This window comes from Bombus affinis, chromosome 16, assembly GCF_024516045.1.
Source record: "Bombus affinis isolate iyBomAffi1 chromosome 16, iyBomAffi1.2, whole genome shotgun sequence".
In the NCBI taxonomy this organism is placed as follows: Eukaryota; Metazoa; Arthropoda; class Insecta; order Hymenoptera; family Apidae; genus Bombus; species Bombus affinis.
Genome location: NC_066359.1, coordinates 869,252 through 1,145,199, shown reverse-complemented (window position 1 = coordinate 1,145,199; position 275,948 = coordinate 869,252). Strand labels below are relative to the sequence as shown.

Sequence of the window (275,948 nt, the reverse complement as noted above, 5' to 3'; positions counted from 1 at the left end):
ACGCAAACTTACAACTACCCCGCACTACTCCCCCCGTGGCAGAAGTGCAGCAGATCTCCACGCGCCAACGATGCCAATAAAGCGAAAAAACGTAAAATTGAACCACCAAATACAAACTCAAACCAACAGCAAACAACACACTTCAACACCCACAATAGGTTCACAATACTTGAATCCACAAACGACGCCATGGAAATCGCAAGCCCGCCACCAAACCAACAAGCACAGAGAAGCCCTCCTCCCCCACCAATATTTGTTAATGATGTCATCGACATCCAGACAATGACCAAGTCCTTAGAGAGAGATATCTCCAAGGAGGACTATAACCTGAAGATAGCCAACAATCAAGTAAAAATCCTGCCGACAAATCCAGAAGCTTACAGGAAGCTCACCAAAACACTCAGGGCCCTGAACGCCAACTTCCACACCTACCAACTCAAAGAAGAAAGACCTTTTCGGGTGGTGCTACGAAACATCCACCACTCCGCAGACATCGACGAACTAAAAATAGAACTATCGAAACTCGGCCACGAAGTCACCAATGTCAGCAATATAAGGCACAGAGTTACAAAAGACCCGCTATCCCTATTTTTCATTGATTTAAAACAGAAACCAAACAACAAGGAAATCTACAGTATCAGTCGCCTAATGAACGCCATCGTTAAATTCGAACCACCGCAAACCAAAAAGGAGATAGTCCAATGCAAAAGGTGCCAAAGATATGGGCACACACAGAAATACTGCAACCACACCTTCCGCTGCGTCAAATGTGCAGGTACTCACCCCACCGACCAATGCAGGAAATCACCGGAAACCCCAGCGAAGTGCATCCACTGTCAAGGTGATCATCCTGCCAACTACAAAGGCTGCTCAGCCTACAAAACCCTGTACTCAAGCAAATACCCCAAACTCAGAACAAAAGAGGAAAATTACCAAACACCCAGCACGCCGAAATCCACCGTAATCCCAATCCCCCCAACCAATCAAACACCCAGCCCTATCAAACTCACCACTCCCTCAAACTCCTATGCCCAAGCGGTACAAGGCACTCAAAATACACCAAATAGCCACAGGGATCCTCCCCAAAATAGTGCCCCCACCTCACCTAACACAGACAACGTCTCTAGACTTGAAAAGCTAATAGAGAAACAATCAGAGCAAATAAACAATTTGCTATCGCTATTAACAATCATAATGGAAAAATTAATACGCCCAGACACAAAATAAAACCAAGACGCATAGCTCTGTGGAACGCCAATGGTCTAGCGCAACGCAAACTTGAGCTAGAACTCTTCCTAAAACACCAGCTAATCGACATAATGCTCATATCTGAAACCCACTTCACCGACAAAAACTACCTGAACATAAACGGATACAAGTTCTACCATACCCAACACCCCAGCGGAAAGGCCCACGGCGGCACCGGAATCATAATCAAATCAAACATTAAGCACTACGAACTTCCACCATTCCAGAAAGACTACCTCCAAGCAACAAACGTAGCAATAGAAGACTGTCATGGTACAATCACCACTTCAGCTGTATACTGCCCTCCCAGACATTCCATCGCCAAAGAAGACTTTGACTACTTCCTGGACACCCTGGGCAATAGATTCATAGCCGGAGGAGACTACAATGCTAAACACACCCAATGGGGTAGCAGACTGGTTACAGTAAGAGGCAAAAACCTCCTCAACAGCATAATAACCAACAACCTCAACTACCTTACCACATACGAACCCACACACTGGCCCACCGACACAAACAAAATACCCGATCTCCTTGATTTCTTCATAACCAAAAATATCTCGCCAAGACACGTCCAAATCAATTCCTCGGCCGATCTCTCCTCTGATCATTCCCCCGTGATAGTAACAGTCAGTTCAACCATCATCGAGAATACACCTAATGGCTCCATTCATAACCAACACACCAACTGGCAGCTCTTTAGAGAAGTCTTTACCCGCACAACTTCAGCCTCAACCTCACTAAAAACCAATGACGAAATCGAAGCAGCCACGGAATACCTAAATGCGAGCATAATAAACGCTATCCGCGTCTCCACACCGGCAAAAACGTCCATCAGCAATCACGAATACCCCCAGTACATATTAAAAAAAATAGCAGAAAAACGTAGACTAAGAAGGATATGGCAGACCCATAGAACACCGGAGGACAAACGCAAACTAAACAACGCAACTAGAAAACTATCCAAAACCATAAAGAACTACAATAACGACCGTTTTCACAAATATCTCGCCAGCCTGTCCCCCACAGCCGACTCAAACTACTCACTATGGAAAGCCTCCAGGAAACTCACGCGCCCCCCACAAATAATACCTCCAATCCGCCGCCCGCAGGGTGGATGGGCGCGTAGCCCTATAGAAAAAGCCAACATATTTGCTGAACACCTGACTGAAGTATTCCAACCCCATTCCTCCATAGCTGCAGCGGACGTCACCGAATACCTGCACACTCCCTTCCAAATGTCCCCTCCTATTGAACCCTTCACTTCTGCAGAGATCATAGAAGCAATCAGTCGCCTAAACCCCAAGAAAGCAGCAGGTCACGACCTAATAGGAAATAAAGAAATCAAGGAACTCCCCATAAAAGGGATCGCACTCATCGCATCAATCTTCAACGCCATCCTCCGCCTAGAACACTTTCCTAAGGCGTGGAAAATCTCACTAATCACCCTCATCCCCAAACCCGGTAAACCAATATATGAAGCCAGCTCCTATCGCCCAATCAGTCTTTTACCTACCCTGTCTAAACTATTCGAGAGGATGCTCACGAATCGTCTCCTTCCACTCCTAGAAGAATTGAAAACTCTCCCAGATCACCAATTCGGCTTCCGAAAACAACACTCAACAGTAGAGCAAATCCACCGCATAACCCACATGATCAGCCAAACCCTTGAAAAGAAAAAATACTGCTCAGCCGTATTCCTAGACATCCAACAGGCATTCGATAAAGTATGGCATGAAGGGCTACTCTACAAGCTTAAAAAAATCCTACCCCACCCATACTACTCCATCTTAAAATCCTACCTTACCAACAGACAATTCATAGTTAAATGTCTAGGCGCCACTTCCGCAACATTCCCAATAGAATCCGGCATACCGCAAGGTAGTGTCCTCGGACCCCTACTATTCTCCATCTACACTGCCGACTTACCCATATCAAACGAGGTAACAATAGCAACATTTGCCGACGACACAGCACTATTAGCTACCCACGCAGACCCGGCAATTGCCTCATCCACTCTCCAGCGAAGTCTCGACTCCATGGAAAAGTGGTTCCAAAAATGGGGTTTTAAAATAAACGAAAAAAAATCCTCCCATGTAACCTTCACGCTCCGAAAACAAACCTGCCCCCAGGTCACCATTAACAACACAATAATCCCAAGCAAGGACTCCGTAAGATACCTGGGCATGACCCTGGACAGGAGGCTAACCTGGAAAAAACATATCTCGGAAAAAACAAAGCAACTAAAGGAAAAACTAAGAAAATTCTATTGGCTCACGGGCCGACGCTCCAAACTAAACATACAGAACAAAATAACCCTCTACAAAGCCGTAATAAAACCTGTCTGGACCTACGGAATCCAACTATGGGGAACAGCAAGTAACTCTAACATTGAAATACTCCAACGCTTCCAATCGAAAACGCTAAGATCCCTATTAAATGCACCCTGGTATGTTACCAACGAAACAATCCACCGAGACCTCAAGATACCTACAGTCAAAGATGAAATACACAAATCCAGAAGCAGATATAGCACAAGAGTCAACAACCACCACAACCCACTAGTCACCCAACTACTGGACACGACGGACCAGATCCGCAGACTAAAAAGAAAATACCCACTAGATTAAACCCTTAGTCCTACTAGAATCAACAATATAAAGCTATTATAATCCATGTCATTGTATCACGCCAAATTAAGTTACTGAAAATTCTCAACGAGAATTGATTGTAAATATTCTAATAAATAAAAAAAAAAAAAAAAACCTAACCCCTACCCGAACCTTGCCTCATAGCCTCACGACTAGTTATTTATATTGAAATAGCTAACTCGATGATGGCCCAGCAATCACCACCAGGCTCGCCCACGCAAACTTACAACTACCCCGCACTACTCCCCCCGTGGCAGAAGTGCAGCAGATCCCCACGCGCCAACGACGCCAATAAGGCGAAAAAACGCAAAATTGAATCACCAAACACAAACTCAAACCAACAGCAAACAACACAAATCAACACCCACAATATGTTCGCAATACTAGAATCCTCAAACAACGCCATGGAAATCGCAGGCCCGCCACCAAACTAACAAGCACAGAGAAGCCCCCCTCCCCCACCAATATTTGTTAATGATGTCATCGACATCCAGACAATGATCAAGTCCTTAGAGAGAGATATCTTCAAGGAGGACTACAACCTGAAGATTATCAACAACCAAGTCAAAATCCTGCCGACAAATCCAGAAGCCTACAGAAAACTCACCAAAACACTTAGGGCCCTGAACGCCAATTTCCACACCTACCAACTCAAAGAAGAAAGACCTTTTCGGGTGGTGCTACGAAACATCCACCACTCCGCAGACATCGACGACCTAAAAACCGAACTATCTAAACTCGGCCACGAAGTCATCAATGTCAGCAACATAAGGCATAGAGTCACGAAAGACCCGTTATCCCTATCCTTTATTGACCTAAAACAGAAACCCAACGACAAGGAAATATACAACACCAGTCGCCTAATGAACGCCATCGTAAAATTCGAACCACCGCAAATCAAAAAGGAGATAGTGCAATGCAAAAGGTGCCAAAGATACGGGCACACGCAGAAATACTGCAACCATACCTTCCGCTGCGTCAAATGTGCAGGAACACACCCCACCGACCAATGCAGGAAATCACCGGAAACCCCAGCGAAGTGCATCCACTGTCAAGGTGACCATCCTGCCAACTACAAAGGCTGCTCAGCCTACAAAACTCCGTACTCAAACAAGTACCCCAAACTTAGAACAAAAGAGGTAAATTACCAAACACCCAGCTCGCCGAAATTCACCTTTACCCCAATCCCCCCAACCAATCAAACACCCAGCCCTATCAAACTCACCACTCCCTCAAACTCCTATGCCCAAGCTGTACAAGGCACTCGAAATACACCAAATAGCCACAGGGATCCTCCCCAAAATAGTGCCCCCACCTCACCTAATACAGACAACGTCTTCAGGCTTGAAAAGCTAATAGAGAAACAATCAGAGCAAATAAAAAATTTGCTATCGCTATTAACACTCATCATGGATAAATTAATACGCCCCGACACAAAATAAAACCAAGACGCATAGCTCTGTGGAATGCCAACGGTCTAGCGTAACGCAAACTTGAGCTAGAACTCTTCCTAAAACACCAGCTAATCGACATAATGCTCATATCTGAAACCCACTTCACCGACAAAAACTACCTGAACATAAACGGATACAAGTTCTACCACACCCAACACCCCAGCGGAAAGGCCCACGGCGGCACCGGAATCATAATCAAATCAAACATTAAGCACTACGAACTTCCACCATTCCAGAAAGACTACCTCCAAGCAACAAACGTAGCAATAGAAGATTGTCATGGTACAATCACCACTTCAGCTGTATACTGCCCTCTCAGACACTCCATCGCCAAAGAAGACTTCGACAACTTCCTGGACACCCTGGGCAATAGATTCATAGCCGGAGGAGACTATAACGCTAAACACACCCAATGGGGCAGCAGACTGGTTACAGTAAGAGGCAAAAATCTCCTCAACAGCATAATAACCAACAACCTCAACTACCTTACCACATACGAACCTACACACTGGCCCACCGACACAAACAAAATACCCGATCTCCTTGATTTCCTCATAACTAAAAATATCTCGTCAAGACACGTCCAAATCAATTCCTCGGCTGGTCTCTCCTCTGATCATTCCCCCGTGATAGTAACAGTCAGTTCAACTATTATCGAGAATACACCTAATGGCTCCATTCATAACCAACACACCAACTGGCAGCTCTTTAGAGAAGTCTTTACCCACACAACTTCAGCCTCAACCTCACTAAAAACCAATGAAGAAATCGAAGCAGCCACGGAATACCTAAACGCGAGCATAATAAACGCTATCCGCGTCTCCACACCGGCAAAAACGTCCATCAGCAATCACGAATACCCCCAGTACATATTAAAAAAAATAGCAGAAAAACGTAGACTAAGAAGGATATGGCAGACCCATAGAACACCGGAGGACAAACGCAAACTAAACAACGCAACTAGAAAACTATCCAAAACCATAAAAAACTACAATAATGTCCGTTTTCACAAATATCTCGCCAGCTTGTCCCCCACAGCCGACTCTAACTACTCACTATGGAAAGCCTCCAGGAAACTCACGCGCTCCCCACAAATAATACCTCTAATCCGCCGTCCGCAGGGTGGATGGGCGCGTAGCCCTATAGAAAAAGCTAACCTATTTGCCAAACACTTGACTGAAGTATTTCAACCCCATTCCTCCATAGCTGCAGCGGACGTCACCGAATACCTGCACACTCCCTTCCAAATGTCCCCTCCTATTGAACCCTTCACTTCTGCAGAGATCATAGAAGCAATCAGTCGCCTAAACCCCAAGAAAGCAGCAGGTCACGACCTAATAGGAAATAAAGCAATCAAGGAACTTCCCATAAAAGGGATTGCACTCATCGCATCAATCTTTAACGCCATCCTCCGCCTTGAACACTTTCCTAAGGCGTGGAAAATCTCACTGATCACCCTCATCCCCAAACCCGGTAAACCAATATATGAAACCAGCTCCTATCGCCCAATCAGTCTTTTACCTACCCTGTCTAAACTATTTGAGAGGATGCTCACGAATCGTCTCCTTCCACGCCTAGAAGAATTGAAAACACTCCCAGATCACCAATTCGGCTTCCGAAAACAACACTTAACAGTAGAGCAAATCCACCGCATAACCCACATGATCAGCCAAACCCTTGAAAAGAAAAAATACTGCTCAGCGGTATTCCTAGACATCCAACAGGCATTCGATAAAGTATGGCATGAAGGGCTACTCTACAAGCTTAAAAAAATCCTACCCCACCCATACTACTCCATCTTAAAATCCTACCTAACCAACAGACAATTCATAGTTAAATGTCTAGACATCACTTCCGCAACATTCCCAATAGAATCCGGCATACCACAAGGTAGTGTCCTCGGACCCCTACTATTCTCCATCTACACTGCCGACTTACCCATATCAAACGAGGTAACAATAGCAACATTTGCCGACGACACAGCACTATTAGCTACCCACGCAGACCCGGCAATTGCCTCATCCACTCTCCAGCGAAGTCTCGACTCCATGGAAAAGTGGTTCCAAAAATGGGGTTTTAAAATAAACGAAAAAAATCCTCCCATGTAACCTTCACGCTCCGAAAACAAACCTGCCCCCAGGTCACCATTAACAACACAATAATCCCAAGCAAGAACTCCGTAAGATACCTGGGCATGACCCTGGACAGGAGGTTAACTTGGAAAAAACATATCTCGGAAAAAACAAAGCTACTAAAGGAAAAACTAAGAAAATTCTATTGGCTCACGGGCCGACGCTCCAAACTAAACATACAGAACAAAATAACCCTCTACAAAGCCGTAATAAAACCTGTCTGGACCTACGGAATCCAACTATGGGGAACAGCAAGTAACTCCAACATTGAAATACTCCAACGCTTCCAATCGAAAACGCTAAGATCCCTATTAAATGCACCCTGGTATGTTACCAACGAAACAATCCACCGTGACCTCAAGATACCTACAGTCAAAGATGAAATATACAAGTCCAGAAGCAGATATAACACAAGAGTCAACAACCACCACAACCCACTAGTCACCCAACTACTGGACACGACGGACCAGATCCGCAGACTAAAAAGAAAATACCCACTAGATTAAATCCTTAGTTCTACTAGAATCAACAATATAAAGCTATTATAATCCATGTCATTGTATCACGCCAAATTAAGTTACTGAAAATTCTCAACGAGAATTGATTGTAAATATTCTAATAAAAAAAAAAAAAAAAAAAATGTATTCCACTATCAAGTTAAATATATATTTTGTATCTTACACTTTATCCACGCGTTTTTCTCTCTTTATATACCGAATAACCTCAACAATTTTCTATATAATAGGAGATAAGATATTTTTGTCTAAAAATACATGGTTTAAAAGACATTTTATTCTGAATTTAGTAAAGCTTGGCGTATGAAGAATGAGGGAAAACACCAAGTATTGTGTTGGCTACTAAGTGATTGCGGATTTTTTCAATACCATCTAATGACAAAATCCGCAATCACTTAATTGCTAAGCCAATACTTATGTTTATATTTTCTTTGCTTTTCATACAGTAAATTTTCTGAAATTGAGATTACAATGTTTTTTTTAACTAAGCATTTTTCGACTTACGTATCCTAATTCGGGTTTCGTACAGAGAATACAAAATCACATCATTAGTATATAAAAACATGTAGAGTTCTGCAAAAAAACACAATTTTGGAATATTGATTACAGCGAACTGTCGTTTAAATATTTAATATTCTTGAAGAAAGCCCGATTAAAAATATACAATGATAATTCTTAATTGTTGGCAATTATAGACGACGAATAATTTTATTCGAGTAATAAATGTGGTACAAGATGGAAATTATTGAAGAAGAGAATGTTACAATGTGTAAGACTCTCACTTTGCTCATGTGTATTATCAATCGCACTTTGGAAATATCGCACTAAACTGTCTAAATATAATTCTTTGAAGATTGACTTCTTCACGTTTTTAACACTAGGTTTACGGGACCCGTCAATTTGACGGATTTCGAACTTTGAACTGAAATATCTCAAAAACCATAGCACCAATTTTAACCATTTTGCATCGTAAATTAATCATTTCATCTAAAGAATTTATACACAAAATTATTTTTTCCTAGGCTTTCTAATTTTTGAAATCTGTATGTGGTATACCTATTTCTACGGGACCCGTCAAATTGACGGGTAAACGAAAATACGCATTTTTCTTTAAAAAATCGATTTATTCAAATTAAGTATGAAAGGAACAATATTAGGCTTCACATTTAAATAAATTATTAATAAATAAAAAGTCTTTTTTTAAAATTATTACTAAAAAAATAACGATAATATTAACAGTACAGGCTAATCGTATCTATTTTTTGCAAATATACTGAATGTTGTTTGTGCATTTTCCGCATACAATCTTTTTGCAATATAAACAATAATTATTACTTCTATTTTTTTTGCAATAATCCACTTGGCAACTTTTTCGCACTTCTGACGTTGAAGGTGACAGAAATGAAGCGTCTGATCTTTGGCAAATGTTGTCCTTGTTTTCTTCAGTTAATTCTTCGGCTAAACAAAATATGAATTCCTTTCTGGATATTTTCGATCTAGTACACTCTTTACATAGTATCCACGCGTTTATCGCTGCCAAATCTAAAATATTGAAGAAGACTTGAAGGGGCCATCGGAAACTCCTTGCTTTCACGCTACATTTGCGTGCCATTTGGTCAACACCATAGTTTGTTTTATTGTAAAAAGCAATGGTTTCTGGAACACGTTTATAATTATCTTCTATTCATACACCTGTATGTTTGGTGCTTAGAAGGGGGACTTTTATTTCAGGTTTACTTTTATACACAGTAAGTGTGCAGTTTTCTGATTTATATAAATTTGAGGAAAACAATGTCATCTTGTCCTTTTTTCTCTTGAGCATCGAGTTTCATCTTTCCCCATATAAGGGAAACCATTCAAAATATATTTTGTTTGGACGTCAACTGCTAACCAAAACTTAATGCCAAATTTATGAGGCTTATTCGGTATATATTGCGTAAACCTGCATCAGGCTTTCGTTGGAAATAATTGTTCATCTATTGAGATATTTTCATATGGCTTGTAACAGGCCTGGCTATTACTTATAAATCTGTTCCATATTTCGGATATCAGCGCAAATTTATCTGTTTGTAATCTTTCGGAGGCTTTCAATGATCTCGCTTCATATGCGCCCCGGGTATATAGAATTCCTAGAAAATTACGCAACTCAGCAACTGTGATTGTCCAGTCCTTTTTCAAAACTCGATGCGCCTCGGCTTTAGTGCAATCACTTCCGTGTTTCATTATGTGTCTGTCAATTATCGATTCGAAAGCACTAGTTACATAACCCGACGTAATATTTCTCTTAGCATAGCCAGTAGGTCCTGCGATATCCTTGAATATCATACGAACGGGCGTTCTATCCCTAGATTCGCCTGCATTCAGTTTTATGCACTATGTTCCGTCAATTGCAATTTCAATTTCACCTATTACATTTTGGGATATGCTTGGAATGCTCGTCCTTTCATCCTCGGAGTCAGAACTGAAAAGAATACGCACCCTTTTCTTGTTACGACACACTTTCAAGAAGTGTTCCTCTTCACTATCTGACGCTCCTTCTATCTCTCCACTTTCAATGTATTCAAAGCTTTCACTGTCAGCTTCGCTTTGTCCTAAGTCATACTGATCTGCTTCGGAGGTATCCTCAGAACAATCTTCATTGATGTTGACATTTTGTCCAATATCTTATTATATCTCTTGAATTTACTCATGATTGGTAGAAAAGGAGGATTGTTCAAAATAAGAAAATACTGTGCCCAAATAATGGGAAATGTCTACGATAACTGAAACTTTTGCATACTATCTTTGAAAAACGGATTGTTTATGAAATCAGCTAAGTCGTCAATTTGATGGGTCTCGTAGAGATAGATATACTACAAACAGATTTCAAAAATTAGATAGCATAGGAAAAAATAATTTTGTGCATAAATTCTTTAGATGAAATGATTAATTTACGATGCAAAATGGTTAAAATTAATGCCATGGTTTTTGAGATATTTCATTTCGAAGTTCAAAATCCGTCAAATTGGCGGGTCCCGTAAACCTAGTATTAATGTTATTGTTATTTTTTTAGTGATAATTTAAAAAAAGACTTTTTATTTATTAATCATTTATTTAAACGTGAAGCCTAATATTGTTCCTTTCAGACTTAATTTGAATAAATCGATTTTTTAATGAAAAATGCGTATTTTCGTTTACCCGTCAATTTAACGTGTCCCGTAGAGATAGGTATAAACCTAATGTTAAGGGTCTGTATAATGGTAATGAAGGATGTCGCACGGACCATTTCACGTGACGTAACAGACTCTGTTAGATTATTCAAGTGTGTTTCGACCACTCGCGGAGAGAGACAATCGCGAGGGAGCACTTCGACGGGAGTCGTAAATTCCCGTTACGATTAGATAATCGACGCCACGAAATGATCGATCCCCGATTTCGACTAGGAGAATAGAGGTAGTTAAATTGAATATGACACTGATATAACAAGTTACAAATCACAGTTTATTCCAAAATTTTGTAAAGAAGATAGTTACGTGGGTGCATATGTATGAGTTAAGTAAGTGACTGATCTGAGGGTGTAAACCCGGACAAAAGGATGTTGACTGTTTGAAAAATGGAAAATCAGTGAAGTTCGGTGACGATACTATGGCGGAGGAAAGCCAAGGATGAGTGTGTCTAGCGCACGGGACCATCGGATTTGTTGATGCCAATTTTGGTTAGAAGAGTGGGGGAAATAGGCTTCGTTCTGAATTGGGTATTTGCTATGATGGTGGGTGAGGAAGGATGCTAACCGCCCTCGAGATAAAGTTGCTAGTGGAACGTGAAAAAAGACAACTTTCCCGTGTCAACAGGAGATTAACATGAAAACAACACATCATAGACAAATCGAAGCAACTCAAGGATAAACTTAAAAAATTCTACTGGCTCACTGGCCGATGTTCCAACCTAAGCACGCAGAACAAAATTACACTCTATAAAACCATAATAAAACCTGTCTGGACCTACGGAATCCAACTACAGGGAACAGCAAGTAATTCCAACATTGAAATACTGCAACGCTTTCGATCGAAAACACTAAGATCCCTAATAAATGTACCCTGGTATGTTACCAACGAAGCAATACATCGTGACCTCAAGATACTCACAGTCAAAGAAGAAATAACAAAATGTAATAATAGATATATCAAAAGAGTCAACAAACATCGAAACCCCCTAATTACTAAATTATTTAATACGTCGGACCAGATCCGCAGACTAAGAAAACACTATCCGTTAGATCTAAGCACTAGATTCAACTAGATATTTCTAATAAGTAATATTTACTTATTTATGAGATTATTATTTATAAATTATACTTACCTTAATAAGTTTATTAACTTATTATAAATAATTAGCCATATCACTGTGCCACGCCAGAAAAACTTACTCAAAATTCTCAATGCGAGAATTGATTGTAAAGTACTTGTAAAGAAAAAAAATGCAAAGTTCACTTATACTATTCTCTTCTTACTTTAATGATGTATTGAATTTGTTTGACTTTAATAATTATCCGGATAAAAACGATCGCATTCGCAGACGGGTTTGTTATATACATTAGTCATGAGAAACCCTCAATTATTAACAATTTTTTATTAACAATTTTGTTATTAACAATTTTATTTTATCAACAATTATTATCAATTATTTACACTTATTAACAAAAGGCTAAAAGACTTGTTTAACAAAGTTCAAATATATTTTGCAAATTGGAAGCTTAGGACTAACGTTGACAAGTCTGAAACAGTATTATTTAGATCGTGCATACCTAAATGACATAAACGCAATTATGACATCACTGAGTACTCCCACAAATTTAAACTTTATGATCTCACTTTTATTGCTAAGATGTCGATATTCCATAAGAGCTATTTTAAATACCTAGAAGTTAATATTACCTTCAGGTTCAACGCTGCGATTGGTGATCGCATTAAGATGCAACTAGGAAAATCTAATAGAGCTTTCTTAGTTAATAAGGTATATTATTATATAAAAAATCCTAATACAAAAGTGGAACTCCTTTGTTATAAGATTTTAATTCGGCTTGTTATTTTCTATGCATTCCCCGTGTGATCTCGCCCAGCCTCGTTGAACAGATTAGATATTTTGAAAGTAGGTACTTTAGGGCAAGTTTGTGCCTTTGCCGTAGATTCACATCTTCAGTTCCGCCTGGGCAGGCGACCTAAACGGACGTGCGAAACAGTGCTCCAGTGAAAGTGCGGCAAGAGAGAAGAGATAGGGACAAAGTTAAAGCCAAAAATAGACAAAACGTGGAATCATGCAGATTCCACCAATAAAAATAATTAACTCCGGTGAAACATTTTTCATAAATAAAGCTACAGACTCTACATATGTAGAGAAAAATGATGATATTATGGAAACAACACAATCCGACGGAGAGCAAAACATACCAATACACCAGGAAGAAAGCTGGACGGTGGCAACCTCCAGCAAAAAACGGAAGGTAACCCCGCTCGCAAGCGCGAGGAAAATTGATACATATGAAAAAAAACAATGGCTACAAGATATCAAACTGCACAATCCATTCAGCGCACTGCCAGAAGAGGCAGCAACGGACCCAACGGAAAGTCCGACAAACCGTACACCCAAACCACCACCAATATACGTAGACGCAAAAATAATTGACCCCCTCATCGAACTGCTAAACAACATCGCAGGGAAAGACAACTACATCATCAAACAGATAAAAATAGACCAGGTTAAAGTACAAACCAACACCCCAGAAACATTCAGAAAAATTACAAGATCACTAAAGGAAAAAAATGCAGCAAATCACACTTTTCAGCTCAAAACAGACAAAAGCTACAAAGCAGTAATCAGGGGACTACACCCAAAAACAAATACTGGAAAAATAAGTGAAGAACTGGCAAAAATCGGATACCAAGTAAGGTCAATAAATAACATAATCAAATACGATACCAAACAACCACTACCGCTATTCCTAGTTGAACTAGAACCTAAAAACAACAATAAGGAAATATACGATATAGAAAAAATACTAAACACAATAGTAAAAGTGGAGCCACCCAGGCATAAAAAAGAAATCCCACAATGCATAAGATGCCAACAATACGGACACACCAAAAATTATTGTAATAGAACCCCGGCATGCGTTAAATGCGCAAAAAATCATCTCACGACACACTGCCCATCCACGGGAAAAATTGAGGAGGTTAAATGCTACAACTGTAACGGAAACCACCCAGCCAGCTATAAAGGATGTGAAGTAAGAAAACAATTACAACGTAAACTGTTCCCGCCCCTACGAAGCAGAACAATCACTAACACACAAGCCCAACAGGACAGCACAAATCCTGAAATAATTCCAAGTACAGAGCAAGCAACAAACACCAAACCTATCAGCACCAACACCATTGGTGGTCTAAGCTATGCTCAAGTAACCAGCCAACCAACACACACACACAACCAATACCACAGCAATAGTAACAATGACACTGCAGAAATCAAAGAACTACTCAAACAATCTATAAAGAACACCGAAATGCTAACCAGAATGATAAGCGAACAAAACGCAGTACTAAAACAGCAAACTCAACAAATCACAGTCATGCTACAACTAATTACAAACGTGCTAAGCAAAAAATAAAAACGGACACTCTAAAAATAGCAGCCTGGAACTCAAATGGCCTGCAACAACGGGCCCTCGAAATTAAAACATTCATATACAATAACAATATAGACATACTACTTATCTCAGAAACACACTTCACTACAAAAAGCTACTTGAAAATACCATACTACACCATATATGATACCAAACACCCCTCAGGAAAAGCTCACGGAGGGACAGCAGTGATAGTCAGAAACGATATCAAACATTATCTACACAGCCAAGTTAACAAAGAATATTTACAAGCAACCACTGTTACAGTTCAAACTAGCAGCAACTACTTCCAGTTGTCAGCAGTATATGTGCCTCCGCGACACAAAATAACAACACAAATGTGGGAAGAATACTTCCAGGACCTAGGGGACAAGTACATCGCAGCGGGAGACTACAACTCAAAGCACACGCTTTGGGGGTCAAGAAACATTACACCTCGAGGTAGAACACTGGAAAAATACATTAGAAATAATAACCTCAATATATTATCCACAGGAACACCGACACATTGGCCGACTGACCTGAACAAAAAACCAGATCTTCTGGACTTTGCAGTTACAAGGGGACTAAACACAAATAAACTAAAAATAACACCCAACCTCGAGCTCAGCTCCGATCATACACCCATAATAATTGAATACAGAAACAAACCAATTCACTATAGCAAACCAGAAACACTATGCAACAAAACCACCAAATGGCAAACTTTCAAAGAAATAATAGAAAGCAAAATAAACTGCAACATCCCGTTAAAAACTCCTGAACACATAGAACAGGCAGTAGCAACATTGACAGCAACTATTCAGGAAGCAGCAAGGACAACCACTACTCCCGAACCAACCAGCAGACAAACAATAACAATCCCGCAAGAAATACTCGACAAAATCAAAGAAAAAAGAAAAGCAAAAGCAAAATGGCAAAAATACAGAACCCGAGAAAACAAAAAACACTTAAACAAACTTGCAAAGGAAATAAAAAACAAAATAAAGGAGCACAACGATAACGAATTCGCAAAGTTCATAGGGACACTCTCCACACACGAGAACACCAACTACTCACTATGGAAAGCCACGAAAAAAATAAGGAAGCCAATAATACCCGTCCCGGCAATCAGAAAAGCAGATAACACATGGGCAAGAAGCAACGAAGAACAAGCTGAAGAATTCTCCAACCACCTCTGCAACACATTCACACCACACATTATCAACAGCAGCAACCTCAAGTCATACGGAGGAGGATCCACAAACCACTACTACCACAGCCGACAAGGAATACACCATACCGAAAACATCGGCACAAGAAATTAGAAACATAATTGATAAAACAAAAAACAACAAAGCGCCAGGAATCGACCTAATCAATGGTAAAATCTTGAAAAACCTTCCGCCAAAAGCAATAAGACTAATGACAATAATATTCAATGCAATTCTAAGAATTCAATACTTCCCCAAACCATGGAAATTAGCACAAATCAAAATGTTACATAAACCAGGCAAAGACCCGCACCAAACTGCATCTTACAGACCAATATCACTGCTCCCAGTATTTTCCAAAATACTGGAAAAGATAATATACGACCGCATAAAACCAATAATAGAGACAAAAAAACTAATACCGGATCACCAATTTGGTTTCAGAAACAAACACTCCACGATAGAGCAAATGCACAGGCTTATAAACGAAATAATAGTAGCACTAGAAAACAAGGAATACTGCACAGCCCTCTTTATAGACATAGAGAAAGCATTCGATAAAATTAACCATGAAAGTCTACTACAAACAATTAGGAAACAATTCCCGGAGCAAATACACCACTTAATAAAATCCTACCTAAGCAGCAGAACCTTCGTAATAAAAATCAAGGACACACATTCTCAAGTTAAAGACATCAAGGCCGGGGTACCACAAGGAAGCGTCCTAGGCCCAATACTATACACATTATACACGGCGAACATACCAACAACTACCAACAGCACAGTATTGACATTCGCGGACGACACAGCTATACTAGTCAGGCATACTAACCCAGAAACGGTAGTCAAAATACTACAAGAACATATCGTAAAAATAGAAAATTGGCTACAAGAAAAACAATTAAAAGCAAACCCCAATAAATGCAACCATATTACATTCACGCTACGGAAAAAGATACCACCAAACATCCTATTGAACGGTACGCATATAACGCAAACAAAGCATGTCAAATACCTAGGACTCCACTTAGATCAAAAACTTACCTGGAAACTACACATCAAATCAATAGTAGAAAAAATACAGAAAACAAGGAGACAAATGTATTGGCTAACAAGCCGAAAATCCAAACTAAGCATAGAAAATAAATTAAAAATATATAAAACGATCATAAAACCAATCTGGACGTACGGAATACCATTATGGGGGACGGCAGCAATGAGCCATATAAACAAAATAGAGGTAATACAGGCTAAAATCCTCAGAACAATAGTAAACGGACCTTGGTACGTCAGAAACGAAGATATAAGGAGGGACCTGGGAATGCCAATGGTCAAGGAAGAAATTAGCAGATACTCCGAGAAATACAAATCAAGAATAGCAACACACATAAACCGGCTAGCTGCGGAAACATACAAAACCATAAATATGGACAGAAGACTAAAAAGGAAGCACCCAGCAGACCTTATAAAGGACATAACCTAAGAAACACGAGGATGGTACCCCGCTGGGGGTAGCCACCAACATGCTAATGTAACCGCTAAAAAATTCCACCAAATGTCCAAATTGGACAAATAGTGAATTTAAATAAATAAATAAAAAAAAAAAAAAAAAAAAAAAAAAGATTCACATCTTGGATTAGGAAGTATATGAGTAACACTATGCTTTATAATTCTGCAGCAATATTGAAAATAGATTTGTTTATGCTGAGATTGGCCCGTAAGTACTGGAACTCCATAAGAAATGTTCTCTTTAATTCCCTCATTCCCTACCTTAGTTTTCAGAATGAGTAATATTTCGAGTTATCAAGACGGACTGGATGTTTACCTTGTCAAGCTTTCGTTTATATGGATTCCTTTGGTTCAATCCAGGATGAGTCCTTTATACTTATCATTTATTATCATTACAGATCTATTTATGGTAAAATCATATCTATACTCTAGGTGATCATTATTGGGCTGACCTAAGCCATGTCCAACCTGACTCAATGATTTTTCTAATTTTCATAAATTAAATGTTAGATATTGGTGGCTGAATGGGGACTATCTTTAGTATGATTAATCCTTTCGCTACGAAGCGCACAGAAACAGTGGGTGTAACAGTGGGAGAGATCGGTCGCAAGGACGGCACGATGCACAGAGAAATATATTATGTGGCTGAGCGTCTAAAGGCGATGTTCGCAGAGAAAGGGTTAAATCATTATACCGTAGTACTTTTATTTGAACACTGTAGTAGTTTTCAACTGTACATCGTTCTTTTATATTGAAACAAATAAAGATATTAAAACTACAATACATCATAAAATGTATCACGTAACATGTAAAAAGTAACAAATATATTTTGCATAAAAACAAAATATTTGCACAAAATATTAATACACTTGATTGCAATTATTTACTTCTTACTCACTTAATTAAGTATAACTTATACTAAGCAATATTTAAGGTCCAATAAAGCCACAGTGATAGAGTATTTATTTATCACCAATCTCAAAATAATGTTAATAATAAATTTAAAAAAGCCGTCTGTTATATGTTCATAAATGTATTATCGAGCCAATTCTAGCGGCACTGCAAAGCTAGATTGACTCACGACAAAGGTGGAGCAAGCTCTCATCCTCCATCAGATCCCAAAAATCAGTTTAATATTCTGACTTCCCAATGGGAAGTGTATCAGATATTAAGCTGATAAGAACAGATACTACACTTTGATCTTAGCCATAAGGCCGAGAAGCGATAACAATTTTAACTTTGTCTACGAATATAACATCTCTATCTCCTAAATTTTCCAGCGAGAAACGGCACCTTGAAAAACCACCTAGCGGTGGTATCTTCAAATACTCTAGCCTGATCGCGTTCTACTGACTTTTAGCGACTTTCGGCGTACAGTCTATTTCGTCCGCGAAGCGTGATTTTCCGTCTCCTTATACACTATGAACAACGTCGATCTTTTTTTTTATATTTATTCATTGAAATTCACAATTTGTCTAATTTGGACATTTGATAGTGTACTATCGGAAAAGGATAGGATTAGGATAATTTAGATTTGTAAAATTCTCCTAATACTGTTTATTTAAGATAAATAAAAATAACAGAGCTTAATTGGACAGAGAACGATAAATGTTCAACTTGAACTAAACGCAAAAATCTTATTCTACTCAAATCACTCTCGCAACTCTATAACTCTAACAACTTGATCTCCCTACAACGCTAGCAACTCTGCAACTCTAGTCTTCGGCTTCTGCACTCGCACGCTCTCGCTTCTCAACTCACACTGTACGCCTTTTGCATTCGTTCTCACCGGCGTCTCAACTAACACTGTCTTTAGCATCTCTTCGTCTTTTCCCGTCCTATCGGACACGTGTCCCGTGTTACGACCGGCATACTTCAAATCCAATGGACCGATGATGGAGATAAAGATGTGGCGGCCTTGGCGACAATATATATCGCCGAAGTGCCTAATGAGTCATCTATATCCTAATGGTCCTTCCACCGAATGTTCTAGAAGCGTGGCAACGGTCACGTACGCCTACAGGGTAGTGGGGATATTGAGGGATGACAAACAAAGAAGAAACAGATCCCACCGAAAGCCAAATTGTAAGTGCTTCAGTCTTGGAAAGTCACGGCTGGAGCTCAGAACAAAATCGCAGTCAGTGTAAATTCAGAATACAAGAAATAAATTCTTTTGTTTTTTTTGTTACCTTAATTTTTTTCTTTTCGTTCGAGCTACTCCTTTTTTTATTTTACGTGACACAAACATAGAGAAACGAGTAGTCGATTCTTGATAGCCAGTGTTAAGCGTTATTTGTTATTAACTGTTGTTAATCGTTAATCGTGGTTAATCGTTATTTGTTATTAATTGTCAAAAGTTTAATAAACGTTATTGTTAAAAATCAGGAGTATTTCTTGTGTGCGCAATCACAACATATACCACCTCAAATTGGTGACCCGGACGTGATATACAGCAAAAGAGATGACTGTGATAGTGCCACTGGAATTTCAACCACTGCGTTTCTTAGTGTTTGTGGAAATGGCAAATAATCATCAAGGAAGTACAACGAATCACTTGGTCCGCGTGCCTCCAATAATGCCCCAGAGGATAGGGCTATGGTTCGCCATACTGGAAAGGCAATTAGCGTCAGCGGATATCACAGACGACGATGCGAAATTCACGACCCTCATCGGATGGCTCGAGATTCGGTACCTGGAGCAAATCGAAGACATAGTATTGAATCCCCCAGCTACCGGACGCTATGACAAACTCAAAAACGAACTTATGCGCATCCTGATTGAATCCGACAGCGAGAGAGTAAAAAGGTTGAGCCACTATGGGTTGCTCGTGGACCCGCGAAATAGACGACTCTTCGACACGATAACCCAATTGTCAGCAAGGAGATAGGCTGTTGTTACGCAGGTGCTCACCGGGCACGGGTGCTTTGGCGAATACTTGCTCCGAATCAGAAAGAAAGCGACCGCGCGTTTCCACCATTGCGATGCGAGTGTCACGACCAGCATACTTCAAATCTGATGGACTGATGATGGAAATAAAGATGTGGCGGCCTTAGCGACAATGTATATCGCCGAAATGCCTAATGAGTCATCGATATCACAACGGTCCTTCCACCGAATGTTCTAGAAGCGTAGCAACGGTCACGTACGCCTACAGGGTAGTGGGGATATTGAGGGGTGACAAACAAAAAAGAAACAGATCCCACCGAAAGTCAAATTGTAAGAGCTTCAGTCTTGGAAAGTCACGGCTGGAGCTCAGAACCAAATCGCAGTCAGTGTAAACTCAGAGTACAAGAAATAAATTCTCTCGTTTTTTTTTGTTACATTTTATACTTCTTTTCGTTTGAGCTATCGCTTTTTTTATTTTACGTGACACTGCCACGGCCGAAGAAACATCAATAAAAACCATAATGGGTGAATCAATCTACCATCGACTTTTGGCGGAAATTCCGGATCTAACTCGTCCACCGGCTTTCGGACGAGAGAAAACTCGACACAGTGTGGTACACCACATTGAAACCACACCCGGATCTTTCGTCTACAGCAAACCCCAGCAAAGTTGAGAAATTCTAAGTTGGTACGACTTCTAATGAAGTCGGCTCTTTTGTGTTAAAAGTCGACCACGTGTTAATTGCTTAAGCGTATCCGGTATGTTTCAGATGTTTTGTACGAGGTGGTGAAATATAAAGAATAATATTCAATCTGTGTGAATCTATTGAATATCAACCCCAAACCTATATTTAATAACAGGTTATGGGCCCAGGGCAGCAAACTGCGATAGGAGAAATATTTTGAGGTGATATGTCGTGATAGGTGCAGAAGGAATACTCCGATGTTCAACAAAAAGTTTATTACTTATAATAATCAACGAGTCAACAATCCATACGATTCACACTATGATTAACCATCGAGAGTTTATAATCGCGTATCTCGGCTTGTGTTTGCTTCGCTATGATACTGAATCTTTCGCACTTCGCGGCTTGAGGCAGAATGACTCTTTGTTCGAAACCAAACGGATTCTTTTCTTAGTTGCCCTTCGATATCCCTACTACACACGCGTTTATTAGATGTACCGCGGTGGTTGCCGCGCGTGCATTCTTCCAAACATTCGGCGGAAGAACCATAGGAATATCGATGGCACATTAGGCGCGTCGGCCTTACGCTTTGAAGATATAGCGCTTTGTGTCGCGAAGCCGTTGGAAAGTTCCGTGCTCGTGTGCCGCCACAGTACCCCCTTACCAGTGATAACGTATTTTTATGTGTCGCAAGTAGTTCTTACATATTAACTTATCGCAGACCTGCCTGAAAGCGATCAAGGAAACGAACTTTTCTGCCCGCGCGCGTGGTGTGATAAACTCTTGAGTCATCTTCGCTTTGCAGTGCCCGCTCGGCGTTTTGCGTAGATGTGGTTTTAAGCGGTATAAGCGTATCGTGGGTTCCTGCGCTAGTTTCTAGTTGCTGTTGTTCGATGTCGTCGGATACAATAAAAGCGGGTTTCAAACGATCTATGGAGACTATTATATTTGTCGGATTAGGGTCAGGATTATGGAGAGGGGCGTTTGATGAATTCTCATTACAATTAGCCATTGCCGTGATACAATAAAGAGTTTACTAGCACAGGCTTATCAACAAGATTAGGCACTCGTAGCACTAGTGATAATGACCTTAGGTTCGAAACGAAACCGCGGTCACGGGATGATAAACGTATGTTCTCGCACAGTTCAAGTCTAACTCTTTGTTAACTAGATACGAGGTATTCACTGGTTGTAAGGTGGTACTGTCATTCGTCGATGAGATCGTACGAAAGAATGACTCTCCGTCTCGATGATGCCGTCGAGGAAAACTATAATGGGTGTGTCTAAGGGTACGAGGTCATCGGATTCGTGGAGAAAAGCCTTCGTTCGGAAAGTGAGGGAAATTGACGTTACTGTTAATTGGTCAATTTCCATGTTGGTGGTTAGGGAAGGGTGCCAGCCGCCCTTAAGAGAAAGTTGCTATCGGGTAGCGTCGTTCGTGAGAAAAAAATAGATTTCTCCAAGTCCCCGTAGTCGGAACAAAGACTATTTGTCGGTCTGAAGGACTTTCGTTAAATAAATCTTAAGATTTATAGCGGGCCTTCGAGCTAGCTGAACATGTGGTGTGAAGATGCGTCAACATCTGGCAATTGTCTTACTCGAAGAATAGAGTCTGCGTGTGGCGGGCCGCGGGATAGAAACTATTGAAGTATTTACTGCCACGTGTCGCTACGACTATTTCTTTTAAGGAGAGGTATAGAGTTACTCTGTGCCTTTGTTAGATAAAACGTTCATCCCTTTGACCGCGGCTACGTTCGGCGACTGATTGTCGCCTCGAGCCCAAGCTCATGATCATAAATCTCGAATAGTCGGAGCGGCATTTGTTTAATCTAAGTTACAACGTTACGGTATTCCCGCGAATCCAGGGAGGGGTTCCGGTGTTCTTTCATCTCCGACACGGCCATTCTGACTATCACACGTCCTCGGGTGTAACTAAAATATTGAGTTTTCTAACATTAAATTCGATACAATTAGCGTTATTTACAGTTTGATTAAATATCCAAATAAGCCAAGGGTTCAGTGCAACAACAAAGTTCTGTTCGGAGGTTTTGTAATAAGAAATTAGAAAAAATTAAAAATTATTATTCAAGGTGATAGTTGCATCCTGCGGGTCAGTCTGATCGTAACGGCATGATGGACCATTTTCGATTTCGTATCCAAATGAATCTCGGTTTTCTAGATCGTGTGAGCACGTAGAGCTTCGTTCCTGGGTCTCACTGAGCTACATCACATAACCGCTCCGAGACGCAAGTGAAATGCCTCACATGGTCTCACTGAGCTATATCACATAACCGCTCCGAGACGCAAGTGAAATGCCTCACATGGTCTCACTGAGCTACATCACAACCGCTCCGAGACGCAAGTGAAATGCCTTACATGGTCTCACTGAGCTGCATCACATAACCGCTCCGAGACGCAAGTGAAATGCCTCACATGGTCTCACTGAGCTACATCACAACCGCTCCGAGACGCAAGTGAAATGCCTTACATGGTCTCACTGAGCTGCATCACATAACCGCTCCGAGACGCAAGTGAAATGCCTTACATGGTCTCACTGAGCTACATCACATGACTGCTCCGAGACGCAAGTGAACTCGCTCTGCCGGGGGTTATTGGCATAGTGCTGCTGATCTTCCGAGATCGGAGTACTCATATCGTCGTGGTCGCTGTGATTGCCATCACTACAGACATCCAACTCAGCAGGAATACGACTATCCGGCATTTTCCTCAATCTGTCGTGGCTGTACTTATACGACTGCTTTCCATCCAATGTCTTTAAGATGTATCTGTCTCCTTCCAGAACTTCTGCTATTATCAATGGACCTCTAAACTTTGGGTCTAACTTAGTTTGGTTCCTTTCTTCGTTTTTACGTAACACGAAATCACCGAGATTAAACCTAACCACTTTAGCTTTAGTTTTGTCAAACCTATCTTTATCGAACATAGCATTCGTTGTTATTTCTCTTATTGCCTGTTGTCTTACGTTGGAGATATCTATTTCCCTTTCCTCGACATTGTCAGGTAGCAGTAAGTCGTACGGTCTTGCTGTCCTACCGATTAGTAGTTCTAATGGACTTGCTTTAGTCACGCGGTTGGTGGTGCAATTCAAGGCCAATTGTATCTCCCCAATCGCGTCTTGCCATGACCGTCCAGTCGTCTCTACCGTTGTGAACATATTTTTCAACGTGCTCATTACACGGTCTACCTGTCCATTGGCCCTACTAGCACCGGTTGCTATCAAGTGAAGTTTAATGTGTTTACTATGACAAAAATCCTGAAATAGTTTGCCCGTAAAACATCTTCCCTGATCCGCTATTATCCGGCAGGGACTGCCGAACAAAAATATAGCGGACTTAAGCGCTTTAATAGTGTTAAGAGAATTTATTTTACGGGTATGATGCAGGTATACAAATTTAGTAAAAGCATCTATCAAAACAACGACATATTCTTTCGAGTCACTTTTGCCGCTTAGCTTGCCCGTTATGTCCATGTGGACTGTATGCCAAGGTATGCTGGTCTTAGGTATAGGATGTAGTTCGGCTTGTATCTTGCCTGAACTAGCCTTCGAAACTCCACAAGCATGGCAGTTCTCTACGAACTTGCGAACGTACTTCGCCATTCCTTCGAACCAGTAATACTCGTACAGTTTCTCGAGCGTCTTATCCCAACCTAAGTGCATAATTGACTGATGCACATGGTTAATAACGGACCATCTAAACCCTCTTGGAACAATAGGTAAACTGAGAGTCCTGCCTTTTCTTTGGATTTTACGGTAGAGTGTACCGGACCGTAATTCGTAAGTGTTTGCGATGTCTTCCGCGAGCTCATCATTTTGCAACTTTTCGACAATTCCCGAAATTTGGGGGTCACGACGTTGTTCGGCTAGTAGCCAATCTTCCGATATTTCGGCCAAATTGATCTCCTTTTCCGCGATTTTATCAATCTTACGGTGATCCGGATCTACGGGGTTTTGTGAAAAGAAGTCAACGTGGGCCATCCTTTTGCCCTCCCGATACATAATGTCGAAGGTGAAAGTCTGTAAGTAAGCCCACCACCTGTGGACCCTGTCATTCAAATGTGTCTTACTACTTCATGCTTCGCAAATGGCGAAATTACTGGGTCTTATGATGTTAGCTTTAATTAGTTCACCGATTCTTTCTCGTACCGTCCTACGCTCTTCCTCGCTAAGTCTGTAAGGGCTTCTTTGGTCGGTGACGTTGGGGTCGATTAGCCTTATTTCTAGCTGGCTTGTGTTTACGCGTGTACGCGGAAAACCCGTGATGAATGAGTTTTTAAACTTTTCTAGAATAGAAATCAATCGGCCTTTATCACTACTAATTACCTCAGTGTCTACTTCATTAAGATCGATCTCTTTTTCGACGGTCCTATCACAGACATTGACTACCTTCGTTTTGCAAATATCGAGACTAGTGCGCGTGATATGCACGTCGAAGCCCTGACTTAAAATTTCGCGACCGATCATGATATCGTATTTCAAGTATTTATCAGAGAGAACGTGAAAAGTTATCTCCAACGTAAAACCGTTGATACACACAGTGGACAAAATCTGAGACGTACTCTTAACACACGTATTTCCTATCCCTCGCATTACTACTACATCGGTGGTTCTTTTGCCAGAAAATTTCGAGGCAGTGGATTCCTTAATTAATGAGCACTCGGCTCCAGAATCGAAGCAAAATGGGAACGACTCACCCTGGTAACTTAATTTACCGGTTGGAGCCTCCACCACGCAGGAGTCGACTCACCGTTCCTTGTTGTGACCGCTTTTCTTATCCTCCCGCAACGGACAATCAGGTGCGATATGACCTTCCGCACGGCACCTGAAGCAGAACACCTTGGACGATGTGGCTGGTCGGCTCCCTTCCCGGCGCTTTGTCTCCTTCTGCTTTTCGGTCCGCATCTTCTTGCGGCACTCCGTCGCCTTATGCCCAATGATTCCACAGTAATAACACTTTGTCCGGGAGTTTGATGTCCTGCTCCGATTAGCTTCAGGTTCTGTCGGCGGATCATCTGCCAAGGGTAACGGCCTCTTCGTCGGATGAGGGAGAGCTCTCAGTTCCCGAAGAAATTGGTCCTGTGTCCGGACGTCTTGCGTGAGTGCTATCCGTTCGACACGCCGGTCATATGAAGTCAATCGAAGAAGGACGACAGCGTTAATTAATTCGGCGTTGGATAGACCACTCCATCTCGCAGCCAGGAGAGAGCGAAGTCAATTGCCGAAAGTTACCGTGGGTTCGTTCTCCTCTGGTGGTTCCTCGAACATCCTTATCAGCGCTGAGGTTGCCGTCTCCTTGCCGTCATAGTGCGAAAGGAAATACTCCTTGAATCGTTCCCAAGTAAGGCCGCAAACCGGGACTTGCGTAAGCCACTGTGATGCAGTACCCCCCAGCGCACGATTTAGGACGAAATATAACTCACGGTCTTGTGGGGGCTCGTTGCCCATAAGCTTACTGACTGTTTCGCACCACTTCATTAGGGATTAGGGTCAGGATTATGGAGAGGGGCGTTTGATGAATTCTCATTACAATTAGCCATTGCCGTGATACAATAAAGAGTTTACTAGCACAGGCTTATCAACAAGATTAGGCACTCGTAGCACTAGTGATAATGACCTTAGGTTCGAAACGAATCCGCGGTCACGGGATGATAAACGTATGTTCTCGCACAGTTCAAGTCTAACTCTTTGTTAACGAGATGTGAGGTATTCACTGGTTGTAAGGTGGTACTGTCATTCGTCGATGAGATCGTACGAAAGAAGAATCTCCGTCTCGATGATGCCGTCGAGGAAAACTATAATGGGTGTGTCTAAGGGTACGAGGTCATCGGATTCGTGGAGAAAAGCCTTCGTTCCAAAGGTGAGGGAAATTAGCGCTGTTGCTAATTGGTCGATCTCCATATCGGCGTTTTGAAAGAGATGCTGGCCGCCCTTGAGGGGAGGTTGTTGACGGGGGGCATCGTTCGTGGAAGATAGGTTTCTCCTATCTTCCCGTAGTTGCAACAAAGTCTATTTGAAGGATTTCGCTTGAACTAAATCTTAAGATCTATAGCGGGTCCTCACGTTAGCTAAACATACACTACAAAGGCATGCCGACACTCGGCGATCATCTTACCCGGAAGGACAAAATCTGCGTGTGGCGGGCCGCGGGATAGAAACTATTGAAGTATTTACTGCCACGTGTCGCTACGACTATTTCTTTTAAGGAGAGGTATAGAGTTACTCTGTACCTTTGTTAGATAAAACGTTCATCCCTTTGACCGCAGCTACGTTCGGCGACTGATTGTCGCCTCGAGCCCAAGCTCATGATCATAAGTCTCGAATAATCGGAGCGGCATTTGTTTAATCTAAGTTACAACGTTACGGTATTCCCGCGAGTCCAAGGAGGAGTTCCGGTGTTCTTTCATCTCCGACATATTTTTATTGTTTATTTTGACGGTGAAGGTCTTTGTTTCACGCTGGTAATTTGTATAACCTGGTAAGGTCCGTCGTAAGATGGTTGTAACGGGCCACCGCTCGTGTCACGTAAAAAAAGGAAACTCTCTTGATGATACAAAAAAACTTTATTTCTCAAGAGTCCAAGACCCTTGGCTACCACTTTTTTTTATTTATTTATTGAAATTCACAATTTGTCCAATTTGTACATTTGGTGGAATTTTTTAACAGTTACATTAGCATATTGGTGGCTACCCCCAGCGGGGTACCATCCTCGTGTTGGCTAGGTTATGTCCTTTATAAAACCTTTATGTCCTTTTTAGTCTTCTGTCCATGTTTATGGTTTTGTACGTTTCCGCAGCTAGCCGGTTTGGGTGTGTTGCTATTCTTGATTTGTATTTTTCTGAGTATCTGCTAATTTCTTCCTTGACCGTTGGGATTCCCAGGTCCCTCCATATGTCTTCGTTTCTGACGTACCAAGGTCCGTTTACTATTGTTCTAAGGATTTTAGCTTGTATTACCTCTATTTTGCTTATATGGCTCATTGCTGCCGTCCCCCATAATGGTATTCCGTACGTCCAGATTGGTTTTATGATCGTTTTATATATTTTTAATTTATTTTCTATGCTTAATTTGGATTTTCGGCTTGTTAGCCAATGCATTTGTCTCCTTGTTTTCTGTATTTTTTCTACTATTGATTTGATGTGTAGTTTCCAGGTGAGTTTTTGATCTAAGTGGAGTCCTAGGTATTTGACATGCTTTGTTTGCGTTATATGCGTGCCGTTCAATAGGATGTTTGGTGGTATCTTTTTCCGTAGCGTGAATGTAATATGGTTGCATTTATTGGGGTTTGCTTTTATTTGTTTTTCTTGTAGCCAATTTTCTATTTTTACGATATGTTCTTGTAGTATTTTGACTGCCATTTCTGGGTTAGTATGCCTGACTAGTATAGCTGTGTCGTCCGCGAATGTCAATACTGTGCTGTTGGTAGTTGTTGGTATGTTCGCCGTGTATAATGTGTATAGTATTGGGCCTAGGACGCTTCCTTGTGGTACCTCGGCCTTGATGTCTTTAACTTGAGAATGTGTGTCCTTGATTTTTATTACGAAGGTTCTGCTGCTTAGGTAGGATTTTATTAATTGGTGTATTTGCTCCGGGAATTGTTTCCTAATTGTTTGTAGTAGACTTTCATGGTTAATTTTATCGAATGCTTTCTCTATGTCTATAAAGAGGGCTGTGCAGTATTCCTTGTTTTCTAGTGCTACTATTATTTCGTTTATAAGCCTGTGCATTTGCTCTATCGTGGAGTGCTTGTTTCTGAAACCAAATTGGTGATCCGGTATTAGTTTTTTTGTCACTATTATTGGTTTTATGCGGTCGTATATTATCTTTACCAGTATTTTGGAAAATACTGGAAGCAGTGATATTGGTCTGTAAGATGCAGTTTGGTGCGGGTCTTTGCCTGGTTTATGTAACATTTTGATTTGTGCTAATTTCCATGGTTTGGGGAAGTATTGAATTCTTAGAATTGCATTGAATATTATTGTAATTAGTCTTATTGCTTTTGGCGAAAGGTTTTTCAAGATTTTACCATTGATTAGGTCGATTCCTGGCGCTTTGTTGTTTTTTGTTTTATCAATTATGTTTCTAATTTCTTGTGCCGATGTTTTAGGTATGGTGTATTCCTTGTCGGCTGTGGTAGTAGTGGTTTGTGGATCCTCCTCCGTATGACTTTTGAGGTTGCTGTTGTTGATAATGTGTGGTGTGAATGTGTTGCAGAGGTGGTTGGAGAATTCTTCAGCTTGTTCTTCGTTGCTTCTTGCCCATGTGTTATCTGCTTTTCTGATTGCCGGGACGGGTATTATTGGCTTCCTTATTTTTTTCGTGGCTTTCCATAGTGAGTAGTTGGTGTTCTCGTGTGTGGAGAGTGTCCCTATGAACTTTGCGAATTCGTTATCGTTGTGCTCCTTTATTTTGTTTTTTATTTCCTTTGCAAGTTTGTTTAAGTGTTTTTTGTTTTCTCGGGTTCTGTATTTTTCCCATTTTGCTTTTGCTTTTCTTTTTTCTTTGATTTTGTCGAGTATTTCTTGCGGGATTGTTATTGTTTGTCTGCTGGTTGGTTCGGGAGTAGTGGTTGTCCTTGCTGCTTCCTGAATAGTTGCTGTCAATGTTGCTACTGCCTGTTCTATGTGTTCAGGAGTTTTTAACGGGATGTTGCAGTTTATTTTGCTTTCTATTATTTCTTTGAAAGTTTGCCATTTGGTGGTTTTGTTGCATAGTGTTTCTGGTTTGCTATAGTGAATTGGTTTGTTTCTGTATTCAATTATTATGGGTGTATGATCGGAGCTGAGCTCGAGGTTGGGTGTTATTTTTAGTTTATTTGTGTTTAGTCCCCTTGTAACTGCAAAGTCCAGAAGATCTGGTTTTTTGTTCAGGTCAGTCGGCCAATGTGTCGGTGTTCCTGTGGATAATATATTGAGGTTATTATTTCTAATGTATTTTTCCAGTGTTCTACCTCGAGGTGTAATGTTTCTTGACCCCCAAAGCGTGTGCTTTGAGTTGTAGTCTCCCGCTGCGATGTACTTGTCCCCTTAGGTCCTGGAAGTATTCTTCCCACATTTGTGTTGTTATTTTGTGTCGCGGAGGCACATATACTGCTGACAACTGGAAGTAGTTGCTGCTAGTTTGAACTGTAACAGTGGTTGCTTGTAAATATTCTTTGTTAACTTGGCTGTGTAGATAATGTTTGATATCGTTTCTGACTATCACTGCTGTCCCTCCGTGAGCTTTTCCTGAGGGGTGTTTGGTATCATATATGGTGTAGTATGGTATTTTCAAGTAGCTTTTTGTAGTGAAGTGTGTTTCTGAGACAAGTAGTATGTCTATATTGTTATTATATATGAATGTTTTAGTTTCAAGGGCCCGTTGACGAGTTACAGGTTGCTACTTTTAACGTGTCCGTTTTTATTTTTTGCTTAGCACGTTTGTAAGTAGTTGTAGCATGACTGTGATTTGTTGGGTTTGCTGTCTGAGTACTGCGTTTTGTTCGCTTATCATTCTGGTTAGCATTTCGGTGTTCTTTATGGATTGTTTGAGCAGTTCTTTGATTTCTGCAGTGTCATTGTTACTATTGCTGTGGTATTGGTTGTCTGTGTGTGTCGATTGGCTGGTTAGTTGGGCGTAGCTTAGACTACCAATGGTGTTGGTGCTGATGGGTTTGGTGTTTGTTGCGTGCTCTTTATTTGGTATTATCTCGGGTTTTGTGCTGTCCTGTTGGGCTTGTATGTTAGTGATTGTCCTGCTTCGTAGGGGCGCGAACAGTTTGCGTTGTAATTGTTTCCTAGCTTTATAACCTTTATAACTGGCTGGATGATTTCCGTTGCAGTTGTAGCATTTAACCTCCTCTATTTTTCCCGTGGATGGGCAGTGTATCGTAAGATGATTTTTTGCGCATTTAACGCATGCCGGGGTTCTATTGCAATAGTGTTTTGTGTGGCCGTATTGTTGGCACCTTATGCATTGTGGGATTTCTTTTTTATGTCTAGGTGGCTCCACTTTTACTATTGTGTTTAGTAATTTTTCTATATCGTATATTTCTTTGTTGTTGTTTCTAGGTGCTAGTTCAACTAGGAATAGCGGTAATAGTTGTTTAGTATATTTGTTAATGTTATTAATTGTCCTTACCTGGTGTCCGATTTTTGCCAGTTCTTCACTTATTTTTCCGGTATTTGTTTTCGGGTGTAGTCCCCTGATTACTGCTTTGTAGCTTTTGTCAGTTTTGAGTTGAAAAGTGTGATATGCTGCGTTTTTTTCCTGTAGTGATCTTGTAATTTTTCTGAATATTTCTGGGGTGTTGATTTGTACTTTCACCTGGTCTATTTTTATCTGTTTGATGATGTAGTTGTCTTTCCCTGCGATGTTGTTTAGCAGTTCGATGAGGGGGTCAATTATTTTTGCGTCTACGTATATTGGTGGTGGTTTGGGTGTACGGTTTGTCGGACTTTCCGTTGGGTCCGTTGCTGCCTCTTCTGGCAGTGCGCTGAATGGATTATGCAGCTTGATATCTTGTAGCCATTGTTTTTTTTTCAAATGTATCAATTTTCCTCGCGCTTGCGAGCGGGGTTACCTTCCGTTTTTTGCTGGAGTTTGTCCACCGTCCAGCTTTCTTCCTGGTGTATTGGTATGTTTTCCTTCCCGTCGGATTGTGTTGTTTCCTTAATATCGTCTTTTTTCTCTACATATGTAGAGTCTGTAGCTCTATTTATGAAATATGTTTCTCCTGAATTAACTATTTTTATTGGTGGAATCTGCATGATTCCACGTTTTGTAGATGGGCGTTTACTTTGTCCCTTTCTCTTCCCTCTTGCCGTACTTTCACTGGAGCACTGTTTCGTACGTCCGTTTAGGTCGCCTGCCCAGGCGGAACTGCCTAAGGTGACGTCAGGGTAAAAGAGTTCGGGGTTACACTCGCGTCGTGGCGTACGAATACGTGATGTTTCGAGCTCGCGGAACACGAAGGTTTTCTTCTCGCCGTGTCGCGTAATCGGGTGAGGCCTGATTTTCTCTATTCGCTCTTTTAAACGGTTCGCAAATTCCGAGTTGGGCTGTTGCTTTGTCGGTATGAAGAATTCTGTCGACAATCGTATGCCGGTACCGTAAACCATTTCGGCGGCCGTTGCGTTCAGGTCCTCCTTAATAGCCGTTCTTATGCCGAGTAAAACAATTGGTAGGATTTCTACCCAGTTGCTTGTATTGTAACATTTTATTGCTGCCTTTAATTGCCGGTGTAGACGCTCTACCATCCCGTTGGACGCGGGGTGATAGGCTGTCGTGCGTAGATGCTTAATGCCGAGCAACCGGCACAGTTCGTTAAATAAGTTTGATTCGAATTGGCGTCCTTGATCGGTCGTTATTTTTGCAGGCACGCCAAAACGAGCTATCCATGTAGAATGGAGGGCCGAGGCAACGGTTGTCGCTTCCATGTCGGCGATGGGAATGGCTTCAGGCCAACGCGAGAAACGGTCGATGCACGTTAGACAATATCGGTAGCCTTGCGAATATTGCATCGCGATAATGTCTATGTGTATGTGCAAAAAACCGGCCTGCTGAAGTTTCGAGCGTTTCGACGGGTGAGGATACGTGCCTGGTGACCTTGCATCGTTGACACGGGATACATTGTCGTGCCCAAGTCCGGCAATCTTTATTTACGGACGGCCAAATGAAACGCGACGTCACCAATTTTTGCGTGTTACGTATCCCTGGATGGGAAAGTCCGTGGAGCGAATTAAATACGTCGCGCTGCAAAGATTTCAGTACGTACGGTTTTACAATGTCGGCTGATACGTCGCAGTATATTTCTGCGTCGTGATCAGGAAAGCGTATCTTCTTTAACCGTAACGCGGTTGTACCGTAGTTGACGATATCGCTTAGTTCATTGTCGTTTTCTTGCGCGGCGGCGAGAGTTTGATGATCCACGACCTTCCCTATTGCTTCGATGCGTGACAGCGCGTCGGCTACGTTGTTATCTAGCCCCTTTATGTAACGTATATCGGTGCTGAATTGCCCGATGTAGTCTAGATATCGAAATTGTCGCGGCGAACACTTTTCTAACTTTTGTCTGAACGAATAGGTAAGAGGTTTGTGGTCGGTGTATATTACAAAGTTTCTGCCTTCTAAAGCGTGTCGAAAGTGTTTGACTGCAGTGTATATTGCGAGTAGTTCGCGATCGTACGCGCTATATTTTTGCTGAGCGGGGGTCAAAGATTTCGTTGCGAACCCTAGCGGTTGCAATTTGTTATTCACGCGTTGTTGTAATACTGCACCCATTGCGTAGTCGGATGCATCTACCGTGAGGCTGATAGTCGCACCTGGTATCAGATGCACCAGTGTCACGACCGGCATACTTCAAATCCGATGGACCGATGATGGAGATAGAGATGTGGCGGCCTTGGCGACAATGTATATCGCCGAAGTGCCTAATGAGTCATCTGTATCTTAACGGTCCTTCCACCGAATGTCCTAGAAGTGTGACAACGGTCACGTACGCCTACAGGGTAGTGGGGATATTGAGGGATGACAAACAAAGAAGAAACAGATGTTACCGAAAGTCAAATTGTAAGAGCTTCAGTCTTGGAAAGTCACGGCTGGAGCTCAGAACAAAATCGCAGTCAGTGTAAATTCAGAAATAAATTCTCTCGTTTTTTTTTTGTCATCTTAATTTTTTCTTTTCGTTCGAGCCTCCTGCTTTTTATTTTACGTGACACCAGCATCGTGGCATCCACGAGAGCACATTGCGATTCGCGAAAGCTGTTTTCCGACTGTTCCGACCACTCGATGGGCGCGTTGCCCTTTTTCGCGCCTTTTAACAGGTCATTGAGCGGTTTAAGTGTTTTTGCGGCCCCCGGTATAAAACGTCGGTAGAAGTTTATCATACCGAGGTACCTACATAGTTGTTTAGCGTTCGCGGGTTTCGACAATTTTATAATCGCTTCGACACGTTCGGGCGGCGGCTTAATTCCGTCGGAGTTTACCGAGTATCCGAGGAAAGTAATTTCGTGCACGCCGAATTCGCATTTCGTGGGGTTTATCACGACGCCGTAATTATTGAGGCGGTTGAACAGAATTTTCAAATGTTCACGATGTTGACTTTCGTCGTCCGATGCTATGAGGAAATCGTCGATGTACGCGTAGACGAAATCGAGCCCACGTGTGATTTTGTCGACGAATCGCTGACATGTTTGCGCGGCGTTCCGAAGCCCAAACATCATGTTTGTTGCTTCGAAAAGACCGAAAGGTGTTGCTATCGCGGTTTTTTCGACGTCCTCGGGCGCAATCGGAATTTGATGGTACGCGCGAACAAGATCGATCTTTGAGAAGACTCGCTTACCATGCAGATGTTGTGCGAAGTCTTCGATATGTGGTGGTGAGTATCTGTCGAGTATGGTGCGGGCGTTCAACGCACGCTAGTCGCCACATAGTCGCAGGTTTCCGTCCTTTTTCGGTACTACGTGCAGAGGTGATGCCCACGGGCTTTTTGATGGTCGCATCACGCCCTGCTCGATCATGAGCTCGAATTCCTCCTTTACCTGTTTAAGTCGATCAGGTGCGAGACGGCAGGGTTTGTTGTAGACCGGCGGGCCGGGTGTGGTTTCGATGCGGTGTACCACACCGTGTCGAGTCCTCTCTTTTCCAAAAATCGGTGGGCGAGTGAGGTCCGGAAATTCTGCCAGGAGTTGGTGATTCGCCAATAATGGTCTTAACGGACACTTCGTCTGTCGTGGCGGTGTATCCCCTCGATGACATTTGGTTTGTCGTGTCGATGAGGCTTTTGTTTCGCGCATCCACGAGCAACCCGTAATGGCTTAGGAAGTCCATGCCGATGATGGGTGTTTTGACGTCGGCTACCGTAATGTTCCATTTGAATGCTCTGCATAGGGACAGGTTTAGATTGATCGCGACGGTACCGTATGTTGTGATCCGTGTCCCGTTGGCCGCGAACAACTCGTACTCGCTTTTGCTCACGGGTCCGTGTAACTTGCTGCGCGGGAATACGCAAATATCGGCGCCGGTATCGATAAGGTAGGAGATTCGCGAGTTCCTATCCGTTACGAATATGCGGCGAGATGCTAAACCGTCGTCGTTTGCCGCTTTTACGGACGGCTGGTTCCGTTTCCCGAATTCCAAGAGCATGGGAATGTGCACTTTCTCGCGCGTTCTCGGTGCTGTGCGTGGTAGTAGCATAGTCCATCTTGCCACAGCTGCTTGCGGGAGCGCGGACGGCGGCGGAATTGTGTACGCGAACGCGATTGTGATCGTGATCGGCGATGTACGTCGATTCTCAGCTCGGCAAATTGCGCTTGCATCTGGTCCATACGGGCGTCCATTCGCGCTAACCGATCGTTCAACGCGTTGACGGCGGTTGCCACGGGGTCGCCTATTCCGCTGTTCTGACCAGTTCGGTGGGTTGCCGCGGGTAGTCGGACTGCGCTGGCCGCGACGATCTACTCTGTTTCCAGGGTGGTTTCGAAGATGCTATTGGCGATTTGGATGCGGGTTTCCGGGTCTTTGCTCTGTACGGAGGCTAGGATGCTCCTCACGTGCGGCGGGAGTCGGCCTTCCCAGACTGTAAGAATGAAATCGTCCGCTAACGCGTTGGTGGCTAAATTTCTTAGATCTCGCTAGAACTGGGATGGCTTCCTATTGCCCATTTGTTCCTTCTCGATTACTTGTCGGAGTCTCTTGGCGTCCGACTCTCCCAATCTCTTGATGAGCTCCTTTTTGACCAACTCGTAACATCCGGTCGCCGGTGGGGCGGTCAATACGTCTCGGATTAATCTCGCGTACGACTTATTGAGGTGTGCAACAGCGGTCTGGAATTTTTCCTGATCGCTCGTGATCCGAGCAGTTGCGAACTGCACTTCCAGCAACGTAAACCACAACTCAACATCGTCAGGCCAGAAAGGTGGTACACGGAGGAGTGCGTTTATCGAGTCTACGTTGCCACCCCCGGCCATTGCATGTTCAGAATCGGCGGTATTGGTCATTTTGAACTGTCTTAATTTCGCGGCGTTTGAAGTCTCAGAAGCACTATCACGGTCACCTCTTTCACTGAACGGTTCACGTCGGGGTCACCAATTTGAGGTGATATGTCGTGATAGGTGCAGAAGGAATACTCCGATGTTCAACAAAAAGTTTATTACTTATAAGAATCAACGAGTCAACAATCCATACGATTCACACTATGATTAACCATCGAGAGTTTATAATCGCGTATCTCGGCTTGTGTTTGCTTCGCTATGATACTGAATCTTTCGCACTTCGCGGCTTGAGGCAGAATGACTCTTTGTTCGAAACCAAACGGATTCTTTTCTTAGTTGCCCTTCGATATCCCTACTACACACGCGTTTATTAGATGTACCGCGGTGGTTGCCGCGCGTGCATTCTTCCAAACATTCGGCGGAAGAACCATAGGAATATCGATGGCACATTAGGCGCGTCGGCCTTACGCTTTGAAGATATAGCGCTTTGTGTCGCGAAGCCGTTGGAAAGTTCCGTGCTCGTGTGCCGCCACAATTTATTTGTTGAGTTTTTTAAGTCTTTGTGAGATTATCTGAGGAGAAAATACGCCATGGCCGACTAGGAGAGCGTGATTGATGTGGACAAGGATATGAATCCGATTTTGAGAAAAGGTAATTGCGAGTATTCGAAAACGACGACAGAAGCTTCGTTAGTTTTCCTGAGCTGCTGGGATGCAGTAGAGCCAGGATTTACGCCAGCAGAAAGGTTGAGACCAGACTAAATGAAGATGGATGAACTAGAGACCAGAATAGATGAAGCAATGAACAAAGCACGTGCGTACATTTTCTGGCATATACGCCGCGAATACTTTGGGGATATTAGAACCCTAAAAACAGCAAGGGAGTGCTGGAAGACATTAGAAGATATCCACGGGATATCCACGTTGATGGACATCGTATTATGCATGCGAGAACTAGGAACAATGGAGAAGACCCCTAGCATGGATGTGTCCGAGTACTGCGGAAAGATACAAGACCTATGCGACAAATTATCCCGTGTAGGCATAAAGATCGAAGACCACGTTATGGCGTGTTTTCTCTTAGCCGGCCTCGTGGCGGAGCCAGACTACTCAACTTATCTCAGAACAACGAGAATCGATAAGCATCTGAGCGCGAAGGTCGTGAAATCCGATCTACTCGAGGAGAGAAGGCTCGACGCGGCGGAGGGATCATCCGAGAGGGGCAGCGCAATGGCGACCCGGAGACAAGGGAAGTCCAAGCAACACAAAGATGGCGCTAGGCCGAAGGCAAAGGACGCACATGATCAGAAATGCTACAAATGTGGCAAGATGGGCCACATATCGTATCAATGCCAAGACCAAAAGGGAGACAAAGAGGAGAGGAATCAAAGGGAGAAGAGGAGACAGGAGGACAACAGGAGAGATAGAGGATCGGAAGAAAGGCCAAGGTCCAAGGGACTTATATCGACGCTGGCTCTGTCTTCAATCAGTCACATGAGCAGGGAGATGATAAGTTACCTTGACTCAGGTGCCTCAAATCACATGACCTCGGACAGACATCGATTCGTGGAATTCACGTCTGCGACGGGACAGATCAGAATCGGCAAGGGGTACCTGGAAGTCAAAGGAAGGGGAACAATCGTCGTAAAGATGGCTGAGTCCTATGGTGGCTGGACGCTATCCCTATCCAACGCTCTGTGGGTGCCCGAGCTAGATGTAAATCTAATTTCGATTAGACAACTGGCGAAGAAGGGCGTTACCACAGTGTGCACTAGGGATGAAGCCGTTGGAACACACGACAACGGAGACCTCGTATTCAACTCGCGAAGGTTGGAGACGACGTATACTATCTGGGGACGATACCTGCTGGCAGGCCTCTCTGTGGAGTATGATCAGGAGGAACCTAGCCAAGATGACGGAGACGTTGAGGTCATTGAGGCGAGGGCATACAAGGGTATCACATTGTGGTACGAGGGATTGGGTCATTTGCATGGAAATGCAATGAGGAAGATTCCTATAGGGAGCGTGAAGGAGGAATCCAGGAAACAAGAGGAGGTATGCGGAGTCTGCGTGAAAGGAAAGATGACAAGGGTGCCATTTCCGAAGACAGCCCACCATATGTGTCAACGTCCTCTAGAAATCGTACACAGCGATGTCAGTGGCAGAGCTCAGTGCAGGTCGTTAGGCGGAGGTAACTATTTTGTAACGTTCATAGATGATTTCTCCAGGTACATGTACGTTAGGATCATCAGTAGGAAGAGCGAGGTATTCAAGTGTTTCAAGAAACACCAGATGGAAGTAGAAGCCTTACATCAGTCGAGAATCTGTGCCCTCCAAACCGATAATGGAGGAGAATATACAGGAGTTGACTTTGAGAGCTATCTGAAGGAGAGAGGTATTTTGCACAGAAAGACTGTTCTAAGGAACCCTGAGCAAAATGGAGTTTCAGAACGGGCAAACAGGACACTGGTTGAGATGTCTAGATGCCTACTAATCCAATCAGGACTTCCTGACTACCTGTGGGGAGAAGCTGTGAACACTGCATGCCACATTAGGAACCTATGCCCATCCACCGCTATCAGAGATAAAATCCCACTAGAAGTGTGGAAAGGTAAGGGATGCGACATCCAAGGGGACATCAATAGGCTAAGGGTATTCGGATGCAGGGTCTGGTACCTGAAATGCCCAGGTGAAGGTAAATTCGACAGCAGGGCGGATGAAGGGATATTTGTAGGTCATGACAGACAGGTCAAGGGATATAGAATCTACCTACCGAAGACCAAAAAAGTAATAATCTCTTGTCATGTCAGGTTCGAGGAAAATGTATTCCCCTATAAGAGCATGAAAGTGGACGCAAGGAACATCAAAAGGAGATTCTCCGAATGGATATGGGACGTTGAAGATTTCGAATTTCAAGGAGAAGGTAATACAAGCGATATAGAGACTCAAAGTGACGGTGAAAACGATGACGGACACAGTGACTACTTTCTGGACAACCTAACAAATGAAAACAATCAGCAAGAGGTTGTGAGTGTACCAACCGTACCTAGGAGGTTAGCGAGGTTGCACAAACCAAAGACGTGCAATAGTTGTGCTCGTGTTGCAACAGTTTGTAGAAAGCAAGGTTCATGTGAGTCTGTGAATGTGCACGATGACCTGAAGGGGCCAGATGCTCAAAAGTGGACCGATGCAATTGCGAAGGAGTTGGAAAATTTAGCGAACAAGGATGTGTGGGACATAGTGAAAAGACCTTTGGTCAGAAACGTAATAGATTGTAAGTGGGTATTAGTCATGAAAAGAGACCCTGATAGGCATAAAGCTAGACTTGTAGCTCGAGGATTCTGGCAAAGGCCTGGAGTAGATTATTTAGAAACCTTTAGTTCAATAGTAAAGCGTAGGACACTAAGGATTTTGCTTGCTCTGTGTGCGGAGAATAAGTGGTGTTACGAACACATTGATGTGGAGTGTGCGTATCTAAACAGTCCTTTGGATGAGGACATATATATGGAGCAACCTGAGTTCTACAAGGTCCCAGGGAAGAACAGGACTCAGTATGTGTGTAAGCTCAAAAAGAGTTTGTATGGATTGAAGCAAGCGGGGAGAATGTGGTTTAAGTACATAAATTGTATTTTGAGAGGTATGAGTCTGAACTCACGCGTGAGTGATCCGTGTATGTATGTGAATGCATCCAAAGATCTCATTGTGGCTGTGTATGTGGATGATATTCTTGTATTTGGAACAGACGCTATGATTCACGCGTTCAAAATTAGAATTAAGGAGAAATTAGATGTGAGGATGTTAGGAACCGATACTCAATTCCTATCCATCCACTTGAGTAAACCAAACAGCACCACGGTTGTGTTCGACCAATCCGTGCAGATAAGTCAAATGTTGGAGCTGTTTGACGTTACCCAAGAGGTTGGAGTGTCTACACCGCTAGCCAAGGAGTGCGAGGCTGGTCTAGACATTGTGGATAACGAACCGGTAGACAACAAGTTTTACGAACAGGCTGTGGGGCATATAATGTACGTCGCCACGGTGAGCCGTCCTGATGTCGCGTGTGCAATAGGAAAGTTAAGCCAAAGATGTGCGAATCCGACGGTGTCTGGAAGGCAGTGAGATGTATTTTTAGGTACCTGTTAAAAACTAAAGACTTAAAGTTAGTATACCAAAGGACAGGACAACCTTTGAAGGTGTTTTGTTATTCCGACTTTGCAGGCTGTGCAATAGATAGGAAATCTAGAAGCGGGTATGTCTTCATACTTGCTGGTGGAGCAGTATCTTGGTTGTCGAAGAAACAACCAATCATATCTCAATCGACATGCGAAGCGGAGTTCGTAGCGATGCAAGAGGCAGCTAGAGAGACTGTGTGGATGTCCTTATTGTTAAGGGAGTTAGGTCAATCGTCATATTGTCCTCGTCCATGCAAAATTTTCTGTAACAACATTGGAGCTATTTCATGGTCCAAGGATGAAGTAGTTGCCGAGAGTTCTAAGCATGTCCAAGTGCGTTACTTTTATGTTAAGAACTGCGTGTCGAAAGGGATACTAGATTATATCTATATATCTAGTTCTGAGAATGGTACGACTCCTAACGACGCTCCTTTGTCTTAGGAGTCGACCACGCGTTAATTGCTAAGACGCATTCTGTGTGATTAGGCATTTTGTGTAAGAAACAAAATAAAAGGTGTGATAATCAATCCGTGTGAATCAGCTTGAATATCAACCCCAACCTATATAAAATAACAGTAAGGGGGTACTGTGGCGGCACTCGACTTCGGAAATTTCCAACTGCTCCGCAGCACAAAGCGCTATATCTTTAAAGCGTAATGCCGACAGGCCTAATATACCATCGATATCCCTACGGTTCTTTCGCCGAATATTCCGAAAAATCAGGAGATTTGTTGTGTGCGCAATCACAACATATACCATCACTCCGTGTCTATAGTTTTGACTTTAATATCGTAAGAAATACTCTTGGGAATGCCACTGATTCTCATATGGTTGTTTCCATATAATATATCTATAGTTAATTTAGATTTCAACAGAGGGGGTTGCTTCAGTTTGACGATTTGATATCCTTCTTCAGAGAATATATTGAGTTCTATTGGTTTTTCTGGTATGGCTATGGTGTGAGTTTTTGAGTGGTATAATTATATATTGATCTTATAGACTGTGAATTTGCAAAATCTTATGGTATTGTCTACACTAATTATTTCGGATGCGCAATCGTGTTTTGAACGTCTATCATGTATGGGTTGAGTTTGTTTGCAAATGTACAATTTATGTTTGATTCGACATTGCTTACAAATACATCTGGTCTACATCCATATAAGTTAACCCTGAGGTGAAAAATATCGGATGTTCGACTAATGGGGCGAGGAATGCTCCATTTTTGAGTCGGTATGGGGTATATCTGTTCTATATCCCATTATGAGTCAGTTATTGTTGGAATCGAATTTTAAAGAAGATTTTTCCGCTTTGGACAAACAGTATGAGTGTAGAGACGTCTAAAATGTTCTGGAAATTATTTTCTTCTGGTGAAAATCTTTTATTCATGATGTGGTTTCCTAAAGCTTTAGCGTATTGCTCTAAGAAAGTGCGATGATTTATGATCAGGGGGCTAATAATTCCTTGTTTTCCTAGTAAGATTAAATTAAATATTTCATCAAGTTGGAAGTGTAGATCTGACAAAGCGTTTTCTATAGAAATAACCTTAACTAATAGAAGTTCTCGCCTGTTTACTTGATTTATTTCATTTTGTACGTCCGCGTTTACTTTTTCTAATTGTTTTAGGCTGTCGGTGTTTAAGATTTTCCTAATTAGAACGATTTAGTTGCCTACAACGGTTTTTAATTCGTTTCCTTCGCTAAATAATTTGTCTGATTTATCAATTGTAATTTATCAATTGTAAATCGTCAGAATCTAAGGTTCCGAAAAGTGTTTTGCTGATTGAACCTATAGCGTCTATCAATCCTCTCTTAAATCTAGAATGAGTTAGTATTCTTGAATGTGTCCCTAGCGTTTTGACGTTATTAAACTTGTCGGTTAAGGAAAGTATCTCTGGTTTTACTTGACATGAGGTGGTATAATGTTTTTGGGTCTTTGTTATGTGTTTTCCTAACGTATCGATGTGGTTAAGTATATCGCTTACATCCATTCCTATATATACGTTAACTTTTTCATTGTACAAGTAGGCTCTAAATATTTTCTCGTGGAAAATTACGTTATTTTCGATCGGTATTAATTCCAATCCAAGCACGAGGGTTGTGCATGAGACGAGCGTCCTGAAAAGTATAGTTTAATTCTGTTGCCATGTATCTTCTTAATTTGGTTATTGATTAAAATTTCGTAATAAGGAGTCATATCTTTTTCGATGTGGTAAGGACCTAACCATTCATCGTCCAATTTATCTGCTTTGTGATCATTATGTACAAGAACTGCGTCTCCTTCTTTAAATACTGTTTGTGTTTTAATGATTTTTCTTTGTTGGTCTCGCATGTAGCGTTTTCTACTTTGTTCAAGTGTTTATCTAGCTAGTGTTTTGTATTTGTCCAATTGTTTTTGCCATAGTGCGAACATCTCTTCATACGTGTAGTTGGAGGTTCTGGATATTGAGGATGGGATGTTAGCTTTTCGTCCAAAGGTTAGTTCAAAAGGCGAAAAACCGGTTGCGTCGTGTATATCCTAAGCATATGAAGTTTAATACTTCGTCCCATTCTTTGTCTGAGTCGTTTAGACTTGTTCGTATCATGTCTTTTACCGTTGCGTGTGTTCTTTCTAGGGATCCGTTAGATTGTGGATGAAAGCTGATTGTTTTGATATGCTTTATTTTAAATGCTCCTTTGAACTTCGCCATGAGTTCGCTAATAAAGTTCTGTCCTTGGTCTGTTAGTATAGTCTTAGGTGCTGAGAAGATGTAAATGTAATGATTCGATAAGACATCTATTATGGATTCGGTTCTTTGTGTCTTGAGAGATGTTAATATCAGGTATTTGGTCAAATCATCATGAATAGAGTATATATTAGTTTCCTCGTTTAGTTTTCGGCATGGGACCAATTATGTCCATGGGACAAATGTGGGATTTTAAATTGTTCTTTGATTTTTCTGTATACCTAAGTGTTCTGAAACGTCGTTATGGTTCTCTTTTATAATCGTGTCAACTTGTTTGTCTGTAAGAATTTGAATCGGGTCATATGCAAAGGTTATTTCTTCTATTTTGTCGTTAACATACATCAAAAATGTTTTTATTCGTGCCTTTTCGATTTCATCGAAGCTTTTGTCTCCTATGCCTAACTTTTTATGTTTTGTAGCTGATTCTATGATCCTCTTTAACCATTTCTCTTTGTCGTAGGGTCCTAAAGTTTCTTTTGTTACTTGGAAGAAGGATTTTTCGTCGGCGACTATCTTTAATAGTTTAGAAAGTGTGTCGGTGTTTCATTCCCATCTATTATATTCGTCAAGGAGATTGTCTTCAATCGTCAAATTGTTAATAGTTTGTCCCGAGAGTGCGTCAGCAGCCGTATTATCTTTTCCTTTGTGGTATTGTATTTCATAATCGTATTCTTCTAGCTTTAATTTCCATCTAATTAGTCGTGATGAGGGGTCTTTACAGTTTTTAAGCCAAGTCAAAGCTTGATGGTCGGTTCTTATGAGAAAATGTCTTCCTAGCAAATATTGTCTCAAACTTTTTACTGCCCATACGATTGCAAGGAATTCTTTTTCAGTGGTTGAGTAATTTCTTTCGGGAGGATTTAGTGTCCTGGAGATGTAACACCAAGGATGGTCGTTTTGTGAAAGAACAGCGTCTACTCCTTCGTTAGAGGCGTCGGTTGTTAATGTAAATGTTTCGTTAAAGTTGGGATATATCAATACCGGGGGCTTTGCATAATGCGTCTTCGAGAGTTTGAAAGTTATCTTGTTGTTTGTCTGTCCAATGAAAGGGTGTGTCTTTCTTTGTCAGGTTAGTTAGAGGTTTGGCTATCTTTGAAAAATTACGTATGAATTTTCTATAATATCCTGCTAGTCCTAAGAATGATTTTACGTCGGTTGGGTTTTTGGGAATTTTGAATTCTTTGACTGCTTCTATCTTTCTCGGGTTTGGTTTTATTTCTTCGTGTGTGATAATATGTCCAAGGTATTCTAATTTTGGTTTTAAGAATTCACATTTGCCTGGTTGAATCTTTAGTCCCAATTCTCTTAATCTCTGTAATACAATTGCAAGGTTGTTGTTATGCTGTTGAATCGTACTTCCGAATATTATGATGTCATCTAAATAAACGATGCAATATTTGTTTAATAAACCGCGAAGTGCTGTGTCCATCATGTGTTGGAATGTAACTGGGGTGTTTTTAAATCCAAATAGCATTCGATTGCATTGAAAGTGTCCCTGAAGCGTACTAAAAGCTGTATATTTCTTTGATGTTACGTTCATTGGTATTTGATGAAAGCCAGAAAAGAGGTGTAGTGCGGAAAAGAATTTTGCGTTTCCCAATTGTGAGAGTATATCGTCAATGTTTGACAAAGGGTACACGTCTTGATCAGTTAATTCGTTTAATTTAGGGAAATCTATCACTATGCGCCGTTTTTGTTTTCCGGAGGCGTCCGATTTCTTGGGGACTACCCATACTGGACTATTGTACGGTGAATCTGATTCTTCGATTATGTTTTTGTTTAACATTTCTTTGATTGCTTTTCAATTTCTAATTTGTGTGCCTCGGATGGTCTGTAAGGTTTTGTGTTTATGATTCTGTTTTCTTTCAGCGTGATGGTGTGTTTTGTTAAATCGGTGCATGGTAAAGTGTCTGTGTCTAAGTCAATGTAGTGTAAGAGAATTTTTTCGATACGAATGCGGAAATTGTTTTCAATATGGCTCATTCTAATTATGTTTTTGAATTTCTGAATTTGTTCGAGATCAATTTCATTAGAGAGATCATTAGAAATTGGTATTGGTTGCTCGCCAGTATTGCAGAAGCATACTTGCGTTGGTCTCTTGCCCAGATAAATTGTTTCAACCCTGGTTTGTCTTGGAGAAATTAGCTATGGTAACTGAAATAAGAATATATGATCGTCGAGTTGGAGTCGGTCGTTTGTAATTTTATATTGATAGTTTTCTAGCATTGGTAACCCTATGATTCCGTCTTCAATTAGTGGGAAGTCGCCAGGTACTATGTAGAATTTGTTTCTTTTGTTACAGATTCTAAGGTAAACGTATTCGTCTGTCTCGTATTTGTCATTGTCCATAAAGAATCTTTATTTTATTTTTCTTGTCGTCTTTTAATGGAGTGGAAATGATTTTTGAGCGTTTGACTATGTTTATTATTGTGAGGAGTCTTCCAATGCTGGTTTTAATTCGTATTGTTGGTTCTCTTCCATTTCTTCCTCGGGATTCATATTCTCTTCGCCTTTTATTATATGGTAGTTTCTCGGAGGCGGTAAGTTTCTTTGGCTGGCTGGTGGAAAATTTCGCTGTTGGGTACAAGCGTTGGCTAAATATCCCGTTTGATTACATTTGAAACATTTGGACGGTGGTCGTTCCATTATCGCTTTTCTTCCCATAGGTGGATTTATTAACTTTGGTTGTGCTGTGTTGCCAAACGTGATATTTCTTCTTGCATTGGGTGTTCCTCAGAATTGGACGTTGGCTCTCGCAATTGGTTGATTCATTGTTCTTCCTCTCATTATGTTTTTGTTACGTTCGATTTCCCCTATAAATAACTCTGCCTCGAAAGCTGTATCTTGTGCTTCTTGAAGATTCTTCGGTCTTGTACCCGATGTGCGTATTTCTATTTCGGGTTTCAAATTTAGAATGAAGACTTTGGCTCGTTCAGTTTCAAGATCTATAGCAACTGCTCGACGTATTGGATCGCGAATTTCGTGTTGGAGTGCGTATATCAGTTCGTTGAGGTTGTGTCGGAACCTCTTCACATAGCTATGTACCGATTCGTTGACATTTTGTCATGTACGTTGTAACTTATCACGAGCTCCATTGGATGTAATACTTGCAGATACAAACTTCCTGAGGCTTTCAAACAAGTCCTCGTAATTCTCGATCTCAGTGTGACGAATACTGCGCTCTGCTTCTCCGATGATTCTTTGCGTCAGAATTAGCCGTAATAATGTGCGTTTTTCTCGATATTCGGCTCGAGCTTCTCTTACCCGTTTAATAAAGCCTTCTACTCCTATATCGTCATGTCCATTGAGTGTAGAAATGAACTCTAGACAGGTTTTTGCATTGTACATGGGATTGTCATAATTTACCGCTTCTTCTTCACTGTCCACATTGTCCATTTCGTTAGCGAATGCGCTGCTCTTTACCAAAAAGAAGATGGACATCGATCATCATACCATGCAGCTGTTAACCGGGCATGGGATTTTCGGTGTCTATAGGAAGAGGATTGGCAAGAACAGCGATAGCAACTGTCTCGACTGTGGAGACCCTAACGACGATGCAGAGCACGCCCTCTTCGCGTGTCCGAAGTGGACGGACAGAAGGATTGAGCTGGAGAACGCTCTTGGCGAGAAGATAGACGTGGACAATCTGATCGCCACGGTGACCGCCAAGAACGAGAGCTGGGATAAATTCAGGCAATTCTGCAAGACCGTCATGTCTCACAGGAGGGTGACAGGGAAGGTCTTGGAGGAGGCAAGGAGGAGAACGAGAGCAACAACAACTACGCGGAGCAGTGAAGGCAGAGATACAAGACAACAAAGAACCACAGAAGGAGATTAGCCCAGTATTTTGAACTGGCTGAGAAGATGACGAGAGCAGTAACTGCCCGAAGAAGAAGATACAACGGGGCATGAAAGGACAACCCTGATGACTGCCGACAGGTTTTACCGGGGTTGTCTGTCCTCAAAGCAGAGGAAGAAGGAGGAGGGGTTTTTAGTGGGTATGGCAACAACATCCACCCGAGTCCCACATAACCCAGTGATGCAACTGAATTCCTATTCCTAGTTCAGCGAGTCTTACCTAAGAGTTCAATTTCTCTAAAGCGTTGTTGACTTTCATCGTGTATTAGTTTATGCAAGCTATTTAAATCTAATTAGTGTCTTTCGTTCTGATTTTACATAGCATCTAGTATGACCCGAATATTTGGATTAACACCTGTAGCCATAGAGCTAACAGAAGTTGTGTCTTCTGATCTTTTGCTCATAGTGGTTATTATACCGTCATCGGAGTCTGTACTACTGAAGCTGTTGCGACGACATATTTGACGGACTGCGACAACAATATTTCGTTCTCGTTATTTCGCATTATCTATTTTCGACCAATCCTCCACATTGGTGATCCCGATGTGATTTGAATTAGCGAAATTTAATCATTGTGAGTCTGAGCGCACTAACGATGTCGAGCAACAACAACGGTTACGACCAGTCAAACAATCAGCGTGCCTCCGCTGAAGCCGCAGAAGATCGTGTTCTGGTTCTCTTTATTCGAGAGATAGCTCGCGGCGATGGGTGTCACAGGTGACGTAGAAAAATCCACTGTCCTTCTCGAATGGACCGTTTAAAGTCATAAAAAAAAAAAAATTACTCTGTCAAAATAAATAGACCTGTGACCTAGCGCAGGCGATACTCATACAAATGAGTGCCGAGACGGTGCAGGGATAATCGGCTGCAAAGGCAACCTGCTGGGACCGAGCTACATGCCGGCAGCTCCGCCTCCTCGTGGCCCCCGCTGATAACGGCGTGGCGCGATGCGTGCAGGTAGGTTCAACTTGTCCAATGACCCGAAAGGAGAGGGCAGGGATTTTCCAAGTCGCGCGCCGACCACCTACGCACGCCGTTCCCCGGGCATTGGACGCTTGAAAGTAGAACATAATTAACACCTATTCGCGAAGGAGTTCTATACTCCAGGAATGGCGCGGTCGGCCCAAAGGTCAAGCCCCGAAACGCTCGAACTATTTGTCAAAATAAATAATCGCGACGTAACGGTTTCCACAGACCGTTTAAAACCTGTGTTTGTACTTACGGACGACCTAGAGGAAAAAACCGCCGAATCTTGTGACATATTAATTCCGGTAAAGCAAGCGAACGCGCACGAAAACAGCGCAAGCAACGATCGAACCGCGGAAGAAAACACCAGGAATTAGGTATGTTACGCGGCCCGGACGTAGAGTTCGTTTTCCCGATTAGTTCCAGGCAGGTTTCGGTTAGGTGTCGTAAATTGTCGGAACGATTGTATCGATATTTTTGTGTTTTTAAAGTAACGACGACAAAGAGATACTCTTTAAATATTTTAAAAGTTTAACTTAATAAAAACGTTATCACTGGTAGGGGGGTGATGTAGCGGCACATGCGTCAGAGGACAATTCAAATCATTGTTGCCTCGGAGTATCAAGGCCGCTAGATTACAAGTAATGTAAGAACAAATGAACCCCGGGCAAAACAATGTCGCCGCTACGTGCAACCGTCAAATGTAGACAAATTCGAATTTTCCGGTTTTCCCCTAATCAGTAAAAATAACCGGATGCGATCGCGAGCGAGACAATATCTCACAGTATATACCGAATGATACAAATTAGCGATCGATATCTACGAGTCGGGTTTTCCGCGAGCGAACATACACTATCGTTGTGAATACAATGAACTTTTGTACTTTTGTTTAACTTATTCTAAATATACTTGGCGAGTTGCGACAGCAATCTCTCGCTCACGTTACTTTAATATTATCGATCCTCAACCAATCTTCTACACTTCGAACGGGGTAGCGATTGCCGTTTTTTCGACGTCCTCGGGCGCGATCGGCATTTGGTGGTACGAGCGGACGAGGTCGATTTTCAAGATTCGCTTACCGTGGAGTTCAAGGGCGGCGGTGAATACCTGTCGGGTACAGCGCAGTTGTTCAGCGGCCGGTAGTCGCCGTAGGGTCGTAGGCCTCCGTCTTTCTTCGGAACGACATGCAGAGATGATACCCATAGACTCTGTGATGGTCGTATTACTCTTTGCTTCATCACCAGCTCGAATTCTGCCTTCACCTGTTGAGACGATCGGGGGCAAGGCGTCGAGGTTTGCTGCAGGCGGGAGGTCCGGGCGTGGTCTTGATGTGGTGTTCCACCCCATGTCGAATTTTTTTTTCGTCTGAAAACAGGAGGACGCATTAAGACCAAGAATTCGGCCAGGAGTTGGTCGTACGTCGTTTTGCCGATTTATCGACGCTGTATTGGTCGTGGCCGTGTATCCTCTTGCAGACAGGTTGGTGGTCGTGTCGATTAAGTGTTTGTTTCGTGAATCTGCCAGCAGCCTGTAGTAGCTCAAGAAGTCCAGGCAAGTGATATGCATATTAATGTCTGCTACTACGAAGTGGCATTTAAAGTCTCATCGAAAAGAGGTTCAGTGGCACCAGAATCGTACCGTAAGTCACGATGTGCGTCTCGTTGGTCACAGTTCGTAGCCGTCTTTGTTGCTGGAGGCATAGTTTATTGTACGGGTCGTATAGCATAGGTCGGCAGAAGAAATCCTCGAACTCCTGTCTTTCAGGTAAATGTGGGATGAGAAGCCGCTACCGTATGCCGCGGTCACGGACGTCAGCCCGCGTTTCCCTGGTACCACCAATTACAGGAGCAACAACATTTTCCTGCGCAGCCTCGGAAGGTCTCGTAGTAGTAGCAGGAACCACTTTGCAGCATGCAAATTTGAGCCACTAATCAACTTACGCAATCGTACCCGTAGGTGCGCGGGGTAGTTCGTTTGCTCGCTGGCCGCTGCTATCTGTTCGGTTTCTGGACTCATTTCGTGGATCCTGTCAACACCATGGTCAGAGCATTCGCACTCATTTCCCTTATCGCGGCCAGAACCCGTTGCATATTAACTGGGAGGCAGTTGTTACAAAACATCAGAACGATGTCGTTTGAAATCGATGAGGCGACCAGCTTTTTCAGGTCCCTGTAGAACTGGGATGGTGTCCTGTAAACGGAAAGAGATGAACGTGTTTGTACAACATATCGTGTTCGTAAATCACCAGTGTTCATAATGGCGAACCACAACGAGGAAGGATGCGCAACGAACGCGACAGACCGCAGAGACACAATAAGTTAACTATTCCGCGTAATTTCACTACGGCCACAAAGAATAGTGATGTGATTTGCTATGTTGGAAGCACACTTCGAGACGACACACATCACGAATGACGAAACTAAATTTACCGCTCTCTTCGCGAACCTCGGGAATGAATATCTAGATCAAGTCGGGGACAGAGTGCTAGATCCACCGGCGACGGGGCTGTCACGACAGGCATGCTTCAAATCCGACGGACCGATGATGGAGATAGAGATATGGCGGCCTTGGCGACAGTGTATATCGCCGAAGTGCCTAATGAGTCATCTGTATCCTAACGGTCCTTCCACCGAATGTTCTAGAAGCGTGACAACGGTCACGTACGCCTACAGGGTAGTGGGGATATTGAGGGATGACAAACAAAGAAGAAACAGATGCTAGCGAAAGTCAAATTGTAAGAGCTTCAGTCTTGGAAAGTCACGGCTGGAGCTCAGAACAAAGTCGCAGTCAGTGTAAATTCAGAATACAAGAAATAAATTCTCTTGTTTTTTTTGTTACCTTAATTTTTTCTTTTCGTTCGAGCCCCTTTTTTTTTATTTTACGTGACATTTTTGGCGATCCTGCCAGGATAGTGAAAAGTGTTTGTTCGGAAACCAAAAGACATTCATCATCTACGGAAGATAGAATTATTTGGGACTACGGTCATCCGCAACAACGAAGTAACTATCACGAACCGAGTGAAGTGACAAAGGAAGGTAAACTGGATTCCTTCGTACGTTACCGTGAAAGAAAATCTAGCTTCACGGAGCTAGCGGTCTAGCTAACGGATCCAACGTTGCGAACAATATTGGATAGCATTCAAAAACAGCAAGAGAGTATTGCCCGTTTACAAGAGGATATGTTACGTTTGTCTATGCAAAGTGACGAAACAAATAGATACTGGGTAGCAGAATTCGGAAGTCTTGGGAGAACCGTCGCAGAGCTACGGACTGGGTTCGGATCTCTTGCGACCGATGATTCTGGTTCTATCATTACCGAAGGCAACGAAAGTGAATCGACGGCGATTAATCGCACCGGGAGTACGGTTAGGGCACGCGAACCGACCGGGTTAACGGTTCCAGGCATCCCACCTGCGCAAATCGACACCGAACAACCCGAGGTTGAAGAAAGAGGCTATTTTCCACCCGCTCTTTCCACTCTACGAGTTAAGGATGCAATACGTTGCATTCCAATGCTCAACGGAAACGATGACGTAGGTGTCGAAGAATTCATCAAAGAAGTGAGAAGTATGAAAGACCGTTGCATGGAGCAAGATTTATTGCTAAAAGCAATAAAGGTAGAAAAATCGTAGGAAAGGCGGCTCAAAGTATCCGCAACATCGCCATTGAGTGCTACAGCGATCTGTACAACGCACTGAGGAACAATGTGGCAGCTCAAGTGACTTCGGAAGAATATCGGGAACAATTAAAAGAGTTGAGACAGGGACGGGAAGAATCAGTGCAGAGTTTTATATTCGGTTCAGAAGAATACTCAACCGTTTACTGTACGCAGTAACCAACGAGTACCCGCAACCACTTCTACGCAAGCTAATGATCGAAGAAACTACAAAGAAGATTGTCCGTGTGTACCTAAAGGGACTCAGGCGCGACATAGGCCGAACATTATTAATCATTGAACCCGTGAATCTTGAAGAAGCTGAAAAGAAAGCAGCCGACTTAGAACGCTACTCACGAGAAGAACGGCAAGCCAATTGGTCAAGTAGTCGCTTGCCTTCCGCTAGTAATCGCATCAACAATCAATCAATGCAGGTAAGACGATCTAATACACTATCTAGATCGCCTAACGCACCAGTAGCTCAGAAACCTACCACATTTGACCGAGTAGAGAATAGGCCACCCGCTGAACGCGCGCAAATGAAGTGTTTCAAATGCGGAAAGCTGGGACACATGGCCAACAAATGCCAAAATTTTCTACAACCGAGCCAGCACGACCGACCACCCGCAAGAATTCAAGCAGTCCAGGAAAGGGACGAAACATCAGTCAGAGTCAACATCACCGCAGGAAGATTACTCACAATACCTTTGTCAACCCGAACCACAGAGCGAGTATTTCTGGTCGACACAGGAGCAGGGATAAACCTAGTGAAACGATAGGAATTACGATTTATAAACAAATCCAACCAATTCTACTACGATTTTAGAGGACCAAGATCAATCTAAACTTGGGGGTATGTCACGACCGGCATACTTCAAATCCGATGGACCGATGATGGAGATAGAGATGTGGCGGCCTTCAGTCAGTGTAAATTCGCAGTCAGTGTAAATTCAGAATACAAGAAATAAATTCTCTTGTTTTTTTTGTTATCTTAATTTTTTCTTTTCGTTCGAGCCCCTTTTTTTATTTTACGTGACAGGGCCAACGGGACAAGCATCGCGACGTACGGTACAATCGTCCCTGAATCTGTCTTTTGGACGAGAATTGTAATATCAGTGTGTAGTAGCAGGCATTAACATGCTTATCATCGGTCTCGACTACTTGAGCTACTACGGGTTGCTGGTGGATTCATGAAACGAACACCAAATCGACACGACTACTAATCTGTCTGCAACGGAATACTCGACCACAACCGATACAGCATCAATAAAAACAATAATCGGCGAATCAATGCAGCACCACCTCCTCGCGGGATTTCCAGACTTAACGCGTCCGTCTGTTTTCCATATCAATACCACGCCCAGACGTCCTGTCTGTAGCAAATCTTGACGCCTCGCCTCCGATAGTCTCAAACAGGAGAAAGCAGAATCCGAGCTGATGATGGAGTGATACGGCCATCGAAGAATCCATGGGCATCATCCCTGTATGTCCTATCCGTCCACTCCGTGTGCTTTTCCTGAGGGTTGCTTGGAGATGATGTAATATGGTATTTTCATGTAGCTTTTTGCTGCAAAATGTGTTTATGAAACATGTAATATGCCAATATTATTGTTATACAGAAATGTTTTAATTTCGGGGATCCGTTGTTGTAGACCATTGCAGTTCCTAGTTGCTATTTTCGGCGTGTTCATTTCTATTTTTTACTTAACGTGTTTGTAAGTAGTTGTAGCATGACTGTAATTTGTTGTGTTTGTTGTCTGAGTACTGCAATTTGCTCACTTATCATTTTTATTAGCATTTAAGTGTTTTTGATGGATTGCTTGAGCAGTTCCTTGATTTCTTATTGTTGTTGTTTTGGTTGTTTAAGTGTGGTATTTGGTCAGTTACTTGTGCATAACTTCGGCTACCAAAGGTGTTGATGTTTCTATGGTTAGTGTTCGGCACGTTTTGTACATGTGATGTTGCCTTTGATCCTGCAATTACTTGTTGTGAGAGATAGTTGCTATCTGTTCTGCTTCGAAGCGATGGAAACAGTTTTCGTTGTGGTTGTTTTTAGACTTCGTAGCTTTTATAGCTTGCTGAGTGGTTTCCATGACAGTTATAGTATTTTACTTCGTTTATCTTTCCTGTGCATGGGCAGTTTGTTGTTAGGTATTTTTTTACACATTTGTTAGTATTGTGTTTAAGATTTATTTAATGTCAAAGATTTCTTTGTTATTAGCTTTGGGATCAAGTTCTATTAGAAATAGTGGCAATGGCTGTTTCGTATCATATATCTTGTTATATTATTTATTGTTCTTGCTTGCTATCCGATTTTTGCTAATTCCTCATATATATTTTTTGTGTTTGTCCTTGGGTGTAGTCCTCTAATTACTATTTTGTAGCCTTTTTCTGCTTTGAGCTGGTATGTATGATACCCAGTGTTTTTCTCCTTTAATGCTTGCGTCACTTTTCTAAAGATTTCTGCACATTTTGTTTCTATTTTTACTTGTTCTAGTTTTAACAGCTTTATACTGTAGTTTTCTGTTCCAGCAGTGTTGTTTAATAATTCGATTAGGAGATCTATTATTATTAATTTTCCTAATACTAACACATCTTTATTAATTTCAAAAAGTTTAAAATCTTCAATGTAATCGGAACAAAATTCTGCGGTAGATATTAGTGCTATTCGTGTGTCGCAGCGTTTGCAATAAGCTACGAATGTGTAACTCAAATGTACTCAAATGTAGTGACGTGTCGAATTTTCTTGTACGAATTCTCCATACATCTCTGAGTGATAGGCTGGAAGTTCTCCAACCCGTGGACCATAGTATTCCTCCCCTTGTTCTTGTTCATAATAAACGACACCCATTCTGTACATAATAGGAAACATTTCCACTATTAACGTGTCCCTTTTGTTTGTTGTCCTTGGTCCGCCCGTTTGTCGGTGCGCCACTGTTTATTGCGACTGTGCGCTAATATTAATGTAGTATCGTGGGCAAAAGGCCTAAGATATCGGCCGAACCATAAACAATGTCGCGAGAGCCGCGGCATCGTCGGTCACATCAATGTGTCGTCGGTCCTTTCAAACGAATAGTTTCATGGAAGGGGCGTGCGTGACCCTGGCCACGGGCGTTTTCAGGACACGTGCGCGATAGGGCGGGAAAAGATAAAGGAATGCTAAAGACTGTGTTACTTGAGAAGCCGGACAGAGTGAGTTGAGAAGCGAGAGTGAGCGAGTGCAGAAGCAGCAGAAGCCGTGAAGTCGAGAGCCGAATATAATAATAAGACGTGTGACGATATTGTAATCATTTCGTTGTTTTGAATATTATTTATTAAATCAAAACATCATTACTTGTCTTTTCCTCTAAGACCCATTTAAGATACTACATTAATTTATCTATATGTATTTCCGTGACATTCCTTTTATTTCGATTTTAACATTATAGTTGTTGAGAATATCGAGTATTTTGTGAGGTGAATTGTATACTGGTTTCAGAATTTCCCTTTTTTGAGTTCTCTCGATAAATATCTCAAATTTCCCACTCTGAAATCTTGCCCATTGATATGTCTTTCGTAATATTCTTTAAACATTAATGTTGATTACATTAGATTATCCTTTGCTGCGAGTTGTATCGTGTTTATCTTGTCAAGTAAATCAAGATGCCCGCAAAATAACTCATGAGCAGAGAACTTGATTCTTTCATGTACAGAAGTGTTGTGGGAAAACATGGCTCCCAATTCCTTGCATCCTCTGTATATAATTTGAGGTACTCGACCACAACGTAGTGCGATAGTGAACGTATTTCGACAAACGTATCCCACTACCGATTTCCCCGACGTTCCTTTCCCTTAAGTTATCTGCTTTTAGTTCCATTCTGATAATAGTTCCAGATTGGAAGTACTTGATGACTGGGAAAAAGAAATTGTTATGCCCTGTGTTGCTCAAGGTTTGACGACTCCTCTGATAGCACTTACAAATATTGAAAGTCTTCACATAAAGGTATCAATTTCATGAACTTTATTATTATTTTTAAGTGGCTTCCTGAGAGAAAAGTTTTGCAATTAGATACTCCCACTGATTCTTTCAATGTTTCACGATGTGTTGATATGCAAAAGCAAAGAACTGCATCATATACAGACAAAAGAGCTCATTTGTTAGCAGAAGAAATAAAATTTAAATGTAATGAAGTAGGTATTGATGTAATAATTATCTATACTAATTAAAAGATAAGTATATATCCAAATTTGATTTCATTTAGAACTCCACAGAGCTTGAAATTTTTATGATCTCAGGATATCTTAGGAACGTCCCATTAATGGTCTACTTCACATACTTGAATTGGGAGATTTTCAAATGTCTCAAATTGATGTACCTGAAGATACATATCCAGTGGAGAAAAAGTTGAAGAAAGATTGTAATACAATGGACGATGAACCACCCACGCGGGTTCTTGCACGCGCAGATCCAGGGAAACAAGTAATTTCATGAAATGAAATAAAACTTTGAATTTTTAAAAGCAATAATCAATTTTCTTAATTTTTTAGGAATCTGTCGAAAGTGAAAATATACCTGACCCTATGGATGCTGAACAAACTTGGCCTACAGAACAGGAATTAGCCGAAGCTAAAGCTCAAAGGAAAAAAATTGTAAAGAGAGTTCCAAAAGGAACTTCTGAATATCAATTAGCTTGGATTCCTGATGAGGATGGAGGTATTATTTTTTTAGTCATAAATTAAATTTGGAGACACATATTATTCTTTGTTTCTATTTTGCAGAGGAATTGAGTGAGTGCTCGAACGAGATGTCTGTTGATGAACCAAAGTCTGAAGCAGATAGTGGACCAGATGCAAAAGATGAGGAGGAATACAAGACAATTACTGTGTTCGAAGTTCCTGATGAACGATTCGATATCGATATGACAAAAAAAAGCAGCAATGGAAAACTTGAAGAGTATGTTTGTCGAATATATGTATATTACATTATCGAATATGTATTATTGAAATCTTTAACCACAATTTTTCAAATATAGATGCAAAATTAGATGCAAAATTTTCTGACGAAGTAGATACACCTCAAGATATGTTGACAAAACAGAGGTTTCAGAAATATCGTGGACTTGAATCATTCAGAACAAGTCCGTGGGATCCGGAAGAAAACCTTCCTACGGATTACGCTAGAATATTCAAATTTGAAAATCTTTATAGGACGCGAAAACGTACATTTAAAGAATCTCAGGAAATAGAGGGTGCTATGGTATGAACATTTGATTAATTAAACACTAATTATCTATTCATGCTAAATTATACAAATATTTTTAGCCTGGTTGGTATATCACAATTTATGTTGTAAATGTAGGGCAAGATCTTTTTATCGCATTTTCTTCATTGGAAAATCATCCGTTAATTGTATTTGGTTTACCATCGAACGAGCACAAAATATCTGTCTTAATGTGGCATTGAAACATACTGATATTAGTCCACAACCGGTGAAATCTAAAGAAAAATTGATTTTTCAATGTGGATTTAGAAGATTCACTGCGTGCCCAATATTTAGTCAACAGACAAATGGAAACAAACATAAAGCATGTATTATATTCTGTAAGATTTTAATATACTCTATTTATATCTTGTTACCAAGAATAGAAATATTTTTCAGTATGAGCGGTATTTTCGGCCAGAGAACACTGTCGTAGCAAGCATGTACGCTCCAATTATTTTTCCACCATGTCCAGTATTATGTTATGTTTAAAAATTGAATAAATCATTGGTAAGGAGGCAATAATTATATGCAAGTTAAAGGTTGATTTTATTCTTACATCATTACAATATTTTTGTAGGAATTAATTGCAATCGGAAATGTATTACTAGTTTATCGGACGGTTATCTGTTCAGATGTCCGCAAAATAACTCATGAGCAGAGAACTTGATTCTTTCATGTACAGAAGTGTTGTGGGAAAACATGGCTCCCAATTCCTTGCATCCTCTGTATATAATTTGAGGTACTCCACCACAACGTAGTGCGATAGTGAACGTATTTCGACAAACGTATCCCACTACCGATTTCACCGACATTCCTTTTCCTTAAGTTATCTGCTTTTAGTTCCATTCTCGTAATAGTTCCAGATTGGAAGTACTTGATGACTGGGGAAAAGAAATTATTATGCCCTGTGTTGCTCAAAGTTTGACGACTCCTCTGATAGCACTTACAAATGTTGAAAGTCTTCACATAAAGGTATCGATTTCATGAACTTTATTACAGAAACGTCAAGATTTTAAAAGCTATGTACAATCCGAACTTTCTAAGTGGCTTCCTGAGGAGTTCTAAATGAAATCAAATTTGAATACATACTTATCTTTTAATTAGTATAGATAATTATTACATCAATACCTACTTCATTACATTTAAATTTTATTTCTTCTGCTAACAAATGAGCTCTTTTGTCTCTGTATGATGCAGTTCTTTGCCTTTGAGTACCAACACATCGTGAAACATTGAAAGCATCAGTGGGAGTATTTAATTGCAAAACTTTTTCCTCAGGAAGCCACTTAGAAAGTTCGGATTGTACATGGCAACCGTCTGGTAAAGTAATAATACACTTCCGGTTGCAATTAATTCCTACAAAAATATGGAGAAAAAGTTGAGAAAACATTGTAATGCAATGGACCATCCACGCGGGTTCTTGCACGCGCAGATCCAGGGAAACAAGTAATTTCATGAAATAAATTTTGTAGAGGAATTGAGATGTCTGTTGATGAACCAAAGTCTGAAGCAGATAGTGGACCAGATGCAAAAGATGAACCTGATGACCAGCCGCCGCAGTCTCCTGAAGGTCAGGAGGTTGCACAGGACGGTGGCCATCAGGGTAGTGAGGGCCTTCCGCACCATTTCGGCGGCAGCAGCGGCGGTACTCGCCGGGTTCCCCCCGTCCGAACTGCAGGCACTGAGGTGTCGTGAGATTTACCTCCACACTCGGGATCTGTGGAACGGGGTCGATTCGGTGGGCGCCGACGTTGAGGGTCGGACTCGACGGGTCCTGCTCGACAGATGGCGCGCCAGCCTCGACATGAGAGCGGGCGCGCCGGGGTTAATGGTCCTCGAGGCTGTCCTTTCAAACTGGGACGTTTGATTGGACGGGGCCGAGCCCCCCCTGACTCACAGGGTGACGCAGGTGCTCACCTGGCACGGGTGCTTTGGTGAATACCTACACCGAATCAGAAAAGAGGCGACCGCGCGTTGCCACCACTGCGATGCGAGCGTGGATTCGGCGCAGCACACGTTGAAGTACTGTCCGGCGTGGGCGCGGTCGCGCCGCAACCTCATTGTGGAAATCGGATGGGACGTCTCGCCTCCGGCAAACCTCGAGGCACTGTTGGTGAACGAGAGAGGGAGGAGGGCCGTGACCTCCTTCTGTGAGCAAGTTATGCTTCGGAAGGAGGCAGCGGAGAGGGTGAGGGTGCGGAACTCCCACCCCGAGAGGATCGACCGGCGGGGCGCGGCAGACGTCGCGGACGCGCTTGGACAAGGCGCTCTAGGACCGCCGCTCCCCCCGTTGGGGTCAAACTTAGGCGCTGATTGATCAGCGCCTCAGGACCGTCAAGCAGTCCGGTAGGGGAACCAGACTGCTTTGCACGGCGGCTGCGGAGACGATGCATTCTGTGCGAGGGAGGGGCCCGGTGTGTCGCTCGCACCGGTTTCCGGGCCTCTTTCGATCGCAGCCGGGACGGTCATCGTGGAGGTTTTAGTCGGTTGGAGTCCGGCACTACCACGCTGCTTACCCCCAGAAGCGGCCTGGTATCCGTGCGGATTTCCTCCACGTAAAAAAAAAAGATGCAAAAGATGAGGAGGAATATGAGACAATTACTGTATCCGAAGTTCCTAATGAACGATACGATATCGATATGACAGAAGAAAGCAGCAATGGAAAATTTGAAGAGTATGTTTGTCGAATAGTGTATATTACATTATTGAATATGTATTATTGAAATCTACCAGCCGGCGACCTGCTAACCGAGCTCGGCAGTTCCAGATGGGACTCACGTAAGCGGGGGCCTCAAGGTACAATGTACCCGGGAACTTATCCCGACAGTCCCACCCTTGGCTTCAGGATCGTGGGTGCGCTACTACCCAAGGCCGCGTAGAGAGAGTGTAATCATACTTAAACCCCTTACACTCCCGGCAACCTTCCCTGCGGAGTACATAGAGGACTGACGTAAGCGGGACGCTTGTCCCGACGGTCCTCTCTGGCTTCAGGAACGTAGGTTTGCTAGCCCCCATAGACTCACATAAGCGAGTCCTCTCTGTGGGAACCGACACAGGACAGATTTTCGCGGCCAGCACGTACTGAATAACGGTGGTTAGCAACCCAACTACGAGCAAAATGTCGAGACGAGCGATTCGATAGTCGCCGCCATCAACGCGTTGAAAAAGCAAATAAATCAGATACAAGCGCAAATGAACGCGTTGTGCATGAATAACCGCCGACAACCGCGACCACGATCACGCTCTCGTACGAGATACCGCCGCCATTCGAGATCCCGAGATCAACCGCAGCAAGATGTTTTATGTTTACGTTTCGGGAACGCGCCAGAAAATGCAACTTACCATGCAATTGGAAATCAGAAAACGGGGCCAGCCGTTCGTAAACGCGGCAAACGACGGCGGTTTGAAATCTTACCGCATTTTCGTAATTGATAAAGACACGCTCGTCTCATATCGGATAGACAGCGGCGCCGACATTTGCGTCTACCTGCGTAGTAAAATCCGCGCACCTTCGAGAATAGTCAGTGCAAGTTGTTCACGGCTAACGAGACGCGAATCGCAACGTACGGAACCATCGCTATTCGTCTTAATTTGTCCTTTCAGCCAGACTTTAAGAAACGCCAAAAGCAAAAAGGAATCGTAGAGGTAGAGGCTATAATTCAGAACGTTCGGGCTCTGTATACGTCCCATAAACACAATATTTTATTATCGAATCTACGATAAGAATAAATATAATGTCCTGGCCCTTCTCGTTGGGGCATTCGATTGTTGCATATTAACTATATATTGCACTATCGTAATCCTCAGGTGGCAATATACATTGACAAATTTTGAACAGATGTTACGATTGTGGCGCCACTCTACAGCAAATATATCGGACAACGGCAGCGCAGTGGTTATCGCCGTAGGTTACAAACGTTCGGAATCCGTAGTCCGATTTTTCTTCCACGACACGTAAACAATAAGAAAATATAGCAGTACCCCGCAACGACATCTACACCCGCAGCCAGTATCTCGACTTCTACATACAACTAGGCTTCCCCACCTATACACCTCACGATAATAAAATGAGCCGTGACACTTTTACAATTTATGATTTTATAATTAGCGGGAAAATAACATACTCAATATTCAGATTTGTCACTCAACATAAATAAAAAAACAAATTTATACGTCCTCTGTACTGTATATCTCGTTGAACATGTGGAAAATCGTTAGTAGAACATAGATTATGAAGATATATTTTACTTCTTAAGATATATTAATTTTAGTTTTTCAGCACTGTATCATATTTGGATTTAGGCTTGAAGAACACTTCTTCTCTACTAGAGTTGCTGTTTTTAATATGTGTTTCTCGCAGTAAGCCTATAACATTGCACTATATATTAAACATTACTTCACGAATATATTATGAAAATTATGTAAGAAAATTTAAATAAAAGACAAATTTGAGGTAATAAACTAATAGAGCATGTTAAGTAAAATATGTTGTAAAACGAATAAACGATTCACTTTTTATAACATTTCATGTTGTATATCTTTTGTAAAATGCTTCGACGTACTCATTTTTTTATTATTTTCATGCAAAGTTATGTTATTTTCCCAGAACTTTATAATTTAATTTTCTCAAATTAATTTACTGTTTGAAATTGACTTCCTTCTGCGGAAACATTTTTGACTAAATTTACCCGGATATTTTCTTTATCCAATACTCAGATGAATATGCGGAGCAGTTCAAGGTTTGAATTTCGAAAGAGGTCCCGGGGCACCTCTGTTAAGCGTCAAGTAGGCCATCGTGGGGTTTTAGTCGGAAAGTCCGACACTACCCCGACACTATCCATAAAGATTTCTCCACGAAAAAAAGTTCAAGGCTTGAATATATAAAAAAAAAATAATAATTTCACTGATCTTAGTATCAATTTCAGTAATTTTAGTAGAAATAAAAGCAATTTTCAGTATTACTAACAATTTGTTTTATCCTCTTCTTACCACATTTCGAAATACAAATTTTTAAATCTAAAATTCAATCTAACAATCATCATCGAGGTTGATACATGTTTCCGTTTCGAATATACATCAAAAGAAGTGTCTTTTTTCTTAAGTTGAGATCAGAATGAGCATCTTTAGTTTATTTCTGTCTTAATGGCGGAAACAATCAAAATATGTAGTATGGGGTATGCATCAAAATATAATACAATATATGCTCAAATATACTACAACCTACTTCAATATACTGCAAGAGCGATATAGGCAATTGTGACCGAACACAGAAGACCAGGAATGATACCGTCATAAGCAGCTTGTTCCTTTTTGTTCCTTATTTGGAGTTTTAGCTTTCCTCCCTTACATTAATCAGCTCTTTGTGTTCTATCTGTTTCCTCTTTTCTATCTTTCTATCTATACTTTCTATCTTTTTCCACCTACTTAGGGACTCATTTCTTGGAATCCGCGGACACAGTACGTAATTGATCTTCATCGAGCAACCTTGTCAATACGCATCCTCATTCGCCACTCGCTTATTTGAAAAGATTTGGGAGGTAATGATTCTGATTTATTTTCCCTTAAATATCATCATCTCGATAGTATTCCTATTACAGCATGTATATATTTCATGATATAGAGTAATATCACATGATGGTGATAAAAACATACATCGAGTTCAGCAGACGTTCATATAGATCAAATTTTTGATATCCGAATTTACTACAGTGGTGCAGTGCAACATATGATTAAGTAATTTCACAAAACGATCTGAGTTAAAAATTTGGCAGGAGTCCCATTCCAGGAATAGGTTATCCAGAATAATATTTTAGGGTAAATCATATGAGATGGTTGTCACAATAGACTCAATTGTTAACAAGAACATCTTACAGGATTTTCAAATCCAAGTCGAGAATGCATTCGTAAGCAGTTGCAATTTTCATACAGCGATGATTGATTTTAGTCTCATGTGCAAGCACTAAATATGTTTTCACTTGAAACCTTTTTGGCTTCAGCTGTCTTTAGGTTTTTCTTTGCATATTATCTATTGACAGTCTTGAATGCAGTGACGTTGGTTTGAAAATTTTGAGTGGGCTCGACACCTGTGTTTTGATGAGAAACGTAATTGTTGGCAATACATCTGTTCGGTTGGAATGTACCACTGCACTGATACATTGTATTTATTGTATTGTCACCTACACCGTGACTATGACCTGTTTTCAATGGTACGAGAAGTATTTTAATTCGTACAAGGATGACTGCAACGACATAAAAGAGGAAATTAGGGAGTGCGTTGCCTGCAGCAAAAACAGTGAAACTTTGTACTCCTGTTTAGCAAATGGAGGTCGAATTACGCAAATTTCATTTTTCTGTACAAAAAAATGCAAATACGTCTGTAGTAAATGTCGCATATTCATCGAAAAGTAAGTTGTTCATAAGATTTTCGATTTTCAAATATTTTTGAGGTGTTCGCTAATTTTCTTCAAAAGGCTTTTGCATCTTACAACCTTTCCCATCGAATGCGATCTCACTGCGTATAGCTTTTTGTAAGTATTACGTAAGCAAATGTTTCATTTATTCGTTTATCCAAATTGAAATTTGATATTATTTTATATTATTGTTGGTATATTACATTGCACAATCCTTGTATCAAAAGAAACATGTTAAAATACTGGATATAGTTTCCCAACAGATAAATCATGATTCTACATTTGAAGTATACAAATGTATTCGTTTGTGAAATAATGAAAATCTTGTCTTCGTGATTAGAAAATTGATGTGTTGCATTGCATATCTGACAAAAATAATTGCACGTTTTAAGCGAATCACGTTCTTCATCTTTTTTCCGTTATTGTGTCAAACTTCAAAATGCAATTTTTTTTCTTTTATTTGTTGTTAATAATTATTTACGAATCTGCCAAATTATTTAAATTCCCCACCACATAAATAGATATCACAAGTTCAAAACGTTGCTCTGTCATCGACCAATCTGCATAGAGTTTTCGACGATATGATGATCGATATATATATCTTTAGACTTGTTATAGATATCTCCAACATATGTTGATATACGACAAATTACAATATAGTAGATAATACATTGTTGGCTAGGAACTTCCTTCTATTTTACAATTCCGTTCATCTGGACGGATTGCATTGGAGTCGGATTCATTTTCATCGCTAAATACAACTTTTCTTTAATGTTTTCTACATTGTATACTTATGGATTAACGTACATTTATACACGTATATTTATGGATTCTATACATTTTTCTTTACATTGAGATGTGAATGATACATAACGTTGCAGTGTTACATGTTGCAAATGCTTATATCGCTGTAAAATACATTGTACAGTTTATCGCAAGACTTGCTATTTTAGCAAATCCTTTTATGCCAATACGATTGCTCCCTGCTCTTTCTTGTTTTATGTTTTGTAGCACTTCAAAGCAATTCTGTTGCTATCTTTCCATTTCTACTAAAAAATTTTGTAACTTCTATGACGATGTAATTAATTGTTTACTGTAATAGCAGAATCCTGCCAATTTTATTATTATTTAAAATTTTCTCTTGAAGGGAGATTTACTTCTAAAATTTAGTGAGAAATAAAAGAATGAAGTTTTGGGTAAACTTGTACTATATTAATTTGCTTTCAAAATACCTCAACAGTAATTCATAAAAAATGTAATAAGATTCCTTCTATAACTTTAGATTTTCTTCTATAACTTTCATAATTTATTATAGCGATTTTCCATATGCTTTGCATGACATGCATAACATATAGAATATAAAATTTAGAAAATATAAACTTGTAAAACTGATATAAATATTAAGTATGTTCTTGTAGTGTCAGTTTATAACATAACCGATAAAAGAGTGTCAAGAAAAAAAAACAAATGGGAAATGCAAATGAACAATGGAAAAAGGTAGGATATTTCTTGTAAAAACAACACAACCCCTATACGTAATCTGCTGTTTCAGTTTCTTCTTTGTATATATTTGATATATCGATATTAACTGCTGGATTCTGTAAATTTTTTAATGCATTTGCTAGCCATAATGGAAACTCTACTTTGGATCCAACTTGTAAATCCTCAGATTGACACGAAAAATCCAAAAAACCTTAAACAATAGTATTCATATCTTTAACAATATTATATATCATTCTTATCAGGTATTGTATACCTAATATGAATATACTGTGATTATTATATAGATTATATATAAATATAATGTCCATATCCACATGCTCCAAGTTGCAGTTCCTTTCATCTTCTACAGATGGTGTTACAAGCCTTATCGCACAATATTGCATCCCTGGTATATGAACAAGTCATGTGTTGCCACTTATAGAAGATGGAAGGAACTGCAACTTGGAGCATGTGAGGATGTGAAGCAACACACGTCTTATCGTGGGGTTGTACACGCATGACAAACAGTTAGATTTATTATAAAGATATTTCATTTACAAGAATATATACTTTCAAACAAAATTGGAACAACAAAACAAGAAGTACACTGACCTGGTGCATTTAAGCAAGTTAATAAACTACATAAAATGGGTAGACATTATAGTAAAGGATCAATAAATAGTGAGGTTAAAGGTAAAATTATTTGCAATTTATATTATTATAGCTTTTTAATATTTTACTGCTTTCTATATTTTCTAATTTGCAACCAATATAGGAAATGTTGGAGTAAAAGTTTTATCGAAACGTGCTACTAAAAATCTTGGAAAGAGTGCCCGAAGGCTTCAATCCTCACAAATTAGAAAGAACAAGAGAGAGGAAGTGTTGCAGCAAAAAAGGAATTTTGGTGGATCCCATTCTGCACCTGTTCTTATATGCCTTATTCCATTACAAGAAGATGTTGATACTGATAATATATTATCAACAATAACAAAAGCTGACGAGTCTGCAAATATAACTAATAGTCCATGTGGTCTAATACATTTAAGGTATAATGCTACTATGATAAATGATAAATGATATTAACACTAGGTTTACGGGACCCGTCAATTTGACGGATTTCGAACTTTGAAATGAAATATCTCAAAAACCATAGCACCAATTTTAACCATTTTGCATCGTAAATTAATCATTTCATCTAAAGAATTTATACACAAAATTATTTTTTCCTAGGCTTTCTAATTTTTGAAATCTGTATGTGGTATACCTATCTCTACGGGACCCGTAAAATTTCGGGTAAACGAAAATACGCATTTTTCATTAAAAAATCGATTTATTCAAATTAAGTCTGAAAGGAACAATATTAGGCTTGTAGAGGTGTGTGTGGCGTTGTGTTGTCGTCGGTGATAGTAGTAGTTACCGGCTGTAAATGTCGTTGCTGGGGCACTGCTAATTATTCTTTTATTTTGATGCGTGGCAGAAAAATAGGATCACGGGCGCCCCGGGAATTGAACCCGGGTCCCGAACGTTCGAAACCTAGAGCACTAATCACTTCGCTACCGTGTCCGTTGCTTAGTTAGTGTCGTGTAGTGGTATTTGTTGTCGAGTGCCGCTAGAGGCTTCACGTTTAAATAAATTATTAATAAATAAAAAGTCTTTTTTTAAAATTATCACTAAAAGATAACAATAACGTTAACGGTACAGGGTAATCATATCTGTGGCGGCACTCGACCTCGGAAATTTCCAACGGTTTCGCGGCACAAAGCGCTTTATCTTAAAAGCGCTATGCCGACAAGCCTTATGTGCCATCGATATCCCTACGGCTCTTTCGCCGAATTTTCGGGAGAACGCATACGCGGCAATCGTCGCGGACTTCTAACAAACGGGCGCGATATCGATGGCCAACAAAGAAAAGAATCGGCGTGGCTTTTGAATAAAAGAGATTCAGTCTGCCCCGAGCTGGGAAGTGCGAAGGATTACGCGAAGCGAACGTTGAGAGACGAGTAGTCGACTTCCGATAACCTGCGTTAAGCATTGGTTGTTATCAAGTATTGTTAATTGTTATTTGTCGTCAGTTGTTAAAAAGTCAATAAACGTTTTTTGTTGAACACCTGAGTATTTCTTTCGCACCTATCACGACATACCACTTCATATCTTTTTTTTTTTTAACGTGGAGGAAATCCGCACGGACGCCAGGCCTCTTCGGGGGGGGGGGGGGGAGTGGCGTGGTAGTGCCGGACTCCAACCGACTAAAACCTCCACGATGACCGACCCAACTGCGATCGAAGGAGGCCCGGGAACTGGTGCGAGCGACACACCGGGCCATACCACTTCATATCTATCGAGCACATTTTTTGCACATATACTGAATGTTGTTTGTGCATTTTTCGCATACGATCTTTTTTGCAATATAAACAATAATTATTACTTCTACTTTTTTGCAACAATCCAATTGACAACTTTTTCGCACTTCTGACGTTGAAGGTGACAGAAATGAAGTGTCCGATCTTTGGCAAATGTTTTCCTTGTTTTTTCTAGCTAATTCCTCGGCTAAACAAAATATGAATTCCTTTCTGGATATTTTCGATCTGGTCACTCTTTATATAGTATCCACGCGTTTATCTCTGCCAAATCTAAAATATTGAAGAAGACTTGAAGGTGCCATCGAAAACTCCCTGCTTTTATACTATATTTGCGTGCCATTTGGTCAACACCATACTTTGTTTTATTGTAAAAAGCAATGGTTTCTGGAACACGTTTATAATTATCTTCTATTCGTACACCTGTATGTTTGGTGCTTAGAAAGGGGACTTTTATTTCAGGTTTACTTTTATACACAGTAAGTGTGCAGTTTTCTGATTTATATAAATTTGAGGAAAACAATGTCATCTTGCCCTTTTTTCCCTTGAGCATCGAGTTTCATCTTTCCCCATATAAGGAAAACCATTCAAAATATATTTTGTTTGGACGTCAACTGCTTACCAAAACTTAATGCCAAATTTATGAGGCTTATTCGGTATATATTGCGTAAACCTGCATCGGGCTTTTGTTGGAAATAATTGTTCATCTATTGAGATATTTTCATATGGCTTGTAACAGGCCTGGCTATTACTTATAAATCTGTTCCATATTTCGGATATCAGCGCAAATTTATCTGTTTGTAATCTTTCGGAGGCTTTCAATGATCTCATGATCAATGACCGAGTATATAGAATTCCTAGAATACTACGCAACTCAGCAACTGTGATTGTCCAGTCCTTTTTCAAAACTCGATGCGCCTCGGTTTCAGTGCAATCATTTCCGTGTTCCATTATGTGTCTGTCAATTATCGATTCGAAAGCACTAGTTACATAACCCGACATAATATTTCTCTTAGCATAGCCAATAGGTCCTGCGATATCCTTGAATATCATACGAACGGGCGTTCTATCCCTAGATTCTTCTGCTTTCAGTTTTATGCACTATGTTCCGTCAATTGCAATTTCAATTTCACCTATTACATTTTGGGATATACTTGGAATGCTCGTCCTTTCATCCTCGGAGTCAGGACTAAAAAGAATACGCATCCTTTTCTTGTTACGACACACTTTCAAGAAGTGTTCCTCTTCACTATCCGAAGATCATTCTATCTCTCCACTTTCAATGTATTCAAAGCTTTCACTGTCAGCTTCGCTTTGGCATAATTCATACTGATCTGCTTCGGAGGTATTCTCAGAATAATCTTCATTGATGTTGACATTTTGTCCAATATCTTATTATATCTCTTGAATTTACTCATGATTGCTAGAAAAGGGGGATTGTTCCTGTGCCTAAATTAAAGTTAAGAAAATTGATTATTGCTTTTAAAAATTCAAAGTTTTACTTCATTTCATGAAATTACTTGTTTCCCTGGATCTGCGCGTTCAAGAATCCGCATGGATGGTTCATCGTCCATTGCATTACAATGTTTTCTCAACTTTTTCTCCACTGGATATGGAGGTGCATCAGTTTGAGACATTTGAAAATTTCCCAATTCAAGTATGTGAACTAGACCATTAATGGTACGTTCCTAAGATATCCTGAGATTATAAAAGTTTCAAGCTCTGTGGAGTTCTAAATGAAATCAAATTTGGATATATACTTATCTTTTAATTAGTATAGATAATTATTACATCAATAGCTACTTCATTACATTTAAATTTTATTTCTTCTGCTAACAAATGAGCTCTCTTGTCTCTATATGATACAGTTCTTTGCTTTTGAGTATCAACACGTCGTGAAACATTGAAAGCATCAGTGGGAGTATTTAATTGCAAAACATTTTCCTCAGGAAGCCACTTAGGATTCGGATTGTACATGGCAACCGTCTGGTAAAGTAATAATACACTTCCGGTTGCAATTAATTCCTACAAAAATATGGAGAAAAAGTTGAGAAAACATTGTAATGCAATGGACCATCCACGCGGGTTCTTGCACACGCAGATCCAGGGAAACAAGTAATTTCATGAAATAAATAAATAAACTTTGAATCTTTAAAAGCACTAATCAATTTTCTTAATTTTTTAGGAATCTCTCGAAAGTGAAAATATACTTGACCCTATGGATGCTGAACAAACTTGGCCTACAGAAGAGGAATTAGCCGAAGCTAAAGCTCAAAGAAAAAAAATTGTAAAGAGAGTTCCAAAAGGAACTCATGAATATCAAGCAGCTTGGATTCCTGATGAGGATGGAGGTATTTGTTTTTTAGTCATAAATTAAATTTGGAGACACATATTATTCTTTGTTTCTATTTTGTAGAGGAATTGAGTGAGTGCTCGAACGAGATGTCTGTTGATGAACCAAAGTCTGAAGCAGATAGTGGACCAGATGCAGAAGATGAGGAAGAATACGAGACAATTACTGTGTTCGAAGTTCCTGATGAACGATACGATATCGATATGACAGAAAAATGCAGCAATGGAAAACTTGAAGAGTATGTTTGTCGAATATATGTATATTACATTATTGAATATGTATTATTTAAATCTACCGGCCGGCGACCTACTAACCGAGCAGTTCCAGATGGGACTCACGTAAGCGGGGGCCTCAAGGTACAATATACCCGGGAACTTATCCCGACAGTCCCATCCTTGGCTTCAGGATCGTGGGTGCGCTACTACTCAAGGCCACTTTTCGTAGTTGATAAAGACAGGCGCGTCTCATATCTGGTAGACAGCGGCGCCGACATTTGCGTCTACCCGCGTAGTAAAATCCGCGTACCTCCGAGAAAAAGTCAGTACAGGTTGTTCGCGGCTAACGAGACGCGAATCGCAACGTACGGAACCATCGCGATTCGTCTTAACTTGTCCTTTCAGCGAGACTTTAAGTGGCATTTTACTGTGGTCTATTATCGGCATGGATTTCTTAAGCCACTATGGGTTGCTCGTGGATCCACGTAATAGAAGATTCCTTGACACGACGACTCAGTTAACTTCTAAGGGATATAGGAGCACAAACCCCTCACCTACGCGTTTCGTCAAAAATTGGAAAAATGTTCGCCGCGATAATTTCGCTATCTCGATTTTATAGCCCAATTTACAACCAATATCCGGTACGTAAAAAGCGTAGAGAACGAGGTAGCAGACACGCTCTCCCGTATCGAGATAGTCAAAAACTCGGTAGATCGCTACCCAAAAGCACGCGAAGAACAATACGAGTGCGGCCCAAGTAACGCGTCTAGTAAAACTGTCAGGTCTTTCTTGTATAATTAATAAGCTCATTATTAAATCAATCCACGGAGTATTTCTTCAGCACCCTACATCTCCTACCACCTCACTATAGATGGAATCTCTACAGCCGAATTGGCAAACACATTCTAAAAACGATTTATTTGTTGTTTCGGCTCCCCGAGAGCGATTTTAACAAATCAAGGAACGAATTTTACATCGTCGTTAATGAAGAAGGTAGCACACATATTTCGAATAAAATAGTACACTACAACAGTATATCACCCTCAGAGCTGTGGATCAATTGAAAGACCGCACTACGTATGGTCGGATATCTCAAATTATATGCAGAGAAAGCAAGGAATTAGAATGGCTGGTAAGAGTTAGCCATGATCTCCTAGAACACTTCTGTACACGAAGGAACGAAGTTTTCTCTTAATGAATTAATTTTCTCTGGCTAGGCCAGAGAACCGTCCGGTAAAATAGTAATTGAAGAAAATATGGAACCGACCTATGTAGATTTTTAAGGGATCTACTTGACAAGATCAACACAACACAGCTCGCAGCAAAGGAAAATCTAATGTAGAGGCCTATGGTCATAAAGAACGTACCGACAATAGTTATTAACCATCAAGTAGTTATATTTGGACAGTTTAATCTGTATATCACATAGTACAATGTAGCGGCACATGAGTTAGATGACAGTTCAAATCATGCTGTTCTTTAGTCTCACAGTTAGATCGTTAGAATACACGTAATGTAATAATAAATAAACCCCGGGCCAAACAATGTCGCCGCTACGTTCAACCGTCGAACAAAGATGAATTTGAATTTTCTGACTCTCCTCCGATTAGTATAAATAAACGGACGCAATCGAAAAGAGTTTAATTATCTAGAGTTATCAACTAGTTATCTATAGAGTATTTATCAGCGATTTTACTTTGCGACTTATACACTGTACGAGCGTCTCAGCAGATATTGTCTGTATACTAATTTATTTAATTATTTTAAATATATTTGACGGTTTCTACAACGAGCAATCTCGTCTAATACATTTCACGATCAAATATCCTCTACAAAAGTCCTTTGCAACAATATTTCTGAAGTGCGATCAACAATATATAAAAAAGAAATGCCAAAAGCAAGAAGGAATCGTAGAGGTGGAGGCTATAACAGTAGGAAACGTGCAGAACGTTGATTTAAACGTTAGCCGAAATTAGAAGAGAAGCAAAAATTATTATTTATTTAATTAGTTTTCTCCATAAAACCCACCTATACCCGAACGCGATCTAGGGCTGCATTGCCAATAGTTTACGATAACGATAATTATCTTCGTTTTATAAACTACATAGAGAGTTAAGATCAAAATTTTGGTAATAAATATATAACTAAATAAAATCGAATAAATTACCAGTTATGAGACATTGAAATTATTTATTTATTCCTAGAAAACTTTAATCCTTCTCGCGTTAGTACTCTCTTGCCCATAGCAGCTAAACTGAAACGTGTAGTTTATTTACCAGTCGCATTAATACGCTAGTTAACGCTACTCCTACGGTCATATTAACAAATTAGAATATCAAGAATATGATAGTTTGAAAATTCAAAATAGTGTTGCACTTTAGAAAGGTGCGGCAAGTTTTGAATCTATTCCATTCAGTCGTTCGGCTTGTTTCAAAAATAACGAACGAGAGTCGAACTAATTGAAATAGTTTAATGACTATTTCTGGTGACAGCAACTACCGTTTGGATTTAAGCGTCAATTTGAGAAAGATAAAACCCGAAATCGAGAATAATAAGTAACAGTTACGAATACCAAAGATTAAGACCGGATCGTAACAGTAAATAATGACTAGGAAAGATAACAAATAAATGGAATTTGTTAATAATAATAATGATAATAATATAACGGACTTACTATAGCACCATAGTAAAGAATTTACGAAGCTTTGTCTTATTCAGGTATAAGTTTCCTTCAATATCATAAAATGCATTTACCTTAAATTTCTGGCAACGAAAATTCTTGAATTTGGTAGAAACTTATAGCTAATAAAATGAATGAAATAAAAACTTCGAAAAGCAACTAATATTAACAGAAATGGGAATAAGGAAAGAATTGTATATACAAGGATGCGTAAGAGTGCATTTAGAAAAATCAAAATAATTGAAAATATGATTAGAACGTGAAAAGAAAATATCGCCCGAAAATTGTATATTATTTATTTAGTAATAAATTTTGTTTATTTCTATTACATATACCTATGGAGGATTCAGAAGCCAATTAGTGTAAATCCTACTTTCTCTGAAAAGGACTTACGTAGCTCCAAAAGTAAGTAAAAGTAAAAATTTTAATTGATAAATCAATTAACACGCTACTTTTATACATATATAATAGATTACGGTATTGACCACGAAATTACTAAGCACAATTATTCCGAGCATAAGAATAATGAGAATCATTTCGAAGTCGTGACAAGTCTAAGTATTATCGTTTGTTATGTAAAAAATAACTGTATGCTGCTTAACTGAAACATTAGGCAAAAAAGATGAAAATACGTGTATTTTCAGGAAATGACCTTTTTTCTGCTAGTGAATTCGAATATTTATCTAATGAGCAAAATTTATCTAATTGTGATAATGGTAAACGAGACGAAAATTAAAAAAAAAAGAAGATTGTTACAAGAAAACTCTGCTGAATGATTTTTTACTTTATGAGATCAACGGTTCATCATTCAATGTTTTTCAAAACTCATTGTACAGGAGCGTTATGTGTAATTTATGTTTTTTCTTTATTATAACCATTTTTAAACTTCATGATTCATGGTATACTTAAATTTTACAGTTGTCAGTTATATTTTACAAAAAGATTAAATAGAGAATTACTTCCTTTACAGATTTACAAAAAATTTTGTACGAAGATCCGGGATGTGCCAATATTCCTGTTTGGCACTGTATACTGCAAAAATCGAACGACTAGCACAAAGTACTAACAACTGCTTATTTTCCATAGCTCGGAATACAGTTATGGACATTGGAACGAAATTGTTACCGGACAAAATACAAAAGTTATGTAGTTCAATGCGACAAGATTTCTACAGGTTTTCTACATGTTCTACATTCTATATGTCGGAGATGAGGGGACATCGGAGCCTTTCTTTTGGAATTTTTGGGAAGATCCCCAATACTTTAGTCTAGACTATTTGTTATAGCTGTACTTAAATGATAAGATTTAGGAATAGTTGTTATGATTCAATCCTATTATGTTTGCCCGAGATTTGTGACGATGGGCTTGGGCTTGAGGTGACACAACTGGTCGCCGAACGTAGCCACGGTCACGGGATGAATGTTTTTACCTAACAGAGAAGTACCAATATTGTGGGACACACGTTGTATTAACAATCAAACCCCGGACAGGAGCAATGTCAGCTCTATACGGGTTTGCCTAGCAACAGCGGCTGGAATTTTGTTGACATCCTCGGACAATATGTAACGAACAAACGCTATCGTAAGGAAAGGAAAATTCCCACCAGTCTATTATTTTTGCGATCATTTTGGAGAGTTTTACATGTCGTCTTTACGTGCATTATTATATCGAGCGTCACAGCAAACGTTACTTTGTGCTTCAAAATATATTCTACGTCTAACTATCACCACGGTTATTTGTCAAATTTTGTAAAAATCAATATTTATATTCGTAAATATAATCTCTATTGCACAACAACGATGGCTAATTCGAATGAAAATTCGTTACACGCCCATGAACCGAACGCTAACCCGACATATATATATAGAAACCAAAAATGTAATAAAAATAAAAACCTAAAATAAGAAGATTAAATATATTTGTTTTCACGACTTACCTTTACATGTAAATAACTTCCTGTCCGGTTACTGCATTACCCTAGCTATTATTGAACAAATTTTTAGGTTACAATTATTTACACAAAGCTAATACGTGTACGAATATCTTATGTATAAGATATCTATCCACGTTAAATCAATCTCTTTTTATAGAAACTTAATACGTTGATTTTCTAGAAAAAAATTAAAAACTTCAATAAATTCTTGTACAACGCGCACTCTACTTGTCTCGGATACAAATGTCGAATGAACGTTATCAAACTTTACGGCGACCGCTTATATACTGACGACGACGGATTAGTATTGCGGAGTGATTGGCTACGCTTCGAGTCTATAGGCGGTACCTATACGCGATCACTGTGCAAAAATCATTTCGTGGCATGCTCCCTTCCCCCCACTATTCAACGTCCACTGTTTCCACAGTCCCACAGCAACTAAAAGTAGGCTATCGATCTGTCGTGTTTTGCGATTCAGTTTTCAAGACAGGAAAAAAGAGAAAAGACAATATCGTATAAAAGTACAGTTTTTGAGTAGCTTAAATTAAATTATAAACTGTAATGTTAAAAATGCAAATCCAATACAAAATATGGTATGGCTACGTCGTACCGCTGCGTAACGGTACTTTTGCCAAAACCACTATGAATGATACCGTCGTACTCAAATGAGGAAATTCGTGAGATTTATCAGCAAAGTACACTCCCATCATGGTATTAAGTACAAGAAATATTCGTAACATTCATGCTGCTTCTACAAGCCAACAGTCATCTGGAAAATTGGAACCACTAGCTGTCCTTACATACAATAAAGTGTGGTATAGATTATTCGGATCAAATATTTTCTTATGCCACTACAATTAGAAAAGAACTCAAACGGTACCGGAAATTTGGCATTCAGCTTCTTTTGGAAATTACAGTCGTAGACGCTTTAATAGTTTAAAAGATTACAACAAAGAAGGATACAAATATCTGAGAATTTAGGGAATTATTAGTTATGAAATTATTAGAGCTGACTGATAATGTAATGAAATCTTCTGTTTAACGTAGATATCGTAATATTGTCATCCGAAAAAGTGCTTCTGGACTGTTGAAATTATCTGATAGAGGAACGCGTGGATAAATTTATAATAGAAATATATATTGAAGTAAGTATAGGTATGGTATATACTGATCCAGATCCTCACTCTAGCAGTGTTGCTGTATAATAGAATGTATAGAGAGCAGGTTGATACATTGACAGCAAAAGACTTTACCAAAAAATTAACCTTGGCGTGTAACTCCAGCTGAAAGTTACAAGAAACAGCAATAAAAGTCTACTTATAGCTCTTTTGTTTCTAGACCTTGTGACCCAAAAACAACATTCATATTCAAGGACACAATAATATGGACCTCTCCTTTTCGTTAACCGTTTTGCTTCACTAAGTTCTATTTTCATCGTAACAGCGGTGTCCAGATCACGAGTATACAAAAGAAAAAGATGTAGAGTTTTTCTAGAAGTAAATACTTCAACATGGACAAAGCATTATATTATAAATAATTTTTTTAATAAACCATGTTTCTATATTACTTTTATAACAGTTTAATAGTCTTATTATTGTTGAGAATTGTGGATCTTAGTCGCCGAAAGAAACATATAGCAACACTCACATTACACGTAAAAATAATATTAAAATAGTTTCATATTTATTTAATATGTGATTTACAAGATATTCGTAAATACACATTGTAGATGTTTCACCACTCCTTCTGTCTCACCATCTTTTTCACCATTCTTATGTTCTACGAGACACTGCACACGCACATACTCCCACACAATCATACTCATATATGTATGTCACTACTACGCGGCTAATCCAGTGTAGCACACAAAATTACACATATCTCAATAATTATATTCTGTGAAATATCTTTTCAAATAACTTTCCTACTAACTTACCTCGTAAGTACTCAAATAAGCATTGTTCAGGATTTTGATTGTAGAAAACACATCATTCGCATACGAAAAATTAACCACTAACCTGACAGCAATTGAGGCGATTTTTGTCCGTATGGAAAAAGATACGACTACTGAGACTGCACCGGTGGAGCAGATGGGATAAAGAACATCTCAACCGACTAATGATTAGGAGAAAATGGCATCAGCACAGCGCAACAAATTCCAAGGACAGCATGATGGTCGCATAAAGGGACGACAACGCGACAATGCTAGGATTCGCCCTAAGTAATCTCCAATCCACTCATAAAAGCAAACAAAATAATTCGTCGTTCGACTTGCCGATATTTTTGACTCTGCGATTTACTTTCTGACCGGATTTAATACATTGTTACATTTCATTTTATAAATGTAGGGAAATTCATGATCAAATACGAGATACAATTGGATCATTCTAACAATCAATAATTATTACGGCATTTTATATATTAATCGTTTCGAAACGCGAAACAAGGTATTGAATCTACTCTAGGAATACGAGAGAAAATTATGATAAATCGATTTTGTTACTTAACTTTATTATTTTGCATAACGAACGAGTGAACATATTTAAATCTGTATTTAATCGTAAATTTAAACCACGATGGATAATGTTCGGTTAGCGATGTTTGTTACGTATAATAGCTGTATTATCGACTTCCTGGTTTGTCAATGAAAGAGGAAATAAGAGAAAAGAGGAATATGGTTGTGTAAATGAAACAAGCAAGCGTATATAGTATGTATGGCTTCCTTGGTCAACGGGATAACAAAATGCGCTTTCTTCCAAAGCGCAAGTTGCACTCAACTTGCTTGTCTACGGTGCAAGTATTACTGAACTAATTCTTTGTTAAGACGTGGAATATGTACCTGTATGTATCTCGCTAATGCGACCTCACGAGAAAATGATTTTCCATCATGATTATGCTGCAGAGGAAATCTATGATGGGGTCTAAGAACACGAGATCATCAGATTCATGGAAAGATGCCTTCGTTCGGAAAGTGAGGGAAATTGACGTTGCTATTAATTGGTCAACTTCCATGTTGGTGGTTAGAAAAGGATGTTAGCCATCCTTGAGGGAAAGTTGCTAGCGGGAAGCATCGTTCGTGAGAAAAATAAATTTCCCCTATCATCCCGTAGTTGGGACAAATACTATTTGCCTGTTTGAAGGACTTTAGTTAACTGAATCTTAAGATTTATAACGGGTCCTCATGCTAGCTGAACATGTACTGTGGAGATGCATCGACATCTGGGAATCATCATGCCCGAAGAATAGGGTCTATGTATGGCGACCCACGAGGCAGAAATCGTTGGAATGTTTACTGTCGTGTGCGGTTACAACTATTTCTTTTAAGGAGAGCTATAGAATTACTCCATCCCTATGTTAGGTAAAAACGTTCATCCCTTGACCGCTGCTACACTATTATAATCGAGTTAAATTGTAGCGACTAAAATATTGGGGGTTTTCTGAAGAATTCCAAAGGGAAGGCTCCAGTGCACTTTCATCTCCGACATATATATGTAAATTCTCATATGTAAAATATGTAAATAGAAGTTAGAACACCAATCGACGGTTTGACCTTCCCTGTGTTTACTGGGAGTCGATCGAACGATATGAATAGAGAAGGACGGAGACTTAGGATAGAGAACAAAACAGGACTTCGAGAAGCGAAGATTGAACAAAGAAAAAAAGCAAGTTAAGAGCTAGAAGGAGAAAGAGAAGAGGGATTAGAAGCGGAGAGTTTTGAGGAAATACGGAAGAAGACTTAGAAAATCGATTCTTGAATTTTCAGGAATCGGTCGCCTGAAAAACATTGATCGCCAAAAATATTACAGTATTACATATATATATATTTTGTGACATGCTTGTAAAATCTAGACATAATTCTTTTGTTAGCTTTTCATAATTGTGTCACAATTTTAAGATTAATTAAACGAATATTTAATAATGATTTTAATATCGAAGATAACGATTATTATACTACGAATTTAATTTACGAACAAAATATAAGAGTTAGGTTCACGTTAGGGCATTGTATCCGGTAGCAATCAACGCATATGTTGCACGGACGTACAATTATAGGCAGAATTCATTCAACCGATACCGGCAGTTTTTCGCAAATATCTCGAAACTTAACCAAGTTCAGTGCTTGTATGTATAGGAAAAAATTGTTCAAAATATCGATTTGCACGACATACGCAAAAATCATCAAAATCGAAGTTTAGTAAGTATTTCTACAGTTTCACCGAAAGTAAATAATGAACATAGACTAATGTTTACGTAACATAGTGTAATTAATATCACAATCCCGTTATACAAACTTGAACGAACGTATAAAGTGTCAATTTTGAATGATCCTTTAGTTTTACGGTTTCTTTCTTTTTTCGCTAGCCAAAACGGGGACCCCAACCAACGTGGCACGGCGGAAGTGTAACCCCAAAATCTTCTAGTCTGACGTAACTTTAGGCGACCACCTCTATGTTTTTTTTTTTTTATATTTATTTATTATTTGAAGTCACAATTTGTCCAATTTGGACATTTGGTAGAATTTTTTAACAGTTATATTAACATGTAGGTGGCTACCCCCAGCGGGGTACCATCCTCGCGTTTGCTAGGTCATATCCTTTGTTTCCGCTGCTAGCCGGTTTGGGTGTGTTAATATTCTTGCCTTGTATCTTTCCGCGTTCCTGCTGATTGCTTCTTTGATCGTTGGGATTTCCAGGTCCCTCCGTATGTCTCCGTATGCCGTTTCTGACATACCAGGGTGCGTTTACTATTGTTCTAAGGATTTTAGCTTGTATTATTTCTATTTTGTTTATATGGCTCATTGCTGCTGTCCTCCATAGTGGTATTGCGTACGTCCAGATTGATTTTATGATCGTTTTATATATTTTTAATTTATTTTCTATGCTTAATTTGGATTTTCGGCTTGTTAGCCAATGCATTTGTCTCCTTGTTTTCTGTATTTTTTCTACTATTGATTTGATGTGTAGTTTCCAGGTGAGTTTTTGATCTAAGTGGAGTCCTAGGTATTTGACATGCTTTGTTTGCGTTATATGCGTGCCGTTCAATAGGATGTTTGGTGGTATCTTTTTCCGTAGCGTGAATGTAATATGGTTGCATTTATTGGGGTTTGCTTTTATTTGTTTTTCTTGTAGCCAATTTTCTATTTTTACGATATGTTCTTGTAGTATTTTGACTGCCGTTTCTGGGTTAGTATGCCTGACTAGTATAGCTGTGTCGTCCGCGAATGTCAATACTGTGCTGTTGGTAGTTGTTGGTATGTTCGCCGTGTATAATGTGTATAGTATTGGGCCTAGGACGCTTCCTTGTGGTACCCCGGCCTTGATGTCTTTAACTTGAGAATGTGTGTCCTTGATTTTTATTACGAAGGTTTTGCTGCTTAGGTAGGATTTTATTAATTGATGGATTTGCTCCGGGAATTGTTTCCTAATTGTTTGTAGTAGTCTTTCATGGTTAATTTTATCGAATGCTTTCTCTATGTCTATAAAGAGGGCTGTGCAGTATTCCTTGTTTTCTAGTCCTACTATTATTTCGTTTATAAGCCTGTGCATTTGCTCTATCGTGGAGTGTTTGTTTCTGAAACCAAATTGGTGATCCAGTATTAGTTTTTGTTGTCTCTATTATTGTTTTTATCCGGCAATATATTATTTTTTCCAGTATTTTGGAAAATACTGGAAGCAGTGATATTGGTCTGTAAGATGCAGTTTGGTGCGGGTCTTTGCCTGGTTTATGTACCATTTTGATCTGTGCTAATTTCCATGGTTTGAGGAAGTATTGAATTCTTAGAATTGCATTGAATATTATTGTCATTAGTCTTATTGCTTTTGGCGGAAGGTTTTTCAAGATTTTACCATTGATCAGGTCGATTCCTGGTGCTTTGTTGTTTTTTGTTTTATCAATTATTTTTCTAATTTCTTGTGCTGATGTTTTAGGTATGGTGTATTCCTTGTCGGTTGTGGTAATAGTGGTTTGTGGATCCTCCTCCGTATGACTTTTGAGGTTACTGTTGTTGATAATGTGTGGTGTGAATGTGTTGCAGAGGTGGTTGGAGAATTCTTCAGCTTGTTCTTCGTTGTTTCTTGCCCATGTGTTATCTGCTTTTCTGATTGCCGGGACGGGTATTATTGGCTTCTTTATTTTTTTCGTGGTTTTCCATAGTGAATAGTTGGTGTTCTCGTATGTGGAGAGTGTCCCTATGAACTTTGCGAATTCGTTATCGTTGTGCTCCTTTATTTTGTTTTTTGTTTCCTTTGCAAGTTTGTTTAGGTGTTTTTTGTTTTCTCGGGTTCTGTATTTTTGCCAGTTTGCTTCTGCTTTTCTTTTTTCTCTGATTTTGTCGAGTATTTCTTGCGGGATTGTTATTGTTTGTCTGCTGGTTGATTCGGGTGTAGTGGTTGTCCTTGCTGCTTCTTGAATAGTTGCTGTCAATGTTGCTACTGCCTGTTCTATGTGTCCAGGAGTTTTCAACGCGATGTTGCAGTTTATTTTGCTTTCTATTATTTCTTTGAAAGTTTGCCATTTGGTGGTTTTATTGCATAGTGTTTCTGGTTTGCTATAGTGTATTGGTTTGTTTCTGTATTCGATTATTATGGGTGTATGATCGGAGCTGAGCTCGAGGTTGGGTGTTATTTTTAGTTTATTTGTGTTTAGTCCCCTTGTAACTGCAAAGTCCAGAAGATCTGGTTTTTTGTTCAGGTCAGTCGGCCAATGTGTCGGTGTTCCTGTGGATAATATATTGAGGTTGTTATTTCTGATGTATTTTTCCAGTGTTCTGCCTCGAGGTGTAGTGTTTCTTGACCCCTATAGCGTGTGCTTTGAGTTGTAGTCTCCCGCTGCGATGTACTTGTCCCCTACGGCCTGGAAGTATTCTTCCCACATTTGTGATGTTATTTTGTGTCGCGGAGGCACATATACAGCTGACAACTGGAAGTAGTTGCTGCTAGTTTGAACTGTAACGGTTGTTGCTTGTAAATATTCCTTATTAACTTGACTGTATATATAATGTTTGATATCGTTTCTGACTATCACTGCTGTCCCTCCGTGCGCTTTTCCTGAGGGGTGTTTGGTATCATATATGGTGTAGTATGGTATTTTCATGTAGCTTTTTGTAGTGAAGTGTGTTTCTGAGACAAGTAGTATGTCTATATTGTTATTATATATGAATGTTTTAGTTTCAAGGGCCCGTTGACGAGTTCCAGGTTGCTACTTTTAACGTGTCCGTTTTTATTTTTTGCTTAGCACGTTTGTAAGTAGTTGTAGCATGACTGTGATTTGTTGGGTTTGCTGTCTGAGTACTGCGTTTTGTTCGCTTATCATTCTGGTTAGCATTTCGGTGTTCTTTATGGATTGTTTGAGCAGTTCTTTGATTTCTGCAGTGTCATTGTTACTATTGCTGTGGTATTGGTTGTCTGTGTGTGTCGATTGGCTGGTTAGTTGGGCGTAGCTTAGACTACCAATGGTGTTGGTGCTGATGGGTTTGGTGTTTGTTGCGTGCTCTGTATTTGGTATTATCTCGGGTTTTGTGCTGTCCTGTTGGGCTTGTATGTTAGTGATTGTCCTGCTTCGTAGGGGCGGGAACAGTTTGCGTTGTAATTGTTTCCTAGCTTTATAACCTTTATAACTGGCTGGATGATTTCCGTTGCAGTTGTAGCATTTAACCTCCTCTATTTTTCCCGTGGATGGGCAGTGTATCGTAAGATGATTTTTTGCGCATTTAACGCATGCCGGGGTTCTATTGCAATAGTGTTTTGTGTGGCCGTATTGTTGGCACCTTATGCATTATGGGATTTCTTTTTTATGTCTAGGTGGCTTCACTTTTACTATTGTGTTTAGTAATTTTTCTATATCGTATATTTCTTTGTTGTTGTTTGTAGGTTCTAGTTCAACTAGGAATAGCTGTAATGGTTGTTTGGTGTCGTATTTGTTAATGTTATTAATTGTCCTTAACCTTTATTATTAACGGTCCTCCGACCGTTTAGGTCGCCTGCGCAGGCGGAACTGTGGAGCGAATTGAATACGTCGCGCCACAAGAGTTTCGGTACGTACGGTCGTACTATGTCGCCTGATACGTCGCAGTATATTTCCGCGTCGTAATCCGGAAAACGAATTTTCTTAAACTGCAACGCGGATGTATCGGAGTTGATGATATCGCGGAGCTCCTTGTCGTTTTCTTGCGCGGCGGCGTGAGGTTTGCGATCGACGGACTTTCCTATCGCTTCGATGCAGGATAGGGCGTCGGCTACATTATTATTAAGCCCTTTTATATACCTTATATCGGTCATGAACTGCCTGATATAGTCTAGTTGACGGAATTGTCGCGGCGAACACTTGTCGGGATTTTGACTGAACGCATAAGTGAGGGGTTTATGATCTGTGAAAATGATGAAATTCCTCCCCTCTACGGGGTGTCTAAATCGCTTGACCGCGGTATACATAGCGAGTAATTCGCGATTGTGCGCGCTATATATTCGCTGCGCGGAATTTAAGGGTTTAGTTAGGAAACCCAACGGTTGCCAAGTGTCATTTGCTCGTTGCTGCAACACCGCTCCTATTGCAAAGTCGGACGCGTCCACTGCGAGGCTAATGAGCGCGCCAGTTATAGGATGCGCTAACATCATGGCGTTAGCTAGGGCGCATTTTGACTCGCTAAAGCTCGCTTTCGATTCCTCTGACCAAATAATGGGCATGTTGCCCTTTTTCGCTCCTTGTAGCAAATCGTTGAGGGGTTGTAAAATTTTAGCGGCCCCCGGTATGAAACGTCGGTAAAAGTTGATCATACCGAGGTATCTGCGTAGTGTCTTGATGTTCGCGGGGAGCGGCGCTTCATTTATGGCTTTAACGGGATCTGCGAGCAGTTTTATTCCGTGCTCGTTTACTATGTGGCCTAGGAAGGCTATTTCATTAACGCCGAATTCGCACTTTGCGAGGTTGATCACTACGCCGTACTGATTTAAACGTTCGAACAAAATCCGCAAGTGCTCGCGGTGTTGCTCTTCGGTTTCCGAGGCTACCAAGAAATCATCTATGTACGCGTAAGCGAAATCTGAGCCTCGCGTGATTTCGTCAACAAATCTTTGACACGTTTGCGCGGCATTTCGAAGCCCAAACATCATGTTGGTTGCCTCGATAAGGCCGAATGGTGTCGTAATCGCGTTTTTTTTACATCCTCAGGCGCGATCGGGATCTGATGGTAGGCGCGCACTAAATCAATCTTAGAAAATATTCGCCTACCGTGTAAATGCTGAGCGAAGTCTTGTATGTGCGGTGGAGAGTTCCTGTCAGGTACCGTGCGGGCGTTCAGCGCCCTGTAGTCACCGCAAGGCCGCAGACTTCCATCCTTCTTTGGGACGATGTAGTGGAGATGCCCAAGAACTCTTCGATGGGCGCATAACTCCTTGCTCGACGAGTGTTGCAAATTCCGCCTTGATTTGCTTGAGACGGTCCGGTGCGAGACGGCGTGGTTTGCAATAGACGGGTGGGCCGGGCGTGGTTTCGATGTGATGCTCCACACTGTGCCGGATTTTCTCTCGCCTAAGGGCCGGTGGACGCGTTAGATCCGGAAATTTCGCCAACAATTGGTGGTAGACCGAATCCCCGTTTATGGTCTGAATCATAAGCTGTTTGCAGTTGGCGGCGTATCCCCTGGTTGACAGCTGGGTTGTCGTGTCGAGAAGTCGCTTTTTCCTTGGATCCGCAAGCAACCCGTAATGACTTAGGAAGTCTAGGCCGATGATGGGGGTTTGCACATCAGCGACAGTGAAGTGCCATTTAAAGGCACGTCTTAGGGACAGGTTCAGCTCCATCGCTAAGGTGCCGTAAGTTGCGATGCACGTCTCATTGGCAGCGAATAGTTCATACGCTGTTTTTTTTACGTCCCTAGATAGCCTGCTTCGGGGATAAACGCTGATGACAGCACCGGTGTCAACTAAGAACGAAGTCTTCGTTCTCTGGTCCAAAACAAAGATGCGGCGAGATCCCAAGCCGTCGTCGTCCGCCGCTTTTACGGACGGCTGGAGTCGTTTCCCGACTTCCACTTACAAGGAATGGTACATTTCGTGGCGCGATCGTCGAACCTCGCGTGATAGAAACAGATTCCGTCCTGGCGCGGGTTGTCTCGCGAACGCGAACGGCGGCGGGGTTGAGTGAGAGAATTCGAGCGTCTTCGTGGTCGATGATACCCGCCGATTCCCATAGCCTTAATTTGTTCCCGCAGTCTGCTGACCTCGGCGGCCAGTGCGTCGTTTTTACATTCGTGTGGTGCCGGTGGCTCAGCGATTGTGACTACCCGTTGCGAGCGCGCTGCCCGTTACGATCATACGCCTCATCAATTTTATCCGCTGTCCTAGTCAGTTTCTCGATATTCGTATCGTCCACGGCAGCCAGGACTTCCCTGACACGATCAGGGAGGCGATTCCTCCACAAGTTGAGGATGAATTCATCGGACGCGAGGGGGCTGGCTAATTTTTTAGGTCATTATAAAACTGTGAGGGCTTTCTGTCGCTCATCTCTTCACGTTCGACTTCCGACTCGGTCAGGGCGTGGATGAGCTCGCTCTTCAATTTTTCGTACTGGCCTGCGGCGGGGAGGTTGGTTACTGTGTCCTCAATTTTCGCGAAGTACTGTGGCTCGAGGAATCCCATGAGGGCTAAGGCTTTTTCATAGTCGTGGATGATGCCGGCTACCCCGAAATATTTCTCCAAAATGGAAAGCCAAATCCCAGTATTCGTGGGCATGAAAGGCGGCACACGGAATGATGAGCCGGCTGGAGTTCGTTTGCTCTCCGTTTCCATTGGTGTGAGTTGCGGACTATGATATTCAAAATTCGACTAACCTATCGCTGTCACCTCTTACACAAAAATCACGTCGGGGTCACCAGTTTGAGGTGTATGTAAGCGATTTAGGTTTAAAAACACCAAGAGTACATTTAACTATGTAGTTTATTAAAGTATACCTTACGTGTACACTAGTCGTATAACACAACTGCTGTCTTGATTCGTGATTACGAATAGATCGGCGCAAGGGAAGTATCGACTTAGCTGCTACTGCTCGTGTCACTCGATAACAACAGAATGCCTCGCTACCCTGTTCGCTATATTTATAACCGTCGGAGTTGACAAAAGGCGTTGGGATTTTAATTTTGAAGATGTTCTCGAAAGATCCCAACGGACGCTGAACTCTCCTTGTTTACGAATTTTGACTTTTTGGGTAGTCGACTCGAGGGCATATGATCACGACAAAAACGACGGATTTTGATTAACCTTCGGTAACCGCCTAAAGTTGTCGGATCTATAATAAACTCATCTATCTGTAAACACGATTTTTTGTGTAGCGGGTTCACTGGACGAAAACCGTTATGAAATTTAACGACGAGTGCCGCTACAACTGGTCTCCTTACCCATTCACCCAGATCCAGACGAGTCCGAACACCCACACGGAGCGAAGGAAATTCGCCAACGACGCGCCTGACTCCACAGTCAGAATTTTAATCGGTGCCCCCTCAAGGGGGGGAGGATGTTATGTCGCCTAAAACATTTGCATTCCAGCCCTCGCGACCGGACAGCGAACGGTCTGCGTAACGTCATTCGTTCATACGTAGGTTGGGCAATTATTTATTCCGATACCTTTATCCCTAGCAAATTTATAAATTCAATTATTCAAGTACTCTTTTCCATTATCACATCTCAATATTTTTAACCTCTTGTCCGTTAAATTTTCGGCTTCATTTATAAACTGTACGAAACAATCGAAGATCTCATCTTTTGATTTTATACAATAAATTCTGGCTATTTTACTATAATCATCGATAAATGAGATAAAATATTTCTCTTCATTGAATCCGGTAGTCTTAAAGAGACCGCACACGTCCGTATGAATAATTTTCATTATCTCCCTAGGCTTGGTTCGATTATTTTTGAATGGTAAGTTATGCATTTTACTTTCCATGCACACCATTTCTATTGGGAAATTTCTATTGGGAAAGTTGTGGTAATGGCGTCTACGTATTTAACCATGAATTGCCTTTTGGTTAGGTAGGACTTTAGGATGGAGTAGTAAGTAGTAAGTAATAGTAGTAAGTAGTAGTAAGTAGTCCTTAGTGTGGCAGGACTTTTTTAAGTTTGTAAAGAAGCCCTTCATGCCATACTTTGTCGAATGCTTGTTGAATATCAAGGAATACCGCTGAGCAGTATTTTTTCTTTTCGAGGGTTTGGCTGATATTGTGTGTTATTCGGTGGATTTGCTCTATTGTGGAGTGCTGCTTCCGAAAATCGAATTGATGATCTGGCAGGGTTTTCAGATCCTCTAGGAGTGGAAGGAGTCGATTCGTTAGCAACTTTTCGAATAGTTTTGACAACGTGGGTAGAAGACTAATTGGGCGATAGGAGCTAGTTTCGTGTATTGGTTTTCCGGGTTTAGGGATGAGAGTAATTTGTGACGTTTTCCAGGTTTTGGGATAGTATTCAAGGCGAAGAATTGCGTTCAAGATTGAAGAAATGAGTGCAATCCCTTTTACGGGTGGTTCCTTAATTGCTTTGTTACTTATTTGGTCATGTCCCGGTGCTTTCCTGGGGTTCAGACGATGAATTAATTCAGTAACCTCTAGAGAAGTGAAAGGTTTAATAGGGAGAGACATTTGGAAGGGAGAATGCAGGTATTCTGTTATTTCCGGAGCGGTATTCGAGGAATGAGGTTTAAAAACGTTGGATAGGTAGTTGATGAAGAGGTTGGCTTTTTCTATAGGGTTTCGTGCCCATCCGCCTTGCGGACAGTGAATTGGTGGGATTATTTGCGGGGGACAAATTGACGAGGTACTTTTGGAAATAGTCATTTCTATATTTTTATATAGTCATTTTCTGTATTTTTTAATGATTTTGGTTAACTTCCTGGTTGCGTTGTTTAGCTTGCGTTTGTCGTCCGGTGTTCTATGAGTTTGCCATACTCTTCTTAGTCTTCGTTTTTCTGTGATTTTGTTTAATATGTAATGGGAATATTCGTGTTTACTGATAGAAGTCTTAGTAGGTGTTGAGGAGCGGATAGCGTTTATTATGCTCGTGTTTAAGTATTCTGTGGCAGTTTCGATATCTTCCTTTGTTTTTAGTGAGATTGAGGCAGAGGTTGAGCGGTTAAAGACTTCTCTAAAGAGCTGCTAGTTGGTAAGTTGGTTGTGAATAAGGCCATTAGGTGGGTTCTCGATTATTGCTGAACTGACTGTTGCTATTACGGGGGAATGGTCAGAAGAGAGTTCGGCCGAGGAGTTGATTTGGACATATCTAGGCGAGATATTTTTGGTTATGAAGAAGTCGAGTAAATAGGGGATTTAGTTAGTGTCAGTGGGCCAGTATGTGGGTTCACATGTGGTGAGGTAGTTGAGATTGTTGATGCTTATGTTTTTCAAGAGGTTTTTGCCTCTGGCTGTGACAAGTCTGTTGCCCCATTGGGTATGTTTGGCGTTATAGTCTCCTCCAGTTACGAATCTATTGCCTAGGGCGTCAAAGAGGCTGTCGAAGTTCTCTTTAGCAATCGAGTGTCTGGGAGGGCAGTATACTGTTGAGGCGATGATTGTACCATGGCGGTCTTCTATTGCTGCGCTTGTGGCTTGAAGGTAGTCTTTCTGGAATGATGGAAGCTCGTAATGCTTAATGCTGGATTTGATGATGATTCCGGTGCCGCCGTGTGCCTTTCCACTGGGGTGTTGGGTATGGAAGAAGTTGTAGCCGTGTATTTTGAGGTAGTTTTTGTCGGTGAAGTGGGTTTCAGATACGAGCATTACGTCGATTTGCTGTTGTTTTAAGAATAGTTTTAGTTTAAATTTGTGCTGAGCTAGATCGTTAGTGTTCCACAGAGCTATACGCATTGGTTTTATTTTGCTTCTGTGCGTATTAATTTGTCCATGAAGAGTGTTAGTACTGGTAGTAAGTTGTCGATTTGTTCTGATTGTTTCTCGATTAGTTTTTCGAGTCTGGTTATATTGTCTGTGTTTTATGAGGTGGGAACACTATTTTGTGAGTGGCCACTGTGGGTTTTCGTATTGCTTATATTTCCTTGTACTGCCTGGACATAGGAGATTGATGGAGTGGAGAATTTTTTAGGTCTGGATTCTTGTTTGGTTATCTCCTTGGGTCCCAATTTTGGATACTTATTGTTGTGTAGTGTTTTATAGGCTGAGCATCCTTTGTGGTTCGCAGGATGCTCTCCTTGACAGTGGAGGCACTTCGCGGGGGTTTCTGGGGATTGACGATGAAAATCTCCCTCTGTACCCAGGTATTGCACCCTCTGCCGCGCCCCCGCTGGCCGATCCTCTCGGGGTGGGAGTTCCGCACCCTCACCCTCTCCGCTGCCTCCTTCCGAAGCATAACTTGCTCACAGAAGGAGGTCACGGCCCTCCTCCCTCTCTCGCTCACCAACAGTGCCTCGAGGTTCGCCGGAGGCGAGAGGTCCCATCCGATTTCCACGATGAGGTCGCGGCGCGGCCGCGCTCACGTCGGACAGTACTTCAACGTGTGCTGCACCGAATCCACACTCGCATCGCAGTGGTGGCAACGCGTGGTCGCCTCTTTTCTGATTCGGTGTAGGTATTCACCAAAGCACCCGTGCCAGGTGAGCACCTGCGTCAGCATGTAAGTCAGGGGGGGGCTCGACCCCGTCCAACCAAACGTCCCAGTTTGGAAGGACAGCCTCGAGGACCATTAGCCCTGGCGCGCCCGCTTTCATGTCGAGGCTGGCGCCTCATCTGTCGAGCAGGACCCGTCGATCCCGACGCTCAACGTCAGCGCCCACCGACCGACCCCGTCCGACAGAACCCGAGTGTGGTGGTAAATCTCGCGACACCTCAGGGCCTGTCTCTTTCTTTACAAAAGATGGTTTTACTATTGAGTTCATCAGATGATTGAGGTTGTAAATTTCTTTATTATTTGGTTTTTGTTTTATATCAATAAAGAATAAGGATAGCGGGTTTTTCGTGATTCTAATGTTGCTAATGTTGCTAATGTTAGTTACTTCGTGGCCATGTTTTAAAAGTTCGAACTTCAGCTCGTCTAGATTGGCTGAGTGGTGGATATTGCGTAGCACCACACGAAAGGGTCTTTCTTGCTTGAATTGGTATGTGTGGAAGTTTGCATTCAAGGTTTTTAGCAAATTAGATAGTTCTCTATAGGCGTCTGGGTTGATCGGCAGAATTTTCACATGGTTATTATTAATTTTTAGTTTGTAGTCCTCTCTGCTGATATCTTTTTCGATAGACTTTGTCATTGTTTGAATGTCAATGACATCGTCAATGAAGATTGGCGGGGGAGGGGGAATTCTTTGGGTATGTAGACTATTTACCGTTTCGGTTGTGTCCGTGGAGTCTTCTGTTGTCTCCAGTATTGAGAACCTGTTGTAAGTGGTCATTTGGCTAGCTGGTGAATTAGTTTGACTCTAGCTCACATTCGTCTTGAATGCTTCCAGCTTGCGTTTTTTCGTGTGCGGGTCGTTTGCAAAGAGGGACGTATTGCCCCTTTGTCACGGGGAAGGAAGAGCGGCGCTGTTATAACTTAGCTCCGGAGAGCCCGTTTGAGATGTTTGGGCCATCATCGAGCTAGTTAATTCAATTTGAAATAACTTGTTGAGAGGCTGTGATTCGGGTCAGAGATTAGCAGCGTTGGATTTTCCACTAGCACGTTTGAGAATACTTGACTAGGTTTGTTAGATTCGCTTTCGATAGATGGGCGTCACGTGTTGTTTTGTGAACTTCACAGGGCATTGGACTAGGCGTCAATGTGGCCGCTGACGATCTTTCTCGCGGACCGTGCACTGTTTCGGCGCGGCGACTCGTTCAGCGGGAGTACCGCGCCGGAGAAGCCGTACGTAGCGAAAGGACTTTGTTAATGATTTTCCGGAAATGCTCGCGTTTATAACACGCTCGACTATTGAGGGCACGATGAATATAGAAAATGAAATGCATTATTGCAATTATTGGAAAGAAGTTGTCATAAATACTGATGTCCCGTTTCTAAAATAGCTTCTTGTATTCGAATGTATAAAATAGCCTACGAAAATCCTCGCGTATTTGTTTTTTTGGATGAAATGTAACAGTATAGTGGAATTGTAGAGGATTGATAAATAGGCAACGAGAACGTCCTGTTGCAACCCGTCAAGTATATTTGAAATAAACTAAATAAATTATAAATAAATATAGACAATGACCAAAGTCGCCCGTACAAACATATTCGCAAAGGTAGTGTATAATCGCTCGCAGATAACTCGTAGATATTAATCAATAATTCGTATAACTCATATAACTGATTCGCTCGCGATCGCGTCCGTTTATTTATACTGGTCGAGGGAAAGTCGGAAAATTCGAATTTGTTTTTGTTCAACGGTTGCATATAGCGGCGACATTGTTTTGCACGGAGTTTATTTATTCTTACATTACGTATATCCTAACGATCTTGATACTCCGAGGCAAAGCAACAACATGATTTTAATTTTCCTCTGACTAATGTGCCGCTACAAATGAAACAACGATAAGATTTTAGTATTTTAAATATGAATTCTGTCAAGAGTTGCAATACAGTTTTAGAATATCATAGATTTGACTTTTTCAGTGTACAATTTTGTATGCACAGTAAAGTTAGTAAAGTTGAATTCTAGTGCATTAAATGAAGATTCTATGAGAAATGATAGTATAATTTTCGTCTATCACAAAAATAATGTTGTATGAATCTGCATTGGACTGTACATAAAAATTGATTCAGCGATTTCGCATGAAGAGATTGAGTAAATTTTTTATGTATTTAAGAATGTAAAACATATATAAAATATATTCAAAGCGTACGTAATGTAGATCAAGTTTCGCATATTTCTGCATATTTTTGTATGCGTCTAGATATTTTTGCATATTTTTTTATATTTAAATATAAATTAATATTTCAAAACATAAGTAAAGCTAATAATAAGTGGGTTATCCCGTGCCCATATGTTTCATAACAAAATTACTCTGATTCTTAGATACTTGTTGACACGTTTTCAAACTCTTCTGCTAGTCATATCTTTTTGGCTTTTATACATCTTTTTACACTTGTATTAGTTACCATATATACTGCTGCGAATAATTATGAACTCAACCCTATTTTCAGATTTTTCATGATACTAAAACAAAAATTGAAAGAATCGCTTGTATAATTTCATAATATAATATAAAATAAAAGTGAAGATAGAACAAACAAAAATTTTCTTCTTTCGAACTCTGGAAAAAATTAAATTTTCTGTTAAAATTGTGTTTTTGGCTGTGAAAGAATATAAATTCAATGTTAATTTTGTTATCCTTTCATTTATATTTAATGGATTTTCCCTTATTTTTTATTACTTCTATCGATCTATGATGTACACTATTCACTAATTTATTTAAAAAACAGGAGAGATATTATCCAGAGACGTTATTGCTTTTTTTATAATTTAATATATATTAATTTATAAGTTAATATATGTATTAAAGAGTATGTATATGTACTCAAATGAAGAGATTCGTGAGATTTATCAGCAAAATACATTCCGATCATGGTATTAAGTACAAGAAATATTCGTAACATTCATGCTGTTTCTACAAGCTAACAGTCATCTGGAAAATTGGAACCACTAGCTGTCCTTACATACAATAAAGTGTGGTATAGATTATTCGGATCAAATATTTTCTTATGCCACTACAATTAGAAAAGAACTCAAACGGTACCGGAAATTTGGCATTCAGCTTCTTTTGGAAATTACAGTCGTAGACGCTTTAATAGTTTACAAGATTACAACAAAGAAGGATACAAATATCAGAGAATTTAGGGAATTATTAGAGCTGACTGATAATGTAATGAAATCTTCTGTTTAACGTAGATATCGTAATATTGTCATCCGAAAAAGTGCTTCTGGACTGTTGAAATTATCTGATAGAGGAACGCGTGGATAAATTTATAATAGAAATATATATTGAAGTAAGTATAGGTATGGTATATACTGATCCAGATCCTCACTCTAGCAGTGTTGCTGTATAATAGAATGTATAGAGAGCAGGTTGATACATTGACAGCAAAAGACATTACCAAAAAATTAACCTTGGCGTGTAACTCCAGCTGAAAGTTACAAGAAACAGCAATAAAAGTCTACTTATAGCTCTTTTGTTTTTAGACCTTGTGACCCAAAAACAACATTCATATTCAAGGACACAATAATATGGACCACTCCTTTTCGTTAACCGTTTTGCTTCACTAAGTTCTATTTTCATCGTAACAGCGGTGTCCAGATCACGAGTATACAAAAGAAAAAGATGTAGAGTTTTTCTAGAAGTAAATACTTCAACATGGACAAAGCATTATATTATAAATAATTTTTTTAATAAACCATGTTTCTATATTACTTTTATAACAGTTTAATAGTCTTATTATTGTTGAGAATTGTGGATCTTAGTCGCCGAAAGAACACTCACATTACACGTAAAAATGATATTAAAATAGTTTCATGTTGAAAATAACAACGTGAGTTCTCGCTCGCCATCTATATGTTGACGGCTAGTTACAAAAGGAGTAACTAGAAGTTATTACTAGACACGGTCGATAGACCTGATCGATAGTTTTAAGACTTTTCTTGTTTACTTTTTCATTCGTTCGTGTTCCTTCCAAGTGTGTGCAATAAAGGTTTTTCTGCTCCGAGAAGTGTGGATTTATTATCCAGATAATGTAATAATAACTAACGCGATGCTATCACTAAAATATAAAATAACAACAGGATATGGGCCCAGGTTCGATAATTAGTTATTATTTTTATTGAAAATATTATAAATAATAAGAATATTAGGGAGCGCAGAAGATAATCTAAAAAACAAAAAAAGGCACGTGGTCGATGAGTCAGTGTTGAATATCGTAAGGGCGCTTTATCAAATATAAAATAATTGCTTGCGTTATAATACAGTTATTAGAAATACATAAAAATGTCGAGCGGAGTGAGTTCAAGTATTGAAAAACTAAACAGAGAAAATTACGACACGTGGAAAATGCAAATGAAGGCAATACTCGTTAAAGATGACTTATGGGAATATGCGGATGGTACAATAAACCCCAAGCAGCGGATGAAGCCTCTCTATGGAATAAAATGGATGGTAAAGTTCAAACCGATATCATTCTTGTCATGAGCTCGAGTGAGCTATGTTATGTGAAGCATTGCAAAACTTTACATGAAATATGGAATAAATTAAAGGAGGTTTACGAATCCAAACACCCGCAAGAAAGGCTACGCTCCTGAAGCAATTATTATTCACGAAAATGTCCGGTAATGAAAATATGTCCGATCATTTAAACAATTTTTTCACCCACGTGGATAAACTAAAGGAAATGGATATTGGAATCGCTGATGATCTGCTGTCAATCCTATTATTATACAGCGTCCCGAATACGTATGAAAACTTTAGATATGCGATCGAATCGCGGGACTAATTGCCTACCCCGGATGCACTTAAGAAAAAATTATTAGAAGAAGCTAATTCTCGTCGCAATTCGAGCGCTGCGAGCGATCACCAAAAAGCTCTACAAGTGAAAGATTCAAAGAAATACAAAAGGTATGACAAAAATAGAAATTCCTTAAATAAGAATGGACTTACTAAAGCTAATAAGGCAAAACACATTGAATGTTTTTATTGTCACAAACGTGGACATAAGGCAAATCAATGTTTGAAGAAGAAAAACAATGACAATAAAGCTCAATTAGCACACTGAACTACCCTGAAATACCCAACACTGAACAATGGCTACATACTTCCAATATTCAGGATGAAGATAATCAGAAATTTCAAAGGGTAAGATTAGCGAATGACAAATTAGCATAAATCAAACGTAAAGGTACTGCAATACTATTTGGTTACAAAAAAAAAAAAAAAAAAAAAACTTGAGAAATTCCGATTGGAAAACACATTGTACGTACCAGAATTAAAGGCAAATTTGATCTCGGTATCAAAAGTTACAGCGAAAGGAAAAAGAATCGTGTTCACAAATAAGATGGCCACAATACTTGAAGAGAAGGATGAGATCATTACCACTGCAAGTCGCAAAAGGGATTTGTATATTATAGATACAAAATCTGAACATGTTGGTATGGTGTGTGAAAACAAAAATACACTTATGGACTGGCACTATCGATATAGACACCTAGAGGAATTTGATCTTTGAAAATTAATAAATAAAAATATGGTAAACGGTCTATCTGACATAAGACGGAGTAAAATGAATACTTGCGAAATACGTCTGAAAGGCAAACAGGCAGCAATCCCAATACCAAAGAGGTCCGAATCAAGAAAATTGGAAATATTGGAACTGATACATTCTGACGTATGCGGCCCTATAAAACAAGCATCTGTAAGCGGAGCCAGGTATTTTGCCACCTTTATAGATGACACGTCAAGGTTAGTACATGTGTATATCCTTAAGACAAAGGATGAGGTTAAGAGCGCATTCTTGAAATTTAAAACCTTAGTTGAAAGATAAACAGGAAAAAAGATAAAAGTCCTCAGGACTGACAATGGTTTAGAATATCTAGGAAAGGAGTTCACAAATGAACTGGAAAATTGTGATATTCGCAGGGAATTTACAACTCCCCATACACCTCAGCAAAATGGAGTGGCTGAGCGAATGAACAGGACACTCGTGGAGATGGCACGATGTATGTTGATCCAGTCAAAGTTACCTATTCATTTTTGGGCGGAAGCTGTTAATACAGCATCATATATGTAGTATCGGGGCCAATAGGCCTAAGGTATCGGCCGAACCGTAAACAAAGTTGCAAGAGCCGGGGCATAGTCAGGTACATCAATGTACCGTTGGGTCTTTTTAAGTGGACAGTTTTCGTGGAAAGGATCTGCGTGACCCTGACCGCGGGCGTTTCGGGATACCTGTTCCGAAGGACGGAAAAAGGCAAAGAGACGTTAGAGAGAGTGTGAGTTGAGATGCCGGAGAGGACGGATGCAAAAGGTGTGCAGAGTGTGAGTTGAGAAGCGAGAGCGAGCGCGTGTAGAAGCCGAAGAGTATGAATTGGGAAGTCGAAAGCCGCCCATGAGAATAAGACATACAATAGTATTGTAATCATTTCGTTGCTTCGAATATCATTTATTAAATTAAAACATCATTACTTGTCCTTTCCTCTAAGACCCATTCAGATACTACATAAATTTTGGGGGCTCGGTCCGGGATCTAGAGCGCTAAGTGACGAGTGAAAATGATATTTCGGAACAATGAGTGACTACAATGCAGGAGAAGCAGGTTTGACTGACGAGCAGGTGGCTCAGATGCAAATACCTGAGTTAGAAGACGAGCTGAGAAGACGACGGCTGAGATTAGCGGGTAGAAAGCGCGAGCTGGTAGCGCGATTGCTGGCTGCGGTACGTTTAGAGCGGGAGCACGGTGCACGAGAAGAAGACGACGACGACGACGGTGATTTAGAAGACGACGACGACGATGAGATGGGCGTGATTGGGGACCGTTTAGACGGCAACGGTCCAGGGAATCACGATCTCAATAGTCAAGATGGCGGAGTTCGGGTGACTCCAGTGGGAAGACGACGAAGGCAAGACGGGCGTAAGTGCACGGTGTTAACGTTTAAAGACGTGGAAGACTCGTTAAAAAAATTCAGCGGAGATGACCTGCCGAATGTAACTCAGTGGATAGGAGATTTCGAGGAAATGGCGGAAGTGTGTGGCTGGTCGGACATCCACATGGTGGTTTTCGCGAGGAAGCTTCTCACAGGCTTTGCTCAAGCTTTTGTACGCCAGGAACGATGCACGAAGTCCTGGGCGCAGTTTAAAAAGGCGCTGGTAGATGAATTCGAAGACGTAGTGAGTGACCGGCAGGTACATCAGGAGTTAGCGCGTAGAACGAAAAGAGCAGACGAGAGTCTGCTTCAATATATGTATAGTATGCGTGAGATTGCGGGACAAGGAAGAGTCGATACACAGTCGGTAATCGACTATATTATCCAAGGTATTCCTGATGGAGTCACAAATAAAGCTATACTATACGGGGCCAGGAATATGCAGCGGTTGAAGGAACGCTTCAAGCAGTATGAAGCGATGAAAAGTGACATGAAGGCGAAAACAAAATTTGGGGAACGCAAGGACGATAAAGCAGAACGACCAGCAATGCGGAATCAGTCGAGACAAACGAGCAGTGATCCCAAAAGGTGCTTCAATTGCGGCGGTGACGATCATATAAGTGTTCAGTGTCCGGAGAAAGAGAAAGGTGTGAGGTGCTTTAGCTGCAACGAATTTGGGCATGTTGCGGCAAAGTGTACTGCACGACCAAAGGAGACTTACGTCATCTCGAGACCCGAGAAGGAGTGCGTGAAAGAAGTGTCGATAGATGACTGTAAGTCTATATCGTCAGAGGATACAGGCAGTGAGCTTACGCTTATACGATCAGACGAGTATGCGAGGTTAGGATCATCATCCCTAGGAAATTGTAAATTTGGGTTTGATGGTTTGGGTTCCGCTGACAATGAGACCTCGGGTGAATTTATGAAGGTAATGACGGTCGACGGGCAGGCTGACGGTCACGAAGACGCGTCGAATATATTGAGGGTCAACGTGATAGAACAGACCGACGAGATAGATTTAGCGCGCGTAGAGGAACCTCACCACCGTGAAGCGATTCGCGATATCGCTAGGGGGTATAAACAGGAGAAAAAGCAGGACGTCGGGATAACCGCGAACATCGTTTTGAAAAGCGACAAACCCATAGTACGAAGACCGCGAAGACTGGCGCCGTCTTAGAAAAGAGAAATAGACGACGTGGTGAAGTTGCGAAAAAACGAAGGCAACTTTAAGTGTCAGGTATGTCATAGGCCGGGCAAAAATATGGAGTATGCGGATACCCCGAGTAGAAATCCACTGCCGGGTGCTATGTATGAGGTTGAGTGTGAGGACGGGCTGATTGCACGGTTAAGAAGCGCACAGAACAAGGACATTTAAGTTCGTAAGATTTTAGATGCCGCATCGTGCAGTCAGGCCGATGGGTATGTAATCAAAAGATTAATCGACGAAGAGTGGGGTATGAATTTCGAAAAACAGCGTTGTGAGTTATGTGAGGACGCAAAAAGGAAGATCGCTGCGACGCAAGAAGAAAACAGAAAGAATTTCAACAAAAGACGGAAGAGTGCGAAGCAGTACTTAAGGGGAGATTTAGTGGCCATTAGAAATAGATGCCCAACAGTTCATGGTAGAACACCATATGAAATTTGGCACAAAAGGAAACCAAATGTGAATCATCTAAAAATTTTTGGCACTGAAGCTTATGCACTAAATAAGCGGCCCGAAAATGGTAAATTCCAAGCAAGACCAAAAAAATGCATTTTTGTTGGATACGACGTCGAAGCAAAAGCATTGGATTATGGAATCCAAATAAAAGAAAAATTATAATAAGTAGAGATGTTTCCTTCTTAAAAAATATTGAATACCACGATGATGAAATTGAAAATGAGCATGAACAATTCAAATATGAACTGATAAACCAAAAACTTGATGAAGAAACCGCAGAAAAGATTCATGAGGAAGAACACGATGATGATGATGAAAACATGGATCAATATGAAAATGGTGGTCAAGGTAGATCTGTTAAGAGGGGGTGAGGAAGGCCAAGCATAATACGAACAGGAAATGTAGGCAGACCAAAAAAAATTTACAAAACAGTCCCAATAGATCAAGAAACGGTGCAATTAGTTAATGATAATTTGACCGAGTCAGTAGATGAATTGTTATCTAGACCTCATGCCGAAAAATGGGTGGAAGCCATGAAAATAGAATATGACGGTTTGATTAAGAATGACGTTTGGCAATTGGTAAAATGCCCAGCGAATAGATCTCCAATTGGATCTCCGATTTGGTCTTAAAGACCAAATACAAGGAAAATGGAGAAGTTGAGCGCAGAAAGGTTAGATTAGTAGCGAGAGGTTTTGCTCGAAAACCAGGTATAGGATACTACGAAACCTTCGCTCCCGTGGCTCGATTGACTTCCATTAGAGTCATAATGGCCTTAGCTGCCAAATTGAAATTGGACTTATATCAATTGGATATAACCATGGCGTACACAAAAGAAGATATTTATATGCAACAAGCCAAGTATTTCGAGGTATCGGGCAAGGAAGATCATGTATATCACTTGAAGAAATCATTATATGGATTGAAGCAATCCGGTAAACAATGTGTTACGGTTTGCCAATCATCGCTCTAATCAAGTGTTCAAGTAAACTTTAATTTGTGGCGGTATTGACCACGGAACTTTCCAACGGCTTCGCGATACAAAGAGCTATGCCGTCAAAACGCAATTTATCATCGATATCTCTATGTTTCTTTCGCCGAATTCTCAGAAGAACGCACACGCGGCGACTGCCGCGGTACATCTAATAAACACACGTGTAGTAGGGATATAGAGGGGCAACAAAGGAAAGACTCCGTGGTTTCGAACAAAAGTATCAGTTAGTCTATCTCAAGATGCGAAGTACGACAGGTCTCGTTATAAGCAAACCACTAACCAAACCTTAATTGTTATATTTTCGTTCTTAATTGTTGATCGTTGACTGAAATTGTTGCTTCTTTATTTATTATTAAACTTTCGTTAACAAATCCAGTGTAGTTTTCCGTATGCACACATTCCAACCACCTCTATTCTCGTAATAGAAATAGGGGATCAATCAGTTCGTGGCGTCAATTGTTTAATCGTAACGAGAATTTACGACTCTCGTTGACGCGTTATCTCGCGATCGCGTCTCGCCGCAAACTGTTGAAACACAATGGTTTGATAAATTAAATGGCTTCTTGAAAGAACTCAATCTTAGACAAATGGAAGAAGATCCTTGTGTTTACTCAATAAGAGATGGAGAAAAAATCCTCATACTGGCAGTTTATGTGGATGACTTGATAGTAGCAACTAACAACCATAAGTTGTTTGATTATTTAAAAGAGAACTTAGTAAAAAAGTTCGAAATGAGAGATCTTGGAAAGTTGAATTTTTGTTTGGGTCTGCAATTCTATCAAAATGACGAAACCAAAGAGATAAAGATAAGTCAAGAGAAATACATTAAAGATATGGTGAAGAAATTCGGTCTTGAAGATGCTAAGATAGCACTTACTCCGTTAGAAGCAAAAATAAACCTAAGTAAAATAAAGATGACGACTCACCTGAATTTGACTCGGACATCTATCAATCATTGATAGGATCATTAATGTATGCCGCCATAGCTACCAGACCAGACATAGTGTATGCTGTGAGCGCGCTAAGTTGTTTTAATGACAACCCGAAGAAAAGTCATTAGTTATCTGCCAAAAGGGTTTTACGTTATCTTAAGGGAACGTCTAACATTGGTCTGTGTTTCAAAGATACTGGTGATGATCTAACCTTTAAGGATATGCCGACTCCGACTGGGGAGGTGATATTGACGATAGGAAATCTAGAACTGGCTTCATATTCAAATTATCGAATGGTGCCATATCATGGGAATCTAGGAAACAAAAAAGTGTGGCGATTTCCAACATCGAGGCCGAATACATGGCGCTAACAGAAGCCACTAGAGAAGCCGTATACTTACGACGATTCCTAAACAAGTTCGATATAGTAGCTGAAGATAAAGCAACCAAAATATACTGCGACAACCAGAGTGCAGCTAAGCTAGTGCAAAATCCAGTGTTCCACAGTCATACGAAACACATAGACGTCCGACATCACTATATTCGTGAGATTTTCCAACAGGGGATCTTTGGAATTTGCTACATGCCCTCAAATGAGATGCCAGCAGACTTGTTAACGAAAACTTTGGGAAGGCCAAGTCATAATGCTCACCTAGAGACTATTGGTTTGACGAGCACTCCAATTCCGTTGAGAGGGGGTGTTGAAAATAACAACGTGAGTTCTCGCTCGCCATCTAAATGCTGACGGTTAGTTACAAAAGGAGTAACTAGAAGTTATTACTAGACACGGTCGATAGACCTGATCGATAGTTTTAAGACTTCTCTTGTTTTTTTTTTTTTTTTTTTTTTTTTTTCATTCGTTCGTGTTCCTTCCAAGTGTGTGCAATAAAGGTTTTTCTGCTCCGAGAAGTGTGGATTTAATATCCAGATAATGTAATAATAACTAACGCGATCCTACCTCTAAAATATAAAATAACAACATTTCATATTTATTTAATAAGTGATTTACAAAATATTCGTAAATACACATTGCACATGTTTCACCACTCTTTCTGTCTCACCATCTTTTTCACCATTCTTCTGTTCTACAAGACACTGCACATGCACATACTCCCACACAATCATACTCATATATGTGTGTCACTACTACTGCGAGCAAGTTATACGCGCGAAGGAGCGAGCGGAGCGGGATAGGGAGAAGAGACAGGATTCTGTCAGGCTGCCGTACCCAAGGGACCCTGCACGCTGCAGGGTTGCGGAACCACCACCACTGCCGCCCTAGGTGCGTTTAAGAAGCCGTCACGCCGAGGAGGGTCTGGGCCCTCCCCCGACTTGCACGACTGTACGGGGAAGAGGCGTTAGAGGGTTTGTGATCCCTCCCCGCCCCAGCGGCCCAAGTCAAGACAAGGACGCCTCCCTTAACAATAAATAAGGAGAAGACAAGGAAGTGCTCCGACAGGATTTCGCAAGAGAACCCGGGCCACTTCTGCGAAGCGTCAGGAAGACCACCGTGGGGTTTTAGTTGGTTTGAGTCCGACACTACCCTGTCGCCACCCAGAAGGGGGCAGGGTGTCCGAGAGGATTTCCCCACGGGAGAAAAAAAAAAAGAAAAATATTATAGATATTAGTGCAAAGTCCAAACATGACTGCTTATCCCAAAAAGCCAATATGAAAATATTAAACAAAAATATTAAATTTTCGAACAATAACAAGTAATCTTTAATAATATTAATATTAAAACAACGAAACACGCTTCGACCTTCTCTGAAAAATTATTATTAAAATCTTTACTTTCGTGAAATAGAATTAATAATAAAAATATAAGAAGTAAAAACACAAAAATGAAAATGAATAAATAAACTGTGACAAATAAATTAATAAAACTATTTTAACATATTGAAAGAGGTAAGTTAAATGCATAACAATTAATGTTTTAAGGACGGTCAAATTAAGAAAACTCATTGAAAATTTAGTTTCTATTAAAGGCTTTTAATTCGCACATTTAGAAATTATATCTGCGTGCATCTCTAACTGACAATTATTTATAATTTTCCCATAATCATTTAATAGCCCACCTAAAAAGAATTGATAATAATTTAAACAAAATACTATGGTAATCTCGACCATAAATGCATGTATTTGAAAATGCTAAATAATGTATATCTAATTAAATACTAATGTATTTTAATTTGCATAAGATGTGTTTCCGATTTTCAAATTGCAAAAATTCAGATTTTTAATCATTTATTATGGTTTCCATTATCAAATACATATGAGTGAACGAGGTAATCACTTCTTCTGCAACAGAATGAGATACGTAAGTAGATAAGTAAATTTTAATGGAATCATCAACAACACAGTTGAATAAGTAATCGAAGATTTGAAGTTATCGTACGAAATCGTACGTAATCTGCATGTAAACCATAGAAAATCATTAAATCTAGTTTCTAGCTATTAGTTCGTCTATATAGTAGTCGATGAAAATGAATATTTTATCTAAATTTGTTGTATCTAACCCGTTATTTCTTACGTGTACCTTTCGTTGCTTGAACGAAATCGAAAGAAAGAAAAATAATTTTATTAGATTCTGAAGGATTAGGAAAACCTATTTTCCCATTGCTTTCCATCGTTTTTGATGATATAGTAACGAGACAATGTTCGTTTTTTTATATTATTATAAGGTGTAGTGGCCATATTTGACGAAAGATAAAAATAAAAAACTCCTTAATAAATTGTAATCGAGCCTATGGTTAGCTATATAACGTAAAGATCATAATAATGATACACGAACTGTATTTATGTTTTTATTTTTTATTTGTCTTATTTGATCTATAACCATTTCAACATTTTTGGTGCAAGTGAATTCAATTGATTATCAATGCTCATATCGAGTTGAGTGCATTTGTTCTCGTCGCCCTATTCGACTGTGTTAACGGGGCGAGGCATAGACAAGGTGCCGTGCACATAATCCAGTACGCCAGCTTTGCTGAGATAAGTTAACTTATCTTGAACTATATTACACCACGAATCTTCACTTTCTAGCAGTATGCAGTGGGTAAGTGAGTGTTACATAAAACAAAATAGGGGTAAGATAAAACAACGATTTATCAACTATCCTAGGAGAGGATAATAACAAAAGTGAAAACGAAACACGTGGTTTTGGTAAGATGGTGAGACACCTTAACAATAAAAAGAGAACCGAAGCTGGAAACGAAGAAGATGGTATGGAAAATTAGTGACTTTCAAATATCTGCAAGAAATATGATGATACTGATACGAGATGAGAAACGAAGACGCGGTGACGTCCGAAGGGAAAACAAAAAAGCCAAAAAAGCTACAAATTAATGAGTTACAGGGTAAGACGTGAATGTGTGAAACATAGTATATAAACAGTGCTCGTATAATATGATACTTACAATATGACAGAAAAATATCGGGTTGGCAACTAAGTGATCGTGGATTTTGTCATTACGTGAAAATCCAATAGAATTAAATAGTAAGTAGATTTTTTTTCAATCATATCTTGCCAAAAGATACGAACACTCTTAAACGTGTTATCTCAATTGCCATGCTACTGCAAGAAATAGCTAACAAACCAACAACATATAACATTGGAAATTACAATTGAAGGTTAAGTTACAAGCAGAAACTTCTGTGTATACAAGTCTTAGACAACTCCTACGTTAATATAATATATAATATATTTATGTCTTTGTTAAAGAAGTAAAAATTATAAATGTCCTTGTTGTTTCTTCTATTCTTCCCAATTATTTTTTTAGTATTACAAGCGAATGTTAACGTTATGGTCCGATACCTGTTCCTCCATACTTTTGTTTATACATTTAAGTACGTTTGCGTGCTTCGTATAAATCGTTGTATAGCATATAATCATAATTTCGTGAACATTATACACAGAACTGTGAGCTATAGTTCATGAGCTGCACAATAGATCTAGCGCATCATTAAAACGAAATTATGCCTATGTTCTGTTTTAAAGTGGTATATAAGATAGTTTAAATAAGTTTGAAGCAAAAATTAATGCATATAGTAGAATTAGATAGAAAAATAAAAATACTATAGAAGAAAAAGAATTAGATTTCGAGCGTTTTATTAATATACCAATCCTTTGATATTGTTATATATTGTTATCGACACTGCAGTTGTTTATTTATTTGCTTCGTGTCTTCTTTGACATGTGGCGTTCGTTGCGATATTTATAAATTGGAATGCCTTATGAAAATAACTTCCTGATACGTGAAGGCAATGACAGATAATCTTCGTCATGAAGATAGAGGATATGGTTATACTGCAAAAATTCTGAATCGATTCAAGAATGCAATTGCTGATTATGTTACAAAGAGACGTAATCATAGAGAAAAAAGGCTACATCGGCCGCAAAAATTATTTCGAAATATTTTCGTGTTTCAGGTGTCTGGAGCTGGGGCACGTGCAGCAGGGTTGCACATCGACGACTGATAGATTCGACTAGGGATTGTTCGGCGCAGGCTCCCCGATGCCCGATTTGTGCGGATCTCGTGTTGTCTGCGTCGAATCGCATGGAGTTGCCGGCGTACGTGCCGAAAGCACCGAAGAGGCCGAAGAGCGGAGTCAGGGATGAGAAAGAGCATCTACATCGACAGTCCTCACGGAGACGGATGCCGTCAGCCGGCCCGTCCGCAAGGGGGGAGGCTGGAGGAGGCAATGGAGGCTTAACCCTCACCGATATAAGACTCCTCCAGGCTAACCTCAACCGCTCCCGCCGGGCTGAGGTCTTGATGTTCCAAGGGAAGGGAGGGGGTCCGATGGGTTGCCATCCTCCAATGCGCGTGCGAGTGAAGGGAGAGAAAGAGGAAGTTGCAAGGGGATAACGAATGCGCAGGGGAGGAAGGAAGCGATCTTAATTAAGGTGGACGAAGGTCGTGACTGGATTGAGGTATATAAAAGGATAATGGCTGCCAGGAACACGATCGAGGGAGCGACAGGAATGAGGAAAACTAGGGTTGGACACATACTCATTGAGCTCGAGAAGAAGATAGTGGTGAGTGATGTGGTGGAGAAGTTCAAGGTTGCCTTGAGCGACGCTACGGAAGTAACTGCAGTAGTAAGTAGGGCTACGGTACAAGTAAAGAATATCGGCCCCCTTACCACTAAGGAGGAGTTGGTAGAGGATATGAGAAGAAAGTAAGGGATAAAGAGGGGTGAAAGTGTCCAGCTCAAGGCGTTAAGGATGGCGCCCTGGTGGACGCAGTTGGCGGTGGTGGTGTTATGCGCTAGCATGGTCACATGGGAGGAAGCGGCGAGAAGGTTTAAGACTGGCTTGGCAATCGCTCCGGTTAGGCTACCGCCGAATGTACAGCGATGCTTTAAGTGTCACATGATTTATTACATGAATTCGCGAGAAATTATAATAGACCAGCGCGTGAAAATTTTAAATATTCGACAAAGTATGTGGACGCAGAAAAATTCCTAAAGAAGTTTGACAAATATTTGGGTATTATGGTGGCACACGGCTTTCAATCCCAGAAATGTCTGGAACGCACGTGTGTCGTTAAATTGAAAAGGACCTTCCTGCCGGGTGACAGGAGAAATATTAATTATTGGTGGAACGAAGAATTGTTCGGGTTGAGAAGGACAACACTGAGTTTAAGAAGGAGAGTGCAGCGGACTGTGGCAGCTACTAGGGACAACGCTGGCCAGTTAGTAACTGAATTCAAGGAAGCAAGGAGGGGGCTAAGAAGGGCGATCGAACGCAGCAAGGAGGAAAAGTGGAAGGAGTTTTGTGCAATTCTGGACCAAGGTCCTTAGGGGAGACCATATCGAGTTATAAGAGTTAACATGGCTCGGAATACACCGCCGGATGGTCTCCGTAAGGACACCGAGAATGGCGAGAATTTTGGAGGATCTCTTCGTCATTAGACGAATGGAGCAGGGAGACGAAGTGCATAGGACTTTGATCCCGCAGACGCATGAGGAAGAGGGACAAGATCTGCGCATAACGGATGAGAACCTGCGAAAGGCAATTGAGAAATATGACCCGAGGAAAGCTGTGGGCGTGGAAGGGATTCCTGGAAAGATCGTTAGGATCATCACGGAACAACGACCTGGGCGGCTTCTGGACTTGTTCAATAATGTAAACAAGCCTGAATGAATTTCGGCGGTATAGAGGGTGGCGAGAGTGGTTCTTCTGTGGAAACCGGCAAAGGATCCGCTGTTACCACCATCGTACAGGCCGATAAGTATTTTGCCGGCGCTGAGTAAGGTCTAGGAGCATACGTGGAAGATTTTAATCGAAAGGTGCCTAGGGAGGGACCCCTTCCATAAAGAGCAATACGGTTTCAGGAGGCGCAGGTGCACGTTAGATGCGCTGGATAGAGTGTGCGGGATTGTGGAAATATGTCGGAAGAAGGGGCTGTTGTGCGTTTTGGTCGCTCTGGACGTTAAGAACGCCTTTAACACGCTTAGTTGGAGGAGGATCCTTGAAGAGGTTAGGGAAAGATATTTACCAGGTCAGTTGCAAATTTTATTGAGTGACTACCTCTCGGAGAGGAAAATTTTGGCGTACTGCCGTGATGGTACGGTGAGGAAGAATGCTTATGCGGGAGTGCATCAAGGGTCGGTAATAAGTCCTTTGATATGGAACCTAGTGTATGATGAGCTCCTAAAGGAGTTGGCCCGGTTAAGGATTTGGATGTGATTGCGTTTGCGGATGATCTGACTCTGCTGATCACTATGCGTAAGTCGCAGGACATTGGCGACAGGGTTCGTCTGGTCACGGATTGATATAACGATATGGGGCTTCACCTGGCGCTGGAGAAAACGGAGATTATCCTACTTACCGGAAAGCGAGTTTCGAAGGTTTTGAAGATTGACGTGGGTGGTGGGGAGATCATCACCAAAAGCATGGTAAAATATTTGGGGGTACTTTTGGACAATGCCAGGAGGTATTCCCCCCACCTGGAGCAGGTGTGTGATAAGGCGGAGAGGTTTGTGGAAGCCATTCGGAGCTTGTTTTCGAATGATAACGGAACCACCGACACCGCGAGAAAACTGTATTACGGTCTGGGAATCGGTGGTCTTGTACGCCGCACTGATATAGGCATCAGCTCTCAGTATGAAGAAGAATAAGAGGATCCTGATAAGTGCTCAACGGGCGGCGTCGCACGAGGCATTGTGACTGGTGACGGGCAGCATGCCCATTCATATCAAGGCCAGGCTCCGGTGAAAGGAGTACGAAGCAAAGAAGTGCTTTAGTGAAAATCTGCTAGGCAAGGTTTTTGATTTGATGGAGGAGTTGAAGAACCTGAAGCAAGAGGTCGAGGACAAGTGGATTTTGGAGTGGACATTCCACAATCCTTGCAATTGGACAAGAAGACTGATCAGGAATCCCTTGATCCCCATTAGAAGGAAAAGGAAGATAAAGCATTATGTGATGCAAGTCCTTACCGGACACGGTATCTTCAACCACTACCGACACAGGGTCGGTAAGAAGAGGTATACCAGTTGCTGGGATTGTGAGGACGACCTGGATGATGCCGAGCACGTGTTATTTAAGTGCTCCAGATGGGTGGTGGAGAGGACTGCGCTTGAATCCGAGGTGGGGGTTGAATTCAAACTGGATAACATTTTCGTAAGGATAGCAGCTGAGGATCGACTATGGCGGAGTTTTACCATATTCTATATCAGAGTGATGAAATTACGTCAGCTTAAGGAGAGGAACATGGAGGTGCTGAGTAGCCGAATAAGAAGGGGAAGAACTACGTGAAGTTGGTACAGAGATTTAGGGTACGTTTATGTAGAGTCTAACCCAAACTATTGTCGAATGATTGTGTCGGGTTGGAACCTCGAATACCACTTTAGACCTGGGAAGGAGAAGGGGTTTTTAGTGGGTATGGCGATGTATGTGGGTATGCGTAACGCATTTTCCCCTCCTCGCGGAAAAAAAGGTCCTGATGTTCCAAAGTCTGGCGGAGCGGGGGTTCGACCTGGCGGTGCTTTTTGTGTAGAGGGGAACGCATATCGCTGAGAAAAGGTACATAGCCTCGAAAAAGAAGTAAGTCTTCTTCATGGGTCGGTACAGATACAAACCAGAGGATAGGAGAGGATGGAGAAGGCTGCAATTGGAGGATTCTGCGCCGCAATGATGTTGTCTTTACGAGCCTTACCTTGCAACTAAGCGACAGAACTTTTATTCTGCAAATTTCTACATTAGCATATTACGGTGAACGTTTTTTAAACATGGGAAACATTAATGTGAATTTTTTGCCGATTATGAACCAAATATTTTTACATTGTTTCGGTAACAAATTCTACAGTGCCATTTTACGGAATTGAAGCTGTCCTCTTTTTTCAATTTTATAGCGATTTCTCTTTTGCATATATGATACTATAAATACAGTTCAAATGTAACTTTTTTTGTACCACTTGACTTATTTTAAATTTCGTATTTTTTTACAAAGTAAAGAGAAAAAGAGACATAGTAAGTGCAACTTTAGAACAATGTAGTATACATTGACGGATCAATTTCCCTATTTATATGCTCGGTACTCTATATATATTACTTAAAGATGCATGTATGTTTTAGCAAATGACATATATTCCTTCCTGAGTTCCACCGACAACTTCTTTCATGGACAAGTATTAATTTTTATGAAATATTTCAAAGCAGTAAATGTTGCCGGATTTATCTGACCTCGATCAATACCGTTTGCTAGTTTAATTTTCCACTTTGATGATTTTAAAAATCAGACCTAACCTAACTCAAAATCAAACGTAGAAACGGAAAGAAATTTGATGATACGAAACGAGAGGTGCGCATGCTGAAAACACCGAGGTACGGAAAGATGATGTCATACCCCTTGCAGAAAATTTTAAACATTCCGGTAATCATTATCAGGCCCAACATACTGTTCTCTAAACAAAAGACGAAAACGCTTCACTAAGCGTTCAAGATTCAGTGTATATAGTATGTAGTATCAGCATATTTTTATTAATATATCTAGCATATATTGTTTGTTGTATATACATTCTTATATATAATATCGGAAAAGTTGAAATATGTCAAAGTAAGAGCCCCGACGTTTAACATTTGAAATAAAAAATGGCGGAGATGCTATACGTTGGCCCTGAAATTACAATCTCCTTCCGGAAAGTAGATAGTCGGTAAAGTATCAGGAAGAAATGATGCTACTCCTCAAAACGGGTTTGCAACTTTCCGATGCAAAAAGAAAGGAGAACAGCATGAAATTGCCATCACAAAGGGCACGTAATTTGAAAATATACCGGGAAATAGTCACCGGTGTCAGAAATGTAAAAAAACAGCTTTTTGAACAGTTCTATGAACAGCCCCTTCCTCGCGGGAGGCTGATCAATGAATAAATGTCGACTTGAAACATAAGAAGATAAAGGGCAAACGCTTAACAATCGCGCCATTTGCGATTGGTACAATTTTTGTCGAAACGTGATTATGTTTACCTATTTAAATACACGTATTTAAGTTACCTGCGCGAATCATTGTTCGTCGTACAAGTATATACAATATATTCGTTTGAAAAGTATACACGCAATTATTTCTATAAATATCAAAAACAGGAAAAAAGTTTTAAGAGAAAATTGTATAATATCAATGGGGACATAGTCTGATGTAATTAGTTCTCTTCGTAGATAGCCGAATAGAGGTTGTATAAATACGTTTTTTTCTTTTAACGGAATCATATAATTTTAAATGCAGTAATCGATCCTTCTCGGCATTCCCTAGATAAAAGCATTAACCTGCTTGGGTGAAAAAGTCATTGATAGATAAAGATATTTTAACTTTACTTTGCTAAATTTAACGTATGAAAAATAAGGAAAAACGCGTGGCGGCATTGTTGTCTGTCTTTTATACGTTAAATTTGACAAATTAAAATTAAAATATCTTCTGGTTGTCCCACATAAATAGGTTAATAGCTTTTTATAGGGAACTGATCTACTAACACATCAAAATTTAAATATTATAAAATCATGCATAGAATTTATTATTGAAGGCGATTTTATTGACACACTTGTCATAGAATTCAACAGGTATTATTATTTAAACAACGATAGTAGAGAAACGAGTAGAAGGAAAAATTAGATCGACATAAATAAAACATAGATAAAAAGTTTTCTCGGTCTGATTATTCCAATGGGTTTCGTACAAAAAAATCTGAGAGAGATGAGTATTAATCCACAAAACCTGTACTTCGCACTGATACTATGATAGATGATAGACATTGTCAGATGTGGAGATAATGATTTCAGCAATAACGAATATTCCGTAGATTGTATAAAATTAAACCTGTCATCACATATTTTCGGGAAAAATTTCTGACAGCATGTAAGCTAGGAAAAGAACTTTCACATGATGGAGAGTATTATATCTTGGAGGGAAAGACACTCATTTCGGACAAGTAATCAAGTCAAACTTACAAAGTTTGTATAAATATAGTATAAGTAAAGTATAAATATAAGTAAAAAGCTAAACTTACTAATGTGCATGGTGAGTGAAAGCATCACGGGCTTTTGTAATTTTAATGTACATACCGTGCGCAGGAATATAGACTGAACACTATCTCTTTGACCGTGTCACGACCGGCATACTTCAAATCCGATGGACCGATGATGGAGATAGAGATGTGGCGGCCTTGGCGACAATGTATATCGCCGAAGTGCCTAATGAGTCATCTGTATCCTAACGGTCCTTCCACCGAACGTCCTAGAAGTGTGACAACGGTCACGTACGCCTACAGGGTAGTGGGGATATTAAGGGATGACAAACAAAGAAGAAACAGATGTTACCGAAAGTCAAATTGTAAGAGCTGCAGTCTTGGAAAGTCACGGCTGGAGCTCAGAACAAAATCGCAGTCAGTGTAAATTCAGAAATAAATTCTCTCGTTTTTTTTGTTATCTTAATTTTTTCTTTTCGTTCGAGCCTCCTGCTTTTTATTTTACGTGACATTTTTGGCGATCCTGCCAGGATAATGAAAAGTGTTTGTTCGGAAACCAAAAGACATTCATCATCTACGGAAGATAGAATTATTTGGGACTACGGTCATCCGCAACAACGAAGTAACTATCACGAACCGAGTGAAGTGACAAAGGAAGGTAAACTGGATTCCTTCGTACGTTACCGTGAAAGAAAATCTAGCTTCAGTAGCCAAGACTCATCTTCGCCCGAAAGCAGGAAGATGTCTAAGACAAACGAATCTCAAACTTCTACCTCAACGGATCCAACGTTGCGAACAATATTGGATAGCATTCAAAAACAGCAAGAGAGTATTGCCCGTTTACAAGAGGATATATTACGTTTGTCTATGCAAAGTGACGAAACAAATAGATACTGGGTAACAGAATTCGGAAGTCTTGGGAGAACCGTCGCAGAGCTACGGACTGGGTTCGGATCCCTTGCGACCGATGATTCTGGTTCCATCATTACCGAAAGCAACGAAAGTAAATCGACGGCGATTAATCGCACCGGGAGTACGGTTAGGGCACGCGAACCGACCGGGTTAACGATTCCAGGCATCCCACCTGCGCACATCGATACCGAACAACCCGAGGTTGAAGAAAGAGGCTATTTTCCACCCGCTCTTTCCACTCTGCGAGTTAAGGATGCAATACGTTGTATTCCAATGCTCAACGGAGACGATGATGTAGGTGTGGAAGAATTTATCAAAGAAGTGAGCAGTATGAAAGATCGTTGCATGGAGCAAGATTTATTGCTAAAAGCAATAAAGGTAGAAAAAATAGTAGGAAAAGCAGCTCAAAGTATCCGCAACATCCCCATTGAGTGCTACAGTGATCTATACAACGCACTGAGGAACAATGTGGCAGCTCAAGTGACTTCGGAAGAATATCGGGAACAATTAAAAGAGTTGAGACAGGGACGAGAAGAATCAGTGCAGAGTTTTAATATTCGGTTCAGAAGAATACTCAACCGTTTACTGTACGCAGTAACCAACGAGTACCCACAACCACTTCTACGCAAGCTAATGATCGAAGAAACTACAAAGAAGATTGTCCGTGTGTACCTAAAGGGACTCAGGTGCGACATAGGCCGAACATTATTAATCATTGAACCCGTGAATCTTGAAGAAGCTGAAAAGAAAGCAGCCGACTTAGAACGCTATTCACGAGAAGAACGGCAAGCCAATTGGTCAAGTAGTCGCTTGCCTTCCGCTAGTAATCGCCTCAACAATCAATCAATGCAGGTAAGACGATCTAATACACTATCTAGATCGCCTAACGCACTAGTAGCTCAGAAACCTACCACATTTGACCGAGTAGAGAATAGGCCACCCGCTGAACGCGCGCAAATGAAGTGTTTCAAATGCGGAAAGCTGGGACACATGGCCAACAAATGCCAAAATTTTCTACAACCGAGCCAATACGACCGACCACCCGCAAGAATTCAAGCAGTCCAAGAAAGGGACGAAACACGAGAAGTAACATCGAACCAGAGTATAGACGAACCGCGCGAAACATACGAGTCAACATCACCACAGGAAGATTACTCACAATACCTTTGTCAACCCGAACCACAGAGCGAGTATTTCTGGTCGACACAGGAGCAGGGATAAACCTAGTGAAACGTAACAAAACTGTCAACGCGATACAAATAGGGCCTAGACAAAAATTTTCTATGGGACGAGACAAATACGAAACGAACGAATACGTAACGAAACGAATTTTTGGACAAGACCACATCTTTCACATAGTACCGGATAACTTCCCAATCATCGAAGACGGAATCATTGGGCTACCATGTTTAGAGAAGTATAACTATTCAATATCCAATGACAGAATCCGACTAAATGACAAAACCATTTTATTTCAGAAACCAATACAATTAACTCCTGGAGAAAACAGAGTTCAAACAATCTATCTGGAAGGCAAACCAACTAAAGTATGTTTTATCAACACTGGTGAGCAAAACATTGAAATTTCTAATAATATTCAAAATTCTCATGATGTTTCCAACGTATCAAAACTAAAAAGCCTAGTGAGAACAGATCACATTGAAAAGCCAATCCGCGAATCCATAGAAAAGATTATTCTCCACTACGTTGACATCTTTAATTTAGAAACCGACCTTTTGCCCTGTACTAATTTAACCCAGCACACAATTTCATTAACCAAAGATAAAATCATTAACACACGATCGTATAGACCACCGGAATGTCATCGAGACGAAATTTCGCGACAAATAGGAGACATGTTAAAGAAAAATATTATAGAAGAATCAGATTCCCCTTATAACTCTCCGGTATGGGTAGTTCCGAAAAAATTAGACGCCTCAGGAAAACAGAAATGGAGGATAGTCATTGATTTTAGGAAAATAAATGAACTCACGGAACAAGACGCTTATCCTTTACCTGACATAGACGACATTTTGACACAACTAGGAAACGCGAAGTTCTTTTCGGCGCTTGATTTATCCTCAGGATTTCATCAAATTCCAATGAACGAGAAATCCAAAAAATATACCGCTTTTTCGACACCGCAAGGCCACTTTCAGTTCAATCGAATGCCATTCGGTCTTAAAAACGCACCCGCTACTTTTCAAAGATTAATGGACAGAGCCTTAACTGGACTTGTAGGAAAATATTGCCTTGTTTATTTGGACGACATAGTGATATTCGGAAAAACAATTCAAGAACATAATGAAAACCTCGCGATAGTATTTCAGAGACTCAGAGAATTAGGACTTAAATTGCAACCGGATAAGTGCGAATTCGTAAAACCGGAACTAGAATACTTAGGCCACGTAGTTTCAGCCGAAGGAGTTAAACCAAACTCCAAGAAATTAGACGCTGTAAAAAACTTTCGATTACCCCGCAATGCCACGGACGTTAAATCATTCTTAGGTTTAGCAGGTTATTACCGCAAATTTATTCGGAATTTTTCTAAAATCGCGAAAAGCCTTACAGACTTAACAAAAAAGGACACACCATTCCATTGGACTGACAAACACCAGACTAGCTTTGATACTTTAAAGGACAAACTCTGTAATTCCCCAATACTAGCTTATCCGGACTTTAACAAAACCTTTACCCTAACCACCGACGCAAGTAACGAAGGACTAGGAGCAATACTGTCACAAGACGGTCATCCTTGCTGTTACATTTCAAGGACACTAAACCCACCCGAACGAAACTATACCACGACACAAAAGGAACTCTTGGCCATCGTATGGGCCGTGAAAAGACTTAGGCAATACTTGTTAGGACGACGCTTCATTATTCGAACCGACCACCAAGCCCTTAAGTGGCTACACAATTGCAAAGACCCCTCTAGTCGACTGATTCGTTGGAGACTTAGACTCGAAGAATACAACTATGAAATCGAATACACAAAGGGTAAGGATAATACAGCTGCAGACGCCTTATCTAGGGTTCACGCGGTAATTCGCAACGAAATAGTTAATCTCGACCTATTAATTGACCACACTAATTCATTCAACGAATGGAAAAACAACAACGAAAACCCGAAACTCTTAGAAATTAAACCGAATGATCAAACATTTTACCAATTAACTCGAAACGATTTAGGAGAATACGACGAGACACTTTGGATCAGAAAACTTTACAAAATTCTTAAAAATACAACAAAAATCGGCATAGGAAATAACGATTTCACTGAATTAGAGAAAACACAGATTAAACTCATGCTAATATATTTCAACGACACATACAAGGAAATTACTTATGCGCCCAACCCCATCTTAAAACTAGACGAAAGCGAAATACTACAAGCAATAAAGGAAAACCATAACGACACCGTAGGACATTTAGGGATACAGAAAACGTATCAACGGATTAAGGATAAGTTCAAAATCCCCGGCCTTTTTGAAAGAGTAGAAAACTTCGTGAAGACATGCGACACATGTCAAAAGGAGAAACTAACACGTATCAGACCCAAAGAGTCCCCACAGATCTCAGACACACCACTTCACCCTAACGACAAAATCGCTATGGACATCATAGGACCGATGACGAAAACCAAACGCGGAAATCAATATATACTTTCAATTCACGACGAACTTACGAAATATCTGATCCTTGTTCCCCTTAAAACGCAACGAACTGAATCTATAATTAACGCGCTCATTGAGCACTATATTTACATATTTTCGGCACCAAAGACGATTCTGACAGATCAAGGACAAAATTTTGTTAGCGATTTAATGACGAAATTTGAAGAGGCCTTTAAAATTAAACACGTCAAAACAACTTCATTTCACCCACAGAGTAACGGATCCCTCGAAAGAACACATGCCTCGGTTAAAGATTTAATTCGTACTGCGTTACACGACAATGACAAAGAATGGGACGAAGTACTTAATTTCATTTGTTTAGGATACAACACTGCAAAACACGAAGGAACAGGATTCTCCCCCTTCGAATTGACTTTTGGGCGAAAAGCGAACCTACCTTCCGCAATATCCAAATTCCCCACATTTACCTATGACGATATGTACTCACTTTGGCAAAAACAGTTAAATAAATATTGGGAAACAGCTCACAAAACACTTATTCAAAATAAGCAACGCTACAAGCGAGACCAAGAAAGAAAGATTGTTAAAACTCAGACCGTGTTTAGGAAAGGAGACTTTGTTTTAATTCACAATGACCATAAAAGAGATAAGTTGGACATTGAATGGTTAGGACCCTATAGAATCAATGATGTGAAAACTCCTTACTACATTATATCTATCGACAATATTAAGAAAAAGATACATGGTAACCGATTGAAAACGTACTTTTTCCAGGATAATGCTGACCCTAGCACTAGTAACAATACCCTTGGTTAGTTGTCTTAAATTCACAGGATAGGAATTACGATTTATAAACAAATCCAACCAATTCTACTACGATCTTAGAAGACCAAGATCAATCTAAACTGGGGGGTATGTCACGACCGGCATACTTCAAATCCGATGGACCGATGATGGAGATAGAGATGTGGCGGCCTTGGCGACAATGTATATCGCCGAAGTGCCTAATGAGTCATCTGTATCCTAACGGTCCTTCCACCGAACGTCCTAGAAGTGTGACAACGGTCACGTACGCCTACAGGGTAGTGGGGATATTAAGGGATGACAAACAAAGAAGAAACAGATGTTACCGAAAGTCAAATTGTAAGAGCTGCAGTCTTGGAAAGTCACGGCTGGAGCTCAGAACAAAATCGCAGTCAGTGTAAATTCAGAAATAAATTCTCTCGTTTTTTTTGTTATCTTAATTTTTTCTTTTCGTTCGAGCCTCCTGCTTTTTATTTTACGTGACAACCGCTTCGTGGGGAGACGCGTTCACAGTATAATAATAATAAGATAAGTCGTAAATAAGCGACGGTGTGGCCAGAGTGGGGTTTGTACCAATTAAAGGCCTTGACTGAAATAAGTTGAACTTACGGTTTCTTAGAATTATTACGGTTAACATAACACTACCGTATATTCATTATTGTGTGGTGCACGTTACGTGTTGATTTATACAATAACTAGACGAGTTGTGTCAAATGTATTTAACACTAGGTTTACGGGCGTTTCTTATATATTATACGTATCTCTACGGGGTCAAATTGACGGAAAATACGAATTTTTTTTTTACAATCGATTTATTCAAATTAAGTCTGAATTGAACAATATTAGACTTCACGTTTAAATAAATTATTAAGAAGTAAAAAGTCTTGTTTTTTAATTATCACGGAAATAATAACAATAATATTAACGGGTATTATAGAATATCATAGGGTAATCATATTTATTGAGCACGTTTTTTAGAAATATACTGAACTTTGTTTGTGCATTTTCCGCATACGATCTTTTTGCAATATATACAACAATTATTGTTTCCGTTTATTTTTGCAATAGCCCATTTGGCAACTTTTTCGCATTTCTGACGTTGAAGGTGACAGAAATGAAGCGTTTGATCTTTGGCAAATGTTCTCTTTGTTTTCTCCAGCTAAATCCTCAACTAAACAAAATATGAACTCTTTTCTGGATATTTTCGATCCGATGCACTCTTTACATAATACCCACGCGTTGACAAATCTAGAAATTGTTTGTCGTTATATTTCTGCCTCGTTATAAATATGGTTTGGCTAATTTTAATGTTACAAACTCGCGCAACGATTTTGAGCATCGAGTTTTATCTTTCCCCATATAAGGGAAACCATTTAAAATATATTTTGTTTGGACGTCAATTGCTAACCAAAACTTAATGCCAAATTTATGAGGCTTATTCGGCATATATTACTTATATATATGGTTTATAACAAGCCTGACTATTACTTATAAATCTGTTTCATATTAATCAGGATATCAGCGCAAATTTATCTGTTTGTAATCTTTCGAAAACTTTTGATGATGTCGCTTCATATGCGCTCCGGGGACACAGAATTCCTAGAAAACTATGTAACTCAGCAACTGTGATTGTGTAACCCCAAATTCTTTTACCCTGACATCACCTTAGGCGACCACCTCTAAATATTCTCCGGACAGTTGATACCTCTAAATATCCTCCGGACAGTTGACACCTCTAGATATCCTCCGGACAGTTAACACCTCGCCACCCTGGTAAGGAACTTCCAAGAACAATATCCCTTCCATCATTTTCATTGTTCCTGCTTAGTATTTAGACTCCGAATAATGACGGTCGAGCCAGTCTGAATCATAAGCCGATACTGGAGCATTGTAATATTGGTACTCAAGGGCCTTCGACTCTTGAGAAATAAAGTTTTTATATATATCACCACGAGAGTTATTTTTTACGTGGCAATTGCCCAGTCTTATTTTAAAACTCGATGGCCTCGGTTTCAGTGAAATCTTTTATATATTCCAGTATGTGTCCGTCAATTATCAATTCGAAAGCTCTAGCTACACAATCCGAAATAATATTTCTCTTAACATAGCCAGCAGGCTCTGCGATATCCTTGAATATCATAGGAACGGTTATCCTACCCCTAGATCCACCTGCTTTCAGTTTTATCCACTGAGTCCCGTCAACTGCAATTTCAATTTCACCCATTACATGTTGGGATGTGCTTGGAATGCTCGTCCTTTCATCCTCGAAGACAGAACTAGCAAGAATACGCATCCTTTTCTTGTTACGGCACACTTTCAAGAAGTTTTCCTCTTCACTATCCGAAGATCTTTCTATCTCTCTACTTTCAATGTATTCAGAACTTTCACTGTCGGCTTCGCTTTGGGCTAATTCATACTGATCTTCTTCGGAGCTATCCTCAGAACAATCCTCATTGAGGTTGACAATTTTGTTCAATATCTTATTATATCTCCTGGATTTACACATGATTGCTAGAAAAGGAAGATTGGTCAAGAAAAGGAAATACTGTGCCTAAATTCAATTACTCTATCGTAAATACTTATAATAAGCGGAGACAATAATGGGAAATGTCAACAATAATTGAAACTTTTGCACACTGTCTTTGAAAAATGGATTATTTATGAAATCAGCTAGCCCGTCAATTTGACGGGTTTCGTAGAGATAGGTATATTACATGTAGTATCGAAAAGAGGGAGGTGTACGTTCTGTTACGCTGCGAGGTTTTAGTACAGGTCGTGTTTCTGGCCGTCGCTCGCGGTCATACAATGTCGCAGGCGGATTGCCTTGTCTGCCCGACGAGGGACATACAATGTATCGACGAGCGGATCCAAGCAGCGACTTCCAGAAACGTCGATTTCGGCCGCTTGTTTCAAACGAATGCGGGATATCTGATCATAGGCACGAACGATGGCGTGATCCAAGCGTAGTGGGGGTCGTGCCCGAGAAGACCAAGAAATGATCTAAGGTCGAAGTAGTCCTTTTTGAAGATTCTAAGAGTACACGTCGAGAGGTCGGGTGTATAAAGTCGCTAAGCTAAACGAATATGTTGATATTGTTTATCACTGAATAATCTGTCACTCTTTATTATTATATCCATCGTTAGTAAATACACAAACTATACCAAATAAAACATCATTACTTGTCCTTACTCTAAGACCCATTTAAGATACTACATACATGCAAATTTCAAAAATTAAAAAGCTTAGGAAAAAATAATTGTGTGTATAAATTCTTTGCGTGAAATAATTAATTTACGATGAAAAATCGTTAAAATTAATCCTAGGTTTTTTGGGGTATTTCATTTCGAAGTTTGAAATCCGTCAAATTGACGGGTACCGTAAACCTAGTGTTAAAAGTATTTTTGAATATATAATACAGAATACAGAGTCAATTTTTGTTCGCTCAAAGTTACTCGCTATAAGAATGCTCGATACTGATAGAGCAGGGGGATGTGGGGACTGACAAATAAGGAGAAGGACAAGGAGAAATGTTTCGTCCGAGATCTGCTGGTAGGACTCGTCAGTAAGGCTTACCTAGCAGATCTGTACCTTAGACACAAAGGAAGGAGAGAGGAGGGAGGAAATTGTATAATAGATATAATGATGGATGGACTTCATCTCCGCTCCACGCAGTGATGAATCTTTGTTGTATCTAAAGGTTGGTTCTTCTACTCTCTCTTGCAATTGCGACGTTTTCCATTGGAGTGTCCTGCTCCGTATCTTGTTGCCGCTATCAAAGATCAGGAGAGGACTTTTTGTACTATTGGTTTGCCTCTTACTTGCTTCGATTAATTGAGTTTATTGAACAATTATTTCTTGAGAGTGTGTGACACGTAGGTGTCATTATATAGCGGCCTCTTCTCCTAAAGGGGGAGGGGATGATGATAATGGGTCAGGTCAACTTAGGCTGTGTGGAATTCCCAATTTTGACACAACCATGGCGGACCCCAGCACATTTACAGTGGTAGTGGTTGCGTTTCATATTCATTGCTCCTATTTGGTGATATGGAGAATCGCCGTATGAAAATTGTCATATGCCATCTGTGAAGGCATCTATGAAAAGAAGAAGATCCGCTTCCCCCTTAATTGCAACCATTTATAAATTTCGAGCACATACATGACACGGACAATTATTATAACAGTGTATAAATTGCAGAAGAATTATTAGGTTGTCCGAAAAGATTTTCGTTTCATAAGCTTATAATGGATGAACAACATTTTCTGTTTTATATTATTTTATTGAATTAGGTATGATCCATTTCGTTATATCTCTATTATTATGTTCGTGCATAATTCAATAGATTAATATAAAAAAACATTGTGCGTTTATTATTTCCTTACAAAACGAAAAAAACTTTTCGGACAACCTAATATTTCGTACGTATGGTATGGTATGATATTATGAAGCACAAACTGCTAAATTCAAACGAGCAAAACTTAGAGGATTACAAACTCTTATTATGAGGAAAATATTAATTGCTTTTTAGGAGGGAAGAACTGATGACATGGGTTCTGCACCCTGCCCAGATTCAATTGACTCTGAAATTATCAGACACTGTTAGAAAGAAGAATCAGGGTGAGTTATCCATTGGATAGACAGTACTCGTCTACGTCTTCGTCATTGGCTTCATCATCGGCCTGAGAATACATAATAACATTTAACAATAGTGTTCGAGATTTTGAGTGGCCGTTAGTTTATGACTCGGACAGCACATCTCCTTTTTTTTGGAAAAGTCCAAGGTGCCTGTCTCCCCGAGTTGTAGAGCTTACGATGCGGACCTCATTAAGAGGCTAAAAGATAGGTGCCCGATGGGTTAGGACAAAGGTAAACAACTGGCAATACCAGAGGATATGCATCCCCGAGAGTACAGGTAAACCAGAAAAAACCCAGGGTCGAAAAGTTAGGATGTACGGAATAGACGAAGCTGCTAGTAGGGGGAGTAAGAAAATCCTACGACAGTCTTCATCAGAGCGCCGGACCGTTCGTGTGATACTACATCTTATTTAATCTCAACAAGATCGTACAACCGTTGTGATCAGAATGTCAAATTCTTCGTGCATACTAAAAGTGTCAAATATAGTATAAAATTGTACTAACACTCGATATATTCAATTTACCTCCACTTTGAACGCTAACTCATTCAGGGTTTGCGATATCAACGCAACCTTGATTGATTGAACCTGACCGATCGCTATTTAGTTGAGAATTCGCATCAAGTAGCGTTCTAAATTCCAAATATTGTATACATGATAGTGAACAATACTTCAAAGAAAAGAAGAAAGGGCAAACGCAATTGATGTTACAGATATCCAAAGAAACAAAAGAACAAACAAACCAATATTTTTTTATTTATTTAATTTGTACTTTACAATTTGTCCAGCTGGATATTCGGTAAATTTTTCTAACTTTATTGGTAATTAACATGTGGATGGCTATGTTGTATTTTTTTGGGTATCTTCCGATTTCTTCTTTGACCATTGCTATTTTTAGGCCTTTGCGTATATCCTCGTTTCTGACGTACCATGGGGCGTTGTTTATTTTTGTGAGTATTTTCGACTGCAACGATTCTAATTTATTTATGTGGTGTGTTTACGTTACACTGAATTTTCACCGATTAATGGGAAATAAAAGAGCCACTTACATTGTATTTATTGCATATATTATATAAGGGGACGTAATCTGCTGTTTCAAGCCCGTCGTCTAAAACATATGGGAGAACTAGAAAAAACCGGCATAAAAATAAAAATGTAATGCAAAATACCACTACAATTTCGCACCTGGTCAATCTGAAAACTAAAGGAGAATTGATTCATGGAAATTTGCGTTTTTTGAATTTAATCAGATAGAAGACGCTTGAAGGATCCTGAAAGGGAAACTGAAGGTATCGCTGAAGATACTGCAACAGCAATACAGAAACATTTAGCATAATTCACGCAATAAAATGATAACACGTGTATCCGTATCGTTTCCGATTAGTAGCCGATCTTCAGGAGCCGGACCATACAGCGTGAAAGCTGTATTATAGATAATTCCTGAAATCTCTGGAGGAGAAGGGAGACCACGCATTAAACACTTTGTTTTTCAGTGACGATCCATGGTTTCATCTAGACTGCCGTGGCAACTCGTAGAATAGTCTAATGTGGGTTACTTCTAGTCTTCGGGAAATTAATCTTAATCTAAAGGTCGCGTCTTGAGCATTTGTTTCGAAAAGTTCTAGTAAGATAAGAAAATCTCCTATGACTTTTTACCAAAAAGTGCAAATAAAACAAAAACAAAAGTTTAATTTAATATTTTCCAATTTTAATTTTACGAAATATGTATTTAATCGTATTGTATGTTTATTCAATTTATATACCGTGCGGTTCAATCTATCTTGAAATTCTATATATCTATATTAACTTTACGTAAAATGCGTTGGTTAGTTGTAGATCGGGGACACGAAAATGGAAATGACAATTTGCTGTTCTTGCTCTGAAATTTCGCGAAATTTCCCGAGCATTTTGCGAGTATTTATCCGCGATTTTATTTTGCAAGAACAAACAATAGCCTCCAATAAATTTCAAGATCGAACATCCGATATATCTGTCCTCTACAAAAGCGGTGACCCCGACGTGATTTAAGCGAAAGAGGTAATCGTGATGGTGCTATCAAAACTTTAAATACCGCGAATATTAGAGACTCGCGATGACCAGCACCGACAAAGCCCGAAGTATGATGACTGGGTTTGGTAACATAAACGCGGTAAACGCTCTGCACCGCATACCACCGTTCTGGGCGGACGACGTCGCGTTGTGGTTCACGATGCTGGAAGCGCAGTTTAAGCACGCAGCATGTCCTGGCCTCCGTGCAGGATAAGAGGCCCGAAACGCTGACCCGGATTGCCGACAGCATCCACGAGATACGCCCGGACTCAGAACATGTTGTCGCGGTCAGCATAATAACAGCGGTAAGCAATCCACCTGCACAAAACATCGGGACGAGCAATTCTACCGCCGCCGCCATCAGCGCGTTGAGAGAGCAGATGAATCAGTTGCAAGCGCAAATGAACGCGTTGTGCATGGATAACCGCCGACAACCGCGACTCGACCACGCTCTCGTACGAGATACCGCCGCCATTCGAGATCCCGAGATCAACCGTAGCAAGATGTTTTATGTTTTTACCACACGACGTTTCGAGAACGCGCGAGAAAATGCAACTTACCATGCAATTGGAAATCGGGAAACGGGGCCAGCCGTCCGTAATCACGGCCAGCGACGACGGCTTGAGGTCCCGCCGCATTTTCGTATTCGACAAAAACACGCGCATCTCGTATCTGTTAGATACCGGCGCCGACATTTGCGTCTACCCGATCAGCAAAATTCACGGACTCGCGAATAAAGGTGAGTACGAGTTGTTCGCGGCTAACGGGACACGAGTCGCAACGTACGGGTCCGTCGCGATCCATCTTAACTTGTCCCTACGGCGTGCCTTTAAGTGGCATTTTACAGTGGCCGACGTCCAAATGCCTACTATCGGTATGGATTTTCTGAGTCACTATGGGTTGCTCGCGGACCCACGTAATAAAAGATTTCGCGACCCAATTATCTTCGAAGGGATACGCGGCCACGAACAACGTCCCATCCGTGAAGACTATCTGCGGTGATTCTGTGTATCACCAACTACTGGCGGAATTTCCAGACCTCACCTGTCCGCTGAATTGCGGGAAACAAAAAGGCCCGACACAGCGTGGTACATCACATCAAAACCACATCGGGCCCGCCAATTTACAACAAACCCCGCCGTCTCGCACCGGATCGGCTCAGGCAGCTGAAAGCGGAATTTCAATTAATGATTGAGCAAGGAGTGATACGATCATCGAAGAGCCCGTGGACATCAGCCCTGCATGTGGTACCAAAGAAGGACGGGAATCTACGGCCATGTGGCGACTATCGTGCGCTAAACGCTCGCACGATACCAGACAAATATACGCCACCACACATAGAAGATTTTGCACACCATCTATACGGTAAGCGCATATTCTCAAAAATTGACCTTATTCGCGCTTACCACCAAATCCTAATCGCGCTGGAAGAGATAGAAAAGACGGCAATAACAACACCGTTCGAACTTTTCGAAGCGACCAACATGATGTTTGGGCTTCAAAATGCCGCGCAAATGTGCCAGTGATTTGTCGATGAAATTATTCGCAGTCTCGATTTCGTCTACGCGTACATCGACAACTTCCCCATCGCTTCAGAAAACGAAAATCAACGTCGCGAACACTTACGAATTTTGTTCAACCGCCTCAATAAATACGGCGTAGTCATACACCCTACGAAATGCGAATTTGGCGCGCGCGAAATCACGTTCCTCGGATACACGGTGAACTCTGGCGGAATCAAGCCGCCGACCGAACGCGTCGAAGCGATCGTCAAAATCCCGAAGTCCGCGAACTTCAAACAACTACGTAGGTACCTCGGTACGATCAACTTCTACCGACGTTTCATACCGGGGGCCACAAAAATTTTGCAACCACTTAATGATCTACTAAAAGGCGCGAAAAAGGGCAACGCGTCTATTGAGTGGTCCAAACACGCGGAAGACAGCTTCGACGATTCAAAACGTGCTCTCACGGACGTCACGATGCTAGTGTCACACGCTCAGAAACAGTAATTAAGTAGACGAAACATCCTGCATGCCACAGCTATCGAAATAATAACAAAACAGTAACTGAACAGCCGCCTCTGATATACATCCGACGATAACCCTTCCAAAGGGACTAACACCTTAATATAAAAACGCTCCTAAATTAGCGCTCAACACCTTATTCTATTGTAACACTTTGAACAGTCACTCTGTTGGATTTATATAATAAAATTTCCATTATCTTATACGAAGTTCAATTTCTTCACCTTATTCGTGAAACGTTTGAACTGCGACGCGAGGAGATCACCGGCGATCTATCGGTTTCGTGATTTCTTGTGTCTCCGACATGACAAAATTGGCGATCCTGCCAGGATCCATTCATCGCATCAAGAGGAAACTTCAATGGGAACTCTACGGATTCTACAGCGGAGGACCACGGTCACCTCCTTGATCAAAAGGAGGATCTACAAAGAATTTCGGTAAACTGGCTTTCGTACATTATCGAAACCGTAAACCCGAAATACGTTCTGAAAATGATTCTTCTGAGAATATCATATCTATCGAGATGAATCCAACTGACATGAGTACGGCAAAAAAAAAAAAAAAAAAGAAAAAAAAAAAAGAAAAAAGGAATTAATCGCTACTATCCTCGAACAACTTCAAAGTCTAACTCACGAGTTTAGAAATTTTAGAAGTAATACGGATCAGAACATTAATAATATAAAAGAATTCACGGAAACTAGTGATAGAAATCGGGCCAACAAACTAAATTACGCAGTTCAAAACGAGAACCGCACGCCGATTGAACGACTCGTAGCCATGGACATCGAAGAATGCGAAGCACTAAAAACGTATTTACTCAATTTACGGCACGAAATAGGACAGATAGTAGTAGCTAGCGATCCAAAAAACCTGAACATCGCCCAACAATTTGCAGCCGACAAAGAACAATGGTTACGAGAATCAAATCGTGTTGCCCATCGTCAGAATCAATCAAAGAATCAATCTAATAACACTCCGCCCGTACCTAAACGAAATGCTACCGATCTACAACCATGAGTTTTTAGCCAACCGTTAGATAAACGAAAGATATTAAAATGTTCCAAGTGCTCGCGAATCGGACACACAGCCGAGATGTGCTACTCTCGAAATTTTCCATTAGGAAATCAAGAAAGAATCCCACCTCGAGTATACCAAACAGCGGAGAATCCAGAGGAAACATTCCAAGAGTCAACTGTATTACCACCGGAAAATTACTATCAATATTATTGCAGCAAAAAGACGGAAGAAGAGCCAGATTTCTCATTGATACTGGAGCAGGAATAAACCTAATAAAAGAAAACACTTGATTGAACGTCCAAACCTCCAGCCCAAAGACTTTCCTAATGAAAAATGACAAAGACACCACCGACAAAATTTGTAATCTAAACATGCTCAAAAAGAATCACCAATTCCACGTAGTTCCTGACAACTTTTCCCCAATCGAAGATGGAATAATCGGACTCCCATTCTTTACGAAGTACCGATATAACGTCATTAACGATAAACTGACCTTAGACGAGATTGTATTACCATTCCAGAACACCGATAACGAGATAGGGCCAGGCGAAACTTTAACTTCAACGCAGTACATCGAAGGAAAGCCTACAACAATATGCTTTATTAACACTGGTAAGCAAATCTGTCATATTACAAACGAAATAGAAAAACCCGATAGACTAAGACAAATTAATAAATTTGTACAAATAATACGTATCAAACATATTGATTCAGAACTTCAGAATCCCTTGAGAAAATCCTTATCAATTACCTAGACGTTTTTAACATGGAAACAGACTCACTATCATGTACTAACTTAACCGAACATATAATCACACTCAAAAAAGACACAAATCAATGATATGCTAAACAAACGAATCATAGAACCATCGGACAGTCCATATAACGCACCAATTTGGGTAGTTCCAAAGAAATTAGACGCATCAGGTAAACAAAAATGGAGAATTGTTATAGATTTTAGAAAATTAAACGAGCAAACAGATCAAGACGCGTATCCTTTACCGAAATCGGACGAAATATTCAATCACTTAGGTAAAGCTAAATTTTTCTCAGTCCTAGACTTCTCGTCAGGATTTCACCAGATACCCATGGAACAAAAATCTAAAAAATATACTGCATTTTCAACTCCACAAGGTCACTTCCACTATAATCGCATGTCCTTCAGACTCAAAAACGCACCGGCAACGTTCTAACACATAATGGATACCGTGCTACAGGGATTAGTAGGAAATAACTATTTCGTATATTTAGACGATATCATAATATTTGGAAGCACCATCAAAGAACACAACCGAAATCTAGCCATTCTATTAGACAGATTACAAAATTTAGGATTAAAGATACAACCGGACAAATGTGAATTTTTGAAATCAGAGTTAGAATATTTAGGATACATAGTAACATTGTAGTAAAAGGAGTAAAACCCAATCCCAAAGACTCAGGCCGTGAAGGATTTTAAAATACCAAAAACCGCGACTCGCATAAAATCATTCTTAGGACTCGATGGGTACTACAGAAAATTTATACGCAATTTTTCTAAAATTGCGAAACCACCGACAGACCTCACAAAGAAAGACACTCCATTCCACTGGACTGATAAACAGCTTGCATTTGACACACTGAAACAAAAACTCTTTGAAGCTCCTGTACTGCAATACCCGGACTTTGAAAAAACATTCACATTAGTAACAGACGCAAGTAACGAAGGATTAGAAGCAATACTCCTCCTGAGAAAAACTGTTCCACAATCAAGAAAGAGTTACTAGCAATAGTATGGTAAATCAAAAAACTAAGTTAATATCTACTTGGTAGAAAATGTAAGATTCAAAGTGATCATCACACTTTAAAATGGTTAAAAAGTGTTAAGGATCCCTCATCGAGACTTATGCGATGAGAGCTCTTGAGAATCGAGGAGTATGATTATGAAATAGAATACAAAAAAGGAAAAGAAAATACAGCTGCGGACGCTCTATCCCAATTTTATCCTATGACCAATGAAGAAATCCAATCCGATCTAGAAAACCCGAACTATTATGACGAATGTATCGACTAGACCAGCTCCAATAACTCAAAAACCTAATAGACCACACTTTAAACAAATTATAAAGACCGAATTAGAGACTTTAACGAACAGCACTGGTTGCATAAATTAACTAAACACTTTATTAAACACCAAATTGGACACTTGCATATAGGAATAAACAACAATAGCTTCAGCACATTAGAAAAAGTAAATATTCAACTCATGTTAAGGTTTCTAACAACCAGAATCCCTCAAATTAAACTGATATTTGGACAAGATTCGCCAGTAGATTACGATAACGAACAAAAACAAACTATACTATACTTAGGTATACACCGCACCGTGTAACGAATACAATAACACCATCACTGGAAAAACCTAGAGCAGGACGTGACAGAATTTATACAAAACTACGAAACCTGCCAACGAGAAAAATTAAATCGTATCAGGGCCAAAGAGCAACCCATAATAACTGACACACCCGTTAACCCTAATGATAAAATTGCAATGGACATATTCGGACCTCTTACCAAAACCAAACAAGGCAACCAATTTATCCTTTATATCCAAGATCAATTAACCAAATATCTCGTTCTCATACCTTTAAAAGACCAAACAACCAACTCGATTATTAACGAACTTTTGGATCACTATGTATACATATTTTCCCCACCGGAAAGTATCCTCACGGACATGGGACAAAATTTCGTATGTAAACTGATGAATACATTTGAAGGGGCTCTCAAGATTCGACACATAAAAACCACTTCTTTTCACCTGCAATCGGATCTCTCGAACGAACACATGCTGTATTAAAAGATCTTATTCGAACTTGTACGACCGACCGACAAAACGATTGGGACGAAAATTTAAAACTAATATGCATGGAGTATAATACTTCAATACGCGAAACGATCGGACATACCCCATTTGAACTAACATTTGAACGACAAGCTAACATGCCATCTTCAATATCAAACACCTCCACCCTAACTAAAGATCAATTATTTAAACTCTGGAAAAATCGACACAACGCCTACATAGCAAAAACAAGACAAATCACTGAATTAAGCAAAAAGCGATATCACAGAGATCAGATTCGAAAAATTATCAAAATACAAACAATATTCCAAGTAAAAGATAAAGTATGGGTACATAACAATCACAAAACCAACAAACTAGACCACGAATAGCTAGGACCGGCTGAAATTCTCTCGTCCAATCCACCTACTTATCTTATTGAATATTCCAACGGTCAAACTCAAAGAATCCACGGTAACAGATTAAAACCTTATTTTTCAGGAAGGCGACGATAGCATGGATAATTCTAACTCTCGAATACATTCAAAGCGATCTAGTAGTAAGACCACTAAATTATGTTTTCTTAGAACACATAGATGATTGTTATCTGTATAATGAACAAGTAGATATCACCTTTATATTGGATCTTAGCGAACCAATCGACCAAACCAATAGGTTACAACATGTAATTGAGCTAATAGACCGACAACGTAAACCATCTTGCGCTTACATACAAGAAATGAACAATCTAAAAATCAAGTATAGAAATCTCCAAAACCTAACGCATTAACTTAAATTCTTATTACTCTATAGAAGCAAACGCGGACTACTCAACATCATAGGCTCAGAATCTAAAAATCTATTCGGAACTCTTGACGAAGAAGACCTAGAATTCATTAACAAAAATATTGACACATTGTTTGATTCCAACAACAAAATAAAAACGATCCTTAGTAACCAAACTGCACTCACCAGACACGTACTAGACGACACTAAGACAGATCAACTGGAAAACCTTACCAACGATATACGCAAAATTGAAAACCATAACGAGAAAAACGAAATATTGATCTCTTTACTAATTCAGACTGAATCTATCATATCGGAGCTCCATATTAACATCGACGAAATTTTTAACATTATTGTTACGTCGCGTGAAAAGGTCCGCGCGGCATTCTTCATTGTTTGACCGTCAAGGCCCAATCACAAATAGAGAGACCCTCAATAAACCTAAGGCCCCACCATAAACCGAGTCTTATTAGCTTGCAGAAACCTTTAATTTTGCAAGTATTTTCGGTTTATAGCTGGTATATAAAACAGTTCTTAGGTCTATTCGATCGACGACCGATCGCTCGATGACCGTCCGCTTGATATCCGGGAACTGACATTGGTATGTTCCCGATGTAAATATGTGTGGTATCGGTGTTCACATATGCGACACGAACCAGCTGAACATTGTTTAAGAGAGTGCCCTTTGCTTAAACAATTAGTACACAAGGAGGCCCCTTTTGCGAGTTCAAAACGTTTTATTGCCGGCTTGGCTTTGAAGATCTTATAATGTTTAATTTTGTGTGGTCCTTGGCACGTCGGACACACCAACATCCTGCTTGCTGTGGTGATTCACCAATGTATGTCCTCGTGGCGCGTTCCGACGATGACAGGGGTGTTGATAGGAATCCCCTTTTATCATTGGTGTTGGAGTGTTCGTCTGATCGCCGTTTGGAGGAAGTCTATTAAATGTGTATAATCGGGCACTCTTTTGTTTGGGAACGTGCGATATCATTGGCGGACGGTGGACTGAGGTAACTTTGAAGTGATCAGGTCGCCTATCACGGTATTCGACGTCAGCGGATCGCCTAATTTCTCTAATGCTTTCAAATTTATTTTGAACGTTTCGATGAAGTCCTCTATGGCTTCGGGCGTTTCTTTCGCCAACTCGGGATAATAAAGAAGTGCATACCAGTGACGCATGCATATTTGACGATGGCAGTCAAATTTGTCTCGCAAAATGTTAATGGCGATAGAGTAATTAGGCTCCGTGATGTCCAATGACTGGATGGTTCACGCGGCCTTTCCAATCAATGCTGATCGAAGATGATAGAATTTTTGAAATGGTGTCACTTGTTCATTCCGATCTATCATTGACAAGAAGGAGTCGTAAAATGACTGCCAATTCTCGAGGGTACCATCAAAGGTAGGTATCCGAATCTCCGGTAGTTTAAGCGGTGCAGACTCGCGACCGGCGGCTGATTCGCTGTTTGTAGATTTCGACGGCGTGGCTAGTTGTATGTTGTTCGGTTGGTTGATTACTCGAAGCTCTAATTTGTCATACTCGTCTGCTATTTCAAAGCCGCGAAGGATTTCTCTGTCATCTATAGTTATAATCTCGTTTTGAATGGCGCGGAATTCCGTCTCATATCTTTCCAGACGATTTTTAATTTGAAGTAATTCGCTCTCTCGCGGACAGCCGGATTATTCGATTTCGTCAAGTCTTTTTGATAATAAAGTAAAGTGACCGGTACAATTGTCTCGGCGTCGGTGCAAGGCGGCGAGTACGTTTCCGATTGCCATTATTTGTTATATAATTGATATTAAAATGGTTGGAACTTACTTCTGTTGACGATAGTACAACTGCGGCAGGAGATTGCGTGGATTCGCATGGCACTATATGGTCAGTGGTGAGTGCACTCTTTACTGACACTGAATCCGGCTCAAAGGACCATGTATTTTCGATCTATCGTACATTCCCGTTATGATTATAAGAATCGAAGCCAGCAATAGATATCGATACCCTTATTTCTTGTGGGATAATAGGGGTGATTGATGTGGTATAACACTGCGATTAACAGGGTTATCAAATTGATATTTCCAACACTTAATACACAAAATAGTTACACCGTTACGTATGATATAAATATCGTAGACGATACTTTGACGTATGAAACTCCGATAAATGAGCACAATGTTCTTTCGTAGTAGAGCAAGGCCCTTACAGTTGAATATAAAACGAAGATGACTTTTTTGATGTAGCAGAAGTAGCAATTGAACAGACTAAGTATAGATATGAAGTGACTGCTCTGTAGTCAATTGAATAGACTAAGTATAGATATGAAGTGACTGTTCTGTAGTCAATTGAATAGACTAAGTATAGATATGAAGTGACTGCTCTGTTGTCTATTCAATTGCTATTTCTGCTGCATCAAGAAAGTCATCTTCGTCTTCTATTCAACTGTAAGGGCCTTGCTCTACTACGAAAGAACATTGTGCTCATTTACCGGAGTTTCATACGTCAAAGTATCGTCTACGATATTTATATCATACGTAACGGTGTAACTATTTAGTGTATTAAGTGTTGGAAATATCAATTTGATAACCCTGTTAATCGCAGTGTTATACCATATCAATCACCCCTATTATCCCACAAGAAATAAGGGTATCGATATCTATTGGTGGCGTCGATTCTTATAATCATAACGGGAATTTATGACTTCCGTTGACGCGCTTCTTCGCGATCGCGTCTCCCCGCGATAGATCGGAAATACAACCATCATATTAGGAAAACAAGGAATCATAAACCCACAAATTATAGAACCTAAACAATTCTTAACAACACTCGACCAAATAACAAAACAAAACTTTATGAGTAACCATATCGAACCTTCAGTTCAAAACTTTCAACCAATTCTAGATCTAAGTAAACTAAAATTATGGGCAAATGATAACAAACTTATACATACGATAACTGTACCACATTTAGAAGATAACGAGTGGAAAATAACAAAAATTTATCCGATACCTTTCAAGCAAAACTCTGTATTTATCACACCTGTAGTAGGAACTGACTTAATACTAACCAACTCAGAACAATATACCTTTGTCGATAGCCACTACTTAAACAAATATTGTAAACGAACGGCAATCATCCACATTTGTAAAAGAACTCAACCAAGCCACAATAGAATCAATTCACCTGAATGTAGAATCGAATTAATTAATAATCAACAAACAGTCAAAACTTGCCCAACTGCTGTATTCAGCAGCTGTTGGGAGAATTAACGTTTGTACCTTTACAGACTGAAAATCATTATATCATTTTCCCTACGAAAAATGTGCAGATCGACGTATTATGTAAAACACATAAAATCTTAGAAATCAAACAACCGAGTTTAATTAGCAGCAAAACTGGATGTATAATCACATACGGCCGTAGTATCATGAAAATAGAAGAAACACATAAAAATATTTCTTACGAAATCAAAATTAAGAATAGTTCATACAGTTTCAAAGAAATAGACATCCCAACGCTAGAGGAAATATTAGAAAAGTAACTCCAAAAGTAACTCACAATTTTAATCAATATAAAGCCAACCTCGATACGTTACAAACACAAGCCAATAGCTTACAATTCGAACGACGTATAAATTCATTCAGAGAATATGGCATTTCAACATTATAAATATTAGGATACGTAGCCCTAGGACTAGGAACAGTATATATATTGTATAAATGTAAACTTTTCGAATGTCTAAGTCGAGTAATTCCTAAAAATGTATGTATCAAAATACTTTACCCAGCCAGCCGGTCGCGTCGCCGATCCGACCGCAGCTCGGACATATAGTCAATACTCTAAAGATACTATTGGCACGTGCCACATCATCAGAAGCAAAAATACTCGATTTCGATTTAATGCTTCCAACTTAAATATTGTATGTGCACGTGCCGTTTCAAACATTGCGCTCGGCGACTAATATTTAGAATCAAGTTAAATTGCATACAGTTATGTACGATACGACAGCGCGACGCACGTCATGGACAACGTAGAATCCATGACTCAACTATTCCGCGCCCAGTCATTCTAGTCCAAGAGTATCGAACTGTGGTTCATCGCATTAGAAGCACGTTTCGAGACAGCTCGCGTCACTGACGAAAAAACAAAATATACCATGACTGTCACGAATATCGAGCCATGATATCAAGATCAGATTGAGGACGTTGATACATGATTTAACAACCACAAGACGGTACGAACGTTTAAAAAAGGAATCAAAAAGTGCCGATTCAAATAGTACCAGAGTGCGCAAGTTGCTGGCAAATGTGCCAGCAGTGCGAAGAAATGGAGACAAAACTCCATCCCGATATTCCCGATACATGAAAAAGCTCGCTACACAGGGCAAACTATCCGCAAACAAGGATAAATACGAACTGTTCGCGGTCAACGGGACACGCATCGCGACTTGCGGCACTGAGGTGGATGTTGAGGTGCCCAAGAAATACATTTGATGTTCAACAAAAAAGGTTTATTAAACTATTAATATTCAACAATCAACAGTCAACGATTAACAATCAAGAATTAACAATCACATATCTCGAATGTGTTTGCTTGGCTATTACGCTTATCTTTCACACTTTGCAGTTCGGAACGGAATGAATCTTTTGTTCAAAGCCAAACAGATCTTTTTCTTTGTTGCCCCTGGATATCCCCACTACGCACGCGTTTGTTAGATGCCCTCGATGGTTGCCGCGTATACATTCTTCCGAATATTCGGCGAAAGAACCATAGGGATATCGATGGTACATTAGGCATGTCGGTTTTACGCTTTGACGGTATAGCGTCGTTTTGTGTTGCGAAGCCGTCGGAAAGTTCCGTCGTCGAATGCCGCTACAGCACCATCCTAGTGTCCCTCGACCCGTCACTTCGACGCACATTCAAATGGCGTTTCACGGTGGCGGATGTTAACACGTCTATCTTTGGCGTGGACTTCTTAATCCAGCCCAAATTGGTGTTGCCTTTTTTTCTGCTTCGAATGCGTAAATCCGTACCGTTGCGGGGCGAATTTCATGCACCCCATCAGTCATAAGAGTTAAACTTTTGACTTTCGCTTCTTCCGTGGTGGCCAGAATGTGCTGAACGTATACCGGTAGTCGGCTAATCCAGAGGCTGAGGACGAAGTCGTTGAGGGTATAATGAGCTTTTTTAGGTATTAGTAAAATTGGGACAGTGTCCTGCCGCTCATTTCTTCGCAACTTCCAACAACTTGTGCACTCTTGCACCATCTGAATCGGCGAGTCTTGTACTAGGTTCTTTGTTTAAACATTCATATCATCCTATCGCTGGTGGATCATACATCATGTCCCCAATTTGATCTTGATATCATGGCTTGATACTCGTGACAGTCATGGAATATTTTGTTTTGTCGTCAGTGATGTGAGCTGCACCGAACTGTGCTTCTAATGCGATGAACCATATCTCGATACTCTGATACACGGATTCTACGCTGTCCACGGCGCTATCGTCCTTGTTGGCACTAGTCATTTTAAACGTAACACGTTCGCCTCTTTTCACTTTTGATCACGTTGGGATCACCAAATTGATGTGGATAATTGTTATGCTTTCTGCGATCGGCATAATAGCATTGAGCGACGATTATAACTGGCGTACACTATGTCTTGTATTTATACGGATTTTAATGCAATTGACTAATACAAATTCAACCACTTGTTTCTTATCAAACAACTTACACGTTTAATCCATCTCAGATGTATAGTGCGGCTACGAAAAAGTACAACTGGACCAATCTTTTTTACAATTACCGTAATAGCGGAAGTTTATCAGCGAGTTATTCAGAAATTCATTCCGTTGTTCCTGGCAATGCTACTGAATGCAAGTAGGCAGGACACCGGCTCATGCAGCGTGGATAACGGGAAGACGCTGAAGGAAGTTTTTCGAGATAAAATGTTCTAATTTCAACAAGGATTTCAACAAGCATAGCACGCAAGATCATCCGATTTGACATGTGGATAGTGTATGATCGCTCGCGAATAACTCGATAACTCGTATACTCCATTAATCGCGTCCGCTTATTTATACTGGTCGGGGGAGAGTCGGAAAATTCGAATTCGTCTGATCGACGGTTGCACATAGCGGTAAACCCAGTTATCGCTTATTAAAAATAAAAAATGGGCCACATGAAGGTGCAGAATCAGGTGCACTTATTTATTTCGAAGCTACAAAAAGCGTGGAAGAAAATTAAATTGTCAGATGAAAACACCAGGATCGCTTCTCTTCATCGTACGAACAACAGCTCAGTAGCAACAGCTCATAGATGGCGCGTAATATAACCTATACGCTATACGTTACATGGTACACTATTGCCACGTTCAGTGCTCACGCGAGTGGGAGTTTCGAGTTAACTGAATAGCCCAGTACAAAAGAATATGTATAACAGCGATAGAGCGAACGAATTGCCTGACCTTAAATATACCACCGCCGATAAAAAAAATTATCGTACAAGATAGATTCGACAACTACGATAAGTCGTCAATGCATGAGTATCGAGATCTATGTATGTGATCGGATCCGGAGTGTACGTAGACTCCATTTTAGAGTCACATACAACACTATCTGCATTTTATATATTAGTAATGAATTATAATTAAGCCATAATTATAATCAGGATCGACATATATTATATATAAGTCAATCAGATTTAGTTAATGAAAGAAGATAATCAATTTTTCCTGGGAACACGAGGCTTCACCACGATGAAGAGTTGCAAAACAATCAGCTGCAGATTAAAATTAATATCTCGACATTGCTTCTTTATGGATAGATTAAGTGCTTATATATTATATTGTGCATTTGCAATTTTCTAACTTGTGTAGTGGATAACTGTATATAATTTTGCTTAGTTTAAGCATATGTGTTTGCTTGCTTAGTTAAATCATTTAAAAAATTCAACGTCAGAAATTGTTTCGAGTAGAACTGATTATAAAAAGTGCATATGTTCGAATAGTGATTAAACAAACCGCAATTCAACCACAAGTTTTCCTCCTTCTCGTATTTTCCGTAATATCATTATAGCGGTAATACGTGCACATAATGTGTACCTGAGCCATCTGTGTCCTGATGGCAGAAATAGGAATGAAAAGTTAAAATTACAACATTTTGTACGATGTCATATTGAAAGCTGAAAGCAATTGTCAGGACTCCGACATAAATGTGAACAATTTAATACAGTAGCTTGTCAATGCTTCAAAATAATGAGAATCTTAACATGAATCTTCCTGTACTTACAGTTAATGACATGTTGAGTGTCGATCACGAAAATTCTTCTATTTTTACGGTTGTCATTTAGAGAGAAACAATTTAATTATATGGGCATATTTAGTAATAAAATAAAGGTAGTCCGGAATATGTTAACACAATATATAGTGATTTATCGTACTTCCGTGTATATAGACGGATATCGGAATAAATTTCAAATAAATCCGAATAGACATGTTTTCACCACTTTAATTTACAATTCCGTTATCTTCATTCAGTTAACGTGCGGTTTTATGTGATAATTTATTATAACATATTATCTTTCCTCCTTTCATTATCTTTTTGGTTATCACATTTGCCAGTAGTCAGTCGTAGTTACTTTCAGAAGCAACTAGATTATCGCTTCACTTCGATATCATTTGAATGTTTTCTTTTATGCAGATTATTGCTCGAATTCCAAGAAGACTTGATAACATTAACGATTGATGAAAAATACCAAACACTTCTACATCATCAACGTCTAATGTCAATATTTTGTAGATGTTTGTGTGAAGAGGACGTAGGCCGTGAGGATTAATGATGAGATTACTTGTTGTTGTAACCGTCGAATATGTTTAAGCCACTAAATTAATATACAAACGTAGACGTGAGTCGTTAGTACGAAGTATAAATTAGAAAATATAATTACAGATCAAATACTCGTAAATGCTCGTCGTGCAACTTGATATACATGTTAGATACTCGATATGTACTGCATATGAACTCACTATGTACTCGCTATGTACTCGCTTTCAAAAATGAAAATATCAATGATACAAACTATTACTTGAAAAAAATGAAAAAATGCAAGAGGATGGAATTTATTCAGTTTTTATTGCGCATTGGCTAAATACTTTTTCCAGAATTCCCAGAATAGAAAGAAACTGCAAATTTCCTGGAATATTGGATACACGAAAAATATGCTTATTCCGATTTATTTATTCTTTCAGAAATTTTGTTATTCGTATTTAGTTGGTATAATTGTAAATTTCTATTGAAACAGTTATTGAAGTTTCAATGTTGAAATACACAATAAAAATGTCTAATGTGGCTCAGAAATCACTAGGATCTCAATTCCTGGATTTTTCATTTTACATTAGGGACCTAATTTTTATAGCAACTAAACTTTATTAAAATTTCAATTTTTGTTTGTTATAAAAATTCCACGGTTAAATAGGAATATGCTTTTCATGACCTTAAATATTCTAACACCCAAAGGTACATTCTTATGAACAAATTACAGTTCGCATATTTTGCTACAGATATACATATATTTTGTGTACATTTATCACAACTGAACTATTCTTCACATTTTACGATAATTATTATTCATCTTCCATGAGTGCGATAAACATTCTCTACTGCAATTGGTGACCCCGACGTGATCGGAAACAGAACGTGGCGACTACGAAAGACGATGTCAAGGCTACGAGTAGTGTCGCGGTTACAATGCCTCCGCTGCAACTCTTCAACATTACAGTTGGTTTGTCTTGTTGGAAACGCAACTAAACGCGGCGGACGTTACGTCCGATAAGGTGAGGTTCGCGACCCTTGCAAAGAGCCTCGACGGCCAGCTCCTCCAGCAGGTAGAGAGCGTTATGACGGACCCGCCATCCACCGGACAGTATGCGAAACTAAAGAACGTACTTATTCGCATCCGTACGGATTTGGATAGCGATCGCGTAAAAAAGTTGGTGGAGAGCGAAGAAAAGATCAATAGAAAACTGTCCCAATTTTACCTTCATCTGAGGAAGCTCGCCAGCCCCTCCGCACCAGATGAATTCGTCCGATCGCTGTGGAGAAATCGGCTCCCCGCCCGCATCAGGCGCATCCTCGCCGTCGTCGACGATTCCGACCCAGAAAAACTGATGCCATCAGCGGACCTCATCGCGGAGGAATTCAAAGGAGACACGGGACATACTTCGCAGGTAACAACGATAACGGACCACCCGGCGCACGCGGAACCGCCCAAAGCTCCCTGACTCGCGCTTTTCAACAACGACCAGATGAACCAATTAAGGGCCGATGTGAGTGCGATGAACATTCTCCACTACAATTAGTAAAAAAAAAAAGAAGAGTCTGACTGAAAATTTATCAAATGTAAACTCTCCATTCTTGAGTTGAATACTATCATTGGAATTGTGCGTTTAATAGAAATCAATCTTTTATTATTTCAAGCTTTCAAAATAATTAACATTGTCATTAAGAACAAATTATGATATTCTATGTTTTGTTCTAGAAGGGATTTTTTTTGTTCTCGAGTCACAATATCAATGAAACCGTCTTAATAGTAAATCGCATCGAATTACGAGTAGTATGCATGTTGATTCCTTGGAGTCATTCAGCCATGTCATAAACTAATAGATCTGAATCGACATGAATAACTGATGGTATTACGCAGAATTTTTGAATAGAATCACTGCTGCTATTTATTACATTCATGCATGTACGGAGTGTAACTTGTGTGTACACTTTCGATTGGTGCGGTAATGATTATTATTGACCTAGGTCGCGTACTTACGAGTGTAAACGCGATGGCCGGTACGATAAATCTAAAGAAAATGTGTGTGTATTAATGAACGACGAACCAATAAGCACTAAGAGTAAGTCGCACTCTCTTCATTAGTCTTGTCTTTTCTTTGGTACCGTAAATAAAAGTGTACTCCTATCCATAGTAGCAGAATCTCTCTCTCTCTCTCTCTCTCTCTCTCTCTCTCTATCGCTATCCTCTTTACACACTTTTCAGGCAATCCAGAGTGAAGATAACCTGTACAGAACCGATGAAGTTAGGATCCACAGTAAAAATGATAAAGATAAAGTCCGGACGTTTCTCGCTCAGCTGTTGTTCCTGTCTGTTATGTAGAAACGCGTAGAGGACTGGTAGTTAGAATAACGAGAACTTGTTGTTGCAACCCGTTAAAAAATTTTTTAATTTCGTCTAATGTATCTCAGAAAATAAAAAATACACAATAATCTTCAAGCGATCACAGTGTTTCTCAACTTCTGACAATAAGCGTATTTCAAATTTATTTTGCTGCTCAAATTTGGCCCATATATCAGTCTCTCAAGAGCTTGAATTATCAAACAGATTTCGGATACGGGGAAAAATAATATATTCAAGTTCCCCAGACACCAAACAGGGGAGATAAAGTTGCAGATTGCGCCGTTGTTATACCGACTTTGCTATGCCGTTGCTATGGAGAGCATAGACGCTTTCAAGGAACTGTTCCATGTTCATTTGACGGAAATGAACGCATTGTCACTAAGATTTATAAACTCTGACAGATTTACCACAAGTGACTTTAGACGTCTAACAAACTTCGCAATTGTGTAATTCAATACCGCTTGTCTCCAATAATCGTTAAGTTACTACTGCTGCAGCCCCTGCAAGCTCATTCGTTTGAGGTGGTCCTGCTGACAAAGACGAAAGTCGCGGAGAGACATAAGGTGCAGTTCAAGAGTCTTCATTTCGAAAGAGTGTGACCATCCAAACTGGAAGTTCGGGGGCGGAACTGCTTTATCATTTAATTCATTCCGATTAGCATATCATATAACTTTGAAGCGATAATCACTAACCGTGCAGACAAGGGGAAAATGGAACTTTCAGTTGTCACAATAAACCTAGCAAACAAAACGTGGCTTTTCATATATTCCTTTTACGTTGCAGGCTCCTAAGCTTGTGTCTTGTCACAACGTCTTTGCCGCAGAATGAGACGAGCTTTTCGCAAAACTATATCTGTGCGATACAATTTTTTCATCCTCTGTGGTGATTATAACGCGAGACACGTTCCCTGGAGCAGCACGTTAAACAATAGCAGAGACGAGAACCTGTGACACTGATTTAACGAGAGACAGGTGGATCTGGTCCTCCAGTTCAATGACACTGATTTTGATGGCATTTGATTTGTCCAAGCGCAGTTATTCTTGGATTTGGTATTCGCGGGAAAGCTGGATATTTTTCTGCACCGACTTGTCAGAATTTGATATCTTTGTCCACGAGAATAAAGACACTGAGCCAACAGTCACGAAGTAGAGATCGTCCTCCAGACCATAAATAATAATATTTTTTCGGCTCTAGAAGCTTCCATTCCAGCTCTCACATGGGATTTCAATTGCGTTGGGAGATATCTGGATTTCCACTTCTTCCCATCTTAAATCGGCTGAAGAAGCGCTTCGGTACACTATGTTACTCTACCCAATCGTTCATCGAACACGGCAAGTGATACAGAGCCATAAAAATGCGTATCAGTATGGCCTCTGATAGATCCACGAGTTCTCTGGATCCAGAGAATTAGAGATTCCAAAAGTATGTTTCCGCAATTTAGACGAGTGCTAGGCAACAGGGCTAATCTCTTCATCGGCACCCTCAAATTTTCTTCAGACGATTCTCACCGTCTTCCACAGTTGAACAACCTCTTCGCCTAGTGTGACAGAGCAGAAGATTCATCGTTACTGATACCAAGCCGACAAATAAGTCGAGATCGCGACGTCTCCGGTGCCGCCGGCTCCCCAGAACTTACTAGTAACGCGATGACATGCCAAGAATAAACGTGTACGCAATACGTGCTTCTGTTATTCACGATCGTGTGCCGTAACTTTCTTTCAAGATATAAACTATTCACTTAAACTTTTATCACTCATTACAAAAGCACTTGTCATTTGTACGTAGCGAAACATTCTTTCTCTGGTCTTCTTTCTACCGCGCGGTAAGCTTCGTAAATCCCACAAGACTACTGGGGACAAATTTTGAGAATGTGCGCTGAAATGTGTGTGATGATATTCTCAGATTCCCCAATTTAATAACCTTGAAAATTTAGATTTTCGTTGAGTACGGGCCGCTGGAACAAAGTCTGTAGCTTCACCCGAGGAAAAAGGGTTGGTAATCACTCCGGCTCCGATGTTTCAGAGAATTATTTCACATCGGTAGATTCATTGACGATTCAATTTAAGTATCTGAATGAGAAAAGATTTATAAGACTTTGATATCTTCAACGCAGTACAAATATAGCTCCCGAAAAGATACACATTCTTCTTCCCTTTGATCTTCAATGATCTCTTGAACGTGCATACTTTCCTAAGATATGGAAGATGGGGAAAGTAGTTCCCTAGCTGGGAAAGGATAAGAACAAACATAATCCAGCCAGGTACAGATCAATGAGTTTGCTGTTTGCAGAGTATCCATTAGTAAGGTCTTTGAGAGGGCGATACAGAGACTCATACTGTTTTATTGTAAAGAGGCTTCCATTCCTCCCGATCAGCAATTTGGCTTCCGGGTCAAATATAGTAAGGTTCACGCAACAATAAAATTCGTGTCAGACGTTTGCTGGTAGAAAAGCTCTATTCATAGACCTGGAAAGGGCTTTTGACATGTTTCGATCGAGCGGATTGCTATAAAAGCTGATACGATACGATTTCCTTAAACATTTAGTTCAGGTGATTTGGTCCATAAACTCTGAAAGTTGTCTCATTGGATGGCAGGCTCGAATGTCGTCTTCGGGGTGAATGACGGGCTGCAACAGAGAACGTTTAACACCTCCATTCTGTTTAATTTGTATTTTAGTCGTGCTTTGAGCCTCTTTCATCTCAATAGCGACTTTAACTTATGCGCGTTGGTATTTGTTAATGGCCTCCTGATTTACGCGATGGGAATGTATTCGTCCAAAATTAATTCCAAGCTGCAGCAAGTTTTCGATCGCAGTATGGTTTACTGTGGTAACTGAAAGTTCCGTATAAATACTAGAAAGTGCGAATCTATCCCTTTCGGACGGTGCATGTCTAGACATTTCAACCGTGATGTGACTCAACATTCTCGCTGATTTCTTATCACCAGCAAAAGCCCCTATCCGTTCCGCATAAGAAAATGGTCAAATATCCCGGTATATATTTGTATTGCAAATTACAGATTACACAACACATTAAGATACAAATGTAAAATAAATCAGAAAAGACTTTTATAGCAAATAATGTTTCGTTCTTCTCAAAGCATCTGCGTGCGAAGTGTAGTCTTCTTTTGTACAAATTGTTGGCAATAATTCTAGCCTGACTTATGCCTGTCCGATTTGGTTCAATGTCACAACAAGCCAGATGTACCAGCTCAAGCGTTTCAAACGGAGATGCCCGAGGCATTGCATGGGGCTGTATCGCTCGAGCTATTTTACACATCAATACAAATATTTTATATAATTTTATATATTATATACAAATTACACATAGCTTTTAAATTCCTTGTGTCTGTAGGACGCGGTGAGAGTGCCATGCATTGACCTGTTTATGTTAGAATTAGCGAAGAATCATAGAGCCAAAGTACGTCTAATCGTCGGTCAACTTTGATGGAGATTTATCTAATCCAAATCATTGCTTATATCAATTTTTAAAATGAATTCAAAGTAGAGTATGCACCATATATTTTCCTCTTTAGGATTAATATTTCAATAAAACCGCGCACATGCATAAACTATGATAAATAATTTACGATTGCAACTATAATGCATTTTTATATGCTACTGAGAACACCTACATTTCGTTATATGCAGTGTGATCCTCGCCAAGGAGATAGCATTTGTTAGTTGTGTGTTACTTGTATTAATATAGAGATGTAACGATACTAATGGTTTAGTACAGGAATGAATTAGTACAAATGCAACTACCGATCAGATTTGTTAATAGGTTAATTAACCCTTTTGCTCCTACTGCGGGATATATCCGGCATGTACGATATGACGTGATAAAATCGTTTGTTCTTTGTGACTGCAAGACGGGTTACATTTCAGACTTTGTTATTAATACGGAGGCTGGTACGCCTATAGAAGCTGAACATGAAGACTGTGGTAAATCAGGAAATATTGTAACGTCCCTCCTAGAACCATATTTAGGTAAAGGCCACGCCCTTTACGTCGGCAATTGGTACACAAGCCCCGCATTATTTGATATATTACACAAAAATTTTACAAATGCGTCCGGCATCATAAAACAGAGAAGAAAAGGAATACCAGAAATGAACGAAAAATTACAAAAAGGAGAACCGTGCTTTCGCATGTTTGGAAATATATTAGCCATAAAACGGCACTATAAAAAAGAGATTTTCATAATTTCAATAATACATACAGAAGAATTTGTGGATGTACCAAAACACTACAGTGTACAAGAAATTTTTCAGAAACTGTCTTGTGTACACGACTATAATAAATTGATGGGTGCTATAGACATGGTCATCAGCACTATAAATTCTCGCAAAACAACGAAATGGTACAAAAAATATTTCTTCCATATGATTGATATGTGTTTATAGAATTCATATTGTCTGTAGAAATTGAAAATTAATACAAATCAGTATCAATCAAAACAATACAAAACAATATCAATTGCGAAATTTCAACTGTAATTAATAGATCAAATTTTAAAGAAATATCAGAAAAACAACAAGCCGTCCTATTACACCCGGAAATAATCACTCACCAGACTCAATAGAAGACATTTTCCTTCATTTTTTGAAGCTACAGGAAAAAAATAGATCACGAAGATGTTTTGACTGTGCGAGAAGTGATAAAAGACGAGAATCTCGTCATCGATGCCAAGAATGTGATGTTGGGTTGTGCGTGTTTACATGTTTCAAAACATATCATACTGGATTAAATTATTAATCACTGTATATTATTCTTTTACTATTTTCAATCGTTTATACCCATTAAATAAGTTTATATCTTTTATGTAGAAATTATGAGTATATTGTTTTAAAGAAAAGTTCCTTTTCTTCCAAGATAAACTGTCCACGCGCAATGTGTACACTTTCGGCGCGGGGTCCACTTTAGTGGCAGTGCTACGGTGGACCGAATCGCCGTAACAAAAGGGTTAATACCGCTTAGAGAATCCCCAGGGCTGGCTGTCTTTGATCAAACGGCCATTTGACTTAGTATGCGAAAAAACAAAGACTTAGTGCGCGAGCAACAAAACAATATGCCGCGGAATTTAGTTTTTGTACGTGTTAAAAAAAAAAAGAAAAAGAAAAAGTTACATCCCGCTGGATGCAGCGTGTGAAAAGCGGTACGTTGCTGAACTGAGTGCCCGTGGATAAAATACGCCGCGAGTGAAATCTGCGGAAATATTAACATACGATGTCAACACAAGGGCAGTCGCAGCCTGCCACTGCCGAAGGCAAAGGCGGGCCTGCAGGCAACAAAAGCGCAGAATCCTGAGAGAGGGGCAGAGGCGACAACCCCTAAAAACGTGAGTGCTGGCGTTACGTTACGTTAGGAAAATTAAACAGCTCTGAAATCAAGACGGGGGCTGATGGAGACAAAAAAGACACGATGGAGGAGCTGCGGCCAATACCCGATATAAGGGAACAGGCCGAGGATATAGAAAAGATGGTCCTGGCATTTTGTTTGGACCCGAACAGGAGAGTCAACATGCACCAAACCGTAACAATTATACGATACTTCAAGGATATGAGAGGCATCATGGAGGAGCTCCTGCTCCCTAACAGCTATCTAGCCGGAAGGCTAAAACAGAGTGCGGGAAAAGCTAAGAATAATGAAAGCGCAATATTAAGCGTTGTAACAAGTCGCTGCAAGCCAGCAAGCGGCTTGGCGCCCCATGGTACGTTAGAAATGAGGACATATGGAGGGACGTGGGAATACCAACGGTCAAGGAAGTAGCAGTTATGCGAAAGGATACAAAGCAAGAATAGCAACACACCCAAACCGGCTAGCTGCGGTAACGTTCAACATCTTAAATATAGGAAGAAGGCTAAAAAAGAAACAGTCAGCAGACCTCACAACGGATATAACCTAGCAAACGCAAGGATGGGGGTAGCCACCAACATGATAGTATAACAGATAAAAAATTCTACCAAATGTCCGAATTGGGCAAATAGTGAATGAAAAGAAATAAATAATAATAAAAAAAAGCGGCTTGAGACGGTTGTCAAGAAAATGACCATAAGGTACCAATTGCATTTACTAATCGTACTTTAAACCAGACCGCAAATATTCAGGAACAGAACAGGAATATCTACGGTATATACTCCGCTATTTTCAACTTTCTGTGCTAGAAAATTTACACTCATCGCCGGGTACCGATTCATAGTTTAAAAAATTTCAGTCAGAGACTCCACTTAAAATTGGTTAGGCGAAAATTGAAACTCCTGGAGTACGGATACGATGCCGTACATATGTCTGAAAGGACAAATTGCAATGACACCTGTTTCATAATTTGGTGGTCTGCTTTTCCTTTTTTTCTTGCTGAATTTCTCCAATTATCGAAAACCATTTTCAATGGAGCGAAAGGATGTTATGCGAATAACGTGTTACATGGGAATTTGTCCAATTTTCAAACCGTACTAGACAACGGTTTTCATATTATCATAGTATATCGTGTTATGTGGACAACATCGTCGTAGTCTACTCTTTGTCACTGCGGGAATAAAGGCTAAAAAATTGCTAAATTGCCTCAGTCAGAGACGGTCAGAGTGGATGGTAGTCCAATTCAAGACTAATAAAATGGAGATTGAAATTGTTAGAGTAGAAACGTTCTGGAAGAACAAGCAAGAACGGAATCAAGCTGTATCGTAATTTAGTCATTCCGTGAGTGACCCTGCACCGTCTGTCGTGAAGATAAAGAATTGACACATCAATTGTCCAAGCTAGACATTACAGCCGATAACAGCTGGCCATTTTCTTCAAGGAATGGGCCGTAGCCAAGGAAAATTTACACATACAAATGATGCAACGATAAGTCCTACATATACACATAGAAACACGCAGGCTACAGTGCAATAGTTCGCTTCAACATTTTCTTGCCACGCGTTTGATCTATGATTGTGAAAGCATCCCAACAAACGATATCCCATCTAAGAGAGAACGAGTTATGTTCACGCAACGTATATCCTTTCATATTTATTTAGAGACCGTACGCCCGATTTAGACGATGGAAAAGTTAGGGGCAGCGCAAAGTAGTGTAGCGGCACATGAGTCAAAGAACATTTCGAATCATGTTGTGGTTTTGCCTCGAATTGTCAAAAACATTAGATTATGAGTAAGGTAAAAACAAATAAACTCCGGGCAAAACAATGTCGCCGCTACGCGCAACCGTCGAACAACGACGAATTTAAATGTTCCGGCTCTCCTCTAACCAATATAAATATACGGACGCTATCGCAAGCGAGAACAGAAGATTATAAGAGTTTAAGGTGATTAATTGCGAATTATCGAACAATCTATATCGAGATTGACGAGTATCTCCGCGACGAAGGCTAACGGGATTTGTATTGTGTCAGGGAGTCTGTACACGTATATTTATTCATTTTAAATATACTTGACGAACGGCTACGATTTTATTTTGGTTTTCCTTATTAATCAATACTCTACACGACCAATCCTCCACAGTAGAAATCCTTTAAACGAAAATCTCACGAACGTCACGACTTCCTCTTATTCGTCAGTACTAATTTTTCCCCAATTTCTTAGGTGTGAAAAGGGCAGTAACAAATGTTATATGGGTTCAGTTAGTCAACAGATTCGCTACGAGGAATCTCTGCAAGATTGAGTATCGAAATCACGCGCATCACCGACTTCAGGAACTATGCGGTACATCGAATTGCTACTACACATTATTTCACATTACCTTTTTACCTCCGGCGATCCATATGACCAGAAGGATTAGATTCTTCGTTCGTCGTAATCGAAATTTAACTTCAATTTAATATCCTTCTTGAAATGTCTTGTTTTCTGAGATAGGGTCTACGCGGCGATACAGTTACTATTACACTGAATTGTATGTCGCGATTTATAACGTATACAGCATGTCCATTTTGAATGTATACGAGCGATTACTTCTGCAAGTGTCAAAAATATGAATAAATGTTTCAGATGGAAGTTATATGGTAGTGGACATAGTGGACAAAGTGGACATGGTCTAATTTAATTGGATTTTTTATAAATAGTCAGGTAGTAGTCATATTAAAGGACTTAATGTATCAGAATGGCTGCGAAGCTAAAGTGGATGTGGTGTTCATTTCGGAACCATACCAACAACAGGCACATACGGGTACAACGATGACAAAGGGGATGCTTCCCTATGAATTACATTATTTCAAGAGAAGCAGGATAGTACCTTGTTTAGAGGAAAGGGAATCGTGAAGATCAAGGTAAACGATAGATACTGCATAGGCGGCTATTGTTCCCCAAATGTCAATATAGAGCAATTCAATGCTTATTTACATGAATTGGACTACATGATCAGGATAAATAAGAGGGACCTTCCTACGATGATAATCGCCGGGGATTTTTGTGGTAACGCTACCGCATTAAAACCGATCGTAAGGGAACATACCTGTTGGATATGCTAGGCAAAAATAGGATCGTAGCTATTAGACTAAATAAGAGGTATATATTTTACAAGAATAGACAAAATAGCTTCCTTGACGTAATTAGTACGGACAGTGGATTGGCAAGGAAATACAAGGATGGTAAAATACGTAACGTATGGTCAGAGGTTGTTCATACTTATGTTTTACATGAATTAAAACTACTAAGACGGGACGTAATGTTAAATATTTTAAATACTCTAAGAAGAAAATGGATATGAATAATTTAATTTAAAAATTTGACCTTAATTGCGATAACTTATTTATGCATAATTTTGAAGACGAAGAGGCATATGGTGAGCGCTTCCAGGCTACTATAGAAGCGTAATGTGTCTCCGAATTAAAGAAAATTTATCCTCCTATAGGAAGAAAGTATAGAAATTACTGTTGGTGTGAAAAGCTAAAAATGCTTATAGCGGAGGTGTTTAAGAAAAGAGAGGAAACTCAAAGAGCCAAAGCAAGAGCATTATAGTTCGCGGATCTATTGATCCAGGAATTTAAAATTAGAAGGTATGGTCTAGCGAGAAAATGTCGCAAAAATAAAGAAAAAGGGTGAAAGGGGTTTTGTGTCACATTGAACAGGGGGAGGCCTTATCGGGCTATTATGTCCAAGATAATCCGAAAAATCCAAACAGACGGCCTCCACGTTAACAAGGTCTAAAAAATTATCTATAAACTCTTTCAAACCAGGCTAACTGAACGAATAAGAAGAACAGATGAGGGTTATAATGACGACGACGACGAATGTGATCTAATAATTACAGAGGACGATCTATTAGAAGCGAGTAGAAAGATTAATCCGAATAAAGCGGCGGGAGTGGACGGGGTACTGTGGATAGAAGATAAATTAATAGCAGAAAGAAGAACGGAAAAACTGCAAAGAGTATTCAATGAGGTTAATAGAAGTGGAAAGATACCAGCGATATGGAAGACGGCTATGGTGTTTCTCATTCCGAAACCAGGAAAAGATCCTACATACCAGTATTCAGTAAAGTCTGGGGTTACACGTTTAAGACTAATCAAGAAGATCTCGACACCTTCCATATAAATCAATAGGGATTCAGGAAAAAGAAGAGTACGGTCGACACTTCGTGCCGGGTCAACGACCTCGCGGAAACCTGTGAGAGGAAAAACATGATATGCGTAATCGCAGAGATCGATATCAAAAACACGTTTAATACTCCTGTTGGAATAAGATCCTCCAAGAGGCAGAAGAAAGAAAAATGCCCCGAAGACTCCGGATACTTCTTAGTAGCTATCTGCAGGATAGGTAAATAATTACATACAATATAAATGGAATAGTAAAAAGAAATGTTTTTACTGGAGTAAATTTTTTGATCCACGTTAATTTAAGCTTTTTTTTCTTTCGTTTCACGAGTACTATGACCTAAAATTTTTAACAATATTTCCTAGCACCCTGTATATAAGCCTATGATCTAGTTCGGCCCCCCCTCACATTCTCAAGAAATTTAGTTTTTATATTTCAGTGTAGACATGTAAAGACTGGACCTGCAAGGGTAGAACAGTAGAAGAAATCTGGAATGAAATCAAAAAGAAGATAAACGAAGCAATGCCAAAGAAGAAAATGAAGATAAGGAAATGGTGCATGGGAGACAAAGCATAGTACTACAAGGAGTGAAAAGAAAGGAAAAGAGAGATGAGAAGGAAGATGACAAACTTTACGGAAGGAAAATGCAGCAGAGAAGCGCTCATAGAGGGAAAAAAAGGCATTCAAACAGTGGTGCAAACAAAGAAAGGAAAGACGCGAAGAAGAAATGGAGAAAATAAAGAAGATCAAAACAGAAAAAGAAGCGTGGAAATACATAAATAAATATAGAAAAAGAAGAGAAGGTATAGATGAGGATATAAGCGAAGAAGAGTAAAAAATCACTTTATGGAAATTTTAGAAGGGACAGAGCACAAAGAGGGCAGAAAAATGGAGGGGCATAGAACGGAAGAGAAAATAGTGGAGGAAAGAGAAGATAATGTAGAGAAGGAAGAGGTGATCTACCAGCTAAGAAACTTGAAGGAAAAGAAAGCAATGGTGGAAGACAGGTTAGAAAATGAGGTATGGAAGTATGCACCGAAGGATGTGGGGGAGGTGTTATGGGAGTTGTTAAGGAAAATATGGAATGGGGAGGGGATACCAGAAGATTGGAAAAAAGGAGTAATATGTCCGATATATAAGATGGGGGACAAGAGAGTAGAAGAGTTACAGAGGAGTAACATTAATGGATACAGCATACAGATTGCAGATCTATGCAGGGATACTGGACGAACGACTGAAAGCAGAGATTGAAAACAAACTGGAAGAGAGCTAATTCGCATTCAGAAAAGGAAGAGGAGTAACCAACGCGGTATTTGTAATAAAGCATATCTTATTACAGTGCAACGTATAAGAACACACGATCTCTTCGTACTCGAAACCTACCACACACTTTATAGCTAAAATAACAGCTTGGAACATCTAGTTGTAAAAGCCAACGACAGTCTACTAAAATCTTTTGTAGAAAGGAAATCTTCGTAACAAAATCTTTATGTACATGTTTTACGATATCCCCTGGTTAATTAATTAACGTAAAATGTTAGGTTGAAAAGCTCTTTTCGCTTTCATTGCCTAAAACATACTACTGTAGTATCGGGGCCAAAAGGCCTAAGGTATCGGCCGAACTGTAAACAAAGTACCGTTTAGCATCAATGTACCGTTGGGTCCTTTAAGTGGACAGTTTTCGTGAAAAGGCTGCATGACCTTGACCACGGGGGTTTCGGGATACCTGTTCCGAAGAACGGGAAAAGGTAGAGTGTGTAGAGCGTGTAGAGTGTGCAGAGCGTGCAGAGTGTGCAGAGCGTGTAGAGCGTGTAGAGCGTGCAGAGCCTGTAGAGTGTGCAGAGTGTGTAGAGCGTGTAGAGTGTGCGGAGTGGGCAGAGCTTGAATTGGGAAGCAGAAAGCCGCATGCGAGAATAGAACGTAGAACAGGATTGTAATCATTTCGTTGCTTGGAAATAATATATATATTAAATCAAAACATCATTACTTGTCCTTTCTCTCTAAGACCCATTTGGATACTACATAAATTTTGGGGGCCCCTCCGGGATCTAGAGCGCTAAGTGACAAGTGAAAGTGATATTTCGGAACAATGAGTGACTACAATGCAGGAGAAGCAGGTTTGACTGACGAGCAGGTGGCTCAGATGCAAGTACCAGAGTTAAAAGACGAGCTGAGAAGACGACGGCTGAGATTAGCGGGTAGAAAACGCGAGCTGGTAGCGCGATTGCTGGCTGCGGTACGTTTAGAGCGGGAACACCGTGCACGAGAAGAAGACGACGACGACGACGATGATTTAGAAGACGACGATGACGATGAGATGGGCGTGATTGGGGACCGTTTAGACGGCAACGATCCAGGGAATCACGATCTCAATAGTCAAGTTCGGGTGACTCCAGTGGGAAGGCGTCGAAGGCAAGATGAGCGTAAGTGAACAGTGTTAACGTTTGAAGACGTGGAAGGCTCGTTAAAAAAATTCAGCGGAGATGACCTCCTGAATGTAACTCAGTGGATAAGAGATTTCGAGGAAATGGCGGAAGTGTGTGGCTGGTCGGACATCCACATGGTGGTTTTCGCGAGGAAGCTTCTCACAGGCTCTGCTCAAGCTTTCGTACGCCCGGAACGATGCATGAAGTCCTGGGCGAAGTTTAAAATGGCGCTGGTAGACGAATTCGAAGACGTAGTGAGTGACCGGCAGGTACATCAGGAGTTAGCGCGTAGAACGAAAAGAGCAGACGAGAGTCTGCTTCAATATATGTATAGTATGCGTGAGCTTGCGGGACAAGGAAGAATCGATACACAGTCGGTGATCGACTATATAATCCAAGGTATTCCCGATGGAGTCTCAAATAAAGCTATACTATACGGGGCCAGGAATATGCAGCAGTTGAAGGAACGCTTCAAGCAGTATGAAGCTATGAAAAGAGACATGAAGGCGAAAACAAAATTTGGGGAACGCAAGGACGATAAAGCAGAACGACCAGCAATGCGGAATCAGTCGAGACAAACGAGCAGTGATCCCAAAAGGTGCTTCAATTGCGGCGGTGACGATCACTTAAGTGTTACGTGTCCGAAGAAAGAGAAAGGTGTGAGGTGCTTTAGCTGCAACGAATTTGGACATGTAGCGGCGAAGTGTACTGCACGACCAAAGGAGTCTTACATCATCTCGAGACCCGAGAAGACGGAGCACGTGAAAGAAGTGTCGATAGATGACTATAAGATTACATCGTTAGTGGATACAGGCAGTGATCTCACATTTATGCGATCAGACGTGTATATAGGTTCACCACCTCTAGGCGATTGTAGATATAAGGTTAAAGGGTTTGGTTCCGCTGACAATGAGACCTGGGGTGAATTCACGAAGGTAATGACGGCCGACGGACACGAATTTTCGGTTACTGCGCATGTTGTCTCAAATAAAGTATTAGGAAAACACAGTCTGTTTTTAGGCACTGATTTTTTAGATCAGATAGAGTTGCAGGTTAAACAAGGCGAGGTGACCTTTCTACGACTTGACGAACAGACTGATGATTTCAAAGACGCGCCGGATATATCGAGGGTGCCTGGACATAGGAGATTGATGGAGTGGAGAATTTTTTAGGTCCGGATTCTTGTTTGGTTATCTCCTTGGGTCCCAATTTTGGATACTTATTGTTGTGTAGTGTTTTATAGGCTGAGCATCCTTTGTGGTTCGCAGGATGCTCTCCTTGACAGTGGAGGCACTTCGCGGGGGTTTCTGGGGATTGACGATGAAAATCTCCCTCTGTACCCAGGTATTGCACCCTCTGCCGCGCCCCCGCTGGCCGATCCTCTCGGGGTGGGAGTTCCGCACCCTCACCCTCTCCGCTGCCTCCTTCCGAAGCATAACTTGCTCACAGAAGGAGGTCACGGCCCTCCTCTCTCTCTCGCTCACCAACAGTGCCTCGAGGTTCGCCGGAGGCGAGAGGTCCCATCCGATTTCCACGATGAGGTCGCGGCGCGGCCGCGCTCACGTCGGACAGTACTTCAACGTGTGCTGCACCGAATCCACACTCGCATCGCAGTGGTGGCAACGCGTGGTCGCCTCTTTTCTGATTCGGTGTAGGTATTCACCAAAGCACCCGTGCCAGGTGAGCACCTGCGTCAGCATGTAAGTCAGGGGGGGGCTCGACCCCGTCCAACCAAACGTCCCAGTTTGGAAGGACAGCCTCGAGGACCATTAGCCCTGGCGCGCCCGCTTTCATGTCGAGGCTGGCGCCTCATCTGTCGAGCAGGACCCGTCGATCCCGACGCTCAACGTCAGCGCCCACCGACCGACCCCGTCCGACAGAACCCGAGTGTGGTGGTAAATCTCGCGACACCTCAGGGCCTGTCTCTTTCTTTACAAAAGATGGTTTTACTATTGAGTTCATCAGATGATTGAGGTTGTAAATTTCTTTATTATTTGGTTTTTGTTTTATATCAATAAAGAATAAGGATAGCGGGTTTTTCGTGATTCTAATGTTGCTAATGTTGCTAATGTTAGTTACTTCGTGGCCATGTTTTAAAAGTTCGAACTTCAGCTCGTCTAGATTGGCTGAGTGGTGGATATTGCGTAGCACCACACGAAAGGGTCTTTCTTGCTTGAATTGGTATGTGTGGAAGTTTGCATTCAAGGTTTTTAGCAAATTAGATAGTTCTCTATAGGCGTCTGGGTTGATCGGCAGAATTTTCACATGGTTATTATTAATTTTTAGTTTGTAGTCCTCTCTGCTGATATCTTTTTCGATAGACTTTGTCATTGTTTGAATGTCAATGACATCGTCAATGAAGATTGGCGGGGGAGGGGGAATTCTTTGGGTATGTAGACTATTTACCGTTTCGGTTGTGTCCGTGGAGTCTTCTGTTGTCTCCAGTATTGAGAACCTGTTGTAAGTGGTCATTTGGCTAGCTGGTGAATTAGTTTGACTCTAGCTCACATTCGTCTTGAATGCTTCCAGCTTGCGTTTTTTCGTGTGCGGGTCGTTTGCAAAGAGGGACGTATTGCCCCTTTGTCACGGGGAAGGAAGAGCGGCGCTGTTATAACTTAGCTCCGGAGAGCCCGTTTGAGATGTTTGGGCCATCATCGAGCTAGTTAATTCAATTTGAAATAACTTGTTGAGAGGCTGTGATTCGGGTCAGAGATTAGCAGCGTTGGATTTTCCACTAGCACGTTTGAGAATACTTGACTAGGTTTGTTAGATTCGCTTTCGATAGATGGGCGTCACGTGTTGTTTTGTGAACTTCACAGGGCATTGGACTAGGCGTCAATGTGGCCGCTGACGATCTTTCTCGCGGACCGTGCACTGTTTCGGCGCGGCGACTCGTTCAGCGGGAGTACCGCGCCGGAGAAGCCGTACGTAGCGAAAGGACTTTGTTAATGATTTTCCGGAAATGCTCGCGTTTATAACACGCTCGACTATTGAGGGCACGATGAATATAGAAAATGAAATGCATTATTGCAATTATTGGAAAGAAGTTGTCATAAATACTGATGTCCCGTTTCTAAAATAGCTTCTTGTATTCGAATGTATAAAATAGCCTACGAAAATCCTCGCGTATTTGTTTTTTTGGATGAAATGTAACAGTATAGTGGAATTGTAGAGGATTGATAAATAGGCAACGAGAACGTCCTGTTGCAACCCGTCAAGTATATTTGAAATAAACTAAATAAATTATAAATAAATATAGACAATGACCAAAGTCGCCCGTACAAACATATTCGCAAAGGTAGTGTATAATCGCTCGCAGATAACTCGTAGATATTAATCAATAATTCGTATAACTCATATAACTGATTCGCTCGCGATCGCGTCCGTTTATTTATACTGGTCGAGGGAAAGTCGGAAAATTCGAATTTGTTTTTGTTCAACGGTTGCATATAGCGGCGACATTGTTTTGCACGGAGTTTATTTATTCTTACATTACGTATATCCTAACGATCTTGATACTCCGAGGCAAAGCAACAACATGATTTTAATTTTCCTCTGACTAATGTGCCGCTACAAATGAAACAACGATAAGATTTTAGTATTTTAAATATGAATTCTGTCAAGAGTTGCAATACAGTTTTAGAATATCATAGATTTGACTTTTTCAGTGTACAATTTTGTATGCACAGTAAAGTTAGTAAAGTTGAATTCTAGTGCATTAAATGAAGATTCTATGAGAAATGATAGTATAATTTTCGTCTATCACAAAAATAATGTTGTATGAATCTGCATTGGACTGTACATAAAAATTGATTCAGCGATTTCGCATGAAGAGATTGAGTAAATTTTTTATGTATTTAAGAATGTAAAACATATATAAAATATATTCAAAGCGTACGTAATGTAGATCAAGTTTCGCATATTTCTGCATATTTTTGTATGCGTCTAGATATTTTTGCATATTTTTTTATATTTAAATATAAATTAATATTTCAAAACATAAGTAAAGCTAATAATAAGTGGGTTATCCCGTGCCCATATGTTTCATAACAAAATTACTCTGATTCTTAGATACTTGTTGACACGTTTTCAAACTCTTCTGCTAGTCATATCTTTTTGGCTTTTATACATCTTTTTACACTTGTATTAGTTACCATATATACTGCTGCGAATAATTATGAACTCAACCCTATTTTCAGATTTTTCATGATACTAAAACAAAAATTGAAAGAATCGCTTGTATAATTTCATAATATAATATAAAATAAAAGTGAAGATAGAACAAACAAAAATTTTCTTCTTTCGAACTCTGGAAAAAATTAAATTTTCTGTTAAAATTGTGTTTTTGGCTGTGAAAGAATATAAATTCAATGTTAATTTTGTTATCCTTTCATTTATATTTAATGGATTTTCCCTTATTTTTTATTACTTCTATCGATCTATGATGTACACTATTCACTAATTTATTTAAAAAACAGGAGAGATATTATCCAGAGACGTTATTGCTTTTTTTATAATTTAATATATATTAATTTATAAGTTAATATATGTATTAAAGAGTATGTATATGTACTCAAATGAAGAGATTCGTGAGATTTATCAGCAAAATACATTCCGATCATGGTATTAAGTACAAGAAATATTCGTAACATTCATGCTGTTTCTACAAGCTAACAGTCATCTGGAAAATTGGAACCACTAGCTGTCCTTACATACAATAAAGTGTGGTATAGATTATTCGGATCAAATATTTTCTTATGCCACTACAATTAGAAAAGAACTCAAACGGTACCGGAAATTTGGCATTCAGCTTCTTTTGGAAATTACAGTCGTAGACGCTTTAATAGTTTACAAGATTACAACAAAGAAGGATACAAATATCAGAGAATTTAGGGAATTATTAGAGCTGACTGATAATGTAATGAAATCTTCTGTTTAACGTAGATATCGTAATATTGTCATCCGAAAAAGTGCTTCTGGACTGTTGAAATTATCTGATAGAGGAACGCGTGGATAAATTTATAATAGAAATATATATTGAAGTAAGTATAGGTATGGTATATACTGATCCAGATCCTCACTCTAGCAGTGTTGCTGTATAATAGAATGTATAGAGAGCAGGTTGATACATTGACAGCAAAAGACATTACCAAAAAATTAACCTTGGCGTGTAACTCCAGCTGAAAGTTACAAGAAACAGCAATAAAAGTCTACTTATAGCTCTTTTGTTTTTAGACCTTGTGACCCAAAAACAACATTCATATTCAAGGACACAATAATATGGACCACTCCTTTTCGTTAACCGTTTTGCTTCACTAAGTTCTATTTTCATCGTAACAGCGGTGTCCAGATCACGAGTATACAAAAGAAAAAGATGTAGAGTTTTTCTAGAAGTAAATACTTCAACATGGACAAAGCATTATATTATAAATAATTTTTTTAATAAACCATGTTTCTATATTACTTTTATAACAGTTTAATAGTCTTATTATTGTTGAGAATTGTGGATCTTAGTCGCCGAAAGAACACTCACATTACACGTAAAAATGATATTAAAATAGTTTCATGTTGAAAATAACAACGTGAGTTCTCGCTCGCCATCTATATGTTGACGGCTAGTTACAAAAGGAGTAACTAGAAGTTATTACTAGACACGGTCGATAGACCTGATCGATAGTTTTAAGACTTTTCTTGTTTACTTTTTCATTCGTTCGTGTTCCTTCCAAGTGTGTGCAATAAAGGTTTTTCTGCTCCGAGAAGTGTGGATTTATTATCCAGATAATGTAATAATAACTAACGCGATGCTATCACTAAAATATAAAATAACAACAGGATATGGGCCCAGGTTCGATAATTAGTTATTATTTTTATTGAAAATATTATAAATAATAAGAATATTAGGGAGCGCAGAAGATAATCTAAAAAACAAAAAAAGGCACGTGGTCGATGAGTCAGTGTTGAATATCGTAAGGGCGCTTTATCAAATATAAAATAATTGCTTGCGTTATAATACAGTTATTAGAAATACATAAAAATGTCGAGCGGAGTGAGTTCAAGTATTGAAAAACTAAACAGAGAAAATTACGACACGTGGAAAATGCAAATGAAGGCAATACTCGTTAAAGATGACTTATGGGAATATGCGGATGGTACAATAAACCCCAAGCAGCGGATGAAGCCTCTCTATGGAATAAAATGGATGGTAAAGTTCAAACCGATATCATTCTTGTCATGAGCTCGAGTGAGCTATGTTATGTGAAGCATTGCAAAACTTTACATGAAATATGGAATAAATTAAAGGAGGTTTACGAATCCAAACACCCGCAAGAAAGGCTACGCTCCTGAAGCAATTATTATTCACGAAAATGTCCGGTAATGAAAATATGTCCGATCATTTAAACAATTTTTTCACCCACGTGGATAAACTAAAGGAAATGGATATTGGAATCGCTGATGATCTGCTGTCAATCCTATTATTATACAGCGTCCCGAATACGTATGAAAACTTTAGATATGCGATCGAATCGCGGGACTAATTGCCTACCCCGGATGCACTTAAGAAAAAATTATTAGAAGAAGCTAATTCTCGTCGCAATTCGAGCGCTGCGAGCGATCACCAAAAAGCTCTACAAGTGAAAGATTCAAAGAAATACAAAAGGTATGACAAAAATAGAAATTCCTTAAATAAGAATGGACTTACTAAAGCTAATAAGGCAAAACACATTGAATGTTTTTATTGTCACAAACGTGGACATAAGGCAAATCAATGTTTGAAGAAGAAAAACAATGACAATAAAGCTCAATTAGCACACTGAACTACCCTGAAATACCCAACACTGAACAATGGCTACATACTTCCAATATTCAGGATGAAGATAATCAGAAATTTCAAAGGGTAAGATTAGCGAATGACAAATTAGCATAAATCAAACGTAAAGGTACTGCAATACTATTTGGTTACAAAAAAAAAAAAAAAAAAAAAAAACTTGAGAAATTCCGATTGGAAAACACATTGTACGTACCAGAATTAAAGGCAAATTTGATCTCGGTATCAAAAGTTACAGCGAAAGGAAAAAGAATCGTGTTCACAAATAAGATGGCCACAATACTTGAAGAGAAGGATGAGATCATTACCACTGCAAGTCGCAAAAGGGATTTGTATATTATAGATACAAAATCTGAACATGTTGGTATGGTGTGTGAAAACAAAAATACACTTATGGACTGGCACTATCGATATAGACACCTAGAGGAATTTGATCTTTGAAAATTAATAAATAAAAATATGGTAAACGGTCTATCTGACATAAGACGGAGTAAAATGAATACTTGCGAAATACGTCTGAAAGGCAAACAGGCAGCAATCCCAATACCAAAGAGGTCCGAATCAAGAAAATTGGAAATATTGGAACTGATACATTCTGACGTATGCGGCCCTATAAAACAAGCATCTGTAAGCGGAGCCAGGTATTTTGCCACCTTTATAGATGACACGTCAAGGTTAGTACATGTGTATATCCTTAAGACAAAGGATGAGGTTAAGAGCGCATTCTTGAAATTTAAAACCTTAGTTGAAAGATAAACAGGAAAAAAGATAAAAGTCCTCAGGACTGACAATGGTTTAGAATATCTAGGAAAGGAGTTCACAAATGAACTGGAAAATTGTGATATTCGCAGGGAATTTACAACTCCCCATACACCTCAGCAAAATGGAGTGGCTGAGCGAATGAACAGGACACTCGTGGAGATGGCACGATGTATGTTGATCCAGTCAAAGTTACCTATTCATTTTTGGGCGGAAGCTGTTAATACAGCATCATATATGTAGTATCGGGGCCAATAGGCCTAAGGTATCGGCCGAACCGTAAACAAAGTTGCAAGAGCCGGGGCATAGTCAGGTACATCAATGTACCGTTGGGTCTTTTTAAGTGGACAGTTTTCGTGGAAAGGATCTGCGTGACCCTGACCGCGGGCGTTTCGGGATACCTGTTCCGAAGGACGGAAAAAGGCAAAGAGACGTTAGAGAGAGTGTGAGTTGAGATGCCGGAGAGGACGGATGCAAAAGGTGTGCAGAGTGTGAGTTGAGAAGCGAGAGCGAGCGCGTGTAGAAGCCGAAGAGTATGAATTGGGAAGTCGAAAGCCGCCCATGAGAATAAGACATACAATAGTATTGTAATCATTTCGTTGCTTCGAATATCATTTATTAAATTAAAACATCATTACTTGTCCTTTCCTCTAAGACCCATTCAGATACTACATAAATTTTGGGGGCTCGGTCCGGGATCTAGAGCGCTAAGTGACGAGTGAAAATGATATTTCGGAACAATGAGTGACTACAATGCAGGAGAAGCAGGTTTGACTGACGAGCAGGTGGCTCAGATGCAAATACCTGAGTTAAAAGACGAGCTGAGAAGACGACGGCTGAGATTAGCGGGTAGAAAGCGCGAGCTGGTAGCGCGATTGCTGGCTGCGGTACGTTTAGAGCGGGAGCACGGTGCACGAGAAGAAGACGACGACAACGACGGTGATTTAGAAGACGACGACGACGATGAGATGGGCGTGATTGGGGACCGTTTAGACGGCAACGGTCCAGGGAATCACGATCTCAATAGTCAAGATGGCGGAGTTCGGGTGACTCCAGTGGGAAGACGACGAAGGCAAGACGGGCGTAAGTGCACGGTGTTAACGTTTAAAGACGTGGAAGACTCGTTAAAAAAATTCAGCGGAGATGACCTGCCGAATGTAACTCAGTGGATAGGAGATTTCGAGGAAATGGCGGAAGTGTGTGGCTGGTCGGACATCCACATGGTGGTTTTCGCGAGGAAGCTTCTCACAGGCTTTGCTCAAGCTTTCGTACGCCAGGAACGATGCACGAAGTCCTGGGCGCAGTTTAAAAAGGCGCTGGTAGATGAATTCGAAGACGTAGTGAGTGACCGGCAGGTACATCAGGAGTTAGCGCGTAGAACGAAAAGAGCAGACGAGAGTCTGCTTCAATATATGTATAGTATGCGTGAGATTGCGGGACAAGGAAGAGTCGATACACAGTCGGTAATCGACTATATTATCCAAGGTATTCCTGATGGAGTCACAAATAAAGCTATACTATACGGGGCCAGGAATATGCAGCGGTTGAAGGAACGCTTCAAGCAGTATGAAGCGATGAAAAGTGACATGAAGGCGAAAACAAAATTTGGGGAACGCAAGGACGATAAAGCAGAACGACCAGCAATGCGGAATCAGTCGAGACAAACGAGCAGTGATCCCAAAAGGTGCTTCAATTGCGGCGGTGACGATCATATAAGTGTTCAGTGTCCGGAGAAAGAGAAAGGTGTGAGGTGCTTTAGCTGCAACGAATTTGGACATGTAGCGGCGAAGTGTACTGCACGACCAAAGGAGTCTTACATCATCTCGAGACCCGAGAAGACGGAGCACGTGAAAGAAGTGTCGATAGATGACTATAAGATTACATCGTTAGTGGATACAGGCAGTGATCTCACATTTATGCGATCAGACGTGTATATAAGTTCACCACCTCTAGGCGATTGTAGATATAAGGTTAAAGGGTTTGGTTCCGCTGACAATGAGACCTGGGGTGAATTCACGAAGGTAATGACGGCCGACGGACACGAATTTTCGGTTACTGCGCATGTTGTCTCAAATAAAGTATTAGGAAAACACAGTCTGTTGTTAGGCACTGATTTTTTAGATCAGATAGAGTTGCAGGTTAAACAAGGCGAGGTGACCTTTCTACGACTTGACGAACAGACTGATGATTTCAAAGACGCGCCGGATATATCGAGGGTCAATATAGAGCAGACTGACAGAATAGATTCATCGCACGTGCAGGAACCGCATTGTCGTGAAGTGATTCGCGATATCGTTGGGGGGTGTAAACCGGAGAAAAAGGAGGATGTCGGGATAACCGCGAAAATCGTGTTGAAAAGCGACAAACCCGTGGTACGAAGACCGCGGCGGCTGGCGCCATCTGAGAAAAAGGAAGTGGACGATTTGATGGAGGCGTGGACAGACGAGGGAATTAAAAAACCACCGGACTCGGAGTATGCAAGTCCCATAGTTGTAGTTAGAAAGAAAGATGGCTCCATCAGGGTCTGTGTCGATTTCCGCGAGCTTAATGAGCTCATCGAGTGTCCTCATTTCCCGTTGCCTTTGGTTGAGGACGTGTTAGATGCATTGCAGGGCGCTCAATTCTTCACGACGATAGATCTAAAGAATGGGTTTTTCTACATGAGTTTAGACAAAGACGTCAAAAGGAAGATCGCTGCGACGCAAGAAGAAAACAGGAGGAATTTCAACAAAAGGCGGAGGAGTGCGAAGCAGCACCTAAGGGGAAATTTGGTAGCCATTAAGAGAACCCAGTTTGGCCCAGGTTTAAAACTCGGAGGAAAATTTTTAGGTCCGTACGGAGTATCACGAACAATGCGGAATGACCGATACATGGTGGAGAAAGTAGGGGGGCATGAGGGGCCTGCGCACATATCGACGACCGCAGACTTCATGAAGCCTTGGGTCCTCAACGCCGAAGATGACGCATCCGACGATAGCGAAACTGAAGACCACATCTGAGGGCAGATGTTATTGCAGGATGGCCGAATGTAGTATCGGGGCCAAAAGGCCTAAGGTATCGGCCGAACTGTAAACAAAGTACCGTTTAGCATCAATGTACCGTTGGGTCCTTTAAGTGGACAGTTTTCGTGAAAAGGCTGCATGACCTTGACCACGGGGGTTTCGGGATACCTGTTCCGAAGAACGGGAAAAGGTAGAGTGTGTAGAGCGTGTAGAGTGTGCAGAGTGTGTAGAGCGTGTAGAGTGTGCGGAGTGGGCAGAGCTTGAATTGGAAAGCAGAAAGCCGCATGCGAGAATAGAACGTAGAACAGGATTGTAATCATTTCGTTGCTTCGAAATAATATATATATTAAATCAAAACATCATTACTTGTCCTTTCTCTCTAAGACCCATTTGGATATTACACTACTACTACCTTTGAAAAAGAGTTTCAACAGTTTACAAAGTCTTGTAGGATTTTAACTGCTTGAAACACTAAAAAGTTGGTGGTTGAATGATTTGTTCAAGATTTCCATAAAGTGATTTGTGAAGAAAAATTTAGGATTTCTGTTGCCAATGATCTTATGATCAGATGGACTATTATTACCAGATGGGTTTCGGATATATTTCTATTTCTTTTCTACATCCTTCAAGCCTTCAGTAATAGCCTTTGTTTGTTCACGCCCTAATTCATTACTAGCAGAATGCCCTCGCTATCTTTAGTTCCGCACATTATTCTGAAATGCTTAGGTATTTCATCATATTAATTTTAAATCGCCAGGTATTGCCTGTTCGAACTATTTGCTGATTTATTTAGTTTATTACGCCGCATAATTATTTCAGCCTTGAAAACTGAAGATATTATTACATTCTGACAATTTCAGATATCACGTATATAACATCATACAATCATATTAATCGCGTTCCTCTGCTCACTGTGCTCACTCCATTGTACTGCGCTGTCACGTAAATCTTGCGCTACGTATAATTCAAAAATACATACTTTGTAATTTGTCCAACTGGACACTCGGTAGATTCTTCTAGCTTTATTGTTAATTAACGTGTGGTTGGCTATCCACTAATGGCTATCAAGCGGGATACTGTCTTCCAGTTGCTCTATTTTATTTCATTAGTGAGGTCAGTGAGGTGTTTTCTCTTTAGTCTTCTTTTTCTGAGAGTTTTACTCGCATCAACAGCCAGCTGATTTGGATTTGTTGCCATTCTTTCCTTGTATTTTTCTTCTTTGACTGTTGGTATTATTAGGTCCTTGCGTATATCCTCGTTTCTGATATACCATGGGGCGTTGACTACTATTCTGAGGATCTTCGATTGTAGCAACTCTAATTTATTTATATGACTCATCTATGAACTCTAGCGGGCATGTGGAACAACACGACCCAGATCTTGAAGACAGAATATTGCAACGCGATTAAAAAAATTCAAAATAAACTAATGTGAGCTGAAAGGGAAGGAAATTCGAGCAATTTCTACCTTGAAACTGAAGCAGGCTCGATATTTGGGGAGTACGAGACGGGTATCGGTTCTCGTGGTGTAGTAACACGCCTTGAGAAATCCCAATGAATCTGATATTATTCTTATGAAGAATTTCGGAGAAGTTGGCGGGCCCATACAGTGCAGCGGCCAAGGGTAGCCGAATTCAATGGGCTGGCTGGTACGCCAGGCCCCGGGGCGTGTTTCTGCGTCTGGCGAGCAGGAGATGAAAACCGGAGTGCGAAGGAAGATGTCGGTGGAATCGGAAGCGGCAATAAGTGACCCGGGATTCTTTTTCTGGGACGAGCAATCATTACGGGAGGTTGTGCCAAGGGGGGGAGCGGGTTCGATAACAAGATGTCGTCCGTTTCGCTCGTTGCTACCACATTGGGTAAGCGACCGTAAAAAAGAAAAGCTTACCGAAGAGTTTAGAAAAAGATAAAGACACACGAGTATAAAATGCATAAAAAGCCGCTAAATTGCAGTGATCCACGTAAGACTTCAAACGAAACAAAATTGAAGAACTTTCTTATGTATTATTAGTTTATGGAGTCATTGCTGAATAGTTTGAAGTTGTAAAATTTATTGAACCTACACATAATAATGCAACTCTTGAGTAGAGAACAAATAGAAGGAATAGAACTGAGTTGCAGTCAGTTGCTGTGCAAGGTAAAAATTGTAGAAATCAAGATCAAATAAAACACCGTTTCATTTGCCCTAAAAGGATATCCAGCTGATAAATATTTGGGGATTTTGAATTTTGCACACTTTTCAATAACGAGAAAAGTTATATTTCCACAAAGCTTCAAGTTCACATATTAAATCGCACATATGTAATACACAATTTAAAATACAAGCTTTACAGTGATCCACGTGAGACTTCAAAGGGAACAAAATTGACGAACTTTCTTATGTATTATTCGTTTATGGAGTCATTTCCGAATAGTTTGAAATTGTAAAATCTATGAACCCACACATAATAATGCAACTCTTGAGTAGAGAACAAATAGAAGGAATAGAACTGAGTTGCTGTCAGTTGCTGTGCAAGGTGCAAATATTGTAAAAATCAAGATCAAATAAAAAACCGTTACATTTGCCCTAAAAGGATATCCAGCTGATAAATATTTGGGGATTGAATTTTGCACACTTTTCAATAACGAGAAAAGTTATATTTCCGCAAAGCCTCAACTTCACATATTAAATTGCACATATGTAATACACAATTTAAAATACAAGCTTTACAGTGATCCACGTGAGACTCCAAAGGGAACAAAATTGACGAACTTTCTTATGTATTATTCGATTATGGAGTCATTTCCGAATAGTTTGAAATTGTAAAATATATTGAGCCCACACATAATAAAGCAACTCTTGAATAGAGAACAAATAGAAGGAATAGAACTGAGTTGCTGTCAGTTGCTGTGCAAGGTGCAAATATTGTAGAAATCAAGATAAAATAAAACACCGTTTCATTTGCCCTAAAAGGATATCCAGCTGATAAATATTTGGGGATTGAATTTTGCACACTTTTCAATAACGAGAAAAGTTATATTTCCACAAAGCTTCAAGTTCACATATTAAATCGCACATATGTAATACACAATTTAAAATACAAGCTTTACAGTGATCCACGTGAGACTTCAAAGGGAACAAAATTGACGAACTTTCTTGTGTATTATTCGTTTATGGAGTCATTTCCGAATAGTTTGAAATTGTAAAATGTATTGAAACCACACATAATAATGCAACTCTTGAGTAGAGAACAAATAGAAGGAATAGAACTGAGTTGCTGTCAGTTGCTGTGCAAGGTGCAAATATTGTAAAAATCAAGATCAAATAAAAAACCGTTTCATTTGCCCTAAAAGGATATCCAGCTGATAAATATTTGGGGATTGAATTTTGCACACTTTTCAATAACGAGAAAAGTTATATTTCCACAAAGCCTCAACTTCACATATTAAATTGCACGTATGTAATACACAATTTAAAATACAAGCTTTACAGTGATCCACGTGAGACTCCAAAGGGAACAAAATTGACGAACTTTCTTATGTATTATTCGTTTATGGAGTCATTTCTGAATAGTTTGAAATTGTAAAATCTATTGAACCCACACATAATAATGCAACTCTTGAATAGAGAACAAATAGAAGGAATAGAACTGAGTTGCTGTCAGTTGCTGTGCAAGGTGCAAATATTGTAAAAATCAAGATCAAATAAAAAACCGTTTCATTTGCCCTAAAAGGATATCCAGCTGATAAATATTTGGGGATTGAATTTTGCACACTTTTCAATAACGAGAAAAGTTATATTTCCACAAAGCCTCAACTTCACATATTAAATTGCACGTATGTAATACACAATTTAAAATACAAGCTTTACAGTGATCCACGTGAGACTCCAAAGGGAACAAAATTGACGAACTTTCTTATGTATTATTCGTTTATGGAGTCATTTCCGAATAGTTTGAAATTGTAAAATGTATTGAAACCACACATAATAATGCAACTCTTGAGTAGAGAACAAATAGAAGGAATAGAACTGAGTTGCTGTCAGTTGCTGTGCAAGGTGCAAATATTGTAGAAATCAAGATCAAATAAAACACCGTTTCATTTGCCCTAAAAGGATATCCAGCTGATAAATATTTGGGGATTGAATTTTGCACACTTTTCAATAACGAGAAAAGTTATATTTCCACAAAACTTCAAGTACACATATTAAATTACACATATGTCATACACAATTTAAAATACAAGCTTTACAGTGATCCACGTGAGACTCCAAAGGGAACAAAATTGACGAACTTTCTTATGTATTATTCGTTTATCGAGTCATTTCTGAATAGTTTGAAATTGTAAAATATATTGAGCCCACAGATAATAAAGCAACTCTTGAATAGAGAACAAATAGAAGGAATAGAACTGAGTTGCTGTCAGTTGCTGTGCAAGGTGCAAATATTGTAAAAATCAAGATAAAATAAAACACCGTTTCATTTGCCCTAAAAGGATATCCAGCTGATAAATATTTGGGGATTGAATTTTGCACACTTTTCAATAACGAGAAAAGTTATATTTCCACAAAGCTTCAAGTTCACATATTAAATCGCACATATGTAATACACAATTTAAAATACAAGCTTTACAGTGATCCACGTGAGACTTCAAAGGGAACAAAATTGACGAACTTTCTTGTGTATTATTCGTTTATGGAGTCATTTCCGAATAGTTTGAAATTGTAAAATGTATTGAAACCACACATAATAATGCAACTCTTGAGTAGAGAACAAATAGAAGGAATAGAACTGAGTTGCTGTCAGTTGCTGTGCAAGGTGCAAATATTGTAAAAATCAAGATCAAATAAAAAACCGTTTCATTTGCCCTAAAAGGATATCCAGCTGATAAATATTTGGGGATTGAATTTTGCACACTTTTCAATAACGAGAAAAGTTATATTTCCACAAAGCCTCAACTTCACATATTAAATTGCACGTATGTAATACACAATTTAAAATACAAGCTTTACAGTGATCCACGTGAGACTCCAAAGGGAACAAAATTGACGAACTTTCTTATGTATTATTCGTTTATCGAGTCATTTCTGAATAGTTTGAAATTGTAAAATATATTGAACCCACACATAATAAAGCAACTCTTGAATAGAGAACAAATAGAAGGAATTGAACTGAGTTGCTGTCAGTTGCTGTGCAAGGTGCAAATATTGTAAAAATCAAGATCAAATAAAAAACCGTTTCATTTGCCCTAAAAGGATATCCAGCTGATAAATATTTGGGGATTGAATTTTGCACACTTTTCAATAACGAGAAAAGTTATATTTCCACAAAGCCTCAACTTCACATATTAAATTGCACGTATGTAATACACAATTTAAAATACAAGCTTTACAGTGATCCACGTGAGACTCCAAAGGGAACAAAATTGACGAACTTTCTTATGTATTATTCGTTTATGGAGTCATTTCCGAATAGTTTGAAATTGTAAAATGTATTGAAACCACACATAATAATGCAACTCTTGAGTAGAGAACAAATAGAAGGAATAGAACTGAGTTGCTGTCAGTTGCTGTGCAAGGTGCAAATATTGTAGAAATCAAGATCAAATAAAAAACCGTTTCATTTGCCCTAAAAGGATATCCAGCTGATAAATATTTGGGATTGAATTTTGCACACTTTTCAATAACGAGAAAAGTTATATTTCCACAATGCTTGAAGTTCACATATTACATTGCACATAAGTAATACACAATTTAAAATACCGTGTAGCATTCACCTAAATCACTCAAAGATGAGGAGTGTTGGACCTCCAAATTTCGCGATAATAAATTATCAATTTATCATCTATTGTCTATTTCCATCATGTTTGTTTTCTATTTCCACCGTACACGTAACAGATTTTCTTTTCCAGCATGCGACTGGAGTATGAGACATTTTTCAGTCCAAGCGGATTAAGCCCCGGTACCCCAAGAGTGCAACCCCATAAGTAGCCTGCTTCTACATCTCCAACTTTCTGCAGCTACACACCACGTCTCTTGCCGGATATCGAAAAAAAGACTGTTTCTCCCCACTTCCGAATATCGCGAATTAATAACTTCATTTTACTTTGCGGCATATTGTGTCCAAATGTGACTGAACGAAATTTAAAATCTCTGCCGACGTTCTTCTATACGTGCTTCTATACGTTCACTTGTTACCGAGAAGTTCACGCCAACATTATTAGCTGTGCACTTAAACTAGTGCTTTCTGTTCCCATTTCAAAACTGGTTAGGCAAAAATTGAAGCTCCTAGAATACGGTGATATACGGTGCTATACGGTGGAATACGGTGCCGTACATATGTCTGAAGGGACAAACTGTTATGACTGTCGACTGCTTTATAATTCAGTGGTCTGCCTTTCGTTATTTTTTTATTCAATTTCTCCAATGATTGAAAACCATTCTCGATGGAGTGAAAGGATGTTATGCAAATAACGTGTTACACGGGGATTTGTTCAATTTTCAAACCGTACTAGACCACGGTTTTCAAATTATAAGTATATCGCGTTATGTGGGCAACATCGTCGTAGTCTACTCTTTGTCACTGCGGGAATAAAGGCTAAAAAATTGCTAAATTGTCTCATTCAGAGACGGTCAGAGTGGATGGTATTCCAATTCAAGACTAATAAAATGGAGATTGAAACTGTTAGGATAAAAACGTTCTGGAAGAACAAGCAAGAACGGAATCAAGCTGTATCGTAATTGAGTCATTCCGTGAGTGACCCTGCACAGTCTGTCGTGAAAATAAAGAATTGACACATCAATTGTCCAAGCTAAACATTACAGCCGATAGCAGCTGACCATTTTCTTCAAGGAATGGACCGTAGCCAAGGAAAATTTACACACACAAAAGATGCAACGATAAGTCCTACATATACACATAGAAACACGCAGGCTACAGTGCAATAGTTCGCTTCAACATTTTCTTACCACGCGTTCGATCTACGATTGTGAAAGCATCCCAACGAACGATATCACATTTAAGAGAGAAGGAGTTATGTCAGCGCAACGTATATCCTTCCAGATTTATTTAGAGATCGTACGCTCGATTTAGACTATAGAAAATTTAGGGCCAACGCAAAGTAGAAATACTTTAAACGAAAATCTCACGAACGCCACGATTTCCTTCTTATTTGCCAGTATTAATTTTTTCCCAACTTCTGAGGTGTGAAACGGGTAGTAAGAAAGGTTAAACGGGTTTAGCTGGTCAACAGATTCGCTACGAAGAATCTCTGCAAGATTGGGTATCGAAATCACACGCATCACCAACCTCAGTTAGATACTTGGTTTATCGCAAGCGAAACTTAACTTCAATTTAATATTTTTTCTTAAATTTCATGTTTTCTGAGATAGAATCTACACGTAAATACCGTTATAATTACATTAAACAGTCATAAGTCATAAAATCATAACGTATACAATATGTCCATTTTAAGTGTATATGCGCTGTTATTTCTATACGTATAAAAATAGGGCAAAATGTTTCATATAGAAATTAAATGGTATCAAGGGGGACTTGTACTCCTGTTAAGTGCACCAATCTATGAGCGGCAATCGGAATTTGAAATAGATATATCGCTAGAAAAGTAACAGCAAACGAAAAGAAATGCGTTTCGAGAGGTTTCTGTAGCGCTGTATTTTTTCGCTAGTGGTATACTACGTTATTTCCTAACATTTGAGATCGTATTTCAACTAAAGTATATAATTCTGTAGCGGCACTCGACACCAACTAGGACCGGACAACGGCAGCGCAGAGATTACAAACGTTCGGGATCCAGGTTCAAATCCCGGAGTCCGTAGTCCGATTTTTCTTGCACAAGACTTAATTTGGCCAAAAATGCAGCAGTATCCCATTAGCGACATCTACAACCAGCAGTTACAACTATCCGGACAACACTCACACCTCAATTCTAAGCTTTAGTTTTGATGCACATTGCTTCTATTTTCATATTCAAAACTGGCAATCCTGTTCTCTCGCTTCTTGAACTCTCACGCTCAGAAAATGGTTTCCTGCTTAATTTCATACCTCGAGAAGGATACGAAGGAACGAAATCAGGAACGCGTTTATCAGAAAGAAATCCGACATAGAGTCATCGATCGAAATTATCAAACCTGTGAGCTGTTTTATATGTGATAATAAGTTTTCAAATAACGCGGGGGAAGAAAAGCGAGTTAGGTGCATCCTGTGTTTCAGAAAGTACTATGAGCTGTGGACATCTATATCAGAAATTAAAAAAGTGATATTGTAAAGATACAAGACCTGTATAAGTTCTATAATATAACATACTTCACTGAACAAGGCATTCCTTCACAAAGTAAAATATGCTTCCTGACACTCAATTTAGTATTGGAAGGAAAGGGAAGAAACTCCAGAACATAAAAAATGGAAGGAAACAGATGCTTATGAATGTTCTGTCAACCACGAGAGAAAAGTGCAGAAAAATTGGGGGTAGACGCTATGACTGAAATGTTTTTGCTCTCAAAAAAATTATGATGTGTGAAATATGTGAATCATATCGATAACGGTAATACAATGGTATTTAAAACATTAAGTGCGAAGCTGATTTTGATGTGCTCTCCGTTCAAGCAGCGTGCAGATGTCGGCACGGGAGGTACGAGTTAAAGTATAAGCAGACGATAATACACACATCGCGGTGACGATTTAGTTTTTTTATAGAAATTATAAATGGAAAATAATGAGATGAGTCAGACAACCCTCATAGTTTCTGTTAAAAACGGAACTGCGTCTTCTTATCTCGGAAAATAATGTGAAAAAGAATTGTTTGTGTTGTTCGATGATTCTGTTAAACGAAATAATGTTAGCATCCATATATCTTTTGTGCGTTCATGTCTACAAGTATCTAATTACATAATTATTTACATTATTACATATTAAAGGAGGGGGTTTAAAACAGGCAGATTTTAGGCTACATTCTTATAGTACAATATAAATATATATAACAATAAGTATAGTTAATAACTATATCAAAACAATATTCATAAACAATATTACATACGTTCACCGCGGAAAGTATGTTAACATCCTACAATATGACCTGTTTGATGAAAGATTCGGAGGTAAACGAAAGGTTCGTTCTTCCAAATCGGTTCTTCGTTGTTATTGTTTTTTTTTTTTTTTTTAACCTACCAATCAGCCGAAACTCGTGCTTTGTAAACAACAGTAGTGTAACCGATAACGTAACGTTTCATATCATATAAAAAAATATTAACCTATTTATGTCGAAAAATTGTTAATTTAAATTATATCTTCCGTTTAAATTGTCGTATGAAAGATAAACACATGACACGAAGCAGTATTGTGTTTACGCAGAAATAAACGAAAAACAGGTACAACGTAAACACAAGAGTGCCGTTTCGCGTCCTTACCTGGCTTTCATACGATGAATTCAAATTAAGAATCTGGTGAACTAACAGATCTTTTTAATTTTTTCATAAGGAATACAAAGATAGATCGATGAATGTATTAAAAAGAAAATATGGTTCCATTTGCAAAAATGAAGTTGAAATGGAACCCTACTACTGGATCTACAAAAAAGTAATTTGCACTCTATGTGATGCCTTCTTTTGAACTAAACAACTTTTGTTAAAACTTTTTCTGATAACATCAATCTCACGTGAGATATTCTGCCGCTTTCTGTTTCGCCATTGGTTAAATATTGAGGTTAGGTTTCTATGTATAATAAATTTCTGTGTATAATAAAATATCTACATATAAAATACATATAAAAATTGAAAGTTTTAGGCGATTTTGTAGATATCAGACCCGGTACATTATTCAAATCATGTCCATATCTAATTGTAATGACTTCCAACAGAATCTAAGAACTGAGATTTGTGTTTTTTCATTCATAATTTTTGATTAATAAATAGGAAAGGTAACGAATGAATATACTGTATCACTTTTTTTAAAAATGAAACTGCATTTTACGATTAAAATGCGGACATTATAACAAATAATACAGCAATAGTAAATAATCAAAAAGAAATAGGATAAGAACTTACCATAACAGCATGGAAAAGAATTTGTGAGGAATTGTGTTACTGGAAGAAGCTTCTTTGTGTATCACGAAGTGCATCAGGAGAGGGTTCTTAAACAAATTTCATAAAAAAATTACTATCTATGAGATAAATACAAAACGAGATTCGAAGAATAATTAATATTAACAAAAACATAATTATTTTATAAGAACGTAATATTCAATTAGAGAAATAATTATACGTTAAGTTCTGTTATTAGTAACCATTATCGATGACCGACCTCAGTTTTGGTTCTCAATAAGCATTATCTTTGATAAAAGCATTTTTAGAGGAAGAAAATAAAATGGGAACAACGATATAACTTTTATATAAAAAGCTATAATCAATATATTTAATTAAAACTAAAACATAAATACGTATAACATCACTCTTATATGAATATAAATATGCAAATGCATTAGAGACGAAAGATATAATAAAAATAAGAAAAAAGAAAAAAAAAAAGAAAACTGTACTGGTTTCTACGACTTACTTCCACATGTGGAATAATCTATCTGGTTGCCGTATGGTCCATCCTAGAAACAGAACAAAGTTATTAGATTAAAATAATTCACAGGAAGTTTATAATTCTTAAAATTTGCAAGTATAAAATATTTACTCTGAATAAATCCTTTTTATAGATAATTTACAAGTCGACTTTCGAATAATTAGATTTTATATTTTATCCAGCATCTAGCACTTCTTACCAATCGCTAAAACACTTGCTAAACACAAAAATTGTAACGTTCAAGTAGGTAAGTATTCCGTAGCACGTTCACGCTACCGCGTCTCGAATATGAAAGACTGTTGAACAATGCTATCCCTAACAAAGGCAGATTCGTACTGCTTGTTGATTGGCTATGCTTCTGGACTATAAGCGGCGAATCCTGTACGCTGCGCAAATGCTTCTGCGCCGATTATATTTCTATTTTACTACAATACAATAACGACTTTACATCTTGAAAATTGTCACTATTACGCTGCAAATTTTTATTTAGATATTATATATCAAAGTGTATAAAATATGTAAATGCAGAATATATTCAAACTATGTAATAATTGTACAATATTTTATATTGTGAATACAATCCTAATTGATCATCATGATTTTTTACTACAGTTTGTTTACTGATTTTCAAATTCATTGTAAATAAAAATTTCAATTAATATATATAACGTATAGAATATATGTATATATAATATGTGTATAATATATGGTATACTATATGTATATATTATGTACATAATAGTAACTAAATTATGTCTATTATGTATATATATATAATAAAATATATAATATATGTAAATATACATATAACGAATAGAAGAATTATTCAATAAAAATCAAGTTTTATATGGTAGCATACAATGTAATAGTCTTTTAAACAAAGTTACTTTTATGCTGCTATGAATAATTTGAAAATCTGGAAAAATCTACGGCCAACAAAGATAGTTCGATTCTATGGATATATGTGTATGCTGCCCTGGAATCAATATAAACAAGAAAATAGTTAATTTAATGATTGTTCTTCTCTGAAGCATAAGTAATGCTAGAAATATTTAGCAAAAGATGGAGGCTACATCTGCAATTGCCACTGAAAATTGTGGAACTACTACACATATATGTAAGTATAATACATGGCATAAACCGCTACAATGCTTATAGCTATATCGAAGAAGATACTCTATACGTAACAATTCTTTAACCTCGACAGGAACAAACTATGACCCTGGGAAACAGTGTATACAAAGCCATATTATACGTGTACGATGTCTATGTACATATTTTGCTCACTGTCAACAATATATAAGAAAGGTATTCTTACGTGTTTTCACAACAATGTCTTAAAAGCAATTTCCTGCTTTCCTATCCAAATAGAGGATAGAGGATCAGATAGAGGAAAGAATACTAGAATTCAATAGGATATTTTGTTATACGTAACGAGTATAGCAGGGACAGATTTAGCATACTAAACGAGAAAAGAAGTTTATATAAATATACATATACGCGATGTGATCTTATTATCGAGTTATCTATGGTTATTAGAAATCCACATCTAAAGTAATACAAAATCGGTTTACAAACTTTATTTCTTTCTTTGTTAGCTTTCACACCACCTGCAATATCCATAATGCGAAATATTTCTAGAAAATCAGCTGTATACAAATAATTGAAATCTTCCAATTGCTACAATTGTATATTGATGAAAAATATTATTGACGAAAAGGATCTTTCATCGGTCAGAATTATTAGGATATGATTTATAGTTTAATTTATAAACTTTCCTGGCAATTGAATGTTTTTAAAGATCCGCACATAAATCACGAAATCGTGCATAATCTATACATAAACCGTAGTAAATCTAATTTTGTTATATTTAACCAGTTATTTCTTACGTGTACTGTTCATTACATCAACGAAATCGAAGGAAAGAAAAATAATTTTATTAGATTCTGAAGGGTTAGGAAAACTTATTTTCCCATTACTTTCCATCGTTTTTGATGATATAGTAACAAGATAACGTTTGATTTTTATATTATTATAAGGTACAGTGGCCATATTAGATGAAAGATAAAAATAAAAATCTTAATAAATTGTATCGAGCCGATGGTTGGTTATATAACGAAAAGACTATAATAATGGTGTACGAACTGTATCTAATTCTTTATTTTTTATTTGTCTTATTTGATTTATTATTATTTCAACATTTTTGCAAGAGAATTCAATTGATTATGCAATGATATATACGTTATCCAGTTCTTCTAGAAACTTCTCAAGATGTTCTTTAAGAAGAAAATATATCAGTGTTAGAATGTGCCTTATATAATATTTTATGTTTAGTTAATAGGTCCTAAAGTTGAGACCGCTTTTATTGACTATTTCTTGTCAATAGACAGTACTCATTGCAAATCGTTAATCGATAAAGAATTATCGTCTCCTCTTGAGAAGCTTGTAATATCGTGTCGTTCTATGTATTAAATACCAAAAAATCAGGATGATTATTACATACAAACACGCAGAAATGAAAGATCAAGCAGAGTAAGCATAGGGTAGCAGCTAATTTTTATTTTAGTTCTTTGCTAAACAATGTTCTTCGCCAGAAAGGCCATTTCGTAAAATTTCCGATTTCTGCCTCTCCGTTTAAGTGTAATATGGGGTAAAAACCCTAAACTTTATCATTCATTTTCACACTTATTATTTAAGATATTTAGATACGAAAAAAGAAGAAAAGCGTAAGAAAGATACAAACTCTACTTGAAATATTTCTTCCAGAACTGTAAATCGACTATTAAATGTAAAAAGGAAATAATTTATTTTTTTGGAATGGCTTCTGCGAACAGACTTTTGAGAGACACCCACCGAAAGTCAGGAACAATACTCTGTCATCGAATTATTATATATGAAAGTTTTAAAATAGTCGAATTGGTGGAACAAAGTTAAATAATCTAAAGAAAATTATAACATTATGAATATGTAGGGTTTTTTTCTAAAGAGAAAGCGTATTTGGCACTACCCTGAATACGTGTCATTTAAGTACAACTGCGAAAGGACGATTGCGATTTCTTTGGAGAATCGAAAATATACCAAGTGTAAAATGTAAAGATAAACAAGATATCAAAAATAGGGTAGATGTTATAAAAATTCGAAAATAATATATTGTATTATTAACATTGACTTCTTCGTCTTCAGTGTATTAATATTTAAAGTTCCTTGTTATTTTCCGAGCAAGACTTTATATCATATCAATTTCCTTTCATCTTAGTTTAGTTTAGCTCACTTCGAATTCAATCACACGTCACACAAACTTTTCTGAAATTTAAATCACAAAGATCTTGTAACAAAAGACTGCGTGCTCTCTCTCTTCTTATTTTAAGACCACAAGTATTGTTTTTTTCGAGACAAAACTGATTCATGGATCGAAAGTATATCGCAGAAGCGTGAAATTCTTTTACGTTATTATTGCGCACGAGAACCACCCGACTAATGCAATTACTCGATGCGGTCAACCAGTCCATACGTGATGCTGATCTCTTCGATATCGATGATTTCAAAATATATTGTGAAAGCTCAACATTTTGACCAACTTTTTCCTGCACGATACGATGGGCGATCGAGCTTAGTTTTCGAGTTACTCGCAAAAATATTCTGCCGCTCGGCCACAATTTCCAAGCTGGATTGCGTTAATAGTAGCATTTGCTTTTAACAATGATGGCACAATTACATTAAGAAAAACATTATATGGCATATTTTCGCCCACATTCTTAAATATATATGTCGGAGATGAAAGGACACCGGGGCCTTCCCTTCGGAATTCTTCGGAAAACCCCTAATATTTTAGTCTCTATAATTTTTTTTTTTATTTGATAGAATATTTACAGTCAATTCTCATTGAGAATTTCAAGTAACTTCATTTGGCGTGATATAATAACATGGTTTATAACAGTTTATATTGTTGATTCTAGTTGGATCTAATGATTCAATCTAAAGGGTATTTTCTTTTTAGTCTGCGGATCTTGTCCGTTGTGTCAAGTAGTTGGGTGACCAATGGGTTGTGTTGGCTGTTGTGTTATATCTGCTTCTGAACTTGTATATTTCTTCTTTGACTGTGCGTATCTTGAGATCGCGGTGTATTGTTTCGTTGATAACGTACCAAGGTGCATCAATTAGGGATCTTAGGGTTTCCGATTGGAAGCGTTGGAGTATTTCAATGTTGGAATTACTTGCTGTTCCCCATAGTTGGATTCCGTAGGTCCAGACAGGTTTTATTACGGTCTTATAGAGTGTAATTTTGTTATGCGTGCTTAGGTTGGAGCGTCGGCTAGTGAGCCAATAAAATTTTTTTAAGTTTATCCTTGAGTTGCTTCGATCTGTCTGTGATGTCTTGTTTCCATGTTAATCTCCTATCCAGAGTCATGCCCAGATATCTGACTGTGTTCTTGTTAGGAATTGTTATATTGTTAATAGTGATCTGAGGGTAGGTTCGTTTCCGCAGCGTGAAGGTTACATGTGTGGATTTTTTTTCATTAATTTTGAAGCCCCATTTATGAAACCACTTTTCCATAGAGTCGAGACTTCGCTGGAGAGTCTCTATAATTTAACTCGATTATAATTGTCCGAGATTTGTGATAATGAGCTTGGGCTCCAGACGACAACAAGTCACTGAACGTAGCCGGGGTCACGGGATGAACGTTTCTACCTCACATAGGGATGAAGTAATTCTATAGCTCTCCTTAAAAGAAATAGTTGTAACTGCACGCGACATTAAACATTCCAATGGTTTCTGTCCCGTGGCTCGCCACACACAGACCCTATTCTTCGGGCAAGATGATTACCAGATGCCGATGCATCTCCACAGTATATGTTCAGCTAGCCTGAGGATCCGCTATAAATTGGAAGATTTAGTTAACTAACAGAGGAATTGTCCTCGCCGTTCAAGAGACAGCACTGCACGCTTTCCTGCTGTTACAAAACTCTCCCGCCGTCGAGAAACCTCTGCCCGGAAGCCGAAGGCCCGATCAGGACAAACTCCTGCCATGAAGTGCCTCCTGAGGAAACGCCGTTCTGTTTGGTGAAGCCAAAGAGAATCTTGAAGCTAATCTTGAAGAAAGACGCCATTCTGTTGAAGCCGTATTTGAACAATCCTGTGAGCAGACCCATTAAGGAATACGCGATCCAAAGAAGCTTGTCGCCAGTCAGTAGCCAGAGTATAATCATCAACAACAATTGCCAATTATTTGAACGAAGGCAGGGGCCACGACTATGCTCTCGAGTTGAGCCCGAGATTGGCGGCAGAATTCTTCTTACCAGCGAATCAACAGGCCAACTCGGAATTCGTTTTCCGCGATCTAGGAACATCGCCCTACGTGTTTTTACGCCATGACGCGATCGGCGTTTTACAACTATTTACAACTATCCTACGATGGGCCATGCCAGGTAATACGGCGTGGAGAAAGAAACTATACCATCAGAATAAATAATAGAAATGTAGTAGTTTCCATAGATCGACTGAAACCCGCATTTTTATTAGATGACAATATTGAGCACCAGAGTATCGAAGATCATGACGTAATAATAATACCGCTGGGTGTTCAAACCGAACAAAGCGAAAGATAAGAAATCGCAAATAATAAAAATATGCAAAATAATAAATAATAAATAAATACGTCACGCGTTCAGGCAGAAGGGTCAGATTGCCTGATCGGTTTCAAGCAGGTTTCGGTTAAGTGTTGAACATCGTCGGAGACGGGAAGTACCCACGTAAAATTTCAAAAATAGCGATGGACAAAGAAAAACTGTGTAAACCTAACTATAAATAAAAAAGAAATTTATCACTGGTACAGGGGTGATGTGGCGGCACATGAGCTAGAGGACAATTCGAGCCAGAATGTTGTTTTACTGCGAAGTACTAATATCATTAAGATATACATAATGTAATAATAAACCAACTCTGGGCAAAACAATGTCACCGCTACGAGTAACCGTCTAACAAAGGCGACCGTCTAACAATGGAAATTTACCGGTATCCCTTTGACCTGTATAAATAAACGAACACGATCGTAAGGTGACCAGTTTTTTAGTTTCAGTCTCGAGTAATTTTTATTAGTGATCAACACACAGTCTTTAGCGAATCAGTTAATTCCCGTAGCGAGCAATCTACGGTTGACTCTGTATTTATAATTATTTTAAAATATATTTGACGGTTTCAATATCGAGTAATCTCGTCATTTAGACTACCAATCAACCATCCTCCACAAATACACCACCAATACAATCATGTCCTAGTCCATCATCCAATCCTCAACGACAGATCAAACAATGACGGCGACGGGCAGATGCTACAAAGGAGACTGACTCACTGACCATAACTTCATCCAATACATTATCTAACAATCTATTAATCACTGCATGCGTCAATATTCTCAACAACAAAATCCAGCCAGTGCGTTGTCGAGCACTGTTAGACACTGGTTCCAGTATGAATTTCATAACCGAACGGCTTGCAAACTTATCAAGACTCCCTCAACATAAATGTTCTGCCCTATTCATGTTGTTTTGCCTCGAAGTATCAATATCGTTAGGATACACGTAATGTAATTGTTACGTCGCGTGGGATAGTCCTTGCGCCGTCCTTCATTGTCTAGCCGTCAAGGGTCCACGTACCGTTATTCAAACCCTCGATAAACCTAAAGAACCATCATAAACATAATCTTTTTAACGTCATTTTTATAACTTAATCTTATTAACTTGCAGGAATCTCTAGTCCTGCAAGTATTTTCGGTTTATGGATGGTTCTTAGAACAGTCCTTAGATTTATTGCACGCTCTTACAAATTACGGAGAAAGCGGGTAGTTGTCTGACAGGAAAAGCAGGTTTTTCCCATAAGCAATGACACCCACGAGCCACGTTGACAGGAGACTTCCGAGATTTCCTCCATAATGACATAAGAGTGGATAGTTAGTCATTACAGTCGCCAAGACCCAAACACAGTCAAAATATCAGCTAGACAACAGTCAAAACTCAGTCGTCAACTCAAAAGGGTGTCTCAGTCTCAATCTAAGTCTCAGTCGTAATGTAATCTGTATTCAATCAGTCGTCTAATTCACTTATACCTTACGCAACGGCGTAACTATCTACTGTACAAAGTTCTGGAAATATACCTATATTATAACCTGTTAACCGCAGTGTTATACGAATTCAACCACCCCTATTATCCTGACAGAAATAAGGGGATCGATCTATTCGTGGCATCGATTATGTTACGTCGCGTGAAAAAGTCCGCGCGACGTACCTTAATGTCTGACCGTCAAGGCCCAAGCGTCGTTAGAGAAACCATCAATAAACCTAAAATCCACCATAAACCGAGTCTCATTAGCTTGCAGGAACCTTGAATCCTGCAAGTATTTTGGGTTTATAGCCGGTACTTAAAAAGGTCCTTAGGTCTATTGAACGCTTAAAGATTACGGAGAAAGCTGGTAGTTATAACGGGAAAAACTGTTACTTATATGATAGGGAAAACCAGGCATTTATAGACTAGAAATGTCTGGATTTTCCCACAAGTCATGCCGGTAGGATGTTTCCATATCCCAACTTCAACCGTTAACGTCTTAGCCAATGGGTAGCGCAGATCCTTGTCCTCACCTTTCCTAACGAAAAGTATGAACAACGAATCAGCTTCCTTCGTTCCAATGGGACGCCCATACCGAGCTTTCCTCTGTAATCACATCAGAACGAACATCAGAGTTCTCTATGGTTCCGACGAAGAGGTTCTCTAGCACCGACGGAGAGTTCCTACGGCTCTCACAGTCAGTCGTTCGAGTCAGTACGAGTCAGTCGTTCGAGTCAGTACCAGTCAGTCGTTCGAGTCAGTACGAGTCAGTCGTCAGTTCAAGCCAATCAAGTCACACAGTCGGATTCAAGCAGTCGACGTCTCCTCATTCGGTCTTTCGATTGATCCTGTTGATTCGATTCAGTCAAAGTCGGATCTGATCAATCGCCACATTTACTACGACACGAGAGCCTTCCTCTATCAGATTGGCAGTCAGAATCTGAGCAAGATCCAGGCAATCTTCATACTCAACGACGTTACAATTGTGTGTGATTAAATGAAGTTGTTGGAGAAAAATATAATCATAACCCTACCAATCACGGAGTTATATTAATTCAATCACCCCTATTATCTTAACGGAAATCAGGGGATCGATCTACTCGCGGCGTCGATCATTATAATCGTAACGGGAATTTACGACTCCCGTTGACGTGTTTCCTCGCGATTGCGTCTCCCCGCGATAACTCGAAAATACAGATAGCGTTAAAGATTGATGCGATGAGTGCAATCCCTTTTATGGGAAGTTCCTTGATTGCTTTATTTCCTATTAGGTTGTGACCTGCTGCTTTCTTGGGGTTTAGGCGACTAATCGCTTCTATGATCTCTGCAGAAGTGAAGGGTTCAATAGGAGGGGACATTTGGAAGGGAGTGTGCAGGTATTCGGTAACGTCCGCAGCAGCTGTCAAGGAATGGGGTTTGAATACTTCAGACAAGTATTTGGCAAATAGGTTGGCTTTTTCTATAGGGCTACGCGCCCATCCACCTTGCGAGCGACGGATTGGAGGTATTATTTGTGGGGGGCGCGTGAGTTTCCTGGAGGCCTTCCATAGTGAGTAGTTGGAGTCGGCTGTGGGGGACAAGTTGGCGAGATATTTGTGAAAACAGTCATTATTGTAGTTTTTTATGGTTTTGGATAGTTCTCTAGTTGCGCTGTTTAGTTTGCGTTTGTCCTTCGGTGTTCTATGGGTCTGCCATATTCTTCTTAGTCTACGTTTTTCTGCTATATTTTTTAATATGTACTGGGGATATTCGTGTTTGCTGATGGACGTTTTTGCCGGCGTGGAGAAGCGGATAGCGTTTATTATGCTCGTGTTTATGTATTCCGTGGCTGCTTCGATTTCTTCATTGGTTTTTAGTGAAGTTGAGGCTGAAGTTGCGTGGGTAAAGACTTCTCTAAAGAGCTGCCAGTTGGTGTATTGGTTATGAATGGAGCCATTAGGTGTATTCTCGATGATAGTTGAACTGACTGTTGCTATCACGGGGGAATGATCAGAGGAAAGATCAGCCGAGGAATTGATTTGGATGTATCTTGACGAGATATTTTTAGTTATGAAGAAATCAAGAAGATCGGGTATATTGTTTGTGTTGGTGGGCCAGTATGTGGGTTCGTGTGTGGTAAGGTAGTTGAGGTTGTTGGTTATTATGCTGTTGAAGAGGTTTTTGCCTCTTACTGTAACCAGTCTGCTGCCCCATTGGGTGTGTTTGGCGTTGTAGTCTCCTTCAGCTATGAATCTATTGCCCAGGGTGTCCAGGAAGTTATTAAAGTCTTCTTTGGCGATGGAGTGTCTGGGAGGACAGTATACGGCTGAAATGGTGATTGTACCATGACAGTCTTCTATTGCTACGTTTGTTGCTTGGAGGTAGTCTTTCTGGAATGGTGGAAGTTCGTAGTGCTTAATGTTTGATTTGATTATGATTCCGGTGCCGCCGTGGGCCTTTCCGCTGGGGTGTTGGGTGTGGTAGAAATTGTAGCCGTGTATTTTGAGGTAGTTTTTGTCGGTGAAGTGGGTTTCGGATATGAGCATCACGTCGATTTGCTGTTGTTTTAAGAATAGTTCTAGTTCAAATTTGTGCTGAGCTAGACCGTTGGCGTTACACAGAGCTATTTGCATTGGTTTTATTTTGCTTCTGTGCGTATGAATTTGTCCATGAAGAGTATGAGAAGTGACAGCAAGTTGTTAATTTGCTCAGATTGCTTGTCGATAAGTTTTTCGAGTCTGGTGAAGTTGTCTGTGTTTTGTGGGGTGGGAGCACTATTTTCTGTGTATTTACGGTGGGTTTTCGAGTTGTTTACGTTTCCTTGTGTTGCCTGCGCATAGGATACTGATGGTGTGGTGAGTTTTTGGGGTCTTGGTTCCTGTATGGTAATCTCCTTGGTTCTCTGTTTTGGATACTTGATATTATGTAGCGTTTTATAGGCTGAGCATCCTTTGTAGTTCGCAGGATGCTCTCCTTGACAGTGGATGCACTTAGCGGGGGTTTCAGGGGACTTAGTGCATTGGTCAGTGGGGTGATTACCTGGACATTTTACGCACCGGAAGTTATGATTGCAGTATTTCAGCGTGTGGCCGTACCTTTGGCACCTTTTGCATTGTACTGTTTCTTTCTTTACAAGAGGTGGCTCGAACTTAACTGTGGAGTTCATCAGCCGGTTGACGTTGTAGATTTCTTTGTTATTTGCTTTTTGTTTTAAATCTACGAAGAATAGCGATAGGGGATTTTTTGTGACTCTATGTCTAATGTTGCTGATGTTGGTTACCTCGTGGCCAAGTTTTTGAAGTTCGAACTTTAGTTCGTCTAGATCGACTGAGTGGTGGATATTACGCAGCACCACACGAAAAGGTCTTTCTTGTTTGAGCTGGTATGTGTGGAATTTTGCGTTCAAAGTTTTTAGCAACTTAGTTAACTTTCTATAGGCGTCTGGATGGGTCGACAGAACTTTCACGTGGTTGTTGTTAATTTTTAACTTGTAGTCCTCTTTGCTGATATCTTTTTTAATGGTCCTTATCATTGACTGTATGTGGATTACGTCGTCAATGAATATTGGCGGGGGAGGAGGAATTCTTTGGGTATGGAGATTATTTACCGTTTCGGTTGTTTTCATGGAGTCGTCCGTAGTCTCCAGTATTGAGAATCTATTGAAGGTGGTCACCTGGCTGGCTGGTGGTTTAGCTTGACTCTTATTCACTTTTGTCTTGATTGGTTCCAGCTTGCGTTTTTTCGAGTGATGGTCGTTTATTAGGAGAGATGTGTTGCCCCCTTGCCACGGGGGAGGAAGAACGGCGGTGTTATAAGTTAGCTCCGGAGAGCCTGTTTGGAATGTTAGAGCCATCATCGAGCTAGTTAATTCAGTATGAAAGAACTAGTCGAGAGACTGTTAACTCTTAGCTAGGTTTGTTGGATTCGCTTTCGACAGATGGGCGTCACGTATTATTACACTTCTCTATTAAATTAAATATATATATTTTGTACCTTACACTTTATCCACGCGTTTTCTCTTTTTATACATCTAATAACCTCAACACACTTAAATATAATTGGTAAAATAATATTTAGTCTAAGATTTTCAGGTTTAACCCCATTCAATGGACATAATGACTAGTTTATAACTTTAACAATTTTTCATGATCTGACGTTACGTTAGTATATTGTGCACAACGTTTATCGGTTGCGCGCGGTTATGCTGATTATGTAGTTTTACATATTTATTATGATGATATTGTTATTTTCTTGTATTTAACTAACGTCTAACGAATGTTACGTAACATAAAAATTGTTTTCATTACCAAGAACCCTCGTAAACCTGGAAATTGTACTGTGATTTCCGCTTCTTCAATAAAAAATAGTTAGTAACATTTAAATGTTTCAGTCATGAATAATATTTTAGACATGATATTATTTGCATATATTATAGATATGTATTAATAGTCGCACAATTTTTTAATGAATTAAGAAAAGAAGATTGAACTTATGACTTATGAACTGAAGTATCAGCCATAATGCAACGATAAGCATTATAAGTAAGTCAATGATTGATAGAATTGTAATCAGGATATCTGTTACGTCTGATGACTCTCTGCATTGACTAAGCCACACACAGCGGGCAAGATGGTAGCCAGATTTTTTTTTTATTTACAAGTACTTTACAATCAATGATTGTATTGAGAATTTTGAGTAAGTTTCTCTGAGGTGGCGTAGTGACATGGTTAATTATTTATAATAAGTTTATTTCTAGCTGAATCTAGTGCTTAGGTCTGACGGATAGTGTTTTCTCGACTACCTATGCGATGAGACAGCCAAATTCCATTGCCTTACCATGAGTGACCACCGAGGTAGCGTCCGGTCACTCTGCCCGTTCCCAGAGACCAAGAGAACCAGTTCCCGTTTCAAAATCGTCCAAGTCAGTCCTAATCAGCCCAAGCCAGCCCAAATTGCTGTACAAATTGAGTGACAATAAAAGAACGTGATATTTTAATCACTCGTTTAATATTTTTTACGCGACATTTTGGCGATCCTGCCAGGATTCATTCGCTTCAGTGCAAACGAAATCACGACTTCGGCGTACGCGCATCATTGAAGATTGAAGAATCAGCGGACCACTGCGAATCTTTGCTACTACGAAGCCCTATAGCAACTTTCAACGTTCCACTACGGTGAAACTAGATTAGAGGACTACGGTCAGCGCAGAGCAAGCCTACGAATAAGATTCGAAATGTAGAAGCAATCAGAAAGGAAACACCCGCAGAGATTCCTCAATGGCCATAGCTACTACGGTAAGCAGAAAATCTGGATTCATTTTTTACGTTACCGTGTGAGAAAACCAAGTTTCTCAAGCGTTTTACGTTCAAATAGCAACAATAGTTCAGACTCGATAAGTTCAATTAGAACCATGTCCACATCACGAAAAGACAAAATCGAAACTATTAATACGGCTTCTACAACCGGAGCTAAGATAATTCGACTCGTGCCATACTTGACGCGATGCAAAAACAAAATGAGAATTTCATTAAGCAAACCGAACTTCTTACGCGACGTATAGAAGAGACACAACGGATAACCGACACTGAAAACGAGAGGCGTGCAGCAGAGATAGAACTACTAGATAAACACATCTCTAAAGTAAAAATAGGACACGACGCTATTACAGAATTAGGCTCCCTTATTACCATAAACGAACCTTTTTTTTTCGCGTGAGGAGGAGAAAATGCTATTACGCATGCCCAGTGACCCGCATCACTGGGTTATGTGGGAGTCGGTCGGATGTCGTTGCCATACCCACTAAAAACCCCTCCTCCTTCTTCCTCCGCTTTGAGGACAAACAACCCCGGTAAAACCTGTCGGCAGTTATCAGGGTTGTCCTTTCGTGCCCCGTTGTATCTACTTCTTCGGGCAGTTACTGCTCATGTCATCTTCTCAGCCAGTTCAGAATACTGGGCTGATCTCCTTCTGCGGTTTTTCGTTGTATTGTATTCTTGCCTTCATTGCTCCGCGTAGTTGTTGTTTCTCTCGTTCTCCTCCTTGCCTCTTCCCAGGCCCTCGCTGTCACCCTCCTGTGACACATGACGGTCTTGCAGAATTGCCTGAATTTATTCCAGCTCTCGTTCTTGGCGGTCACCGTGGCGATCAGGTTGTCCACGTCTATCTTCTCGCCAAGAGCGTTCTCCAGCTCGATCCTTCTGTCCGTCCACTTCGGGCACGCGAAGAGGGCGTGCTCTGTATCGTCGTTAGGGTCTCCACAGTCGAGACAGTTGCTGTCGCTGTTTTTGCCAATCCTCTTCCTATAGACACCGAAGCTCCCATGCCCGGTTAACAGCTGCATGGTGTGATGATCGATGTCCATCTTCTTTTTGGTAAATAGCAGCGCACTCGGTATTAATTTCCTTGTGACATTCTCCTTTTTGTAGTTATTCCACTCCTTCTGCCACTCCTCTTGGGCCTTCTTGCGAATCGCCTCCAGTTCCTCCTTCAGCTTGCTGCCGTCATCCGCGCCGATCCTGGTCTCATGGATCTTGTTCCTCTCGTAAGTCTCTCCGAGCATCTTTATCTTTATGTAAATCGGGAGATTCCCGGTCAACACGCAAAGCGCCGCGTGGGAGACGGTACGGTATGCCGTCGTTGTTATGCACAGGGCCGTTCGTTGTGCCCGTTTCAGCTTTTTCCTGTTCTTATCGGTATTCGCTGCTCTAGCCCACACCGGTGCTCCGTAAGTTACGATGAACTCCCACACATTGTAGTAGAGTCTACGAGCCAAGCTGGGCGACCCGTTGATGTTAGGTAGTATTCCCCTGAGGGCTCCTATTAACTTGTCGGCTCTATTACACATCATCTCGATATGCGCACCGAACCTCCAACTGGTGTCGATGATGACTCCGAGATACTTGATGCGGTCGACCGTTTCGATGTCGGAAGAGCACAACTTGAGTTTCACCACTCTCGGCACTTGCAACCTAGTGATGAGCATGACTTCCGTCTTTTCTCTCGCCAGTGTGAGCCCGACACTCGTGCACCAATCGTTGGCGATCCTTAGCATCGTGTTGACCTTGGCGGAGGCCTCTTCGTTCCTCCCGACGGAACACGTGATGGCCAGATCGTGTGCGAAGGCGGTTGCTCTGACCATTGGCATGTTGTCGAGTCTCTCGAGCAACCGGTCGTATACCAAGTTCCGCAGGAATGGTCCGAGGATGGAACCCTGCGGAACTCCTGCCGCCACCACGCCTGATGAGATGGCGACCAAAATTAGAGGAATACGAATACGATATAGAATATACGAAAGGGAAAGATGATACTGCAGCCGACGCACTATCTAGAATATATGTTCTGACCAGACGAAGCGAAAATTTAAACATAGAACTCGATAAAAAGTATAACGATTGGGAAAAATCTACCGACGCGTTACCCAAAATTCTCAAAGTGATTCCGAACCGTAAATCTTTTTATTATCCAAAACTTTTTATTATTATTATCCAAAACAGAGCTAGGAAATTACGACAGAGTCAAATGGTTAACCAAATTAAACGAAATTATTCATACAAACGAGAAGATAAGTATAGGCGACGACAGTTTCACGGAAACTGAGAAGAACGCGATCAAACGAATTTTATTATTCCTGAAAGATATCGTGAAAGAATTAAATTTTGCATGGGAACCAATCCAAACATATAGTGACGAAGAAGTAGACGAATTATTAAGAGAAAATCACGATTTAGTATGTCACCCTGGTATACAAAAGACATATGAACGCATTCGTAAATGGCACAGAATACCAGATTTGATGATACGCACACAACAACACGTAGAATCATGCGACACTTGTCAAACATTTAAAACTACGCGTATCAAACCGCGTGAAGAACCTTGCATCATTGATACGTCCCTCGAACCAAACGATAAAATTGCTATCAACTTATTAGGCCCATTAAAAAGACAAAGAAAGGCAATCAGTACATTCTAAACATACATAACGAACTGACAAAATACTTGATACTCGTGCCACTAAAGACTCAGCAAACGGAAGCAATTTGGAACGCACTCTTGGATCATTACATTTATACCTTTTCCGCTCCCAAAAAAATACTAACCGACCGCGGACAGAATTTTATACCTAGTTTGATGCAACAGTACGAAGACGCGTTTAAAATCAAACATATCGAAACGACATTCTTCCACAAACAGCGATATCAGCGCGACCAAAAACGTAAAGTTATAAAACCTCAATCAGTTTTTAAAGAAGGAGGCTCCGTTTTAGTACATAACGATCATAAAAAGCATAAACTCAATATGGAATGGTTAGGACCATACATGATTGATAAACCATGCACTCCATTCTATCTGATTCAAGACAAAAAGATACACGGTAATTGTTTAAAACCTTACTTTCCAGGTCGACACTCCTCATTGTCGGAATGGTATCCGCGCAAATAAATATTACACCATTAGAAGGAAACTCTGTATTCGTAGAAAAAGTAAAAAAAGGATATTTGTATAGCGATACTGCCAATAATATTGTAGGATTCGATACTAGCGACATATACGAGCAAATAAGCACGATTGTTACGTTTTATCAATCATCTCTCTAGTCAAATTGTTCGAAGAAACTTTAATTTGTGGCGGCATCGACCACGAAACGTTCCAACGGCTTCGCGGTACAAAGAGCTATGTCGCCAAAGCGCAATACCGACATGCCCAATGTACCATCCATATCCCTACGTTTCATTCGCCGAAATCTCGGAAGAGCGCATACGCGGCGATCGCCGCGGTATATCTAATAAACGCGTGTGTAGTAAGGATATCGAGGGGCAACAAAGGAAAGACTCCGTGGTTTCGAACAAAAGAGTCAGTCTATCTCAAGCTGCGAAGTACGAAAGGTCTCCTAATAAGCAAATGCGTTCTCAAAACTTCGATTGTCATCTTTTGTTATTAATTGTTGACTGAGATTGTTGATTCACTATTTATTATTAAACTCTTTTTGTTAGCAAATCAAGTGTAGTTTCTTGTATGCACTTGTGGCGGCACTCGACCTCGGAAATTTCCAACAGCTTCGCGGCACAAAGCGCTTTATCTTAAAAGCGCTATGCCGACGAGCCTTAGGTGTCATCGATATCCCTACGGCTCCTTCGCCGAACTTTCGGGAGACCGCACACGTGGCAGTCGTCGCGGACTTCTAAACAAACGCGCGCGATATCGATGGCTAACAAAGAAAGGAATCAGCGTGGCTTTTGAATAAAAGAGGTTCAGTCTGCCCCGAGTTGCGAAGTGCGAAGGATTACATGATACGAGCGTTCTACTTCCTATAACCTTCGTTAAGCACTGATCGTTACCAAGCGTGCTAACTGTTAATTGTTAATTGTTACTTGTGTTAATTGTTGTTTGTTGCTTGTTGTCATAGGACGTTAGTTGTTGAGTTAATAAACGTTTTTTGTTGAAACATCTGAGCATTCCTTGTACACCTATCACGACACATCAACCAATCCGTTGTCGAGCGCTGCTCGAACGGCGAATGCTCGGCTAGCATTAATTTCATTACTGAAAAATTTGCAAAATCGCTTGAAATAAAGCAAAACAAATGTTCGGTCGCAATTGGAGCTATAAACACCTTGACGACGACTTCTATCGTGGCGATACATCACGCCCAGAAACACTTTCACCGACGGCGCGTACGAACGAACATGAACGTTCCTCCTATTCTCAGCCATTTCAACCTTAATTCCAAGTGAACCCGTCGATCATTCAACACTTGAGATACCTAGAAATCTCAAATTGGCCGAACCACGATTTCATTTACCAGCCCCGATCGATGTTCTACTAAGCTCAGGTTCAACACTTGCCTCGATGTGTGTTGGACAAATCAACCTAACTCAGCCAGACGAGCCTGAACTGCGTCTGCAAAAAAACGTCCAACTTTCCAAACTGCGACAAACACATTTCACGCATCCACGACGGCTCTACAAGCAGACCTTGCGCGGTTTTGGGAAATGGACGAAGGACCCTCGATCAACCACATCTCAGTGGCAGATCGACGATGCGAGGAACAGTTCCCAGCCCACATCCGACACACTAGCGAAAGACGATACAAGTATTATCATCTTTGGTAACGGGTGCTTTGCTCGGAGAAAATTCCATACAGTACCCGGGCATCCCTAGGGCCATAGGGGTTGGGATTACGCCCAACCATCGCGGCAACGTACGCGTTACCGCCGCCGTTCGCGGTCCCGAGACCCGCCGCGGAAAGACGGCCTTTGTTACTACCATGCGACGTTCGGAGATCGCGCGAGGGGCTGTCGTTCCCCATGCACGTGGAATTCGGGAAACGCGACCAGCCGTCCGTAGACGCGGCCAACGACGACGGCTTGGGTATCCGCCGCATCTTCGTCAGGGATAGGAAAACGAGAATATCGTTCCTCGTAGACACCGGCGCCGACACGTGTGTATATCCGCGCAGCAGGATACGCGAACAGGTGAACAAAACTGATTACGAGCTGTTCGCAGCCAACGGAACGCGAATCGCGACCTACGGTACTATTATGATGTCCCTCGACTTATCGTTACGTCGGCTCTTCGAGTGGCGTTTCGTGATAGCCGACGTCCAGACGCCTATCATCGGCGTAGACTTTCTGAGCCATTATGGGTTGCTCGTGGACCCGCGAAACAGACGACTCCTTGACACGACAACCCAACTGGCATCAAAGGGATATCCCGCCTCGACCGAGGAGATGTCCATTAAAACAGTATACGACGAAACGGTCTACCATCGACTTTTGGCGGAGTTTCCGGATCTAACACATCCACCGGCCTTCGGACGGGAGAAAATTCGACACGCGGTGGTACACCATATCGAAACCACACCCGGCCCCCCCGTTTCCTGCAAGCCTCGCCGCCTCGCACCAGATCGACTCAAGCAAGTCAAGGCAGAGTTCGCAACCACGATCGAGCAAGGAGTGATGCGGCCATCGAAAAGCCCGTGGGCATCACCCCTACACGTCGTACCCAAGAAGGACGGAAATCTACGACCATGCGGCGATTATCGTGCGTTGAACGCCCGCACTGTGCCCGACAAGTATTCCCCCCCCCCCCACATATGGAGGATTTCGCGCAACACCTCCACGGTAAGCGTTTTTTTTCAAAAATCGATCTCATCCGCGCTTACTATCAAATCCCGATCGCGCCGGAAGACATCAAGAAAACCGCGATCACGACACCCTTCGGACTTTTCGAAGCAACCAACATGATGTTTGGGCTTCGAAACGCCGCGCAAACGTGTCAAAGGTTTGTCGATGAAATCACCCGAGGTTTAGATTTCGTGTTCGCGTACATCGACGACTTTCTAATTGCCTCCGAAACCGAAGAGCAACACCGCGAACACCTCCGAATGCTCTTCCAACGCCTGAATCATTACGGGGTAGTCATCAACCCCGGAAAGTGCGAATTCGGTGTGAACGAGATCACATTCCTGGGACACACCGTAAACGCATTCGGAATAAAGCCGCTGGCAGAACGTGTTGATGCCATTGTAGAAGTACCGCTCCCCGAGACCGTTAAAGCACTACGCAGGTACCTCGGTATGATTAACTTCTACCGTCGTTTCATACCGGGGGCAGCAAAAATTTTCCAGCCGCTAAACGACCTGTTAAAAGGAGGAAAAAAGGGCAACGCGCCCATCGAATGGTCGAAGCAATCCGAAGCTAGTTTCCGCGAATCGAAACGCGCCCTAGCTAACGCCATGATGTTAGCGCACCCGATACCTGGCGCGCCCGTTAGCCTCGCGGTAGACGCATCCGACTACGCAGTAGGAGCGGTATTCCAGCAACGCGTCAACGACTCTTGGCAGCCGTTAGGGTTCCTCACTAAACCGTTGAGTTCCGCCCAGCGAAAGTATAGCGCGTATGACCGCGAACTACTCGCGATATACACGGCGGTCAAGCGTTTCCGACACGCCTTAGAAGGGAGGCATTTTATAATTTACACAGATCACAAACCCCTTACGTATGCCTTCAAACAAAACCTCGACAAGTGCTCGCCGCGACAATTCCGACACTTGGATTACATCGGGCAATTCACGACCGACATCCGATACATAAAGGGGCCCGACAATAACGTAGCCGACGCTTTATCACGCATCGAAGCGATAGGAATGTCTGTGGACCACCGAACTCTCGTCGTCGCGCAGGAAAGCGACGACGAATTACGCGACATCGTTAACACTGGCACATGCGCGTTGCGATTAAAGAGAGTGCGCTTCCCTGATCACAACGTAGAATTATATTGCGATGTATCAGGAGACATTGTACGACCGTACGTGCCGAAATCCTTGCGGCGTGACATATTTAACTCGCTCCACGGACTTTCCCACCCCGGGATACGCGCCACCCAAAAACTGGTGACAACGCGTTTCGTCTGGCCGTCCATGAACCAAGATTGCCGAACATGTACACGACAATGCATCCCTTGTCAACGATGCAAAGTCACCAGGCACGTATCCTCACCTGTCGTAACGTTCGGAACCTTAGCAGGCCGGTTCGAGCACATATACGCGGACATTATCGCCATGCAATATTCGCAGGGGTACCGATATTGTCTAACGTGTATCGACCGTTTTTCACGTTGGCCCGAAGCATCCCCTATCGCTGACATGGAAGCGCCAACCGTTGCTACGGCCCTCCTTTTGACCTGGATATCTCGTTTCGGCGTACCTTTGAAAATTACAACTGATCAAGGACGTCAATTCGAATCGCGCTTATTCGAGGAATTATGCCGGTTGCTCGGCGTCAAACATCTACGCACGACGGCCTATCATCATGCGTCCAACGGGATGGTAGAGCGCCTCCATCGACAAGTCAAAGCGGCAATTAAGTGCCACGACACGAGCAACTGGGTCGACATTTTGCCAATAGTTCTGTTAGGCATTCGAACCGCTATCAAGGAGGACCTCAACGCAACGGCGGCCGAAATGATTTACGGCACCGGCATACGATTGCCGGCAGAATTTTTCTTACCGACGAATCAACGGGCCAATTCGGAATACGCGAGCCGACTAAAAGAACAAATGGGCAACGTCAGACCGCACCCGCTTACGCGACACGGTGAAAAGAAAATTTTCGTTTTTCGCGAGTTAGAATCTTCGCCGTACGTATTCTTGCGCTACGACGCGATCGGAGGTCCCTTACAGCCGCCTTATGACGGGCCATTTAAGGTAATCCAAAGAGGCGAAAAAATTACACGTTAAAGATAAATCATCGCGACGTGACGGTCTCCATAGACCGCTTAAAGCCCGCTTTTATAGTACCGGAGGACCTCGAACAAAGAACCGCCGAGACTCGTAACGTGTCGATTCCAATGAGGCTTCGGTACGAACAAAACACCGATAAAATGAACGCCCGCGACGAAAGCGATGTAGCCGACAACAACCGGACGAACGAAGGAAACGCTCGGAATAGACACGTTACGCGATCAGGGCATAGAGTCCGATTTCCCAATTGGTTTCAGGCAGGTTTCGGCTAGGCGTTAAAAGTCGTCGAATGCGGAATCAACCCCGACATTTGTAAAAAAAAAATTGTAACGTTGTTACTGGTAAGGGGGTACTGTGGCGACACTCGATCTCGGAAATTTCCAACGGTTTCGCGGCACGAGGCGCTTTATCTTAAAAGCGCTATGCCGACGAGCCTTAGGTGTCATCGATATCCCTACGGCTCCGTCGCCGAACTTTCGGGAGACCGCACACGTGGCAGTCGTCGCGGACTTCTAAACAAACGCGCGCGATATCGATGGCTAACAAAGAAAGGAATCAGCGTGGCTTTTGAATAAAAGAGGTTCAGTCTGCCCCGAGTTGCGAAGTGCGAAGGATTACATGATACGAGCGTTCTACTTCCTATAACCTTCGTTAAGCACTGATCGTTACCAAGCGTGCTAACTGTTAATTGTTAATTGTTACTTGTGTTAATTGTTGTTTGTTGCTTGTTGTCATTGGACGTTAGTTGTTGAGTTAATAAACGTTTTTTGTTGAAACATCTGAGCATTCCTTGTACACCTATCACGACACATCAACCAATCCGTTGTCGAGCGCTGCTCGAACGGCGAATGCTCGGCTAGCATTAATTTCATTACTGAAAAATTTGCAAAATCGCTTGAAATAAAGCAAAACAAATGTTCGGTCGCAATTGGAGCTATAAACACCTTGACGACGACTTCTATCGTGGCGATACATCACGCCCAGAAACACTTTCACCGACGGCGCGTACGAACGAACATTAACGTTCCTCCTATTCTCAGCCATTTCAACCTTAATTCCAAGTGAACCCGTTGATCATTCAACACTTGAGATACCTAGAAATCTCAAATTGGCCGAACCACGATTTCATTTACCAGCCCCGATCGATGTTCTACTAAGCTCAGGTTCAACACTTGCCTCGATGTGTGTTGGACAAATCAACCTAACTCAGCCAGACGAGCCTGAACTGCGTCTGCAAAAAAACGTCCAACTTTCCAAACTGCGACAAACACATTTCACGCATCCACGACGGCTCTACAAGCAGACCTTGCGCGGTTTTGGGAAATGGACGAAGGACCCTCGATCAACCACATCTCAGTGGCAGATCGACGATGCGAGGAACAGTTCCCAGCCCACATCCGACACACTAGCGAAAGACGATACAGGTATTATCATCTTTGGTAACGGGTGCTTTGCTCGGAGAAAATTCCATACAGTATCCGGGCATCCCTAGGGCCATAGGGGTTGGGATTACGCCCAACCATCGCGCAAGGCAGCCTGTACCTTGCTACCTAGATTAGCTAAGCCAGCCAGATCCTGTCGCTCGTCTCAGGTCGAACGGGGCACATTCTAAGCCCTCCCGTCTTTCCAGGACGGTTCCGGAGCAGGTGGGACGCTACTCACCCGCCGAAGGCCATTCGGTGGAGCCAATACACCTTAAATCGGCATAATTGGCCGAGCAGAGGGGTCGCTACTTCCTCCGGGCTTTCACTCGACCTCCGTGGTACCATTCTTAGTCATTGGTGGGACTATCGTGTGGATGTACGGCCACGTCACTACCGGCCGGCGACTTGCTAACCGAGCTCGGCAGTTCCAGATGGGACTCACGTAAGCGGAGGCTTCAAGGCACAATGTACCCGGGAACTTATCCCGACGGTCCCATCCTTGGCATCAGGATCGTGGGTGCGCTACTACCCAAGGCTACGTAGAGAAAGTGTAACCGTACTTAAACGCCTTACACTCCTGGCGACCTTCCCTGCGGAGTACATAGAGGACTCACGTAATCGGGACGCTTGTTCCGATGGTCCTCTCTGGCTTTGAGAACGCGGGATATTTCACATATCACGCAAATTCCTATCCTAGTTTTTATTCTGTCCATTAGGTGTGGGATATTATATTTGTCTCTGATTCTGTCGTACGTCTTTTGTATTCCGGGATGTCCTATCAAGTCATGATTTTCTTTTAGTACTTGTTCTATTTCCTCTTCACTTAAACTCTGTATTGGTCCGTAAGCAAATTCTATGTCGTCGCGTTGGTCATTGAAAAATAAAAGAGATCTTTTTATGTGTGCTTTCTCTTGTGCGTTTTAGTTGTCGTCTCCTATTTCTATCTTTCTATTTGTTTGAAGTATACTTGATATCTTCTGTAACCATACGGTTTCGTTATATGGGCCCAGATATGTTTTTGTTAATTGGAAAAAGCTGTTTTTGTTAGATGTTAGTTTCAATAATTTTGGTATTTCTTCTGATTTTTCCCAGTATCTGAATTGTTTTAATAAAACGTTAGTTTGTGTTATCGCGTGTACTCTGGATAGGGCGTCAACGGCTACGTTTTCCTTTCCCTTTACGTAATCTATGTCATATTCGTACTTCCATAATCTTAATCTCCATCTTATCAGTCGGCTAGAGCGGTCCTTGCAGTTGTGTAGCCAGTTAAGAGCTTGGTGGTCTGTTTGAATTTTGAATTTGCGGCCTAATAAATATTGCCTAAATCTTTTAAGTGCCCAAACGATAGCTAATAATTCCTTTTCCGTTGTAGTATAATTTCATTCAGGGGGGTTTAATGTTCTTGAAATAAAGCAACAAGGGTGTCCGTCTTGTGAAAGGATGGCTCCTAAACCTTCATTACTGGCGTCCGTTGTTAACGTAAATGTTTCCGTATAATCGGGATATGTTAGTACTGGCGCTTCGAATAGTGTTTCTTTTAATGTATCGAAACTAAGTTGTGTTTTGTCAGTCCAGTGGAGTTGTATGTCTTCCTTAGTTAGTTCTGTTAACGGTTTGGCAATTTTTGAGAAGTTTCTAATAAATTTCGTATAGTATCCAGCTAGCCCAAGGAACGATTTTACATCTGTAGGATTATTAGGCAGTTTGAAATTCCTTACTGCTTCTATCTTTTTAGGGTTAAGTTTTACTCCATCTGCTGTCACTACGTGTCCTAAATATTCCAATTCGTGTTTTAAGAATTCACATTTATCCGGTTGTATTCGTCCTAATTTCCTGTATAGACCTACCTCCCTTGTATAGACCTACTTCCCTGAGTCCTTGGAATACAATGGCTAAGTTTTTATTATGTTCTTCTATCGATTGCCCAAATATAATGATATCATCGAGGTAAACGAAACAATGATTGTTAATTAAACCTCTTAACGCGGTATCCATCATTCTTTGAAAGGTAATGGGTGCGTTCTTGAAACCGAATGGCATTCTATTGTAGTGTAAGTGTCCTTGTGGTGTGCTAAATGCAGTGTATTTCCTTGAATTCTCGTCCTGAATCCTGAGGATAAGTCTAAAGCGGAGAAATATTTTGCGTTTCCTAGTTGTAATATCGTCTTGGTCTCTCCGCGTTCAGTTTGCCTTTGACAAGCAGCCTTTCCATCTTCTGTGCCGATAACGCTAATTTCCTCCTGGTGCACCGGGCAGAGACTCGGGTAACTACCTCCTGCCCTTATTCCTGGAGCTCGTTCCTCGCGTTACCTGCGATCAGTGTCATTGTATCGTCCGCGTACGCGATAGGTTCACACTCTGTCGCGCCTTCCGTTAGCTCGGCCAGCAGGTCATCGAATACAAGGTTCCAGAAGCTTGGACCCAGTAACGATCCCTGCCAGCATCCTTTCGTGACGGGCTTGCTCACTGTTTCGTTTTTCCCAACGATCTGCACAATTCTGTCCGAGAAGTAGCTCCTTATCAGCCGGTACAGGTTGTCGAGGCAGCCTCTTCGTTTCAGTTCGTGCAGCACGCTCGGCCACCAAACATTATCGAAGGCTCCTGATATGTCGAGCGCAATTGCGAGGACGTATTTCTTCTCGCTCATTTGCTCAACTATCTCGCGTCCACCGTCGATCTTCCGGGACGAAATCCGTATTGTCTGTCCGAGGACGACGCGTGGTCCTGAAGGATGGACGCTATCCTGGTGGCCATTAGCCTTTCCAGCAATTTGCCTATCACGCAGAGCAGGCAGATTGGCCTGTAGGACTTGAGGTCGCTTCTGTCCCGATCCGGTCCTTTGGGGATGGTGATGACATTTCCAACATTCCACCGTTTAGGGAAGATCCCCCAGGCGAGGCAGCCGTTCATGAGCCTTAGGAGCTCCTAGTGTATTCCTCCCCAGGCCCGTTGGATTGTTTCTACCTGCGGGTCGGGGCCTGCGCATTTCCCCTTCTTCAGCCGTTTCATAGCGCCACTGAGTTCCTCGAGTCGGAACTCGGGGGTGTCTTCGACGTTCGGAGGGTTTGTCGAGTTCCGTATGATCTCTCTCTGTTCTGGTGTTTCTGATTCTTCCTGGTCGTCGGGTAGGAAGGCGGACAACATCGCTGTCGCGGTCGTTCACCAGTTGGAGGTGTCTCCTTGTAGCGTTTTCAGAGTTGTTGTTTCCTCCCCTCTGAGTTTCCCTGTGACTGTTCTATATGCGATACCCCACGGTTCCCTGTTACCTTCCTTGGTAACGAAATCCTGCCAACTTTGGACTTTTGTTCTTGATATCATCCGCTTATACTCTTTTCGGGTTTCCCTGTACCGTAGCTTCTCTTGTTCCCTCGTTGCGGGGTTTTTGGCCCCTTGGTATCTTCTTCTCGCCTGGTAGGTGCTCCTTTTTGCTCTGGTGAGCTCGGGCGTCCACCAGAGTACTGATCTGTAATGCCATTTCTTCTTTGGAATGGCGGCGTCGCAGGCTCCTATCAGGGTTGCCTGGAGTTGCCCGGCCATTCTTTCGACGTCCTCCGCCTGCTGGGGAGTTATTTCTTTGAGTGTCTCTATTCCCTCCGTGACAACTCTCTGAAATGCCTCCCAGTTGGCTTTTCGCATGTTGTAACATCTTTCCTGAAGCTGCGGCATGGTGCTTCTCTTCCCGAAGTCCAGGAGCGTCTCCAGTATCCGGTGGTCACTGGAGGTTCCATCTTCGTGTACCCTCCAGTCCTTTACGAGGGGTATTGCCTCTGGGCTCGCCATAGTCACATCTATATTGGATCGCCCTCGAGTTGTCTCGAACGTGTAGGGTTGTCCTGGTTGATTCAGGACATGGAGGCCGTACTGTGCTATCACTGCCTCTAGGGCTTCACCTCTGTCGTCTGTGCTCCTGCTGCACCACAGCGGTGATTTCGCGTTTGCATCTAAGCCAATGATGATCTTCTTGCCTCTGAGACTCCCCAGTATTTTGTCCAGCTTGTTTTGAAAGTATGCCGACTTTGATATTTTCTGTCGGCGGAAGGCACTGGCTTACTACGTATAACTCTGTCTCCTCGTCGCTGATCTGCACGCAAACGCAGTGTGTTGTGCAGAGTTTGGCGACTTCGAGAGGCATTATTACGTCTGATTTTGTCCCTACAGCCGCCATTGGTGGGTCGTGCTTCGACTCTCTACAGGCGATCGCGACTCGTGCCGGGTCCAGGTATTTTCCCTTCGACGCTGTATGGTACTTGTATTAACAGGATGTCGTCGCCATCAGCATCCACCTGCGTCCCGATCTCGTAGGGAACTGTTTAGGATCGCTGCATGTTATGCTGCAGGATCCTTATTCCCCATTTTCTCCCATGTCCTCTTCTGTCTCTGTTTCCTGTTTCACATACTGTGTGCGTGAAACAATTGCTTCCAGTGCTTTCTTATACATCGGGCAGTTCACGCTGGAGGCCGCGTGATTGCCCTTCTTCCCTGCCTTCCTGCAGTTTACGCAGCTGGCATCTTTGTTTTTGCTTGTGCACTCTTTCGTGCTATGCCCGCTTTCTGCGCAGTGTGCGCAGATTTCGTAGTTAACGCGACAGTATTTTGCCACGTGCTCATAGCCTTGGCATTTGTAGCATCGGCTCGTAGCGATATAGTCCCTGACTTTGCATGCGTGCCATGCTACAAATACTTTCCCAGTTAAGAGCTTTTCCATTACCTGGGGGGGGGGGGAGGGCTTACTTCCATTACCCAGTTGGTTTCCACGGCGTACGAAGGACGATACATTGTCGCTCTATCGTTCAACGACCAGCTTCAATCACTCGGTTCCTCTAAAACGATAGCAATTAAACGACTCGCCTCACTCAACCGCCGATTCCAGCACGATAAACGCTTCGTATCGAACGGTATTACAGGAATACCTGGTATTGGGACACATGACGAAGGTCAACAACAAACATTCCGACGGTAACGGATACTTCTTACCGCATCACGGCGTAATCAAAGCATCGAGTCAAACCTCCAAACTTCGTGTAGTCTTCGATGGATCGGCAAAAAGCACCACAGGAATCTCCCTAAATGACACACTTCATACAGGACTCAAGTTACAGGAAGATTTATTTTGCATACTAATTAGATTCCGCTCTCATCAACATGTACTCACTGGGGACATTGAACAAATGTATCGGAAATTTCCCGTACGACCAAAGGACCGAAAATATCAAAGGATATTATAGCGCAGCGCGAGCGGAAAACTGAAACACAGAAACTGAAATCAACTCAACACAGTAACGTTCGATTTAACCGCAGCCCCGTATCTAGCCATTCGGTGCCTCAAGCAACTGGCAGAAGACGAGGGACATCGATTTCCACGTGCAGCGCAGGTACTGCAGCAGGATTTCTACGTAGACGATGCTCTCACCGGGGCTGATACAAAGTACGAAGTCCGTACACTTAGAACAGAACTCGCCGAACTACTCCGACTAGCCGGTTTAAATATACCAAATGGGCATCAAATGACAACGAATTGTTACATGGGCTCTTCGCAGAAGAAACAAACTATCAACAATTCTTGGGCGATTCGCAAACCTTGAAGACGCTGGGGGTGTTCTGGAATTCACCCGATGACTCCATTCTTCACTCAGTTGAAGTCAAACCCACCCCCTCTCGAATCACCAGTTCGGAGATCGCCAAAATCTACGATCCTCTTGGTTTACTCGCGCCGGTGATCGGTCGGGCCAAGATGCTGCTTCAACGAATATGGACGTCGAAAATCGATTAGGATGAATCACTTTCGATCGATTTACATACAGAGTGGGACACGTACTGCGCCCAATTAGCATTACTAAAGAATATTAGGTTCCAACGCAAGGCAATAATCAAATCCGCAACGGAAATTGAAATGCACGGTTTCTGCGATACTAGCGAGAAGGCTTACGGAGCCTGCGTTTACCTCCGGACCCTTAACTCTAACGGTCGCGTTTGAACACAACTTTTAACAGCAAATTCGAAAGTCGTCTCGCTCAAGTACCACACTATTCCTCGGCTCTAGCTAAGCGGAGCACTTATCCTTACGTCCCTGATGTCGATAATACAGCAGGCCCTATTGCATAAAATAACTCAAACGGTCTATTGGACCGATTCCACTATCGTCCTCCACTGGATCAATTCGTCGCCACACACTCTTGAAACATTCGTCGCAAACAGAGTCTCCGAAATTCAAACAAAAACCAATATCCGCGATTGGCGCCACGTACCTACCATCGACAATCCCGCAGGTCTAATATCGCGCGGCCAAACGCCCGAAGAGTTTCTGCGCTCTGCCATTTGGCAGCACGGTCCTGCATGGCTCCAACCGTCGGAAAACTATTGACCGACATGGACTCTAACACCGCAAATTGAATTACCGGAACATAAAGGGGCGATTTGTCTATCTGCGATCCCCGCCGATTACATTTTGTTACAAAGATATTCATCCTGGCCCAAGTTGATACGAATCATTGCTCGTTGCCTCCGTTGGAAACAAAAACAGAACCGAACGGCACCCCTAACCGTTACCGAATTACGCTTAACACACGATAAGTTAATAAAATTGTTGCAAAACATCTATTTCTCCGATGAAATTCGTACGCTCCAAAAGGATAGAAATGCTGCTATAAAAGGGAAACTCATGCACCTTAACCCGTTCATAGACAAGAAAGGAATATTGCGAGTCGGGGGACGACTCAGTCAGTCGTCGATGTCCTTCGGCCAGAAACATTCCATTATATTATCTAAGTCATCACACAACACGCATCATCGAACACGAACACAAGGTCCACATGCACCCGGAACACAGGCCACGTTATATGCAGTAAGACAACGATACTGGCCCGACGGCCGAAGTCAAGTCTGGCGTACCATAGAAGGTTGCGTCTATTGCTATCGCGCTCAACTACCGGTGGATTACGTAATGGGTGATTTTCCGGAGGCTCGAGTGGAGGAATATCGTCCATTCACAAACGTCGGCGTCGATTATTGTGGGCCATTTCACAGCAAGGATAAACTAGATCGTAACCGCCGTCAGATCAAAATATACGTGACTATCTTCGTATGCCCAGCAGATAAGGTGGTACATATTGATCTCGTTGGAGATGTCACGAGCAAAATCTTTTCGCCGCTCTTCGCAGATTCATCGCTCGGCGAAGATTTTGCTCGATCATCCACTCCGATAACGGCACAAATTTCATTGGTTCAAACAATGAATTAAAGGAGCTTCATAACCTACTACAGTCGGACGAGCACAAGGAATAAGTAAACGCATTCCTAGCAGATATGCAAATCGAATAAGCGTTTCATACCCCCTCATTCCCCGCATTTCGGTGGGCTATGGGAAGCAGCGGTGAAGTCATTTAAACGCCACCTTAGACGCGTTGTCTGCAACGAGTTACTCACCTTTGAACGATTTAACACCCTCATCATAGAAATAGAATCAATCCTCAATTCACGACCGCTAACGCTAATATCCACTGATTCAAACGATCTCCTAGTCCTCGCTCCTGGCCATTTTCTCATTGGCGATTCACTAATGAGTTTGCGTGAGCGAGATTTCAGGGACACTCCATTTAACCGACTCTCCTGATGGCAAAAAGTCAACAAATCAAACAGCATTTTTGGAACCGCTGGCATAAAGAATAATTGAATAAGGTGGTTAATCGCAATAAATGGAGCAAGGGCGGACACAGCATCCAGGAAGGCACAATCGTCATTCTCAGATAGGACAACGTGCCCTCAATGCAGTGGCCTCTGGGTCGAGTTATCAAGGTCCATCCAGGTGCCGATGGTATCATCCGGATAGCTACAGTTCAAACGGCAAAGAGCATCTTCGATCGGGGTTTCAAAAAGCTTGTTCCTCTGCCAATTCAACCCGATCTCGAGGAATCCGAATAACCAGCGACCGAGACGAAAGAGGATGGGAATTCAAACAACACTATACCTCGCTAACTTTGATTGGTACCCTCTCAACGGGGGGAGGATGTTACGTCTGGCGATTCGCTGCATTTACCAGGCCACACACAGCGGTCAAGATGGTAGCCAGATGTCTATACATCCTTACTGCGTACCCTCAATATTCTCAAGTACCCTCCATAAATTTCAGGAATTTTCTAGTTAAGGTCTTTAAGACCAAACAAATATCTTTTTACCGAATTATTCTTAAAAGTTTATTGTTTACTACGGGCTGACACGGGAATGTTGGCTTTTCTCACGTATGATGCTTCCCATTAGCAACTCTATTGGGTTAGCACCCTCCCTCACCCACCAACTTGTCAAATGACCAATTAACAGCAAAGTCTATTCCCTCACTCTACCAATGAAAACTTGTCCTTAACAAATCAGCTCCTTTCGTGTCCTTAGACCCACCCATCATAAGTTTCCTCCGCAGCATTATCTTCACAGAAAGTCAGTCTCAAAATATTTTTTGAACCGTCATCATCTATGTTTACGTCGCGTGCTCCACACTTTGTCTATCAATCAAAACTTAATTATATTTTGTCAATTTATATCTCTCTGGTTAAGAAGTTGTTTGAATAGACATTAATTTATACCTGTTAAATCAGTGTGAACTGAATTGAACCACCCCGTATTATCCTAACAGAAATAAGGAGATCGATCAATTCATGGCGTCGATTATTTAATCGTAACGGGAATTTACGACTCTCGTTGACGTGCTATTTCGGGATCACGTCTCTCTGTGAACAGTCGAAACAATATCTGTAGAACGCATATCATAAAAATCTAACAGATAGCTAGAATGTTCTTATCTAATTTTTTTATTCAAAGATCTTCTTTTATAACGAATGGCCAGAAAGCTTATTTTCTTCTCAATATTTTACATCTATTCAAGAGTATTCGGAATAATTTATTTAAAAATGATTTCTCAACTAATGGATCCTTACTTTCTTGGTCCGATAAAGTCTGACTGTGGAATTTAGGAAAAAATAAATGTACTAGAGCAATTTATAAATTACCAAAAAAGCACATAGAGTCAGATTCTTTCGATAAAATGAAATGTAAATTTGCCCTCGATGTCTTTAGTAAGGGACAGTCATATTACTTCACCGCTTCATTGACAGGTTGCATACAGGCAACTATGGTTCAACACACTGCTACCTTCTTTGAAATATCGCATAATTTATTGAATAATTTAAATAAGAAAGGTGCTCGTGATCCCATTCTCATACGAGTTTACTCCAACGAAGCAGATAATTTGTAAAAGCAATTACATGATATGGAAAATTGGTTTCTTGTCTCACGGGAAGATTTAATACTGTAATTACTGTATTAATTAAATGATCGATAAGCAATTGAACTCAATCGTACACTTCTGTGATTAACGTTTGATGTCAATTGAGAATTCAATCTTAACGCAAAAAATTACAAAGTGTGGTGTGAAACATCGACTGCGTTGCGTGTACGATTGATTGAATCAGTATCATGCACATAACGTGTAATCTTCAAATGCAAAGGATATAAGAGTTATCCAAAATCTTATTAGATTTTTTTTTTTTTTTTTTGTTGAAAGTTTTTGTTACAAGTAATTATATGATACGAACAATATATGGTTCTTAACTTTTATCGCAAAATTTCCTGATTCAGTATTAATCTTACACGAGTCTAATCGAAGAAAACATATATGATTTTGATTTCATATATACACTGTTATCTTTTTCTATTATTTCTAATTTCGTCAATGTATCTCAGAAAATAAAAAATACACAGTAATCTCCAAACGACCATAATACTTCTCAACTTCTAACAATAAGTATATTTGAAATTTATTTTTATTGCTCAATGCTGGCCCATATATCGGCCTCTCAAGAGCTTGAATTGTCGAACAGATTTCGAACACGGAGGAAGATTATACATTTAAGTTCCCCAAATACCAAACAGGGGAGATGAAGTTCCAGATTCCGTTCTTGCTATACCGATGAACAAGAGGAATAATGGGTGGGCAGGCCCAACGATTAATTTAAAATCATGTAGAACATATTGAAAACTGAAACAGTGAAGTTCTTCACATTCATCCCCCAGGCGGAGAACCATATAAATGTCATTGTGAAAAGTATGTGTGAGGACCACTTTCCTTTTTAATGTCGCTAAGATGCTACAGATAAACTTTGACAGATTCAGCACAAGTGACTTTGGACGCGTAACGAACTTCGAAATTACGAAATTCTATACCAATCCGCTTGTTTCTAATAATCGTAGGTTACTACTGCTACAGCTCCTGCAAGCTCACTCATTTGAGGTGGCCCTGTTGGCAAAGACGAAACTCACGGAGAGGCATAAGATCCTGTTCAAGGGTCTCTGTTTCGAAAGGGTGTAACCATCTGAACTTGAAGTTCGGGGGCGGAACGGTTGTATCATTTAATTCATTCCGATTAGAATATCATTTAACTTTGAAGCGATAATCACTAACCGTACAGACAAAGGAAAAATGGAACTTTCAGTTGTCACGATAAACCTAGCAAACAAAACGCGGCTTTTCATATATTCTTTTTACGTTGCAGGCTCCTAAGCTTATGTCTTGTCACAACGTTTTTGCCTCAGAATGAGACGCGCTTTTCGAAAAACTATATCTGTACGATACAATTTTTTCATCCTCGGTGGTGATTATAACGCGAGACACGTTCCCTGGAGCAGCACGTTAAACAATAGCAGAGACGAGAACCTGTGACATTGATTTAACGAGAGACAGGTGGATCCTTGTCCTCCAGTTCAATGACACTGATTTTGATGGCATTTGATTTGTCCAAGCGCAGTTGTTCTTGGATTTGGTACTCGCGGGAAAGATGGATATTTTTCTACACCGACTTGTTAGAATTTGATATCTTTGTCCACGAGAATAAAGACACTGAGACGACAGTCACGAAGTAGAGATCGTTCTCCAGACCATAAATAATAATATTTTTCGGCTCTAGAAGCTTCCATTTCAGCTCACACATGGGATTTCAATTGCGTTGGGAGATATCTGGGCTTTCGCTTCGGAGGTTTGCTACAAGACAAACACAGAATCTCTCGCATCTTAAATCGGCTGAACACTTCGGTACACTATGTTACTCTATCTCATCGTTCATCGTACACGCAAGTGGGATAAAGCCATAACAAGGCGTATCAGGAAGGCCCCTGATAGATCCCCGACTTCTCTGGATATAGAGAATTAAAGATTCCAAAAGCATATTTCCGCAATTTAGACGAGCGCTAGGCAACAGGGCTAATCTCTTCATTGGCGCTCTCAAATTTTCTTCATGTGATTCTCACCGTCTTCCACAGTTGAACAACCTCTTCGCCTAGTGTGACAGAGCAGAAGATTCATCGTTACTGATACCAAGCCGACAAATAAGTCGAGATCGCGACGTCTCCGGTGCCGCCGGCTCCCCAGAACTTACTAGTAACGCGATGACATGCCAAGAATAAACGTGTACGAAATACGTGCTTCTGTTATTCACGATCGTGTGCCGTAACTTTCTTTCAAGATATAAACTATTCACTTAAACTTTTATCACTCATTACAAAAGCACTTGTCATTTGTACGTAGCGAAATATTCTTTCTCTGGTCTCCTTTCTACCGCGCGGTAAGCTTCGTAAATCCCACAAGACTACTGGGGACAAATTTTGAGAATGTGCGCTGAAATGTGTGTGATGATATTCTCAGATTCCCCAATTTAATAACCTTGAAAATTTAGATTTTCGTTGAGTATGGGCCGCTGGAACAACGTCTGTAGCTTTACCCGAGGAAAAAGGGTTGGTAATCACTCCGGCTCCGATGTTTCAGAGAATTATTTCACATCGGTAGATTCATTAACGATTCAATTTAAGTTTCTGAATGAGAAAAGGTTATAAGGCTTCGACATCTTCAACGCAGTACCAATATAGCTCCCGCAAAGATACACATTCTTCTTCTCTTTGATCTTCAATGATCTCTTGAACCTGCATACTTTCCTAAGATATGGAAGATGGGGAAAGTAGTTCCCTTGCGGGGAAAGGATAAGAACAAACATAATCCAGCCAGGTACAGATCAATGAGTTTGCTGTTTGCAGAGTATCCATTAGTAAGGTCTTTGAGAGGGCGATAGAGAGACTCATATTGTTTCAATCTAAAGAGGCTTCTATTCCTCCCGATCAGCAATTTGTCTTCTGGGTCAAATACAGTAAGGTTCACACAACAATAAAATTCATATCAGACGTTTGCTGGTAGAACAGCTCTATTCATAGACCTGGAAGGGGCTTTTGACATGTTTCGATCGAGCGGTTTGCTATAAAAGTTGATACGATACGGTTTCCTTAAACATTTAGTTCAGGTGATTTGGTCCATAAACTCTGAAAGTTGTCTCATTGGATGGCACGCTCGAATGTCGTCTTCGGGGTGAATGACGGGCTGCAACAGGGAACGTTCAACACCTCCATTCTGTTTAATTTGTATTTTAGTCGTGCTTTGAGCCTCTTCCATCTCAATAGCGACTTTAACCTATGCGTGTTGGTATTTGTTAATGGCCTCCTGATTGATGCCACGGGAATGTATTCGTCCAACATTAATTTCAAGCTGCAGCAATTTTTAGAACGCATTATGGTTTACTGTGGTAACTGAAAGTTCCGTATAAATACTAGAAAGTGCGAATCTATCCCTTTCGGACTGTGCATGTCTAGAAATTTAAATTTCAACCGTGATGTGACTCAACATTCTCGCTGATTTCGTATCACCGGCAATAGCCCCTATCCGTTCCGCATAAGAAAATGGTCAAATATCCCGGTATATATTTGTATTGCAAATTTGAATTACACAGCACATTAAAACAGAAATGTAAAATAAATCAGAAAAGACTTTTGTAGCAAATAATGGTTCGTTTTTCTTAAAGCATCTCTGTACGAAGTGTAGTTTTCTTTTGTACAAATTGTTGGCAATAATCCCAGCCTGACTTATGCCTGTCCGATTTGGTTCAATATCACAACGAGCCAGCTGGTCTAGCTCAGGCGTTTCAAACGGAGATGTGCGAGGCATTGCATGGGGCTGTATCGCTCGAGCTATTTTACACATCAATACAAATATTTTATATAATTTTATATATTATATACAAATTACACATAGCTTTTAAATTCCTCGTATCTGTAGGACGCGATGAGAGTGCTATGGATTGACCTGTTTATGTTAAAATTAGCGAAGAATCATAGAGCGAAAATTACGTCTAATCGTCGATCAACTTTGATGGAGATTTATCTGATCCAAATCATTACTTATATCATTTTTTAAAATGAATCCAAAGTAGAGTATGCACCATATATTTTCCTCTTCAGGATTAATATTTCAATAAAACCGCGCACATGCATAAACTATGATAAATAATTTACGATTGCAACTATAATGCATTTTTATATGCTACTGAGAACACCTACATTTTGTTATATGCAGTGTGATGGATCCTCGCGAAGGAGATAGCATTTGTTAGTTATGTGTTATTTGTATTAATATAGAGATGTAATGATACTAGTGGTTTAGTAAGGGAATTGCTGGAAATTTCAAGAATAATTACCATTTCGGGCAAATTGTCTGAAAACTAATTTCTCTACGATTTGGGTGATATTGAAATATGTTGCAAGGCTCAAGGTTGTGGATAATTTTTTTTCTATACATATAACTTGCGATCGTTAGTTTACAAATTATGTACAAAAAATGTACAAATGAAACTACCGGTCAGATTTGTTAATAGGTTAATTAACCCTTTTGCTCCTACTGCGGGATATATCCGGCATGTACGATGTGACGTGATAAAATCGTTTGTTCTTTGTGACTGCAAGACGCGTTACATTTCAGACTTTGTTATTAATACGGAGGCTGGTACGCCTATAGAAGCTGAACATGAAGACTGTGGTAAATCAGGAAATATTGTAACGTCCCTCCTAGAATCATATTTAGGTAAAGGCCACGCCCTTTACGTCGGCAATTGGTACACAAGCCCCGCATTATTTGATATATTACACAAAAATTTTACAAATGCGTCCTGCATCATAAAACAGAGAAGAAAAGGAATACCAGAAATGAACGAAAAATTACAAAAAGGAGAACCGTGCTTTCGCATGTCTGGAAATATATTAGCCATAAAACGGCACTATAAAAAAGAGATTTTCATAATTTCAATAATACATACAGAAGAATTTGTGGATGTACCAAAACACTACAGTGCACAAGAAATTTTTCAGAAACTGTCTTGTGTACACGACTATAATAAATTGATGGGTGCTGTAGACATGGTCATCAGCACTATAAATTCTCGCAAAACAACGAAATGGTACAAAAAATATTTCTTCCATATGATTGATATGTGTTTATAGAATTCATATTGTCTGTAGAAATTGAAAATCAATACAAATCAATATCAATCAAAACAATACAAAACAATATCAATTGCGAAATTTCAACTGTAATTAATAGATCAAATTTTAAAGAAATATCAGAAAAACAACAAGCCGTCCAATTACACCCGGAAATAATCACTCACCAGACTTAATAGAAGACATTTTCCTTCATTTTTTGAAGCTACAGGAAAAAAATAGATCACGAAGATGTTTTGACTGTGCGAGAAGCGACAAAAGACGAGAATCTCGTCATCGATGCCAAGAATGTGACGTTGGGTTATGCCTGTTTACATGTTTCAAAACATATCATACTGGATTAAATTATTAATCACTGTATATTATTCTTTTACTATTTTCAATCGCTTATACCCATTAAATAAGTTTATATCTTTTATGTAGAAATTATGAGTATATTGTTTTGAAGAAAAGTCCCTTTTCTTCCAAGATAAACTGTCCACGCGCCATGTGTACGCTTTCGGCGCGGGGTCTAATTCAGTGACGGTGCTACAGCGGACCGTATCGCCGTAGCAAAAGGGTTAATACCGTTTTGAGAATCCCAGGGCTGGCTGTCTCTCTGACTTCGTTTATAGACTGCGGAGCGACGTGCACGCGTCCGTCCCACTTGCCGACATCTTAGTAGGCCGACCGGGCAAATTAAAAAGTTCGGGCGTAAAAATTAATTTAAAGCAAAGTGGGAGTGCCGAAGAAAATGAATAGTTAAAGAGAATTGTGGAGATCGCCGAATTCTGAGTGAAAAAAGCTAATGAAAATCGCCACGTGCGAAAAGTGAGGTTAGCGGACGCGACGGATAGGAAAAAACCGAAAAATCAAAGATCTCGGGAGCAAAAAATAATTTGATAGGTAGTGTGAGTGTTAAAAACAAAGTGCACACAAAAAGGTTAGTGGAGATTTCCGCAATAAGCGCGAAAAAAGCAAAAGAAAGTGCCGCGTGCGCGAAGTGAGGTTAGGCCACGTGGCGGGCAAAAACGCGAAAATCAAAGATCTCGGGCACGAAAACTAATTTAATAGGTAGTGCGTGTGTTAAAAACAAAGTGCACACCGAAAGTTTAGTGGAAACTGCCGCAATAAGCGCGGAAAAAGCAAAAGAAAGTGCCGCGTGCGCGAAGCGAGGTTAGGCCACGTGGCGGACAAAAACGCGAAAATCGAAGATCTCGGGCACGAAAACTAATTTAATAGGTAGTGCGAGTGTTAAAAATAAAGTGTACGCCAAAAGATTAGTGGAGATCGCTGAATTAAGCGCGAAAAAAGCAAAAGAAAGTGCCACGTGCGGGAAGATAGGTTAGCGGACGAGCGGCAGCCATCTTGGGTCGAGCGACCGAAGCGCCGCCGCCCGGGCATCTTGAGAACCAAGAGCACGCCGCTAGGCGGCAAATTTAAATTTAAACTCAAGGGTTTTGAACCGTGAAGGGCACGCCGCCGAACTCAGCGCGGGAGTGCTCGCGGGAATAAAGCGCCAATTCTAAAGTCTGCGTCGGGGAAGCAATACGCCGCCGGACATAGCCACCGGGAAGCGAACAGCCGCAGCAGCAGCCGCAAGACACGGCAAGGAGCCGGTGATGCCGACGCTAGGGCACTCGTCGCCAGGCGCAGAGGCCAGAGTGGTCCTCCAGCCCCTGAGGAAACAGAAGGAAAAGAACGAGGCCACTCCAAGCACGAGGATACCAGAGAAGACGATGAGAGGAAGCCTGGGGAGAAACAACCCCCCCAGAGATGAGGAGAAATTGGCCGGGGAGGACAAGCGGCAAGTGCCCGATATAAAGGCACAGGCCAGTGACATAGAGAAGAAGGTCACGGCGTTCTGTTTAGACTCGGCCAGAAAAATAAACAAGGAACACGCCGCAGTAATCCTGCGGTATTTCAAAGAAATGAGGGGCATTGTTGACGAGCTACTGCTCCATAATAGCTACCTGACAGGCAGGCTAGAGCAGAGTGTCGGAGATGAGAAGAATAAGGAAACGGCGATACTGAACGCCGTCAACAAAGCAACCAGGCGGCTAGAAACAGCCGTCTTGAGAACGACGCAGCAGGAACAGAGGGAGCCGACATATGCCGAAAAAGTAAAGATAACGAGCAACAAGGTCGAGCAGACGGCGGTCAAGCCGCCCAAAAATGTGGTCATAATTCGACCGGAAAGAGAAGGTGGCGAGATTCAAACGAGCGAAGAAGCACTTGACGCGGTGTTCACCCTAGTGAATCCCCGCAAGAGAGGAATCCAAGTTACGGCCGTCCGGAAAATAAAGGGAAACGGCCTAGCCGTTGAGACGACGAAGCCGGAGAGCCTAAAAGAGTTCACCGAGAACTCGAAACTAAAGGAGGCTGGACTAAAAGCTAGCACGCCGCAGCGGAGACCCCCCAGGATGATCATCTACGACGTCCCGAGGGACATTCCAGAGAAGGAGATCCTGGCCTGCATGAGGAAGCAGAACCAAGAAAGACTAAATGAGGACGACGTTGCAGCCATCAAGTTCTGCTTCAGGACCGGCAGAAAGGATCAAGAGGAGACGAACTGGGTCATCGAAGTGCCCCCCCAGGTAAGGGAGAAACTATTGAAAGGTAAGATCTTCCTCTCATGGAATGCCTGCAAAGTTAAAGATTACATAGCAATTAGTCGCTGCTACAAGTGTCAAGGATACGGACACGTGGCAAAATATTGCCGCGTTAACTACGAAATCTGCGCGCACTGTGCAGAAAGTGGGCACAGCACTAAAGAGTGCAAAGATAAGGATGGGCACGCCACCTGCGTAAACTGCAAGAGAGCAGGGAGGAAGGGCGACCACGCAGCTTCCAACGCGAAATGCCCAATGTATACGAAAGCCTTGGAAGCAATAATAGCAAGGACGCAATATGTATAAAGAGCAACGCAGGGACAGAAGAGGACTTGGGAGGAAAAGGGAAATAAGGATCCTGCAGCACAACATGCAGCGATCCAAAACAACTCCTTATGAGATCCGGACGCAAATGGACGCCGATGGGGATGACATAATATTAATGCAAGAACCATACAGCGTCGATGGGAAAATACCCGGATTCGGCACAGGAGTCGCGATCGCCTGCAGAGGGTCGAAGCACAACCCGCCAATGGCGGCCGTAGGGATAAAATCAGAGACCCTAACGCCCCTCGAGGTCGCCGAACTCTGCACAACACACTGTTCCTGCGTGCAGATAAGCGACGGGGAAACAGAGGTGTACGCGGCAAGCCTGTACTTTCCGCCGACAGGAAACATCGAGGTCGGCGTGCAACAGTTGGAGAAGGTACTACGGTGTCTCAGAGGCAAGAGGATCATCATCGGCCTGGATGCGAACGCAAAATCACCGCTGTGGTGCAGCAGGAGCACCGACGACAGAGGCGAGGCCCTAGAGGCAGTCATAGCGCAGTACGGTCTCCATGTCCTGAATCAACCAGGACAACCCCACACGTTTGAAACAACTCGAGGGCGATCAAACATAGACGTGACGATGGCGAGCCCAGAGGCAATACTCCTTGTAAAGGGCTGGAGGATACGCGAAGATGGTACCTCCAGTGACCACCGGATACTGGAGACGCTCCTCGACTTCGGGACGAGAAGCACCACACCGCAGCTTCAGGAAAGATGCTATAACACGCGAAAAGCCAACTGGGAGGTATTTCAGAGTGCCCTCACAGAGAAAATGGAGGCACTCAAAGAAACAACCCTCCAGCAGGCAGAGGACGTCGAAAGAATGGCCGGGCAACTCCAGGCAACCCTGATAGGTGCCTGCGACACCGCCATCCCAAAGAAGAAATGGTACTACAGGTCAGTACCCTGGTGGACGCCCGAACTCACCAGAGCAAAGAGAAACACCTACCAGGCGAGAAGAAGGTATCAGGGGGCCAGGGACCCCGCTACGAGGGAGCAGGAGAAGCTGCGGTACAGGTCAACACGAAAGGAGTATAAGAGGATGCTGGCAAGAGCAAAAATCCAGAGCTGGCAGGACTTCGTCACCAAAGAGGGTAACAGGGAACCTTGGGGCATCGCTTACAAAACAGTCGCAAGGAAACTCAGAGGAGAGGAAACAACATCGACGCTGAAGACGCCGCTCGGATATACCTCCAACTGGCGAACGACCGCGGCAGCGATGTTGTCCGCACTTCTACCCGACGACGAGGAAGACACCGAAACGGAGGAGCAGAAGGAAATAAGGCGGAACTCGACAAACCCCCCCAACGTAGAAGACACCCCTGAATTCAGCTTCGAGGAACTCAGTGACGCCGTGAAACGGCTGAGGAAGGGGAAGTGCCCAGGCCCCGACCTGATTGAGGTCGAAATAATCCAACGGGCCTGGGGAAGAATACACCAGGAGCTCCTAAGGCTCATGAACGGCTGCCTCGCCTGGGGAATATTCCCCAAACGGTGGAAGGTCGCAAATGTTATCACCATCCCCAAGGGACCGGATCGGGACAGAAGCAATCCGAAATCCTACAGGCCAATCTGTCTGCTCTCCATGATAGGCAAGCTGCTAGAAAGGCTAATGGCCACCAGGATGGCACCTATCTTCCACGACCACGCGCTCTCCTCCGACAGACAATATGGCTTTCGCCCCGGAAGATCGACGGTGGACGCGATCATCAAGCTCCGCGAGAAAATCGAGCAAATGAGCGAGAAGAGGTACGTCCTCGCAATAGCACTCGATATATCAGGAGCCTTCGACAACGTCTGGTGGCCGAACGTGCTGCACGAGCTCAAAAGAAGAGAATGCCCCGACAACCTGTACCGGTTAACAAGGAGCTACTTCTCCGAAAGAACCGTACAGATTGCTGGGAAAAACGAAGCAGTGAGCAAGCCCGTCACGAAAGGATGCCCGCAGGGATCGGTACTGGGACCAAGTTTCTGGAATCTCGTATTTGATGACCTGCTGGCTGAGCTAGCGGGAAACGCGACAGGGTGCGAACCCATCGCGTACGCGGACGACATCGTGATTCTAATTGCCGGCAACACGAGGAACGAGCTCCAGGAAAAGGGACAGGAGGTAGTTACCCGAGTCTCTACCTGGTGCACCAGGAAGAAGCTAACGTTATCGGCACAGAAAACGGAGATGCTGCTCGTCAAAGGTAAGCTGGACGCGGAGAGGCCACCGATTATTAAGATTAGCGGCAGGAATATAAGGATGGAGCAGGCAATCAAATACCTCGGAGTGCACCTCGAAGGAGGGCTAAAAGTCAACAAGCACGTGGAGGCAATAACAGGTAAGTGTCAAAAACTCTTCAACAGCCTCGCGAGGGTGGCCAAGGCGAAATGGGGACTCGGACACGCGGCCATGCGTACTCTGTACAGAGGGCTGTACGAGCCGATAACCACATACGCCGCAGCCGGCTGGAGCGACCTACTGAAAGGGAAAGCGAGGAGCAAGCTGATAAGGTCACAGAGGATGGCACTCCTCCGAGTGACCAAGGCCTATAGAACCACGTCAACCGAGGCACTGCAGGTTATCGCCGGAGTCATTCCTATTGACCTCCTAGTCGAAATCAGGGCAAGACTCCACAATAAGAAGAGGAGGCGCGACGAAGCGCCCGACGAGAAATCCATTGTCGGCGAGGCGTTAGATAAGTGGCAAGAGCGCTGGCAAACAACGCCAAAGGGCAGGACGACCTTCGACTACTTTGCTAGCATCAAGGACAGACTGGAGAACCGCTGGGTGAGACCCGACCACTACACGACACAGTTCATTAGCGGCCACGGGGATTTCAACGGTAAGCTCAAGTCATTCAACCTCAGCGAATTGGACACATGTGAATGCGGCGAAATAGAAACCGCCCATCACATCTTAGAAGACTGTCCAATCTTCGATGAAGAAAGGCAGGAATTCCGAAATGCACTGGGAGAACTCGATCTGCGCTGGCCGGAAGAAAAGCGGGAGTACGTAACAAAAGACGTATACCCCCACTTCTGTCAGTTTGCAAGGAAAGTACTCCAAGCGAAGGAGGAGAAGAGAAGGAACGCCCTACGAGAAATGGGAGGCGCAACGCAGCCAGGGCGACTGCCAGGAAGAGGATCGACGCAACTGGAGGGGCAGGCAGGCCGGCCTCTAAGGCATAGTCCAAGACTGGCCCAGTGCGTGCCCGTACAACGACGGGAACAAGAGGAAGAAACCAACGAAGAGGGACTCTCCGAAGAAGAAGACGGCGACACCCAATAGTAGAGGAGCAGGAAGGAGACGAAGAAGAAGAAGATAAAACAGCGAAGAAGGGATACACGCACGAAAACACAGGACCCATGACAGGACAATACACAAAACACTGGGAACAGGAAGAGAACTAAGGATAAGAGGACAAGAAAACCAACACGAGCCGGAAATAAGACCTGCGACCGTCAGTGCAGGCGACGCTCACGCAAATGAGTGCCGTGACGGTGCAGGGACAATCGGCTGCAAAGCCAACCTGCTGGGACCGAGCTATATGCTGGCAGCTCCGCCTCCCCGTGGCCCCCGCTGGTAACGGTGCTGCGCGATGCGCGCATCGCGCGGCGCCGGCTAAGCGAGCTGCCGCCCGAAAGGGTAGGTTCAACTTGCCCACTGACCCGAAAGGAGAGGGCAGGGTTTTTCCAAGTCGCGCGCCGACCACCTATGCGCGCCGTTCCCCGGGCATTGGACGTCAGAAAGTAGGATATAAATAACATCTAGCGAAGCCAGTATGAGTGCTATACTCCGGGAATGGCGTGGCCGGCCCAACGGTCGAGCCCCTAATCGCTCAATACTACTTGTCTCTCTGACTTCGTTTATAGACTGCGGAGCGACGTGCACGCGTCCGTCCCACTTGCCGACATCTTAGTAGGCCGACCGGGCAAATTAAAAAGTTCGGGCGTAAAAATTAATTTAAAGCAAAGTGGGAGTGCCGAAGAAAATGAATAGTTAAAGAGAATTGTGGAGATCGCCGAATTCTGAGTGAAAAAAGCTAATGAAAATCGCCACGTGCGAAAAGTGAGGTTAGCGGACGCGACGGATAGGAAAAAACCGAAAAATCAAAGATCTCGGGAGCAAAAAATAATTTGATAGGTAGTGTGAGTGTTAAAAACAAAGTGCACACAAAAAGGTTAGTGGAGATTTCCGCAATAAGCGCGAAAAAAGCAAAAGAAAGTGCCGCGTGCGCGAAGTGAGGTTAGGCCACGTGGCGGGCAAAAACGCGAAAATCAAAGATCTCGGGCACGAAAACTAATTTAATAGGTAGTGCGTGTGTTAAAAACAAAGTGCACACCGAAAGTTTAGTGGAAACTGCCGCAATAAGCGCGGAAAAAGCAAAAGAAAGTGCCGCGTGCGCGAAGCGAGGTTAGGCCACGTGGCGGACAAAAACGCGAAAATCGAAGATCTCGGGCACGAAAACTAATTTAATAGGTAGTGCGAGTGTTAAAAATAAAGTGTACGCCAAAAGATTAGTGGAGATCGCTGAATTAAGCGCGAAAAAAGCAAAAGAAAGTGCCACGTGCGGGAAGATAGGTTAGCGGACGAGCGGCAGCCATCTTGGGTCGAGCGACCGAAGCGCCGCCGCCCGGGCATCTCGAGAACCAAGAGCACGCTGCTAGGCGGCAAATTTAAATTTAAACTCAAGGGTTTTGAACCGTGAAGGGCACGCCGCCGAACTCAGCGCGGGAGTGCTCGCGGGAATAAAGCGCCAATTCTAAAGTCTGCGTCGGGGAAGCAATACGCCGCCGGACATAGCCACCGGGAAGCGAACAGCCGCAGCAGCAGCCGCAAGACACGGCAAGGAGCCGGTGATGCCGACGCTAGGGCACTCGTCGCCAGGCGCAGAGGCCAGAGTGGTCCTCCAGCCCCTGAGGAAACAGAAGGAAAAGAACGAGGCCACTCCAAGCACGAGGATACCAGAGAAGACGATGAGAGGAAGCCTGGGGAGAAACAACCCCCCCAGAGATGAGGAGAAATTGGCCGGGGAGGACAAGCGGCAAGTGCCCGATATAAAGGCACAGGCCAGTGACATAGAGAAGAAGGTCACGGCGTTCTGTTTAGACTCGGCCAGAAAAATAAACAAGGAACACGCCGCAGTAATCCTGCGGTATTTCAAAGAAATGAGGGGCATTGTTGACGAGCTACTGCTCCATAATAGCTACCTGACAGGCAGGCTAGAGCAGAGTGTCGGAGATGAGAAGAATAAGGAAACGGCGATACTGAACGCCGTCAACAAAGCAACCAGGCGGCTAGAAACAGCCGTCTTGAGAACGACGCAGCAGGAACAGAGGGAGCCGACATACGCGGAAAAAGTAAAGATAACGAGCAACAAGGTCGAGCAGACGGCGGTAAAGCCGCCGAAAAATGTGGTCATAATTCGACCGGAAAGAGAAGGTGGCGAGATTCAATCGAGCGAAGAAGCACTTGACGCGGTGTTCACCCTAGTGAATCCCCGCAAGAGAGGAATCCAAGTCACGGCCGTCCGGAAAATAAAGGGGAACGGCCTAGCCGTTGAGACGACGAAGCCGGAGAGCCTAAAAGAGTTCACCGAGAACTCGAAACTAAAGGAGGCTGGACTAAAAGCAAGCACGCCGCAGCGGAGACCCCCGAGGATGATCATTTACGACGTCCCGAGAGACATTCCAGAGAAGGAGATCCTGGTCAGCATGAGGAAGCAGAACCAAGAAAGACTAAATGAGGACGACGTTGCAGCCATCAAGTTCTGCTTCAGGACCGGCAGAAAGGATCAAGAGGAGACGAACTGGGTCATCGATGTGCCCCCCCCTAGGTAAGGGAGAAACTATTGAGAGGAAAGATCTTCCCCTCATGGAATGCATGTAAAGTAAAAGATTACATAGCAATTAGTCGCTGCTACAAGTGTCAAGGATACGGGCAAGTGGCAAAATATTGCCGTGTTAACTATGAAATCTGTGCGCACTGCGCAGAGAGTGGACACAGCACAAAAGAGTGCAAAAACAAAGATGGGCACGCCACCTGCGTAAACTGCTGGAAGGCAGGGAAGAAGGGCGACCACGCGGCCTCCAGCGCGAAATGTCCGATGTACACGAAACCCTTGGAAGCACTAATATCAAGGACGCATTATGGATAAAGAGCGACACAGTGACAGAAGAGGGCATGGGAGGAAAAGGGAAATAAGGATCCTGCAGCACAACATGCAGCGATCCAAAACAGTTCCCTATGAGATCAGGACGCAAATGGACGCTGATGGTGACGACATAATACTAATGCAAGAACTATACAGCGTCGAGGGGAAAATACCCGGATTCGGCACAGGAGTTGCGATCGCCTGTAGAGGGTCGAAGCACGAACCGCCAATGGCGGCCGTAGGGACAAAATCGGAGACCCTAACGCCTCTCGAAGTCGCCGAACTCTGCACAACACACTGCGCCTGCGTGCAGATAAGCGACGGGGAAACAGAGGTGTACGCGGCAAGCCTACACTTTCCGCCGACAGAAAACATCGAGTTCCGCCTGGGCAGGCGACCTAAACGGACGTGCGAAACAGTGCTCCAGTGAAAGTGCGACAAGAGGGAAGAGAAAGCGACAAAGTAAACGCCCATCGACAAACCGTGGAATCATGCAGATTCCACCAATAAAAATAGTTAATTCAGGAGAAACATATTTCATAAATAGAGCTACATACTCTACATATGTAGAGAAAAAAGACGATATCATGGAAACAACACAATCCCACGGAGAGGACAACGTACCAGTGCACCACGAAGAAAGCTGGACGGTGGCAACTTCCAGCAAAAAACGGAAGGTAATCCCGTTCGCAAGCGCGAGGAAAACTGAAACACTTGAAAAAAAAACGATGGCTTCAAGATATCAAGCTGCATAATCCATTCAGCGCACTGCCAGAAGAGGCAGCAACGAACCCAACGGAAAGTTCGACAAACCGCATTCCTAAACCACCACCGATATACATAGATGCGAAAATAATTGACCCCTTCATCGAACTACTAAACAACACTGCAGAGAAAGATAACTATGTTATCAAACAGATAAAAATAGACCAGGTGAAAGTGCAAACCAACACCCCAGAAATATTCAGAAAAATTACAAGATCACTAAAGGAAAAAAACGCAGCGTATCACACTTTTCAGCTCAAAACTGACAAAAGCTACAAAGCAGTAATCGGGGGATTACACCCAAAAACAAATACCGGAAAAATAAGTGAAGAACTTCAAAAATCGGACACCAGGTAAGGACAATTAATAACATTATCAAATACGACACCAAACAACCATTACAGCTATTCCTAGTTGAAGTAGAACCTAGAAACAACAACAAAGAAATATACGATATAGAAAAATTACTAAACACAATAGTAAAAGTGAAGCCACCTAGACATAAAAAAGAAATCCCACAATGCATGCGGTGTCAACAATACGGACACACTAAAAACTATTGCAACAGAAGCCCAGCTTGCGTCAAGTGCGCAAAAAATCACCTAACTGTACACTGCCCATATTCAGGAAAAATAGAAAAAGTTAAATGCTTCAACTGTAACGGAAACCACCCAGCCAGCTATAAAGGATGTGAAGTAAGAAAACAACTACAACGTAAACTGTTCCCGCCCCTACGAAGCAGGACAATCACCAACACACAAGCCCAACAGGACAGCACAAAACCCGAAATAATACCAAATACAGAGCAAGCAACAAACTCAAACCCATCAGCACCAACACCATTGGTAGTCTAAGCTACGCTCGAGTAACCAGCCAATCGACACATACAGACAACCAATACCACAGCAATAGTAACAATGACACTGCAGAAATCAAAGAACTGCTCAAACAATCCATAAAGAACACCGAAATGCTAACCAGAATGATAAGTGAACAAAACGCAGTATTCAGACAGCAAACCCAACAAATCACAGTCATGCTACAACTACTTACAAACGTGCTAAGCAAAAAATAAAAACGGACACTCTAAAAATAGCAGCCTGGAACTCAAACGGCCATTAACAACGGGCTCTTGAAATTAAAACATTCATATACAATAACAATATAGTAATACTAATTGTCTCAGAAACACACTTCACTACAAAAAGCTACATGAAAATACCATACTACACCATATATGATACGAAACCCCCCTCAGGGAAAGCGCACGGAGGGATAGCAGTGATAGTCAGAAACGATATCAAACATTATCTATACAGTCAAGTTAATAAGGAATATTTACAAGCAACAACCGTTACAGTTCAAACTAGCAGCAACTACTTCCAGTTGTCAGCTGTATATGTGCCTCCGCGACACAAAATAACATCACAAATGTGGGAAGAATACTTCCAGGACCTAGGGGACAAGTACATCGCAGCGGGAGATTACAACTCAAAGCACACGCTATGGGGGTCAAGAAACACTACACCTCGAGGCAGAACACTGGAAAAATACATTAGAAATAATAACCTCAATATATTATCCACAGGAACATCGACACATTGGCCGACTGACCTGAACAAAAAACCAGATCTTCTGGACTTTGCAGTTACAAGGGGACTAAACACAAATAAACTAAAAAAACACCCAACCTCGAGCTCAGCTCCGATCATACACCCATAATAATTGAATACAGAAACAAACCAATACTTTATAACAAACCAGAAACACTATGCAATAAAACCACTAAATGGCAAGCTTTCAAAGAAATAATAGAAAGCAAAATAAACTGCAACATCCCGTTGAAAACTCCTGAACACATAGAACAGGTAGTAGCAACATTGACAGCAACTATTCAAAAAGCAGCAAGGACAAACACTGCACCCGAATTAACCAGCAGACAAACAATAACAATCCCGAAAGAAATACTCTACAAAATTAGAGAAAAAAAAAGCAAAAGCAAAATGGCAAAAATACAGAACCCGAGAAAACAAAAAACACCTAAACAAACTTGCAAAGGAAACAAAAAACAAAATAAAGGAGCACAACGATAACGAATTCGCAAAGTTCATAGGGACACTCTCCAAACACGAGAATACCAACTATTCACTATGGAAAACCACGAAAAAAATAAGGAAGCCAATAATACCCGTCCCGGCAATCAGAAAAGCAGATAACACATGGGCAAGAAGCAACGAAGAACAAGCTGAAGAATTCTCCAACCACCTCTGCAACACATTCACACCACACATTATCAACAACAGCAACCACAAAAGTCATACGGAGGAGGATCCACAAACCACTATTACCACAACCGACAACGAATACACCATACCTAAAACATCAACACAAGAAATTAGAAACATAATTGATAAAACAAAAAACAACAAAGCGCCAGGAATCGACCTAATCAATGGTAAAATCTTGAAAAACCTTCCGCCAAAAGCAATAAGACTAATGACAATAATATTCAATGCAATTCTAAGAATTCAATACTTCCCCAAACCATGGAAATTAGCACAGATCAAAATGTTACATAAACCAGGCAAAGACCCGCACCAAACTGCATCTTACAGACCAATATCACTGCTTCCAGTATTTTCCAAAATACTGGAAAAAATAATATATTGCCAGATAAAAACAATAATAGAGACAAAAAACTAATACCGGATCACCAATTTGGTTTCAGAAACAAACACTCCACGATAGAGCAAATGCACAGGCTTATAAACGAAATAATAGTAGCACTAGAAAACAAGGAATACTGCACAGCCCTCTTTATAGACATAGAGAAAGCATTCGATAAAATTAACCATGAAAGTCTACTACAAACAATTAGGAAACAATTCCCGGAGCAAATACACCAATTAATAAAATCCTACCTAAGCAGCAGAACCTTCGTAATAAAAATCAAGGACACACATTCTCAAGTTAAAGACATCAAGGCCGGGATACCACAAGGAAGCGTCCTAGGCCCAATACTATACACATTATACACGGCGAACATACCAACAACTACCAACAGTACAGTATTGACATTCGCGGATGACACAGCTATACTAGTCAGGCATACTAACCCAGAAACGACAGTCAAAATACTACAAGAACATATCATAAAAATAGAAAATTGGCTACAAGAAAAACAAATAAAAGCAAACCCCAATAAATCCAACCATATTACATTCACGCTACGAAAAAAGATACCACCAAACATCCTATTGAACGGCACGCATATAACGCAAACAAAGCATGTCAAATACCTAGGACTCCACTTAGATACACAACTCACATGGAAACTACATATCAAATCAATAGTAAAAAAAATACAGAAAACAAGGAGACAAATGCATTGGCTAACAAGCCGAAAATCCAAATTAAGCATAGAAAATAAATTAAAAATATATAAAAAGATTATAAAACCAATCTGGACGTACGGAATACCATTATGGGGGACGGCAGCAATGAGCTATATAAACAAAATAGAGGTAATACATGCTAAAATCCTTAGAACAATAGTAAACTGACCTTGGCGCGTCAGAAACGAAGACATACGGAAGGACTTGGGAATCCCAACGGTCAAGGAAGAAATTAGCAGATACCCAGAAAAGTAGAAATCAAGAATAGCAACACACCCAAACCGGCTAGCTGCGGAAACGTACAAAACCATAAACATGGACAGAAGACTAAAAAGGAAGCACCCAGCAGGCCTTATAAAGGACATAACCTAGCAAACACGAAGATGGTACCCCGCTGGGGATAGCCACCAACATGCTAATATAACTCTTAAAAAATTCCACCAAATGTCCAAATTGGACAAATTGTGAATTTCAATAAATAAATAAAAAAAAAAAGGGTACACGAAGATGGTACTCCAGCGACTACCGGATACTGGAGACGCTCCTGGACTTCGGGAAGAGAAGCACCATGCCGCAGCTCCAGGAAAGATGTTACAACATGCGAAAAGCCAACTGGGAGGCATTTCAGAGAGTTGTCACGGAGGGAATAGAGACACTCAAAGAAATAACTCCCCAGCAGGCGGAGGACGTCGAAAGAATGGCCGGGCAACTCCAGGCAACCCTGATAGGAGCCTGCGACGCCGCCATTCCAAAGAAGAAATGGCACTACAGGTCAGTACCCTGGTGGACGCCCGAGCTCACCAGAGCAAAGAGGAACACCTACCAGGCGAGAAGAAGATATCAGGGGGCCAAGGACCCCGCAACGAGGGAGCAGGAGAAGCTGCGGTATTGGTCAACCCGAAAGGAGTACAAGAGGATGCTGACAAGAGCAAAAATCCAGAGCTGGCAGGATTTCGTCACCAAAGAGGGTAACAGGGAACCTTGGGGCATCGCCTACAAGACAGTCGCAAGGAAACTCAGAGGAGAGGAAACAACATCGACACTGGAAACGCCGCTAGGAGATACCTCCAACTGGCGAACGACCGCGGCAGCGATGTTGTCCGCCCTTCTTCCCGACGACCAGGAAGACACGGCACATAAGGCAGAACTCAACAAACCCTGCGAACGTCGAAGATACCCCTGAGTTCCGCTTTGAGAAACTCAGTGACGCCGTGAAACGGCTGAGGAAGGGGAAATGCCCAGGCCCCGACCTGATTGAGGTCGAAACAATCCAACGGGCCTGGGGAGGAATACATCAGGAGCTCTTAAGGCTCATGAACGGCTGCCTCGCCTGGGGAATCTTCGCCAAACGGTGGAAGGTTGGAAATATTATCACCATCCCCAAGGGACCGGATCGGGACAGAAGCAACCCTAAATCCTACAGGCCAATCTGCCTGCTCTCCATGATAGGCAAGCTGCTGGAAAGGTTAATGGCCACCAGGATGGCACCCATCTTCCACGACCACGCGCTCTCCTCGGACAGACAATACGGTTTTCGCCCCGGAAGATCGACGGTGGACGCGATCACCAAGTTCCGCGTGAAAGTCGAGCAAATGAGCGAGAAGAAATACGTCCTCGCAATCGCACTCGACATATCAGGAGCCTTTGACAACGTTTGGTGGCCGAACGTGCTGCACGAGCTAAAAAGAAGAGGATGCCCCGACAACCTGTACCGGTTGACAAGGAGCTACTTCTCCGAAAGAACCGTACAGATTGTTGGGAAGAACAAAGCAGTGAGCAAGCCCGTCACGAAAGGATGTCCGCAGGGATCGGTACTGGGACCAAGTTTCTGGAACCTCGTATTCGATGACCTGCTGGCCGAGCTAGCGGAAAATGCGACTGAGTGCGAACCCATCGCGTACGCAGACGACATCGTGATACTGATCGCCGGTAACGCGAGGAACGAGCTCCAGGAAAAAGGGCAGGAGGTAGTTACCCGAGTCTCTACTTGGTGCACCAGGAAGAAGTTAACGTTATCGGCACAGAAGACGGAGATGCTGCTCGTCAAGGGCAAACGGGACGCGGAGAGACCACTGATTATTAAGATTAGCGGCAGGAATGTAAGAATGGAACAGGAATGGATCAAATACCTTGGAGTGCACCTCGAAGGAGGACTAAAAGTCAACAGGCACATGGAGGCAATAACAGGTAAGTGCCAAAAACTCTTCAGCAGCCTCGCGAGGGTGGCCAAGGCGAAGTGGGGACTCGGACACGCGGCCATGCGTACCCTGTAGAAAGGGCAGTACGAGCCGATAACCACATACGCCGCAGCCGGCTGGAGTGATCTGCTGAAGGGGAAAGCGAGGAGTAAGCTGATAAGGTCACAGAGGATGGCGCTCCTCCAAGTGACCAAGGCCTATAGAACCATGTCAACCGAGGCACTGCAGGTCATCGCCGGAGTTATTCCTATTGACATCCTAGTCGAAATCAGGGCGAGACTCCACAACAAGAAGAGGGGGCACGACGAAGCGCCCGACGAGAGAACCATTGTCGGCGAGGCGATAGAGAAGTGGCAAGAACGCTGACAAACAACATCAAAAGGCAGGACGAGCTTCGAGTACTTCGACAGCATTAAGGACAGACTTGAGAACCGCTGGGTAAGACCCGACCACTACACGACACAGTTCATCAGCGGCCACGGGGATTTCAACAGCAAACTCAAGTCATTCAGCTTCAGCGAAGTGGACATATGTGAATGTGGCGGAATAGAAACCGCCCACCACATCCTAGAAAACTGTCCAATCTTCAATGAAGAAAGGCAAGAATTCCGGAAAGCATTGGGAGAACTCGATCTGCGCTGGCCGGAAGACAAGTGGGGGTACGTAACAAAGGACGTATACCCCCACTTCCGCCAGTTTGCAAGGAAAGTACTCCAAGCGAAGGAAGAGAAGAGAAAGAGCGCCCTACGAGAAATGGGAAGCGCACCGCAGCCAGGACGACCGCCAGAAAGAGAATCGACGCAACTGGAGGGGCAGGCAGGCCGGCCTCCAAGACGAAATCCAAGGCTGGCCCAGCGAGTGCCCGAACAACGAAGGGAACAAGAAGAAGAAACCAACGCAAAGGGACCCACCGCAATAGCGACACCCGAAATAGAGGAGGTAACCAACAACAACAGCGAAGGAAACAGTAGCAGCAATAGCAACAGCGACAACCACAACAACAACAACAAGAACGAAGAAGAAGACGGCGACACCCAATAGAAGAGGAGAGGGAAGGAGACGAAGAACAAAACAACGATGAAGAAGAAAACCCGCATGACAACCCAGGACCCAAGACAGGGCAATACACAAAAGTACTGGGAACGGAAATGAGAACTAAGAAAGAGAGGACAAGAAAACCAGTACGAGTTGGAGAGAAGATCTGCGACCGTCAGTGCAGGCGGCGCTCATGCAAATGAGTGCCGTGACGGTGCAGGGACAATCGGCTGCAAAGCCAACCTGCTGGGACCGAGCTATATGCTGGCAACTCCGCCTCCTCGTGGCTCCCGTTGGTAACGGAGCTGTGCGATGCGTGCATCGCGAGGCGCCGGCTAAGCGAGCTGCCGCCCGAAAGGATAGGTTCAACTTGTCCAATGACCCGAAAGGAGAGGGCAGGGTTTTTCCAAGTCGCGCGCCGACCACCTATACGCGCCGTTCCCCGGGCATTGGTCGTCAGAAAGTAGGATAAAATTAACATCTGATTGCGAAGCCAGTATGAAAGCTATACTCCAGGAATGGTCGGCCCAATGGCCGAGCCCTAACCGCTCAAACTACTTGTCTCTGACCAAACATCCTGCAGGGAGGGCCTCACTAAACGTCCAAACCTCTAATCCACAGAGCTTCCTAATGGGAAGTGACAAACATACCACTAACAAAATTTGCAATTTAACTATGTTCGAGAAAAATCATCAATTCTACGTAGCTCCTAACAGCTTTCCTCTAATCGAAGATGGAATAATCGGACTCCCATTCCTTACGAAGTACCAATACAGCGTCACTAACGATAAACTAACCTTAGACGAAATTATATTACCATTCCAGAAAACAAATAACAAGATAAGACTAGGCGAAACTTTAACTTCAACCCAATACATCGAAGGAAAGCCCACAGCAGTATGTTTTATCAACACTGGTAAGCAAATTTGTCACATTACAAACGAAATAGAGAAACCCGGCAGACTAAGCCAAATCAATAAATTCGCGCAAACAATACGCACCAGACATATTGATCCAGAACTTCGAGAACCAATTGAGAAAATCCTCATCAATTATTTAGACGTTTTTAATATGGAAACAGACTCATTACCATGTACCAGCTTGATACCATATACCAATAAATTTAATAGACTAAAATTTAAGTACAGAAATCTTCCAAACCTGACTCGGCAACTCAAATTGTTATTGCGTTATAGAAGCAAACGCGGATTGCTCAATGTCATAGGCTCAGTATCCAAAACTTTATTCGGAACTCTCGACGAAAAGGATCTAGAGCTCATTAATAAAAACATCGATACATTATTTGATTCCAACAACAAAATAAAAACAATCATTGGTAACCAAACCGCACTTATTAAACGCGTGCTAGACGACACCAAAACAAATCAAATTGAAAACTTAGCCAGCGATATACACAAGATTGAAAACCACAATGAAAAAAACGAAATATTAGTCTCCCTACTAATCCAAACTGAATCTACCATGTCGGAATTCCATACTAACATTGACGAAATTTTTAACACCGTCATGTTAGGGAAACAAGGAATTATAAACCCACAAGTTATAGAACTCGAACAATTCTTTAAAACACTTGACCGAATAACAAGACAAAACTTTATGACTAACCATATCGAACCCTCAGTTCAAAACTTTCAACTAATCCTAGATTTAAGTAAACTAAAGGTATGGGTAAGAGATAACAAACTTATATATACAATAACTGTGCCGCTTTTGGAAAACAATGAATGGAAAATAACTAAAATTTATCCGATACCTTCCAAACAAAACTCTGTATTCATTGCACCTGTAATAGAAACTGACTTGATACTAACCAACTCAGAACAATACACTTTTGCCGATAGTCACTATTTAAACAAATATTGTAAACGAACGGCAATCATTCACATTTGTAAAAGAACTCAACCGAACCACAATAGAATCAATTCAACTGAATGCAGATCAGAATTAATCAGTAATCAACAGACAGTCAAAACCTGCCCGACTGCTGTCTTCACCTGGAAGAATTGACGTTCGCACCCTTGCAAACGGAAAACCATTATATTATTATTCCTATAAAAAATGTACAAATCGACGTGTTATGTAAGACACATAAAACCCTAGAAATTAGACAACTCCAAGCTTAATTAGCAGTAAAACCGGGTGCATAATCGCATACGATCATAATCTCATGAAAATAGGAGGATCACATAAAAATATCTCTTACGAAACCAAATTTAAGAATAGCATGTACAGCTTCGAAGAAACAGACGTTCCAATATCAGAGAAAATATTAGAAACCGTTCCAAAGCTGACTCACAATTTTAACCGATATAAAACCAACCTCGATACATTACAAATACAAATCAGTACCCTGCAATTTGAGCGACGCATAAATTCACTGAAAGAATATGGCACATCCGCACTAAAAATGTTAGGAATCGTAGCTCTAGGACTAGGAATAATATATGCAATGAACAAATGTACATTTTTCGAATGTCTACGCCGAACACTTCCTAAAAATGTATGTATCAAAATACTCTGCCCTACCGATCGCGTAAACAGGATCGATCAAGCATCAACAGCTCCAAGGACGGTCACCTTCCAAAATATCACCGAAGACGAAGATGGGGGGATCATTCAACTTAAAAGCCCCACTAGAGCGAAATTTTAAGTCAGGGCTTCGACGTGCATATCACGCGCACTAGTCTCGATATTTGCAAAACGAAGGTAGTCAATGTCTGTGATAGGACCGTCGAAAAAGAAATCGATCTTAATGAAGTAGACACTGAGGTAATTGGTAGTGATAAAGGCCGATTGATTTCTATTCTAGAAAAATTTAAAAACTCATTCATCACGGGTTTTCCGCGTACACGCGTAAACACAGGCCAGCTAGAAATAAGGCTAATCGACCCCAACGTCACCGTCCAAAGAAGCCCTTACAGACTTAGCGAGGAAGAGCGTAGGACGGTACGAGAAAGAATCGGTGAACTAATTAAAGCTAACATCATAAGACCCAGTAATTTCGCCATTTGCGAGCCCGATGTTGCTCGTGAAGAAAAAAGACGGCTCAGATAGACTGTGCGTGGACTTCCGAGCGCTAAATAAGAATACGGTCGCGGATCGGTATCCTCTACCCCTTATCGCAGATCAAATCGCGAGATTGCAGAACGCGAAATACTTCATTAGCCTGGATATGGCCAGCGGGTTTCATCAGATTCCCATACATCCCAATTCAACGGAGTATACCCCGTTCGTTACACCCGACGGGCAGTACGAGTACGTAACGATGCCGTTTAGATTGAAAAATGCCCTGTCCGTTTTTCAGAGGGCCATTCTCAATGCCCTGGGCGACCTTGCGTATTCCTACGTCGTTGTCTATTTGGATGACGTCCTAATTATTGCCGACTCAATAGATCAAGCCTTAGAGAGGTTGGACATCGTGTTAAGTACCCTTGTAAACGCCGGGTTTTCGTTTAACTTTTCTAAGTGCTCTTTCCTGAAGACGTCGATACTTTATTTGGGGTACGTAATTCATAACGGGGAAGTTCGCCCCAACCCGGGTAAAATACACGCCTTGAGTTCCTTACCTGCGCCAACGACGGTCACTCAGCTCAGACAGTTTATCGGGTTAGCTTCCTACTTCCGTAAGTTCGACCCAAGTTCTCACAGACGATGAAACCCCTGTATGCGCTCACCTCAGGTAGCAAAAACATAACATGGTCAGATAGGCACGAGAAAATCAGACAACAGATAGTTTCCGTCCTGACAGACGCGCCGGTACTGATGATATTCGACCCTAATTACCCCATCGAGCTACATACTGACGCTAGTTCGGAGGGTTACGGGGCGATCTTGATGCATAAAGTCGAAGGTAAGAATAGAGTGATTGAGTACTACAGTAAAAGAACTACCCCTACGGAATCTAGATATCATTCCTACGAGCTAGAGACGTTGGCAGTCGTAAACGCCGTCAAGCATTTCCGTCACTATCTACATGGACGGGAATTTCTTGTTGTTACCGATTGCAACTCGTTGAAAGCATCAAGTAGTAAGGCACATTTGAATGACAGGGTCCACAGGTGGTGGGCTTACTTACAGACTTTCACCTTCGACATTATGTATCGGGAGGGCAAAAGGATGGCCCACGTTGACTTCTTTTCACGAAACCCCGTAGATCCGGATCACCGTAAGATTGATAAAATCGCGGAAAAGGAGATCAATTTGGCCGAAATATCGGAAGATTGGCTACTAGCCGAACAACGTCGTGACCCCCAAATTTCGGGAATTGTCGAAAAGTTGCAAAATGATGAGCTCGTGGAAGACATCGCGAACACTTACGAATTACGGTCCGGTACACTCTACCGTAAAATCCAAAGAAAAGGCAGGACTCTCAGTTTACCTATTGTTCCAAGAGGGTTTAGATGGTCCGTTATTAACCATGTGCATCAGTCAATTATGCACTTAGGTTGGGATAAGACGCTCGAGAAACTGTACGAGTATTACTGGTTCGAAGGAATGGCGAAGTACGTTGGCAAGTTCGTAGAGAACTGCCATGCTTGTGGAGTTTCGAAGGCTAGTTCAGGCAAGATACAAGCCGAACTACATCCTATACCTAAGACCAGCATACCTTGGCATACAGTTCACATGGACATAACGGGCAAGCCAAGCGGCAAAAGTGACTCGAAAGAATATGTCGTTGTTTTGATAGACGCCTTTACTAAATTTGTATACCTGCATCATACCCGTAAGATAGATTCTCTTAACACTATTACAGCGCTCAAGTCCGCTATATTTTTGTTCGGCAGTCCCTGCCGGATAATAGCGGATCAGGGAAGATGTTTTACGGGCAAACTATTTCAGGATTTTTGTCATAGTAAACACATTAAACTTCATTTGATAGCAACCGGTGCTAGTAGGGCTAATGGACAGGTAGAGCGTGTAATGAGCACGTTGAAAAATATGTTCACAATGGTAGAGACGACCGGACGGTCATGGCAAGACGCGATTGGAGAGATACAATTGGCCTTGAATTGCACCACCAATCGCGTGACTAAAGCAAGTCCATTAGAACTACTAATCGGTAGGACAGCAAGACCGTACGACTTACTGCTACCCGACAATGTCGAGGAAAGGGAAATAGATATCTCCAACGTAAGACAACAAGCAATAAGAGAAATAACAACGAATGCTATGTATGATAAAGATAGGTTTGACAAAACTAAAGCCAAAGTGGTTAGGTTTAATCTCGGCGATTTCGTGTTACGTAAAAATGAAGAAAGGAATCAAACTAAGTTAGACCCAAAGTTTAGAGGTCCATTGGTAATAGCAGAAGTTCTGGAAGGAGACAGATACATCTTAAAAACGTTGGATGGAAAGCGGTCGTATAAGTACAGCCACGACAGATTGAGGAAAATGCCGGATGGTCGTATTCCTGTTGAGTTGGATGTCTGTAGTGATGGCAATAACAGCGACCACGACGATATGAGTACTCCGATCTCGGAAGATCAGCAGCACTATGCCAATAACCCCCGGCAGAGCGAGTTCACTTGCGTCTCGGAGCAGTCATGTGATGTAGCTCAGTGAGACCATGTAAGGCATTTCACTTGCGTCTCGGAGCGGTTATGTGATGCAGCTCAGTGAGACCATGTAAGGCATTTCACTTGCGTTTCGGAGCGGTTGTGTGATGTAGCTCGGTGAGACCATGTGAGACATTTCACTTGCGTTTTGGAGCGGTTATGTGATGTAGCTCAGCGAGACCCAGGAACGAAGCTCTACGTGCTCACACGATCTAGAAAACCGAAATTCATTTGGATGCGAAATCGAAAATGGTCCATCATGCCGTTACGATCAGACTGACCCGCAGGATGCAACTATCACCTTGAATACTAATTTTTAATTTTTCCTAATTTCTTATTATCAAATCTCTGAACAGAACTTTGTTGTTGCACTGGACCCTTGGCTTATTTGGATATTTAATCAAACTGTAAATAACGCTAATTGTATCGAATTTAATGTTAGAAAACTCAATATTTTAGTTACACCCGAGGACGTGTGATAGTCAGAATGGCCGTGTCGGAGATGAAAGAACACCGGAACCCCTCCTTGGATTCGCGGGAATACCGTAACGTTGTAACTTAGATAAACAAGTGCCGCTCCGATTGTTCGAGATTTATGATCATGAACTTGGGCTCGAGGCGACAATAAGTCCCCGAACGTAGTCGCGGTCAAAGGGATGAACGTTTTATCTAACAAAGGCACAGAGTAACTCTATACCTCTCCTTAAAAGGAATAGTCGTGGCGACACGCGGCAGTAAATATTTCAATGGTTTCTGTCCCGTGGCTCGCCACACGCAGATTCTATCCTCCGGGTAAGATGATCGCCAGATGTCAACATACCTCCGCAGTATATGTTTAGCTAACGTGAGGACCTGCTATAAATCTTAAGATTTAGTCAAGCAAAGTCCTTCAAATAGACAAGTAACTACGGGAAGATAGGAGAAACCAATTCTTCCACGAACGATGCCCCCCGTCAACAACCTCCCCTCAAGGGCGGCCAGCATCTCTTTCAAAACGCCGATATGGAGATCGACCAATTAGCAACAGCGCTAATTTCCCTCACCTTTGGAACAAAAGCTTTCTTTGACGAATCCGAGGATCTCATGTCCTTAGACACACCCATTATAGTTTTCCTCGACGGCATCATCGAGACGGAGAGTCATTCTTTCGTGCGATCTCATTGATGAGTGACAGTACTATCTTACAACCAGTGAATACCTCACTTCTAGTTAACAAAGAGTTAAACTTGAACTGTGCGAGAACATACGTTTATCATCCCGTGACCGCGGATTCGTTTCGAACCTAAGGTCATCATCACTAGTGCTACGAGTGCCTAATCTTGGTGATAAGCCAGTGCTAATAAACTCTTCATTGTATCACGGCAATGGCTAATTCTAATGAGAATTCATCAAACGCCCCTCTCCATAATCCTGACTTCAATCCGACATATATATCGGAGATGAAAGAACACCGGAACCTACCCTTTGGAACTTTGGGAAGACCCCTTAGTACTGTAATCTAGATTCCACCGTAGCCGTATTAAGAGACTGTTGTCATTCGATCTGACTGTATTTATTTGAGATTCATGATAGTGAGCTCGGGCTCGAGGCGACAACCAGTCGCCGAACGTAGTCGCGGTCAAGGGATGAACGAGTGTCCTGTGAAGTTCACAAAACTCCACGTGACGCCCATCTGTCGAAAGCGAATCCAACAAACCTAGTCAAGGGTTAACAGCCTCTCGACTAGTTCTTTCATACTGAATTAACTAGCTCGATGATGGCCCTAACATTCCAAACAGGCTCTCCGGAGCTAAATTATAATAACGCCGTTCTTCCTCCCTCGTGGCAAAAGGGCAACACATCTCTCTTTGCAAACGACCAGCACACGAAAAAACGCAAGCTGAAACCAATCAAGACAAATGTGAACAAGAGTCACGCTAAACCACCAGCCAGCCAAGTGACTACCGTGAACAGATTCTCAATACTGGAGACTACGGAAGACTCCATGAATACAACCGAAACGGTAAATAATCTCCATACCCAAAGAATTCCCCCTCCCCCGCCAATATTCATTGACGACGTAATCGGCATTAAGACAATGATAAGGACGATTGAAGAAGGTATCAGCAAAGAGGACTACAAGTTAAAAATTAACAACAGCCATGTGAAAATTCTGCTGACCCACCCAGACGCCTATAGAAAAATAACTAAGTTGCTAAAAACTTTGAATGCAAAATTCCATACGTATCAGTTCAAGCAAGAAAGACCTTTTCGTGTGGTGCTACGCAATATCCACCACTCAGTTGACCTAGACGAACTAAAGTTCGAACTTCAAACACTTGGCCACGAGGTAACCAACATCAGCAACATTAGACATAGAGTCACAAAAAATCCCCTATCGCTATTTTTCATAGATTTAAAACAAAAAGGGAACAACAAAGAAATCTACAACGTCAACCGGCTGATGAACTCTATAGTCAAGTTCGAACCACCTCTCGTAAAGAAAGAAATAGTACAATGTAGAAGGTGCCAAAGGTACGGCCACACGCAGAAATACTGCAACCATAACTTCCGGTGCGTAAAATGTGCAGGTAATCACCCTACTGACCAATGCACTAAATCCCCTGAAACCCCCGCTAAGTGCATCCACTGTCAAGGAGAGCATCCTGTGAACTACAAAGGATGCTCGGCCTATAAAACACTACATAATATTAAGTATCCAAAACTGAGACCCAAGGAGATAACCATACAAGAACCTAGACCCCAAAAACTCACCTCACCATCAGTATCCTATGCGCAGGCAACACAAGGAAACGTAAACAACTCGAAAACCCACAATGTACACACAAAAAATAGTATTCCCACCCCACAAAACACAGACAACTTCACCAGACTCGAAAAACTTATCGAGAAGAAAACTGAGCAAATTAACAACTTGCTGTCACTACTCACACTCTTCATGGACAAATTCATACACACAGAAGCAAAATAAAACCAATGCAAATAGCTCTGTGGAACGCCAACGGTCTAGCTCAGCACAAATTTGAACTAGAACTATTCTTAAAACAACAGCAAATCGACGTGATGCTCATATCTGAAACCCACTTCACCGACAAAAACTACCTGAACATAAACGGATACAAGTTCTACCATACCCAACACCCCAGCGGAAAGGCCCACGGCGGCACCGGAATCATAATCAAAGCAAACATCAAGCACTACGAACTTCCACCATTCCAGAAAGACTACCTCCAAGCAACAAACGTAGCAATAGAAGACTATCATGGTACAATCACCACTTCAGCTGTATACTGCCCTCGCAGACATTCCATCGCCAAAGAAGACTTTGACAACTTTCTGGACACCCTGAGCAATAGATTCATAGCTGGAGGAGACTACAATGCCAAACACACCCAATGAGGCAGCAGACTGGTTACAGTAAGAGGCAAAAATCTCTTGAATAGCATAAACACCAACAGACTCAACTACCTCACCATATATGAACCCACATACTGGCCCACTGATACAAACAAAATACCTGACTTACTTGACTTCTTCATAACTAAAAATATCTCGTCAAGATATGTTTCGTTTTGCCCGAGCAGCCTAGCTAAACGAACGTATGAAACAGTTCTCCAATGAAAGTGCGGCAAGTAGGGAAAATAAAGTGTCTAATGAGAACGCCCATCGCCAAATGGTGGAAAATCCAAAATGCAACAGAAAATACCACAAATAAAAATAACAAGCAAAGGCGAAACATATTTCATAAACAGAGCTACAAATACAACAAATCTACGACAATCACTAAACGAAGATCAGGAGTGCTCAGATATAAATGAAATAGAAATGGAAACATCACAAAATGATGAGAAGAATAAAATCAACAACAAACTAACCCACCAGGAGGAAAGCTGGAAGGAGGCAACTTCCAACAAAAAACGTAAAATAACTCCAGGCACAAGCGCCGCAGAAAACCTGGACACGGGAAAGCAGCGACGGCTGCAAGAATTACCATTAAGAAACTGGTTCATCTCACTAACTGAAGAAATAGACGCTGACCCGACAAGTGAAATTACAACTCATACAACTCACATTGCAAAACCACCACCAATATTTGTTAAGGCCCAAATTATAGACCCGCTTATTAATCTAGTAAACAATATAGTCGGGAAGGATAACTACACAATAAACAAACAAAATTAGAACAAGTAAGAGTTCAAACAAACGCTCTAGAAATTTATAGGAAATTGATAAAAGCATTAAAGGAAAAAAATGTCATATACCACACGTATCAGCTCAAAGCGGAAAGGAGCAACAAAATAGCTATAAGAGGTTTACATCCAAAAATCAACACAAAACAATTAAGTGATGAATTAGCAAAAATTGGCCATCAAACAAGAGCAATAAACAATATAACAAGATACGATATGAAGGAAGCGCTATCATTATTCTTAATAGAACTTGAATCCAGAACCAACAAGGAAATTTATGAAATCAAAAAAATTCTAAACACAACAATAACAGTGGAACCACCACGCTACAAAAAAGATATACCACAATGCATGCGGTGCCAACAATACGGCCACACAAAAAATTATTATAACAGAAGCACGGCGTGTGTTAAATGTGCAAGAAATCATTTAACAATACACTGCCCTTAGACAGGAAAAATAGAAGAAGTTAGATGCTATAACTGTAACGGAAACCACCCAGCCAACTATAAAGGGTGTGAAATCAGGAAACAATTACAACGTAAACTGTTTCCGCCGCTACGAAACAGGACAAGCACTAACATACAAGCGCAACAGGACAGCACAAAATCTGAGACAACACCAAGTTCACAGCACGCAATAAACACTAACCACAGTAACACACACCTTTGGTAGCCGGAGCTACGCTCAAGTAACCAGCCAATCGACACACACAGACAACCAATACTACAGCAACAGTAACAACGACACTGCTTACAAACATGCTTAGCAAAAAATAAAAACACGTTGAAAATAGCAGCCTGGAACTAAAACGACCTACGCCAACGGGCCCTTGAAGCTAAAACATTCATATATAATAACAATATAAACATACTACTTGTCTCAAAAACACACTTCACTCCAAAAAGATACATGAAAATACCATACTACACCATATGTTACGCCACGAGGCTTACCACAGGCTGTATTTTCTAACCGTCGCTCGCGGCCCTACAGTGTCGCAGGCAGATCGTCTTATCTGACCGCCGGATCATATACAATGTATCGACGAGCGTGTCACGACCGGCATACTTCAAATCCGATGGACCGATGATGGAGATAGAGATGTGGCGGCCCTGACGACAATGTATATCGCCGAAGTGCCAAATGAGTCATCTGTATCCTAATGTCCTTCCACCGAATGTTCTAGAAGCGTGACAACGGTCACGCACGCCTACAGGGTAGTGGGGATATTGAGGGATGAAAAACAAAGAAGAAACAGATGCTACCAAAAGTCAAATTGTAAGAGCTTCAGTCTTGGAAAGTCACGGCTGGAGCTCAGAACAAAATCGCAGTCAATGTAAATTCAGAATACAAGAAATAAATTCTCTTGTTTTTTTTTGTTACCGTAATTTTTTCTTTTCGTTCGAGCCCCCTGTTTTTTATTTTACGTGACAAGCGCGTAGTTGTCGCCAAGCAGCGAGCTCTCGAAACGTCGAATTTTGTCCGTTACGTTTTCCACACAAGAACGGACATACGTGATCATAAGCGCGAACGGTGGCGTGACCCGAGCATAGTGGGGGTCGTCTTCAAAATAAGACAATGGAATCATCGAAAGACGAACAGTTCCTTCCGACGAATCGAACGTTACGCATCGAGAGGTCTGACGATCAAATTCAAACCGATCACATCGAATAATCTCGTAAAGCATTGAGTCAATTGTCTGTACTACATTCACCACATTATTATTAAATATATTCTTTTATATTAACCTGTTAATACAGTGTTACATTCAGTTGAACTACTTCTGTTATCTTAACCGAAACGGGGGAACGACTATTTCGCGGCGTCGATTAACAGAATCGTAGCGAGAATTTACGTCTCTCGCTGACGCGTTTTCCTAGCGACCGCGTCTCTCCGCGAACGGTCGTAACACCATATATGATACCAAACACCCCGCAGGAAAAGCGCACGGAGGGACTGAAGTAATAGTCAGAAACGATATCAATCATTATCTACATAGCCAAGTTAATAAGGAATATTTACAAGCAACCACCGTTACAGTTCAAACCAGCAGCAACTACTTCCACTTGTCAGCAGTAGAAGAATGTGCAGCAGTGGAAGAATGCTTCCAGCACCTAGGGGACAAATACATCGCAGCGGGAGACTACAACTCAAAGCACACTCTATGGGGATCAAGAAATAGTACACCTCGAGGCAGAACTCTGGAAAAATACATTAGAAATAATAACCTCAATATATTATCCACAGGAAGACCGACATACTAGCCTACAGACCTGAACAAAAAACCAGACCTACTGGACGTTGCAGTTACAAGGGGACTAAACACAAACAAACTAAAAATAACACCCAACTTCAAGAGCAGCTCCGATCATACACCCATAATAATTGAATACAGAAACAAACCAATACTCTATAGTAAACCAGAAACATTATGCAATAAAACCACCAAATGGCAAACTTAATCAATGGCAAAATCTTGAAAAACCTTCCGCCAAAAACGATAAGAATAATGACCATAATATTCAATGCAATACTAAGAATCCAATACTTTCCTAAACTATGGAAACTAGCACAGATCATAATGTTACCAAAATCAGGCAAAGACCCACACTAAACTGCATCTTACAGACCAATATCACTACTTCCAGTGTTTTCCAAAATACTAGAAAAAATTATATGTGACCGCATAAAACAAATAATAGAGAAGAAAAAATTAATACCAGATCACCAATTTGGATTCAGAAACAACGTTACGTTAGAAATGAGGACACACGGAGGGACCTGGGAATCCCAACAGTCAAGGAAGCAATCAGCAGCTATGGGGAAAGATACAAGGCAAGTATAGTAACACACCCAAACCTGCTAGCTGCGGTAACGTTCAACACCTTAAACATGGACAGAAGGTTAAAAAGGAAGCACCCAGCAGACCTCACAAAGGATATAACCTCGCAAACGCGAGGATGATACCCCGCTGTGGGTAGCCACCTACATGTTAATATAACTGCTAAAAAATTCGACCTAATGTCCAAATTGGACAAATTGTGAATATTAAGAAATAAATAATAAAAAAAAATCTGACTTCCTAACACTCAAAACACAGACCGAAATACCCAGGTTCAATTACAAAAAGAGACAAATCAACTCATTCGTGGACGAAATAGAAAAACATATACAAATCGCCCTACAAAAATCCGTACCGAACTTAAAAGAAAAAATTCTTGCGAGCCCTATGTAAATTATAAAATAAGAGAACTACAACGAGACAAAAGTTACATACTATCCAAATTAAACAATCTAAAATACAACTACTCTTACGACAAAAGAGAAGACATAGAATTCCTAAAGTACCTGTTACACAAAATAAAATCACAACTAAAACAAGAATTCGCAAACTCCATAAATCAATACTGGACAAACAAAATAAAAAATATCTCCAAAAAAGACTCTGCCAGCATGTTCCCGCATATAAATCAAATTTTCAGACCAAAGGAACAAAACTCCATCCCGCCCCTCAAACTGCCACCAGAAAAAGCCTCCCTCATCCAAGAAGCAGGCATCGAGATACACAACACCAACAAAGACACAAAGGGCAACTTCATAATATCAAAAACAACGGAAAAACTAGACATTATCGGCACCCACTTTTCCAAAACTCACACACAAAACGAACATATGGGCCGAGAACAATTAAACAGAATTATCATCGCCGAAACAAACAAACTAAAAAATAAAATAGAAAAAGACATAGCGCTAAACAAAACAGTCTGCACATTCTCAAACGAAAACACATCGGACGACCCCAAGCAGCCTGACCCAGAAATAAACTACTTTACAAACTTCAATCAACTAAGTACAATCTTCTCCATGCTAAACAACAAAAAATCCGCCGGCTTCGATGGCATCCCAAACATCTCGCGCAGACGCTTACCAAACAAAATAAAATGGTACTACACAGTACTGTTTAATAACGCGCTAAACAACGCATACTCCCCAAAAAATGGAAAAAAGCCAAACTCATAGCCATTACAAAAAAAAATAAAGACGGTTCATCACCTGCAAACCTACGACCTATAAGCCTCCTCCCCAACATAAGCAAAGTATACGAAATGATCATAAACAACCCCCTAGCCGCCTTCTGCTTAAAAAATAAGGTAATCCCGGAAAATCAATTCGGCTTCCGCCACAAGCACTCCACAATCCACGCAATAAACAAACTTACGTCGGATATCTGCTGGCCACTTAACGCAAATCAACGAGTAGCCGCCTGCCTAATAGACATCGAAAAAGCCTTCGACACAGTCTGGATCCCAGAGCTCATTTATAAAATGATTAAAAAGAACTTCCCTGAATACCTGATTAAAATAGTCTGGAACATGATAACAAACAAAACATTTATAATGACCGACGGCTCCAACACATCAAGCAAAGAATTCTCCATAGAGAACGGCCTGCAACAAGGAACAGTAAATTCTCCGCTACTCTTCAGCATCTACAATAACGACTTACTAAACCTCTTTAACCTCAACACATCCACACATAAACGCTCCATAGCCTTCGCGAATGACCCCTAATCATCTACATAACAGGCCGCAAAACCAAAACGATAAGAAACAGAACTCTTTCACAAAATCAGCGATTACTATCATACATGGAAACTAAAAATTAATGCAAGCAAATGCGAAACCATTCTATTCAGACCCATAACAAGCAAAATCGATCCAGCAGAAAGGGAACACGGCAGAAAATTCCGCCTAAAAGAAAAAGCAAACGAAGTGAACCTCATACCACACAAAAATTGCGTAAAATACCTAGGAGTAAATATAGATGAAAAACTAAACTACAAGCAACACATCGAAATCCAACTCTCCAAAGCTAGCAAAGCTTTTTGGAATACAAAAAGACTGTTTTATTCCAGACATCTCAATAGCAAAGTAAAAATCATGTGCTACCAAACGCTAATAAAACCCATTATAACCTACGGCTGTCCAATATGGTACAACATATCAGCTTCATTAACGGAAAAAATTCGCATATTCGAAAGAAAATGCATCAGAGCTTGCCTGAGCATTTACAGATCAGAACACAGCGGATACAGAAAATACGTAAAAAACAAAAAAATATACGACTTAGCCAACATCCACCGCATCGACTGTCACATCCTAAAACTAACAAGAAACCACTTCGCGCAAACTGCGAAGTTCAAAGAAAACAGCCTAATCTTCGGCTGCTTATTCCCAAACGACGCATACTTCAAAAACACTCTGTTAACAGGTTACATCCCCCCCCAAGCCTTTCTATACCTAGACGAAAGAAATTATCTCCAAGACCAAAACAACATCCCTATAATTTACCATATGCAAAGGAAAATAGGAATGAAATCTATACAATACAAGGAAAACCTAGATGGCCGTACTGCAGACACTAGGTAGAGATACAACATGGCCCTCCCCCAAAAGGATACAGAAGACAAACACAGAAAAAACACAAAAAAATATTGGTGGATACGGAACCCATAACAAAAACAACAAGATAAAGAGCCACAGAACGGCAACGCTCACCGAATAAAAGTGTAAATATGTAAATATGTAAATAGATAAATAAATATTATACTAATCCCACAAAACACCCCTCCCCTCCCCTCCCAGTCCATCCTCTCCCATCCCCTCCCTAATAGGCTAGCGAACTGTCCTGTTTTTGCGTCCAGGCTTTCAGGACATAAATTAAAATATCGTACATAAGCACAGCGCAACAGCGGCTTAAATTTAAGTTACAATAATAATATTAAAAAAAAAAATGTAATAATGCATGGTTACGTCGTACCGTCGCGTATCGGTACTTTTGCCTGTACCACCCTACAATTAGAATTCAGCGTTTAAAAATATCATGGATAAATATAAATTGGATAAAATGGAAAATATAAATGGAAAAAATATTATGTAAAAAAAAAAAAAATATGTAAAAAACCTGGAATCAATAAAGAAAAATTAAAAAAAAGAAAGTTAGAGTATAAGCAGACGGTAATACACACATCGCGGTGACGATTTAGTTTCATTTTATACAAATTATAAATGGAAAATAATGTGATGGGAACTCATTTCAAGTGTGAAAATGAAGTTAAGAGAGCAGTGAAGTTGTTTATCAAAAGTTTACCAGAAGTATCCAGCAGAATTCTTTGCTGACGGAATAAAGAAACTTATCACGCGTTGCCAAATATAGATTGATGCAAATGACAGTTATGTCGAAAAATAATTAAGATATTTTATAGGTAATGAATTGAATTTTTATTTCTTTTCTGTTTCATTCCAGTTAACCGTCGTAGTTCACGTTAAAAACGGAATTGCGTCACCATATCTCGCAAAACAATGTGAAAAAGAATTGTTTGTGTTGTTCGATGATTCCGTTAAACGAAATAATGTTAACATCCATATATCTTTTGTGCGTTTATGTCTACAAAAAGCTAATTACATACTACAATATAAATATGTATAGCAATAAGTATAGTTAATAAATATATTAAAACATGTGAAAAATATATATATATACGTTCACTGCGGAAAGTATGTTGACATCCTACAATATGACCTGTTTGATGAGAGATTCGGAGGAAAACGAAAGGTTCGTTCTTCCAAATCGGTTCTTCGTTGTTATTATTATTCTTTTTTTATCTACCAATCAGCCGAAACTCGTGCTTTGTAAACAACAGTAGTGTAACCAATAACGTAACGTTTCATATCATGTAAAAAAATATTAACATATTTATGTCGAAAAACTGTTAATTTAAATTATATCTTCCGTTTAATTTGTCGTATGAAAGATAAACATAAGGCACGAAGCGGTATTGTGTTTACGTTGAAACAAACGAAAGACAAGGACAACGTAAACACAAGAGTGCCGTTTCACGTCCTTATCTGACTTTCATATGACGAATTCAAATTAAGAATCTGGTGAACTAACAGATCTTTTTAATTTTTTCATAAGGAATACAAAGATAGATCGATGAATGTATTAAAAAGAAAATATGGTTCCATTTGCAAAAATGAAGTTGAAATGGAACCCTACTACTGGATCTACAAAAAAGTAATTTGCACTCTATGTGATGCCTTCTTTTGAACTAAACAACTTTTGTTAAAACTTTTTCTGATAACATCAATCTCACGTGAGATATTCTGCCGCTTTCTGTTTCGCCATTGGTTAAATATTGAGGTTAGGTTTCTATGTATAATAAATTTCTGTGTATAATAAAATATCTACATATAAAATACATATAAAAATTGAAAGTTTTAGGCGATTTTGTAGATATCAGACCCGGTACATTATTCAAATCATGTCCATATCTAATTGTAATGACTTGCAACAGAATCTGAGAACTGAGATTTGTGTTTTTTCATTCATAATTTTTGATTAATAAATAGGAAAGGTAACGAATGAATATACTGTATCACTTTTTTAAAAATGAAACTGCATTTTACGATTAAAATGCGGACATTATAACAAATAATACAGCAATAGTAAATAATCAAAAAGAAATAGGGTAAAAACTTACCATAACAGCACGGAAAAGAATTTGTGAGGAATTGTGTTACTGGAAGAAGCTTCTTTGTGTATCACGAAGTGCATCAGGAGAGGGTTCTTAAACAAATTTCATAAAAAAATTACTATCTATGAGATAAATACAAAACGAGATTCGAAGAATAATTAATATTAACAAAAACATAATTATTTTATAAGAACGTAATATTCAATTAGAGAAATAATTATACGTTAAGTTCTGTTATTAGTAACCATTATCGATGACCGACCTCAGTTTTGGTTCTCAATAAGCATTATCTTTGATAAAAGCATTTTTAGAGGAAGAAAATAAAATGGGAACAACGATATAACTTTTATATAAAAAGCTATAATCAATATATTTAATTAAAACTAAAACATAAATACGTATAACATCACTCTTATATGAATATAAATATGCAAATGCATTAGAGACGAAAGATATAATAAAAATAAGAAAAAAGAAAAAAAAAAAGAAAACTGTACTGGTTTCTACGACTTACTTCCACATGTGGAATAATCTATCTGGTTGCCGTATGGTCCATCCTAGAAACAGAACAAAGTTATTAGATTAAAATAATTCACAGGAAGTTTATAATTCTTAAAATTTGCAAGTATAAAATATTTACTTTGAATAAATCCTTTTTATAGATAATTTACAAGTCGACTTTCGAATAACCAGATTTTATATTTTATCCAGCATCTAGCACTTCTTACCAATCGCTAAAACACTTGCTAAACACAAAAATTGTAACATTCAAGTAGGTAAGTATTCCGTAGCACATTCACACTATCGCGTCTCGAATATGAAAGACTGCCGAACAATGCCGTCCCTGATAAAGACAAATTCGTACTGCTTGTTCATTGGCTACGCATCTGGACTATAAGCGAATCCTGTAGGCTGCGCAAATGTCTCTGCGCCGATTATATTTCAATTTTATTACAATACAATAACGACTTTACATCTTGAAAATTGTCACTATTACGCTCGTGATTTTTATATAGATGTTATACATTAAAGTGCATACAATATGTAAGTGCAAAATATATTCAAACTATGTAACAATTGTACAATATTTTACATTATGAATACGATTTTAATTGCTCATCATGATCTTTTATTATAGTTTGTTTACTTATTGTCAAATTTAATGTAAATAAAAATCTCAATTAATATATATAATGTATAGAATATATGTATATATAATATATATATAATATATAGTATAGTATGTTTATATATTATGTATAAAATAGTAACTAAATTATGTATATAGTATATATATATATATATAATAACATATAGAATAAATTTAAATATACATATAATGAATAGAAGAATTATTCAATAAAAATCAAAAGTTTTATAAGATAGCATCCAATGTAATAGACTTTTAAACAAAGTTATTCTTATGCTGCTATGAATAATTTGTAAATCTGAAAAAATCCACGATCAACAAAGATAGTTCAAATCTATGGATATATGTATATGCTGTCCTTTTCTATGCATTAGGCATAGAGGCCCGCGCCACTGGGTTATGTTGGACTCGGCAAAATGGTAGCACCATATCTACTAAAAACTCCTCTTTTACCGTTACAGGAGCGGTAATTGAAGTAATTTCAACCCTGGGACTATCATAAGGCATTACTTCAGGGTTGTCCTCTACATAAGCGTACGTAAAGATTACCAGATGGAGGGCTCTATAAAGACGAATAAAAAGTTTCTCTATAATGTGTGGAACATAATTATTTAAAAAAATCTGGACGAATAAATGTGCTTTCTAAAGAAAAAATTAATGAATAACGAATAAGAATGAGAATAAAATTTTAGATAATAAATTATTTTAGAAGTTGCCGGCAGCTTGAATTTCCAAGGTATGCTGTAGAAATCAACATTTTCAACAACTTCATTCTTGGCAGTTTACCGCCGCTCGGTTTTAGTTTCCGAAATATTCGCAAAAAACTGTCGGTAACACTACATGTATATCTCTAACAAAGTCGGAAGCAGAGCTGAGACGTTTGCCACTTTATTCGGCGTGTTGCTTGGCGATTTGTTTATTTACATCCATTAGACATTGATGTTTTTGCCTTTGAACTATACTTCCGCATCTAATAATAATTAATTATTTACAGTTGCGTATTCGAGACTGTAAGAATCATTGTTGGTATTGGCTGAAATGTATTTAACATTTTTAATGAGTTAGGTTTGCATTTGCATTCTAAATTCGGCCACATCAAAATAGTTAACAAACAATACGAAATTATACGGTGCTACAGTCACGCAATTATATGTATCATTCACTATAGTGGTGGTACCGACAGATTTTTGCACAGATCTCGCAAAGTAAGGCCGAGTAGTGATAACATGCAAAGAAAAAAGTTGTTCAAAACGTCGATTTCTACGACATACTGAAAAATCACCGAAACCCACGCTGCCGGAAGTTTTCTATATAATAACCAAATTTTATTCGTTATTACTTATTCGATAGACTACCGATTTTAGGATCCTGACATACAGATCATCCGAATTTAACCTATAAATGCAAATTGCTCGTAAACTGCTTTCCGTGTCAGAAAAATGTTGAGACAGGAATTTAAAGGTTTCGCGTAGTCTTTCTGTAAATAGACGCATAGGGGTCATATGAAGGTTTTTTTTTTTTATTTAAATTCACAATTTGTCCAATTTGGACATTTGGTGGAATTTTTTAGCGGTTACATTAGCATGTTGGTGGCTACCCCCAGCGGGGTACCATCCTCGTGTTTGTTAGGTTATGTCCTTTATAAGGTCTGCTGGGTGCTTCCTTTTTAGTCTTCTGTCCATATTTATGATTTTGTATGTTTCCGCAGCTAGCCGGTTTATGTGTGTTGCTATTCTTGATTTGTATTTCTCGGAGTATCTGCTGATTTCTTCCTTGACCGTTGGCATTCCCATGTCCCTTCGTATATCTTCGTTTCTGACGTACCAAGGTCCGTTTACTATTGTTCTGAGGATTTTAGCCTGTATTACCTCTATTTTGTTTATATGGCTCATTGCTGCCGTCCCCCATAATGGTATTCCGTACGTCCAGATTGGTTTTATGATCGTTTTATATATTTTTAATTTATTTTCTATGCTTAGTTTGGATTTTCGGCTTGTTAGCCAATACATTTGTCTCCTTGTTTTCTGTATTTTTTCTACTATTGATTTGATGTGTAGTTTCCAGGTCAGTTTTTGATCTAAGTGGAGTCCTAGGTATTTGACATGCTTTGTTTGCGTTATATGCGTGCCGTTCAATAGGATGTTTGGTGGTATCTTTTTTCGTAGCGTGAATGTAATATGGTTGCATTTATTGGGGTTTGCTTTTATTTGTTTTTCTTGTAGCCAATTTTCTATTTTTACGATATGTTCTTGTAGTATTTTGACTGCCGTTTCTGGGTTAGTATGCCTGACTAGTATAGCTGTGTCGTCCGCGAATGTCAATACTGTGCTGTTGGTAGTTGTTGGTATGTTCGCCGTGTATAATTTGTATAGTATTGGGCCTAGGACGCTTCCTTGTGGTACCCCGGCCTTGATGTCTTTAACTTGAGAATGTGTGTCCTTGATTTTTATTACGAAGGTTCTGCTGCTTAGGTAGGATTTTATTAATTGGTGTATTTGCTCCGGGAATTGTTTCCTAATTGTTTGTAGTAGACTTTCATGGTTAATTTTATCGAATGCTTTCTCTATGTCTATAAAGAGGGCTGTGCAGTATTCCTTGTTTTCTAGTGCTACTATTATTTCGTTTATAAGCCTGTGCATTTGCTCTATCGTGGAGTGCTTGTTTCTGAAACCAAATTGGTGATCCGGTATTAGTTTTTTTGTCACTATTATTGGTTTTATGCGGTCGTATATTATCTTTTCCAGTATTTTGGAAAATACTGGAAGCAGTGATATTGGTCTGTAAGATGCAGTTTAGTGCGGGTCTTTGCCTGGTTTATGTAACATTTTGATCTGTGCTAATTTCCATGGTTTGGGGAAGTATTGAATTCTTAGAATTGCATTGAATATTACTGTCATTAGTCTTATTGCTTTTGGCGGAAGGTTTTTCAAGATTTTACCATTGATTAGGTCGATTCCTGGCGCTTTGTTGTTTTTTGTTTTATCAATTATGTTTCTAATTTCTTGTGCCGATGTTTTAGGTATGGTGTATTCATTGCCGGCTGTGGTAGTAGTGGTTTGTGGATCCTCCTCCGTATGACTTTTGAGGTTGCTGTTGTTGATAATGTGTGGTGTGAATGTGTTGCAGAGGTGGTTGGAGAATTCTTCAGCTTGTTCTTCGTTGCTTCTTGCCCATGTGTTATCTGCTTTTCTGATTGCCGGGACCGGTATTATTGGCTTCCTTATTTTTTTCGTGGCTTTCCATAGTGAATAGTTGGTGTTCTCGTGTGTGGAGAGTGTCCCTATGAACTTTGCGAATTCGTTATCGTTGTGCTCCTTTATTTTGTTTTTTATTTCCTTTGCAAGTTTGTTTAAGTGTTTTTTGTTTTCTCGGGTTCTGTATTTTTGCCATTTTGCTTTTGCTTTTCTTTTTTCTTTGATTTTGTCGAGTATTTCTTGCGGGATTGTTATTGTTTGTCTGCTGGTTGGTTCGGGAGTAGTGGTTGTCCTTGCTGCTTCCTGAATAGTTGCTGTCAATGTTGCTACTGCCTGTTCTATGTGTTCAGGAGTTTTTAACGGGATGTTGCAGTTTATTTTGCTTTCTATTATTTCTTTGAAAGTTTGCCATTTGGTGGTTTTATTGCATAGTGTTTCTGGTTTGCTATAGTGAATTGGTTTGTTTCTGTATTCAAATATTATGGGTGTATGATCGGAGCTGAGCTCGAGGTTGGGTGTTATTTTTAGTTTATTTGTGTTTAGTCCCCTTGTACCTGCAAAGTCCAGAAGATCTGGTTTTTTGTTCAGGTCAGTCGGCCAATGTGTCGGTGTTCCTGTGGATAATATATTGAGGTTATTATTTCTAATGTATTTTTCCAGTGTTCTTCCTCGAGGTGTAATGTTTCTTGACCCCCAAAGCGTGTGCTTTGAGTTGTAATCTCCCGCTGCGATGTACTTGTCCCCTAGGTCCTGGAAGTATTCTTCCCACATTTGTGTTGTTATTTTGTGTCGCGGAGGCACATATACTGCTGACAACTGGAAGTAGTTGCTGCTAGTTTGAACTGTAACAGTGGTTGCTTGTAAATATTCTTTGTTAACTTGGCTGTGTAGATAATGTTTGATATCGTTTCTGACTATCACTGCTGTCCCTCCGTGAGCTTTTCCTGAGGGGTGTTTGGTATCATATATGGTGTAGTATGGTATTTTCAAGTAGCTTTTTGTAGTGAAGTGTGTTTCTGAGACAAGTAGTATGTCTATATTATTATTGTATATGAATGTTTTAGTTTCGAGGGCCCGTTGTTGTAGGCCGTTTGAGTTCCAGGCTGCTATTTTTAGAGTGTCCGTTTTTGTTTTTTGCTTAGCACGTTTGTAATTAGTTGTAGCATGACTGTGATTTGTTGGGTTTGCTGTTTGAGTACTGCGTTTTGTTCGCTTATCATTCTGGTTAGCATTTCGGTGTTCTTTATAGATTGTTTGAGCAGTTCTTTGATTTCTGCAGTGTCATTGTTACTATTGCTGTGGTATTGGTTGTGTGTGTGTGTTGGTTGGCTGGTTACTTGAGCATAGCTTAGACCACCAATGGTGTTGGTGCTGATAGGTTTGGTGTTTATTGCTTGCTCTGTATTTGGTAATATTTCAGGTTTTGTGCTGTCCTGATGGGCTTGTGTGTTAGTGCTTGTCCTGCTTCGTAGGGGCGGGAACAGTTTACGTTGTAGTTGTTTTCTTACTTCACATCCTTTATAGCTGGCTGGGTGGTTTCCGTTACAGTTGAAGCATTTAACTTTTTCTATTTTTCCTGAATATGGGCAGTGTACAGTTAAGTGATTTTTTGCGCACTTGACGCAAGCTGGGCTTCTGTTACAATAGTTTTTGGTGTGTCCGTATTGTTGACACCGCATGCATTGAGGTATATCTTTTTTACGTCGTGGTGGTTCGACTGTTACTATTGTGTTTAGTATTTGTTTGATATCATATATTTCCTTGTTATTGATTCTGGGTTCAAGTTCTATTAAGAATAGTGGTAGTGGTTGCTTTGTGTCGAATCTTGTTATATTTTTTATTGTTCTTGTTTGATGTTCAATTTTAGCTAACTCATCGCTTAGTTTATGTATGTTGGTTTTAGGATGCAATCCTCTTATGACAATTTTATAGCTCCTTTCAGTTTTAAGCTGATACGTGTGGTAGATAGCATTTTTTTCTTTTAATGCTTTTATAACTTTCCTAAATGTTTCTGGTGTGTTTGTTTGTATTTTTACTTGATCCAATTTTGTTTGCTTTATTGTGTAGTTGTTTTTCTCATCTAGATTATTTAGTAGATCGATGAGCGGGTCTATTATTTGGGCCTCAACAAAGATTGGTGGTGGTTTTGTGATATGATTTGTTTGGATAGTGGTTTTATTTACGGGGTCAGCGTCTATTTCTTCCGTTAGTGAGTTGAAGGAGTTACTTAATGGTAATTCTTGCAGCCATCGCTGCTTTTCTGTAACTGGGTTTTCTATGGCACTTATGTCTGTGGTTGTTTTGCGTTTTTTGCTAGCCTTCGCTGGCTTCCAGCTTTCGTCCTGGTAGTATCTTTCATGTTCTGAATTGCTATCTTCCTGTCCCCGATGCTCTTTTGTTTCTTCTGTCTCAATGTTAATTTGTTTGGTTTTTATATAATATGTTTCACCTTTTGTTGCTATGTTTATAGTTGGTATCTGCATTGTTATTTTATTTCCTCCTCACTATCACTTTGCAGCACTATTACTTTGAAGCACTTTTTCACTATTCACTTACACCTGGAGAGGACGACCGTCTAGACACGTCCGTCCTCCTCGGTTGTCCGAGCAGGAGTGGCGATATGAAGGTAACGTGCGTTTTCTTAAATAGAATTATACAATTTTTAATGCGTTGATTCGTTTTGACATTTCTTATAAAAAATGAATATCCTATACATATTGAAAAATTATTCATTCAGTAGATATTTTAACTTTCTGTTTCAACCGTTCGCGGAGAGACGCGATCGCGAGATAGCGCGTCAACGAGAGTCGTAAATTCTCGTTACGATTAAACAATCGACGCCACGAACTGATTAATCCCCTATTTCTATTATGAGAATAGAGGTGGTTGGAAAGAGTGCATACGAAAAGTTACACTTGATTTGCTAACAAAAAGTTTAATAACAAGTAAAGAAGCAACAATTTCAGTCAACGATCAAACGATTAACAATTAAGAAGAAAAAATAACAATCAAGGTTTTTGTGAACGGGTTTGCTTATTACGAAACCTTTCGTACTTCGCAGCTTGAGATAGACTGACTGATTCTTTTGTTCGAAACCACGGAGTCTTTCCTTTGTTGCCCTTCGATATCCCTACTACACACGCGTTTATTAGATGTACCACGGCGGTCGCCGTGTATGCGTTCTTCCAAGAATTCGGCGAAAGAAACGTAGGGATATCGATGGTACATTGGGCATGTCGGTATTGCGCTTTGGCGGCATAGCTCTTTGTACCGCGAAGCCATTGGAAAGTTCCGTGGTCGATGCCGCCACAAATTAAAGTTTCTTTGAACAACTTGACTAGAGAGATTGTTGGTAAAAAGTAACACTTTCATTTTGTAAAATGTATTGTATAAAGAACAAGGAAAACAAATATGAAGATCGTGCCTTACGTCTTCTCTTGTACTTTAAACGATATATTTGTGGCGGCACTCGACCTCGGAAATTTCCAACGGTTTTGCGGCACAAAGCGCTTTATCTTAAAAGCGCTATGCCGACAAGCCTTAGGTGTCATCGATATCCCTACGACTCCTTCGCCGAATTTTCGGGAGACCGCACACGCAGCAGTCGTCGCGGACTTCTACAAACGCGCGCGATATCGATGGCCAACAAAGAAAAGAATCGGCGTGGCTTTTGAATCAAAGAGATTCAGTCTGCCTCGAGCTGCGAAGTGCGAAGGATTACGCGAAACGAGCGCTCGACTTCCTATAACCAGCGTCAAGTGTAACCCTAAACTCTTTTGCCCTGACGTCACCTTAGGCGACCACTTCTAAACATTCTCCAGACAGCCGATACTTGAACATTACACATGGCGACCTTGGCGACAATGTATATTGCCGGAGTACCTGAGGGTTCATCTATGTCCTAACGGTCCTTCCACCAAATGTTCTAGAAGCGTATCAACAGTCACGTACGCCTACAGGGTAGTGGGGATAATGAAGGATGAAAAACAAAAGAAGAAACAGATGTCACCGAAAGTAAGAAAATATTGTAAGAGCCTCAGTCTCGAACGGCCACGGCTAGAGTTCAGAAGTGTATAAACGAGGAAAAAATAAAGTTTTCTTCTTTCCTTTAAATTTCTTTCTTATTTTACGTGACACAAGCATTGATCGTTACCAAGCGTTGCTAATTGTTAATTGTTGTTTGTTGTTAGTTGTTATTGGACGTCAGTTGTTACTAAGTTAATAAACGCTTTTTCTTGTTGAAACATCTGAGCATTCCTTCTACGCCTATCACGACATACCACTTCATATTTTACAAAATAAAAATTGAAATACCTGCAAACCAAATTCGACACGAATTGATTAATAATTTTTTATAGAAAATGTCGCGACGAACCATTAGCGCATTAAAAGTTATATGATTCCATTTAAGAAAACACATGTGACCTGCATATGTCCCGTATGTGTCTATTTACAAGAAAAACAAATTACATCCGCGAAACTATTAAATTCCTATCTCAACATTTTTCTTACACGGCAAGCAGTTTACTAGTAATTCGCATTTAAAAGTTAAAATCGGACAACCTGTGTATGTAGTTTGCGTTAGATATCCATATCGTACTGGCTCTTGAAGAGAAAGAAAATCATTCTGAGTTTTCTAGAACTCTACTTTTTTAAAAGTGTCGTATTTCCAACGTTATAAACGAAATATAACGTACAGTTTCCACATATAAAATCCTATTCCTAAGCTATATGCAGTACATGTAGACCATGCGTGTGTCACGACCGGCATACTTCAAATCCGATGGACCGATGATGGAGATAGAGATGTGGCGGCCTTGGCGACAATGTATATCGCCGAAGTGCCTAATGAGTCATCTGTATCCTAACGGTCCTTCCACCGAACGTCCTAGAAGTGTGACAACGGTCACGTACGCCTACAGGGTAGTGGGGATATTAAGGGATGACAAACAAAGAAGAAACAGATGTTACCGAAAGTCAAATTGTAAGAGCTGCAGTCTTGGAAAGTCACGGCTGGAGCTCAGAACAAAATCGCAGTCAGTGTAAATTCAGAAATAAATTCTCTCGTTTTTTTTGTTATCTTAATTTTTTCTTTTCGTTCGAGCCTCCTGCTTTTTATTTTACGTGACATTTTTGGCGATCCTGCCAGGATAGTGAAAAGTGTTTGTTCGGAAACCAAAAGACATTCATCATCTACGGAAGATAGAATTATTTGGGACTACGGTCATCCGCAACAACGAAGTAACTATCACGAACCGAGTGAACTGACAAAGGAAGGTAAACTGGATTCCTTCGTACGTTACCGTGAAAGAAAATCTAGCTTCAGTAGCCAAGACTCATCTTCGTCCGAAAGCAGGAAGATGTCTAAGACAAACGAATCTCAAACTTCTACCTCAACGGATCCAACGTTGCGAACAATATTGGATAGCATTCAAAAACAGCAAGAGAGTATTGCCCGTTTACAAGAGGATATGTTACGTTTTCTATGCAAAGTGACGAAACAAATAGACGCTGGGTAGCAGAAATCGGAAATATTAGGAGAACCGTCGCAGAGCTACGGACTGGGTTCGGATCCCTTGCGACCGATGATTCTGGTTCCATCATTACTGAAGGCAACGAAAGTGAATCGACAGCGATTAATCGCACCGGGAGTACGGTTAGGGCACGCGAACCGACCGGGTTAACGATTCCAGGCATCCCACCTGCGCACATCGACACCGAACAACCCGAGGTTGAAGAAAGAGGCTATTTTCCACCCGCTCTTTCCACTCTGCGAGTTAAGGATGCAATACGTTGTATTCCAATGCTCAACGGAGACGATGATGTAGGTGTGGAAGAATTTATCAAAGAAGTGAGCAGTATGAAAGACCGTTGCATGGAGCAAGATTTATTGCTAAAAGCAATAAAGGTAGAAAAAATAGTAGGAAAAGCAGCTCAAAGTATCCGCAACATCCCCATTGAGTGCTACAGTGATCTGTACAACGCACTGAGGAACAATGTGGCAGCTCAAGTGACTTCGGAAGAATATCGGGAACAATTAAAAGAGTTGAGACAGGGACGGGAAGAATCAGTGCAGAGTTTTAATATTCGGTTCAGAAGAATACTCAACCGTTTACTGTACGCAGTAACCAACGAGTACCCACAACCACTTCTACGCAAGCTAATGATCGAAGAAACTACAAAGAAGATTGTCCGTGTGTACCTAAAGGGACTCAGGCGCGACATAGGCCGAACATTATTAATCATCGAACCCGTGAATCTTGAAGAAGCTGAAAAGAAAGCAGCCGACTTAGAACGCTATTCACGAGAAGAACGGCAAGCCAATTGGTCAAGTAGTCGCTTGCCTTCCGCTAGTAATCGCCTCAACAATCAATCAATGCAGGTAAGACGATCTAATACACTATCTAGATCGCCTAACGCACTAGTAGCTCAGAAACCTACCACATTTGACCGAGTAGAGAATAGGCCACCCGCTGAACGCGCGCAAATGAAGTGTTTCAAATGCGGAAAGCTGGGACACATGGCCAACAAATGCCAAAATTTTCTACAACCGAGCCAATACGACCGACCACCCGCAAGAATTCAAGCAGTCCAAGAAAGGGACGAAACACGAGAAGTAACATCGAACCAGAGTATAGACGAACCGCGCGAAACATACGAGTCAACATCACCACAGGAAGATTACTCACAATACCTTTGTCAACCCGAACCACAGAGCGAGTATTTCTGGTCGACACAGGAGCAGGGATAAACCTAGTGAAACGTAACAAAACTGTCAACGCGATACAAATAGGGCCTAGACAAAAATTTTCTATGGGACGAGACAAATACGAAACGAACGAATACGTAACGAAACGAATTTTTGGACAAGACCACATCTTTCACATAGTACCGGATAACTTCCCAATCATCGAAGACGGAATCATTGGGCTACCATGTTTAGAGAAGTATAACTATTCAATATCCAATGACAGAATCCGACTAAATGACAAAACCATTTTATTTCAGAAACCAATACAATTAACTCCTGGAGAAAACAGAGTTCAAACAATCTATCTGGAAGGCAAACCAACTAAAGTATGTTTTATCAACACTGGTGAGCAAAACATTGAAATTTCTAATAATATTCAAAATTCCCATGATGTTTCCAACGTATCAAAACTAAAAAGCCTAGTGAGAACAGATCACATTGAAAAGCCAATCCGCGAATCCATAGAAAAGATTATTCTCCACTACGTTGACATCTTTAATTTAGAAACCGAGCTTTTGCCCTGTACTAATTTAACCCAGCACACAATTTCATTAACCAAAGATAAAATCATTAACACACGATCGTATAGACCACCGGAATGTCATCGAGACGAAATTTCGCGACAAATAGGAGACATGTTAAAGAAAAATATTATAGAAGAATCAGATTCCCCTTATAACTCTCCGGTATGGGTAGTTCCGAAAAAATTAGACGCCTCAGGAAAACAGAAATGGAGGATAGTCATTGATTTTAGGAAAATAAATGAACTCACGGAACAAGACGCTTATCCTTTACCTGACATAGACGACATTTTGACACAACTAGGAAACGCGAAGTTCTTTTCGGCGCTTGATTTATCCTCAGGATTTCATCAAATTCCAATGAACGAGAAATCCAAAAAATATACCGCTTTTTCGACACCGCAAGGCCACTTTCAGTTCAATCGAATGCCATTCGGTCTTAAAAACGCACCCGCTACTTTTCAAAGATTAATGGACAGAGCCTTAACTGGACTTGTAGGAAAATATTGCCTTGTTTATTTGGACGACATAGTGATATTCGGAAAAACAATTCAAGAACATAATGAAAACCTCGCGATAGTATTTCAGAGACTCAGAGAATTAGGACTTAAATTGCAACCGGATAAGTGCGAATTCGTAAAACCGGAACTAGAATACTTAGGTCACGTAGTTTCAGCCGAAGGAGTTAAACCAAACTCCAAGAAATTAGACGCTGTAAAAAACTTTCGATTACCCCGCAATGCCACGGACGTTAAATCATTCTTAGGTTTAGCAGGTTATTACCGCAAATTTATTCGGAATTTTTCTAAAATCGCGAAAAGCCTTACAGACTTAACAAAAAAGGACACACCATTCCATTGGACTGACAAACACCAGACTAGCTTTGATACTTTAAAGGACAAACTTTGTAATTCCCCAATACTAGCTTATCCGGACTTTAACAAAACCTTTACCCTAACCACCGACGCAAGTAACGAAGGACTAGGAGCAATACTGTCACAAGACGGTCATCCTTGCTGTTACATTTCAAGGACACTAAACCCACCCGAACGAAACTATACCACGACAGAAAAGGAACTCTTGGCCATCGTATGGGCCGTGAAAAGACTTAGGCAATACTTGTTAGGACGACGCTTCATTATTCGAACCGACCACCAAGCCCTTAAGTGGCTACACAATTGCAAAGACCCCTCTAGTCGACTGATTCGTTGGAGACTTAGACTCGAAGAATACAACTATGAAATCGAATACACAAAGGGTAAGGATAATACAGCTGCAGACGCCTTATCTAGGGTTCACGCGGTAATTCGCAACGAAATAGTTAATCTCGACCTATTAATTGACCACACTAATTCATTCAACGAATGGAAAAACAACAACGAAAACCCGAAACTCTTAGAAATTAAACCGAATGATCAAACATTTTACCAATTAACTCGAAACGATTTAGGAGAATACGACGAGACACTTTGGATCAGAAAACTTTACAAAATTCTTAAAAATACAACAAAAATCGGCATAGGAAATAACGATTTCACTGAATTAGAGAAAACACAGATTAAACTCATGCTAATATATTTCAACGACACATACAAGGAAATTACTTATGCGCCCAACCCCATCTTAAAACTAGACGAAAGCGAAATACTACAAGCAATAAAGGAAAACCATAACGACACCGTAGGACATTTAGGGATACAGAAAACGTATCAACGGATTAAGGATAAGTTCAAAATCCCCGGCCTTTTTGAAAGAGTAGAAAACTTCGTGAAGACATGCGACACATGTCAAAAGGAGAAACTAACACGTATCAGACCCAAAGAGTCCCCACAGATCTCAGACACACCACTTCACCCTAACGACAAAATCGCTATGGACATCATAGGACCGATGACGAAAACCAAACGCGGAAATCAATATATACTTTCAATTCACGACGAACTTACGAAATATCTGATCCTTGTTCCCCTTAAAACGCAACGAACTGAATCTATAATTAACGCGCTCATTGAGCACTATATTTACATATTTTCGGCACCAAAGACGATTCTGACAGATCAAGGACAAAATTTTGTTAGCGATTTAATGACGAAATTTGAAGAGGCCTTTAAAATTAAACACGTCAAAACAACTTCATTTCACCCACAGAGTAACGGATCCCTCGAAAGAACACATGCCTCGGTTAAAGATTTAATTCGTACTGCGTTACACGACAATGACAAAGAATGGGACGAAGTACTTAATTTCATTTGTTTAGGATACAACACTGCAAAACACGAAGGAACAGGATTCTCCCCCTTCGAATTGACTTTTGGGCGAAAAGCGAACCTACCTTCCGCAATATCCAAATTCCCCACATTTACCTATGACGATATGTACTCACTTTGGCAAAAACAGTTAAATAAATATTGGGAAACAGCTCACAAAACACTTATTCAAAATAAGCAACGCTACAAGCGAGACCAAGAAAGAAAGATTGTTAAAACTCAGACCGTGTTTAGGAAAGGAGACTTTGTTTTAATTCACAATGACCATAAAAGAGATAAGTTGGACATTGAATGGTTAGGACCCTATAGAATCAATGATGTGAAAACTCCTTACTACATTATATCTATCGACAATATTAAGAAAAAGATACATGGTAACCGATTGAAAACGTACTTTTTCCAGGATAATGCTGACCCTAGCACTAGTAACAATACCCTTGGTTAGTTGTCTTAAATTCACAGGATAGGAATTACGATTTATAAACAAATCCAACCAATTCTACTACGATCTTAGAAGACCAAGATCAATCTAAACTGGGGGGTATGTCACGACCGGCATACTTCAAATCCGATGGACCGATGATGGAGATAGAGATGTGGCGGCTTTGGCGACAATGTATATCGCCGAAGTGCCTAATGAGTCATCTGTATCCTAACGGTCCTTCCACCGAACGTCCTAGAAGTGTGACAACGGTCACGTACGCCTACAGGGTAGTGGGGATATTAAGGGATGACAAACAAAGAAGAAACAGATGTTACCGAAAGTCAAATTGTAAGAGCTGCAGTCTTGGAAAGTCACGGCTGGAGCTCAGAACAAAATCGCAGTCAGTGTAAATTCAGAAATAAATTCTCTCGTTTTTTTTTGTTATCTTAGTTTTTTCTTTTCGTTCGAGCCTCCTGCTTTTTATTTTACGTGACACGTGACGGAACCGCGAGTCACGGGACGAGCCAACGAAGTTGGTTTTTTAGTGAGTCAAGCACGTCTCTATGTACGGACGATTCTATGTGTTATTCTATGTATTATGAGATTATCTGCCCATAAAGCACAACGTACAATATACGGGAATTCTCATGTAACCTCTTAGGTACGATGCACCACTATGATGGCTTTAGCGAATGTTATCTTATATTACGACGCGACCCTATAATGGCTCACTCTACTGACTCATTCGCCCACCGTTTGAACTAAATGATCAGTTTCATTTGTCTTGCTCCACACTTTTTTTGTCCTCGTAATGTTTTATAACAATATTAACAATATACAGACAGAATATATAGTCTTTGTTTTTGATACGCCAGTGTCAGATATCAATTGTTGCTTTCCGTTGAAATAAATATACCATTATTAGACGCCCTTCTTAACTTGCTGAACCATATCCTTATAATTTTTTAGAATTTTCAACCTCAAAATATCACTTCAAAATAGAGAGCGAAGATCAATTTAGAAAACACTATCGCGTTATGAGCGTGAAAATTGTGACGTGGGTTTATGCGTCGTACCGTGCTTTAAGATATATCGCACTCGATTGTATTATTAATTATTAAACTAAATTATTAAAGTTAAAGTATATGCGTAATATCTTTAAGAAAAATTATAATTTAATTACCAAAAATTTCATTCCAATGTGCTTGTGTAACGTAAATCACGTCAGAGATCGGGACACACATACACACATCCCGGGCAGGATGGTGTCACGATCGGCATACTTCGAATCCGATGGACCGATGATGGAGATAAAGATGTGGCGGCCTTGGCGACAATGTATATCGCCGAAGTGCCTAAAGAGTCATCTATGTCCTAACGGTCCTTCCACCGAATGTTCTAGAAGTGTGGCAACAGTCACGTACGCCTACAGGGTAGTGGGAATATTGGGGGATGACAAACAAAGAAGAAGCAGATGCCACCGAAAGTCAAATTGTAAGAGCTTCAGTCTCGAACAGTCACGCCTAGAGCTCAGAAGTGTATTATAAGTGTATTATTAAGTGTATAAACGAGGAAAAAATAAAGTTTTCTTCCTTTTTTAAATTTCTTTTTATTTTACGCGACACTTGCGTAGAGAGCAGTATTATCCGTCACACACTGCAGTGCTCTATCGTTTACTCGTAATTCGCGTCAAACTTTGCTGTACAGAGAAACAGCCCCGCACAAAATTCAGCCGTACCTAAGAGGTTAAGTGTACATGGTAATTTATTGGGCATAAATATGTCATCAGCTAAAAATTTACGTAATTGTTCGGAATCATACCATTCTCGCCGACTTCAATAATCTTTTAATATGCTATAGGAATCAACATTTTGAACAACATATACCTTTGCATGTAACCATTGCTCGGTTTCAGTTTCCGAAATATTCGCAAAGAACTGTCAGTACTACTGCAGTGAATTTTGCCTATAGTTGTTCATCTGTGGCAGTGTTACGTAAGAGACACAAGAAATCACGACATTAACAGATCACCGGTGATCTCCTCGCGTCGTAGTTTAAACCTTCCACAAGTAAGGTACAAAATTTGGACATTAAGGTAAAAAAGACGACGAAAATAAAAAAATTCCACTTTGGAATCAATACCTACATACTTTATTTGAGTGATATCTGGCATTGGACCATATTGCACTAATCGACCGCGACGAGCCACCGAGCTTCGTGATGCGCCGAGAAGAACCTCCCACCATTGGTAGGAATGATGACAATGCAATTATCGAGAGACTTTTTTGGCAATTATCTGAGATTTCTGTTGGTTATAGGCAATAAATTAAAAGATGTAATAATTCTTGTTGTTGTGGCGGCACTCGACAAGCCAAATACCGCCACTCGACACTAACTAGAACGGATACGATAGCGCAGTTGTTAGCGCCGTTCTGTTTTTGCGACCAGGCTTTCAGGACAGAAATAGAAATATCGTACATAAGCACAGCGCAAGAGCGGCTTAAATTTAAGTTACAAAAGTAATCTTAAAAAAAAAAAAAAAAAAATGTAATACTGCATGGCTATGTCGTACCGTCGCGTATCGGTACTTTTGCCTGAACCACCCCACAACTAGAATTCATCGTTTATTATGGAAAATACAAATATGTAATACACAAAATCTGGTAATAATAAACAAATAACAAAAAAGCAGTTGTTAGCGTCTTAGGTTTCGAACGTTCGGGACCCGGGTTCGATTCCCGGCGCCCGTGATCCGATTTTTCTTCCACGTATCAAAATAGAAGAATAATTAGTAGTACCCCAGCAGCGACACCTACAGCCGGTAACTACAACTATCACGGACAACACATATCACCTCATTGTAATAACTATTTAATTTAATTCATTTCTATCTGAGGAAGGTACATTATATTTCGGATTAAAGTCTTAAAAACTGACCGTCGCTAATTAGACAAAAGAAAATAAAATCAGCGTCCACTCGTACTAAATAAATGGTTGCCGTGTCACTCTCCCATTCATATTACAATTCATGTAAGGAATATTTTCAATATGTTGATTAATTTTTGCAGTCACACATCACTTCTCAAAATAATCCAACAATATACATACTTCGAAATCTTGTACCAATTCTCGCATCAATGGTGGCGTTCCTCAGGACAGTGCCTTAGTGCTCACTCTTTACGCTATAGATACACGATGATGACACAGCTATATTAACTACCTACGATGATCCTACAATAGCGTTTCAATTATTACAACCTCACATCGAAATACTCGAGGAGCGGCTAAATAAATAGAAAATAACTATAAATACGGGTAAATGCAACCTCACTATATTCATATTGTGGAAAGGTACTACACCTCTTATCATACTCAACCATCATATCGTACAGCAAATCAAAACAGTTAGATAGTCAGGTCTTTGTCCGAACCACCTACATCCAAACAAATTTGCTTGGAAACAACACATAAATAAAGAAATCGAGCAAATCAGACTCAAAAAGAAAGAAATGTACTGACTCACTGTAGACATTCTACCCGTAAACTATTACCAGAAAATAAACTATCACTATATAAAACAATTGTAAAGCCTATTTGAACTCATGGTATTCGACTTTGCGGTATGGCAGCTGAATGTCATACTACTCGAATTGAAATTCACTATGGATGTTCGTGAAAACCATCATGAAACCAGAAATTCATTCGAAGAATAGAAAAGCACTGATCTGGTATATGGTCAGTTATGATCATAGAACAGGTGCTAATGAGGTCGATGTAGATTAGCGGTGAATGCGCATATAGTACAGATATTATACACACTTATATTATACAGAGTGTCTTTTCAAATTATTCTTTTGGATAATCATTCCGATGAAAACAGTTCTGATACAAAAGCAACAAAGCGTTTATGTAAGGTTCCTCGACATATCGGTCACGAAATTCTATTTGACAAGTCAATGAAAATGCCTCGTTCAAAAGACAATGTTTTTTCAAACGATGAAATCAAACGTTGTAATCAAACGTTGTAACCAAACAAGCCAAAGAAAATGCTGATGCTCTAATTATAAACACAGCCATTCGATTTTCTTATGAAAATAAATCCGTTATCCTTGTCGAATAAGATATTGATTTGTTAATTATTTGATAATTATCACGATCGACCAGTTCGTCGAAAACGACAGGAACAAAGAAAATCTGGAGCAAGAAATAAAAAAGGATAATCCGAGCTTATTTAGTAATTAAGCTCAATTGTGCGGCTCGATGTAACAGAATCTTTTATTTTGTTCTTTATTTTTTAAAACACTTCTAATTTCACAAATAAATTCGAAAGACGTATAGAATAATTATATTTAAAATAATATAAATTGATAGTCTCGTGATTATCACGTTCTGAATTTTGTCTTCGATATGTTTATCCGCGAATCGACGAACAGTATCTGCTACTATATATCGATTTCTCCAAAATCTGAGCTTTAATGCGCGCAGACATTCCTTTAGGGCAAATAAAATTATTGTCATGTAACTACTGTGGAAGAAAAGGGCCGCACCTACGACAAGTTTGAGAAGTGTTTATCCAGTGGATACCAAACGCAAGCAAATGCCGCAATAGTTACAAAAAATTTTTTTATTTTATTTATCAGTTCGCTGTCGAGTGCCGAAGCGTGCAAACGTGTCTCTAGTGCCCAGTGAAGTTCGAAAGCAACACGTGTCACCCAACCGTCGAAAGTGAACACAACGTGCTCCTATCTTCCCAAGTGTTTCCTATCCGCCAGAGAGAAGAAAAGCCTACGCACCTAACCCCAACCCGATCCCTGCCGCATAGCCTCACGACTAGTTATTCATATTGAAATAGCTAGCTCGATGATGGCCCAACAATCACGACCAGGCTCGCCTGTGCAAACCCATCACTACCCCGCGCTACTCCCCCCGTGGCAAAAGTTCAGCAGATCCCCCCGTGCCAACGACGCCAATAAGGCGAAAAAACGCAAAACCGAACCAGCAGACACAAACTCGAACGAACAGCCATCAACGCAAATTAACACCCACAACAGGTTCGCAATTTTAGAATCCACCAACGACGCCATGGAAACCGCAGGCTCGCCACCTAACCACCACGCACAGAGACGCCCCCTCCCCCACCAATATTTATTAATGATGTCATCGATATCCAGACAATGACCAAGTCCTTAGAGAGAGATATCTCCAAGGAGGACTATAATCTGAAGATAACCAACAATCAAGTAAAAATCCTGCCGACGAATCCAGAAGCTTACAGGAAGCTCACCATGACACTCAGGGCCCTGAACGCCAACTTCCACACCTACCAACTCAAAGAAGAAAGACCTTTTCGTGTGGTGCTACGAAATATCCACCACTCCGCAGACATCGACGAACTAAAAATAGAACTATCGAAACTCGGCCACGAAGTCACCAATGTCAGCAACATAAGGCATAGAGTCACAAAAGACCCGCTATCCCTATTTTTCATCGATTTAAAACAGAAACCAAACAACAAGGAAATCTACAATATCAGTCGCCTAATGAACGCCATCGTTAAATTCGAACCACCGCAAACCAAAAAGGAGATAGTCCAATGCAAAAGGTGCCAAAGATATGGGCACACGCAGAAATACTGCAACCACACCTTCCGCTGCGTCAAATGTGCAGGTACACACCCCACCGACCAGTGCAGGAAATCACCAGAAACCCCAGCGAAGTGCATCCACTGTCAAGGTGACCATCCTGCCAACTACAAAGGCTGCTCAGCCTACAAAACTCTGTACTCAAGCAAATACCCCAAACTTAGAACAAAAGAGGAAAATCACCAAACACCCAGCTCGCCGAAATCCACCATTATCCCAATCCCCCCAACCAACCAAACACCCAGCCCTATCAAACTCACCACTCCCTCAAACTCCTATGCCCAAGCGGTACAAGGCACTCAAAATACACCAAATAGCCACAGGGATCCTCTCCAAAATAGTGCCCCCACCTCACCTAACACAGACAACGTCTCTAGACTTGAAAAGCTAATAGAGAAACAATCAGAGCAAATAAACAATTTGCTATCGCTACTAACACACATCATGGATAAATTAATACGCCCAGACACAAAATAAAACCAAGACGCATAGCTCTGTGGAATGCCAATGGTCTAGCGCAACGCAAACTTGAGCTAGAACTCTTCCTAAAACACCAGCTAATTGACATAATGCTCATATCTGAAACCCACTTCACCGACAAAAACTACCTGAACATAAACGGATACAAGTTCTACCATACCCAACACCCCAGCGGAAAGGCCCACGGCGGCACCGGAATCATAATCAAAGCAAACATCAAGCACTACGAACTTCCACCATTCCAGAAAGACTACCTCCAAGCAACAAACGTAGCAATAGAAGACTATCATGGTACAATCACCACCTCAGCTGTATACTGCCCTCCCAGACACTCCATCGCCAAAGAAGACTTCGACCACTTCCTGGACACCCTGGGCAACAGATTCATAGCTGGAGGAGACTACAACGCCAAACACACCCAATGGGACAGCAGACTGGTTACAGTAAGAGGCAAAAACCTCCTCAACAGCATAATAACCAACAACCTCAACTACCTTACCACATACGAACCCACACACTGGCCCACCGACACAAACAAAATACCTAATCTTCTTGATTTCCTCATAACTAAAAATATCTCGTCAAGACACGTCCAAATCAATTCCTCGGCTGATCTCTCCTCTGATCATTCCCCCGTGATAGTAACAGTCAGTTCAACTATCATCGAGAATACACCTAATGGCTCCATTCATAACCAACACACCAACTGGCAGCTCTTTAGAGAAGCCTTTACCCACACAACTTCAGCCTCAACTTCACTAAAAACCAGTGAAGAAATCGAAGCAGCCACGGAATACCTAAACACGAGCATAATAAACGCTATCCGCTTCTCCACGCCGGCAAAAACGTCCATCAGCAAACACGAATATCCCCAGTACATATTAAAAAAATAGCAGAAAAACGTAGACTAAGAAGGATATGGCAGACCCATAGAACACCGGAGGACAAACGCAAACTAAACAACGCAACTAGAAAACTATCCAAAACCATAAAGAACTACAATAATGACCGTTTTCACAAATATCTCGCCGGCCTGTCCCCCACAGCCGACTCAAACTACTCACTATGAAAAGCCTAAAGGATTTAGTCTAGTGGGTATTTTCTTTTTAGTCTGCGGATTTGGTCCGTCGTGTCCAGTAGTTGGGTGACTAGTGGGTTGTGGTGGTTGTTGACTCTTGTGTTATATCTGCTTCTGGACTTGTGTATTTCATCTTTGACTGTAGGTATCTTGAGGTCTCGGTGGATTGTTTCGTTGGTAACATACCAGGGTGCATTTAATAGGGATCTTAGCGTTTTCGATTGGAGGCGTTGGAGTATTTCAATGTTGGAGTTACTTGCTGTTCCCCATAGTTGGATTCCGTAGGTCCAGACAGGTTTTATTACGGCCTTGTAGAGGGTTATTTTGTTCTGTATGTTTAGTTTGGAGCGTCGACCCGTGAGCCAATAGAATTTTCTTAGTTTTTCCTTTAGTTGCTTTGTTTTTTCCGAGATATGTCTTTTTCCAAGTTAGCCTCCTATCCAGGGTCATGCCCAGGTATCTTACGGAGTCCTTGCTTGGTATTATTGTGTTGTTAATGGTGACCTGGGGGCAGGTTTGTTTTCGGAGCGTGAAGGTTACATGTGAGGATTTTTTTTCGTTTATTTTAAAACCCCATTTTTGGAACCACTTTTCCATGGAGTCGAGACTTCGCTGGAGAGTGGATGAGGCAATTGCCGGGTCTGCGTGGGTAGCTAATAGTGCTGTGTCGTCGGCAAATGTTGCTATTGTTACCTCGTTTGATATGGGTAAGTCTGCAGTGTAGATGGAGAATAGTAGGGGTCCGAGGACACTACCTTGCGGTATGCCGGATTCTATTGGGAATGTTGCGGAAGTGGCGCCTAGACATTTAACTATGAATTGTCTGTTGGTTAGGTAGGATTTTAAGATGGAGTAGTATGGGTGGGGTAGGATTGTTTAAGCTTGTAGAGTAGCCCTTCATGCCATACTTTGTCGAATGCCTGTTGGATGTCTAGGAATACCGCTGAGCAGTATTTTATCTTTTCAAGGGTTTGGCTGATCATGTGGGTTATGCGGTGGATTTGCTCTACTGTTGAGTGTTGTTTTCGGAAGCCGAATTGGTGATCTGGGAGTGTTTTCAATTCTTCTAGGAGTGGAAGAAGACGATTCGTGAGCATCCTCTCGAATAGTTTAGACAGGGTAGGTAAAAAACTGATTGGGCGATAGGAGCTGGTTTCATATATTGGTTTACCGGATTTAGGGATGAGGGTGATCAGTGAGATTTTCCACGCCTTAGGAAAGTGTTCAAGGCGGAGGAGAGTGTTACGTCGCATGAAAAGGTCCGCGCGACGTACTTTAATGTCTGACCGTCCAAACCCAAACGTCATTAGAGAACCCTCAATAAAACTAAGGCCCACCATAAACCGATTCTCATTAGCTTGCAGAAACCTTGAATCCTGCAAGCATTTTCGGTTTATAGCGGGTACTTAAAAGGTCCTTAGGTTTATTGAACGTTCTTAAATATTACGGAGTAAGCTGGTAGTTATGGCGGGAAAAATTGTTAATTATATGATAGGGAAAACCAGGCATTTAGAGATTAGAAATATCTGGGTTTTCCCACGAGTCATGCTGTTAGGATGCTTCCATATCCCAACTTCAACCGTTAACGTCTTAGCCAATGGTAACGGGGATCTGTGTCCTCATGTTCATAACGGAAAGTACGAACAACGAATCAGCTTACTTCGTTCAAAACCTCCATCGTCATTGACACAGGGAGAAGTACGAGTCAGTCGTTCGTAGTAGTACGAGTCGGTCGTTCGAGGTAGTACGAGTTAGTCGTTCGAGTAGTACGAATGAGTCAGTCGTTCGAGTCAGTCGTCAGTGCAAGCCACCCAAGTCAAACAGTCGGAGTCAAGCAGTCGACGTCTCCTCATTCAGTCTTTCGGTTGATCCTGTTGATTCGATTCAGTCAAAGTTGGATCTGATCAATCGCCACATCTACTACGACACACGAGCCTTCCTCTCTCAGATTGGTAGTCAGAATCTGAGCAAGGCAATCTTCAGACTCAACGACGTTACTATTGTGTGTGATTAAACGAAGCTGTTGGAGGAAAATATAATCATAACCCTACCAATCACGGAGTTATATTAATTCAACCACCCCTATTATCTTAACGGAAATCAGGGGATCGATCTACTCGCGGCGTCGATCATTAGAATCGTAACGGGAATTTACGACTCCTGTTGACGTGTTTCCTCGCGATTGCGTCTCCCCGCGATAACTCGAAAATACAGATAGCGTTAAAGATTGATGCGATGAGTGCAATCCCTTTTATGGGAAGTTCCTTGATTGCTTTATTTCCTATTAGGTCGTGACCTGCTGCTCTCTTGGGGTTTAGGCGACTGATTGCTTCTATGATCTCTGCAGAAGTGAAGGGTTCAATAGGAGGGGACATTTGGAAGGGAGTGTGCAGGTATTCGGTAACGTCCGCTGCAGCTATGGAGGAATGGGGTTTGAATACTTCAGTCAAGTGTTTGGCAAATAAGTTGGGTTTTTCTATAGGGCTACGCGCCCATCCACCCTGCGGGTGGCGGATTGGAGGTATTATTTGTGGGGGGCGCGTGAGTTTCCTGGAGGCCTTCCATAGTGAGTAGTTGGAATCGGCTGTGGGGGACAAGCTGGCGAGATATTTGTGAAAACAGTCATTATTGTAGTTCTTTATGGTTTTGGATAGTTTTCTAGTTGCGTTGTTTAGTTTGCGTTTGTCCTCCGGTGTTCTATGGGTCTGCCATATCCTTCTTAGTCTACGTTTTTCTGCTATTTTTTTAATATGTACTGGGGGTATTCGTGATTGCTGATGGACGTTTTTGCCGGTGTGAAGAAGCGGATAGCGTTTATTATGCTCGTGTTTAGGTATTCCATGGCTGCTTCGATTTCTTCACTGGTTTTTAGTGAAGTTGAGGCTGAAGTTGTGTAGGTAAGGGCTTCTCTAAAGAGCTGCCAGTTGGTGTGTTGGTTATGAATGGAGCCATTAGGTGTATTCTCGATGATAGTTGAACTGACTGTTACTATCACGGGGGAATGATCAGAGGAGAGATCAGCCGAGAAATTGATTTGGACGTGTCTTGACGAGATATTTTTAGTTATGAGGAAATCAAGAAGATTAGGTATTTTGTTTGTGTCGGTGGGCCAGTGTGTGGGTTCGTATGTGGTAAGGTAGTTGAGGTTGTTGGTTATTATGCTGTTGAGGAGGTTTTTGCCTCTTACTGTAACCAGTCTGCTGCCCCATTGGGTGTGTTTGGCGTTATAGTCTCCTCCAGCTATGAATCTATTGCCCAGGGTGTCCAGAAAGTTGTCAAAGTCTTCTTTGGCGATGGAATGTCTGCGAGGGCAGTATACAGCTGAAGTGGTGATTGTACCATGACAGTCTTCTATTGCTACGTTTGTTGCTTGGAGGTAGTCTTTCTGGAATGGTGGAAGTTCGTAGTGCTTAATGCTTGATTTGATTATGATTCCGGTGCCGCCGTGGGCCTTTCCGCTGGTGTGTTGGGTATGGTAGAACTTGTATCCGTTTATGTTCAGGTAGTTTTTGTCGGTGAAGTGGGTTTCGGATATGAGTATTATGTCGATTTGCTGGTGTTGTAGGAAGAGTTCTAGTTCAAATTTGCGTTGTGCTGGACCGTTGGCATTCCACAGAGCTATGCGTCTTGGTCTTATTTTGCGTTGGGGCGTATTAATTTATCCGTGATGAGTGTTAGTAGCGATAGCAAATTGTTTATTTGCTCTGATTGTTTCTCTATTAGCTTTTCAAGCCTAAAGACGTTGTCTGTGTTGGGTGAGTTGGGGGCACTATTTGGAGGAGGATCCCTGTGGCTATTTGGTATATTTTGAGTGCCTTGTACAGCTTGGGCATAGGAGGTTGAGGGAGTGATGAATTTGGTAGGGCTGGGTGTTTGATTGGTAGAGGGGATTGGGGTAGTGGTGAATTTCGGCGGACTTGGTGTTTGGTAGGTTACCTCTTTTGCTCTAAGTTTGGGGTACTTGTTTGAGTACAGTGTTTTGTAGGCTGAGCAGCCTTTGTAGTTGGCAGGTCACCTTGACAGTGGATGCACTTCGCTTGGGCTTCCGGTAATTTACTGCACTGGTCGGTGGGGTGTGTACCTGCACATTTGACGCAGCGGAAGGTGTGGTTGCAGTATTTCTGCGTGTGCCCGTATCTTTGGCACCTTTTGCATTGCACTATTTTCTTTTTAATTTGCGGTGGTTCGAATTTTACGATAGCGTTCATTAGGCGACTGATGTTGTAGATTTCCTTATTGTTGGGTTTCTGTTTTAAATCGATAAAAAATAGGGATAACGGGTCTTTCGAGACTCTATGCCTTATGTTGCTGACGTTGATGACTTTGTGGCCGAGTTTCGATAGTTCGATTTTTAGCTCGTCGATGTCTACGGAGTGGTGGATGTTTCGTAGCACCACCCGGAAAGGCCTTTCTTCTTTGAGTTGATAGGTGTGGAAATTGGCGTTCAGGGCCCTAAGTATCTTGGTAAGCTTCCTGTAGGCTTCTGGGTTCGTCGGCAGGATTTTGACTTGATTGTTGGTTATCTTCAGCTTGTAGTCCTCCTTGAAGATATCTCTCTCTAAGGACTTGATCATAGTCTGGATGTCGATGACATCATTAACAAATATTGATGGGGGTGGGGGGCTTCTCTGTGCCTGGTGGTTTGGTGGCAAGCCTGCGATTTCCATGGCGTCGTTTGAGGATTCCAATATTGCGAACCTGTTGTGAGTGTTAATTTGTATTGGTGGCTGTTCGAGTTTGTTTTTGATGTTTCAATTTTGCGTTTTTTCGACTTATTGGCGTCGTTGGCACGGTGGGATCTGCTGCACTTTTGCCACGGAGGGGGTAGCGCGGGGTAGTTGTGTGATTCCTCAGGAGAGCCTGGTCGTGAGTGCTGGGCCATCATCGAGCTAGCTAATTCAATATGAATAACTAGTCGTGAGGCTATGAGGCAAAATTCGGGTTGGGGTTAGGTGCGTGGGGTTTTCTTCTCCCTGGCGGATAGGAAACACTTGGGAGGATAGGAGCACGTTGTGTTCACTTTCGACGGTTGGGTGACACGTGTTGCTTTCGAACTTCGCTGGGCACTAGAGACACGTCTGCACGCTTCGGCACTCAACAGCGAACTGAGTTAGAAAAGATGACGTTAAAAAGGAGGTAAGAGTGAGAACTTTGAGTGCACTCGTAGGTTACACGCGAAATGAACGGCATAAAATAATAATTGCTCTATTTCGTAAAATAATATCAATTATCAATTCGTTCAGTATTTGTATAATTAACTTGTTTTTATTTCAAGCAAGCTATTAACAAGACTAACCCAAACGCAATACATTGATGACATTTACATTTAATTGGTTCATAATAGACATTTCTTACAGTCTATGCATTTGTGCACGGGAGATTAAATTAGCCCAATTCTCATTTATATATACTATAAACAGAAGATAAGAGATAGATTTGTGGTGAATTTGGGCATCCAATACTGATCCATAAACTGCCTCAAACATACTACTATAGGCTAACTACACTATAGTACTATCGACAGTTATTTGCGAATATCATGGGTACTAAGACCGATCGCCGGTTATATACGTAGGAAAAAGTTATTCAGTATGTTGAACTTTACAATATATTCAAAACCCACTGAAGTCGAAGAGGAAGTAGTTTTTCTATAAATCCACTCATTATCATATGTTTATCTATAGTTTAATTCAGTACCTATCGATATTCCTATACATATATAAATAATAAATCTTCGAGATAGAAATACTCGTAGAGTTGCAAACATTATAGATGTTCAACGTCGAATTCAAAAAATTTACGCGCATCTCAACAACAAATCAGTAGATAACAACGTATTGCTCCCTATCTACATAGTCCAAGTATCTCCTCAAAGCAATATTAGTATTACTAAAAATTAACTGTCTGAATTACTTTAGGGTAAAATGGGGAAAAATCAGAAAAATTACATAACGCAATGCCACAAATGCCAACTGTTATGTTATACCTCAATAAATTGTAACTTTAAATATCGATGCGTAAAACGCATTGAGCCGCACTGACCAGGCGAGTGCAAAATAAAAAAGGATGACGTGGTAAACAATGACAAAATCAAACTTGCGACCAATAAGCCTCCTACCCAACGTAAGCATAAGGACTGCTTTAAGTACCAGCTATAAACCGAAAATACTTGTAGGATTAAAGGTTCCTGCAAGCTAATAAGATTCGGTTTATGGTGAGGCCTTAGGTTTATTGAAGGTCTGTCTAATGTTGCTTAAGCCTTGATGGTCAGACAATGAAGGACGTGGCACGGACCATTTCACGCGACGTTACAATTGATCAATGAATATTTTCAGTCAGAGAATGATTCAGACAAATTGAGCATTGAGCATGATTCTGTACCATACAGATTTTTATATAACATAATAACACTAAAAAATATAAAGGCGGAGGAACCGATTAAACATCGCATGAATTTGGGCATTATTTTAAAAAATGAAAATCATTGTAATATAGATAGAAGCGACTTGCTTGATGAAATAAAAATATTTTGTGACATATACAGTAAAAATTTGTCATATATAACACTAATGTAATGTTCGAATATGATACATGAAATTAAGAATTTATTTTCCAATTTTATGTTACTTTAATTATTCCAATTGCTTCTGCAGGGCGTACTTTCTCTAAATTAAAATTAATTAAAGATTATACACATACTACTATGTCTCAGGAAAAACTATCTAATCGATTATTTAATTTAAACATATTATGTGAAAATTGAAATTACGAAGATATAATTATTGATTTTGCACGAAACAAAGCGAGAATAATAAACTTTATGAAATAATTGTACTTCACTGAGTTTTAAAATAATAAACATATCAGATACAGGTATTTTTGTTAATATGTACTCAATCATCAAGTCATTATTTTGTTATTGTTATTATTAAAAATTTTGTAATTAGAATAGGAATATATTTTCGTCAAAGAAAGTTATGAGCTACAGAGGTACATGTCTTTTCCGTTTCTAATTTGTAATACTATACATGTGTGTAATAAAATTATTTTGTCAGAAAGAGAGACTTGTTCCGCGCTCCGCAGTCTCTAATGGCTGTGATTTTAAAAATAAGATTTTGTTTACAAAATCCGTTTATTATGAGACTAGAAACATTCTCGGGGACGTAAAGTTCTAAATGTTCTTCATTGTTATTGAATGTCAGAGATAGGGATACCTAACACGAAATATCAAGGTCTAATATCGACAGTCAATAAGGAATAACGAATAAAATTTTATTAGCTATTAGATTTTCATACTTTACTCATTTTTCTTCGTTTAGGAAAGACATTTATTCCTCCACTTCTATTCAAAATTGTTATTTGCAATTTATTTTAGAGAAAAACCTTCCATTAGTCTATTTGCAGTAAAAAGATCCTTCCCTTATGAATCTTACGAATCGATTTGCAATTGACAACTAAATTGTAATAAAAGAACATAATGAACGATTAAAATCAAATTCGTAATCTAAAATATTGTATAACTGTTATGTATTTTGAATGTAGGTACACATACATGTAATATATTTTGCATATGTAAACATTTATATATTTTATTTTACATATTTTAACATACTATATACACATAAAATTTCGCACTATAATAATCGTTATTTTGAGTATTAAAATCATTATTAAATATTTGTTTCGTTAATCCTAAAATTGAAATATAATTATTAAACTGTTAACAAAAGAATTGCGTTTAGATTTCATAAACATATCGTAAAGTGACCGGTTTACCCAACGACCGTACACAGGTGTCACTTGTAGTCTTGAAGCATAACCAATCAGCAAGCGACGATACCTCATCGTCATTATATCAGGCTAGCACATCGTCATAGAGTTCAGTACTGTTTAATCGTCTTTCGTATTCGACTCAAGGTAGAGTGTACATACTACAAAAATTTACTAAAAATTACAATTTTTGAATTTACCAAGCATTACTTGGTAATGAGTACTAAGTGGAGAATTAAATTTGATTAGAAATTTGATCTGCAAAGTTTCTGTAAAAAGAGATTTAACGAAGGTAAATATTTTATACATACAATTTTATAAAATGAAAAGATTCGTATACATATTAGTTTTGTATAAATAATTTTAACTTAAAAATTTGTTCTAGGATGGATGGGGTAGTACAGTAATTGGAAAGGAAATTATTCTACATGTAAAAGTAAGTCGTAATATCAAATACAGTTTTCTTCTTTTATGTTTTTTGTATCTTTATTACATTTTTGATTTTCATATACATAACCGTCTTTCATTTAAAGAAGAATTTACTTTCTCAAGGACTTTTCATACAAATTTGAATAATAACTGCTATTTTTAATGTCTTATTTTAACCTTTGTTCTTGTTTGTTTGGGCTACTGTATTGCTTATTTTCTTTTAATGTACTAATTTGCGCGCTGTACTAATTTTGTGTGAATAATCTAGAAATATATGTGGTCTTGTAAATGAAATGATTTGACGTAGAAAATTCTTAATTTTCATATAAATACTTCTGAACTGCCATGTTTGGGTGGGAACAAAGAAGCTCGGAAATGAAGTATAAAATAAACCGCTTCGCAAATGTATGTTGAGTGAATACATTACATGTTTCATCTAATATTAGTTGTTTTTTGTACTTGTATTTGAATTATCTGATCGGCCAAAATTTTTTAGGAATACATTTTTATAAATTTCTTCTTTGTTAAAGTTATTTTTTCTTTTTTATTTCGTCTTTTATTACAGACTGTCACACTTCAATAAGAAAATTTATTTAATTTATTTAATATTATTTATGTTTATTTCTACATAAAGTTATTTGTGGCATATTCATTCTTAGGTTAAAAGTCTTTAAATTTGTTGGTTACTACGAAACAAATATAACAAAGTTTTTAAGTTGTTCTTAGATTATTATAATTTGTGTATTTGTAGTTGCTATTCCTCTATGGTAAAATGATATTAGCTTAATGCTGCTTTTGCTTTTTAATAAAATTTGTCAGCCCTCATAACTATTTTTCTTTGTCAGAAAAAGAAATGACCATCCCATTGTTGTATTTATTAAATTTTGTCGTAAATTCTAAATACTGTATCCAATTTATTTTTCTTACACATATTATACATTTTTTTTCAATCTGTTTTGTATTTTATGCTTTTTTCTGCATTCACTGATCATTCTTGTCTCCTTGCTACTCTAACTTTGATTATTCTTTTAGTTATTAATAGCAGTTCCATATCTAAGTAAGTAAATTTAATTATTTTTTCTATATTTTTAGCATATTTATATACTTCACTAAAGGTAGATTATTCTATCCTTTCTTTCTTTTCTCCAGAAAGTATCTCTGCTATTTTTTCTATTATTGTTCAGTTTAAATTTATTATTATTTCTGTATCATTGGCTTCATAACTCGAGGGCGGAACCGGGTTCAAAAATTTTGCGGGGCCTGAATACACTTTCAAATCCTACACTTAAATTTTACAACGAGGCATTATTTATTTACAAATGCTGTTACATATTATATATCTTTTATAAGACGAATATTAAATAATAATACAATCTCTAATTTTTAAACAGTTTTTTAAACAAATCCAACTAATATTTTTTCGCATCCATAATTCATTTTCAAGGGGCAAAAAATTCAATGAAAGTACAAAATCTGTAATCATATATGACTTTTGTAATAAACTTACTCTAATGAACTTTGATGAATTTTGTCACTTCTTTAAACTGAATCATCGCTACTAAAAAAATGTCTTGTATCTGTTAATGATATCATCATTCTGTAAAAAGTTAATCAAAATCGGTGTTTTTTAATTGGGTAATTTCCGTAGACCGCGGGTCATCTCAAAACGAGGAGCCGAGTTCTGGCGAACGCGCTGAACCTGTCTTACACCGGCCCAGCATAACTTTATTTGAATTTATCATGTGTATATAACTTTTTCCAGTGTTTTCCTGTCTATTATGTGTTCTCCCACGTTTGCCAGTTTAACATATAGTTTATGCCTCATTTTATTATTTTGTGTTCCAAGGCTATTCTTCTTGCTTCTGATCACATAATCTGGCATTACATGGTATTTCACCATGTATAATATTCTTTTCAGAGAATGTGTTTGTGTTTTATCTATTCTTGTTAAGTAGTGAAAACCCCATACTCCTATGCCATATAGCTATATATTGTATATGGTTCACTTTGTCCTTATGTCACATTACGTTTAAAGCATTAATTTCTATCAATACTATGAATGTTTTCGCTATAGTATTGGTTGGGCTATATATATTTTTCTTCTTGTTCAAAATACTAAAAATTGCCTTTGCCAAATCAATTCACATATTGATCATTACTTATGAAACAATGGATCGCTAAACTCAAAACTGTTATTTTTCATTTTCATATTCATCTTCATATTCATGAAATAACATTAGAAGATAGAAACAATAACCAGAAAAGAGCGATGCCCTGAAACAAAGTTTAACCTATTTATGTTCAAGATCATTTTGGGGTCTTCTACTTTATCTCTTATTTACAATCTTTTTGTAATAATAGTTTTCCTCCTCTTTTCTTCTTTTAATTTTGTCTGACTCTTCTAGTACTTCACTCCTTTTTGTGAGTTTGCTTCTTTCTTCTGCCCATTCTGCTTTGTTCTTGTACTCATTTTCCGTTCTTTTCTCCTATCTTTTTCTGTATTCTGATATCTCTTTATTATAATATAAAATCTCTCTTAATTAATATTAAATTTTTCTTACCTTCTTTAATTCATCTTTCATATTCCCCATTCCCTTCAACATTATATGTACCTTCTGTAGGATTTCAGGTTTGATTTAAGACCATTTCTTCATTTCCTTTATTGTATAACTGTATTTTCTTTGCTCGTACTTGTTGTTGTTTATTTTTTGTCTTCTGCTCCCACTTTACACTGTGTGATTTATTTTCGTGACATTTCTCTTGTGTTTTTTTCTTATTATTATAGTCACCATTGCCCTCTTGAGCTTCTTTTATTTTATGATTTCCTAACGTCTGCCTTACTTTTCCGTGATTTTTTACAATTTGTATTTTCTTGTTTTCTTTTATTACACTCTATATTGTTTCCTTAATGTCAGTGGCATAAATTTTGCAATTTGGCCAACTGTGGAAACTCACAACTCAACATGAAAAGCAATTAAATAACTCCGGAAATTAATGTATCTGAAATTTTCTTCCAAACCTTACTTTTCATACCATATTCAAATGAAATTGTGAAATAAATTTTACTTTTTATATCCTTATCTTGCATTATACATCATATTTATGATTCTTTGTATTATAATAATATAAGGAAATAACTTTTTGATAAATAAACTAAGGAAAATTATTATTTTTGATATTTATATATGTATACATATATGTATATATATTATTTTGCCATGAAATTCAATACACACCTCAATTTAAACAAAAAAAGAAAAGAAAGTCGAATTTGTCACAAGAACTGAAAATTTTCACATTTATGCTCCTGACATGAAAGCCACGATATTTTCTCTTCACTTTTTAATTATATTTCCAGTTATTTCGATTTTTTTAAATGTCCTTTTACGCATTTTTGCACATTCTATCTTTCTCTTGTTATTATTTCTGCTACAATGTTCAATTATCTGTTAAAATATTAAAATTGTCTGCTAACATTTAAAAAATTGAAAAAAAAGTCTGCTAAAATTCTTTTTTTAGGAAATTATTTCAAAAGTTCTCGTTGCCGGAAATTTAAGGTGAATGGATTTTGTGATGTTCAGGCAAACTGACTCCTGAGTAAGATAAAACTTCATAAATTCTTTCCTACGGTACTCTGGTAAGTTCATTTCTTTATTCGATTTTAATTATGGAATGCATTTAAAAAAGGTGATAAATTCTATTTATGCCTTATTTTTTCTACTCGTTATTTAAAAATACAAATGAAAAGAATACGTTTCATTTTTGTTTTGTTTCATACACACTTATATCAATAGCATCATAATTCATGGGATCATAAGATATCAATATTCTGTCTTGAGCGAATCCCAAAACAGAATAGTTTACCTCACGACGTTTATGAGATTGAAATTCAGGGGGTACATCTCTTTTATCTTTTCTTATAGTTCTTACAACAGAGAATTTTGGATTTTAATTTGTAAATAAGTTCGCTTAATGTGCGATTTATAAATACTTGCATAGAATTGTCCGGTCAATAAGGTTGTTTTCTTCGTGAAAGTACAAATTAACACGGTCGAATTACGATTAAGTTCTTAGGTAAGTTCTAATGAACTCCTTTGCAAATTTTTATGAAAATTAGTATGTATCTGTTACTTAGATTTCCTTATGAGATGTTTCTAGGCGAGGCATCTGAGATTCGCACACACTTTGTCGGATACCTCGCATGCTAACATCGAAAAAACCTGCACACGCGTTTGCGAAGTTTTTGAATAATTTCTATCGAATTCATTTTCTTTAAAGATTCTCCATCGGTACAACATTTTGGACTGGTATTTATAAAAATACCACAAAATAAAAATGATAAAATATTACAAACTCTACAGTATAACATGACTAAGCGCAATGCAAAGTTAACTTTTATATTATCATTGTCTGAATTGTATGTATTGGGAGAAAGATTATCTACTTCCATTATTACCTTCTTCTTCCCTAACCAATGTCTCATTTTCTTTCATAAATACAAATTTAACAGGTCGGCAATAAAATTGTGAAGGATTAGTCGAGGATAGATATCGTGAAATAACGAGAGCGAAATATTGCTGTCACAGCCTGTCAAGTATATTTGAAATAAATAAATAAATAGATGTACAGCCGTATACGTTGATACAAAATATAAAACGCGAAATAAATACTCGTTATTGTTCGTCGCGTAACTCAATAAATACTCGTTGATACTCGTTGATACTCTTTGATACTCGATATGTACAGTCCGCTCGCAATCGCGTCCGTTTATTTATACTGGTCGGGAGAGAGTCGAAAAATTCAAAT

At 40.5% G+C, this 275,948-nt stretch overlaps 6 protein-coding genes, 3 long non-coding RNA genes, 1 other non-coding gene and 1 pseudogene across 23 annotated transcripts in view; 9 read left to right on the top strand and 2 right to left on the bottom strand.

The window, feature by feature from the left end:
- Window positions 1-18,397: 18,397 nt before the first annotated feature.
- On the bottom strand, window positions 18,398-18,589 carry LOC126925965 (U2 spliceosomal RNA). Its single transcript, XR_007714200.1, has one exon. It is a non-coding gene; the product is annotated as a U2 spliceosomal RNA (small nuclear RNA).
- Window positions 18,590-54,450: 35,861 nt separating this feature from the next.
- Window positions 54,451-56,324, top strand: LOC126925924 (pre-rRNA-processing protein TSR1 homolog; annotated as a pseudogene).
- Window positions 56,325-57,670: 1,346 nt separating this feature from the next.
- On the top strand, window positions 57,671-69,582 carry LOC126925923 (pre-rRNA-processing protein TSR1 homolog). Its single transcript, XM_050741935.1, has 4 exons — window positions 57,671-57,982; window positions 68,971-69,136; window positions 69,202-69,476; window positions 69,544-69,582. Exons 2-4 carry the CDS (start codon window positions 69,004-69,006, stop codon window positions 69,580-69,582), a joined length of 447 nt encoding a protein of 148 aa, XP_050597892.1. The 5' UTR covers window positions 57,671-57,982; window positions 68,971-69,003.
- LOC126925666 (pre-rRNA-processing protein TSR1 homolog) lies at window positions 64,850-66,533 on the top strand. Of its 2 annotated transcripts, XM_050741465.1 has the most exons (3): window positions 64,853-65,121; window positions 65,204-65,474; window positions 65,659-66,533. In XM_050741465.1, exons 1-3 carry the CDS (start codon window positions 65,076-65,078, stop codon window positions 65,672-65,674), a joined length of 333 nt encoding a protein of 110 aa, XP_050597422.1. In that variant the 5' UTR covers window positions 64,853-65,075; the 3' UTR covers window positions 65,675-66,533. The 2 variants fall into 2 exon arrangements, with proteins under 2 accessions (XP_050597421.1, XP_050597422.1); XM_050741464.1 differs by having other exon boundaries at window positions 64,850-65,121; window positions 65,204-66,533.
- Window positions 69,583-93,771: 24,189 nt separating the features above from the next.
- LOC126925675 (uncharacterized) lies at window positions 93,772-97,829 on the top strand. The gene is made up of 2 exons (XR_007714063.1): window positions 93,772-94,700; window positions 97,154-97,829. It is a non-coding gene; the product is annotated as an uncharacterized LOC126925675 (long non-coding RNA).
- Window positions 97,830-106,422: 8,593 nt separating this feature from the next.
- LOC126925922 (uncharacterized) lies at window positions 106,423-106,902 on the top strand. The gene has a single exon (XM_050741933.1). The coding sequence runs from the start codon at window positions 106,423-106,425 to the stop codon at window positions 106,900-106,902; it is 480 nt and encodes a 159-aa protein (XP_050597890.1).
- Window positions 106,903-110,144: 3,242 nt separating this feature from the next.
- Window positions 110,145-252,670, top strand: LOC126925655 (uncharacterized). 2 transcript variants are annotated; one of them, XM_050741440.1, is made up of 3 exons: window positions 110,145-110,261; window positions 251,058-252,162; window positions 252,239-252,670. In XM_050741440.1, the coding sequence occupies exons 2-3, from the start codon at window positions 251,266-251,268 to the stop codon at window positions 252,269-252,271; spliced, it is 930 nt and encodes a 309-aa protein (XP_050597397.1). In that variant the 5' UTR covers window positions 110,145-110,261; window positions 251,058-251,265; the 3' UTR covers window positions 252,272-252,670. The 2 variants fall into 2 exon arrangements, with proteins under 2 accessions (XP_050597397.1, XP_050597396.1); XM_050741439.1 differs by having other exon boundaries at window positions 251,058-252,670.
- On the top strand, window positions 149,592-160,792 carry LOC126925918 (uncharacterized). The gene is made up of 4 exons (XM_050741930.1): window positions 149,592-150,133; window positions 158,796-160,312; window positions 160,370-160,606; window positions 160,681-160,792. The coding sequence occupies exons 1-4, from the start codon at window positions 150,089-150,091 to the stop codon at window positions 160,790-160,792; spliced, it is 1,911 nt and encodes a 636-aa protein (XP_050597887.1). The 5' UTR covers window positions 149,592-150,088.
- LOC126925669 (uncharacterized) lies at window positions 170,438-171,922 on the bottom strand. Its single transcript, XR_007714056.1, has 3 exons — window positions 171,773-171,922; window positions 171,559-171,601; window positions 170,438-171,136 (listed from the first exon to the last, which is right to left on the bottom strand). It is a non-coding gene; the product is annotated as an uncharacterized LOC126925669 (long non-coding RNA).
- Window positions 208,331-216,541, top strand: LOC126925657 (uncharacterized). Of its 11 annotated transcripts, none has more exons than XM_050741447.1 (4): window positions 208,331-208,595; window positions 208,764-208,894; window positions 214,727-214,894; window positions 215,063-216,541. In XM_050741447.1, exon 4 carries the CDS (start codon window positions 215,443-215,445, stop codon window positions 216,421-216,423), a length of 981 nt encoding a protein of 326 aa, XP_050597404.1. In that variant the 5' UTR covers window positions 208,331-208,595; window positions 208,764-208,894; window positions 214,727-214,894; window positions 215,063-215,442; the 3' UTR covers window positions 216,424-216,541. The 11 variants fall into 11 exon arrangements, with proteins under 11 accessions (XP_050597404.1, XP_050597403.1, XP_050597406.1 ...); XM_050741446.1 differs by having other exon boundaries at window positions 208,331-208,660; window positions 208,829-208,894; XM_050741449.1 differs by lacking the exon at window positions 214,727-214,894 and having other exon boundaries at window positions 208,764-209,182; window positions 215,352-216,541.
- Window positions 252,671-270,707: 18,037 nt separating the features above from the next.
- Window positions 270,708-275,948, top strand: part of LOC126925668 (uncharacterized) — a 5,436-nt gene continuing 195 nt past the window's right edge. The window contains exons 1-3 of one of the 2 annotated variants that reach the window (XR_007714054.1): window positions 270,708-270,860; window positions 271,099-271,149; window positions 274,662-275,948. The exon at window positions 274,662-275,948 is cut by the window's right edge and continues 195 nt beyond it. This is a non-coding gene — a long non-coding RNA (uncharacterized LOC126925668). Of the gene's footprint in view, window positions 271,006-271,098; window positions 271,150-274,661 lie in introns of both variants that reach the window. The other variant, XR_007714053.1, reaches the window with a different exon arrangement.

What these genes read in the sequence shown, in the direction of transcription:
- LOC126925666 (XM_050741464.1), top strand. Translation starts at nt 65,076, where the DNA reads ATGGGTAGACATTATAGTAAAGGATCAATAAATAGTGAGGTTAAAG. An exon ending in AATAAATAGTGAGGTTAAAG is followed by an intron (nt 65,122 to 65,203) that starts GTAAAATTATTT and finishes CAACCAATATAG; the next exon opens with GAAATGTTGGAGTAAAAGTT.
- LOC126925657 (XM_050741452.1), top strand. Translation starts at nt 215,443, where the DNA reads ATGCCGACGCTAGGGCACTCGTCGCCAGGCGCAGAGGCCAGAGTGGTC.
- LOC126925922 (XM_050741933.1), top strand. Translation starts at nt 106,423, where the DNA reads ATGGAGGAGTTGAAGAACCTGAAGCAAGAGGTCGAGGACAAGTGGATT.
- LOC126925655 (XM_050741439.1), top strand. Translation starts at nt 251,266, where the DNA reads ATGCAAAGTGACGAAACAAATAGACGCTGGGTAGCAGAAATCGGAAAT.
- LOC126925923 (XM_050741935.1), top strand. Translation starts at nt 69,004, where the DNA reads ATGGATGCTGAACAAACTTGGCCTACAGAAGAGGAATTAGCCGAAGCT. An exon ending in GATTCCTGATGAGGATGGAG is followed by an intron (nt 69,137 to 69,201) that starts GTATTTGTTTTT and finishes TCTATTTTGTAG; the next exon opens with AGGAATTGAGTGAGTGCTCG. An exon ending in CAGTTCCAGATGGGACTCAC is followed by an intron (nt 69,477 to 69,543) that starts GTAAGCGGGGGC and finishes CCTTGGCTTCAG; the next exon opens with GATCGTGGGTGCGCTACTAC.
- LOC126925918 (XM_050741930.1), top strand. Translation starts at nt 150,089, where the DNA reads ATGAGTGACTACAATGCAGGAGAAGCAGGTTTGACTGACGAGCAG. An exon ending in ATTCGCGATATCGTTGGGGG is followed by an intron (nt 160,313 to 160,369) that starts GTGTAAACCGGA and finishes CGTGTTGAAAAG; the next exon opens with CGACAAACCCGTGGTACGAA. An exon ending in TTGCCTTTGGTTGAGGACGT is followed by an intron (nt 160,607 to 160,680) that starts GTTAGATGCATT and finishes ACATGAGTTTAG; the next exon opens with ACAAAGACGTCAAAAGGAAG.